A 288,358-nucleotide genomic window follows, 5' to 3' on the forward strand; every position below is an offset into this window, starting at 1 on the left:
GCTCCGCCTAAAGACACTCGGTTGGCCTCTCCAGCCCACACAATCCTACCCCACAGCAGCAATATAGCAAAGCACTTTAGTAAATGTTTATATCCAAGCCTGCTAGACTGAACCCGAGTCTGACCAAACTCGATCGCATTTTTGAGCCTAAATGTTTTAGAATGGGGCATGTGGACGAATGCCTTCACCAGGATCATTTTATAGTGACTTGCATAGCAGGAGGTAAGACTTTTCTCTCCCTCACTTCAAGAAAGGGTTGGTCAGCATTTCTCATCCACATTTCACAGATCCATCAAGAAGAATGAAATGAGGTGGGCTGCACATGGAAGGAAAGGTCATACCACCTTGCATTTTTTTCTGTATAACAGGCATCCGTTTTCAGAGACGTTAGTTTACCCTTTCACTCACAAGCTTTCCACCCTGTATAATGATTTATGACACCATCCACGCTCTTTCAGACATCGTATTATCTCCTACAAGGTTCCCTACCAGGTGTGGGTTACCTACATGGCATGCAGAGAGACAAAGGCACAGAAGCAAGTGCGGGTATCCAGAATAAAAACTAATACCATTCTCTTCCCTCTGGTCTCTCCCCAGAGCCAGATCTTTCATGGACACCTACACAATAAAGTGCAAAATGCTGTGCTTAGGGTATGGTCCCGCATGTAGACCTAAGTGAAAGTTGGTTCTTTAGTTGCCAGAGGTCCTAATCAAAACATTAATCCTTAATTTTCAATGACATGTTCTAATTATTTTTATTGTACCTTTAAAATCACGAAGGGACGTTGGTTGTTCCGCAAGTGACTTGGGGTACATGAAACAGAGATGAGTCTATCTTTTATAAACACTGAAGATGTATCTAGTACTCCGTAATTAACACCAAAATGGTAATCACTAATTTTCAGATAAAATTAACTATGGTTCATTGGGAAAAATTATGCATTCTGTTGAATATATAATTATGTCTATTCTAAAGCAATCACTGCTCATATTTACATATTGAGAAACGGTTGCTGGAAATATGACCTGCTTGATAATAAGAAACAGTTTTGATTTTGAAGAATATTTATTCCTTACACTGTTGCACCTGAATGTTAAATTCCAGGAGGACTATCTACACGCTGGATAAACTATATCAAATTACTTCTCATTTTTTTACCTTTTCCTTTCTCTCTTTTCCCCCAGCCTACCCCATACCAATGATCTGAACAATTTTGTTCAGCATTTTGCTGGATGAACTTTGCAAACAGCTCTCTGCAGTCAGCATTAAGAAGGGGTTTTGGTAGCAGCAGCTGAAGTCTAAAGCGGATCAGCTTCACATAAAAGGTACAAACGACACAGGAGAGCATGAGTCATTCCCCTTAATCTACACCAAGATGCTGAGTTCAAAACACAAAAAGGTCACCTCTTCTTTGCCCGCAGATGACAGCATAAAGTGATCCAATTGTCATCTTATTTCTCTTTAACATCCGTGGCCTCTGTAATGCCACTTTGAACAAAAGATCACATGGGAGAGAAAAAACCCAGCATGCCTTGACTGTAGGTGGAATCACAGAAGCTCAAGACAGAGAGGATTGATGAGCCCCCTTAAGAAAAGCCACAGAAAACACTCACTACAACTAAGATCAGATTTTATCACTTCTGATTCCCTTAAATATAAAATACACTCATGTTATCATTCAAAAGGAGGCTGGTTTATGAGTCCCTGATTTTATAAGGTTTTGGAGTTTTGCAGGATTTTTGCAAAATCAAGCATAGGAGCAGCACCCTGAACACTCACTGTAATCCTCTGGACATGACTCTGGCAATGACTGCTGCCCACTGGCACTGCCTGTGTAGTTGGAAGAAGTAATATTTATGATTAACAATCAGCTTCACTATTAGCAGAGGAAGCCATGGGAGGGGGACTCACATACAGCCGACGGTAGGACATGGTGTGAGCTGAGAAGCCACCAAAGCAGGCATCCCACTAGAACATTTTTTAATTAAACCACTGTCTTTAATGCAACTACATGTTTAGTCAAAGCTAAAACATTAAGTGGAAACATACTGCCTTTGATTCTGTTTTTAACTGGGAAGGTTTCCATATCTAGGGCAATCTGTCTCATTAGACAGCGTGAGGAAAGACATGGAGTAGTAGGAGTGGAAAACAGAGACAAGCAAACCGGTAGCAGCAGCTACCATACTGTTCCGTCCACAAAGAAAAAATGGATTTGTTTGAGAGCTAGGATGTTCTCCACTGAAGTGGGGGAACAGATGGAGCCTGGTAAATTAAAACAAAAAAAAAAAAAAAAAGAAGAATTATATGCAACCAGCCCTCACTTGCTCTTGAAATCTGTTTCACCACTGATTGCTGGAAAGACCCCTCAGCACAAGAAGGACATGGACCTGTTGGAGCAGGTCCAGAGGAGGGCCACAAAAATGATCCGAGGGCTGGAGCACCTCCCCTGTGAGGACATGCTGAGAGAGTTGGGGTTGTTCAGCCTGGAGAAGAGAAGGCTGCGGGGGGACCTTATTGTGGCCTTTCAGTACTTAAAGGGGGACTACAGGAAAGATGGGGGCAATCTCTTTAGCAAGGCCTGTTGTGACAGGACAAGGGGTGATGGTTTTAAACTAAAGGAGAGTAGATTTATACAGGATATACGGGAAAAGTTTTTTGCTATGAGGTTGGTGAAACACTGGAACAGGTTGCCCAGAGAGGTGGTAGATGCCCCATCCCTGGAAACATTCAAGGTAGGTTGGATGGGGCTCTGAGCAACCTGATCTAGTTGATCTGCAGGGGGGTTGGACTAGATGACCTCTAAAGGTCCCTTCCAACCCAAACCATTTTATGATTCTATGATTCTATGAAATACGGTAAAATACAGTATTTCAGGCTGATACCATGCCCTCAGTCACAACTGACTAGACTGTCCCTTTCCGTCTTACCTCTCCTTGACTGATCTTGAGATTGAAGTTAAATTTTCTTCTGCAAATCAGATGACCTCTTTAAAACATCTCCAGAGAAGAACACACTGCTCCAGACTAGGCTAGGAGATACACTAAGCATATGGCTACAGGCAGTGAAGGTGTTTCTTGAAATACCCGGTGTCATCACACTAGTATTAGGGTAACACTACATATAGAGAAATGTTTGCAGGTTGTTACCCAAGCTATAGAAAAGGTTTCAAGCACCCAGTGTAGACATTGAATTGATTTTGTTTTTGAATTACATTAACTGACATTAATCAATGCAGAATTCTAACCTTCACCTTCTCTTTTAGAGATCAAATCTGCAATTGCACCAGGGCATTTCATAATCCCTTAATGCCAAGACTGTCTGGATCAATTTGGCTTCCAGTGTAATTTACAGCAGGCCTTTAGCCCTACCTTACGGCTACCAGCTGTAGCACCCAAGGAGCCAATCAGCTACTGAGGCTGATGCTGCATGCTCTAGCCTTTCTCCTTTCTGTTATGTGGTAGATAAAACACTAAGAGCATGGAGCAGAATCCAGTCGTAAGCCTTTCCCAATGAGGGAAGTACCTGTTTCTGCAGGCATCTTAGCTCTGAAATGAAATCCATTAGTTTTCTAGTAGTCCTAGAGGAAATTCTAGCTAAGTATTCCTGCCTTGTTGACCTCATTTGAGTAATGCAATGTAGTTTTGCTTAAGGAACCAAAACATCTGACATCAGCCCCGTCAACTTCTCTCTTCACTTGTCAGAGGCTTGGTATCTCTGTGAGTGGAAATCCCCATTGACTGCTGAGCCATAACCAATGTTTGGACAGCTGTTCTTTGCTTTATTCCTTAGAGAAAAAAATGACCAACATTTCTGAGGATGACAGAAAGCTAATAAAGGACAGCGAGTCTCTCCTCTCACTGCATATGTGTTAATATGGACAACTCCTTCTGCACGACCGTAGGAATGTCTACCCCATTCTTTGGTGCAAGTCTGTAAACCCAACCCGGACAGCGCTGATAGTGTTGACCAACTTCACGACCTGACTTCCCTTGAGCAACTAGTCCCACAGATTTCAACGATGCAAAGTTACCTGTAAGTGCAACCGCAGTCAGAATCAGGGACATATTTTTCAGCTGATCCTAATATTAATCAAGCAGTATGCTGCAAGAGCTTCACAGAATATAAATTTAATTAAAGAATTTATTGGAAAAAATAAAATTAATTTATACCCTCACCAGCACATAGTGCTGCACACAGCAGGGTGCTCTTACCATTCGCCTTCAGCTGCCGCCATATTTCAGACCTATTCAGTGCCACTCTAGTTAAGGGTCATGTACTATTTCCATAATTAATCTCATTTTTCAAAGGTGCATAGCTCATCTACTTTTAATTCCCAGTGGGAACTGGAAGCAGCTAGCTAGTGATCAGCTTTGATATGAATTTTTTTTCCTATCTTTACAAAACAGCTTATGCAATCAATCCACCTATTACCTCTTAAGAGGCATTTACTCCCTGATCCCGCAGTGCTTGCATGGTGTTGGGCCCGTAGTCCTTACTGGAAGAATGTGTATGTTCCTTAATCAGTGCGAAAGCCTCCAATGATCTTGGCCTCAGAGACCGGGATTTTTCTTTTAATGGAAAACAAACCACAGCTTTAACATTGCAACTTTATATGTGAGCGCAGACATGCACTACTTTGGGAGCAGGGGCTCGAAATTGCGAAGTATGGACTAATTTCCCTGAAAATTAGTGTTCACACTTTTGTCACTCCTTTGCCTTCGTGTTTTATTAATGTGTTCTTAAGTGGTCAATCTAATTTAGAGGGGAATAATATAGCTACAGAATTTAATAGATCAATTTGTTAATAATCATGGGAGGAGAAGAACTATATCCTCATACTAAATGTAAATAACAGAAAATTAGGATACTATTATTATGACGAAGGCAAGGGAAATGCCAAGTGCCCAATTAATGTAAATCAGAACGATCTGATTGGTATTAGTCACTGTAAATACATCTATTCTGACTAAAGAGCTGGCCTTTCCATCCGAAGCAATCAAATAACTCTGATGGTACAAGTCCAACTTAGAAAAGCAACTAAACTGGAAAAGCTGACTTTGCCACTCTCTTCTGTACCCATTGTCTGCGTCTGTGAAGGCTTACTCCTGGGTGACACAGTTATTTTTGCCTCCAACATGTTTGGGTCTGGTGGAGATCCTGGAGCTCCTGGTGGAGAAGCCACCCATACACCCCCAGACTACTTGCTCTGTTACTTAGGGGTCCCCTTCACTGGTTTTCCCAAAAGCTGAGAGGCACTTCTCACAGTGTTTAAAGAAATGAGAAAGTCGCTGCAGGCACGGTCACGCAAGGTTGTGTGGCCGGAGCGTCATTCAAGTGGCAGCTCCCGCAGCGCTACGTAAGGCTGCAAGGAGGCACTCGTTGGCTCGGAAGAGGCTGTGAAGGTAAGAATCACGCTGCTGGACATGAAGATAGGTGTTAATGGAATAAGGTTATGCTCGGGCACGCAGTGCCCTTGCCATCGCCGCACGTTAAGAAGCAAACGCCTCCGAAGGCCGAGGGTGCCCTGACCCCTGTTTCCCCTGACGGGGAGAGGGGCGGGGGTCCCGCCCGGCCCCGGCGGCTCGCTCGTGGAAGCCTTCTGAGGGCGAATGATGAAACACCGGAGGAAAACAGGGGCCCACACAAGAAAGCAAGCCCCGGTTTTAGGGACACCCCTCCCTCCGCCCCTCGGCACCAGGGCGCGGGCGGGCGCGGGCGGCGCGGCTGCCCGCCGCGGGGGGGCGCTCCGCCACCCCTGCCCCGCGGCGGGCCGGGCCGGGGCCGGGGCGGGCCAGGCCGGGGGCCCCTCGGGCGGCGCAGGCAGGCGGGGCCGTCCCCGCCCCTCTCGCCGCGCCGCAGCCGCCGGAGGCGAGCGGAGCCCGTCAGTGTGTGAGCTGCTGCCGCTGCCCGCCGCCGCGCCTCCCGCCCAGCCCGGCCCGGCCCGGCCCAGCCCAGCCTAACCCAGCCCAGTCCGGCCCGGCGAGGCACGGCAGAGCGAGCCCCCTGCTCTGCTCCCCACCCCCCCACCGGCCGGGCGACGAGAGCCAGCCATGGGTAAGCGAGCCGCGGCTGCGGGGAGGGCGGGAGCGGGGGGCAGGTGCGGGGCAGCCCCCGGGGGTCGCGGCGGCCCCGGCCCGGCCTCATCGCGGTCAAGCTTCCCGGCGGGGGGAGGCTTGAGCGCCTCGTCGGAGCGGCCCCGGGGGCGGCCGCCCCTCAGCCCACCCTCGCCCCGCCGGGCCCGGGCCGGGGCCGCGGAAACTCGGCGGGAGCGGGCGTGGGGGGCTCCGGGCGGGCGGGGAGAGCCGGCGGGGCAGCGGGACCCCGGCAGCTGCAAAGTGTTCCTTTCTTTTAAAAATGAGTAATTATTCATTATAACGCTACAGAGTCCCGGAGCCGTAGTTTCTCGGGGGCGGCCGTACCGCCGCCGGCCCGGAGCGTGCCCTCTCCCCCCGGCCCCGCAACGGCTGAGGGAGCGGTGCGGTCGGGGGGCTCGGTGCCGGGGGCGGCCGCGGGTCCCCCCGCGGGGCTCGGTGCCGCCGCCCGGCGTCGGGCAGCGACCGGGTGTCACCCCAGCTCCTCCCCACCCCCGGCGTAAGCCCGGGCGGGGGGTCCCGCTCAGCCCCTCGGCGCCCAGCGCGGGGCCGCCGGGTGCGGGTCGGGTTTTGGCTGAGGGAGGGTGCGGGAGAGGAGGGATGGAGGCGGGGGACGGGGAGGAGAGCGGGCGCGGCGCTTCGAGGCGGGAAGCGTGGAGTGCGCCCGTGTGCCCGGCGTAAGGCGCTTCGGCGGGAGCCCGAGGGAGTGCCCTGGGCCGCCGGGGTGAGGTGGCGGGTGCCCTTGTCCCTCTTGTAGCCGGGGGTCCGCCGGGTGGAGGGCGCGGGGCGTCGATGGAGAGCGGCGGCCTCTGCTCCCGGACGCGGGGAGGGAAGCGAGTGGGCGAAGGTGAGCAGGAGCGAGGCCCTGCCTGGGGAAGGGCTCATCCCGCACGCGAGTCGCTCCGCAGCCAACGCGGGCGTCCCGCGTTCGCATCCTTTCGGCGTGGGCCTTGTAGCATGGGCTGCTCCTGCGAGCTTTCCTTTCAGCCAGCAGCAGGTCCACATTAATTAACCAGTAATGAAAGTTTTGAGGTTTGGAAAAAAGAGAGGAGGGGAAAAAAAAAAAAAGAAAAAGAAAAATACAGCTGTATCTTTGGTCCAGTTTGCCAGTGGCGTGTTATTGCTTAGAGGTTGCAGCTGCTAAAGCAGAGCTATCAGTGCGTGCCCGTGTGTTATTATGCACATACTGATGCTGGCACTGTCTCTGGTTTTAATTAAGGAGAAGAAGAAGAAGAAAAAAAGGAACTAATTACACAGTCAAAGCCAAAGGAAGCTGACAGAATTCCTGTGGTTGCTACTTTGTTAAATTAATTCGCATCACCTAATTCCTTAATTTCTAAACGCTTATTAACTGATTTGTTCCTGAGCTTAGTGAAGATCAGATTGCTGTAGTATTACAGTCTTTTTACTACGCTTTTCTGAAGTTTCCAACACCCCTTTCAATGCATGTTAAAGTACAGATTCCAACTGCTTCTGCAGCTCTGAAGGGTGAAACAACCCGCTGTATTGTTGGCACCATTTTTTGTGTGCACATTCTGATACTCGCTTTTGAGGCTACGCTTTCCCTATGTCAACTTTTGATATTAAATGAAACTGCAAAGTTGATGGTCTCTGCCATGTGTATATCTTAGTATCCTCCTCTTAACATACACTTTTCTGCCATGGATTGATGTCAAATACATCTTGGAATGGGGATGAAAGAGGGAAAGTAATGTTTTCATGTCTCTTATTAAGAGAAGCGTATTCTTTGGATTACAACATCTTATTTTGGGGGGAATACAATTTATTAGATAATGCATGTAAAATTGTTCTTAAGTGTCTTTGCTGCTAAGTCTATGAAATGGATTTTTCTTCAGTAAATTAAGTTGCTAGGGGTTTGAAATCAAAAAGTTGTTTGAAATCTTTGTGGATGATTCATCCTGAGGAGAAGCAAATCTTTCAGTTCTAAAATCTTAGAAAAACCACTAAAGTTAGTCTTGCAAGTTGTGGGTCTGCAACAGTGTGTGAAATGTATGTTTTACGTCCGTAAAGAATGTCTTGTCCTGCACATAACAGTTGGGAAAAGAGGAGTGGAGAGAAGACAATATTTTTTGAATGTTTTGCTAAAAATGATGATAATGGCACAAATCTCCAAGGTCTGCCAACTTCTTTGCTTAGAAACAGTGTTGGATGATCAAGCTGTGCCTGACTGGGTAATGGTGGCATGGTCAGTCAGGAGAGGGAACTTGTAGCACAAATTTCGGATGAAATACTTCAAAAAGAAGTCACAAAAAGAAGCCTTTGTCAGCTGGGGATCCAGTCCCTCATGAATACGATGTTTTGTTTATGCCATTGCATAACTGCTGCCTTGGCGTTAGGTAGGCTGAGGCTGATGTGACTGTCTAACCAGGACTTGTGTGGATCACCAGCCCTGTATCGAGTTTCCTGACCCAGTGGCAAGGATGTATTTGGTTCTCATTTGGACCGTCTGAATTTTTCTTGCTCGCACAAAAGTTTTGTGTAGGACTGGCCTGCTGAGGCTTATTATTAATACTTTTTCTTTTTCTTTTTGGAAGTGCTGAGAGCCCACCGTGGCCATTGGTGTTCATTGGGCTTTTGGCTCCCTCAGCACTTCTGAAAGTCGGGCATGTTGTGTTCAACACCAGCAAGGGTTTGCATTGGCTGGAGGGTCGTCACTAACAACCAGCACAGCGCTTTGTGCATCTAGTGTGAGAAGACCCACCTGTTGGCGTCTTGTATCACAGCACACGTGCTCCCAAAAGTAGTGTCTCATCTAGTAGGTGGGGAGGGGGGCTGTTTTACGAAATGAACAAAAATGCAAAAGGTTTTTGTTCCTAGAAGTTTGAAAAGCACGGTACAGTGCCATTTCTTGGGAACTGTGTGTTTTCCTGAGTTTACACCTTCTCTTCTTCATACTCCACAAACTGTTGCTTTCAAATAAGAAAAATGGTTGGAGCAGAGTGGGTATGAGTGTTATGTTTTGGTTGGCTGTTTTTTTTAAAAAAGAGATTCTGAGAACACTATGCACAAACAGGACAAAATTGAGCCTGTGTTTGTGTGGGGTTTGCATCCGACCTCACTGCAGTCCTTGTGCAGGAGCTGCTGCCTCGCAGAGCCTGCAAACCCAGGAGTTCCCAGGGGCATCACGCCGTGCCACACCAGGGCCATTGCTCTCTCCTGCCACTCATCCAGTTCCCCCAGCAGTAATTGCTCCTGCATCCTCACAGCTCTTCCCTGCATCCCAGAGCAAACCATCCCTTCCTAGTAGGCAGTAACCTCAGGAGTTCCACCGTAGGGGCTTCTACCACCCATAGAAACGGTCCTCGCTTTTATGTGTAACGTGTCCAAAGTAGGTTCAAATATTCCCTAAACCAGGCTTTTGTCTTATAAACAGCTGGGGGCAAACCCTGAAAGAGAATCAGTCCTCTTTCTTTCTATTCAGCTGTACACTTTGTTCAGGCAGGAGCTGAAATCTTTTGTGTGTCACAGTAATAGTAAAATCTGATTAGTACCGGTCATTAAGGGTGGCTGGATTTCAGTTGCCAAGTGGTGTAGTCCATATTCTGTTAAATCTTGCACCTCTTAAATATATTTCACCTTGTTCCTACAAAAAAAGAGAAACTAATATTAAGTTTATCTTCTATTAAAACCTGTGAAATATAAAATTTTATACTGCTGCCCTTCCTCTATCTCTACAACACCTGCTTAGGCTATTAAAAAGTACTTAATTTTGCCTTCTCACTGTAATCCTTGTCTTAGAAGGAGGCGGAGGAGAAAATGTTGTGCATTTCAGATATTTCCGTGTCCTAAACAATTTGTGTTTTCAGCATATTTACAGATTCTCCCTCTTGCTCTCTTTCTAAACGTGTAGTTCAGTAATACAGGAAATCTGCTGTCCTGTGTGTGCATTATGATATGTCTGATAGATCTTGAAATGTTACATTTCAGAAAAACATACCGGATTATAGATTACATCCTTGGGAGGGCTGAACTGTGGCAATGTCTGATTACATGTCTTTTTCAGAGTGTTTCTAGAATTTCTTAAACCAATTGAGATATGCAGGTCACATTCAGTGTTTAAAGGACTTTAATTTTTTTTTTCTCAAGCCAGGTACCTTTTCTTTAATTGTGCTTCCATGTGTTGGTATTCCAGCAGTCGTCACGTTCCAAGCATCAGGTTTTTTTATACAGTATTTTTTTTTCTATAGCCTTTGTTTTTCCAAGATTAATGCTATCTAATCACAAAATGGTTTGGCTTGGAAGGAACCTTTAAAGATCATCTAGTCCAACCCCCCCTGCTGTGGGCTGGGACATCTTTTCACTTGATCAAAGTCCCTTCCAGCCTGACCTGGAAGACTATAAGGGATGGGGCATCCGCAATTCTCTGGGCAATATTTAGTAATGTCTGAAGTCATTACTCTAAAAAATAAGTCCAAAGTCCATTGCAGGTTAAGGTTAAAATAAACTGAAAATAAACCCAGTGAAGCCCACTTAGAATCTTTTTTATATTCCTCGTGCAGCAGTGTCGTGTCGTCCCTGGGCGAATGCGTGTTCTCGTAGCGAGGATTTTGCTTTCCCTGAGATACATAGCTAGTACAGGCAGTCGCAGAATCACTGCGCATGTTGTACTTCCACTGATGGCATTTGGACGTAAATGTGTTGCTATCTTTCTATCAGCGTGAGTGCATTGTACACAGTGAAATTTCACTGGGGTGAAGTGTTTGCAGAGGGAGATGCTGTGGGTTGTTACATTACTGGACTCCCCACGATGACCGTTCTTCCCACTGAACCTCCCGGATTTCTCTTCTTTTTGACCTCCTGCATGTGCATCCCAGCTGCGTGTGCCCTTCATCTCTCCTCAGACGTGCATGCACCTGGTCCCCGTGAATGTGTCCCCAGCACCTGCCTGGGCTGCATATCACCTTCCTCCTCCATGCAGCTCCTCCTGCTGTTCCCACTGCGGGACTGAGAGCTAGCATGGAGCCATGAGAGCCACCTTCCTGCGAGTTGCTCAGGTCCACCTGCAAAAAATTTGAACCCTTTGTGGCACTACAGTGCTGTGGGGGATGTATGTGTTTGCTTATAGTGTACTTTTAACATAGGTGCTTTTTACCCTGGAGCATGGGGGTCAAGGCTCACTCCCGATGGAGCACATGGCATCATCTCGCCAGGGTACCAGTCTGGTGGTGGGTATGGTGGCTTGTTCTCCAGGGTTTGCCTCAGCATGCTTGCAGCTGGATTGGTTTGAGCCGTCCAGGGAAATAAAAATCCTTTCTGTTCTCCTGGCTGATTCCTTAAAATGCGTTTGGGTAGAAGTGCCTCTGGGTTTGAGTTGTGGTGAGGAAATGTAAGGAATTATAGTTTAGTCTCCATGTGGGACATCAAACATGGTTGTATGAAAGTAGTGGGTCTCAGCTGAGCCTGCGAGGCTCTGTACAGATGAAGAAGCCTGCATTGGCAGGATTACCGGGTCAGTACCCACAGTGGGCAAAGGACGAAACAGAGCCATGGTGGCTCTTGTCCATCATGCACATCTTGTAGGGTGCCTTCTTCCAGGTTGTAGGTGATGTAGCCTGCAGTATGGAGGAAGCGAACTCAGCATGACAGTGCCGGGGGAGGAATCCATGTCTCCTGATCCTTTCCAAACTTTTCTTCTGCCGGAAGGCGTGAACCTCTGACAGCTGGGGTGCTGGGATGGCTGTGCCTGTCAAAATTCCCTGTCACTCTCCCCTGTAAACACAATGAACAGCAGAGGAGATTTCACCATTCAGTGTAACAAATAGATAGTATCGTATGTACCACTTAGGCTGCAGCTGTTTGTTTCTTTCTATTGCTGCTCTGTCTTGGCGCTTTGGCAGTCTCCCTCTCCATAATTATTTGTCTCTTGGGTTTTAAGCTCAAAAGCTTGCATGTGGAGTTGCGGCTTGGGAAACATTTAGAAGCAATGCAAAGAACTATGAGAATTTGACATCTTTTGTTCTCCCTGGTTTTGGACCTGTTTGACTAGCAGCAGTTTCAAAATGTGAATGGAACTTATGTTTCATTAATAGAAAGATGTGCCTGACGCAGAGCTGTTGAGTGGTACAAAACTCAGTGTGTTGCTGTGCATCAGTTTTGTGTGTGTGTTATGCTTTGATAGTTTAGTGCATGTGACACTTGGAAACTTTAGCCTTAAGTTATATGTACAGAAAACAACTTTCAGGAATGTGTTTGCACTTAGTGTTTGGGGTTGTGTTTTTTCTGGGGGGAAGAATGATGAAAAGGACTGTGGTTCAAAGATAGCTGGGACCTGGGTCGTGAAGAAGACTGGGCTTCTTGAAGTTTTGAACTGCTGTGGACTATCCAACATAAGATACAGCCTTCATAATTTTGTGGGGGATTTTAAATGTTTTATTAAGAGCACAGAGCATTCATTGCATTTTTTTAGCCTAAAACTCTGTCTCTGTATACATTCCTTCAATGCCAATGAAAATGCAAGAATTGTCCTGATCTAAACCATACATGAATCAGAAAGTGGGATTGCACTGAAGGCAAACAGGGCAAGTCTTGCTCCGTTAGTGGCTCAGGAGTAAGGAAGAAGCTGGCTTGCCTTCCAGGGGCTGGTTTGTAGACTGGCAGGCAGAAAGGACACCTTGTGTTAACAATGCAGCTGACTGGGAGATCCAGAAACTGGAGTAAACAATGGGAGTCCAGCCAGAGGAGGATTACGTTTTGAGTAGTGTGCTGGTTTTCTTAATATTGGAAACATACATTTGGGCTTATTGGTGGTTTTGCTGAGCTGGAGCTGTGGAGCCTGCCGCTGATGGCTAACCAAGGAGGAGTCTGACTTCCTCGTGCTGCCAGCAAGGCACAGCTAACTGGGACTCTCCCAAGTCTGGTTTTTGCTTTACCTTTTTGTCTACGTTTTTATCAGCTTGCATGCTAGAAAATTCATTGAGGCTTTTCAGTCCTAATGCTAAGTGCGCATCAGTGATGCTGCTGGGCGAAGGTGAGCATAGGCTGCCTGCAGTCTCCCGCCTGCACCCTTTCTGAGCCTGCCCGGGGAGAGCAGCTGCTGTTCAACCTTATTCAAGAGAGATTTCCCACAGATTTTTGTTTTTAAACTCCACGGGTTTATGTATGTTTTGCTTTCTGATGGGACACAAGTGTTTTACAACATAAGAGAGTGTTTTTGTCAGCTTAAGACATCTTTTTAAAGCTGCTTAGATGTTGGGAACCTCTGTCAGGATTTGCTGGAATGAAGTCCTGGGCGCGCATTGTGGCGACAAACGCTGTGCGACTCTGAATTAGTGTAGAGCTCTGGCTGGATCTTCAGTACTTTTTCCTAACTTCTCTGTTAAAGAGATTTTCATTTGCTTGTTGTTTTTTTGGTTTCTTTTTGTTTTTTGGTTTTTTTTTCAGATCTTGTTTTTGGGTTGGTTTTTTTTTTTTGAGGAATAACTTTTGGGAGGTTTTAAATGATTGCTCTTTGTGTGTAAACTTACACTTTTGTTACCAGAACTGTGTTGACATAAATGTCATCCGCTTTCCCAAACAAAACTGTAAAATGAGTTGTTGTGTTTTTTTAGACACACAGCTGAAAATAAGTTTGCCACATGGAACTTCCCTTGTGGGAAATTAAATGCTTTTCTTGAGCTGCTTAGGCATGTATTTAAAAAAAAAAGTCAGGAGGAAAGAAGGCTAGTGGGAGTGTCTGGAGCTGAGAACTCCTGGTGCAAGGACAGGGATCTGCTCCAGCACATCTGTCAAGAGCCCACAGCTTTCAAGGTGTGATGAACAGTAACACTTTGTGCAACATCTGCTTAGGCTCTGTGATGGGCGCTGGTACAAAAGCCCTGAAATCTCTGAGATATTTGTCATACCGTGTCAGGGGAATGTAACAGACTCTAGTGCATCATCTATTATTGCCTGCTTCCCAGCCAGTGAAGTTATTAGGTACTAAAGCTGATAACTGCTTCACTGAGCCAGAGCTTTACGTAAGCAAATACAAGGAATGCAGTGCAGAGGGGGCTTTGGTATGCGTGACTGGTGTAGCCCAAGTTAGTAATTATTTCCCTCGTGCAGAGTATACCTTCACCGCATAGGCATTTCTCCCATTCTGTGCTGAAACTAAAGTGGCAATTTCTCATGCTTGGTAATTGTCTAATGAAAATCCCTCATTTCAGATAATGCATGGAAACTTAAAGAAAAATGAAGTGTAATGAAAAATAGCCTGTTAAGTAATTTTGCTTTTCATAGCCTGTAATTTTTAGTCTTCTACTATAAATTGTTTTTAAACAGTTTGAAAATACCTGTGTTTCTATGCAAACTTGAGCTATGAGAAGCATATAACAAATACTTAATCTTTAACCTTGTCCTGAAATTCTTTGGGGTTTTTAGTCTTATCTTCCACTAATATGATTGCAATGCCATGTTTGAGAAATTGTTGTGATCTACCACATATTGAATTCCTCTTATTCCTCAGTGGAAACCTCAGGGAGGCAGAAAAGAACCAGGAATAAGTTAAAAAAAAAACAACCTCTTGAAAATGCAGATTTAAAGTAGCTGTGGCAGACTGAAGGTAAGAGTGTGGGGAGTGGGTGGAACTGAAACAAAATACAAATGAGGTAGCAGTGTGAGTCAAGACTTAAATTATTTTAGCCTTAAACAGTCTGCAGATTTCATTAAACTGATTTTATTTTCCTGTAAAACCTTATTTCTGGATTTTCTTATGTTTCCTGTGGCTGTCATCGTAAAAGCTGCTGAATGTTTTCCCCATTATGGTCAGCTCCCCAGCATGGTTTACGCTCTTTCCATCATCCTCGCAGAGAGGAAGTGCTGGACCTCATGGTTGAACCTCGTCCTTCCCTCCCTCTAAGCTGTTTTCTACCAGGTTTTGTGGGCAGAGGTGTGTGTGTGTATAGATGATTTCCTGTCTCCCTTATTCCTGTTGGCATTTGATCCCCTATTGAAGGCTTTTTCCCTAAAATGGTGGCCCAAGAGCGCTTGCCAGTTTTGCACGCCTGATGAGCTGGGCTGTGACACCATCCAGTGGTGCACAGGGCACGTGCAGGTGTGTTTTCTGTAGATGATGTCTTTCTGTGAGAGCTGCTAGCTTTTATCTGTTTCAACGTAAGCGATGTGCTTCTACTGGAGATAGAGAACAGCAGGGACACTGGGAGAAACAGCTTTAAAAAAACCCAGAAAGTCAGGAGACACTCTCTTAAAGCAAAATTAAGTGCTTTACGAGAGGGGAAATTGAAGGCTTGGCATTCTGTTTCCACAGCGACAGAAGGGCACAGCACACGTGGAATATTAAATGTTGTTGCCAAGGCTAATGGGAACGCCCCAGCTGCTGCTAAAACCTGATGTATAAATGTGTTAATTACTGCACACTGAATATTTTTTCTGTTCTTATAAGAACATACAAAGAAAAAATTCAGGAAAATACCAGTGTAGTTACAATCAGTGCTAGCTACTACTTCCACGTACAAAATAAATGCATTTAGTTGACGAAACTATTTTGTTTCACGCTTGATTAGTTGATCTTCGATAGCATTGCTGGTTTTTATATGTAGAGGTACTTGCCAAATTGGTCATTATGCTGACTGTAGATTGGCAGTCTACTTTCTGAAGTTCACCCACCCTCTTAGAAATAATTCTGTTCAAATGGGTTGGAGAATTAGGAATATTCCTTATTTGCAACAGAGTTGTGAGAGTATAACTGAGGGATGAGTATGGAAACAATACCTGGGATTTCTGTTAAAAAAGCCCAGTGAAACAACAGAAACCCTACTAGTTACTTATGAACAGACATACCACCTTTCTTAGTTCTTCTCTGGCATGCTAAATGGGTCCCTGTGCAGGACTCTTGAGGAGGATCTTAGATGCAGAGAGGGAGAAGCTGTTATCCAGTCAAAACATGAGTTCCCGAAGCATTCCTTCCTCTTCCCTGTGCTATAAGGCAGGTTTATGGATTCAAAAAATGCCATCATGCCTGCCTAAGTGCTCATCGGCTGTAATTCTTCCTAAAATACTTGATCCTTTACCCTTTGTTTTTAGGGAAGAGGATGGTAACATCAGTAGGAGGGAAGCACGCCTTTTTCCTTCTAAATGTGTGTTTGAGCGTGACTGCTGTGCCCACTTCCCACATGGTCAGTAGTCTGTCATCTTCTGCATGTGTGAAACTTCCATTATGTTAGGACTTTGTATATAAAGTGTTTTCTATTGCCTTACTCAGAAAATATGTCAAGCTTCTCATTGCATATGCTTTGTTGCTCCAACACTTGTGCTTTGCATTTGCATCCGGTTATTCGATCTCTGCAGAGAGAGGCTTCTTCTCCTTATCCAAGTTTAAATACAGGAGAGAAATCATAGAATCATAGGATGGTTTGGGTTGGAAGGGACCTTAAAGATCATCTAGTTCCAATCCTCCTGCCACGAGCAGGGACACCTTCCACTAGATCAAGTTGCTCAAAGCCCCGTCCAGCCTGGCCTTGAACTCTTCCAGGGACAGGGCATCCACAACTTCTCTGGGCAACCTGTTCCAGTGCCTCACCACCCACAGAATGAAGAATTTCTTCCTTATATCAAATCTAAACCTGCCTTCTTTCTGTTTAAAACGTTACCCCTTGTCCTATCACACTTTGGAATAAGGAGCCCCTCCCCAGCTTTCTTGTAGGTCCCCTCTAAGTACTGGAAGGCTCCTTGGAGCCTTCTCTTCTCCCAGCTGAACAACCCCAACTCTCTCAGCCTGTCCTTATAGGGGAGGTGCTCCAGCCCTCAGATCATTTTTGTGGCCTTCCTCTGGACCTGCTCCAACAGGCCCGTGCCTCTCCTGTGCTGAGGGCTCCAGAGCTGGGCGCAGCACTCCAGGTGGGGTCTCACCAGAGCGGAGCAGAGGGGCAGAATCACCTCCCTCGACCTGCTGGCTACGCTTCTTTTGATGCAGCCCAGAATACAGTTGGCTTTCTGGGCTATGAGTGCACACTGACTGCTCATACTCAGTTTTTCATCCACCACTACCCCCAATACCTCCTCAGGGCTCCTCTCAGTCCACTACATCACCCAGCCCACTTCTGTGTTTGGAATTGCCCCAACCCAGGTGCAGGACCTTACGCTTGGCATTGTTGTACTTGCATTTATTTGCCATTTTAATAGTATTTCCTTGTGGCAGTCTTAATCACTGACATCACAGCAGTATCCCAAAACTGAATTGATCCTGAGCTGCTACGTGTGGTCCCAGCAACATTCAGGCTTTTGCCATTGGTTTACTCAAATGACTTCCATAGTCATGAGTGGACTTACAGCAGGAGCCTTCACTCTTTGGTGGGAGAAATGGCTGGAGCTGTGATGCTTAAAGCCAGGCTTGGCAGCTGCTGCATGACCTGCTTTGTCCTGAAGGGGACAGCTGGGAAGAGCAGCCTGGTGACAGCCTTCATCCCAGGCTTCCCACAGCACTCAGGATGTACCATGCTGGTGCTTCCTGCTAGGAGACAGTGGCAATTAATTTGAAATCCTTCCCTTAGGTCATCATGGCTTTTAAGGAGCTTTTGCACTTATTATCTCAGAGATCGCCTTTCCTCCCTGAGCATGACCTGCCAAGACAGCTGTGTTTCTCTTAAGCACTGAAGTTAATGATACAAAACATGAAGACTGAGAGCAGGATTATAGCTCTCCTTACCTCTGTGCCCACTGCCAGCGTCCCTTGTGTGGGAGGCCAGCGTGATCAGGGACTTTTGTGGCTGCAGGACAGTGTGAGGCGTGGCTTGGGCACCTGCGATCCTTTCCACAGTGGGTTTTGAGGATGGTGCTTGTGTGGCCTTTCTGGGCTTAGTGTGAAACAAGGCAAGCTTTCTTTTTCCCCTGGTGTCTGCTTTTCGTTTGTTTTTTTTTTTTTGTTTATGGAATGCAATGGAAAAGAGCTTTTTTTCAGACCTAACAGTAACATTGGATAAAGGGGTCCTCCTTGTGTTTGTGTGTACTGCTGACATACACTTCATTTATAATAAACCCAGTGGACTAAGTGTCTTTGCATCAGAGGGTAATCACAATGCCCCTGTATGCACTACAGCAAAAGTTGCTCGGTGTGGATGTCTGGTAGTGTTCTGGCTGGGCTATATAATATAGCTTCTTTCCCTTCAGAGTTCATATAGTAATCTAAACTTGCTTCTGTTCACATGACCTTAAATAGGCTTTTAACTCCATCTCTCACACACTAGCGTGCAGTCTTTTTCATTTCCAGCTTTGCTTGGGAGCTCTGTCTTCTGCTGTCTCTTTTTATGAAGCTGTGTGTGGGCTTACCTGTAGCATGTGTGGTAGGAGTTTGCATGAGGAAATACCTTCCCAAATCTTAGCCCCAGCAGCTGTGCCCCTGTGGAGGCATGTGGAAGAGGCAGGGCGGCAGCACCAGCAGGCTTCACCACCGTCTTTTGTTTCCCTCATAGCTATGGTGACCCTGGATGTGAGACCAGGAATGTACACGCTGGAGATGATTTAAGGAAATGTGCAGTACTACATACTAATTAATTCAGGTCATGATACTCATAGGATAAGCACAGCAGCTTCCTGCCTCCCAAGTGGTTGCTGCGGTTCTGATGTGAACCCCTTTGGCTTACGCCAAGAAAAAAACTGCAGGGTAATTAAAATGAACCTGAACCGCTTTAGAGGAGCCTGGTTTGAATTAGGGCGTGATTATTAACTCTAGCAGTATTTGGCTTTGCTAAACCTTTCCCTTCCCTTCCGTGATGTTCATTCCCCTGCCACTCCATCAGCTCAGTAATGTCGGCTGCGGTAGTATCTGTTTAGATGAGACCACTGATCTCTGTAGAGAAAACAAGGGCTTGGCTAGTACGTACCTCAAGCCTTGGTGGGACTCTGTCAGGGGTGTGGTGCCCACTGCAGAGCTTGCTGATGGCTGCCAGGGTCTTGCATTAGCCAGTCTCCAGAAAGCCAGGACTACGGGAGCAGAAAATGGGGAGTGAGAAGGTAACTTTGCTGCATGTATAACTGTACTGAATGCTGTTGTTCTCACAGGCATCTAAACAGTTAACAAAGTCAGACTGCTTGGAGTTACTGCGTTAAATCCCGGTCCTTTGGGCTTTAAGGGCATTGCCTTTTTTATTCATGTGTGGAAAATTCAGGAGAAAGCAACACTACAAGAGAATTTTAATCTCAAGCCATGGAAGGTGTTTCAGTTGGAGGGCTTAGAGTCTCTTGATTATGGTTTTCTTTCACATGAGCTAGAAGTTGTGCCTATTTTTCCTTTATACGTAGGTGACACCATTTAAAAGAGTATCTTCAAGCCCTCTTTGTGGGGACGGTAAACTGTGAACATGGGTTTTCATCAAAAACTGCAGTAAAGCTTTTTTTGAAAAGAAGCATTTTGAATCAGATTGTCTTGTCATCAGGTCACAACTACAGAGCCCTAGTTTCAAAGTCTACCATGTTACAGCTGTGCTCCTTGTTTTCCAAGGCATTTTTCAGATGGGAATCCCCTGGCGCTGCTGAAATGGTTTCCCAAATTCTTCTCCATTACAGTGCCTGGGTACCCTGATGCCACTGCCTTGTCTGCTGTGCCATACAGTGATGTAGTAAGGCCCTCCGTGCTTGTGACCTCTGGTGATCAACGAATATTATTCTTTTTTCACCATTGTTTGTTTTTACAGAGTTTAAGAAGTTGATGTTGGCAGAAGAACAAAAAACAGTAGGAATTTTTTTTACAAGCAGGATACTTATACTAGAAAGGCCTTTCTCTCTTAAGTAATTGAAATGTCTTTTGTGGAAAAAATGTTTGAAATGTACATTGTGATATGCTGCCTTTTTTTTTCCTCTGAAAGAGTTGTCTCTGCTGTGAAATGAAACTAGTCAGTAGTCTGAAGACTTGTATTGGACATGCCCTCAGCTTGCAAGTGATTGCAAAGGAAAGCAAAAGTATGGGTTGTAGAGAGAGGCTGTGCTGGTTTTCCCTGTTTCTTCCTCAGAATTTCTAATTTATCTTTGAAAGCCCAAGAAATTAGAGGTCACTGAACATAATTTTCTTTGGTCCTGTAAAATGATTAAGCATTGATAATCTCTAAATATGACAGTCCCTTCTCCCTTTTTAACAGTCACATTTTTGCCAGACATCATTAACCTCCACTACCTGTAAGATGTCCCGTGCTCTGTAGAGAGGGTCTCTCTGCCACCTTCTTACTCTCTGTGCAGGAACTGGATTGATATCCTTCAGAGAGCTGCAGGTGTCTAGTTCTTAGAGTACCACAAGATCTTTGCTCTTGGGTCCCGCTCCTATCCAGCCATTGTCTGTTGTAGTCCTTGAATGCTGAAAAAAATCACAAGACCTGCTATTATTTTGGAGGCTTTTGTTTACTGTTTGGTTTCTGAGCATTTAGTGGCTGGTACTTATTTCAAATTTTCCCTCTTCTGTGTTGATGAATGGAAATCTACTCTTTTTTTTTTTATTATTTCCATAAGAAGATGCAGTGTTTTATGCATGCTTTAGAACTGGGGCTTAAGTTCAGCACCAGACCTGGATAAACTTGGTGATGGTGTTGCAAGAGGCAGTTCAAGTGTAGCTAGCATACCTCTCTTCTTGCATGACACTCGTACCTTTGCTCTTGCTTTGGAGGGAAAAAAAAAGCTAACTATGTTCTATGCTGCCTACTGCTGCTTTTTACGTTGTCCTCTTTTGTATAGGGTTTACTGCTGCAGGTCTATCGAAAAGCACAAACCCTAGGCAAACCCTGAGCCTACAACACATATGAAAGACCTGTGTTTTAAAGAAGCATATCTGAAAGAAAATGGTGGAAGCAAAACAGGGATCATTCGTGTTTTTTGGTAGATGATACCCGTTTGGATAGAGTGCCTGGAGGAAAAGTGTTGTCCTGTAACATAGGGATGGTACGTTTTAAATTCTCAAAATACTCTGTGCTGCTTCCCCTATCTTTTCCCTGTAGTGAAACAAGATCTTGCTATAAATTTATTGTCTGTGTTTAAGCAATGTAATATGTCTGTCTGATACTTCTGTGCATTCCCTGTTCAGTCACTAAAGAGGCTCCATCAGTTGTTATGTCTTTGTTACAAATGTTTAATTTAAAAACAATAAAATTGAGGGTGGGAGAATGGGGATTTTCCCAGTAATGTCATTAAGGATATGTTGCAAAACTGACATAAGTGTCATATATTTTTGCTCTGCGAGCTGTGCATTTTTCAGGCAAACTTTGTCATCACAGAGCAGTTAGGAAGCAGTGGTTAGTGGGTCAGACAGGCCCAGGGGGCTAGATTAGGTTTTGTTCAGCCAAATGTTAGTGCTTTTTAATCAACGCTGAATTCTGCGTGCAACACTCTTTCTTCCCCAAAGCCATAACAAAATAAAAATGGGTATTCAATTGGGTCATGCACAACATCTGCCCTCTCCTAAAACAGTTGGGGAGTTACCACAACGAGGGAAGAGAAGCTGCCTGTAGCTACTGTTAGAGCATCATTTTGCCACCGTGGCTTTGGTGGTCTGGTACAAGCAGCTGTCAATGTAGATCTGCACACAGTACTCAAACTCCCCTTAGAAGGAAGAGGAGAATTTCCTTTCATGTTTAGTGCAGCATTTTTACAACAAGGTGTAAAGTTCCAATAAAACTGTGCCCCAGAAATTGGAAGTGCAATTAATTTGCAATGCTGTGAAATAATTGCATAGATTTCTTTTCGCCCTGTGCAGCTTCCATAGGTGTTAGGCTACTTCACATTAAGGAACTGTGTTTTTGAATCTCACTGCTGCCACCTGTTCAGTCTCTGATAAACGCAATTAATGTGACTGTAGAAGTGCTGTAGGCTTTGGACTTCCTTGTCTAAATGGCTTATATATTCTCCACCATAGACTGTGAGTTAGCTGGGCTATCCTGAAGAAGTTTCAGTTTGCCTTGATATAGGTCTTTTTTTGACAAAAGGCTTCATGCATGCCAGTTTCATTTTAAAAAGGTCCATTGTGGTAAAAGAGCCTCTATGGACATCTAATGCAGGCGTCTTTGATTTGAAGAGTTCATATTCAGCTGAACTTCTTCCAATTAATAGGAGTTTATTAAACGTTTACTAAACTCTTCACGCAAAGCAAGCTGTGTCAGTGCTGTATCTAAAGTTAAAGATTAACCATGATTTACTGGATACTTACTGGTTGTTGCTGTAAAGGAATCTAAGAAAAAAAGTTGGTAATTTTCTTTTTTAAAGTTCTGAAGCAATTCATTCCAGTAACTTCCATGAGAAAAAACTGGAGGATCTAGAGCCAGGTGATGTTGCCTTAATGTTGCAAAGAACAGGAGAGTTAACTTGGTTTTGCCTTGTTTTGGGGAGAAGGGCTTAAAAAATAAATGCATTAATCATTTTTAGAGGGTTTAGTGGATTATTTTCTCCTGAAACTTCCAAATACAAATAGTTTTAAAAGTAATGAAGATTGCTCTGAAGTGGGTAAGTCACGTCTGGAAACCTAGGACTAGTTGTCTGCATAATGCTCAGCATTGGCCCTTCCTTCCCCCATTATATGGCAAGCTGCAGAGAGGCCGTGGGTGCAAATGGAAGTATGAAGTGCCCATTTGAAACAAAGAACAGGCTAAAATATGAAACCAAATGCATGCTTATTGAACTAACTAAGTTTCAGAGAGGAACTGTGTCTCAGGGTGCAATCTGTTAGTGGCATGTACTCGTTAATACAAAATTTTGTCCCAGTTCAGAAATGCACAAATACACGTGCTTGTCAATAGACACACTGGCAAGCAGCTTTGTGAGCTCGAGAGGCAATGCTTAGTGTACTTGGCTGTAGAATATGTGAGTAATCTGCTAGATCAGGGTCTGTATGTGCATGCTTGTGTTGAAAAGACATATAGGAAAATATGCATGGCAGGAGGAATTTAGCCAATTTGACACTTTTCAGCAGTGTTTCATTGTCGTAAATGCCTGCTTGCTTTAACAGACAGGAAAGTCATATTTTGTATTAGACTTAGAAGTAGGAAAAAAAGGGTTTGGAGTGGTTTACAAAGCATGACTTGGAATAATTTTGGTTTGGCTGGCACACTACATTAAAGACCAAATTAAATATTTCCTTAGCTTCATCTTTCAGGTAAGCAATTACAGAAATATGCATTACTGTTTGATAATCCAGAAAAAAACTTTTAATTATACTGAGGTCTACAAAACATGTTTCATGCTATGAGCACTATCTTGGAAATTGTGCTTGATCACTACTGTGGTAGGAGATAGGTCGCATGGAAATGAGGTACACTGCAACCTGGATACAGATGCTTAAGCACAGGTAGAGAAATATCATGTGAAAGCATGATTACTGACTTCTAACAGACGATTCAGGCTAGCAACAGGGTAATGTGTAGAAGCTTTGACTTGGAACTTTTTTCCCCAGAGCCACACAATGCTTTCTTTTTGAAACTGTTGTTACCACTGTTTTCCGTCTAGCAATCAAATGCATTGTAATAAGTAAAAATTTGGTCTGTGATGGAGATTTTAAGAATAATTGCACCTTGTACAACTGTATACGTCAATTAAACTACTCATGCGAAAGAAAGTTTGGTATGTGAGCGTGCCTGTGAGAAAAGAAGCTTAGGGTGTAATTATTGGGGAGCAGGGACTGTTTTGTGGGTTTGTGTGTCACTCATTAGAGCTGAAGCTCACCCTAATTATATGGTCAAGGGCAATTATGGGAAACAGTATGGGACAAAGAAGTTTTCTCTTATTTTAAGATGTGCTACTGTTTCAAAAAGAATGCCTTTTCACTTAAAAGTAAATCAACCTGAAATGGATCTAGTAACAAACACTGCGTCCTGCTAGGAAATCCTCTAAACTCGGTTGATTACTGCAGTTCCGCGCATGGCTCGTTCAGTCCTTCACTGGACACTGCTTACCGGCAGAGGTGGTAAGTCGTTTTGGTGTGCTGCTTTAAATTCTTTAACCTTCCAACGCTTTCTTTTTAGTATCTGGCTCATGTCCACTGTGGTTTGGATAGGAAGCCAGAGAAGACTTAAGCTCAACTCTGGATATATCTCTGAACTTGTAGACAGAGACATCATTAGAGCTGGCAGCTCTTAGACTAATGTATTAAAGTGGTTAGGGTGAAACCCTTGCTTTCCTGCCTGCATAAGAAATTTCCTTAGGGTTCTTCGTTTATATGGTCATAATGGTGGTACAAAGAGCAACCGGGTGCTTTGGTCAGAGAAACTGTTAGAAAACAAAGCAAAAAAAACCCCATAGTTTATGAGCAATGGTGGCTCTGCCTTCCTGGGTTTTTCCTCCGTCTAAAACATTGGGTCAGCAATATGTGAAAGGGCTGTCTGTCTTCAGACTCCATTCATTACAGCAGATTTCCTAGTCTGCAAGCTACCCTTGCTGTGTCAACAGCATAAAAAGTACTTCTGAGTGCACCATCTTATCAAAGTTACACAAGTTTGTTTTAAGAAGAATGCAGTAGGGTTACTGAAGTAGAACCATGTTATTTTGTGTGACAGGTTGGGAAATAAATGCCTTGTTACAAAATAGGGTGTTTTAGAAAATGCTTGAGGATACAGAACTTATGTCCTCTCTAATGAGCACTCTGTGTACGACAGCTCTCTTAATTCTTGAATTAACAAAAAACTTGATTGCTTAACAGCCAGGTCTGTGGGAATTTGGAACATAAGAGCTGCGAGATAGTTCATTTGTTGTGATGTTTAAACTTCATTAAATGTGACACTAACTCAGAAGACAACATGCAAGCTTCCCTAACAGCTAGAATTGTCAAGAGCACGGTGTCCTAAACAGTAATGAGAGGGGTCAGTGGACCTTACATGTATTAAACGTTGAGGAACACAAGTCTTTCATAGCAGTTGAATAATTTGTAGGGTTACTGTAAAGCCCTTTGAGTTACTTTTGCTTTTTCATGTCAGTTTTGCATGTTAACATTATTGAGAGAGCATTATGTTTTTGATTACAGAAAATGCTGTCTGATGAAAATGTTCTTGAGAATCTTCCCAACTGGTTGTTCTGTTTCTTTTTTTTACAGGAACAAGCATATTGACTTAGCAAAATGCTAAGCTGTTCATTAAGGCAATATGCTGAAGTGGCAAATGTAACGTCATGTGATTTACGTGAATTTTACGTCATATCTGTATCTCTCTTGGTTTTATGGCTTTAAGTAAATGAGTTGAATTCTTCTAGCTCACCCCTCTTTCATTTGTTTATGGATTCAGGATGCTTAATGGGTAATTATTATCTTCAAAATGCTGTGGTTCCTAAATGGAGGGCAATGCTGAAGAAGGTTCCTCTGTGGGAAAAAAACATGACTTAGGTTTGATTCATGTTTGTTCTTAGCATTTTCAACTAGTGTGTGTGTCTGCACCCTCCACCCTCTGAAAAGGCTCATAAATCCTGTCCCTTTAGCATTACCTATTGTCTACCCCTAAAGCAGAAGAGTGGTAGAAGAAACAGGCTGTGGCTGAGGAAAAACATATTGCCTTGCCTTTCAGAAACTAATGTCAAATTTTTCTGCAGTTTTAGATTCCTTCCAACACTCTCCCAGCATGTTATTCCTGACCCTGCGTTTCCATGTATGTTTGTCTAAGTATGAAAGACTTAGTTTTTTATCATTTCAGAGCCCCCCCCCCCCCAAAAAAAAAAACCAACCCAAACAAACCCCCAAAATTAAGCAAGAAAAAAACCCTGAAAAAACCTGTTGCTGGTTCTGATTTTTTATTTGGAGCTCTCTGTGGCTCTGCCACCTCTGGAGCTTCAGAAATAAGCAGCATTCCCTGGATGCAAACCAGCCTTTCTGTGTTTACATGGGAAAGCTGAGTTGCGTGGTCATCCAGGTGATGGAGGGACCTCTGCCCCTGCTACATGACTGAGAAAGAGCTGGCTGACAGGGTGTAGGGTTTTGAGAAGACTAAGCACATTTCCTAGAGTTTGCATGCCTGCCATCTCTTGAATGGAGAAGCTCTTATGCTCTTTCCTGGCCCTGAGATGTGCAGTCCCTTCCTGCTTTGTCTACCCATCTTAAAAGAGGAATTTTCCCTTGCGCTCTGCAAGTGAAGTTAGCTGTACCCTGTTAGTGGTCATTCAGATGAAGGCAGACACCCTACAGCTGGAGAAGGGAAGAGGCACATCTGCTGTGAGCAGATGATGTGAACCTTATGATGTCAGGTGTGAACCTTACAAGGTTGCTAATCCTTGCTCAACTGGCAACTGAGTGATCTGGGTTGAAGAAGAGAGAGGATGGGCGATGTGCAGGGGGATTGGGCAAAGGGAAAGGATGTACGTGGGGGAAGAGTGGAAAGTCATGGGAAAAGAAGCACTTCTGGCATATGATGTTAAAAAAGGAAAGATGGTCTAAATATGAAGCAAGTTCAAATTTGTGCTTGGGACCCCATCAAATACTGATTTATCTCTGCATGCAACTTGTGTATATAGGTTAATGTATTATTACTTTTAGGGATGTCAGTATATGCATTTTATTTTGGGTATGTAATGCTAGTAATAGAATGTGGCATAAATCAAATGGAATTTAAACTCACGTTGTTCCCATTTCACAATGTAGTACTCCTTTCCACTGTTAAATTATTAGGAGTTATGGTTTAATATCTGTTGGGACAAATTGGGCTATTTGGCAAATTGAGGGAGGGAATGTATGTGACTGTTACTCATTACGATTTTAAGCATAAGTAATCTCTTATTCTTCCACTCCCTTTTCATACACTAATCTCAGTCTTAGCTTCCGAGCCACTGATTTACATGTATGAGCAGCTTCTCACCTGAGCAGCCTGTCCTCTAGCCCTCAGGTAATGCTTACTTATGAAATAAATACAGGATTTCCAGTTCAGTGCAGAAAAATTTGGGAAGCTTTGTCAATACTTCACATTTTCCATGGACACAGGGCACAATGATTTCAAGCCAGATTCTGATATCCCTTCTTAATGAACAGCTTTCACTGCAACAAGGTCTAAATACAAACGTTTAATGTAGCAGATCTGATAAAAGCAGCAGAATTTGATCACTTTTTGGCTATTACCATGTCCACTGTGAGCTTCAATGATGTTTTTTTCATGATGTTTGTGAGATAATCCCATTTTTTTGCTGCTTGATTTATTTCTAACAACTCTGAAGGCCAATGAATATGGTATTTTCTGGAATGAAGTGTGTGTTAGGAGGCTGGGGGGAGTGTCAAGCTGTTTTTTGTCCTTTTGTTTTTAAACGCTCTTCCATAGAAGACACAGTGTCCTACAGACAGATAGAACAATGCTATATTCCATTTTAGCATCGAATCACAAGCGGGGTCTTTGGAATTAAATTTGGCGAATTGCCTGGATTTGTTCAGTTTTTAACAAGCACTGCTTTGTGCATTAGCACCCTATGCTTCCTCCCTCCCCCCCTCGATGCTGCCACTGAAGAGAGGAGGAGAAACAAAAAAACCCAAAACAGAATAAAAGCATCTGTTAGAGTGAAAATGGGGAAGAAATAAGGGATGAAAAGAGGAGAAAAGATGTATTCCAGAACAGCTGTCAAGTTTGTCAAAAGAACTGGACATAATTTTTAAGTTATCAGACACTCAAGGGTGCAAGAGTGTGACTTACGTATAAATATATATATATTTTTTTAACCTTTAGGGGCAACGTAGATGCAGCAGATCTTTTTGTACAGAATGCAGCTCCGTTTTCAGCTGAATGTTTGAATGCTCATTTACCAGGACTTTGAACCCAGGCTTGATCATGTGAATATTTGACACTAACACGTTCTCCTTTTACTGTGTGTGTAATTGGAGATACACTGCAGTGAGGAAGGTAGATTGTTGAGTGTAGTAGCTATGTAACGCTTTGACAGACTTCAAGGTACGTGTTAAGACTGTATTTTATTAAATGTTAATGTTTGTGCTGCTTTCCTTCCTTTTAATTTGCCAAAGGGTAAATGGAAGTGTCAGCTCCAAGGATTATTTCCCTTGAAAGTGATCTGTGAAAATGGTATTCGACCTGAAAAAGTAGCCTGTGAAGAAAAGTGCTGTCCTACTGTTGGTAAGATTGTGGTTAACTTATTGACAAAACGGTAGGCAGAATTCTTCCCACCCCCCTGGCACCCCCTTGTTAGTTAGGTCAAGCAGTGTGATTGATGACAAATCACCATTAAGGTACCATTTTTGCTGAGCTGAAAAACGTTTGTCTACTACTTTTAATGTAGACTGAAACAACACACTACCTACAGAGCAAAATTTCTGATTTAAATGAGGATATATTCCTAAAATTAACTGTCCTGCAGTGGCTGCACCCAGTACTGTGTTCCTAAGAGGACAGGATTGTGAATAAGCGTGCAAATAAGCTAACCGTTTAATGATACAGGGAAGGAGAGAGGGGAGTACAGAGGAGGTGTCCCTCTCTGCTCCCCAGCCTTGCTATACTCTATACTGGGTCACAAGGCAAACCTGAAAATTGAGACCTGTGAAGCTGAAGGGAATTCTTGTAATTCTTTAGAACTGCAGGCAAAATTATTTAATGTGAAAATTGTACCAGAGCTCAAATAAGCTCAAATATTTTAAATTTAGAAAGTGAAGGGAAATCTGTAGTCAAGTAAATGGCCGTAACAGATGGTGGGTGTTTCTGCTTTTGTGTTTTATTTTTGACCCAGAGATGAGGCTCTGAAGCAAATCTCATTTATCTTCATGCACCATGCTTTAGTTCAAATTTTAGAGTGGTTCTGGAGCATGCAAACTGGGTTCCTTTTGGATGAAACCAGACCGAAACATGCCCTCCAGGATGGCACCTGGAAAGTTACCACCACTGGGGGTTGCTCAGTTCATGGGATCAGGCTAAAGCTGGCTTGAAGTCACCTCCCCATCTCTCCTCTGGAAGTGTGTGTTCTGTGGGTACTGAGGCCTCAGCAGCAAAGGTTTGCCCTGCAAGTCAGCTGCTACAGCTTTGCAAATTTATTTCTCAATTGGTTCTCCAGTGACCACTTAAAACATGGTGACTGAGCTATAGATAGCCTTTGTGCTAAATTTGCACATGGCTTTGTTATGCATACAAAATGGAGGTCTGTTCTAAGAAAATACATGATCTGAGTTTCTTAATTTATTAGAAGATGGAGGATGATTATTTTTAAAAAATAAATCAGTTTGAAGTCAGGCTTTGTTTGAATGAAGAGCACATCCTTTTAATGCACTCCAGTACCTTCAGTATTTATTAGTTGGCTAAAACATGGTTAAATAAAACTGTGCCAAACCTGCCTTAAAAAGGGAATCATGTATAGCCAGTGAGTAGAAATAGTTGCACCTGATCACTCTTGATGACATGAATGCTGTATTTTAAACCCATATGTGATCTCCCACATGCTGCCAGTGATCTACGCTTGTTTTGACATAAGTCTTCATGAGAAGATACGGGTCTGAGGGAAGCCAGAGGGGTGGGGAGCAGGGGAACTTATGCTTGTCCACCCTCGGTGCAGTCTCTGCCTCTGTCCTTTCTGCAGCCCAGGTGGGCTGTAGGCACTGGGACAGGGGCAGGCATGGTCTCACCTTATCTCCTGGCGGCCTGCGGCAGCATCCTGAGGACTCCTGCCTGCTTGTACTTGGGCCCGATGACTTGTACTTGGGCTGGCTAGTGCAGTCTGGAGGTACACCGCTTTTGGCAGGATGGTTCACAAAAATCTTGTGATCACGGGTGGGGTGTGCAGGGCTGGCTCCAGGGAGCACTTCCTGGCCCTGTGGATGAAGGTGACGGCTAAGGTTGGTTTTTTTTCCAAATCTGAACTCTTAAGCAACTGGGCTAGCAAATAAATTGAATGAGCAGGAAAATAAGAGTTTAAAGAAGAAAAAGCCATTTCAGTAGCCTCTAATTCTGGGTGCTTAGCTAGTGACTGCTGCTAATCTGATTTGTCTTTCTTGGAAACCTGACAGAAAGCATAAGCTGCTTGGGTATATGCTATACACAATACTTATGTAGGTGATAAATCGATGTAAACCTCAGCATAGGTTTTCAAAGCTGGGAAGTGGTTTTACATTTGAGGAAAACTGAAGGAAGTCTTTTATTTAATTTTTAATTTGCTTTTGTGGTACATCCCTCCCCACCTACGACACAGGGCCCGAGCTGTGTTTGGATAGCTGACCAGGGTTCAGAGTAGTGCCTGTGCATGTGAAGTCAGATGGTAAAAGGTATGCCACAAAGGAGTGAAGTTACTGTGACTTGTTTCACTTCGACTTTTAACTATTTCATGCTTTTAAAAATTTGTAGTAGTTTTGGTAGTTCTCTCTTTAAATTCTCTTTAGGCTTGACAGGGCAGACTTCAGGAAGAAGTAAAACAATGAAGTGATGCTAAAAGGGTGGTGTTAAATAGGCTGTAGCACAACTTCTGAGCTTCTGGAGAGCTTATTCAGGTAAAGTATTGAAGGAAATACTGCAATATTTTTAGTCAAACTGGACGTGAAGCACAGCTTGCTGCAGCCCAGTCCGTGAAACCCATGTGTCTTGCTGGGCCTGATGAGAGCTGTGGCCTTCCTGCACCAGGTCTGCACGGAGGGGATGCTGTGCACAACCGGTAGACGCAGCCTGAGGTGGCTGTGTCCTGCATGAGCAAGTAGTGTGGCTCATTAGGGTTGGATCTGTAGGCTGGAACTGTTGATAAGGTCCCAGTGTCCTTGCTGAACATGTTACTGGAGGGTCATGTCAAATTAGCTCTGGTCTGAGCTTGAAGACTGACTGCTTTTACACAGTTGGGGTGCATTAAACATGCTCCTGGAGCACCTGTTTTGGTTTAGTTTAATTAAAAGGAAAGCAAGTTTGTATGCTCTGAGACTCCGCTGCAATGTGGAACAAAGTACGGTAACGGCGGGGTGACTGGGAGATTTGTGTCAGAAGTCCACTTGTCACTTCATGTAAATAGTAATTTTTAAGGTTCTGTTGTATAGATGCTCCCTAGCTGTTAAATCCCTGGGCGCTTTTGTAAGAAGATAGTGCTGATTTTGCATGCTCAGTTTAGCATTGGTGTTCCCTGGCTATTGAATGTGTTCCTGCAATGTCCCTAGCTTTTTTTTTTTTATTTGATTTTGGCTGGAGCATATCACTTCATTATAGTTCAGATGATATTGTCCATCAGTACTGAACTGCAGTGTTGCATTTGTCAAAACTTGGCTCCAGCTGTTTACCAGAGTGGTGTGAATGGTGTTTGAGTGTGCACATCTGGTCATTTTGGAACAGGTTTAGTACATTCCTTTCGGTGCTAGAGTTTAATTTACAACTGGAAAGCAGACGGGCGCAATACTAAATTACTCGGTTTCAGATAAATGCTTTCTTTGTGACTGCTTTGTGAAAATGATTTATGGGAATACTCTGTATCCTGATATGTTTCTTCCCCTCTTTCCACCACCTGCCCGGAGTCTGACATCCTGCAACTTGTGTGTTAGTCTTTGCATCGGCTTGCTAAGTATATAATCATTACGTAAGCTGAAGGCACGGACCACATAATTAAAGCAATAAACTGAAATAGAAATTTAAATTGCATACCCTTTGGCAGTTGTAGGAATTGAGAATAATGACAAATTGAACTTCTGCAGATGAGTACCAGCAACTTGTCTCTCCTGCGCTTGAGGAACGTTTTTGTAATCTGTTTCACTACTCTTGAGATAAAACTAGGGAAAGGGACTTTCACTGTCTGGGAGAACCAGAAATTGATTCTGGGCAGCAAAATTATTTTTTCCTATAAAATTGCAACTGAATGTGTTTTTGATTAGTGAGGCCATTTTCTGGGTTGGGGAGGGGGGACAAGGCAAAGATAACTACTGATCTGGTGTAGGTGTCAGCGATGCTCAGATCCAGCAAAGCTCAATTTTCAAGACTTATAGTAATAAACTGAAATTACTTATTTTCCATTGCAGGCTCAGATCTTGATATTTTTTTCTAAGCAGTAACCGAAGAAGGAGAAATGGAGGGTGCCTTTTCACCACGGTCGCATCTTTGACTCTGTTCAGCTATTGACCTTGTAATTGGTAGTGTCTTTGCCTCTTGCATCTCCTCAGAGTGAAAATGAGGCTGTGCCTGTTTTACTACTTGCAGTTTCTAAGAGAATCAGGCTACTTTCTTTTTCTTTAATAATGATCAACCCGTATTCATTTGGTTTTAAATTGTTGTAAGAGGGAAGTATCATTTATTCATTAAATCTGAGCAAAGAACTTGAACACTGATAGTTACTTGTATTATGGAGGTGTAAAAGATCTGGTTTTTTTTTAAGATACAAAATGTCTTTTACAGTGAGTTGTTGGACTTTTTTTCCTTCTTCAGTTCTCAGTTGACCTATTGAGAAAGGTTTTTGTTCCACCTACCCCCAGTCATTTCCTACCTGCTTTGTTGCTAGAACCAGTTGGTGCAAGCTGTTTCCTTCTAATTATCAGTTTGCTGCTCTACCTGTTCTCGGAATAGTATGCACAAAAAAGTAGTGTTTCCAGGACCAATCAAAACCTGTGCTAAGTATTAGAGAAGCCATGGGAAGTGTGGGTGATGATAACTTGCTATTTGTCACCTGAATTTGTTGCACAGTATTGCTGCTTTTTGCTTGGGGTGCAGGTGGAGAACTTGCTGCCATTTATCGATACACTTACCTAAAAACTCTCTCCATTTTATTCTGCTTTTTAAATAACTCTGAAAAAATCATATCCAGTTCCAGCAAAGAGGAAGCCACCTGACTGTTTATTGGATGTGCCATTGGGAAGATGAATATTTGAAGTGGAAACACAGACATGCTTGCTTTGTACCCTCATGTGCAAAACTGATTAGGCAGTATATGGAAGAAGCTACGTATTTGCATTCCTCTTTGGACATGCATCACTGTGCACAGTAATCTCTTGACAAACTTTCTACTAGTGTAAAAATTATTTCTATTGTGCAGGCATTTTCCCTCTGCCTCAAAACAACATGAGTACATTCACTATATCTTTAGCATTATACATCTTGCTTATTTTCTGTCTTTGTTAACTTAAGTTAGCTAACTGCTAACTTAAAGTGATTAAATGCCTTTTCTAAATAAATCACTCAAAAGTATTTTAATCTTAAAAAAACCCCATAAATTATTACTACATGCTTTCTATTTGACATAGGTCAGTTTGAAGCCTCATGCTTTTTGTAGGCTTCTGATGGGGAGGTAGTTCATGTGAAGCAAAGCACTTATTGAGAAATTTCTTTTTTGTTTTGAGCTGGAAGACTGCTATACCAATGAGGAAGGTCATGTTTCCTGGGAGGGAGGCAGAATGCTGTTTCTCAGATTGCTGTATGCAGCTGAGTCGGGGCTTGGACTGTTAAATCGTATTTTTTAGCAGGAGACGACTACTTCTATAAAATCAGTCAGAACAGACTTCTTCAGGTTTTCCTTCCTGTAAGGCAGTGAAAGTACTTAATGCACATATGTGCACACACACATATATATAAACACACATTATAGAAATATAGAAAACCTTTTCTGCATGGTCAGAGTATTTATCTAGTATTGTAATCTCTTGTCTTAACATGAAATGCATATGTTATATTTGTTGGAATATTTCATAAAAGTTCCTGCTGAATTTGCTAGGTGTCTGTTACAGCTCATAATTAAAAGAAGTAAACTCTTACTTTCCAGCAAGGTTGTTTTTTTATCCAAATGCTGTATTGATGTATTGTGATTGTTTTTGAAGTGCAATTAGATAATTTTTTTTGTGTCTGTTATGTTAGAAGACTTTTGACAAGGGTGGTGGCTCTTAGCAAGAGGTCAAAAAGACTGAAGTTGTTGACCAACCAACCTAACTCTTGCAAGAAATGAAGAGCATGACTTTTGGATACTTTATGGTCACTGCTTGTTCAGAAAAGGATTTGTTGGTCCTTTTCTCCGTGTTCTGTCAGTGTAAGAACCACTAAAATGGTCAAAGCAGATTAATAATGAAGTGTGGCTCCTTGAGCTGTCACTTCTTTCTAACTGCTTTATCTTGGATTGAGAGGTCAGGGAGGGAAGTCCAGCAGAAATCCGGAGAAACATTTAGGGAACTGGAGCATATGACAAAACAGGCTGGGGGAAGAAAGAAGGCTGAGATTGGGGGCCAATTCTAATCTCCAAATCATAATGGAAGGTGGAGATAAATACTTCTCAGATGTGCACACCAAAAGGACAGGAAGCAATTGTCACTTGTTGCAATAAGAAATTTTTTTATTGGACATAAAAAGGAAAAACTGCAGTGAGAGTGGTTAAGTGCTGGAAGTTGCTCAGAGAGGTTGTGGAAACTCTGACCTTGGAGATTTTCAAAACTCAGCTGGGGAAGGCCCTGAGCAACCTGGTCTAACTTTGAAACTAGCCCTTTTATAAGCAGGATATTGGACTCATTCACCTCCAGAGGTCCCTTCCAAATGACTCTGGCTTAATTTGCACAGTTCATAACACACTTTTGTGGGGTGTGTGTAGTCTTGTTTCTTCCCCTGTTCCTCCTGTACCCCCTCCAGGGAGATACAGATACGTAGCTGTGGGAGAGAAATCCTGGCATGAAAAAGACTTTGTATGCTTGTTGTCGGAGTTACTTGGGAAGGTCCCATCAGACAACTGATCTTTCGAACTACTGCCAAACTTTACAGGGAAACTTGATTTGTCACAACTTTCTTGGTTTAAAAGACCCAAGTCAAATTTTAAATAGATATTGCATACCAGTGGGAGTGTGTTCTTATAACTCTTCGCAGCTCTTTGTGACCAGGTAGTGTCATACATAGCTTTTTGCAATTAACTGCTGTGGGGTGAAGACTCTGCAATGAGATCAAGTTTCAGCTTTCATTTAATACACATTTGTCCTCTCCTTCACCCTTATCGTGTAGTCTTATAGCCTGTTACTAATTTTGTTGATGGCAAACACCTTCTGAATACTTCATTAATGGAATATTTAGGATGAGTGCCTGTTGTTTACGTGTTATTTAATGAGTCAGGCTATTTTATGAGAATTTATGGTTCATTATGTGATCACTGCATAATGGCAACCTTAGGTGAAAGATGGAAGTGGCATGAGTCAACACAAGGCAATTTTCCATTTTCACCTTGAAATAGCAAACATTTATTTTAAAGGGTTGATGAAATTTTAGTCATTTCCCTATGTATTAGCTAGTTAAATTAATTGGTTCACCTGTTAGTATCTTTGCTCAAGGATCAGATCACCATTTTAAGAAGCCAGAATAAATAATACAGCCTGTTTTATGCAGTTTCCCCAGCTTAAAAAAATATAGTGTTTAAACTAAGGGATTTTTTTTTTCTGCCACTTTGAGTAATCAGTGACTTTTGTTTGTTTGTTTTTGCTTTTAACTGAAACACAAAAGAAACAAGAAAACCTTATTACAGTGCTGTTCCAGAGTCAAGAAGTATGGCTGGGAGTTGAGAACACATTAGCCCTGCTCAATCACATACTTATTTGAGTATTCTCAGTGTATCAAGGTGTTGTGGTTTAACCCCAGCTGGCAACCAAGCCCCACGCAACTGCTTGCTCATTCCCTCTTGGTGGGATGGGGGACAGAATTGGCAGAGTAAAAGTCAGAAAGCTTGTGGGTTGAGATAAAGACAGTTCAATAGGTAAAGCAAAAGCCACACATGCAAGCAAAGCAAAACAAGGAATTAATTCCCTGCTTCCCATCAGCAGGCAGGTGCTCAGCCGTCTCCAGGAAAGCAGGGCTCCATCATGTGTAACAGTTACTTGGGAAGGCAAACGCGATCACCCCAGATGTCCCCCTCCTTCCTCCTTCTTCCCCCAGGTTTATATGCTGAGCATGACGCCATACGGTGTGGGATATCCCTTTGGTCAGTTGGGGTCATCTGTCCCAGCCGTGTCCCCTCCCAGCTCCTCATGCACCCCCAGCCCACTCGTGGGTGGGGTGGGGTGAGGAGCAGGAAAGGCCTTGGCTCTGTGTAAGCACTGCTCGGCAGTCACTGAAACATCCCTGTGTTATCAGCACTGTTTTCAGCACAGATCCAGAACAAAGCCCCATGCTAGTTGCTGTGAAGAAAATGAACTCTACCCCAGCCAAAACCAGCACAGAAGGGTCTATGGTAACAGGACTGTGTTCCCTTATATCACAATTGCCAGTGCCTTAGTTCTCAGTGCTACCATTCTCTCGTTAAACATATTAGCTAGCTAGTAAGGGGCGAAACCAGGGAGCTGTGGGTACACCTCTGTCCTCTGCCCTCCGTGGATGATCTGTGTGTCACCGGAGAATTGCCCAACTCTACAACTACTTCCCATGTATGACAAGTGCAAGTGTGCAACATAACCTATTTTATAGGCTCACGTAAGATGTTTGAAATCGTTATTCCATGTTATTGGATTAAAAGCAGTATGGATTTTTGAAGTGTTTCCCTAGACGCTGTTTCCTGACATTGTAGAGAGCTATTGAATGTTTTGAACCATTGATACTGGCTTTAACTCCTTGTAAAAGTGAGTCTACAATATATCCAGTGGGTTTTAGGCAACCTGTCATTGAAACTTACTGTTGTTATGTGGATAAGGTCACTGTATCGTAGGTTCATAACTGGACTTTTCCTGAATGGAAGAGTTGCTTCAAAAAAACTGATGGCCAAACAGAGCAAATACATATGTTGTATAGTTATATTTGTGGAGTGCAGCCAATACCAATGTATGGAAAGAACTGCATAAGTCTTAGGAGATACTGGAAAGGTCTGGTCACTAATGAACTATAAAAGATTTTTCAGAAATTCCTGGTATTATTTTTAAATTTTCTGTTGCTTTCTTTGACAGCTTTAAGACCAACATGCCAAAAATCTGTGGATAAAAGCTGTTATGCATTATCCAGAGCATTATGGTATAATTTATTTAACTACATAGTTAAACAAAGAAAAGCAACTTCTACAAAATTTCATTTTAAAGGATTAATATATATGAGCATGAAGAAGGAAGAAAAGAGCTTAGTTGTACTGTCCTTGGGTCAATAAAAAACTCAGCGTGATCAACCTTCTTTTACTGACCTGGAGAAATAATTGTTATGCTTTCAAAATATTGATCATTATGACTGAACAAGAAAATACCAAAGGAATTATTCTTTTCTACCATGCACCAACCAAGAAAAGATAACTGGGTAGCTGAAATCAGTGAAAAAAACCCTTATTCCCTCTCACTCCTTGGATCAAAAAGGAAATTGCAACACCCCTGTTCCTAAAAACATATCATATTCCCTCGGATGGGTCTTTGCATTGATTTGAAATGCAGGAGGTGTTGTCAGTGGGGTAGCTCAAAGTCATGAGAGGGGGGCAGTGGGTGAATTCTCAAAGGTAAGAGCGTCTCCTCTCTTCAGACCTTTTTAAAAGTCTCAGATTGCCATTCACCTCTGGTGAATGCATTTCCTCCAGGTGGTAATCTGCTGTCAGCTATCTAATAGATACATGGCTGTTGGTGAAAGCACTGGTAAAACAAAAAGAAAGTGAATTAAATCTGGTAATCATGACACTGTAAGAAGGCACACTGATATCTATCATTCCGTTAGTTCTTCCCCAGCTCCTCACCGTCTCTGTGCAATTCCCAGCGCACATTTGTCTGCCTGTTCTGAAAAGCCTCAAGGGACGGGCACTGTGGGCACCTCTAGGTGACCTGTTCTGTTCCTTACACCTGGGGCAGGGGTTTGTCTTTGTTTTTCCCATTGTTCCTCTTCCCTCAACCACCGCCTCCCCACAGTTTCCTAATACCCAGTCTAAATTTCTTTTTATGGTCATTTTAAGCCAACTGTACAGTCTGTCCCTGGTGAATAGGGAGGATGATACGCTCTCATCCTCTTTGCGGAAGCCTTTCAGATGTTCAAATCTTCTGTCATGCTTCCTTCTTTTCTTTATGGATTGTTGATCTAATGACAGATGGAGGTCTGAGTCTAAAAAATAGATACCTGCGAACCCCCATGGGTGTGTTCAGTAGCAAATATGTATAAGCAGTTGGGAGAAAGCACATGTACGCTTTCTTCCTGTTTATCACTCTAACCTTGATTTATGTGGCTTTAACACATAATGCTCAATAACACATAACTAGGCAGTAAAGAATGATTTAGAAATAGGTGGCAGCAGTAGTTAGCTACATTTACAGGTTTATTCTTGCCTGTCGGGTCCAAGCGCTGCCTGTGGGTGAATTGGAAAGGTGGGCTTGCTTTGCGGCAGCTGGGTTTTGTGACTCTGACGTTCACTCAGCCCAGACCCAAGCAGCCCTTGATGCCTGGGTCAATCTCCACAGAATCTGTGATGAATCAGCCCTCTGCCTGAGCCAGAGTCAGGGATTTTAATCTGGCCTTGCCATCCTGGCTGCTGTTCTCATTTTGATGGAGTACAAAGGGCAGAGAGGCCTTTCCACTGTTTTGGTTTAAAAGGTCCTGCTGGTTCCGGTAAATGCCACCATCCAAGATCCAGAAGCAGTGCTGTAGAGGGCTTGTGGTTTTATGGTTTCTTTTAAAAGTATATTTATGAGGTAAACTGTGTACTCTGCTTACAGAAGTTCTAGATGGCATTGCCTGGAAGCCTTCTTGTTCAGGAAATTAAAAATGGCTTTTTAATGAAAGCTTTTGGATTAAGCAAGAGCATAAGATATTCTTAAGGTTCCTTCAAGACTGATGAGCTCATACACTGGAGAATGTCTTTCCAGAATTTGCCACTGATTGTGTAAAGCTGCATGCTTAGTATTTAAACAGTTTTATACTGTTGTATATTTTCTTTTCTTTTTTACACACACCTTTAAAAAAATACATTTTAGAAGACATTGTTCAAAGTACACAGTTTTAGGAGTTTCTATTTACTGGTCCACAGTAGCAAGCAACTTAGAGGTGTTGTGTATGACCAGTATGGGGACTGTGCTAGTACGGGAATTGCCAGGTGCTAAAATTTCTGATTGTGGGAGGAAATGATCTCCTGTGCTCAGAGTTGTTTGGTTACTGTGTGTTGATGGATGCTGAGGAAAGCTCTGTCCTACCATGACAAATGAGACCCCTAGGACACTGCCTCTGAAGTATCACTGGGACTTCTCTTCACCTTGACACCTACAGCTGAGACAAGTCTTGTAAATAATGTCCATATGTGTGATAATCAGCACCTAGCTTTTATCTTATTTGGGATCTGTAGCCAAGAGTATAGTAGAAATAAAAAATATTACTAGGAAAGGAGGTTTTTTTTTTTCCGTGTGTGTGTGAGGAATATTATGGAAAAGCTGTAAGAGGAGGACTAGTATTCAAGTATCACGGTAAAACCAATCGTGTCTGTAAACTTACAGGCATACTGCTCATCTGCTGATCCTCCCTCAAGCCACAGCATGGAAGTGCACATAGGTAGAAAAGGGAGAGCTGGAAGATTACTGCAGTATTTTAAATTATTCCTTCAATATTTTAGTAATAACAAGGACCAGATCACCTTGTATGTAGATAGCTAAAAATCTAGGTCTTGTTAAAAAACCTGTTTTTAGAAGTCACCCTGCCTTTAACTCAAGTTGTCTGTCTTCAGGAATATCAGCCAAAAATACATACGTTCAGTATACCTCTTTCCCACAGCTCCTCATCTACAGCAGTAGTATGCTGGGTGACCGTGCAAAATTAGCTTGCATTTCAGACTGGAGTTTATGGTGGCGTCTACAAGCTCTGAAACAAGTCTTGGCTTGAGCTGGCCTGGTCACACTGCTTTTGTTCATCCAGTGGCAATTTATAACTGTTAAATTGAAGCAGCCTTGTTTGGTGGTACAGATTTGGCCCCTTGCAGGTTTCTGTGTATTTATTCAGCCATTAGCTGTTCCTAAGGACAAAGTGAGTATATGGATGGGACCTTCGTGCATGCAGGAGTTTGAGGTGATGACTTAACTGGGGAGAAAGCAGAGAGGAAAAATAGCTGGCCTTTATTAGTTTCTACTAGCAGAAACAGAATTTTAAATCAGTAGATGAGGCTTTATTGTGAACTGCAAAAGGATATAAGGATGACAGCTTAACCCCAGCCTCTCTTGGTAAAGATTCACTGGGATTTCTCCTTGCTGAATGCCTAGCAATTTGCATGACACGTAGGAAATACTGTCATGTTATTTACAATTTTTTCCCTTGTGCACTCTGAGTGTAATAATGAGCTTCAAACTGAAGAAGAAGGGAATAAAAACAAAACTGTGAGTAATATAAGAAGAGCTTCTGTTGGCTGCCAGTGATGAGGCTCACTTTGATGCCTTGTTCAAACATGGTTGAGACGTAGCTGAAGCCTTGATCCCATCTCCAGTCCCCTTTCCCCCTCAGCGTGGGTGAACCCACGCACCTGCCTGTGCAACTGAAAACCTGTTCAGTTGGGTTTATGGTGGCCTCTGCTGGTGCTCCTCTGCAAAGGAAAGAAATCATGAGCTCTGCTGTTCAAATTTACTCCTTCAGAAACCTGATAGTCCAGAAAATCTCTCATTTTTAAGTGAAGTTTGCAGGGGCAAAAATGAGAAAAGCCCTTCTAGGGCATCTGCTGTTGCGGGGAGCCCTTTGAATCAAGACCTACCACCAAGAGTACACCTGTCAAAGCTGCATGCCTTCCTCTCCTGAGTGTTACAGTTTTGTTGCCTCCATGAGCAGACATGGCCTGGGAGAAGCTCATCCTGAGCCTCAAAGCACAGCGCAGCTCCTGCTGGCTTTGGCTCAGGCTTGTAACTTCAGGCTAGTCGGGGTCGGGCAGCTAGGGGACTTGAGGTGCTGTGCCTCGTGCTTTTTGGCAAGGCTTGTTTGCTTCAGTTCGGGAGTATCTGTGGTCTGGCTTAGCCTCCTGCCCTTCCAAAATCATTCAAGCCTACAGGTAGTTAAAGCTGCTTGGAAGCCTTCCAGCTTTTGTGAGTGAAATAAAATGGGATAAAATCAGGAGAGGCCCTGAGCTGTTAGTATGAAACCTTGTGTTTATTGCTGAGAGGATGCTTCAAACTGATGTGGTTACAGGGCTTTTCCGTGTTGCTGCTGGGAGAGAGAAAGCATGTCAGCGGGTTTCCATGCCACGGAGAGCATGGAGAGCGTTTGCGTGGTAGGGAGAAGCTGGAGCTGGGGTGAGAAACATCAGAGACGAGTAGGTGTCTAGATTGTGCCTTCGTCCTTTTCAGCCGAAGAGCAAGGCATTGCTCTGAACAGCAGAACAACTTCTTGCTTCATGTTTAAATGGCTCTTCACATGCTTGAGAACATCAAACCATGGCCTGTTTGTAAAGCCCGTTTGCCAGTAAATTGTTAGTGGGGGAGAGGGGATCTGTGGGTGGTTTATCCATTAGGCGTGTTTAGTTTTTGCTAGGAACTAGAAATGTGACTGAGTTCTAGGATGTGCTGGTCCCTTCCAGCAGCTGCAGTGCAAGGAAGGTGTGGGCTGTTATCTCTGAGGTTTTTTCCCCCCTCAGATGCCTGAAAGCTGAGCTCTGGAGCAGGTAGGACAGAGGGTCAGACCCTCTCAAATCAGTCCGTGAATTCATCTGCTGTGTTTCCAGCTATGATTACCTAGCTCGTGAGGATGGTGGTCTGATGTAGAAGGTTGGGCTGTTGGAAAGTCATGACCCAGAAGCACATGGTTTGTTTTTAAATAGTGTGCTTTGGGTTCCTCAACTTTGCCTGTTTGTGAATTGTTAAAGGTTACGTTCTCAGGCTTTTTCTCAGAAAACATGGAAGCTAGAAATTTTGGTTTATTTTTGTTTGATTTTGTTTTTCTTTTTTAAAACAACTTACAGCTGAAGTTTAACAGTTGAGAAGCTGAAGCCCTGATAAAAGCACTGAATATCATGAGACTTGAAATAAAATCATGAGATGGCAGTGTTGCTTCTATGAGCTGATCTTTTTGGCAGTGCTTCATTTCCTAGGTCTCTCTGCAAATGCTTTTTGCTTGCTAAAAGCTCCGTATTGACAAATTACAGCCAAGACTAAATGCATGATTATTTCCACTATCTAACCTGTTTATCACTTACGTGTCGCTTCTGGATTTGCAAGTTGAAATTCACACAGGCACAAATTAGTGCACTTGTTTTCCTGGCAATGGATAGATTTTGAATATGGTTAAATATGTTTAAATTAATCTGACATCTGGAGATGTGGGTAGTGAGAATGCGTTTCTATGTTACCAGCTAACTTTAGCCTGGTAGCTGAGAAGGCTTTCTCTAGGTAACCATGCAGGGTAGCAGGAGGGAGCTTGTAGAAGAGCCCTTTGGAGACAGCAGCCAGTGTCAGGTATGCTCTGGCAGTGCTGGCTGTCAAGAGAGCTTGAAGGGACTGGCCTCTTGACTGGTATGCTTCAATTTCATCCAACCTGTTTCAGCCACAAGGGCATCCTTGGCCTAACAGCAACCAGGGAGCTTTCCCTGACAAGTTCAAGTGATCCTTCAGCTCCTTCTGGCTGCTCCTGTGCTTAGCTTTTAGCCCGAGTTTATTCAGGTGTGCAATGGAGGGCATTGGCGGTGGGTGTGGGGGTACCCTTGATCTGGAGCAAGTATGCTACGTCAGGCTAATGCAGGAAGTGCTTTATAAGCTTGTGTTTTAAGTGTTTGAGATTTAAATGTTTGAGACACTGCCCCCTTGGGCTTGCCAGGTACATCAAAACTCAGCTAACACCTGCCACCAGAAGAGGCTTCTGTTGAGCTAATGTCACATGTCGCTTGCTTATCATACTTTGGTAGCACTGTAATAATGCCACAATGCTTCCGTATCGAGCTTAAAAAAGGTAAGAACGTACTTATGCAGCCCTTGATCCTAGTCTTGGGACTAGTTACAGTCCCAAGAAAAATCTTTGTCTGTGGATTGAAGGGTAACTACACCCTTTATGTACTTGTTTTTTCCCCCAGGCTTTTCTTCCATCACAAAGCTTTCCTGCAGTTAGTGTACTCAAAGGCTGTAGTTTTGTTGCTTTCAGCCAGAGTAATGGCTGCTCTCACTAAACTTGAATAATGCTGATGTCCTTTGAGCAGGGGGATGCAGAAGCGTTTCCTGGCTAGGCAGTAAACCAAGCTGGTGCAGGGATAAGCTTTTGAACTTCTTGCTTGCTGTGTGGGCAACCTTCTTCATGGACTGAAACTGGGAGAATTTCACTTGAATATGCAGCGCTTTTGTGAGACAGTCAACGGTCTTACTTTACACTAGTGCGTTCAAGAGAAAAAGGCCTGGGCTTTGTTATTGGCTCATGACTGTGGCTAAGCACGATGGTAGCAGCTGCTTCAGAGCTCTGCTAAGCTCAGGTGACTGAGCTTGACTTTGCGTAATATAGTGTGGCAGCCTCTTGGTGTGTAGTGCTGTAATACTGTGGAAGCCGTGAAACCGGTCTAAGAGTGTGAACTCAGGAGGAACAGTTACAAAAATGGTGGGTTAAAATGGGACAATGAAATGTAAAAATATTCTTTCCTGGAAAGGGCCTTCATGCCATTTAGAAAGGAAATAAAGACGGCACCTACATTCTTCTGCCAGGATCCCCAGAGCACATTGGCTTGGTTTCAGTTACTTTTAATAGAATTCAACTTTAAGTGCTCCCAAATGAACAAATAGGAATTGAACTAACTTAAATGAGGACTTTTCTCCCTTTGAAATACACAGATAATAAAAGGAAAAATCTTATTAATGAGTTGCAGATACCTGCCTGTGTCTTGTTTTGAGGCTTTTCTGTGTCACTGAAATCTGGGCACTGCTGTTGATCAAACTCTGCAGCATCTACCACAGCAAGGGTTCATTTTGGAAGGCTGTAATTTACAGGTAGGAAAGGATTCAGGACTTGAGGGAAAATTTCAGTGGTAACTTTGAAGTACACCCCCCCCCCCCAGTTTCTTTAATATAGCAGTTCCAAATGCTCAGGGAGTATAAAGGGAAAGAGCTGCAAGAAATGGCCAGACTTGCATGATTTTTCTAAATAGCATCTGCTTTTTGTCATTCTCTGAGTCAGAATACTTGGCTAGATGGCTATTGCTCTGACACAGCTGGGCATCTTTACTTATATTTTTAAGCAACACGAAATTCCTGTTCCCATGTTCCCACAATCATCATGCTATAGATATTTTTTTCTCTGTATATACATATGGACATGTTTATTACCCAGGGGATGGATGTACCCTCATAGTGCTTATCTTCCCATGCTATTATTTCAATACTACTTGATGGCTGCAAAAGATAAATCCCCAAACAGGAAGATGTCAGGTCTAGTTTCTTTCAAAGCTTGTCTCTGGTGCAGTTCTCATTAGCTGAGGGAAGGTTTCTTGTTGTGTAGTGTGGTGCTGAGGAACCTCAAGGGGACAGCAGAATGTTTTGTTGCTCCACACAGAAGAAAATTTGTTCCGCCTAATTTTTCTGGTTAGGTATTTACATCAAGCTATATGGATATAATCTGTACTGGAGACTGGATATAATCTCAGTGAAAACTGAGTTGTCTCGTACAGAGTACCTTCAATGATGTGTTTGTTAAAACTTTGTCATCTTGTTCTCAGAAATGTCAAGCAAGGAATTTAATCTTGATTTTCTTAAGTGGATTAGCCCTGGCATAGCTGCACTGCTACTCAGTCTTCAAGGTGTCTTCAAGGTTGTGTCATAATGGCGTTAGCAATATTGCTATCAAAATGCACCTTCTAGCAATCTTCAGTATTAATAATAAACGAAATGAAGTGAATCCATGTAGAAAAACTTTACAGGGAGTTTAATATTCTATCACAGTGTAGAAACGTTTAGCTGATGTGCAATTTCTTGTACTTTAGAAATTATGGAATTTGGGTTCATTTTCATTTGGTTTCTTTTAGCAAATGTCCTATTTCAGAAACTGTTGCAGCTGGTTGACAATCACTGTGTCTTGTTCTAGTTCAAGGTTGTAAAGAGCCAAAACACAACAATATTATGGTGGAATCCTCTAAGAACTTAGGGCATTTATGGACAGACAGGTGGAGGGAGGGAGCAGAGTGCTGTGCTCGAGATAGACGATTGGGAGCCTGACTTGGGTTGTCCTCATGGGTTCATGATGCCTCGAACTTCTGTGTCAGTCTCCTCAAAACTGAGGATGAATAACACTCATTTCACTGATGAAAAGGAGTTTTGAGTGGATGTTGGTTTAGATGTGCAATTTCCACAAACAGACTAGCACAGCGTATGTCAGGCTGTTTCAGGTAACAGTTGACATTATGTTGCAGAGCGTAGATTAAACAAAGTTTACACCTCACTTGGAAAATTGTTAAAATCACTGCCGTTCTCGCGCAGATGTCGGCTGTTGCAAGCCCACTTTGGGATTACAGCGTTATGACTCAGAGGTGCCATCATTTCTCCTCCAGTGCTGTTTATCCATCTGCGCTGACAGTTTTCTCCTGACTCTGCAAAGGGATGAAGGGGAAAGACAGAAGTGTAGATCTGATGATTGGCGCTCTCATTCTCATACTTCAAAGGCTATTGCTTGCTCTCTTCACTTCCTGCACTGTTTATGTTGTATGTAAATCATCTGATCCACTTTGTGCTCCTAATAATTCTTGAGCTATTTGCCAGAGCTGCTCATCACTGTCCTTGCAGCCATGGAAACAAATTGTTCCCAGTTTCATAGGAAGAATATTTTCTTTTCCCGTGACAGCTTTGGTTACGATGCATGAGAAATTGAGAGGCCAGGCATCATTCTCTATAACCAGGTGCTCTAGGAATAGTTCTTGGAGAAATGAAGGATTGGTGATGCTACTTAACATTTGTTGCTTCTTCTGTTTGGAAAATCAAGTGAAAGAAGGGGGGGATAGGTGGGTGGTCGCATTTACTGCTGTTAAGGAAAGCACTTCCCAAAAGTCTTGCCGCAACACGTCATTTTAAAAAATGAATGACTGCCATTGTCTTTCCCTCGTCCTTTGTGTCTTCAGGACAGTATGACTGGTGTGTTCCCACTGACTTCCTCTCTGAAAACATTGAGCAGTCACTACTTATTTAAACCACATTTGACCTTTCTGTCCTTGTGAACAAGAAGTCATGAGGGGGGAAAAAATGCCTTTCCTAATTTAAATATCCTATGCATACACTAGTGGGATTTGGTAACAATATATGGTGGTACAATGCTGACTTTTGCCTCCTTTAAGCTAACCTGCTGCTGCTGGGTTGTTCCTAAGTATGTTCCCAAAAGTGCAAAACCTGATTAAAGCATTTGTCCTTTTTCATGTGTATGAACAAACAAGGTATTCTGACACTGGCATGGTCTGGATGTGAATCCTTGTTCAAACAACTCTGACTTTCGTCATGCATTTTTTTGCACACACTTTCTGGTTTATTGTAGTGCTGCCGTGTGCATGTGGAAGGAGTTCCCTGTCTGGAAAAGGGATGCTAAACACTCCTTTCCAGAGTGTGCCTACCTTGGTAGTATCAGGCTGGCCATGATCTCGAGCATCTGATTGAAGTCTCAGATCTGATAAAATGTGCCCTGATTTCACTATTGCCTTATCCTTTTAGTAGATGAATATTCCCTCCCATCTGTTTCTTTTGTTCTGCTCCTGCAACTTGTCTGTATAGCAGAGAATTCAGTCTAGGATTACAGCAGTCTGCTTTTTTTCTGACATGCCTTGCACAGCAGGAGCCTTCTCCCTAATTGAGGCTCATAGGTGCTAATGCAGTAATACTTTTGCTGATCAGGACAGCTTGCAGCATATGGTTGCTTCTCAGCAGAACAAGAATACATATGCTCACGCAGCAGAGCTGCAGGGTGGGCATGGTACCCGCAGCAGGTCTGTTGCATTTCTGCATTTCACCAGATGGAGCAAACTTGCATCAAAATGGCTGTGGATTCCCTTCCATGCTACCTTAGGTTGATTTTTATTCTGCCCTTACTGAGTATCTGTGCTTGTAGGTTTTACCTGTCAGGAAAGTTGTAGTGGTGATTGATTTCAGATTCGGTGGGACCAACTGAAGAAAAGGGAGAGAGAACAGAGGAGATGGAGGATCATTTTGACTTACTGGGCTTGCAGACCAGGTCATTGAATGACAACTGAAACAGGCAGAGGAGAGTGAACTCCTTCACTTCCACTGTCTCCCCCTTTCAATAGTTTGGACCTTGAAGGTACACTGTTTTAAGCATATCTAAATTAATTGTTCAGCTTTTCATCCTGCCTTAAATTTGTCAGGAAATGCCCCAGAAAAAAAGTTGGGGGTTTTGGGAGGGGTTTCTTGGTGTGTTGTGGTTTTGTTTTTTTGTTTGTTTCTGTTCATTTGGCTGGGGTTTTTCTTGTTTGTTTGTTTTTGGTTAGTTGTTTTTTTTTGAGGGGGGGAGGGCAATCACTCATGAGGACAGAAAATTCGCAAGCAAATCATTAACTTACATACTAGATGATGATCTGTGCCTGTCTCATGCTCCAGCAGTTGTGAAAGTAAACCTTGATACTGGATGTGGAAATGAAAATGAACTCTTTTTTGTGCTCTTCCTTTGATTTACAGCCAATGAAACTTGACAGTGGAACAAAAGAAGAGAAAGCTATCAAAAATACCCTTTTGTCTAACAGCATAAGCAAGTGAGAGGTGTCCGGTGCCCTGCCAGGAAGACTTTGGTTGTGTGGCATGTGCCATGGTTCTCAGCCATCCCATTTTGAGGCGGATCAGGTGCAGCACTCAACAGATGCTTTGGAGCAATAAGTAGTTGGGGGCGAGTGGGTGAAACACTGACTGACTTGTGTTGGCAGATGGGAATTCAGAGATTCATTAGTCATGCCGTAGTCTCTTGTTTTGCAGTGTGTCGTGATGAAAAGGGAGAAAAGAGTTGCCTTTCGATCGCTGAAGAGGGCTTTTAAATACTGAAGACCACTGAACGATGTTGTCTTCCACAGCAATTGATCACTGAGATAGTTGTGCAGCAGATCAGGGAGATGTATGTCATGAGATTAGGCTTACCAGGCTCTGTTAATTATCGAGAATGGACTGCTGGACCTTGTTTTGGAATAAACAGAAAATGGGCCAAAGACACGTTATCTTAAATGCATTTTCTGTAGGTAGGAAGACCTTTTTCAACTACAGCATAATAATACAGTAATATAGTTCTCGTCTCACCTAATTAGGGTCTGTTCCAGTAAAAATCAGTCAACTGGATGATAAACACCATTTTTCCCATTTTTTCCCAATGCATTTTACATAATGGTACCTTTATGACACCCAAATTTGGGTTCTACATATATATTATGTTGCTGTCTTCCCAGAAGGTTGTAGTGCGCATTTTAAGAGCAGATTTGCCTTGCCTTTCTTCAGTGATTCACTTTTTGGGTGGAAATTGGGTCTAGACCTGTGGTATCTGTCAAAGTAGTATAGGATGTGTGAGGCACGCTGTCCTGGTCACATAATTTTAATTTTAGATTGCAGGAGGGAGAAGGAAGACAAACAAATCTTTCCAGCCACCTACATCTTCAGTATTGAAGTCACAAGTGTCTAAAAGGGTGTTAGTAGAAATGATTAGCGATGAAATCATCCATGTAATTTAATAGACTGGTAAATATACAATGAAGTGAAAGATGCCATAAAATTAATAGTTGGAGACATATGAATATTTGTAACCTTGCTAAAGTCTGTGGCAAAATCAAGTACTCTTGAATAAATTAGAATAACAATGAGAAGAATAAGCGTATGAAAAGTTTGCAGTATGTTCTGTCAAAATTGGGCAACGTTTCTTAACCAGGCATATCTCAGAGATACGCTTCTGCCTGTGGAAATGCGGACAAGCCTTGTGAAACAGTCAGTCCTAGAGGAAACAGAGTTAATGGGCACCAGGCCATTTTGCTCCAGTTGCTTGGTAGAGGAGTGTGAAAGTCCTTCAGGCAGTGAGACCAGTTTAAAGGGAGTAACTGCTGGCAGCCCCCTGGGCTAGAGCCCTCCAAGCTCGGTTTCATGCCTTCTGCTATTCAAGTGTAGATAAACAGAAGGGTTTAAAATAAGTGTTTCTCAGCATAGTAAGTGCAGTTTCACCAAAGTCCTCCCATATCTTGGCTGCATCCTAAGGCCTTAAATGCTGTGCTTTCCCCATGCTATCTTCTGTCCCTGCTGCTCTGCAAGCATTCGAAATCTTTCATGTTAGCAGCCATCCATTACTCTTTGGGTCATAGTGCTGGTCACAAATACCCTTCTGGCTCCTAAAGAAGGGACATAAACTGCCCTTTTTTGGACCGTTCCAGGTAAGCATGATAATTGGAGGTGATCCCAGCCCATGCTGGTTTTGAATTAAGGGGACTAAACATTTTGTTTGTTTGTTTCTTCATTAGCTGTGAGTATTCGACATAAGCAGCTGAATGTCAAGCCTTTACGGGAATCAAGGAGCCAGGTTTGTGCATCTCTTAAGGGGTGCCTTCTGTGCAAATATGACCAGTGTCCTTGCAACACTATGGAAAACCAGCCTGATAAAAACTGAAGCCCCATCTTTGAATAGCTTCTGGATGGATATACAGTGCGGGAGCAGCTTTTGTGCATGTGTGTGGAAGAACTGAAGCATTCGGTATTTCCAAAATGTTCTAACCATACTGTCAGTGTTGCTTAGCAGCAGAGGGTTTAAAATAGCGGTATTACTCAACAGTGTGAGCCACATTTGCACATGGTGATGTTCTGTGTCCTGTATTGACTTGCTGCATTATAAAAGTGCTAAGTTAATGTAAGGAAAGCAAAGATAGCTCACCTCCTCCTCTCTTAACTTGATGAAGAAATGGCTGAACATGTCTTCCTTATGGTTTCAACAAGCAGATGTCCAGTGCGGGCATGCCACAGTGTTTTGGTCCCCGTAGATGTGTGCATGCAGACCTCCCTTGAATGTAAAGGCCTTTCACAGCCCCGATTGCCTATGAGCAAGTTTAACTCTTGACCCAGCAACCTGTGCTGGTGCCAGCTAGGGCTGTGCTGTTAATACAGCATCAGTTGGTTTGGGGGGCACAGCTAGCAAAGAGTGGGAACAAGAGCAAGTACGGATTACACTGTGATCTCTTGGCAGCCCAACTTCTCAGTCCTTATCAGTGCGTGTTCCCACTACTCATCTGCTTCCTGGGTGGTTTGGTCTTCTGAAGTGATGCTGTGAATATCTGAGCTGGAGGTTTCTCGTAACCACCGTCTGTGGGAGTCCCAGCCTTCCCCGGAGTAAGCTGGAGGACTTGCAGGACTGCAGCTCTACTTGCTGTCTGCTCCAGAAGACTGTGATGAGGGCAATAGATCATGGTGGCCAAAGTGAAAAGTTTGATACAGGTGTCAAGGAGTTCAAGAGTTTTGTCATCTACAGGATTAAACTAAGGGTGGATGGTGGTTAAGTTCTATGGTAGCCTACTGAAAATATTATTTGCTGATGTAAAGATGAACAGCCCAGTATATTACATGTTTTACCTGCTTTGAAGAGCTTCAACGCTTGCTTTAGAGCTACAGAAATACTTCTTTAGCATTGCTAACGATCTTCCTAACAAACATGACTATGTATTATTGTATCAAAATAGGGCCATATTTTAAACTCCTGAAGTGAATTAGAATAGCAACTGGATCTGTCATTAGCGTTCTGTATGCTGTACCATGGAAATAAAATGTTCATCAGATGCAGATGTTTAAAAGCTGACCTTAAAATAGGGAAAATATGTTTCTTAAGCAGATCCTTGTTTTTTTCAGTATTTAAAACCATGGCCTATTTCTTCAGTTGAAGGCTCATAAACAACCCATCTTAAATTGCACAGTTAGAACACCATTTACATTTGTGGCTATTTTATTTGCCCTTTGTCTTAGGTGTGGGCCATTTTATGATAGGCATTGGCTCAGCACACAGTGTATGAACAGTGGAGGAGTATGGCCATTAAGTTTTGATCTAAGACTAGGCTGTGTGCAAGTAAAATACTTCATTCAGCCACTTGCAGTTTGCAAAATGCAGTGTTTCAAAAGAAATCTGGTAGTGCTTGTGACAAATAGCACAGTATAAATTGTGGGCTTTAATATTAACTTGAAATACCGATTTAACGTTTTTGAGGAAGAGAGCCAAGCTGAGTGCAACTATAAATGAAGTCAACTGGTTTGGGTTGGGGATAGCAATGGGTTTAATACTTCCGCAGACTTAACTGCCATTGCTTTACCTCTGTAGAGACTGAAAATACAAGCGACAAGGGCATTGAAAAAAATGATTATGCCACCAGTTGCTTGGAGAGATGATGATTTTCAGTTGTTAAAAGAAAACAGACATCACATTTTAGTCAGAAAAGGGATACCTGATGTGCCAAGGGCTGACACATTTTTTTTCCCAAAAATTATTATGAAAGACATAAAGGTCATATGACAGACCTCATATTTCCCCGCAGACATTCTATGTACTTCAAAAGCAGTGAGTCTCGTGAGATGTCAGTTGCTAAGAAAAATAGGCTTCTGTTTCCAGTTAGGCAAGTGGGGTCTGGTGAAGCTGTCTCTGCAACTTCTTGTAGCTTTGTCTCAAAGTTCCTGTCAGTGGAGGTGCATTCACAGGAGCCCAACTTGCAAATTCTTCACGTGCACAGGAAATGGTGCAAGTAATTTCTGCACTACTGGCTTTTCATGTTTGGGCTGTATGTTACCCAGCTGATGTACCGAGTGCCACATGCAGCCCGAGGATGTTCCTGTGCTGGCTGGTATGCTTCTGAGCTGGCAAAGCATTTTAGCGAGTGTGATTCAAGGGTAGCACTTACGGATGCACTACAAATAGGAGAGAGCTTTTTCAACTGGGATCCCTCTCGGTGAATTGTTCTGAACAGATCCTTGACTGGAGGGGAGGGAAAGAGGGGGATCGGAAAGCGCTCCATCCAGTTGAGTGCTGCGTAGATATTACTTACCACTTCTGGTTAGTCCCTAAACAAATCATTTCTCTATATACGTGTATAGGTGCATGCACGTGTGCTGCAACAAGCCCTTGAAATGTTTATCCTGTATTTCAGAAGTATCTTGTTCTTGTGGTTTCTAGTAACAGTGCTTATCTGTGACCTGTTTCCTGGATAGTTTCCAATAAACACAAAATGTATTTAGTTAGAAGAAAGCAGCTGAATGAAAAGTAGCTGGACATATATGTAATATGTCCTTTATATGACTGCCTCCCCTTACTGGTAAACACACAGAGGTGAGCAGGATTTCTTCTATTTGTTTTAGATGGAAATCTTCCTAGAGCTTGAGGTTGTTCACAGGTGTGCAAAATTAGCTGTTAGTAGCCTTACAGGACTCATCTGGGCTTCAGCAGGGCTTGGATTTGGTCCTTTGAAAGTGTTGTTTCTGTACGTGTGCTTGAAATTAATGTTGTCTCAAGGCTTGAAGGTTGCCTTAGATTATCAGTTCATTTTCGTGGAGACCTGGTGACTCCATGCTGGAGGACAGATGAGATGCCAGTTCTTTTTGCCACCTTCCGTAGCTGTCCCAAAGGTTAGTTTCCTTGTTCCGTTTTTGTATCCATGCATGCTTAGGACCATAAATGTAAACCTCTCAAGCCGGTTGCTGTGGAAAGGAGGAAAAAGCTCTGCATTCAAACTGCTGCTGGCACGAGCCCAGGTTTGCCATGAGTGTCTTGCATTAGTCTGTGAGGCCAGGCCAAGTAAAGAGATACATTTCCGGGTTCCCTTTGGCTTTTGAGACTAGTTTTACATCTGGAGAAAATGCTTCCATGAAATGCTTATTCCCTTTGGGCAGAGGCAGATGTGGACCCTGCACACAAGCCACGTACCAGCACTCGGATGTTTGTTACTCTCAGCGCAGCTGCTCATCTGACAGCTCCCATGGGGTTTGCAGTGGCAGACCTGGGAGAGCAGCACCCCTCCTGCTTAGATATGGGGTGATGAGCACTTCAGGGCAGGCGCCTCGTCCTGGTGGGACCCAAGAAGGGATATTTATCTGCATCTTCTTTTATCTCTAGGTGTGCCTAAGATTAATTTTCCGGTCCACCAGATAAGTGATGCATAGTGAGCGTGGTGGTGCTTCTATTTGTGATGAAGTATTGCATAAACTACTGCATAAATTACACTGCTGATGAGGCGTATGCACATGCCTGACCTAAGTTTCCAAACTGTCTAAGGTCTGTCCTTGCGCTTTTGCACCATGCCAATTCAGGATCTAAATAATGAAAAACAGATCTCAGCTGCATAATTTTGACTTCACTTCCCTGAAGCCTGGTGTGTTCCCATGCTGGGCCGGTTTCGCTCTCTTTGCCCGTTCTGCAGGTAGTCATCAGCTGTGGGGAGCTCTTACGCATGTCGTCATCTGTTCTGGGAGGAGTTAACCTTTTGCTGTTCCCGGCTTTCTTGTTTTGAAGGGATTTTTTCTTCTTAAGATTTTCCCTACAGCCAAATGAACTAGGTGTTTCCTTTGTTTTTGTTTAATCCTAGGGCTCTGCTTCCAAACTTGGATCAGCTTTGCTCTGTTTTGCTACCCTGGAGCATCAGTTGCTGCTACCTGAAAAGGCATTGAACCCAAAGTACATCATTAGCGTGCACTGTCTACATATAATTAAGGGGCAGGCTAGAACATGGTGAGCAGTGATGTGTTTGTATTCTGTTGCTTTGCTGGCTGCCCGGTAGACGTTTATGTTCAAAGCATTCGTCTTGGTCTTCCTTGCTAAGGGAGAGCTTGGGATGTCGCTCTGGTGCAACTACTCCCCTCCAGGGTGCTCTGTGCAAGTGCGCTCCTGACAGTACCTGGATGCAAACTGGTATGGTAGGAAAAGCTCAACCTGACGCAGAGTTGGGATCCACGCTTAACTGCTGGTTGAGGTGTGCTTTTTAGTGCCCTGTTTCCTTGGCCTATGTTTTGCTCTAGGTGGGTAGAAGTGTCTAGAAATCGATACAGGAGCTGGTATTTGCAGAAGTCAAGCCAGTGCAAAGTCCACTTAATGTTTGGTGCATATTTTTTTGGTCTGTCTGCATGTTTCCAGGTGGTCTTTCATCTCCAGTTTGGATGTCTCCGAGCTGCCAACACCTAGTGGTGTGTACGAGCTGCGGGGTGGGAGAATGTAAGCAATGCGGTCCTGGATATCTCCTTGCTGCTTCCTGCCTCCTCCAGCCTCTCTTGTGTTGCTGTGGCAACTCTGAGCACCTACAGGCATGGAGCGGTTGTTGCCTATCCTTGCCTTCTTGCTTTGAAATCGTTTTTCTGTGCCTCGCAGTTTATTGCATGTTGTGGGGCTGGGAGGTTCTTTTGTTCAAGGCTATATAAACTTCTAACTTTTTAGGATGGCATTTGTCTAAGACAAGATGTCTTAGATTACTTTTGGCTACGCTGTGTGTTGTGTTGTGTTTGTGTTTGATTAAAATTCCTCAGGCTTCATTTCTGAGTAAAATGAAGCACGTGGTCATGCAGTGTCCCAGTCACAAGGTAACAAAGGACTCCATTACAACATTTCATTAGAAGTCTGTGTATATCACAGTTACTTCCATTTCCAGCAAGAAACCCACAAACAACCCAAGGGAAAGTTGAGTATGTGTACGCTGTTGTCCAGCTATCTGCAGCTGGCTGGAAAGTATTTTCCAGTCCTCATTCTGTGTTTTGTTAAATATTTTCTTGTGCTAAATTTAAGACTTTTTTCATTTTATCAAGTATTACAAAAATTGAGAATTATACAGAATGTATTTTGCTGTCATTTCCTTCATTTAAATACTTTATCTTTCTCTAATTAAGCTCTTTATCATGAGCAATTACTGTCGCCTAATAAAAAACAATTGCCAAAAGGTTATCTTCCTTTAATAAGAGAACAGGAAATTGTGCTAGGGATTACAGGCCCTGTGGAGGTTTTCCAATAAATCTTCCACATAAAATATTTGTGGTTGTTGTAATTGCATACTGTACTTTGTGCTAGTGCAGAATCCCATTCTTCCTTTGAGTTCATTGTGCCCAAGTCTTAGGGCTTTTATGGAGCTTGTGTGTTGAACACGCACTTGCTGCTGCAGCTGGAAAGTAGATTTCAATTACACAGGACAGAAAATGGCCTATATTTTGCTTATCTCTATTACTGTGCTCTATTACTAGAAACACAGGTGCAGATACAGGCCAGCAGAAGGAAGGACCGCACACCTGAAGGGCTTTGGCGGTCCCTATTGCTGGGTATGGCTGTAGAGAAAATGCAGGCAAGGCTGAGGGGCGTCAAGGTAGATTTGGTTTCATGGGGGATGCAGTGAAGTGGTGGTGTTTTGCCCTTCATTTCAGATGAAATGCCCATGTACTTGAATTAATACAGCTTGTTCTTAAGTCTCTTTCCTTGTGACTTGGCTTGTGGTTAATAACTATGCTAACCAGAGAGAATCTAATTTGGGCATGTCTTCCTGTGCTACCATCGTGCCTCTGACAATAGTGTGTGCTGGAGAAAGATGTATGAAAGCGGTAGGGGTCAGCATGAATTCTTCTGCTTGTCCCCTATCCCAGTTTACTCCTGTTACATTCTTAGCTTGGCTATATTGCTCTAGCCAGGAGTCCCACAAAAATAGTAATTGAGTATTGGAATACAAACAAAACTTTTTTGGTTTTGATCCTTTTTGAATGAATGGAATGCCCTCTTGATAATTAAGATTAAACGGGCATATCCTTTTAAAAGGGTCTTGAACCCAAAGGAGTAGAGTTTTGGTTCTGAGAGATCTTTCACTAGCAAACTGCTTTCCCAACTTTGTCAGTTGTGCATCCATCTATAGGATGGTTCTTGGACTCTTAACATTTAATTGCATTTGCAGGCACACATGTCTGAGCTCTGTATGGCCGGTTTTGATTTAATGCAGCAATAATGTGTCCGATATATTGAATCTGAAAAAAAGACTGGTGCTGTAGCAGCAGGGACAGTATTATTGTAAGGTACAGTAATTTCAGGCCAAATCCCACACCAGAAAAGGAATTTACAAATGTGAAACTCCCTTCCCAGTCAAATTCAGAAAACTTGTGGGACCCCATCTTTGTGCAGGGAACCAAGGAGGTTTTCTGTTTAAACCTGCAGCTCTGGGCAAGCGCAGTCCCTCTGAGCTGTGTTGTACTAAAGGCCGGGGAGGGATGCAGAAGAGAGTTCACATGTCTCCTATGAGCGTGCGTTTCTGAGACTGGGTACCTGACATTGTGTACTGATGGCCACTGTGTTCTTCTAAAACACCCATGAGGAGGTGGGCACAGAGGTGGAGCTCCAGACACGGACCGTGCTCTCACACAGATGCATGTGTTCTTGCTGCGTATGTAAGTGACTCCCACTGCTGTCACCCTGGCTGTTGCCTTCTTTTCATGTGGCCAGCAGGTTTTGGAAGACAGGCTCTCAAGAAGTTTTCCTTGGCCAGAGTTTTCTGCACTTGGGTCTGGGGCATGCAGACATCCTCACCTGAGATCTGAAGAAGCTTAGGGCTGAGGTTCTCTTCTTGTCACACAGTGTGATCGTGCTTCTGGGACCCAGCCTGGCTGCCACTCTGTATGCGGCAGCAGTGTTCTGCAGCACCTCGCTGCCTAGCTTAAAGTACTAAAACCCAGCCAGGTACAGAAAAGTTGTCCCACTGCTTGGTCTATGCCAGGATGGACCAACCACAGCTGTTAGCCACGAACAGCAGCTATGCACCTTTCATTGTTCAATTTGTTGTGTTACCAGCAGCGAGGCAGTGCTTGGGAGTAGGGGTGCGTGGTGGTGGGGTGCAGAGGGACCCCGCTGTACACCTTGCACAGTGGTTCCATTCTGCCCAACCCTTTGGTCCTGTTGTCTGTTGCCTTAGCTTTTCCTCAGCTCTCCTTCACAGGTAACCTTTTGTTCGGGTGCAGGTAGGATGTCTTTTGGCTTTCATATGGATTAGGATTTTAGTAGGCAAACTGCATTCAGGAGTGTTGTCCACCCCTTGATCCGACTCATGTTCTTTAGTATGTAAGGAATTTTCTTCTCATGTCATACTTATTTAAAACTAAAATGTAGCATTTAGGATTACCTGCAATAATCCAGTTCTGCTGCTTATCTGAATATACAAAATGAAAATTAAAACTAAATTTGAGGTTTACACAATATTACTTGAACACAAATATAACATTTTCCAGCCCCATTTGCAGACTTCTGAATCCAGTTCTTCAATGTCTCAGCAGGCCCCTAGATCTGCTACGCTACACGCAAAATGAAGCTACCAGCTACTCGGAAGCCAAAACTGGTCATTATAAAACCTCTGTAAGCTGGCTGCCAGCCTCAGAGTTCATTATGAGGGAGGTCATTCTTCCTTACAGGAATGAATGTAGCTTTTGAGTACATTTTAAAAGTTTCATTTAATCACAATGCAGATGAATTGTTTTAGCCGTGATCGCCTGATGGGAAACTAACTTTCTTCTTCCTGGAAGAAAAAATACCGTGTTGATTCTTGCAGCAGCTTTTAGAACTACAGGATGTGATTTCCCTTTTTTTGAAAGAATTAAAGATTTTGGCACTAACAAAGGAAAATTTTCTCCCTCTTCTCTGCTTTTTCTTTAATACCAAGTAGTCAGTTCTCTTTTGAAATCTGCGAATGTGCGAAAGGTCTTTAACGGGGATCTTTCTTGAAGCGTCCTGTCAGTGTATTTTTTTACAAATGTTTTGAGCTCTTCTATAAAAATTGTGTGATTGCAAAATGCTTTGAAGACTGTATCGGTTTTGTATTTGTCTCAAATGTTTTAAATGGGGGAAAAGAAAGCGAGTATATATATTTTTTTTTTTTTGTGATGGATAGTCTTTCATGCCCTAATTGGAAGGGTTTGGAGAAGAAGCCAGGCTAACCTTGAAGGTGTGTGGTGTTTGGATGAGAAACCATGTCCTCCAGCTGGAACACAAGGATTTCCGATGAAATCCAAGGAAATATTTTTTTCCCTGTGAGGGTGGTTAAGCACTGGAAGAGGTTGCCCAGGGAGGCTGTGGGCACTCCATCCTTGGAGATACTCATTAAGGAACTAGACAAAGCGATGAACAATCTGCTGTAACTGACCCTGTTTGTCCAGGGCATTAGACTAGAAACCACCAGGAATCCCTCCCAGCCTAAATTATGCTATGATTTTGTGAAATTAATTTTCATTGTATGTGCAATATCTATGGTATTGCACAAGTTTGCCGTTCTATTATATGATTGTATTTTCTGCATGGTTGCTGACAACCGCAAAGAAATCAGGGGGGATGGTTTTGGTAGAGATCAGAATTCTGCAGCCATAACTAGAGGTGAGGAGTCCAGTGCAGCAAGCTGCTGCACATTCAGGGTATTATCCTGCAGCCGGGAAATGGAGGGGAGCGTGTGTACATTGCTCCTTGGCAACTCTCTGAGGGCTGTCATGTTGTAAGTAGCTGTGAAGAGGTATGTCCGGGATTGATTTTCCTTATGTGTCTAAAAATGTGTTGGAGAACGAAAGTAGTAAGTTTAAAGTACTGTATAGCTTTACTTTCCCTAGTATAGACCCCTTTGCCAGGACCAGTTTAGAAGAATCCAGTCTCATAGCACTAGTCCTTGAATGCTGAGGAAAAGCAAACAGCAGCTATTTCAAACACCTGTCTCCTCCCAGCCAAACTCCAGGACTTTCTCCAAGTACTTGTTCCAAAACATGTTTAAGTGTTGAATTTTCACATGGCCTAAACTAAACACATAAACTAGCAGGGATATCCAGTTCTAATCCTCTGTAAGCCTTCTGATTTACTTTATGGTTGTTGGAGAGTATATTGATTGCCTGTTGCCAGAGAGATACACGATGAGCAAAAAGACACATTGTAGATGCTTCCCAACACAACGAGTCAGAAAGGGAAAATTCCTTGGCTTTAACAAACTTTAAATGTTTCAGCAGAAAATAAATATGGCTTCCAGAAAGCATTGTGCTCTCTATTCCAGATGTTTCTTTTCTTGCTTTCTGAATTCATTAATTCAGATTTTTTAGTTTTTAACACGGATGTGTTGGTGCTATCCTGCTGTGGGTCCATAGAAATTCTGGGCCGTCAATGTCAAAGAAATTCTATATCAAGTAGGTGAGTGGTCCAGGCTGGAAGGAGATAGATAAGACAATGTGGTTTCCTGTCACATTCTGCATATCGGTGTCCTTATGCTTATTTTTTAAAGTGGCAGGTGACTTGAAGAGTACTCGGCGATGTTCACTGAAAGACAGAGTATCTCTTATTTTGAGATACTTCTGAAGAATATTTTTTTTTCTGGGAAGAACTCAGCCAAGTAATGTTGAGATGTATCTTCTATACTGTGCAAAGTTGCAGAAGTCATTTAAAGCTGTCACACTGCTGAGCTGAGATTAAAATCTTTGTAGCTGTGACTCAAAAAGCAATACCTAGATTTTCTTCCTCCCTCCCATCACCCCTAGAAGTGGAAAAGTAATTCATTTAATGTTAGCTGCCCCTGCAGTTGCCTGGTCTGTGTAGTCCCAACATGTCTAATTAAGGGTGACTGTTAAGTTCTTACTAACCCATAAAAAAAATGCATAAGAAAATCTTGGTAGCACCATTTAAACTGTAAATAAATGCTATTATGAGTAAATTATACACAACATAAAATGGCTTCATAAAAATCCAATGGGCTTCAAGTAGATGTTTTTCTACTTGGGGCGAATGAGGGAGAAGGATAATCTCTTGCTTAATTCAACCAGCCAAAGATAGAATATTGATGAATTAGAGTATTGAAACAATTTAGAAAGAGTTTGTGTGTAGAAACCAAATGTAGGTCACAATCCAAGAGGGGGAAGAACTGCAGTTTGAGAGGCACATACGGTTTGTGATGGATAACGAAACATGAGCTCTCACTATAGCAGATAAAGGGCGCAGCTGATCGCTGGTTACAGGAGTGATGAAGATTCAGTACTGTGTGAGAGTTTGATTCGCGAGAGTTGCAAGGAGAATGGTAAGTCTAGAAAAGCTTTGAGGGAGTGAACTTTTGCTTTGATCCCAGAGAAGGTTAAGATGTTGCCAGGTCCATCTTTGTGGGGGAATACTTCTACCAGCAGGCAGAGATTTGATTCTTAAGGCAGTAACATAACAAGATTTGATGTCTGGAAGCTGGAGCATAAAATGCATGCTACTAATAAGTAATACTCTTTTAGTATGCTGATGATTCATTTATGAAATAACTAAGACATGGATTTGGTAGGTTCCCCATCTGGCCAAGTCTTCAAAGACATTAGATTAGCTGCCTTTCTCCGGAAGAAATGGTATATAGCTTTGTAGCAAAGGTAGAAGACAGTGAGATGATGCAGGACTTGCTGGGTGAAGTCTGTAATAATCTAGAAGCTTGTGATCTGGAATAAGTCTGTCAGGAACTGGACTGAGGCCATCAGGTTTTTTTCAGATAGGCTGCTGAACAGCTGTCAGACAGTAGCTGCCAGTTAAGATAAAGAATGTGTCCTACATTGCCAAAATGTCTAAGTGGTTTTGGCAATGGAAGGAAATGTGGGCTTGCTTCGTAGTCTTTTCACCGCAGGAATGGATGATGTACATTTTAATCTGTTCTAGCAGAGCATTTGTTTGGGCATCGGGGAAATGAAAGAAAATACAGAACAAAAATCCAGATCAGGGCCTTGTGGAGAAGAAAGGGCAAGACTAGATGTTGGAGGCTTTTACGTGCAGTTAAGTTCCACTACTCTGAAAACTTCTAGAAGCAGCTTACTAAATCATGTAATACTTTCTGTTGACAGTTCTGACTTGTTTGAAGGTGTGTGCATCACTGCTTGAGATAGCTTCTGCTGAACTCACCAAGGTTAGAGATGGAAAATGAGTCTGCTTTTATATTCCTGTTCTCCAGCAAGCCTTTCTTCTCTTTTCTTAGACTATGACAGTTTGGGGCTAGTGCCCTTTCACAGGTGTCAGAGCTCAATGTCATTGTCCTTCACATCCAAATGGGTGCTGGCCTTGTGCTGACTTAGGTGACCCCTTTTCCCAAACCCAACCTCCTAGGGGCTCTGCTCCTCTCATGGCAGGTGCACGTGGTTTGAGATGCAAAATGTAGACCATAGAAATGTTGAGAAGGAAACTGAAATCTCTCATGCTCTGGATCTTCTCTCTTCATTTTCATTACTAGTCTGCAGTACTGTTTAAGCATATGTCCTGTAGGTTTGGGGAGTATCAGACTGTCTAACTTGGCAAGTCTCTATGTGGTATGTATTACCTCCAATTAAGTGCCAATAAGAAAGTTATGTTCTGATGTTGCAGTCCTGTCCTCCTACCTGTCTTGTGACACCCTGACCTACTATAGCAGTTTATCACCAGGTGTTGGGCTGGTTCAGTGATTTCCCTCCAGCCTGTTAGGGCAGACTGAGATCTCCAGGTGACAAATCTTTCACTAGAGCCTTCTGTGTGAATATCAACAATGTTCAGTGATTCTTCGTTACCAGCTTGTTGTCATCAAACTTTGCAACTTTCTTTTGAGAAAGGGATAGAGATGGCAAAGACGGCAAACAAACCTTGAACTCCTGAGTTTGTAGAGATCCTGATACAGTCTATGGATATAAAAATAAATAATAATAAGGAATCTTTGCTTGCATGTAGACCACTGAGTCCTGCCTTGTTCGTGCTTGAGGGTGTCTCACCTGGAGAGAGGCATGAGGAAAACATCTATGCCTGGCAACAAAATCAGCTGGCACTAATTCCCAAGTTCAGAAGTTGATAGTGAAGAATTATATTAAAATAGTGACTGCTAAGTAAATACTAATCAATTGGAAATCAGGAATTGAGAAAGGATGAATATACTACCTAAGCACCGCATTATTCATATACCGTAGATGTTAAAATACAACTTTTCTACTAACACTGAAAATCTGCCAGGATTCAGTCTTAAAAAATAGTACATTACAGTGTATTACAACAAAGTTTGAATTAGTTTACTCTCAATCAGTAGCTATATGTAATTCGTGACTACTCAGCTCTGTAAGAGACTTGCATCTCTAGCAAAACAATTCAGTAAAGTTGACAAGGTTTACATGAAAAGGGGGTTCAATACACTTTTGATACCACTTTCAAGTGAGTTTATTTGCTCAGCTAAAAATAAGCATATGCAAACGTTACAGGGTTCAAGGGGAAACCAGTGAACCAGCTAGCTTCTGAAGGAAAGATCTTATTGCCCATCTGTTTCCACAGAGAAGCGCCTCTGCCCATCACTGTGTTTTGAAGGACCACTATTGTTGGGGATCTTTTTGTTCTGTAACTGGTGTCCAATCAAGAGCTACTAAGAGAAGTTAAAAAGTTCTTTTATAGGAATTCAGGAATAATTCAGTACCATCAAAGAGTAATTGAGCTGGATACTTTCATTCAAATGCCTTTTCTTTGTTGTTACTGTTAAGTCGTCACTCCTTTCTGTAAAATACCTGCTTTTTTCTTTTTTTTTTTTCCTAAAAGCTCTTCACATTTCACATGGAAGGTCTTCTCACCACCCCCGTATCCCCCCTCCACAAACTGGCAGTTTGCACCTCATCTGATCTTAGGAATTTCTCACAAGCTCCATGAATTTGCTATGCTTTTATGCAAAGGGTGCTATATTGCAAACTTTTGCGTGGTACTATGAGGGATGAAGGAAGAGAGTGCGACTTGAAGTCCTCCTTCACACGTGAGTTGATGAGGAAACCCCAGTGAGGTTCTCATGTGCTCTGGCTACTTCTGAGCAGCAGCCCAGTCTGGGGCCACGCGTGTGCCTTATGCTGTTTGGTTCTGCTGTATGAGAAAATGAAGCAATGAGACAAAATCTGCCCAAATTTCTTTTACCAAAAATGTATTTGGCATACTGACTTTTGTCAGTTTTCTGCCTTAATTAATTGTCTTTCTGATTATTCATTTAAAAATAAGCAAACTCCAACAATTCACTTTGGTATATAGAGGAATCAGGTATGTTTACATGTGAGATGATTACTTCCATGAGCTTTCCTTGAGTTTGGTAAGTAGCTCTCTGAGCCTGGCAGAATAACTGAATTGCTGGCATCTTAATCCTTGTTGGGCTGTGATGGTGCTTTTGGAGAATATCTTAGGTATTGCATGCTGGAGGGAGAGAGGGGAGCGCCCTTCTTCCGTTTGTAGTGAGACAACTTGCTCACCAGAGAAAGTGAAAAGAGACCCACTGGGAAGTTCAGGTGTGTTTACGCTGCTATACCTGCCTTTGCAATAAGCAAAAATATATCTGGTCACAGGCAAAGAAATTAACTCTTCCTCATCAGATGAGACAAATCACAAAGTTTCTACAGCACAAGAGCATTCCTGCCAGAGGACAGATTTTTGTATCGGATGTGTTGAACAGGCTGAAATGATATCTAATTAATGACTGTATAAACTGGCCTTGTGCTAGAAGGCCATATGTTCACTCATGCAGACATGGTGAAGACAGGCAAACAGCATCTGCAGTGATTATGGATCTGTCTTGGAGCTCCTTACTCACTGCGAAGCACTTGAGGAAGGCAGCCCCGGTGCCAACCACCTGAAGTAGCACTAATGCTCGCTGATGATACGTGAACAGATATAGCAATATATGAATAATCATGCACCGTTGCTGCCTGCAGTGTTTTTGTCACTACAGATTGGCATCCTCAGCCTGTTGACTGGTTGGAGTCACCTCATCTGTAGAAGGGTAGGATCATCACATAAATGCTTGGATACTCAGAGCAGCCTCTGTATGCAGCACGGGCATGGCAGATAGAGTATACGCAAGTGCTACTCTTGAAAGAGAGAAGGGAAGCAGCCATGAGTGGGAAGGGCTCACCTATGAGGAGTTACAGCTGGGAGCTTTTCTCCAACCCATGGTAGCAAAGTCTTTCAAGGTCCACAAATCCTAAAGATGCGTGCCAAAGCTAGCAGTAATGTGTACGTCCATGTACCTCTTTTTAAGTATAATTCTCTCCAAGGAGGGAAGGGAAGGTGTGTTTTAAAGGTAGGCAAATAGTAGCTCAGTATAAAATCCCTTCCGGAAATCTATCTCAGCCTTTGAGAAAGTACTGTGAGTTCTTTTCAGTTATTTTTCTTTTCTGCTTGAGGACTGTTCAACATATTCGTCAATGACCTGGACATAGGGACAGAGTGTAACCTCAGCAAATTTGCTGTTGACACCAAGCTGGGAGGGGTGGCTGATACACCAGAAGGCTGTGCTGCCATCCAGCGAGACCTGGACAGGCTGGAGAGCTGGGCCGAGGGGAACCTCATGAAGTTCAACAAGAGCAAGTGCAAGGTCCTGCCCCTGGGGAGGAACAACCCCAGGCACCAGTACAGGCTGGGGGCTGACCTACTGGAAAGCAGCTCCACTGAGAATGACCTGGGAGTGCTGGTGGGCAGCTGGCTGACCCTGAGCCAGCGATGTGCCCTTGTGGCCAAGAAGGCCAACGGTATCCTGGGCTGCATTAAAAGGAGTGTGGCCAGCAGATCGAGAGACGTTATCCTCCCCCTCTACTCTGCCCTGGAGAGGCCACATCTGGAGTACTGCGTCCAGTTTTGGGCCCCCCGGTTCAAGCACGACAGAGAACTGCTCAAGTAAGGCCAGTGGAGAGCTACCAAGATGATCAGGGGACTGGAGCATCTGCCTTATGAGGAAAGGCTGAGAGACTTGGGTTTGTTCAGCCTGGAGAAGAGAAGACTGAGGGGGAATCTTATCAGTATAAATATCTAAAGGGTGGGTGTCAAGAGGAAGGGGCCAGACTCTTTTCAGTGGTGCCCAATGACAGGACAAGGGTCAATGGGCGCAAGTTGGAACACAGGAAGTTCCACCTCAATATGAGAAAAAAACCCTTTCCTGTGAGGGTGCCATAGCGGTGGCACAGGCTGCCCAGGGAGGTTGTGGATTCTCCTTCCCTGGAGACATTCAAAGCCTGCCAGGATGCGTTCCTGTGCCCCCTGCCCTAGGTGTGCCTGCTCAAGCAGGGGGGTTGGACAAGATGATCTCCAGAGGTCTCTTCCAACCCCTACCACTCTGTGATTCTGTGACTTTGATGTCAACAATAGTTCAAGGAGTGAATAGGAGACTTTGGGAAGCACCAGAGCAAAGGAAATAGTTTTGCTGTGATCCATTTCAGTAAGATGAACGGTAACCATTTACCCTTCACCAGAGTTGCGTTTTTTCAGTGGGGACATGATGCCTTGGATTGTGTAGGCAGAGTCTGGAAAATTTCTATTGACCTACAGGAAAAAATGCGTTTCTTTGTCTTGAGGTGTTTTGTATTTGTCCTCTGGGATGAAGAATAGATCAAACAGGCTAATTTTTGGAAAACCAAGAAGTCCCAGCAATTTTTTTCCCCTGGCATTTTTGTCATTTCAGACAGCTCTGTCTAATACCATTTATACTCTGACTCTTACTCTGCCAGAGACCAGCTCCTGGGTGGATGGCTATCAGTGCTCTTCTGCATGTGAGGGAGAAACATTAGCGAAGGGAGGAGGCAGGGAAAGGGGCATTGTTCAGCTTCATGGCCACACATATCCTTGCTGTCTCCAAACAGGAGTGCTTCAGTTCTCCAAAAGTCAGGATTTGCGTTGGAAGATCGGAAGGTTTGTAGTTACTTGCAGTGATCTAGAACCACTTTTATATCCACCTGTACGCCGTCAATAAGCAAGTGGGCTTTTCTGATCAGTTGCAGAATAAATTAGAGAGATTTTAGTTGTCTTAGTATCTCTGTGGGTTTAGTCCTTAATTATCCTTTTGTGCCATTCTGCTGAAGCGCGCTTGTTAATCACTCCAGAGTACTTTAGCTTCTTTCAATATATTGAATTCCACTTGGATGCTTTTAAAAGTGTTTGCACAGCATATGCCTTTCTTAGGAGTATGGGAAATATCCACAGTCTGAAACAAAAGTACAGTGTTCTGAACTCGGCACCCATGTTGTTATCCTGTAAATTAGTACGTTCTGTGCTGTTACGTAAGTTTATCTTGTGTCAGAATAATAAAAGCTGAGTGTGCTAAAAGGCTGATAAGCCTGCCACAAAGGATTATGTTGTTCAAATTCTTCTGCCTTAAAATAACACCTCTTGCTGTACCGACTGGTGCTGGTAGGGTAGTCTGTCTTGATGACTGGTATGAAGTGTAATTAGAAAAAAAAAAAAGCAGTTCAGATCTGAGCCTTAGCAGCCTTGAATATAGTATTGTCCCTGAGCCACTTTTATACAAAAGGAGTATGAGAAAGCACAGCTGTTCTATATTTCTGGATATTAAAAATGGACAAAGTGACTTTTCAGTAATACTGCCACAGGCTCAAGAACCAAATGCAAAAAACAAGTGCTCCTTCTGTTGGCAGGTGGGAAGTTCAATCCCTTAGAATGCAAAATAAAAAATACTAAAGTAGATGGTTGTGCAGATTCTGAGGATAGCCTGCAACGAGGGCGAAGGGACAAGCACACCACAGCTGCTGGTGAAAATCACTGCTGGCAGTGTGTGCGCGCATAAACTAACAGCGTGTTTCCAGCAGCCCTTAAATAAATGGCGGGGGGAGAGGGGAAGTTCATCCCTGATACCACAGTTCGGCACAATGATCCCCTTTCTGGGTGCCGGGGTCACAGCTGCTGTCTGGAGATTACGTACAGAAGCACTCTTCTTCTCGGGAGAATGAGGTTTCCTGGAGGATTAAGCACAGGCTGAAAGCAGGAGGAGTTATTCAGGAGGGAGACAAAGAAAGCCAGCCCGCGGCCGTGACAGGGGAGGAAGACCATGAGCAAGAAGACATCTGCTGGTAGTTGCTGCTTGGATGAGAGAGGCTCCAGTTTGGGTTCCTGACATGGTCCAGTTGCGGGGTGAAACCCACTGTGGGTTTCATACGGCCCTGCCTGCTTGCAGGACTTGAAGTGCTGCTTTCTCACTCACGTGGGAGGTGGATGGAGTCTGACAGAGCTTTTCCACTTCCTGCATCTGAAGTCGTTTCTTTGCTCACTATCTCAAGTCCCCTACAGCCATTCAGAAATAGCAATCAGTGTGGTAATCTGAATCCCCATGTAAAAGTTCATTTGCACTCCCCATCTGCTCAGAAAGCTATGCTTTTTGCATTTTCCTCTGTCATGAACATGGCGTCATCGTGCCTTCCAAGCCTGCTGCTTTGGTGTTTCCTTCTTCCCTCTTCCTTCTCACCTTTGGTTTTCTTTTTTTTTTTTTCCCCCTCTTTTCTCTCTTATCCTGCTATTTCACCTCTTGGGTGCACACATGCCTGGGAAAGTACCCAGAAAAATCCTTCTACCCACGTATCATGTGCCAGCACCTCAGTTTTATGTAGGAGGGTCTTCTATATTTGAAGCCAGGGCCATCTGCCTCATTCCTAAAGGGGAAAAAAAACCCAACCCATACCACAGTTTTTTTGCAGTTTTCTGCAAGGGCAGTGGCCACAGTTCTCTATAAATCTAAAATGAAAATGCAACCCATCTTGTAGTAATAATATTTGAAAATTTTATTCTATTCATCAGTTACTTCTGAAGTTGAGATTCAGTTCACTTACCAGATCAAATTTCCCACAGATCCCATATGCTGGTTACTTCTTTTTGGTGGCTTCAGAATCCACTAGTGCTTTTTATAATCTGAAACAAATGGGCACTGCACATAATGTAGGAGAGGTGGAGGCAGAGGAGGCTGACAATGCATGCATTCAAACCATGTGGGAAAGCAAGTGGGAAAAATATGACTATGTCAGTAGAGCTTGTCAGAGGGGGTTTAAGGCATATCATGTATTAGCAAATCATAGTTATTTTAAAGGCAAAAGAATGACACTTCTTAAAAGGAGCAGAATTTCAGAAAGACACTAATGAGTAAGTTTTGAGTACCAGTGCTTAAATGTAATGCCATAGTAGCCAGTTACTGTCCCTGCTGCATGGATATTTCCTATGTACAGTATAAGTTTTAACCATCTCACTTTTAAAACTGTATTTGGAGCCTCTGGCTCCATAAAATTATCTCTAAAAAGGAATTTTGTCAAATAAACTGGTTAAGATATAAAATACTGCTGTTGCAGCTGAAAACGGTGCATGCTTTTGATGTTGCATTTAGGCATAAACATAAATAAATGGTAAGTGATACAAAAGCTATTGAGAAGAGAAACTTGGTATGAGATGGAAATGTAACCAGTGCTGCTCACTTCAGTCCCTGGCTGATAATTTTGTTAGAGCAAAATGCTGCAGAGCGCTCACTTGCCAAGGAGGAACTGCAGCAACTTTGGTATTTTTTTTGAATCACAAGTCCTTAATGTGAAGAGTACTGATGACTGCTCACATCTGGTGAATTGGATTAGAATCTAATTAGCATGAAGAGTTTAGGAAACTTTTATAAAGTTTGAAAAATATGTGAAAGAAATAGCTTAGCTAAAAATTCAGAGGAATATTACTGAAATGTTCCTTGGGGATAACTTAAAAGTAGCTTTCCTGCTCCTGAAAGATGTAGCACACATGAATGGTAACCTATTTTATTTGTTAACATTTCCTCTTCAGATAATTTGGTATGTTTAAAGACATCCATTTTATCTAATTGACCCCAGTAGTTTAGAGTCCATCTAGAAACCTAGGCACAAACCATGAAAGATCAATAAAATTATTTTGGTGTTTGTGAAAGCAATTTTTCTGGCCTAGTTTATGCATTAAGAAGGATAATACACCTGCCCTACATTTGTGAGGTATCTCAGCGAAACACAAAAGGACAGTCTATTCAGTTTATGTACTTTGTTTTCCCACACTGTGTTGTAATGGGCATGTTTACAAGCAGAAAGATACTTTCCCCTCTAATGTCATTCACTTATATGCACATCAGCTATTCTGTATAGTGAAGAAAAGTTAAATTTAAGCTGAAATGTAGTCCAAAGGAGGAGATGGAGACAGAAACTCTTTCTATAACACTTACTGTAGAGAAACAGAAATTCTTTCCCCTTGTCTCAAATTTTAGGGTTTGCACTGAGAAGCAAAGGCTTTTCAAAAAGAAAATGGTGAGTTGTGTAGTAGAAATTACAAATATTTTACGAAGGAAATATCTGCTTTTACATCTTCTCTCTCTGTTGCAGTTCTGACTATCTGCTCAGCTTTAGGTGTGCTGTTTCTTTTTCCCATGGGATTGCCGAGGGGTTATTTACAAAGCATATTCATAACAGTGCTTCAACTCATAGGGGTGGAAAGTGGGACCCTCTATGTATTGTTAGTAGGTTTTTTGTGTCCTGAGGAAAGATCTCGAACAATAGTTGCCAGCATGCCTAACACTACATCAGGTGATTCAAAACTATGGGAAAATTACATTTGACCTTTGCAGGGCATCTCACATATCTGATTGCTACATCCTGGATTAATTGGGGCTTTTTTGTATGAAGCTCTAAACCCTTTCTCTTTGAAATATTTAGAAGAGAGATGAAATTTTGTCAACATCTGTGGTGATGCTATATTGCAGGTATAGCTTAGGTAGAAAGGAAAGAGGAGTATGGCTTTTGGGGAGGGAAGGGTTTGTATGTTTTTAAGCATGCAGGCACTTGAGTGTTTCTGGAGCTGTCAACTCTTCAGAGGTACATCTCTATGAGGAAGCCCCTCTGTAGCAGGACACAGGATGTTCCTCCCCTGTTTGGGATCAGCTCGTGCAGCACACCTGGGGCCACGAAGGATCCCTGTGAGAAACTTCAGTACTGTGAATGAAGGCCTCCATCCAGGTACCGTAATCCAACTAGGATGGAGTAGGATGTGTAGGATGAAATGGGGGAAAGGACCTCCTCTCCTCCTCTCCTCCTCTCCTCCTCTCCTCCTCTCCTCCTCTCCTCCTCTCCTCCTCTCCTCCTCTCCTCCTCTCCTCCTCTCCTCCTCTCCTCCTCTCCTCCTCTCCTCCTCTCCTCCTCTCCTCCTCTCCTCCTCTCCTCCTCTCCTCCTCTCCTCCTCTCCTCCTCTCCTCCTCTCCTCCTCTCCTCCTCCTTGCTCTGTGCATACTTGGGTTGCTCTCCCGATCTTGATTGTGGTGTGGCTGACGGCCCATCTCCGCTGTTTGGTGTTTCCAGCTCTCTAGCCTTGACTTGAAGGAGTCTTCTATTTTATGGGTCCATGTTCCTCTGTCCCAGGGCAGCCTTGAGAGCCCAGGATGCTTTTTTTTTTAACATCCGTGTCTCTGTGTATGTGTGTGAATGAGTGGGGTTCTCGCATTCAAAGCAGAAATTTTAGACTAGCAAATTTCTACCATACCCTGAGAAGACCGAAAATCACCTCTGCCTTGATACTTTCAGCCAGATTCCCCAAGTCAGGGCAATGTTTAGAAAGTAGTAAAAATAGTAATGATCCAGGAAGTCAATTTTGTTAGACTGAGTTAAAAGGACAGGAAAGGAGACGCGAGGGACTTGTCCCACTTCATAGCAAATCAACCTCTGAGTGCCAGTAGTTTTGGGGTTTGTTTTTTCATGAGATTAATATAGAAGGCCAGAAATTGCAGGAGCAGGCATAGTATGTCCTGAACATTTTCTGTGGCTTTCTCTTCTCACTGAAAGCTGAAGCATGAAGCACATTCTGAGATACTTCTGTGCTGTCCACTTGCACAGAAGAAAATAGCAGTAGGTGGGATACTGGAAAATTTAATAGCGCTTACTCAATGTGGATGTGCAAAGATAGTTTTGTTTCAGCAAGATAGTGACTCATGATGCCAAAATGAATGTAATGAGGATGGTTTATTTTAGCTTAGGTGTCATATGTTCCTGTTGAGGTCTAAGAAAAAGCAAGTGAACCTTTGGCAGGAACACTGTCAGGGTTCAATACTCTGTAGTGATCCGAGTTGTAAAAGCCCGTCTCATCACATGAGAATACAGAGCGCTCTTTCTGAGGCTTTTGGAAAGGAAGAGTGGTGCCGTTGTTGGTGGGGTGCTGTCCTGTGCCAGAACGCCACAGCGGATGGTGGCGTGTGCTGTGTGTTCATTGTTGGTCTGAATCCAGTGAATCTGAAAAATAACTCGGATTTGAGAGTATTTCCTTGATGGATAAAGTACTGTGGTCAGGTCCTTTTGGGATATCAGCAACATGAAAGGCACTACTTTATCCTGCTCTGACTTCTTTCACTTCCTTTCTTCTCCACAACCCAGCCATCCTGAAGGGAAATTCCACAGGTGAGACTTAATATCTCCTAATCAGTGTAGGGCTCTTTTTCTCTGCCTTCTCTTTTTTTGATCTAAATCCCAAGTTAGAAACTTCAGGCAAAGTAGTTTCGTGTTGATAGATCCCATCCCCAAGAAGCCTGAAATCCCATTGCTGAGTTTACTGGATCTTTTTAGTGGGTGTTTCTCTTACCACGTTTTTATGACCTATAAGAACTGTGGTGGTGCAAGTACATCCGTTTGTAAACAGAGCTGAAATCTGTTTTATTTCATTTTCTGTGCCAAGCTCTTGTGGCAGTTGGTTGAACAACACTTCCAAAGGACTCGTCTTAGAAGGAGAGAAAGTGAAGTTCTGTTTATCCTAGTATGAGTGAGAAAACCGATCTCTGTTTTGGCCTTGAATTCCTCTGTCTCCTGTCTAGACTGCTTTATCACTCTCACTCATCTGTTAATTGCTGAATGAAGGCCTCTGAAAGGCATCGTAAGTCCCTCCTCCTTTTGCTTTGACGTAAGACCTTTCTGTGGTGATACGTGAAGGTCTTGTCCACTGTTTTGGTAGCAAGTTGTGAAGTGCCTCGGAGCATGGAAAAAGCATGTCCAGCCCTTAAAGGCAATATACAGGTGGTGGTAGAGAAATACTGCCAAATAGTGGGTAGTACTCTCCAGCCAGAATTCTTTAGCCCCATGTGGTCAGAAAGTTGCCATCCAGTCATGTATGTCCCCAAGTGCAACAAGCACATTGTTAAAGTGAACATGTGGCCATTGGAGGTGATGAAAAAGCTTTCCTAGGGGGAAAGTTGGCTCGTTACTGGCTAAGCTAGTGCATTAGAGGAGAGCGCGAGTCATTAGCAGATGGACCCTTGGGCTGTAGTTACTTGGCACTGCAGAGGAGTTTTTGGTGAGAAAGGTGTGAGAACATCTGCCGGAGGAAGGGCTGTGTCGCTGTTAGACCTCAGTCACTGCTGCGCAGTTGCCGTATGGATGCCGTACCACATCAGCGCCAGGAACTCTTTGGCTCTGGTGGACATAAGTAGGTGTAACACCTCTCCTGCCAGGTAATGCAGATTTACAATAGCCCCTGGGTTGGCACTCTGTGGGAGGGAGCACGGCGCTGCGTGGGCCACTCGGCACGTGGCAGGGTAAAAGTGGATGGTTTAGAGCAAAGTGCTCGTGCAGAGCAGACACTGAGTATTTTGAGCATTGCTGCTAAAGAAATTGAGGAGTGGAGATGGATCCTGATCCTGTGGAAAAATTTCTGAAACAGGAGAAGAGTCTGAACAAAGCAGCCATTTCTCCTACAAGACACTTTCTGCAGGCTTTTTTTCTGAACAGTTTTTATATCCACCTCACTTGCAAGCTGCCTGACTTGGATCTCATAGGCATTCTGCTTTTCTGCTGTAATCTCATGTTGTTAAGGATTTTTGTTCTTAGCTGTGCCACATATAGAAGATTACATAAATAACTTGGGAATCTTGGGAGGGGGAAGAAGAACCCCCCAAAACACCGAACTCTTCCTCTGAGAAACATTTTGACCATGTAATCTTACGTCTTCCTCTCAGAGAAAATTCTGTTTAATATAGGAGGAAGGCAAACATGCCTCTTTGCCAAGAGAGCCGCAAACTGGCTTCCTAATGGTCCAGCTGTGATAATGAGCAATTAGAGACCAACACACTAAGCTGAGGTAGGTTTGTTCTCCCCACATTTGTTGCCCAAAGATGTTTTGATACGAGAGTACTTTGCCCTCCTCTGCTCCCTGTGTTGAACTCCTGTCATTTCCATGTCCTGCCTTGTGTCCTCCTTTCCCTGGTAAATAGCTATTCACTTTCTAATTTGAAGACATTTCATAAAGGTTGTACTTCTGAGGTTCAGCTCTCCTGTTCATAACCCTCAAGTTAAACCAAAGGATTAACAGGAGTCTAGTTTGTTCCTCCTTAAAGCACAATGGTTTAGTTTCCCATTGAAAACGTATTTGCAGCAGTGTGCCCCTGGTACAGGGGGAAAATTGAGCTGTGGGTAGAGGACCCTTTATACTGGGTTACTGTGAATGTATTTGAGTTCCAAAATCCTTGATGACAGGGTCGGTGCAAGTGCTGGGGGTAGCCAGACAAGCTCACCAGGGGCGGACCCTGAGCCTGCAGTTCAGTCGAAACACTGCACAGACACCATGTTGCTCTTTGCAACATTGAAAGAGTGGCTTTTTATTTTCTTTTAAAGTCTGAAATGTATCAAATAATATAATTTGCTTAAAAAGATTTTATTGGTTGTGCTTCTTTCTTTTCAGAAAGAGTGAAAATTTGTTAAATATGCTTGCAAGTCGGGAGAGAGAGGGGGAAGAAAACTTCAAACAGCGCTGCTAAAAACAGCCTGGGCTGCTTTTGTTTGGACTTTCAAAACGCAGCAGCTTAATGCCTCCATTGTACGCAGGGGGAAATATGCTAATTCGAAGCACATTTCCCATCAGAAGCCCTTTCAGTCCTGTCATCGTTGAGATATGAAGGATGATAAAAGCGGGGAGAAGGGGGAGGCCCGTATTATGGGAGCGCGGCTGCTGGTTATTGTGCCCAGGGAACGGGGCTGAATAGGGCTGACGAGCCCGGTCACCCGTAAAGCCCTGTGGCCACGGGGCCACGCGGGTTCCCATGGGCGCCAGCTGCCCCCGGCCCTGCTGCGACCCCCCACCGCTGCTGCTGGGAGCAGGCATCGTCGGGGATGCTCCCTGGTCGGCCGCCCTGCTGCTGGCCTGGACAGGAGTGGAGGGGCTCAAGATCTGCAAGCACCAGCCACCCATCACGCGTCCCGCAGCCCTGTAACCTGGTGTTTCTTTCTGGGTAACGTGGGCGACTACTTTCTGTTCACTTTAAGGGCAGTTTAAGCCAAAACAAGTGATATTTTCTGACAAGTCCTCCGTCACTCCAAGTTGCTGGTGCTTGCAGGGCAGCGGTGCTTGCTGGCTCCGTGGTGCTGAGCTCCTTCAGTAAAGAGGTGCCTTCAGCTCAGGAAATGGGTGCTGCTGCACTTGGGGTGGTTTTTTTCTTCACAGTTACAAAATAGAAGGGAATCTGTGAAACGCTACTTAGTCTGTTACCAGTCATTTATATGATTATATTTTAGGTTGAAATAAATACATTCATCAGTGTTTGTTATGTGTTAAAAATCTGTAAGCGCTACTCTTTAAATACTGCATGATATGTATGAAAACCTAGGGTTTGATTTTTTTCTTATTTTTCTTAAAGTCATGAAAAGCGCTTTAAATGGTGGGTTTTGTATCAGGAGTCTGACCCTGTTGGTCTGGAGGTGGGGAGATGCTTGGTTTACCCAGGAGAACTACGTTTTCTGTTTTCTTTTTAACAGGTGCTAGTGTTTTATTGTAGAGAATTTGGGATTAAATGAACTCGAGGTTCTGATAATGTTGCTATGATATTTGCTTGGAAACAGTTTGAAATGGCAATGAGAATTTAGTTGTAGTTTGGCTCTAAAAACCTGCAGTGCACTAATGGCAATTTAAACTAAGAAAATGGGCTTTTGATTGCATTTGCAATCTGGTGATATTCTATCCGCAATAGAAGTATGCGCTACACTTGAACACACAATTGGTTTAAATATTTCTGACGACCATAGCTGGAATTAAGTGCTTAGAAATACTTTTAAAGTAGTGGTTCATCTTCAGTTTCTTTCCTGTACTAATAAACTTGTGAACAGGCAAACCAGGCTGGTTAATTTTGGCTGGGCATGGCAAGCTGCAATCTTCTTCTGCAACCCGTGGGCAAGTCTCTGATCTGCAATGAGAGGAGCTGTGTCCCATGTTGAGCAACATGCCTTTGGTCATCTCCAGGATGGTGAGTGTGCACTCGCCGTAGTACAGTTTTTTGGTACAGAGACACAGTTTCTCCTACAGACCAAAGAAAGAACCTTAGCCAGAGGCTTTGATGTTGTTTCTGCCTTGTGCTTTTCTCCAATGTTTTAATTATATTTTTTCAATATATCCATCCCTTCTCCCTTTCCCTGGTTCCTTCGCTCCTTTCTTTGCCTCTCCAGAAGGTGCAGAAAGGTGAAGCAGCTGATGGTACTTCAGGAATTGGTAGTGGTAATAGATACACAAGATGTGTCTGTAGTACTACTGAGAGCAACAATGCCCAGTGCCATTTTGAATAACAAACGTGAGAGTCTCCAGAGCAAACACATAACGATAATGCTTAGTGTTTACACTTGGGAACCTCTGAGTACAAGAGAGATGGTGACAAATGTGCTGAAACCCAGAGAGTGGAAGTCAAATGGGGTGGGAAAGATACAAGGAACAGATGAAGAAAAGTAGGTGCTAAATGAATTTCACTCTGACTCATGACGAAGTACAGAAATGATGCCTTTCAGCTGTTTAAAACAGTGAATGTCATGTTTGGAAAGAACCAGAGAAATGGGGATGTAACTAGGCAGTGTCGGGGTGGGATTGCTCAAAAGAGAATCTGGGTGGTTTTCAGGCAGCAGGGTGGGAGGCCCGTTCAGAGGCCGGGATCCCTCTCTGGCTCCTTTTGGAGAAGCTTCTCCTTCTGTGTTGACTGCGGCAGGGGCCTGGCTGTTGTGCAAGCTCTCCTTTGTGCCGAGCCTCAAAACCTGCCGTGCTGCAGAATGGCTCTTCCTGCGAAATGACTGAAAGGCTCCAAGCCCGAGACACTTAAAAAATTAGGGGAGACAAAGCGTTGGAAATATATACTCTAGGGAATAATACTGCCCTGCCAAGGGATTTTACTTGACAGCCTATCTGGGAATCCAGGCTGAAAGCTGCTACTTTGTCCTTAACTCACCCTATAGTGCTTTTGTCTCAGAACTCGCTTTGCATGCAGGATCACCCACTGCTGAGGTTCAGCAAAAATTGAGGCGTGACATGATCCAGACGGGGCTCCAACCATGCTCATTGTTGGCAGGTTAAGTCATTCCCTCTTTATAAGGTACAGGGTGGTTGTTTTTTTTTTTAAACTGTGCTGAACTCCCCAAGTGCACACTTAACTTCTTATGGGTGCAAGTGAAAGACCTGTTAAACACTTCAGCTGCGGTTGTTTGTTGTCCACAGCGGCATTCTCAAAGGCATTGTAAAGCACAGAAAGAACCGCTAGGTTGTACATGACTGGGATCCCAATGGATGCAGCTAGAAAGAGGGGACTAGAAAAGCTAGTCCAGTTGAAGTTGCCTGGCACATATTTAGTCGATGAGTTAATTGGTCACCCTCAAAGTGGACCTTGTTAATATCCTGCCGCTTTCCTAATGAGGATATCTGCTCTTGCAAAGAATACAATGATTAATGGGGGACCCTTTCGTTAGTCTCTTAACTGTGAGGATTTCATGACTGGTGTCTTATGTGTGAACAGAAACTATATTTGTAATTCAACTGGCTGTCCAGGGCTCCATCGCAGAACTGGTCTAGGATCTTTCTCAAAGTAGAGTTTAATTACACTGCAATGGGAATTTTCAGTATCAGGGAAACAGCTGCAGTAACAGTGACTTACAAAGTGCTAAAACTTTAAACAATGAATTTCAGTACCATGTGCCAATCATTATTTTGATGCTTTCTTTTATGTCAACATTTTGACTGCCGGATTAAGTGGGCTTTTCAAAACATTGGTACACAATTGCCCAATAATCCATGAGTGGGTCTTGGAGCGACATATGGCTGAGTCTGGTGATGGTGGGGCCAGCCTTTCAACCCAGGATATTGAGGTGAGCAGATAATGGTGCCTAAGAAATTATGCTCTCCCCAAATGGTTTAGCTGTGCTGCAAACTCCAGTCTGATGCTGGGTAACTTGGTTGTTGGCCCTGAAATCTTGAGCTGGAGGAGGCTCTATCACTGGTATGGTGCTTAGCGTTGTGCATTCGCTCTCAAACCTAATACCTATTGCATTACTCTGTAAATACATACATAATCATATGCATGTGTTTTCTTCAGGTACATACGTATGCACACACATACATGTTTTCTGCATATGTATACACACACATCTATATCTATGATTTATGCATGGAATCCCACATGAAATTCAGGAGGTGTCTTCATCTCTGTCTCTCCCCATGTCCCTCCAGTGTGGGGTGCTTTTTTGTAGTGAGTGCCCCTGGTTTCTTTTTGGGGCTCTGTAGGGTTTTGTACTTCTTGATATTTCCCTGCTTTTTTCCCTGCTTTGTGAAAAGGCTGGACTGAGGCCAAGACTGAAGAACAAAACGAGCACTGAATAGATGAGAGATTTTAGGTGGGATGCTGAAGTCTATGCAAAGAGTGGGAGGGCAATTTTGAAAATCAGAACTGGATGTAAAGTTAACACAGGATTGTCTGATTAAATCTGACTTTGGGGAGCAGAAGAAAAAGTTTGTGTCAAGGCTGAACTCATTGAAGTTTAGATTTATTTATAGATAAAAAAAAATCAACAGGTAGCCTCCCAATACCAATCCTGTCTCAACTCTCGTGTTTTGAGATGAAGCAGCTGTATTAGCAGAAGTGTATTAGAACGATACCTTTGCTGCCTTCTAAAACTCGGGCAGAAATAGCTCTTCTACAAGTATAAGAGGCACTTATCTAGAAGTGCTAGTAAGAGCGACATAAATATCTAGGATGCTACTTCAGTATACCCAAGTATTTAGGAACCCTTGTTAGTCTTCTGAGATGGCATTAGGCTTTGGCAACAGTACTGGAGGAGAGGATTCATAGCAAAGCTAAGTAGGTTGAATTGTCTTTCAGGTGTAGAATTAAGGGAGTGAAGACAAAGAACCTGAGCGTATTGGTTTCCTGCTGCACTCCAGCGTTCCTACTGCTGCTGAGTGCGTGATTCGAGGCAGAGGGATGGGGAGACAAGCATGACAGCTGTTGTGAAGGTTCGCTGTTGTGAAGCTGACAGCGCAAAAAAAGGTGGCTGTGTGCCAAAATCAAGAACCTAGCACTTAAAATGATGGAGGAGTGTTTGAAGCATTTTTGAAGGACTTCGTATGTTAGTCATGTATGTGAGGATGCTGAATGGAAAATGTATATAAGATTGGGTAACTCAAAGCATTGTTTTGCTGCCTTATTTTAAATTCAGAGCGTTTGAAACTTGCCATGCATTACACTTGTAGGAAACTATACATATTACGATAAAATTGTTGAGCTGGAGTAGAATCTGAAGATGACCATTGGGGCTGGTGCTCTGAATGTTGCTTGCTGAATGAAAGCTACTTCTGGGAAAGGTACTGGGATGTTTTGCCTTTTTTTTTCACATAGCTTTTGTCATCCCATGGTGGTCTCTGCTAAACCCTGCAAACGTGTAAGTGCAAGGCTATGACTGTACTTGTTTTGAGCAGTTGAGGGATGTGAGTTGGCTATGAGGTGACACCTGCCAACATGTAATACGGTTTGAACTTCCAGGACAGCAAGCATCATGTTCTGCCAGAGAGTCTCTTGCCTGGTCAGAACATTCCATTGTTCCCTTTAGAGGCTGGTTTGATGTCAGGAAGTTTGCCTGCAGTTTAGTCAGAATTATCCCTTTCAACTGCATCCTCTTTTTACTATATTCTATCAGTTCTTCCTTCAGGATCACAGAATCACAGAGTGGTAGGGGTTGGAAGAGACCTCTGGAGATCATCTTGTCCAACCCCCTTGCTTGAGCAGGCACACCTAGGGCAGGGGGCACAGGAACGCATCCTGGCAGGCTTTGAATGTCTCCAGGGAAGGAGAATCCACAACCTCCCTGGGCAGCCTGTGCCACTGCTCTGGCACCCTCACAGGAAAGGGTTTTTTTCTCATATTGAGGTGGAACTTCCTGTGTTCCAACTTGCGCCCATTGACCCTTGTCCTGTCATTGGGCACCACTGAAAAGAGTCTGGCCCCTTCCTCTTGACACCCACCCTTTAGATATTTATACTGATAAGATTCCCCCTCAGTCTTCTCTTCTCCAGGCTGAACAAACCCAAGTCTCTCAGCCTTTCCTCATACGGCAGATGCTCCAGTCCCCTGATCATCTTGGTAGCTCTCCACTGGCCTTACTTGAGCAGTTCTCTGTCGTGCTTGAACCGGGGGGCCCAAAACTGGACGCAGTACTCCAGATGTGGCCTCTCCAGGGCAGAGTAAAGGGGGAGGATAACTTCTCTCGATCTGCTGGCCACACTCCTTTTAATGCAGCCCAGGATACCGTTGGCCTTCTGGCCCCAAGGGCACCGTGCTGGCTCAGAGTCAGCCAGCTGCCCACCAGCACTCCCAGGTCCTTCTCAGTGGAGCTGCTTTCCAGCAGGTCAGCCCCCAGCCTGTACTGGTGCCTGGGGTTGTTCCTCCCCAGGGGCAGGACCTTGCACTTGCTCTTGTTGAATTTCATGAGGTTCCCCTCGGCCCAGCTCTCCAGCCTGTCCAGGTCTCGCTGGATGGCAGCACAGCCTTCTGGTGTACCAGCCACTCCTCCCAGCTTGGTGTCAACAGCAAACTTGCTGAGGTTACACTCTGTCCATATGTCCAGGTCATTGATGACTGTGTTGAACAGGACTGGACCCAGCACAGACCCCTGGGGAACACCACTAATGACAGCCTCCATCCAGACTCTGCTCCATTGATCACAACCCTCTGAGTTCTGTTGTTGAGCCAGTTCTCAATCCACCTCACTGTCCTCTCGTCTAACCCACACGTCCTAAGCTTACCTCTGAGGATATTATGGGAGACAGTGTCAAATGCCTTACTGAAGTCAAGATAGACAACATCCACTGCTCTCCCTTCGTCGACCTGGGATATTTATTTGTACCACATGAATGTTTAGAGGCTTCTACTTTCTCTTAAATTTTTACTTAGCTTTTCCTGTATTTCCATGCTCTTTCAGCTCCAGTTTGTCAGCATGTTTCTGTGTCTTGCCAAGAGCATGATGGCACTCCAGGCAGCCTCGCAGGAGAGGGGTGCAGGTCTCTCGCAGGAGAGGTATTTCCCCCACTAGCGCCCCTTTATGTTTCAGATAAAGGTTAGCCATCTGCATATGTGCTTGATTTAGCCTGTTTATTGCCTTTGATTTTCGCCAGTGGCAGTGCCTGCAGCGGACTAAAGCAGCGGTGCAGCTGGAAGCTAGCAGGCCGGCCGGGGAATCATATAAAACCCAACAACTGAACGGCATCTACTTTGTGTGCCTGCTTGCCGCCAGGCATTGAGCTTGGCAGCAGTTATTGCCATCTTCATGTGGCTTTATTAAGGGGGGGGTGTCACAGGACTGGTACCTTCACACTGTTATGGTCTGCTCACCCTCCTGGACTCACCTGCATCAGTTAACTTGGTGATTTTCTTTGGTTGCAAAGATAACCACTATCCACACTTAAGCCTCTAGTTTTGCCCTTTCTACAGGAATCTGAGATTGAGATCCCTAAGTGCAGTGCGGACTCATGTTTTTTAGTAGTCTGTATTTTATGCTGTGGTAAAAGTGCAGGTTTTTTTCACTGTTATTTGTTCATTAATTTGGATTTAATTTTCCTAGTCATTTAGTATGTCTGAAAGAATGGGCCGCAGTTTTTTTTTTTTCCCAAGTATTTGCCAGGTATATGACTGCTGCACAGCTAAAAGCTTGTTGTCATGCTTTGATTTTATCCACATGGAAAGTTTGCCTGCTTTTGCATAAGCATTCAGATTGGGTTTTATACTCAAGTTTTAGGTAACTGGTCTAAAGCTGAACATAAGCAATTACGTTGAGAGACAAACAAGTGGCTGCATGTGTATTTGTTCTCTCTTGAATATTTTTGCATATTTCCTACAAAACAAAAAGTATTCTACAAGTTGTCTTTAAAATTAGCTGTTTGGAATACACGTCAGTCTTGTTTGACGGACAGTCTCTGAATTTTAACTTCTGAGTCTCGGATCTCATAGGCTAATCTCAAATTGCTCTTGAAGTATGTGAGAACACTTTATTACAGCTCTGTGAAGCCTTTGTAGAAATGGCAAGTATGTATTCATCTCCTGAAAGCTTGTGAAGAATTTGCTGTAGCCTGTGATAGAGCTCCTCAGCCTTCAGGAATGTAAACTAGATTCAGTGACATTAAAGATAGATGTTGAAAAGGAATTGGCACATGAACAGAATTGGGTTTTTAGTACCTTTCTTAACTTGTGCAGTTGTACTATTTTACTTGACTGAGCAAAATGATTAAACTTTTTTTTAAAAGCTAGATGAAGTAGATTAAAACCTCTTTTTCAAAAACTATTTTGCAGTCAATGCCACTTGGTCTGCAGTGCCTTCACAAACTTAGGTCCACTGCTATTCCTCCTGAGGTCTGGCAGTAGGCTCAGATCTGTGCTTTGGCAGCAGAAACCCTTACTGCTCAGCCCCTCGCCTCATTTTCATTTTTATTTTGGTCTGCTGGGCCAAACTCCTGAAATGTAGCTAGCCACCTTGCCTGATTGCTGGTTATCTAAATCAGCCTGGTGTGTACAGCAAGTTTTTGCTGAATATCAGTCCTTAGAGAATTTTTTGTATCTTCTGCCTTTGTGGCTTTGTCTTTTGCCATGTTGTCGTAGGCATAGACTCGATGTCTCCTAGTCTCATCACGTATTATGAAAAGGATGTATTGATTCAGGGAGGGAGCGTTGGATGAGACAACTTGCTGGCTGAGATTCGTGCTCGAAGTGTGAGATCAGCAGCCATGTTAGCCCTGGAGGAAATAGCATATAGTTTGTTTTGTCTGCTCTGTTTATCAATGGTGGGACAGAGGTTTGAAGATTAAGAAATTATTTAAGATCATAAGTACTTAAAACCCATCATATATTACAGCAATCTGGAAAGGAGTAAGAAGAGAGGGGGGAGAACTTTACTCTCATGCATCACTTCCGGCTTTTAGAGGATGATTTAGTAGGTAAAATTAATATTTTGGAATAGTTGGGATTGATGGCTTCTGAAGTCTTGAGTTCAAGTGCTTGTGAAATTAATTCTGGTATTGTGCACTCTACTTCTTTATTGCTCATTTGGGGAAGGGGTTATCCTGGGAGAAAACAGGGGAAATAGTCTCCCAGCCTGTAAGTTTTCTGCTTGTAAAACATCTGCTCTGAAGCTCTGGGTCTGCCTAACAAAATCTGCTTGCCAGGAGGAAAGTATGCAGCTGTTTGAAGGAGCAGGTCTCAGTGATACAGAGTGGAGGGCTTCCTTAGTGCATTTCCTCTGGGGACAGCCTGTAACCAAAGGTTCTGTCTAATGTATTTTCTCTTGAAAGAAAGGAAATTCCAGATTACATTTGTATTTTCTGTATATTTATAGAGATACGTGCATTAATATTATACCATTTGAATTATGTTTTAAACAGGGCTTTTGTAACCTGGGGTAGTCAGAAGAGACATTTCAACCTTTTAAACTTCTAGGCCTTCCAAAGCATGCAAAGATCATTAAGAAACAGAGAGCTAGACTATAAAAACAGCAACCAGAAGTGCCAACTGAACAGTGAGGAGTTCTAAGAAGAGAACTTTAGTGTCAGAGGCAAACAGCTGTTTTGACCAGTGACTAAAATTTGTGTGAATTTCAGCAAGTCGGGTGCGTTTGCTATGGATTTTCAATCTTATTGATATTAAATCAATAAGTGGGAAAAAAACCCACTCTGCAGAATGTTTTCTTTGTATAATCGTTATCCCAAATGTAAAGAAGTTCTTTCCTTTCTTGACTGTGGGATTTGACCAACTTTTAGAAATGGTAAAAAGAATGCAGCAAACATTGCCTGTGGTTCCACCTTTCAGCTCCTTCCTTGAGGGAGCGCATTTGCAGTACACGGTCTTGCTGGGCAGGGATTTCAGTATGTGTATGGACTGCTGTGTGGGCATTAGAGGAGGAGATTGGAGAAATACACCTTGCACCTGGGTTGAGGTCTCTGCTGGGGCTGCTGGTTTGATTACCTTCAGGAACCCAACCCATTACCTCATGTTGCTTCCTGCGGATACCTCATCTCCTCTACAAATTAACTTCATCCTGCTTATAAAAAGGTCTGCTGAGGAGGGAGTTTCAACTGCAGGCTTTTTCTGGACTCCAAGAAAGCCTTTTAGACAAATGCTTGACATCAAGTTTTGATGCTGATATCTGAAACCTTAGGACGAGTCCAAGACCTCTTGGCAGCCAAGCTTGAAGCATACGTCTGAGCAGTAATACCCAAAGAAAAGTAACAGCTGTGGTGTCCGTGGTGAGAGAAGAGGATTTGTGCACTGATTTCTTGCAAGAGAAGGGAACTTTCTCTAAAGCTTGGGTCTCAGGGTTTTTGTGCCTTTTCACTAGGCATCCATAGAAATAGAAATGCACAACAAAATTGTGGGTGTAGTAACTGTAATCAGAAGAGGCTGAATTGCAGCTACAAATCTTTGGACTGCTTTCCTCTTCCCACTCTCCTGGTTGAATCTGTTATATGGAACATGCAGCGTGTAGGTTTTAACATCCCCAGCATTTGCTGAATCTGCTAGGCATCTTTGCAGCCTGCAGAATCGGCTGCAGTGGCTGAACCAGCAAAGCCTGCCAGACTGCAAAGGCCATTACTCTATCGTTGCTCCATCATCCGACGCACAAAAAGGGGTGCCTTTGGGCCCGTCTGCCCTGTGCAGCGTGGCATGCTGTGAGGCCATTGAGGCGAGCAAGGTTAATTAGCCTCAGTACAGTACAGCCTTAAATATGTCAGTTATCTTGAGGTTTGGAAGGTGAATAATACCCCTGTGTGGTGTTGCCTGGTCTGTGGCTCCCTGTCACTGGGCTGCGAGGGTGGGCTGGGGAAACCTAAAGTGACCTCACGCAGTGCAATGTAGACACATCCTGGTTTTGTTGCTCCCAGAGCCAGGTTAGTGCAGCTTGTTAGATCATGCTGCAGTCAGTCTTGATTTAGGGGAGCGACCAAACATGTGCTTAACAGCAACTCTGCGCTCAGTTTTAAGCATGGCTTTGGGTCTCTAAAGGCAGGCATCCTTTTAAAAACCCAAGCTGTGTTTTCTTAAACATACATCCTTTAAAGTATTGCACGTGCGTTTTATGTCACTTGAGCTTGCTTCCTTTCTGCTTTCTTGGATTTTTTTGTGCATTTTTTCCCATCGTCCTTGCTAGTCAGAGAAATAATTTAAATTTTCCATGTATGTACATGTGCCCACTTTGGCTTTTATGCTTTTCTCACAGTCTTTTGCTGTGGGTGAGCAGAACTTACTCGGCAAAGAAAGCAAACAGAGAGAACAGAGCCGTCATCCCCCGCCCCTTGAAAGAGCAGAGGGCACGCGGAATAAATCAAAACGCAAAGTATAATAACGAGGTCCCATGGGAAAGGGAGCCTTGCGATTGTGTGCCGGCGTGCACTCCCCTTAGAGACGGCGGCCGGGGGGCTCCTTTCTTTCTTGCTCACATCTCCCCTCCCAATGTTGGCAATCCATTCACCGCCGAGAGAATTGATTAACATTTGACGGGAGCCTTGGGAGACGGGGACAGAGGGAGAGAGCAGAGGGCGAGGGGAAGGGGGTGCAAGCTGGTGATGCTGGTCCCCATGACGCGGCGAGCTGGGGCACGGTCGGGCGCAGGATGGCTATTTTATAGCTGGGGACCACAGTGACGTATGGCTGAGCGCTCGCTGGCACAGCTCCTCGTGGACCAGTCAGCAGAGCGAAATCGAAGCTGACAAGACTTTTCTGGCATTTTGGAAAGGACTGTAATCTACTGTAGGGGAGAACAGAGCCGCTCAATCACCACCGCCGTAAATAGGAGACGGAAGGGAGTGAGAAAGGAGGCAAAGAGAAAAAGTGCTTGCTGGGGGGGGAGGGGGGGGCGGCATTTTTGGTGGATGGTATGAAGCCAGCCATGGAAACTGCAGCGGAGGAAAATGCAGAACAAAGCCAAGAGAAAAAAGGTACCCAGGGGTCTAACAATAGCCTGTTTAAATCTTTTCATTCAGGGGGCTTAAAGAGGTTTAGGCCAGTTTTGTCACTTTTTTGAATAGCTCTTAAACAATCGTTACTGCGTCTTCGGGCTTTCAGCCGTCCTTTCCTGCATGGCTTGACAACAAATTAATAGAGCAGCAATCTTTCTGTCTGTGTCTGTATTTGCTCTGAATCTGTCCTAACCCTACCAGAAATAATGTTTGCAAAAGAAGTCTTGTTATTGCTGCATATTTGACAGATTTTGGTAAATTTTGTTTACAGAGGTGGCGTGTGCCTGTGTGTTTGCATGTCATTTTCAGAGCCCTAATCTGGTGTTTTCATCGAGATTAGCCGTGTAGCAAGGCTTTGCAATGCAGTGTGGGAGACCAAGGTTATAATAACATAAAATAGATTGTGATATCACACTAGCTTTGTGTAGTTAGCTTGGTGCCAAATGGTACTCTTAATTTTAAATTCCTGTTCCTTTCCTGTGGTGTTGTCTGGTAAATTTTGCTTATGTAGAGATCTGCCTGTGCTGTGATGATGGGGAATAGTGCAATGAGTTTCACAACATTAGGTTTCAGGATGTGTTAATCACCACGAATTGCTGCTTAATGGAGAGAACAATTCCACGGTAGTGGTTCTGCGGTAGGGAGGTGGCAGCGCAGGAGGAGAGGTGCTTCATCCACCCCAGCCTTACAGGTGATTTATTTGGTCTGGAGTGCTGAACTTCAGAGGGTAAATTCAACTAGCAAATGACTGTTTTGTTTCTGCATCATATAATTTATGCCAAATAAATGTCCCTCTTCAGTGTTGCAGACTGCTGTACAAATCATAGCCATATTTTTTTTTGCTAAATGATACAGCAGTAACAAAATTCTTAAAATTTCCACTGCCTTTTACCTGAATCATAGTATACTTTTGAACCTGTTGTGTCAGTTAAAGCAATCTGCGTCTCATATGCAGCTGATACACAGCTATACATTTGCCCAAGTAGAATTGTTTTTTTATTGTTAAACAGTTCAGATGTGAATGTAATGATACATCCCAGCGCTGTCCAGTACCAGATTTTGTTTTCCTACTTTGAATCTGATTCCTCCTACGCGCTTTGTATAATTCAAACCTAGCTTCAGTTTCAAGTAAATGAAATTTGTCCAGTGATTAGACATAGTACTACATAATCCCTTAGGGATTTCACAAAAGGAGATCCACTGATGAGAGATTAACCTCTGAAAGCCATTAGTGTATGTGGACAATAACCCACCTCACTGCAGATTTCGAGTAATTAATGTACAAAATGTCCTAAATACCTTGGCTATAAAACCGTCTTGAACTCATAAATCATTCTTCAAAAATTACAGCTATTTTTTTTCTTCTGATTGATGAGTTTCTTTTAAACTGATAGAACTCGTACAACAAACACCAAAGAAAGTTATCCGTATGCATTAGCAGCTGTGCAAAACGAAATGTGTTGCTGAGTGTGTTTACGATGAGTTTATGGTTTCCCTTTTGTTTTGGCAAGGATGAAAGCACAACATGTAGAACGGTAAATCTGTTAGCAAGTCAAGGTGGTTGATCTGTCGCTTTCATAGAATGCAAGCAGGGGAACTTCCTCTCTTAATTTTACCACCATTTCCTAGCTTTTCTGTGATAATTTTATACTTTGGATCTGTTACATAGGTATGTGTATGTAACACTTCAAGGCTTTGTTCTCGCCAGCTCCCTAATTTCTGAAAGTAACACATGGTCTCTCACATTATGCTCTTTATTTCTATTCATTTAAATTCCAAATCTGTTTCACAGCGAATTAAAATGCAGAAAGCTGAAAGGGTCCTACTTGTAGTTTCATAAGCAAAATAAATACCCCAGATCCCCCTGCAAAGTTACTGCCATGAAGCAGTGATGTAGGAGGAGTATTTGGTTTCCGGGGGCAGATTTTCCAATGTGCGAAGACTGTCGAGCCCAGCTGGGTTTTCAGATGGGCTCAGCAGGCATCGGGTACCTCTGAAATGGCAGGATTTTTCAAAAGGGCTCTTTAGCCAGCAGCTCTCATGGAGAAAAATGAGCTTTTTCTCTGTGTGAAGAAACTTCCTGGAAAATGCTGCTGCTTTGCTTAGGGGTGTAAAACAGAAGCTAACCCCTTCAAAAATATGTCCGTTTACTGTCCAGATTGGATCTCCTGCCTGCTATGCCTTCCATGCTTGCTAGGCTTGCAGTACTTGCTTCTTCCTCTAAGATCCCACCTGGACTAAGCGTAATGGCCATCCTTTATGAGGTGTCCTAGATGCAGTGATTGCGAGGCAGCCACCACAGCTTGAAGCGATTGAAGCACTGTCAGAGAGACTTTTAACTCTTCCTTTGAGAAATGGATTGCAAAGTCCAAGGAGATAAACCAGTGTCACAGGGGGCTTGGGGGATGTCGCTGTTGCTAAGACTGAGCAAGAGATGATCCTGAGCCATTTCACTTTGGGTTTTCAGGTTCACACATGGCAAGCTTTGCACTGCCAAGTTCTGGGGAAAGTATCTGCATTTAACTATTAGTAAATTGTACTTTTAAGCCTAAAAGTTTTTTTCCCTTTGCCAGAATTCTAAACTATAGGTTTCCATGTTGTATTTTTTAATGTAGGGACCCCCTCACTGCTGTAATGTAATTGTACAGTATAAATGGTTGGAGGAAGTTGGGCTAGGACTACATGCCGTCTCTGTACAGGGCTCCTTGTTCGCCTGAGGGGAATGCTGGAGAGCAATCCTGCCTGAGCACTTGGGATGAGCAGTGAGATCTATTTTCAGTTTGAGCACCTAACGCAGTCAGATCTGAACGACGGTGTCGCAAGGGTACCGGTTTGTATTTCCTAACCCTGTGGCAAATGTGGATGGCCAGCTATTTTGGGCTGCAGCGTAGCTGAGACAATTTACACAAGCTAATGTGCTTTATGAAGATTTACTGATTGATAAATGGAAATGACCTTGTTTAGATTTTTAAAGTTCACTAAATTGTATATGAATTCCAGTTTTATATTTTAAAAGTTATTTTCATGAATCCCCTGCCTGAGATAGGCAGTGATATTACCCAGCTGATGGATTCAGTGTTTATCAGACGTTTGCTTCTCTGCGCCCAGATGAGTGGCTGCTGTCCCAGTTTTTTTTAATTGCAAATGGAACAACACCCATGTTGGAGATAAGAAATAAGTCAGCTTTATACTGTGTATCGGCAGCCCTTATCAGAGGAGAACACCATGAGCAAGCTGAAGCAAAATGTTTAGCAGATACTTTACAGGGCTGCAGGACAGATTGGATGCATTTTAAAGATGAAGGTTTACAAATTATTACAAATGACAGGGTTTATCTTGTAGGCATTAAATTAAATCAAAACGTGAGGACTGGCCAGGCAGATTTACTGAGGTGGAATAAATAAGAAAAACGAAATGCCGTTTTGCATCAGCAGTGAAGGATGTAGATCTTGATACACAGTAACAGAGACAAGAAGTTTCCCTTTTCATTTAACTGTGAGAAATACTACCAAGTTGCAAAATGCAAAAAACAAACCAAAATAAAACCCGACTGGGGATGACCGTGGTGAATTCACCAATTACGCATGGGAGGATGGAAGAAAGCCATTATTCTGGGATATAGTTCCCTTCTATGAATGCATTTGGTGTTCAAATGGCATGTGCTGTGCTGAGGAATAATGAAAACCAGCCTGAGCAGCTGTACCCAAGGTTCCTTTTAATTGGCTCTTCCCTACTAATGTGCTCTTGATGAAAGAAGACCTCGTGCTCAAGAATGGCTATGAGCTTTGATTATTATTTTCATTATATATGAAGTGATGTTTCCAATTTTACCTCTAAATAGACAAGTATGTGCTAGTAAAAAAAAAGAAAGAAAATTCTTCTCTTAAACACAACTGTACAACTGTGTGCCATAGTGTAAATGGAGCTGCTGAAGTGCGACATGAGAAAGGAGTGAATTAATGTGCAGTTCATTTCACTTTTAGTGAAGTTCTTTTTAGGCAGTGAGCTTACGACATTTTCATGCATCAGATAGACGTACCTTTCATTACAGCAAATTTGAAAAAAATAATCATTTTTGTATACGTGTTATGGTTATTAGCCAAAATTTTCAAACGTACTCCCTTAATGTTAGGCTCATACGGTGATTTCAGAGCTGTCAAGCCATTTAAAGATTTTCAGTGTGCAGCATATTTTTTTTCCCATTTCAAGCAGTTTACTGGTGTTTCAGATCCCCTGAAAACAATAACTGCTTTAAGTCCCTGAAGAGTATGACTGTAGGAAGAGAGGTCCAGCCCAGGGAGAATCTGGGACACGCGATATTCTGGGGATAATAATTTGGCAGGCTTAGTGATTTAGGATTTAATGAATAGGATTTGGTTTCTAAACGGGAGGGGGTTGAAAAACACTTGGAGAACGTACTCGTACTGGTCTGAATGACCTCGTGAAAGCAGAAAACCTAGACATATGTGTCACAATATACTGTAACGGGGCAAAAAAAAACCCCAGATGGCACTGTGTGTGCCCAATGGACTGCAGTGGGAGCAAAGGGGCCGAAGAGGGGAGAGAAGAGGGGTGGGAGGAGCCTCCTTCGGTTACTCTGACCTTTCCCCATCTTCTGGCCAGCCTTGCTTCTAGTGTGGTAGTCATCATCAGATCGCCGGATCGTAAACAACCAAATGACAACACTCTCTCTGCTCCCGCGGACTGCTTCGTCAGCTGCGACAGATGAACGTCGTAACTGTTTGTTTCCTCTAAAACCATATGCTAAAAGCAGCGAGCGTGAGGATGTTGGGCACTGGGAATTTTATTACAGGCGTGCAAGGTGATTCATCCCAAATGAATATTGAACACCACAGTCGCCATCAGTGTGCCTGCGGGGTGTGACACGAAAACGTTGTTGGTCCTGTAGCTGCTGTGTCTGTGCAGCATCGAGGACAACCTGGTTCAGACTGGAGGCCTCGAGCTGTATGAGCTTGGCTGTCCATGGAGGGTGTTGTAACCTGGACCTGGGAAGGCAATTAGTGTAGTTAGTTCCTCAAAAAGCAAGAGATAAATAAGTTGTTTAAACCTGTTTCCTAACTATTTGGGGTACAGAGTTAAACTCTAATTCATACGTAATGTGTGCAGTGGTTGTTACGCCACTGAAGCCTGTAGGGCTTTTGACCTGGTCGTGATTTTGCATGAGTGGGCCTGGGTGAGTCCCAGTGAAGTCACCAGAAGACACTCTTCAACTTCAGAGGTCGTGCCAAGCCTGGTGTGGGGGCTACCAAACAGCCATTGCTAAGTGGCTCTTTGCAGAACAGTGGAAGAAATGAGATTCTTTATGGAGTTTGAACCGTCTCTCAATGAAGGGAGCCCATTTATTGCAAAACCAGAAATTGCTAATTAAAAAACCCCAACTTCATAGAATATTTTCTCTAACAGAACCGATGCTACAAAGTTTACACGCTATCTCCATGTTTCAGGGTTTGAAGCTTGTCCCACAGCAGACAGTGGTGACTTCACCAGCGTCCCCTCAGGCTAAGGGCGAAAGGCAGCTGCCCGCTCTGCTGCCCTGAGCAAAGGAGATTTGTAGCCGCTGCAGGAGAAATCTCCAATTGCAGGTTCAGGCCTGGTAGGATAAAATCCTTTTAGTGCCAAGGGTTTGATCTCGATGCTTCTGCAATGCAAATGAAGAATCTTTTTTCTTCCCAGAAGTCTTGGCAGCTGATTATTTTAAATAATAATAATAAAAATATATATATTAGAATCTGTTACCGATGTCCAGTAAGCAGCTTCAAAAAAACAGGGAACAAACAGTTGGGATGGAGAGGGGAGACAGTATGCAGTGATAGTGAGAAATTCAGTTATCTTCCATTTTATATCAAATTACATTATTATGGCATCTCTTGTGATCTCATAAACAGGATTGTTCCTGTGTAAGCAGAAGGAGATGATATCATCCTGAGTGTGCACAGCCACTTTGGAATTCGGTTTTGTTCGTAAGATGTGGAATTTGCCTTTCCTAAAAGGAAGGAGAAGCTGTAGAAAGTAGAATAATGTCTTTTAGGAAGAATATACTGCCTGATACCTGCTCACTGATTTGTGTGTGAGTGGCAGAAAGGGGAGAAGTACCGAGCCACAAAGTATCCTTTAGAGAGCCATTGATACTAAGTCTGCATCCCAAACTGAAAAGACTGTTACAGTATTGTAGTTCATTTGCTGCTGTAGGAGACAAACACATTCTTGTTTCAAACCTCTAGATCCAACATGTGGATTCAAGGCCAAGGTTTTTTTTCTTCTTGATGTATGTAAATGTAGCTGTGCCAAACTTTGCACCAGCTGCAAAACCACATGAGAGAAGGACCAATTCCAGGACCTTCCTAGCACCTCACAGGCCAGAAATTTATGGCATTCCTACTCCCCCTGCACCCCAAAATTTGTCTCTGATCTGATCTATGGTAGATGGGTTTTCAGCATCATAACCTTCACTTCTTCCACCTGCCCAAATGCTGCAGAATCGGGTTTATTTTGGCCAGAGATGACGGATACTTTCCTATTTAGCCACTGCAGAGTGGGACTCTGATGCATTTTAAATGTCTCGCCCTGGCAGCCTTGACAAAGCCGCAGCGGTGCCGAGGGGGGCACATGTTGGTTCAAAAGTGGTTTGATGTTGTTCTGCCAGTGGCCTCTTTAAGGGGGCTTGGCAGCCCTGTGCTGATGGGCATGTGATGAGTGTGTGAGCAGGTCAGGTGTGTTACCATGCGTGGGGTGTTGTTGCTGAGCTTCATCTATGCTCTGAAAAGACAAGGAGGAGCAGAACTGCTCTCCTTCACTGTAAACCCGGAACAAGTCTGTTTTATCATACTTGGTTCAGATTTTCGGACATGAGCAGAGCCTATGTGAAATAAAGCCCATGACTTCTATGTTTGTAAGAAAGTAACGCAGCAAACTCGTTTGTTTGCCCTACCTCTACTCATGACAATAACATTTTTTTCTGGCAGATTTAGAGTCTTCTAAATAAAACAGGTAATGTGGTTTTCCATGACTTTGTCTTCCTTTACTTCTGGAGCAGAGCTCTTTTCCATGGACAAAGAGAGGGAGATGGGGGGCGGGGGGGCGGTGGGGAGAGGGAAGGAACAGGGTCCTTCCTTACATGTTTAATTCAAATCCTAGGTGGAGTTTTAGCTACTCAGCCTTCCTTAACACCTTTGTGTTTCCCTGTCCATGTCCCTCCAAGACCCTCCCTTGGTTTGGTAAAGTTATGTTGTTTCAGTTCTGAAACTACACCGTGTTTTTCTTGGCTCTTATTTTTAAAGTTAAATGACTGAAAGTGCTGAACTAAAACTTGCTGGTGACACTGACTTTTTACCACCTGAAATTGGCAGTGATCACCAGACCAGAAATGGAAATTGGCAGGTACCACTGGATGTACAGGAGTTCAAGGCCACACCGGTACCATCATGTGCCAGCATTGAGAGGCAATGTTAGTCCTTTGGGGATTCAAGGTAAATAAAGGGCTGGGTGAAAGGGAATTGGAGAGTTCAGAAATGGTAGTAGCATAAACCTAATGCTTTGCACTAGTCCTAACAATTTAAGATAAATGTTCTTCTCTTTTTCTTGTTTTATTTGTTAAGGCTGTAAGGAGTCTAGTTCTTTCATGTGAATACCTGACATAAATTTAAATTTGGTTGTTAATGCTTGAAGGACAATGTGTGGTGAGGGACACCTCCCTTTTAGCTGTGCTGTCCGATTGCTTCAAAACTGTTTACAGATGGGACGGCGTAGCATGGGCTTTGTATGCAGATCAATCTATCAAACTGATCAGCCACAAATGCAGTAATTGATACTAAAGCAGTGACAGCACATCTGATTTACTGGTCTCCTACAATATGCTTCTTGGACAATATCCCATGGTTTTGCTTGCTTTTTTCCCTTGCTAGAGGCAGTGAGTGCCTGTGTCAGAGTCCAAAGGAGGATTTCAGCTGAGGCTTTAAAAATGGTTTGGTAATTCCACTTGCCCTGTCCTTTTGATATCTGGCTTGAGACCTTACAAAGATCCTATTTTGTTTTCCTGAAGCTTCATTTTAAGAGTTTGGAGAGAGTCTAGTTTTGAAGCATCTCAGAAAGGCACCTGAAATCAAGCACATGATTGACTGCATTGGAAAATTCCAGTCTGACTGAGGGCTAACACAGCAAAGGATATAAACGCTCAGAGGTAGCATTTGCAGCTAGCTCTACCCAGCAATCCTCCTCTTCTCTTTGAGCTGATTGACTGAAGCCTGCTTGACAGCTTGTTTGCTGGAGATGCCTGCCTCCGCATCAGAGACTTTAACAGCAACTGCAGGGAAATATTCACCAAAGCTTGTTGCCTAATCTTTCCCTTTTCCATTATATTTTCCCACACATTTTCTTTAGGATTCAAATGTTTATGTATTTCAAAATGGCTTTTGAGGGGGAGTGCAAATACTTAGGTTGCAAATCATGATCTCCATCTTCAATATCAATATTCATTTTGGCCATATTTATGATAAATTACCTGGGTGACAGACTCAGGGCTGCCAGAAGACATTCCCAAACTTCAGATCAGTGCATGTGGGATATTTTATACAGAGGAGAAATGCTTCAGGAAGGAGCAATGAATTATGAATGCTGCCTTCCTGGGAAGGAGGGCATGGAGGGAGCAGGCCAGGTGCCTGGTTATCAGGGTCTTGTGCCCCATCAGCTGTCCACAGTGATGAGGCATGTCCATATGTGCTGGCACGGATGAGCCAGGACGCAGAGGAGACGCACAGCCTTCTGTCACAGCAGCTGGGAGTCTGGCACCTAAAATGGTGCTAGAAACCCTGTTTAGGCAACTGAACCCTATGCAGGCGGGAAGTTTCCTGAAATAACATGCAGGTAAATGTGGTGCCCGTCATGGAGGAGTTGAAGATGAAAGGGTTCTTGCTGATGGGAGTAAAAAAACCCAACCAACCAACCAACAAACCCCAAAAATCAAAACCCCACCAACAAAGCCCAGAAAGACCAATTCAAGGGAAGGTGCTTTAAATGGCTGCACTTAAAGAAATGAAAAGGTTTACTAGGCAGCAATGGAACTGCTCTGAACAGGTCTTGAGTAAGACCAATCTGCCAGTGATGCCGCATTTTTTGGGGTGCCATTGCCATGCAGATATTTCTACTTTGTCTCCTCTGTCAGAGTCTGAATGGACTTCACTAGGAGAGCACCTCTGTGATAGTCCTGGTGGCATCCACGTCTTCTCTCAGGGTTTCCACACACGACATGATTTCCCCTCCCTGTTTTAAGCTTTAATCCGGCACTTGAGCAACACGGGAAGAGTCAGCGTGGGATATTTGCTGTGGTGCTGGAGCCAAGACATCCCCAGAACACCTGCAAGCTTAATGAGCCTTTCAAAATGCCTAAAACAATTTTTTTCCCAGGAAGCAAAGTACCATCTTTTTCTTTAGTAAGAGAAACTTAGCAATGGTTGTTTAACATGAGCTTAGCTGTAGGCACTCTTCCAGGCTGGGTGGGCATTGTTTGCTTTATGGGAATCTTTTTTTTCTTTTTTTTTTTCTTAACTTGCTTCCCCGAGATGCTGGGAGGCATTTCAGCTGCTTTGTGAGCACATAAGGGCATGCAAATGTGGAGTATCTCACTGAAACAGCCTGTTCCCTTACTGAAGCAAGCTTAAATTTTGAAAATGGTGTGGTGGGGACTCAATTGGGGAAATACCTACGTGAAAGCTGTTGCAGGGCAAAGGATGTCTGCAGTTGTTGTTCAGGTTTCTTACCGCTCCTCTAGTTCCATAGTTGTGTAAGCACCTCTGAATATCTTGGCATCTTTATTTATCTCTGAAATGGAGAATTTACCGTCTGAATCTTAGATCTGCCGGGCTGAAATCCCCACACACATTGGTTTTGGCCCTAAGCTCTAGGGAGAGAGAGGTTGTGTTTCTGTTTGCTTCTTTGTAGCTAGGGAGGAGTCAACTGGGGAAGCAGTTGGTAGCGGTGGCTGAAATCCAGTGTGGCAAAGGTCTTGTTCTCCTGCTGAGTGCTGAAGGCTGATCGAGAGTGAGGTGAGTTACAGCTGCCAGAAAGACGGAGCTAGGAGTCTCAACTCCAGTCTTCCAGGTAAGATACTCACCTTTGATTAAAGTCAGCTTTAAAAATCATGTCAGCCAAGTACAGGTGGGTCTGGAGGATGGTTGAACCAAGGAAACCCAAAAGTCCTCACCAAAGGTTTCACAGAACTGCTGAAGTAGCCCATGGTACTGAAATGCTTAGGTACTTTTGTACTTCCCCCAGTGAGCTTGTCTAGACCTTCAGGCATTTGAGTATCTTTGGCAGTCTGCCTGTCGCTTCATCTGTTTTACCTCTTTAGCTTGAGTTTGTCCAAAATTATCGCCTGGGCTGGCACTTACTGAAGCAGCAGTTCTTGCATGTTGACCCTACTGAGTATTTCTCCAAGAAGGCAAAAATAGGGGAAATGAGGGGAGGGAGGTCAGGGTGAGGGCTGAAAGGAGGAACGCCTTCAGGCACGTTGAGCAGTGAGCTGTGATATGTCAGCTGAGAGCTACAGCCAGTTTGGACCAGAGGCTGCCCTTGCTGGTGCAATGCATTTGAACTTTGAGCTCTGCATGTCAATGAGCCCTTCCAAATGCTCAGGCTGTGCAAAAGTCCCAAGGGTTATTTTGGATAGTAAAACACTAGAATGAGTCTCTAGGAGGAATATTGCCAAAGCTTATATTACTTGAGCTATCCCTTACGTGAAAAGTCTCTTTTTAAACCACTAACTTAATTTTTTTTCTGCACAAGTGGCTTACAGCTAAAAAATATCCATCCTCAAGGATTCCCATATAAACCTGTTTGAAGAAAGGCCTTTTCCAAAATATAAATCAGGCATTTTTCTTCTGCTGTGTCTTCCACTGTTTTGTAGGCCAAAAGTAAAGCAGAGAAGACATGAATTAAAATAAGCAAAGTTCTACCTGACCTTTGCCCAAGAGCAATAAAGCTGGACAAGAGCAATTCTCTTGTCCCACTGTCTCATGGGGCAGCAGCGTTCTTCCCCTGCAGGTCTGACCCCTTGCTCTCACACAGCAGGCGCCTGGGATGGGCGCTTGCAATAAGCATGGGTGTAGAGATTCACATTTCATAGGTTGCAGGGTCTGAAAAAGATGCCTTCAGAGCACCTGTGAGCTTAATGAGCCTTGCAGAGGCTGGGAATGATGTAGATGGGGGAGTGTGTGTATTTCAATAAATCTGAAGAAGAGAAATTAGATCAGGCCTGTGAAAGACCATTCAGATCATCTGTGCTTGCGTGAAATAGGTTTGATTCCTGCAGTGGGAATGCAATTTTTTTTTCTATAAGAAGTGCTGGTTTGGGCCTGAGATTTGAAGAAAAAAGGGGGTTATGTTTAGTGCTGTCTGTTCTTAGAGTCCTCTGTGTCATTTAACAGCATCCAGAAGAGACAAATCTTGCCTTAGTGAAACAGCCCTTTCTCCAATTTGAATGTCATGTTATCTTTAGTGAAAGGAAGAATATTTAGCTTTTGCTCTTGATGAACATTGATAACCTCTGCAAGGGTGTTTGGGTTTATTGGGGTTTTTTTGGGTGTGGGGTTTTTGGTTTTTGGGGTTTTTTTGTTAATCATGTTAGCAAAAAATGTGCTTGATTTTAAACTTATGCTTACTATATTTTTGCTGAAGTATTCAGGGGCAGCTTATCATCATCACTCTTACAGTACCACAGAGATACTCAGTACTTCATAGATTTAAAAAGGAGTCTGCTAATGGTGCTTCTAGGCTGTGAGATGCTTGCTCTTAGTGTGCTGGAAGCAGTTCTCCTGGTTTGTCTGCGCTGGTTCCAGCACGGGAGGCATGAGCAAGGTTTTTTAGTTCTCTGCTACAAAAGAATATGGAAGCATCTAATGAAGTCTAAATATGGCAGGTTTAAAACTAATAACAGAATAAATACCTTCTTAGAAGAAGGGAACTATCTGCATGATAGTGCTGAAACCACGTATCTCATACATATATCAAGAATGTCTGGAGAAGTTGCAATTAATATTGATAACCTTCAGGAAGGAGCTACTTGTCCTTTGAGTAGCTCTTGAACAGTAGAGGTTGGGATGAGACTGACCAGATGGATCAGACTACCCTAGCTCTCCCTGCGTTTCACTTGAGTGAAGCACCTTGTGCTAGCCACTGTGAAAGGTGAGAGTGGTGATCTTGCTGGATTTTAGGTCTGATCCTTGGTGGCAGTCCTGATGGTGGTCTCCAAAGGTCACATCTCCAGCACAGATACTGTGCTGGCTGAAGTTTTCTGGCTCTCATGAAGAGTTCGCTTTCAATAGAAGTTAATTTCACAACTTTTGATTTGGGGAGGACAAAAAGGCAAAATTAGGAAAGGTTGAACTTGAAAGGAAGTTTTCTGTGGAAGAGCTTTAAGAGGTTTGAGGGAGGAAAATAATGTATTTTCTCTATTTGAGCTCATCACTTATTTAGTCTGTTTAACGTACTTAATCCAAAAACGTGGTGAGCGAGCACTTACTGTAACTAATAATTGAGGTTTTAGCTTTGTGTCATGTTTTGTAAATCAGCAAAATTGAAGATGAACATGAATAGGTAAGGATAGAGCTTCAACAAAGACCTCCAAGTGATTTAATGCACAGCCTTTTTATTTTAGTGCCCCTATTAATGTGCGGAGAGAAATTTGTCACATGCTTTAAACTTACCTTTGTAAGATTAAATGTTTTATCTTACTGTACTGGTGCCACTGACCCTTGGCTGCTGGTGTGGGTGATAGATATGAGAAGTAAAGTTATCTTATTCCCAGGTACTGGCTTATTCTCACAGGGGGAAGAAGGAGGTAAATTCCATTTTTGCTTCTGAGGTATTAGTGTATTCCCGTATCCTTCACTGCTTTCCCTGTAGCTGTCAGTTATGCTGTAAGGTATGAAAATGTACATCTTGGCATGCATAAACCATTCAGAATGGAGATTTTAAAAAATACGGTAGGTGGCAGAAAGTAAAATTGGCATTTGCTTTCATTGACATGAAGTTCATTTTCTGATAAAGATCCATGGTGCTTTAGGACACCAGCGGTATTATGCATGCTTGGTATTGGGTAATCTTCAGCACTGGGGAAACAGGCAGTGAGCGTTAAGTATCGAGTTCTCCTCTAACGTTTATTTGTGAACTGGGCGTAATGTTCCCAACACCAGGCTCCCATGGATGTGTTCTGCGGTGGAGCACGCCATGTAATTTCTACCATGTATTGACTGGAGAGGTGTCCGGCATGCCAGGATTTCTAAAAATGCATTACGCAATTGCCGGAAGTAAGTGATGAGGAAGGATGGTGCCCATTGCTTCATCTTTCAGAACAGCAAGACAGATTTATGGGAGGGGAAGAAAGGAAACTTTTAAGGAAAAGAGAGTGGGAACTAACTCAGAAAATGGCCATGGGAGCCTGGAGGTTTAGCTTCCTGAAACTGAGAGCTTTTCAGACCTCCTTTCAGGTTTTCTTTGTTCCTTGGGTTTTTGTTCCATAGTGACTTTGACTATGGGATCAATGGTTCGTACCTGAGATACACTGAAGCACTAGTTCAACCTATGAGGAGTTTGGGACATTAGAGGACAGGCTGGTTTTCTGTCCAGGAGGTGTGGACACTCTTCCCTTACATCATGTTTTCTGTGCTTTGCTTTGTGGGACACCTTTGTGAACGTGTGTCCGTCTCAGCTTTTAAAGTCTGGACTTCAAGAGCTGATGTGTGAACTTCCTAGAGCAAGCCCTGGGAATGCTCAAGACATCCCATTGCATTGTCTTTGTCATTTCCAAAGCACAGATTTTTGTCGTTCTACTCCATCTTGACCTTAGTAGGATGAGTTAGAGTCTGAGAATTGCTTTTGCTTTTTTTTTTTTTTGAAAGACTGCTTTCCACTAATTCTGCATTACCTTGCTTTTCCGAGTTTAAATCTTAAAGCCATACTTAAAGTACCAAAGAAGGTTTAGCCACACAATTGCCATCTGACATCGGAAATTGAATGGCTAAGCCCCTGCATATATGCAATAGCTTGTGCACTGCTGGGTAGATTGTATAATTGTTCATCATACATTAAGCAACCAATTGCCAATTTGTGTACATATGTACGTCCATCCTTTACCAATTTCCTGTTACTGATAGTTTCCAGGAGATTAAAAGAATAGCCAGTTCCTGCTTTTTCTCTTCTTTTTATTTTTGTCCTTTAGCAAGAATATTTGTGTGTGTGTGTTTAATAGCATTCATTCCCTAGAGAATAATCTCGGTCCTTGTTTTAGCTGGCCTCCTGAGAGTGTGTTAAATCTGTAGCCAAGATCACAGGCAGCTCTGGGCAAATCATTGGGCTGTTATTAACCTGCCTCCATGGCAACTGCTGCTCGCCAGCCTGAGGACAAAAAATGTTTTTATTCTGCTGAGTTGCACAAAAGGTTCTAGTGATGCTTTGCACAAAATGGCCATTGAAAGGGGAGCTGCAGTGATGTGTGTTTGTGCTGTACAGTTTCATATTTAAATCGGTTTATGCTGTTGTGTTTGGAAGCAGATATACAGCTGAAAAGTTCAGTGTGTTGGCTGTATGGAAAGTAAAAACTAGCAGAAAATTGGAACTAAACTTACTTTAATACTACTCTTTTTTTGTTGTCAGCTTGAGTTCACAGGCCTTCAGCCTGCAGTTGTCATCGGTGTGTTAGCAAGTTATTCTGTGAACGTGGGTTTTCAGTTGTACTCTGTGAAGATACCTGCTGACTAGAGGTTACAGAGAAAGCAGGTTTCCTGGAAAGCTTTTTTTTTTCTTTTCAGAAATCCTCTGATTTGCTTCAGCACTTGTTTGGGAAGCTTGGTGGCATACCTTAGTGCTTGATGAGCTTCAAATTTCAGCTGTTTTTGAAAGTAGCTCTTGGCAGTACTGCTTTAGGCTTGCTTTAAAACAAAATCATGAAACGGGCTGTATTGCTCAGGCCGAGGCATGGATTTAAGCTGCTCATAAAGAGTGTTCACAGTGGGATCTGAAGGGTGTCTGGCAGCCCCAGCACCATGATGAGGTTGTGTCCTGCAGTTTTTTACCCTTTGACAGGAGGCTGTGCAGCTCTGCTGTCAATTTGGGTGCAAAATGACTCTGTATGGACGGGTGCCGTGTCTTGGAAACATGCCGGTTTGGGATGCTTCCTGTGCTTGCAAGCTGACAGTGTGCTATTTCCCTGTGAACTGAAGTCCCTCTGCTTCCTGCTTTAGTCTTGGTACAAAGGTGAGTGGTTGCTACAGTTCCACATTTAGGCAGTTTCCTTTGCCTTGCTTAAAATAGCGTGGTTGCTCTAGACACCCCTTAGGGCATCCCTTGGCTGTGGTCTTCCCTGATAAAATGAAGGCCACCCAAATATTGTGATGCCTTTTTACTTGAGCTGTAGAAGAAGACATTGAGAGTATGGCCACAGAGATGCTGTGTGCAGCTGCCAGTTGCTGGGAGGTGGGAGGGGGTTTGCCACTGTTGGCTTGTGTTCGAGGGTCTGTGGATTAGTGGCAGATATTGTCATGTGTTTGGGTAAGGGATCCAACAAACTCTCCAGCGCGAATGTTCTGCCAGTGGCCTGGAAAGCCAGCTCTGCAGCGTCGGGTATGGGGAGGACGAGTACCTAGTTGAGGAGTGTTAATCATCAATCCTGGGCCTACACCAATTTTTAGTTTGTCAAGCAGGCTGCTCCCATTTTCTGAAGGTCTTTTGGACCTTGTCAGCCCCTTGGCTTTGCTTCCAGCTGTTTTTATTTCCTATCTTTGATGAGATCCTTCTGCGAAGCAGTCGGTCGATCAGCATGATGAGGTGATCAACCTCCTCCACACCAAGGAATGATCGAGCATTCAGTCACCTTCTCCTCTAGGAGTGTGGCCCAAAAGGCCATTTGGTTTTTGCTGGGCTATGGCTGCATGTGCATTGAGCGTTGCCTGCTGGATCGGAGCATGGTTACTCTTGGATGATCCTTCACTGCAAATCCTGTGCCAGGTACAAGCATTTCTTGGATTAACTCTCAGAGGTTTGTGCCTGATCCGGGAGCAGATGCTGCGGAGGCGAGTCAGCCTCACGTATATGACTGCTGTGGCTTGTGAGCTGCGCTCGGGCAGATTCGCCAGAGCAGAGGAGTGCTCTGCAGGGTCTGATGTCTGAACTTGACTCTGGACCTCTGTGATAAACTGAAACCCAGAGGTGATTTTCTCTGATAGTGTGCATTTGGATTTTGTTTGCCCTGTCAGTACTAAGCTGCAGTGTTTGTTCATTTGGCAGTATCTTTGTCGTGAAGATAGTTCCCACTGAGTGGACTCCAGCTGTGGGCTTGACTATAAAAACTTCCCAGGCTTGTGTCTGCACAATTAAATCTTGTCCGCGGTTAGCGAAGTGGCATTTCATAAGTCATTTTGGTGGTGATAGCTGCTTAAACCTGACTAGGACACTTGCTAGTGACTCTCTAAAAGAAGAGTTTCCCACTTATGAAATGGGAAAGCTTTCAATTATCGGATGCATATTATTCCCCAGTGCTTCACGGAAGTGCTTGCTCTGCAATGCATTCATTAGTGGGACAGGGAGGGGGATAAAAATAAACTTGCCTTGTGTGGTGGATAGAGACTTGCTGATTTTTGTGAGGAATTTTTGGGGTGGGGAGACATGATGTGATGTACTCATTTGCCAGCTGTCTCCCTGCCTTCAAATGCTTTGTCCATTTAGCGCCTTCCCGTAGAAGCAGCGGGCTGTTCCTGCGACATGCAATCCTGGTCGCTCCATTAAGCGTTGTCTTAATGGTTTGTGTTTTGCGCAGTTGTATGAAATGCACATTGATGGAGACAGCTTAATGCCATCACCCTGAAGTAATGAATTGGTATGGATTGCCATTACCATTACAGCACAGTTAAAAGCTGTGTTTGTTTCCGATTTACATTTCCCAGCTCTGCAAGCAGATGGATTTTCAGGCCACGCAGTTGGGAGGGACCTGGTAATTCAGCTGCAACCTCCTTATTACAGTGTTTGTAGAGCAGCAGTTACGTGTTTTATTAACTCAGACCGCTTAAGCAATACATTTCATTAAAACTGTGATTATGCTACTCTAGACTGTATTTGGGGAATCACTGTAAATCCAGTGTATCTTATAAAGCTGGAAATATATTGTCTGTGTAATACAGCTTCATCTCACCGCTCTTGATAAAAATTGTTACTCTTTGGCCCTCATTCAATTTTTCTGTTGTTAGAATATCTATATCCCTATAACCTTATATGGTTTTATACAAAAAGATACTCAGGAGTCATGGGAGAGTGTAGGGCAGTTAAGTTTTGTGTTCCTCTTCCAATGAAAGTGCAAAGTATCTTACTTTTCCAGAAGACTTCATGGTCTTGAGCATTTGCTTTTCTGGCTTCCTGAATGGTGCCAGCGTGTAGCTAGTGCTCCTGCCCTTAGTATCGGTAGTGCTGAAACATGGTGAGCTCTGTATGAGCAGCCGAATCGCAATGCATCACTTCAGGCAAGTGATCCCCCCCATTTCATAGGCTGTTTCATCGATCTCCTCCTGATCCTGTAAAGATAGGAGCACTCAGCCTACTTTCTGGGCTTTGAGTCCATACCAACAGATCTGTAGGTCACTGCTTTAGAGGGTGATGCTGTCTTGCACCACCTATAGATTTTTGCTTAGCGTGTCAATGCCTTTTAGTCCCTATGGCTTTTACCAAGTGGAGGATGGATATTCTTTTCCTCACAATTTGCTTTTTGCTCATAACATTTCTTTTGCTTTCTCTCTTCTGCTTAGGTTGCTTTGAATGTTGCATTAAGTGCCTAGGAGGAGTGCCATATGCTTCGCTCGTGGCAACCATTCTCTGCTTCTCGGGGGTAGCATTGTTTTGTGGCTGCGGCCACGTGGCGCTCACAGGAACCGTGTCTATCCTCGAGCAGCACTTCTCCACGACTGCCAGCGACCATGCTTTGCTGAGTGAAGTGTAAGTATGCCTCCCATTTCTATTATCCTTCGTAACACCCTCATGCCAAATGAGTAGAGATGCATTCAAACTCCAGTCTCCATCCCTGAGTATTAGCTGCTTGTTTGTCCACCAGCACTCAATGGATTTTTGGTGTTTACACACAAAAGAACCAGAGTGTGTATCCTGTTTAATCTGTTTGTATTGGGACCAGTACTATTTAATACCTTCATCAGTGATGAAGACAGTGGGATGGATTGCACCCTCAGCAAGCTTGCCAATGACACCAAGCTGGGTGGTGCAGTTGACACGCTGCAGGGAAGGGATGCCATCCAGAGGGACCTTGACAGACTTGAGGAGTGTGCCAATATGAACCTAATGAAGTTCAGCAAGGCCAAGTGCAAGGTCCTGCACCTGGGTTGGGACAATGCCAAGCACAAATACAGGCCAGCGGTTGAAGGGATTGAGAGCAGCGCTGCGGAGAAGGACTTGAGGGTACTGGTGGATAAAAAGCTGGGCACAAGCTGGCAATGTGTGCTTGCAGCCCAGAAAGCCACCCATATCCTGGGCTGCATCAAAAGAAGTATGGCCGGCATGTTTTCTATGAGGATAGGGTGAGAGAGTTGGGCTTGTTCAGCCAGGAAAAGAGAAGGCTCCGGGGAGAACTCATTGCAGCCTTCAAATGTATAAAGGGGGGACAGTAAAAATGGAGTTAGACTTTTTACCAAGTCCTGTAGTTGCAGGACAAGGGGCAACAGTTTCTATCTGAAAGAGGGTAGATTTAGTGTTACAAAGTTATTTTAGTGACACAAATAACTGGGAAGCATTGCTCGGTCCATCACCCCCTCAGAAGGTGGCAAGTATTGTACAAACAAGAAAAGAAAGAGAGGAAAGACTGGAAAGAGCTTAAATGTTTGTCTCTGTGACCGTAGCCTTTGGAAGTAACCACTGGTGAAATATTTGGGGCTTTTGTGTTCCCGAGGCTCCTCTGTGATACAAGAGGAAGGCCAGCCCCGCTGGCACGAGCCTCTCATTACCCTCGGTGCCAAGGGATGCACGGGGCTCAGGCTCTGGGCCGGCGCTCCCAACGCGCTGGGCCTTATGCAGCCTCTCCAGCTGGACCACCAGGCTTTGAAAGGCTTTTGTCTAGCGGCATTGAGGAATTTTGCCTGAGTTGTGATTCGTGACAGCTGCTCACTGGTGGTGGGATACTGACTGGGCCTGGGCTTGGCCTGTTTGGCCAACGACCCACAAAACTTCGCAAGAAACTAAGCGGCTACGCTTCAGTGACCGACTAACAAAGCGCCCTCGTGCTTGTATCAGTCTTTGTTTGAGCAAAATAGAAGAAATTGCAAAGGTAGCCATAGCAGGTGAAAAGTTTTAAATTTTGGAAAATTATTGATGTTTCTTGTCAAGTCAGAGTCAGCATATGAATCAAGTTCTTCCTAGACTATTAATGACAGTGAAATGAATTCTATTCTCTCTCAAACACTGACTTAATTTTTTTCATGCTTTAGAGCACAGGTGCAACAGATGTATCCTGTTATTTTTAATCAGTTTTGAAAATAAACATAACACTTCCCACATGTACTTTTAAATGAGCAATATTCTATTTTGATACAAGAGATGTGCTATCTGTCTGGATAACATATTAACTATATAAATGGTAGCAATCAGTTTTCTTTACATTAAGCTAAAACATACCGATGCTCCTTGGAGATGTACATGTATGCTAGTAGCTACTTAGTAGAGAGTGGTAAGTATTTTAAAAACCATTCGAGGAAAAATATATTTATCCTTAGAAAACTGGCAGTATGGATGTATAAAATTAACCTCTCTGTTCTGTGAATAGCTTCATCCAGAACCATCCCAACAATCAAATTACTTTTAAGAAGGCGTAAGTTCTGAGAAGTTGTGCTAATAACTAAGTATTACTTTTGGAGACCAGAGGAAATGTCGTATGAAAGATATGGCATTCTGGTCTTCCAAAACAATCAAGTTCAGATACTGAATCTGATTGATAATACACAGAAATTATTCTTTCCGTTTACCTATTCTAGTCAGAATCAAAAAACCCCACGAGTGTGTCATTGCAGAGGGTAGATTTTTAAGGAATTGAGAACCTTCTCAAATCGTATCTGAGCGAATATGCCATGTGCCATGCAATCTACTTCCTCTGGATGGTTCCAGAGTATCTGAAATGGAAGTATTTCCTAAATAATTTTTTCAGGTTTGGTTTTTTTTTTTTGGTCATTGTTGTTGGTGGTTTGTTTTTTGTTTCTTTTTTTTTTTTTTTAATTTAATTACATTTTGGGGAGCTCCACACTGCTGTGACTTAAGGCACTGAAACTACCTGCTCACTTGGAAGTACCCTTCTGGGCTGTAGAGCAAAGCATTCCTCAGGAGAAGTCACTGCATGCTTGCTGAGTTTTGTATCAGAAGCATCACTGAACTTGCAAATTTTTGCGAACACACATTAACTGGATTTTACAGAGGGAAATGGTGCATTTCAGGCACTGCTTCCTTTCCCTAAGCCAAAGGAATCACCACGGAGCCTGGTAGTTCAGCTCCAGCCTTTGCCATTTCAAAGCCCTACATTGTCCCTGTCAGACATTCCCCGAGTTAGGTGTCAGGATCGGTCACGGGGAAAAAAAAAAAAAAATCTGCATAGTGAAGGCATGAAATTGTGGCTTCAAGATGGTGACTAATACCAGTCAGTGTAAGAACTGCAGCACAAACAGGGGATGCTGGAGCAGATACAAGACTAATGCACATCAGTGTTGCTTACCTGTAGAAGCAGGAGAGTTGTATCGGCACTCTCCTGCAGCCTGCTTGCTTAAAATGCATTAAGGAACCTTGAACTGTATTTCTAGAAAAGGACTTATCTCATACCTTTCATGATTTAGGGGGACTGACTTTGTTTTAATAGGACTGAAATGTAATTATATCTTTTTTCTTTTCCATTTTAGAATACAGCTAATGCAGTATGTAATTTATGGCATTGCATCATTTTTCTTCTTATATGGAATAATCCTTTTGGCAGAAGGTTTTTATACAACAAGTGCTGTGAAGGAGCTGCATGGAGAGTTCAAAACGACAGCCTGTGGCCGCTGCATCAGTGGAATGGTGAGTAGCAGCAGAAATGGGAAGAGTCGTCTTCGCTTGCTAAAACCTGTTGGGCTCGGTTTGACGCCTGTATTTTTGGACAGCATTATATTTTGAACAACAGTGTATTGCTGTTTGTTTAACTCTTTATGGGTGGTTATAGACAATCCCTGTCGCTGGTCCTTCTTTGGGCTTCGAGGATGCTTCATCAAATCCAGGTTCAGCAGGTGGACTGACGGGGTGCTACTGTGGCCTCCCCCATCATAAAGCTGAACCCACTGGTCTAAACTAAGTTGATGGAGACTGCGAACTTCAAAACACTCAGTGCGAGACAAAAGGAGATTTGTGCTTTTAAACATGGAGCACGCTAGTGCTGCTTAATGGCAGACTGTAAAATGGCTGTGGTTCGCAGAGCTATTTAAGTAACAAACTGTAATTCCTCTGACTTCCATAGTAGTTCTGCTTGAGGATGTCTGGATCCTTCAGACAAACAGTAATGAATGAAGCTTCAGAACATCTTTGCACATGAATGAAATATTGCTGTCTTGCTTTTGCAGACGGCAGAAGGCACGCAGATATAACAGTGAGTCTTTTTTGCAAAGCCGAAACACTTAAAGCCGTAAAGTTACAAGGCATCTTCCCTTCAGTATACATCTGTATTTGAAAAAAATTTTAAACAAAGTTTAACTAAAAATAAAACTTCAGATTCTCACCCACGTTGCCCCCTAAGGTGCACTCTGCAAGAACAGAAGCATAACTGTATTTCTGAGACAGGATTTCAAAGCTATTTCTGAAAATCTGAATTCAAAGCTCGTAGTTATGGAGGAAGCTAAGCAGTATGACAGATCGCCCACGGGAAAGTGTGGGTGAAGAGAGAAGAGGCTTTTGATGTGATTGTTGCATTTTAATATACAATCTATATCCTGTACTTTAAAAATATGTACTTTCAGCTGGTTAAATACACAGAAGACGCATGTTTATTTTCAAGAGGGTTAACAATTTTCCACTGTGCCGTTGGATACTTACTGAATTTTTCAAGAGCTAATAAAATAAGACATCCGATCATTTTCCAGTTAAGCTGCTATTCGCTCCCTCTTTTTCTAACAAGTATGATCTTCGCTGAGGAGCAAAACCAGATCTAAAGCAATGTTTTCCAAAGATCCAGAATACAGTAGAAATATACACATACCTGTATCTCATTAGTGCTGACAATTGCTTGTGCTGTTGAGTAGTTGCAGGCACATGATTGCCAGCTGCTTATACAAATACCAGCGTGACACATGGAAATATGACAGAAAAACTTGTTTTCATGTTTGCCTATATTTGTCCACACAATGAAGGAGAGAATTTAGCAGCTGAGTGATGGCTTGGGGCTCTGGTAAGACACATCAGTGGTTAGTGGTGACAAGTCATGGCGTAAAAATGCCTGTACACTGGTGTGTAGTGGTAGAGCTGCTTAAAACACCAAGGTTGGAACAAGGTTTGCAAGGAGATCTGATGTCTTAACAGACTAGTGGCTGCAGCTGGGTACGGCCTTTTTGGTCAAGAGCTCCTCTACTACTTCTTCCGTTACATTACCATCTTGCATAAGGTTATTACAGAAGACACACTTCCAACTTTCCTAAATTATTTGTGTTGGCTATGGTAATGCCGAATAGCCATTTCCCACAGTTTATCGCATTAAATGTGAGAGTGAGTGTGTTTTCCTGGCTATTTTAGGAGCGCAAAGCTTTGTGTGCTTCCTCTCGCGCAGACTTCCACATATGCGTATGCAAAACCACATTTTTAAGTCTAGTGTATCTGCAGAAATCCTTTGAACTGTTCCACTTGCTCCTTACCAAAATCCAAAAGAGAAGCTTCTCAATTCTCGCACGAAACACGCGGGTCTGGCGTACAGCACTGCCTACTCCGCGGCAGGGCAGTTCAGTTCTGTTGTGTATAAACTAAAGGCGAGCTGGGTTTTTTTATGGGCCTTAGTTTTGCAAGCACTTCCACGTCCCCGCGCGCTTCAGTCACCATAAAATCTAAACAATTGCTCAACGTTTGCAGTGTTGTTCAGTGAGTCTGGGCAAACCCCTGTGAGGATGCAAACCTCCGCCGCTGCCGCGTTAGTTCAGTCTGTCAGTTCCGGGTCAGGCTGAGACAACCCCCCCCTCAGAGCCGTTCCCATCCTTGCTGTTCTTCGCTGGCACACAAGTTTCAAGTGAGATAGCGCAGCATCAGTGCTTTACTGGAAGTAGAGCCTTTCCAGTCCACCTGCAGGTAAATAACAGCGAAAAGGGAACACACAAGGTGTCGCAGCACTCCCCTGCCTTCCAAGTAGGTTCCAAATCTTAGCCTTGCCAGGAGGAGGGAGTTAGGAGCTGATGCCAGAGCTACTGTTTCACCATAAAACCTAGAAGAGGAGGAGGGAAGAGGGGAGAGGTCCAATGGGAGAGGGAAGCTGGAGATTTCCAAAGCAACGAGTGCCTTAACCTTATAATCTTACCAAAGAAAATGCATATAATAATTTTTTTTTTTAAAAAAGAGCAAACACAAACCAGCAAATGTCAATGGAAAATCCGTGATTTCCTAAGGTTAAGGTGAGGTAACTAATTTTCTTCCTGGCAATGTCTGTTAGATCAACTGAATCTTTCTGATCTGCCGTAACGGCTGTGGTATGTTTTCAAGAAGAGATATTCTCAAATGTTACATTCAAAATTGATTTCAATACATCAGGGAGTATGGGGGAGCTCTGTGAACATCGATTCACTCTACTGTTTTGATTTGCAAGTTGTATAGAAGTGCTAGTATGGTACAGTTAATTATAAAAAAACTCCGTAAATTGATTTTTATTCGAGTTTTATTGGTTTTAGCCTACAGCCAGCACCCCTGCTTAGCTGAGAGTCTTGAGAAATTAATGGATAGCTCTTTCAGGAGGGCAAGCTGTTCACTCAAGCAGGCTGATGGAAAAGGAAAAGTCTGAATTACTTTCTCGGTAGCACTTAAACTACCAAAGTGTTTGTAAGCGACGAGAATACGGACTTTATTTGTGCTTGAAAAACAAATGTTTTATTACTTGATTTCTGAAAGCATGCTTAAAGATTATTTTGAAGCACTTTTAAGGAAAAATTCAAGTAGTCTTTTCAATGGATAAACTTGAAGTGCTTGTGTTTTCTCTGCCCAGTTTGTTTTCCTCACCTATGTGCTTGGAGTGGCCTGGCTTGGGGTCTTTGGCTTCTCTGCTGTGCCTGTCTTTATGTTCTATAACATATGGTCAACTTGTGAAGTCATCAGATCCCTTCAGACAAACGTGACAGTTCCAGGGGACCAGATCTGCGTGGATATCAGGCAATACGGTACTCATTTTATTCCTGATTAAATGCTTTATCCTTGCTCCTTGGCCTGTCTTCAGTAGGTTCGTCTCAGCCTTATCAAATGAACCAAATGCAAAAGCATCTTGTATCTCTAAATGTGCTATTACTTTTCTAATTAATTCAGATTACACTGATCTCTTTCCAGATGCAATCAATTTAACTGAACTGGCAAGTCATTTACCTCAAATGATTTTGTAGCAGTTTCCAATACTATAATATTAGGTTTAAAAATAGATCGGCCTCAAAATAAACTGCTTAGAAACAGCGCCGAGAAACAGATAACCAGATTCTGCATTTTGAACCTCCATATGCATATATTCTTTCCTTTCGAAAAGCTGGTTTTACACGTAAATGTGAAGTTAACACCTGAACTTTGCTCTAACAATTACTTCCAGTTAGAAGGCCAAAAACCTGCGATCAAGAGTCTGCCTTGACTATTAATGAATTAATTCTGCTTTCTGATGACACACAGAAATCCGAGGGGGGCGCAGGTAGCGGAGGAGTGGGGCAGTAGCTTAAAATAGGGTGAGGCTTTTCAAGTAATTAATTCCTTAAGGTGAGTTTTTCCTGAAGTTAATCTTTTCGGCTTCCTTTGTGCAGAAGAGCTTTTGTCACCATTATTTTGGGCTTCATTTCAGTGAGCAATTTCTAGGAATGTTTCTTTCTTTGGACTAAGTCATTCAAAGCTGAGGAAACGGATTCAGAGTTGAAAAAGTAAGAAAGCTTGGGTTTGCTCTCCCAGCTGGGCTGCAAGAAGTCCTAAATCAGTTAAATGTTTGCATCCTATTTTAGCAACTGCCAGCAAGAGGCTGGGAAGACGTTTTTGTCAGCAGCAAAGCCTAGGAGTGCAGGGGAAAGATGTGCTCCTCCGCTTCTCTGCTCCTCCCCGTTGTTTCGCAGCTGTACGAGCGCCGCGTAGGGCGGCGCCGTTGCTCTGATGGGTACGGTCACTTGGGTTTCCATGAGTGATGGGGCAGAGCAGCTCCTTGACAGATGGCACGTGTCACCGAACTGTCCTCACATTTTTGGGTGGAAGCGGTAGCTAAAAGGCTTCAAGGGTATATTGCAATTGCAGAGAAGAAGCTGGCTTTGAAGTAAGTCCTATAAAATCTTTTTGGAAGCCATACCATCCTGAGGTAATTTCGGTGACCTGCCCCTTAGAGTTACTAATTCCAACCAGCTGAGTTTGAAATGTGAGTTATATGGAGGAGGCAAACTGGTTTTCTTCTGTTTCAAAAGGCTTTTGATTAAGCTTTACATCTGTTACCGGCCGAAAAGTTTAGGTTATTTTAAACCTTCTAGATCCTGTCGACTTTTCAGATTTTCAGTCGTGTAAGAAAAGTAATTGCGAGTACGTGACCTGCGGCAGACTGGATTTTCTTTTAGCGGTGTTCGCGTAGCGCTTTTTTACCTACTGGAACCAAAACAGCGAAAAATCCTTCTGTAGTTCTTCCCCCTAGCTCCATATTCGCACTCCCATGCAGCAGTTACTTGTTCAAGTAGAACTTAAGCTTAAGTGCTATCCTGAAAGGTGCCAAGTACCTCTGAGATGCAGATGATCCCTTTCAGAGCTGAGTGGGGGAGTAGGCAGTATGCGGCTGGACCCGAAGTGCAAAAACCCAACCAACCATTTGGCTGCCATATGGGAAAACCACATCTGAGAACGTATCTTGGCGGCAAGCCTCGGTATAGGGAGCAAGCGCAACTTGAGTGAGTTGTTTTAATTCCTCCCGCCAACTCAAAGCTGTACTGGTCAACGCGCGGATGCCCAGAATGGGAACACAACTGGCGAGTGGGCGGGAAAGACGAGAGGGGAACAGAAAGCGTGTGTTGACTGCTAAAATCAGTGGTTTCTTTTGCTGTGGTATTTCAGGTATTATCCCTTGGAATGCTGTGCCTGGCAAAGCCTGTGGCCCGATTTTAGAGAACATCTGCAACACGAACGAGGTACAGAAACGTAACCTGTGCGCAGCTTTTGCCTGCAGGTCGCTCGGGCACCGTGTAATAAATAACTTGGTGGAAGCTTTTGGAGAAAACTAATACTAGCAGTATGAAGAGATTGATTTGAACACAACACTGAAATTATTCTGTTAGGTCATCTAAAAAATGCAATTTTTTTCAGAAAATTTTTATTTTCTAAAGCTTTAAATACCTTGCTATGAAGATGGTTTTATTATCCTTGTTCTAGAGAACAGTTGAAATGCATTTTTATGCTGTCCTCAATTACCTCAATGTTTTTAACGTATTTTTTCCTCTAGTTCTACATGTCTTACCACCTGTTCATTGTGGCTTGTGCTGGAGCTGGTGCCACTGTCATAGCATTGGTGGGTAGTATTTTTTGTTGTTTTATTGTGTAACATGTTCCTTTCAGGCTTAAGATGCTTTAAGATTAAATTTTGCGTACCTTAAAAGTAGCGATACTAGACATTGAGGAGGGCGAGCTGTAATCACCGTTGTTTGCTGCTGTGGTTTGGTCCTTCCAGGTCAGCAGGTCCTGAACGTTTGCTTTAAGAAGTCATCTTAACGCACTTAGCCCATCCTTAGGATAAAATTCTTTGCACGTCCTTTGAAAGGCCTACTTCTGCCCACTGTTTCTGGTGTGACGTCCACTATTGATTTTCAATTTTGTAGTGTATTTGATCAACCGCTGTAACCTCTTGGTTTTCCTGTCTGGACCCAGGCAGTTTGACTAGTGCAACTCCGCAATGCCAATTACAGGGAGCAGCTGGAAAAAGGGACGTTAACAAGATGACTTGCTTCATATGTGTAGCGCTTCCCCTAGCTGCCAGCTCCGACCCTCCTGTCAGCCAAATCCGGGTGTAATACTCGCTGTCGGTTGCCGAAATAGCCTTAGGGGGGCGGTACGTAGGTCTGTAGCCTCTCCGGATAAACGGCGAGCTATTTACCTTGCATCTTCACCCTGGAAGAAGCTCAGAATAACGTCTGTTGTAAAAGTATCGACAGTTGCCCAAACGGGCTTGAGCTGGCACCTTGTTGTATCTTACTCTCCTGTATTTTGTTCTCTTCCACCAGCTGATCTACATGATGGCTACTACATATAACTATGCTGTTTTGAAGTTTAAGAGTCGGGAAGATTGCTGCACTAAATTCTAGATTGTATAAGCCCAGTACAGAGCTGCATTGCGTAGCTTGAAATACCACTGACACCCTAGGCTGAAAGTCTAGCTTTCCGAATTTTGTTACAGTAATTGTAAATAGCTTCAGTAAGCATCATTTAGCTCATCAGATTAATAAAATGACTTCTTGTATATGAACTCTGATGTGGATGAGATCTGGCTATGCTGTCATGTCGAGAGGATTCAGTTACTGTAGGGGTGTTTATAAATCATCCTGCTGAAGATGGGGATGTTTCCATTGCTAGCAGGCATCTCTTAGAAGAAATACTGGAACAGTTCAGGGTCAGAATTGCTAACTTATTCCTCATCCTGAACACCAAATGCGACCCCCCCCGAGCGTGCAAAATACGTACGGTACAAGAGAAAAGGAAGAGTAAAGTAGTGCCAGCCTCTTCTGGCAGAACTCGGAAGCCCAGGTGTTATGAATTGGTTGGCTTGTATTTCCAGCGCACAGATGATGGAGTCGATTTCTTTCATTTACTTCATTTTCAAGTGATTGCCAAATCATGCTCTCTCTGGAAGGAAATACATCCTTGCGTTAGCTCTGCGTAAAACAATCACATTCTTTCTTTCGGGCCCTGAACTAGTAAGAAACAGCGTATAAACAGCCTCTGTTCTGGTATGGCGTGCGCTTGAGTAACTGATTTCTCAGTAGCCAGATCTCAAAACTGTAAGTATGACCGCGCGTGAAGCAAAACCATGCATAAATCACAGAGACCTCTTTACACTGTTGGGGTTAAAAAGAAAAGTGAATCGGTATTTTCAGATGTAGATTTTTTGCGTGAAGTATGGTGAAAAGAAGTTGGGAAGAGACGAATGCACAAACTAGAAAAAATCCACACAATAATAATAATGATTAAAAAAAAAAGAACCAGTTGCTCCGTATGACACACAACTCTTCACCTGAGGTTGGGCAATGGAAGTTTAAAATGTAGTTATAAAAATATACGATTAAGGCTTCTTAACCCAGAGGTTGCATGCTTTTGCTTAGCTTTGGACTCATGTTTTGTTGTTTAATTTTTCAATATGTTAATGTAGCCTTGTTCACGTAAATAAAACTGTTTACAGTTCCAGGCTTTTTCCAGGGGGAGGGTGGAATTCTCATCTGCTTGTTGGGGGAAAAGAATTACCAGGATCTGGGCTTGGATACGTGTGAACACCACAACCGTAGCGAGCAGTTCTTCTGAGCACCTCGTAGTTTACAGACGACATAAATTGCCACGTACAAAACTTTTCTCCTGCTTCCCCCCATTCTGCATTTTAATTGATCCGTACGACTCTGTAGCTCATTTTATTACTGTTATACTAACTTCCTCCGAATTGTGAATAACCAACTGAAGTACTGGCATGCCAGATTCTAGAGATCTCTGAAAACGGCCTCTGTGCTTGTTTTAATAACAGAATGCTTATTAACGTAGAATAACTTCCCCCCCCCGCCCCCCCCAGTCGTTATTTTAAAGAGTGTCTATTAATCTAACTAGCAGCTTGCTTTGCCTCTTGACATGCTCACTAGCCATCATGCTCACCCTTCTCTTCCAGATCCACTTCCTCATGATACTGTCTTCTAACTGGGCCTACTTAAAGGATGCCAGCAAAATGCAGGCCTACCAAGATATCAAAGCAAAAGAAGAGCAGGAGCTTCAGGATATCCAGTCTCGGTCAAAAGAGCAACTCAATTCTTACACATAAATGTTGGCCACAGTAATTCAGCAGAAGAATTCTGTCGCTCTGACAAATCAACAAATAGCTGCTCTGCAGTACAGATGTGTGTCTACCAAACAAAATTAGCGAGAAGTGCAAAAGCTTCACATTCCAGCTCCTGGAACACATTCATAGGGAAATCTTCCCACGGGTAATCTTCCATCCTTTCATACAGAGAATGGAGGTTTTATTCCAGGCATTTTAAAAGGCAACACTTCCCAATAAGCGACCAAATTATCCTTCTCCGAGACTTTTGGTACTTAGTATTTGCCGTGTTCTACAGCACGCCGCCCTGCACGCAACCGTGGCAGGTGCTCCAAACCAGCCGCAGTAGCTCTCTGCGCAGACCTTAGGCAAAGGCACGCGTGCGGTGTGTGACCTACGCTCTCGGGTCACGTACCAAGCGGCACTGCGGCCGGAGAGGGTTTCTGACGGCTCGCGCTTAGGCGACAGCACGGTTGCAGCGGTTAACGCGGCTGCAACGGGGCCGTCTCTGCCCGCTCTTGCCGTGGGCCACGGGAACAGCGCCCGACTCCTGTGCCACGCTTTTTTACGACGGAGCGCTCACGCTCCTGTGCTCCCGTGAGCGTTGAGCAGATGCCCCACGTTTTAATCTTTTTATTAACTAACTATTTAATGGAATGTAGATCCCCGGATCTGGATAATGATCCCCTTCTTTGAAAATAAATGTCAGCTTTGCCTTAATATTTATTTTCTATAAATGTCTTAGCATTTATATAGTGGCAGGAGACCATTATCCGACTTTTTAAGTAAGTGAAAAGTGTTACCTTATTAAAATGACACTGATCTGACTAATTCAAATGAGCGGATGAGAAAGTTTGCAGAGTTTTACACGAACAATAAAAATTACAGCCATAAAAACAGAATACAGGATGTCCACCTTTCTCTATCTTGGTGCTTAGCAAATTTATAGTCAGTGCTTACGTGTTTTCCTTTTTACAAATTAATTAGCACATTAAGAAAAACGTGGTGTTCAGAAAACAAACAAACTGGTGCCATTTTAAAGTCATTTCCTATAGAAGTCTGCCTTCTAATTAATGTTTTTTTCAGAAGCATTCAGTGATATCTTGAGTATTAGTGATGGTATATTTGGTGTTTGTTCTATATGATATATATATATATAAATAAATGTTGGGGGGAGAAGTGAAATACATCAGTCATTTGGGGAAAAAAAAAAAGCAAATATTCAAGTCATACCCATGTGAAGCCGACATGTGGTGTGATAGTTTTGACTGCTGAATATAAATCAAAGGAAGCACAAATTTCTTCAAGTCAGTATTGAGAGACAAGGCATGGGGGGGGAGGTATTAACTTCCAATATGATTTTTTTTTGTTAAGTATTGAAGTCTAATTTGACAGTTTCAAAAAAGGGGCAAAGTTGACCAATGTAGAGCAAATATGACAAAATAGCCTAGTGTATGTTCTTACCTGTTGCATGAAGGAGACATTTCTACAGCAATGCAGGTGATGTTCTAGCCCAGTGTTTGCATAAGGGTAATAACGGAGGCAGTGTCTTAAAGCCTAATTCTTTTCTAATTCAGTGTAGCTATTACTGGGAGTTTCTCAAGTTTTGTTTAAGTAGTCTAATATTTTTATGTAAAGAGCATTAAATTTTGCTATGTATAAATTTTTGTAACCTAACAGTGATCAATATTTTCTATCAGTGCCAAGGGCTTCCTGTAGTTACATCCAAGTGTTAAAATAAATATTTGTAGATAATAGACAACACTTGTGTACGCTTATTTGAAAACAGACCTACAGCTACGCTCTGCTAGCGCATCTCTGTGCTCTAGGGCTCCGTCGCTGGAGCGAGACCCGTTTTGCTCAGTAGCACCCGTTTGCTGCTGCGCGGGGACAGGAGGCCCCGTAGGCGTACGCTTCCGCGTGGTCAGTCAGCGACCGCTTCGAGTGTGACGTGATTGAGTTGTTCCAGGCCAGCATGATGCAACAAGCGCTACCCACCCCACTCTGCACATCCAGCAGGCAGAGTCGCTTAGAAATTCTGTAAATGCCGGCATTGCTGCAACGCCAAGTTAAGCAGCACGTAAAAGTAGACTGGCCCCCAAATCACTCTTTGTCTTAATTGCTGAAAGCAAAGGTTATTTCTGTCGCATTTTTGGTACATCGTGTTTTAACGTGCAAAGAATTCACATGCCGGAACTTTGGCTTTTTGCCCCTAAATTCTGTCAAACTTGGCTTCACGTTCCTACAGTCGGGTCAAGATGAGCAGCCTCAAATGCAGTGCAAGTTGTAACATATGCTGCCACCCAAAATTACTTCACTGATTTAAAAAATACTGTATTTTATACTGTAAATAAAGTTTAATGATCTTGCCTATAATCTACCTACAAAATACAAAGCTTAAATAAAGATGAGTTAAATAGCATTTTTATTTGAATCTCTCCATTCCGGGCTGGTTCGTACCAACAAGGTGATACACGAGTTAAGGCTGCTTATAAAACGCTTGTTTCCGCTGCCGTGTCAGCTTGGTCCTGCCGCACCCTGCTCTCTGGACTGGCACAAGCCGGGGCCTCCACAGGGCGCTTTTAAAAAACTGATGACGACTGAATTCTTTTCGGTACCTGCGACACGGTTACTTTGACTTACAGTCTGTCACAGCTGGGGGGAAGGGGCTGGCGGGGGGAGCACCGCTTGGAAAGCCATCAAGATCTTCAGGAATTCAGCGCCAAAGCCGGCCTGCCTGAACACACCGATTCCTTTCTTTGCGCTGCTGTGTCCTGCCTCTCACCCCACGCAAGGGCCTCCTCCGGGATCAGTAACACATCAGGGCTCACCACCCATGACTGAAGTGATGAGACAGCTCAAAATCAGCTTTATTAATTTATAATTATACAGCCTTTGATCTTTGTGCAGAACATTTATTACAACTTCTTACAGTTAGTTAGAAAGCTGCGTTAAAAACGTTTTTATTGTAGTAATAACTGTAAAAAAAAAAAATCAGTAGCCATTGTTCACCAGAAGTTTTCATCCACGTCTCCGTGAGAAATGCCTGTGGCACTGTATGAGGGATAGGAGGGAGGGAAAGAAAGCATCATGAGTCCAGGGCAGTTTCTTCTCTCAAATACAAACAACAGTTGGTTTAGGGCGAAAGTTGAAGTTCCGCACAGTTAAGAGACTGCGTATAATCACTGGCTTTGGTTTACGTCCACCTATGCTGCAGTCCTCCTGCTGGGTCAGTGAAACAAAGGACATAGGCGAGGCCTTAGGGGCGAGATCTGGGCCTTTGTGAAGAGCAAGGCAGCTCATCGACCAAAAAGCACTGCTCCCTATCCACTACTTTTGCAGTGCTTACCCTGTGAAAAGAGCACGATACAGACACCAGTTCAGGAGCACCAGGGTAAGGTCTGGTACGTAAAACAGCACTTTAAAGGCACAGACAATACCAAATCATTACTACAGTTAGTGACAGCATTTAATTTTTTTTTCACAATTCTGTTTTCTGCTTATATGTAGTTTCAATTCTAGATCTTCACATAAACTGAAAGATTTGATAGATGTAGGGTTGGTTTTTTTCCCTTTCACCTGTCAAGCAACTAAAAACTACACATCCTTATTTATCAGTGCCTAGAGAGACCCAGGGGAAAGGCCCCAGCTGTGGTAACTCAGCACAGGTGGCCAAAACCTCTGAAAAAAAGTGTGTGAACTAATTTGTTGGGAGCCTGCGATGCTGCTGATAAATCAAAGCCAGATTCAATGCCAGTAACAGCCAACCTGCAAGGTGCAGTGCAGACAAACTCCCGCAGGGTCGTTACCCAAGCAGTGGAGGAACCGAGATGCTGCTCAGTGGCAGATGAAAAGGTTTTAATTGCCACAGCTTTTGAAACATCATCGAATGAGGTTCCCAAATCCAAATGCCATAATGTGCATAACTTCCCCTCTCTAGGAATTGGAAGGAGCCTCAATTTTTCCAACACATTTGCTTTTGATTACTAGTTTGTTTATATTTATTTTGCTTTTTAAAATGGCAGATGTCTCTCAACTGTAATTCGTACCGTAACTATTTATTACTATGGGTTAACAGAAGTGATGAATAGCAATATAAGCCTTACCTGTCATCCCTTTCGCTAGACAAAAGTCCCTCTGTAAGCGATAAATCTCCTGTTTCTTCTTTCTTCAAATCCTGGCAGCCAACAGGAAAAATACACTTTCTGTAACTGGTTCTTAAGTCAAGGTTTAAGTGACTCTTAATAACAGCACCTGTATTTCAAGGCATCTAACTGAATATAAACCCCCTGTTTCTACAGATGCTGCATTGCATCTAAGCTAATGCCTCTCTGGAAAATCAGGTTCGGATAATATCGGAACAAAAGTATGCTGCAGTCTGTCATGAAAGGAATGTTCCCCCATGTACAAACCTGTTCTTTAAGGTCAAGTTTTCCACTTTGCCAGCATAAATTCTATCAGTCAGTTGTGTTAGTGGAACACAAACTGGCCTGTGTAGATTCAAACTGTATTTAAACATAGTTTAAACTAAAAATTGAGGCCATTAAAATTTAAATACTGTCCTAGTTCCTAAAAAGCAACCAGACTAATCCCCCCTGCCCCCAGCATACCAGAAACCAAAACAAAACCAAAAACCCCCAGTGTAAAAGAAAGAGTTTATCATCTTTCTTTTGAATCAACACACTTCTGCAATACAAATCCAAATATTCCTCTCTGCAGGTCATGACATAAAGCTTCTGAATGAAGAAAAAAAAAAGAATGAACGAGAATATTGTTTTCATTCTAAGCACATTTTAGTAAGACAAATTCAGGGAATAATATTTTGGGGACAAGGTTTTGAGAATTATCACCTTATTTGCCAGTTCCTGCTCTCTGCTCTGCTGAATTATTCTCATGTATTTTTCTAATGGATTTGGAGCAGGATCCTTTAAGTCATCTTCAGCACCAGAATTACAGTTTTCAAATTTTTCTCCCTCATCTTCTTTTTCTTCATCTATTTTTCTTGAGTCTTGGATCCACTTTAAGACACAAAATCAAAATTAAATACCGATCAGCTCAAGCAAAATACCCTCCTACCTAAATACCTGCGCTACAGGATTCATGTTAAACTCAGTAAAACACACCAGTCTAAACAGCATTAGATTTATTACAGGCAGTTTAAGATGAAATCTTAAGCTATTGCTTCAATTCAAAAAGTAACATTCAGGAAATCCCACTCTGACCCCGTCCGGACACCCGAGACGTGCTGTGAGGCCTGAGGCTTCTGTGCCCGACATCGACATGTGAACTGAAGGAGAGGAGCTGACGGGAGCACGCAAGTTTCTTGAAGGGCCTAGTTTGCTGGTGTGAAGGGTAGCATGAGCGTGTCTGATCAGTACCACTAAACTCAATCAAATTAACCAAGGTTTAATGGTGGGAAGAGGAAGATGAAATGGGAGGGAGCCAAAAACAAGTTTTATGCAGGTCCTAGAAGTCCAGAAGACTACTTCAACACATACTACATCAGGCCAAAGGGACTTAAGCAAACTCCTTAAGGTGTCCTTATAACTTCTGCTTCCAAGAAAGTACCCTGCCTACCCCTATACAGGCTAATGAACAGATGGGCATTAACATGTTCTGGTGGTGTCCCACCAGCAGCGGTCCAGACCAGAAAGTCAGTGAATGTATAGCTTGTTCCTATAGTGTGGTGACGGCTGCCTTCTAAGTTCTGGCTGTAAAACTGCAGCCTACAGCTACATGAAGCATGGAAGAAAAAAGCCTCTGTTTGCAGTGAAAAAGCTACTCGGCATAAGGAGAAATTCTAGCGAGACTCTTCAGTTAATAGCACAAGTACATAAAAGAACTGAGCCTCTACTATTTTCACTTAAGGAATCATATCTTTTTAACCAAGTAACACACAGAGCAATCCTAAAATACATGACACTACAAAGCTGCATTACTGTCAGAAATTAAAATACTAAATCACCACCTCTTTGTTCAGCTTTTCCACTTCTGTTTGCTCTCTTTCCAAAGATTCCTGTTGTTCTCCCCCTCCCCTTTCTTCTCTTGCTTCCCTCTCTTCTAAGTTTTTCTCAACTTCTTTGTTCTGTTCTTCAATCTGTCTTTGATCCAGCACCGCTGTGAAAAATTATTTCAACATCTGTGATTTGATGTATGTAGTTCAGTAATCTGCTACAGTAGCATACAAATAAGTAACAGGTTCCTGTATAACATTAATAGTAAATGAAAAACAGCTGGATATATTTTTTTATACATATATCAAAGTTATTCTTGGGTATCTGGTAATGTTTCTTCCCACCTCTACACATTTTTAGTCTGATACATGACTCCCTACTAGTTAAACAGGAGAGCCAAAGTAGAGGCCAGAGAGCTGACAAATCTCTCTATGCACTTCTCATTCCTACCATGGACTTCCTCATTAAATCTGTTATCCTAAAGTTCATGTTGCTGTATTCTTCCCCCCACCCCCGCAATACGGTTGGATACAACTCTTTATAAAGCAAAGTACTTGCAAAAAACCTTTGAAAATTATTGCAGGACAAACTGCTGACATAAAATACTTAAACGAAACAAAACCTTTCAAGTCTTACTTCTATCAAGAGCAGGAATAATATTTAATAATTATCCTAAAGAGAAAAGAAAATAGCAAAATTGTCTCTGTAGGAGTTGGATGGGGGCGGACGGGTGGCAAAACTGTTTAATTTAATAAGAAACTCAACCAAAACCAGGGTGAAAAAGACATCCTTCTACCATAAAGCAGAAGAAAACATTCCGTCCTCTTTATTACATATTTAGCGCCTTTGGAAAGATTTTTCAATCACGCCAGCATACATACGTACAGAATGTTAAATATTTGGCTTTTTGTTTTATACGTTTCACATTTAAAAAGGGTATTTCGCTTTTGTTTCCGAGCTGAGAACTCACTTAAGTCCTGCAGCGAAGTGGCTGTTGCTGGCAGAGCGGCTGTGACATGGTTTCCATTGACGATGTCCCCAGATGGATGCAAGGCATCACTTTCACACTGCTCTGGAATGTCCCCCTGATCTGGAGAAGAAATTTGAACAATGGCTTCATTATTTTGTAATTACAATAGCGGAGCACAGCAATGGACACAAAGTGTGGGAATGGCTGAATTAGAACACAAATATCAGCACTAATTGAGCATTTTCCCTTCAACTTGACCATTTCCCCAAGGATTAAGAATTATCAAAGGCTGTACTTGCTTCTTTAATTACAGAACTGTTAGTTTTGAAATCAGCTATTGGAACACATCTGTTTACAAAGCCAAAACAGATTAATGAATAAATATACAACAGAAAATCAAAATGTTTTCATTTCTTTACACAATCAAGATACAGGTCACAGAAAAATAACGTGTCCAAGCTTAGCTCATCCTTACCACGCACATAAAACAACCTTTAATTATTTGATCAGATACTACTTCTTTATTAGGATCCTTGCCTCCTTCAGTGCACAGGATGCATACTGCTAACTCTGATATTCTACATCATGTTGTCTTCTCCCTATGCAAAGTGGCTCTGAATTTACAGAAGCGCAATTCCTATGCTTCCCTCTGCGATCGTCCCTATGGTACTCAACGTCGTCTTAATTATTTATTTGCAAAGTACGCAGACTGCTATTATCTCAATTTTATGGGAGAAAGCAAAAAGAGATAGAGACAACAGCTACATCTGACTCTCTAGGTACCAAACTGAAATACACCGTACCATTTTTCCAAGCATTTAGTGTAATAGAGTACAGACACCTTATTTCTCTCCTTCAGATTTGGGTAAAGGCTTGGAAAATACCAGTTTCCCATCCTTCAAATATATTCAAGGTTTCAAGCATTTTTTTTTTCCATGTTATAATAAAACTGAAATACTTTGCATGAAGAAAAACACCACACCCAAACCGGTCAGCGTCTCTCTCAGAAGGATCTGAGTCTCTTGAATTAAAGTTCTTTAAAGGAATTACAGAAGAAAGCATCACTGAAAATTTCTGCCAAAACTCAGTTCAGCAAAGTTACGAGAATGTTTTCAGTTTCTTACAAAAGCAACAGGAACTCCTGCCAGCTTTGCCTCGGAAAGTAAAACCTATGTACGTTTTACATAAGACCACAATAATGGGCTTCAGAGTCAAAAGAAAATCTGGTTTGCTCTCTCGGTAAAGTTAGGTTTAAATTATAAGGTTATCAGCAACATCATTATTTCCATATGAGGCATTGATACGTTTCAGGGTATGAAATACTTAAATAGTCAAAAAATTGCCTTCATAAATAGGTTCCTGTTAAATATTACCTCTAACTTCCTACGGTCTGCACAAACAAACAAAAAAACCCAAACCAATACAGTACAAAGCACCTTTACATTAACCCTTCTGCAAAGGAAAAAAGGTAATGCTCTTTGTACACCTTCACTCCTTCATGCGAGGGTGGGCAGCAAGAGATGCGTTATTTCCTTAAGACGAGCACGTCAACTAAAAGCAACTACTGCCAACAGAAATTCCAGTCTTTCCTCGCTAGAGTTCTCTCACAGTAGGATTAAAAGGGTTTCCATATTTGCTGGCACCTCCTTCACTCTATTGCTTTCTTCTACTCTTATCAACTTCTTCCTTCATTATAGCTTATTCTACATTTATTTTTTAGATTTTACATTCTTATTCCCCCCCAGTTCCACCTGGGTTACCTTCTGCTCTTTTTACCCGTTCTAATTTTCTCCTGTATACTGAGGTTATCTTTTGATGCAGTCTGACCCAACTACAGTACTGTGATTTAGAAATCTTTGGCATATGCAAACTCCTAAAATTACTGACTACAACACGTCACTAAATGATACAGTGGTAACTTATTTGGGCACAGCAGCTACTCGTGCCTAACTGCCAAGAAAATGCCAGTCTGTTCTCATATGTGATAAAATAAAAGTGAAATATGTAACGTATTCCTAGAAGTCTCTGATATGAAATTAAACAAATAAATCTAATTAAAATATGAGATGAGTAGAAACCATTAGTGGCTACAGGCTTGGTTTACATCCAAATAATGCATTTAAAACTTATAAAAAGAAAACTAAATTAAGTAAATTAAAAAACAACAAATGTACTGAGTAAAACTTCAGAGAAATGCATAGTTGAGTCACGGGCTCCTGCTGGTTATCCATACGCACTATCAGCACATTTGCTGTTTAGACAAACAATATCTTCTTTGTTTCACTGGTTGGTTTTTAAAATACTGAAAGTCATATTCTCACAGGCTCAGGAGAGAGAGCAAGGGCATCACTCCATCTTCCATGCCACCTAACCACCGACAAAAGAATAAGCGAATCTCAGACCAAGGAAAACACTCACACCCTTTAGAAGTATTTTCTTTGAAATCAATGATTCTAACTCTCCCATACAATAATTATAATCTCTTCACCAACTATAAATTTAATTATACCATGCAAGGACTTCTCTCTACCAAGGCTTAACAGACCTAAGAAAATTTGGAAATGGGAAAGGTGTTTAGCTTACTGCTCACGTCTTGTTGACAATTTCACTTTAAACCCACAGTTTCATGGGAGATAAGGCTGCTCAGGCCGAACATTAAGATGTCACTCGAATGCTGAAAATCTAGGAAATAAAGCCAGTAACTGTGCATCTCTTTCTGTCTCCATATACAAATGGCTGCATTAACTTTTCTTATCCTCCTCTTTCTGCAGTACCTCAGTTGCATCAAGATTTTTGAAAACTGACCCTGCAGACTCAACTGCAGCGTATAGAAAGAAGGAAACATTTTCTAGCACACAGTGCAAAACACCACATAATGACAAGTTTCTTTCCACAATCAACATGGAGGAGAAATGTAAATAAATAAAACACTGACCTCAGAGTAAAAAAAAAATAATTAGGATAAAATTCATGTTTCAGTAACTGAACCGTATGTTCCAAAACTACTCAGAGATGCTGATTAATGACAGCATAATTGCAAGTGTTTTCACACATTTACACACACTTCTAAAATAACTTCAAATTCATAATACTATTTAAGCTTCAGCTACTGAAAGAAAAAAAAAAAAAAAAAATCAACAAGAGTATATGTAATGGCTGCAGAAACTTACCTTCAGAATTACAACTCCGTAATACTGCTCTGATACTATCCATGGTGAACAGTCCTTGGTGTTTTACTTTATGCAGCAAATATAACACAGCCTCAAGTTCGTTTGTATACTAGTACACTTTGCTGTTTTTAAAAAAAAAAAAATCCTACACAATTTTAAAACGTCCTGAAACAAGTGTCGAACCTACACACATTTATCAGAACAAGGTTACACCAGATTTCTGAAGAAAAAGTATGTTCCAAATTTCAGAATGAACTCTATTTCAGAGTCTACTTATTACTACGTACCCTTCTCCTCTAAAGATACAAATACAAAGAAAATTAATCCCTCACCATCTGAGACAGTTTGGTTTTCTTATTTCCAACATCAGTTGGAATTTTTTTTCTCCAACTACAGTCTTATACTCTCAAGACAATTGTCTTACAACTTTTAAGCCCTAAGGTGTTAAACAAACTGTCTAAGATGCACTACAACTTACATTCAGGAGAAGAAATGCATTCTTCAAGGTCCTCATACATTAGTTTTTCCGGTTTGGGGACATCACTGGAATCTTGTTTATCTGTTCGTTGATTATGAAGTCTGAAAGACGACGGAAGAACATAAACAACTTAATAAATATAAATGCTAATCTTTTAACCAAATAGCAACCTGAAATTTAAATACAAGGACTGCTCACATGCTTCGCAACAGACTAAATGTAAAAACCATGCAATCAAAATGCTGTAACTTTCTGACTCAAAGTCAGCTCCGTCTCTCTGACAGCCATCTCCCTGCAGCCCTTCCCTAAGGCCTACATATGACAAAGGCCTCACATTAAAACAAAATACTATCAGAAGGAGTAAGAAAAAAAAAATACAGTGAAGTGTGACAATCAATTGAAATTAAGAAATTTGCCTTTTTAGGCTCCGTGTTACAGTCTAATTTCTACTTTGCTGTCATCTTAACAGACGAGTTTGAAATGTATTAGGATTGGATGCCTGGTGAAACATATATGCAGGGGTGAAAATCTGGGTGCAACAAAAAATGGGGTTAGTGCCCTCATTCTAAATTCCTGTTTTTCTCATCAGAAAGATAATGCAAAAGAACAATATCTCTCACATGATCCAGCCACTGAACTCTGACCAGAACTGGAATAGCAAAAGGAGTGCAGGTCACTAATGAAATTCAGCAGCAGCACTTCATAAAGGAGCTGACTTTACACAGCTAGTACTCTTCACCACGACATAAATAAGTTTGTGCTTACAATTTAAAAGGAATTCAGGTCTTCCGTGGGGAAAAAGTGGAGAACAAACGAAACATACCCCCACAATGAGACATGTTCAATAAAAAAATGTAAATCTGGGGACAAACAAATCAATCTGCAATGTCAGAAGGCTAGTTAAGTAACGTCAGTTGGGAAAAATACCCTGTAAATTAAATACAACAGAATAAATGGAACTTCAAGATTTTGGAAGTCTGCTTCATGTTTTCAGTCTTTCTTTCACAGAGTGGTTAAGTATTAAGTAATTCTTAAGGATACAGGGTTCAAGGGCATGCATGTCACCTTCTTCAGTACTGTGTCCTGCAACGCTGCTAGAAACATAGTCAAGACACTGCCTCGGATTCCACAAACAGAAGAGGTCTGCCTCAAGACCACTAAACACACGTACTTCCAAACAGGTTTCAAAATTCATTCCATCCAACAAAGCTGGCAACCAAACCCTGGCCTGTACCTGATGTCAATATTCCATAAAACAGTACTGGTGTGCCAATCAACACCAAATGATTAAACTGCATGTGTTATGCTTATAATTACCCTTAAAGCTTAGACAAAAAAACCCAAGAAACCAACCACCACCATCTAAACTATTTTGTTAGTGTCTCAAATTACTTTTTTAGCCTAAAACTGGTAACAACCCTCACAACTGGTTTCTTCAGCCCTAAACAAAAAAGGGAACGGTTTAGATAATAATCTGCCTTATAACTCTAGTCTTCCTGTCTGTGTTTATTGGCTTCTTTCATACCACTCATAACTTGAAACATAAACAAGGAGCTCCTGTAATCACAGAAGCAATTGCTCATCCCCTCTGACAGAGGTCTAACTTGTAATGGCTTACTGGTGCTACAGCATCGTATTTTCTTTTCTTTTCTTTTTAAAGACTTTCCCATTGCCACTTAAAATCCACAGGTCATAAACTAATCCCACAATACACATCAATGATGTGGCATTTGCCTAATAATGAGAGTAAATAACTGGAAAAGCCCACACATACATTTCTTAAATATTTTATGGAACAGAAAACAGCCCAAGGCACAAGAAATTAAAAAACACTCAACAAAAGAATGTTTTTCCTTTAAGAAAGTCTTGGGAAAGCAGCAAGTTCAAGAAAATTATTGGGACCTCATACCCTTGCTTTGTCACAAGGAACCCAAAAAAGCAACAGCAACCCATAGCTGCCTGCCCAGACCATGGCCTGTTCTTTGCAACACAACTTGCTCATACTGTTCACTCTTCAGGCAGCGTGGACTCTACAGCACCCTTCAAAGAAGTACAGTCCCCCACAGTGTTAGAGCATTTTCCTGTATCCCCTTAACATGAAGGTTAACACCCAACCTGCGCTTCACAAGGTCTCTCACAGGAGTACAGGAAACCTGAGACACACTGTAAAAAACATGAATGAGCCAGCCACTTAAAGGAACTATCCTCGTGGTCCCTAGAAATCCCAACAGCTTCTTTTCAAGGCTGTTCAAGGCTGTTTCTTTTCAAAAGCTGTCCCCAAATTCTAACCACAAAAGATACCCTCTCTACATGAAATGTATATCGAGGACTTGATAACAACAGAATAAGAAAGCCCTACGAATGCCTGCTAGAGCTGGCCCAGGACAAGCCATCTTTCTTCAGCCTTCAAATCTGGAATGATGGCTAGCAGGTTAAGGCCAATTGAAGTGTCTCTTCTTAGGAAAGAAACATTAAAAATTAAATACTCGAGCATTTTCTGAAGACACCTATTCAGGATTCTCAGTTTTGGAGAGTGGAGGCACCAGTGATCATTAAGAACAGAAGATTTTCATACATGGAAATAGGAGGTACAGAGAGGAAAGAGAAGTCATTTTTATGCAGCTTAATTTTGCCAAGTTACTCATTTACTTAAGAACAGATCTTTAAAAAAAATCACCAAAGGAAAGGAGAAAAAGTTCTACTACTCATCCCCTTCCCACATACAAAGGAGACTGGAGATTCCTATTCTGAGAACAGTTACACAGGCACATGAACAAGCTCTTCAGAGAAAAAAATGAGTTTGCATTAGAGCTTGTTAATAAATGAAGTGAGAACATACAATTGCCTTGATTTAAATTCTCAAACAGACAGCAGAAACTACCCAGCTTCAATCAGCAGAAGCTCATCAGTCAGGTCACAGATGTGAAAAATAAAGACACAAGAGACATACCTCTGCTCAAGAAATTAGCAGCCTTTTTTTATTAAGGGTTTTTGTGTGCATCAAATATAACCTCAATAGCTTCTGAACATCAAGCATATGCAAAAGGCCTGTTCTGATATTGGAAAGATGAGAGACTATTTTGGACAGGAATTTGTGATGAGCTTGTAGTTTTACCTTTTTCATGAAAAATTGTTTCAAGTCATTGAAACATGAAGTTTACCCCTCTAAAGACCCAACATCATCGTCTGAAATCAAGTTTGTTCTCAAATTAGTCTACAATGTCAGCAGAGTTCTTGTTAGCCTTATCAGGATCACATTTATATGGATGGCACAGAAGCCTACTAGAGGCATCAGACCTTTCAAATCCCAGAAGAGCCCATGACAGCAAACTGCTAAAAACACATTTGCATTCAGGTAATTCATATGAGGGTGAAGGTGTCTGATGGGACTGTTGTAAATAAGACATGCCACGTGATAGTCAGTTAATTTGCCACTGTAGTACCTTCACATTCCCATCTGCAACACTGTGCAGGCATTCTTCTTACTCAAAAAAGTATACAGTCTTAATTTTTTAAATTATGAATGTGTCCAAAGTTGTGGGACACCAGGAGAAGTCAGATATATCTTGGACATAGGCAACCTTTGGACACTGCTACAACTACCATTTCTCCCCAACAGAGGCAATCTTTGGAAGAACCTTTCATCCTTGCTCAACTATACCAGTGAAATGACTTTACGGAACACTCTGTAAATAAATCAAGTTTTACTTTGTCATAGGACAAGACTCTTTTTGTTTGTTTGAAAAAAACATTGCTTCATCTAAAGTTTCCAATGCACTTCAGGTTTAAGTATTTCACTGCACACAACTCTGCACTATAAGGAAGCACAAATTCAACAGCAGTGAAAATGTCAAATCATATTTGCCAAACATGTTTGGGTTTGGAAGGAGGGTGTATTTGGTTTTTATAAAACTAAGTTCCTCTTGAGGCATGATGTTGAAGAATGGAAATCCTTATCCATCTTTAGAAAAGTTCTCACTTATAAAATTAACGGCTTACTTGAATTGTAAGAGCAGCTGTTGCCATGATCAGTTAGATTCAGAAATATTTTTCTTTAAAAAGGCAGGTTAAAAATGTTGCTTTGTAAACAATGTTACCTGATTTTCTGGCCACGACTGGATGGTGAGGAAGAAACAGACTCGGAAGATGAAATAGGCTTTGAAATAGGAGAAAGCACCTGGTCAACACTCTGCTGTGAAGAAGCAAGGTACAAGCCACTGATGTCTGCAGATAAAAATCATACAGTTTGTATTAGTCAGTTATTTGTCCTACCACTTCTCAGCTGAGGCTGGTTTTCACAACACATGTAATTGGGCTGTGCAGGCACCACCACTATAGGGCAACTAACATCCAAAGCTACCAGGATTAACATGAACTTTCTTGCACTGGTTATTTCTCCCCCCCCCCACCCCTTTTTGTACAGCAATTCTCCTCTACAAGCCTTCACCATCATAAACTTACTCCTCACAAAGCCTGTCATTATCATGACCCCATAATACATCCATGTTCCCCACAAACTGCAGCCCCTCTGCCAAACACCAAATAATTTCTCCCACGCTCGGCATTAGAGAAAGCAGTTTGGGACCCAGATTTCAAGCTAGGGATGTGCTTACTAGCCAGCAAAAGATAATGCTTGAGGTCTCCCAAAGGCCATTCTTCATTAGGAAAGTTAAGCTGGAGGTTTTCTTTTCTACAGATTTGTTAAAATGGGTGATGAAGCAAATAGGAAATCTTTGAAGATCTTATCAACAGCTGTAAAGTTATCAGGGAAGGAGAACAGACAGACAGGATGACTAAAGAAATCTTGAGTTTCCTAGGAAACCAAGGTAAAACCCAAATCCCCTACATTAAAAAGGCTTTTTAATCAAACTTGCAAAGTCCAGCACTTTGCTTAAATTTTGCTTTGCAGTCTTAATTTTCCTCTCCTCTGCAGCTGCACAGGCCTTACGTAACTAGACTATGAATTATATTTTCCACAAGATTTGCTATTCACTCTGTAAGGAGGTACTGTTGTTTTTCTTCTCTTTACTGACCAAATTACTTTTACTATAACTGGTGCTAATTTTGCTCACGAGATAGAGGAAAAGCCATTATTAACACTCCCACACCTGAAGTTCTTTCAGGTGGTTGTATAGAAGTGTACCCCACCATGGTGCTGCAGTATTCAGGATGCTTCAGACAAAGGCTGCCTGTGGATTTTTATCTCCAGACAGCCCCTGTGCCCATGCAACACAGACAAACACCCTCTAATGAAGCTGAGCACCAACAGGATGGAACCCAGCAGTTATGCTGTACTTGTAGTACTGTATCGGCAGTACCTGTTCATGGCAGGAACCCTCAGCCCACCCACATCCAATCTTTTATAAAACAACCTGTCAAATTTTCACATGCAGAACAAATGGCCCAGAACAGCACATAGTACTTACCGCTGGCACCTCCCCAGCATAACAGATACTGCAGGTTAGGACACCAGTAGCACACCAGACATCTCAAACAGTAATCTACTACAACCTACTACTATTTAGAAATTTTCCAGGATTGAACTTACTGATTTTCTAGTAAAAGACAAGTGGCTGATGTCTTTGGCTCGCAGTACCCTGTCTGCAAGACTCACCAACCTTGTTCTTTCTCATCAGAAAGTATGAAGTTTGGTCAAGTAATGATCAAGGTGAAAAGTAATAGGGAGCATGGGCCAGATGGCAATCCAAATTTTTTTTCCTCAGTAACTAGTTCTTGATCTGTGTTTCTGTCCACAGATCGGAGACAGCAAGCAGGGGAAAACAGAAAAGGACCCTGTCCTACTTTTAGTTGCTCTTAAACAAACCGGCTGACTCCCTCTCAGTAGAAGGACAAAGCCTGAAAGATGTCCAACATGCATGGGCTTGGGAAGAAGAGTCAAATACATGACATAATTTAAAGGAAGAGGGAAAACCACATACCCTTCCACTGGCAGACTATGCAGTAAAACAGCTGCTAGATCTGCCAACTGCAAGTATTTTACAGGAGGACATACTTCTTCCTTTCATCCTTCGTAGACAGGTGCTGACAACTGAATGGCAGCTTGTCCTTACATGAGCAGACTGTGGTACACCTCACTTAAAGGAAAATCAAATCTCAGAGTCACCTGCATGATATCTTTTACTACCTAAAATTTATTCTGACCTGTTCAGACTGGCATCTTCAACAGCACTGAAAAGCTCCATGGAAGCTTCCACAATGACTTACAGTTTTCTAGGAAAGACACATCTGGTGCTTCAGCCGTTTCTAGCATGAAGCGTAACATATATACCAGTATAAAAGCACTCCTTCTCAGACTCTTGAAACAGAGCCGACCCATCAGTGGGGAAGCAATCTAACTGGAAGCAGATAATCCCACAAGAGCACATTAGCACTGAAGATGCAGCGCTTATTGGGGCAAGTACCGCATCAGTTCACCTTGAGAGCACATCATCTAGCTGCAGCCTGGTTCCTACACTACATACCATTCAATTTCTGTAACACCTATGTCAAGTAATACCCTCCTAAGTTATTCAACTCTTATCCCTCTCCAGAACAAGTCAGTCTTGTGCATGAAGCACAGAACAGATCCAATGGAAAAAATAGATCAGCCGTCATGTAATGCACCCCTGACAGGTACAAAAGACAGGAAGGATGGTTAAGGTTATGCACACAACTTTGATTCTGCCATTTCCTAATTTACAACAAAACCCTACTTAAAGATTTTTTTGTGTGTGCAGTATTAAATGAATAGTCTAGAAGTAGTTTATACACAAGGCAACAGAGAAAAGTTAAAAGATTGCTTTAGAAGTTAAAGTTTTTAAATACATTTGCAGTAACAGAGTGTGTTTGTAGTATGTTTCTAACAGTGCCCATTGCTAAACAAAACTAAACTAAGATTCTAAAAGGAGACTACATATATCTAACTTCTGGCAACATCTGCGCAACCTCTCCTCAATCAATACTTGGGCCCTCCTGACAGGGAAGTTTTATTCCTGCATCCGTACTTGTTGCCACAGAAGCAATAAATACCACAACTTACTCATGGTATGATAAAGTACTTCCTTCTCTTTCAATTGCACAGAATTCTGAGGTCTGTGAAGGAGTTATTAATCGATCCCTTTTCACCTTTTCCACATCACTCGTTGCTTTCCAGATTTCCCACAGCCCACTCTTTTCCCAACCAAGCTGCCCTTCTTATATTTAGCATACCTTCATGCAGAAGTTAGTAACAAAAAAAACCAAACAAACCATCTCTTTCTGTCATCCTATTAAATCCACTTGGAGCTAGGGTGACAAGAATTGCACGATGCAAGAAGCACGTGTACTGCAGGTTTGAAACAGCATTTTTTTTTTAGTTTTTCAATTCTTTCCTATTTTGCTTATTTTTCTGAATACTGACCCTTTAAAAAAAACCAAAAAACTAAGAAGTAATTGTTAGACACTGTGAAATTAATAGCAAATTACAATTTTCCGATCATGACCAAACATTAATCCCCTCCCCCTCAAACTGATAGGAATATTTGATAAAGATGTCACAGCACAAAGAACAAACAAAAGCAAATCTGGACCTTTAAGACTGGTGAACTCAATTTAAGAAAAGCCAGGCAAAGCAGTCTGCTGCTGCACACGTTAACTACAATAGCTAAATGAAAAGATGGGAATACAGAGTGAGGGTTATTAACACTAGGAAATTACAATTAATATTGCAAAGCAGTTAGACATAATAGCAACTTTGGAATTAAACTCTGTATACTTTTGCTCAGCCTGGAGAAGAGAAGGCTACAGGGAGACCTTATTGCAGCCTTTCAGTACTTAAAGGGGGACTACAGGAAGGATGGGGGCAATCTCTTTAGCAAGGCCTATTGTGACAGGACAAGGATGGTTTTAAACTAAAGGAGAGTAGATTTGACTGGATATAAGGAAAAAAATTTTCACAATGAGGGTGGTGAAACACTGGCACAGGTTGCCCAGAGAGGTGGTAGGTGCCCCACTCCTAGAAACATTCAAGGTCAGGTTGGACGGGGGCTCTAAGCAACCTGATCTAGTTGAAGATGTCCCTGCTCACTGCAGGGGGGTTAGACTAGACGACCTCTAAAGGTCCCTTCCAACCCAAACCATTTTATGGTTCTATATCCTAAAGGTACACCTGTAGTGAATAATATGGCATAGTCTTCTCTTTAAAGCTACCTGAACTAAGTGCAGTGTGTTCAGCCTCCCTCAGTGCACTTCTCCAGTACTTGTTTCCATGAAGAAGCAGTCCTCCAAGCAGCTAGCATATTTTGTATCTGACTTCTCCTGCCTCTTAGCAAACATGAGTGAAAGACTACCACTGCTAAACCTTTCCCTTCCTATAGCGCAAGAGGAACATTAAGTAAAACCCCAATACCACACCACATCAACAACCATGACTTACCATCTGAAATTTTCTTGTTACTGAGATCCCTTTCCAATTTGGAAACAGGAGTAGAAGAAAGGCGTCTTGAAGAAGATGCTCCTCTGTGTGGTGGTGTTAAGGGATTTTTAAAGACATCAACCTGCCCAGTTCTTTTGATATATTTTTCACCTCTTGGACTGCCCAGGGGGGAATGCCGGGAGCTGGGATTATCTTCTAGGAGCTCCTGCTGCGTAGTCAAGGGGGCTCTACTAATAGCACACTGTAGAAGTAAAGGGGACTGCATCTTTCTTGGTGCTTTGCTTGCAGCCGCACCCTGCATGACTCTGTGTTGGTAGTTCCTGTAGGCTTCTTCCAGATACTCTGCCTCTTTTTCTAGTTCTTTTATTCTAGCCCGGGTTTGTGCCATACACTCCAGGTCAGAATCCGGAGAAGCACTGCGTGGCTGTAACTGCTGATGATAGCCAGCTCTTGGCACAGCATTTGCCTTCATCACACTGGTCATAACCTCATTCTTCAGGAAGGCGCTATCCACATAAATGTCATGAGGTACAATTCTGTCACCAGTGAAGTCAAGGACAGAGCGATCGACGAGTGAAGGCTTTGGATTCCGGTACACTTCATTTTCCAGAGCTAAATGATTGCAAGAGAAAGTGAGTGACAGTGAAGAGAGAGGCAGACCCATAACGGAACAGAAACAGTAAAATATAACATCTAAATTCCAATTTGATCAAAATTATTTTAACATGAAATTGGCTTGAATTTTTGGAATTTAAAGGGGTTGATTTATATGTATTTTTAATGTCACTGCATAGCTGCAAATTATCACTGTATTGTTTTTTTAAGAATATAATCCTTCCATGTAAAACTACCTGAAGTATGCATTCTACAATATAATTTCTTAAATTATGTTTAAATAAATAAAAAAAACCATCACCACTTTGGACACATTATAGCCAAACATGCTGTTCAAGGGTGAGGGACACAGGGCAGGCCTCAATTCTTAACAGTTTCCTTCTATTGAGGTCAAAAAGAAATTTGGAGAAAACCAACATAGTGTATAGATAATGTTGGCTGGGTTTCTTTTTTAAAAAAAAAAAAAAAATCTCAAAAATTGTCAGTTAAATGCAACATTTTGGGGCTGTCTGCTCCCTGGCTTGCACTTGGATGCTTCAACAAGCCCAAAAGACCAACATACAGGGCTGTATCTTTCTCAGCAAAATAACCACCCTGTTTTTATTCTACATAAATGATTCTTCAATGACATCCTTAACTCTGATGAAAAATAAAAGTCCATGCAGCACTTTCAGTAATTTAATTAAAATACATATTTACTATTTTGACACTATTAAATTTCCTGTTCCAAATGGTACCGATACTTGTACCATATATGACGATGTACATATTGGTCCAGTGAATAATATAAAGCATTGCATTGACCAAACTATGGTGCAACACACGCTATATGTAATGAATAACCATTGCAGTATTCAATCCCAGAACTTTATTTATCATACCTGATCGTCGCAATTTAACAGATAGGCATCTTTAGAACTACATTCCTTCAGCAGACTGAATTTCTTTATACAAGTGCCCATCTCTAATGCCCATACAAGGTGCATATGTTATTAGCCTTGATAACAACTGTTTAAAAGTTAGATTTAATTTGTGAGCTACGCAATACAATTTCAAATTGATTATTCTTATGGTGAACATTCAAGAATCAAAATATATTAAAACACAACTTGCCTCGTGGAGAACGATGATTATGTTACCAAACATTAACGTCTTCATACTGAGAAAAAACAGACAATAAAAACATGCAAGTATTCTGGGAGGAATGTTTTCCCTTTCTCCTGTATATTTGTTTTCTGAAAGGAAGGGTAGTTGTAGCAAGTCTGCTTTTTAAATTGGGCTTTTAAGTAGATTTTTATTTTAAACCTGAAACCTACTTACTGGTAGCATATTATTTCTATGCAGCTGCCGCTTTTTCAAGCTTCTGGAAATCGTTACACTGGTTAGGTAAATGAACATCACAAAAGACTGCTCTGGTGTAAGATACAAACCTGCCTGCGTTTGTCTCACTTGCAGTTTCAGTTCTTCAACCTGCACATTTAACTTCCTGACAGTAGCTTCGGAGTCCAACAGTTGGGTCTTTAACTGGGCACAACGCTCAACCTGTAAGAGGGTGAGAGAAGAACAAAACCCAGCATAATTCAAACAAAAAGAAGAATCTCAGATGGTTGAATACTTGTTTCTAGATGTTTTTCAGGTCCAATCAAACCATACACGCATACACTTTCCTACTGAAAGTCAGTGTTGACAACTTACTGACTTGGAAAGATTTACTCTGGTTACATTGGGGGTTTTTTGATGTTGTTTTTCAGTGGTGTTTTGTTTTGTCTTCTTTAGAGCTGTTACATAAAAACAGGCATAAAACAAACAATCCCCATAGCTACACCTAAACAGCCTGCACAGGTACATAGACAAAAGTGAACAAGATGATAGGAAGAAGAAAGGATTCAAATTATTTAGAAAGAATAGTTTACCTCACTTTGTAGCTGCTTTTCCAAAATCTGCCTATGACTTTCAAATTCATCCAGTGCCAGCTTCCTAGAATGTTCCACTCTCCTCAGCTCCACTTGGCAGGCCAGGTGCTCCGCTGAGGGCTGGGACAGCTCTACCCAGAAAAAGAAATACTAGCTACTCAGCCATGGAGTAATGAGGGTGCACGTTTCTACATGATACCCCTTCAAAATGTAAAGCTGATTCGTTTTTAGGAACATAACAAGGCTTTGTTTGAATAAAGTACTTAGGAATTTTTTTCTTCCTTTTACAAAAGGACCGAAATTTTTGTTGCGGTAGTTGTTTAAGAACTAGACCCAGACTGTCCTATTCTGGAAGAAAAATACATATCCCTACCTTATGTAACTGGGTGTACATCTCCACTCTCCCATAACATCAAATGCACATTAAAAATAATTGGCATTTTATACCTATAGTCAGACAAGCACTTAAAAATAATAATTGAATGTTCTTTTACCATTATTAACCATACTAATGCTATGGTTAGAGCTATGCACTGTTTTTTTCAAAGGGTGAAAGGGGTATTCTTCGTATTATTATAGCTACCACTTACTTCAAGATTTTTACTATATAGACATAGTAAAGAAAATATGCTGTCAAGGACTTTCATTTTACACAAACATTAGCTGAGGTTTAATGCAAACTACTAGCAAACATAATACAAGGAATGTATTTTAATGACTATTTCTAAATGAATACTTGTAGGGAAACATAAACAAGAAAATTACTAAATCATTCACACTGACTGTCTCGAAGATGCTGGTTCTCACTGCGAGTCTCATCCAACTGTTGCCTAAGTAGTTTATTCTGCACTTGGAGCTCCAATTTCTCCTCCTTTAGCAAAGGATAGTCTGATACCTCTTTCAGTTTTTCTGTCAACAACTGATTCTGTTTATTTACCAACAGAACCTGGGCTTTCACTGACTCCAAATCCAGCTGCAGATAAAGAACAGTTTAGAAGCTTATGAACTGCTGTACTACTTCACAATTGTTTTTATTTCACATTTCTTTTAAATGTACCTCAAAAGCACTAATTAGAACACAGCTTCTTTAAATTCATGTGTACAATTACCTCAAGCTCTTTTGCGCGTGATATAGCTTGCTTGAGTTCCTCCTTTTTTGAATTAACAGCAATGGATTCTTCACGCAAAAGCATGGCTTTCTCTGCAAGGAGGATTACAAATGCTGAATTAAAATTAGCAGAGTATTACAGTAAAAAACTGTATCTGCAAAAAACAATTTAACCTGCTAAGCCCAACATTCAATTTAATCAAAGCATAAAAATGACTGAATGTCATACATGCTCCCTTCAAAATTAAGTAAATCACATTGTGTGTGTATATATACACATGCACACATGTACTCCTTCAGAATTAAGTAAATCAAATTCATATGCATGTGATATATCACTTCTTTCACATGTCCCTAACTTAAAGTCTAAATATGTTATCTGGCCCAGCTCTGCTCCTCAAGCTCCAGTTAAACATCTTGTGCACAATAAGTGTAGAAGCTGGCAACCATTCAAGGGTATGGCATCAGACTGTAGCAGAGTTCAGTTAGGGAACAAAAAAGCTAGTGGGGCTTCAGAAGGAGACAGGAAAATGGAAAAGCAAAATGCTTTGCAGCCTCTGTACGAAGCAGCAGCTCACAGTTCCCACTGCATTCTGAACAGTGAGGAGTTGCTGACCTGTCACAGGATCCTGTGACATGTTTCCAAAATCGATTTCAATGGCTTTTCTGTCACTTATAACACTGTTACTGAACACCATGACTGTTTAGTAACAAGTGTTTTGATACCTGTTAGTAAAAGTTCTAGAGATAAACAGCTGTTTTATTAATCTCAGAGAGACTGTTACCTTTATTTTTTTTCTCATCTTCAGTAACTTTATTGGTTCTGGCTATGTATTCTTCTTTTAATTCAAGCTGATATCTAGAAGTAAAAAGAATTATGTATTCCCAAATATGTGTATGTGCACATGCATGTGCATTTGTGTAAATTCCATTATTTCCCAGACTAAACTATAATCACACAATTATTTATTAACAAAACTGGGTATTTCAGAGCAACTGAAACAGTTGGAAAGGTCCCTGCCAATCACCTCGTTCAACCACCTGCTCAAAAAGCAAGACTACAGCCAACTCTAGATCAGGTCAGATGTGGCTGCCCTTAGCCAGCTCTTGAAAGCCTCAAGGGTATATATAAAGGGTATATATAAAAAAAAAAAAATATATATATATATAAGGGTATATATATAAAGGGTATATAAATTCCATCACCTCCCCGGACGACCTGTGCCAATGCTGCACTACCCTCCCAGTAACAATTTTTTTTTTCCCCCATGTCCAAGCTGAACCTCCTGAGCCACAGTTTACAGCCCCTACCATATGACCTCAGAGGTCATGTCTGACAGTCCCTTAACTATCTTGACAGTCCTTTACTAGGCCATGCTGCTACTAATGTCACTCATCACGCTCTTTGCCTTATTTGCCAGAGCATGCTGCTGGCTCGTGGTCAACTTGGCATTCGCTGTAACTCCCACATCCTCTTCAGAAATGCAGCTACGTGGTCAATCATTAAAATGATTTGCTTCTCCTCATGAATCAAAAGCACTTTACAAGCATTACTTGTAACTAGCTGTTATGGACTAGGTAAAGGAAGATACCAAACTGGGCCAATTAGCTGCATTTCACTGTTCTCTGAAAAAAACTTCAAATCTACTCAGTTTCAGCTGAGGCATCGTTCTTATCAAAACCTACTCTTCACATCTTTCCTCTGTAATTTAAATAAAGACACACTAACACAGATAATACTTATTGTTCACTGGCTTGCAATAAAAAGCAATGATACTTCAGCCATTTGGTTTAAGTGCCTAACTGGAAGATCGGTTCATGGCATCAGGTAATCCTTCAAGTGATCAAAGCACTCCAAGAAATTACAACAGCAAAGTTAGGATATATCCACTGCAACACCTCAAAAGCAGTCACAGATGACATCTTTCTCTTTCAAAGAGCATTTCTAAGCAAACACTTTGAAACCACATTCAAGCAGATAGTAAAGAGAGGGTGATGTATAATAGAGAATCCCTCTCCTAAAATAGGGAGGTAAGAGCCAATCTATCTGTACAATGGGCTAGTGTGCCTCTCACCCTTTTCCCAAGAAACCTATAACACCTCTTTAACGTTAATTTCCTTTTCATGCCTTTTCTGTGTTTGTGAAATGGTCAGTTCTTTTAATTGTGGTCAAAGGAAGTCACTAACACTGCTTCACATCCTATTCTCTAAACACAAAACTAACATCACCTCTCTTTCCCAGGTAACAACACAGAATTAAAACTACAACAATAATATAACCTATAATCAAAAGAGAATTATCTTGTATAGCAGACTTTTTCTGAACCTGACAGAATATTTCATCTCACTAGCAAAGAGCTAAGCAATAATGTAGTGAATTCAAGCCAATTAAGATAAAAACATGACTGCACATTTTCAAAGTCCTTGCTTTGTCACTTTTCAAAGGAAATCCTATAGAATTTATTATTCTCTTTTCATAGGAGGTAGTATGTGTCCTGTTAGAGACAAAAGAAAAATTTACTTTAACAGTTCCGTCTTAAGCTTTTGGTCATACGTCTCCTCTATGTTCTTCACAGCAACCTCCCGACGTCGAAGCGCATCATCAATAGCTTTATTTTTCTCTTCCTGAAGTTTCTGAGTGCTGAAATATCCATAAATATACAGACAATGACCAGTTATAAAGCCAAAACTTTATGATTTGGGGTTTTTTAAAAATAACAGTTAGAGACATTAAAGGGTAATGTGCTTGCTTGGAACACTGTGGCAATTTAAAATTATGATCAGAATCTGTCACTGTAATTCATTAAGAACAAGGATATGTGACACAAACTGAACTGTCCTATTTAAAACCCAGCACCAATCAATTGTGCAGCTATCCCGGGTTAACCCTAGCTCAGCTTCCCACACCAGAAAGCCTTCAGAGGAGATAGTGCTAAGCATGCTACTCTATCAGCACCCTCTGCTGGCTTGTCGAATAAAGAAGCCGACGTGGTTTTGTTAGCGGGATACCTTATTCTGCTATAAAAAGCAGATGTCAAAGTAATGATTAGTAGTATTGAGAACCGCCAAAAATGCTCAGTGGTTTTTTTTAATTTAACGAAAGAAAACTGATATTACTAAGGGAAAGTTAAAAACAAAACAAACCAAAGAGGACTAAAGAAGCAAAGTATCATATACATGCCTTGTGAGTGTCAGGATTACATACTGTGTTCTTTGGTTTGTTTGTTTGGTTTTTTTTTTTCTTTTTAATTTAAGCACTTCAAAGCACACATCTGGTTCCTTGCTTCCAAAGTAATGCTGCAGTGCTTTAGTTGGATGAGCAGCAATGTAAAAAACCCAAAACTTCTTTTTGTATGGAGCATCCCTGCTAATAGAGACAGTACACAATACTGCTCAAAATGCAAAACACAACTTCTGGGATACATAACCTATTTCAACATCATAGAAGCAGTGACAGCCTGAAACATGCTTTCCAGAAAAAATACAACATCATCATATAGCATTGGATAAGCCCTTCAACAACTTACGCTTCAAATGCCTCAATTCTTTGCTTCAGGTCCACCTCTCTGGTCCTTATGACTTCAATATCTTTCAGTAGACTTTGTCTCTGAGCATATACTTCCTTTGCTTCTATCTGAATCACAAAATATTTATCTCTAGTTTTACTTCACACTTTATATAATATCTACTATTTAATTTAAAGGATCTTCTTCAGTAATTGGCCTTACTCCATATAAATATTATTTATATAGCCATAATTTGAAATAATATCCAGAAATTTTTTCTTTATTCCTCTTCTCCTTTTACTCTGAGTAAAAATGTTTTAGATGGTTACCTGCAAACACTTTCCTTTTAAGAAATGCCGCTGACTAAGAATTAGGTAAAAAGAAAAATTGCTTAAAAAAAATTACAGAACACATTCAAACATCTGATTTTTTTTTTTAGGAAACAATAGTTTTGTATGTTCTTCATAAAGACAAAATTGAAAAAACATATGCCAAAAGCCCCTGATAAAACATGATTTAAAACTGAAACTGAGTCAACCAGCAGTCTTTCAGTTTTTCAGTTTATCTTACAGAAATCAAATTGTAAAAGGAGTACTCCAAGTGAGGAACATACTGATACCCACAGTCACACATGTTCTTGTGAATAAAAAATAGTTTTTCTTGTTCTCAAGCACACAAGGCATTATTTCTCTCCAAAGAAATAAGTGCCTAAGAAGAAATAAGTTATTATTTTGCCCTGTGGGTGCTCATATCAAGTTTGCAAATCATGTGCACTTGATGATGCTGGAAGACTTTGTTGCTGTTCCCGGTGCAAAAAAATAGAGCAGTTTGTCAAGCTGTATTTCCTGGGCATAAAGATATCTTAGTAAAGCATTATATGACCTTATACCTTTAATGCAAATATACTTCAACTCAGTAGAGCTGCTAGTTTCTGTTAAGAGTCCCCAGGTAAATGAAGCCTATACTTTTCAGTGAGTGCAGAAGCTGACAAGAGCAACCAAATATCCATTCATAATGCGGACACATATGCTGATCTGATCATCCTTTTAATTACTGAATTAATTTCTTGCCCACAGAAGAAAACTGATAGCATAAAATAGATGGTTTTCTTGTAAGCTTCTAAGAACATAACCATGAAAGATTTCATAGAGTAGTGATAAAATGTTTCATTTTAAGACGGGAAGGAGGTTGATCGTAGAGATCTGGATGGTTGCTTTGTTAACCAACATCATGTGGTCTCAGGGAGGGGAAAAAAAAACAATCAAAACAAAAAAGCCCCCCAAAAAATCCACCACCACAACAAAAAAACCCACCACACCAGAGCAGAAAGGTGGTTAGCATCTGTGGGTGGCTGAATTATTTGGATAAGAAGGTCTACCACAGACAGCAGGGTGGTGGCTAGGTGAACAGGCATAGAACAGCAAGCAAACTAGTCTTCCAAAAACTGAAAAGTAATAGAGATCACGAAAAGCAATATAGAACTATTTACAAACTACTGTGTGCTACAGTAACTATTACTAGTCTGGCAGAACACCAAGAGTAAACAGCGCAAAGGAGTAATCCATCAGCAAAAAAAGTGATCAAAGAAACAAAGCAAGATGTTGGCTTATAGTAAAGACAGCGGCTATTAATAGTATTCAACATAAAGACATACAGAAATGGCATATCTGTACCACACAGACTATATATTCCACTTAGTTTAGAGTCCTTCTTAGTTATACTATAAATTCTTTCAGTTGCTAAAAGCTATGTTCTGGAAACAGAAAAGTGAAAAGTCATATAAACTTTCTGTTAAAAAAATCTCAGTGATCTGAATTCAGCAAAGTTATTAAAACAGATTAAAAAGTATTTATTACATTTAAATCCTGCAGTCCTAGCTTACAGAGCAGTTCCTTTTCCAGCCAGCTGTACTTAGATATTTACCCATACTTATTCTTGTGGTTGCTAAATGTGTTCCCCTATTCACAAAAACAAAAGTAAATTCAAAGTCTTCAATAATAAGCCAAGTGAGACCTGAACATAAACCTCCTGAAGATAAAAGAACAGTTTAATCAGCTCACTGAATCATTCTGTACTAGATTAAGGAAAAAATACTTGGAACTTTACCTCTTGTTGTTTTTGAAGCCTCTCAATAGCATTCTTTTCACGAGAAATCAAGGCTTCGGACTTTGCCTGATGCATCCTCTCTAACTCATGACGTAGCTCAGAGATTTCTTTCTGGGTCTGCACTTTCTCCTCCATTTTAATCTTCGCTATTTCAACTTCTTTAAAATGTTCCAGCTTTTACATAAAGGAGGAAGAGACGGTTAAATAGGGCCATCTTCAAATCAACAAAGACAATCCCTCCTCAGACAATTCTAAATTTCACTTAGAAATTCCTGTTAGGAAATATATGATAGCTCAATTAAATTAAATTAGTATGTTAAATATATTTTAGCAGCACATAGTATTTGCAAGTCTCACATAGTTTTCATGCATTTAGCTGGCATCCCAAAGCAGATCTTATACAAAACTAATAGCTTTAGACAAGTGCAAAACAGAGTCCTACGAAATAAAACACTGCAGGAGTGATAGTCTGCTTGCAATTAAGGAATGGCCAGACTCCTGAATTCCACCTCTGACACTGTCTCTATTCTTGCCTCTTTCCCAAAGAATCACTTTTGACCGGTGATGCAAGAAATGGCAGAAGCAGACCTGTCCTCACTCACTTAAGGACAAGAGAAATTCATCTGGACAAAAAAGTGCCAAGTGTAAAAAAAAAAATGCAGAACACGTAACTCCACATAAAGAGGGTTACAGAAGCACAAGTCCTGACTCACAGACTTCTTAGTGCAGCCAAAAAAAAGGCAAATGCATTCAAACAGGAAAGTATGCATTTTGCAACTGCACAGAAGAATTGTAGGGAACATGCCTCCATACAATGTGTGAAGTGCAATATATGCAAGAACAAAGAGGGTTATAAAGAATTATAATAAAAATTTGGAAAAAAACGGAAAGCAAGCATACAAGAACAAAATGAGATAAAAAAAGGAGCAAAAGAATCAAAAGAGAATGATAGAAAAATTGTTAGACTGGAGAAAACAGAGGTTAAAGGGGGGGAAGAAGCACAGTAGGAATATGTGATCAAGGAATTCAGGTCTGGGGGCATAAGTTTTGTGAAAAATTGAAGAAATGGTGAGACAGTGCAGCATCACTTGTACATACATGATTTGGATTAGAAATGTCTTACAGTAATTCACGCCACATTGCTAAGGATTCCATGTAAAGTTAATTGAATTTAGAAGTGATTTATATATGGTTAAGATTCCAATCTCCTTTGTCGCAACTGCTTTGCTTGAAATGAGACAAACTTAACAACACACAAATTAACACATTTTACATACTACAAAGACAGTGCCTGTTGGGGAATGAAGACTAAATGAAAAGTGAAGGTAAAACACATGGGCAGTTTTAACTCTCTGTCCTGCTACTTGTCCAGCTGAATAAATATGAATAAATATGACTAAACTGATTTCATCAAACAGTTTATACGCAGATGTCTGCCTTTAAAAGTGTGTCTAAGAATTCTAACTGATTATCAGAACAACATTTTTCTATCCAAATAAACTGTTGATCTTGACAGAAATTTATGGAAAAAACCGCATATTTAAATGAACTGCTGTATATTCTCTCTACTCCATTTTTTCAGACATAAGGATTATCAAAGCATTATGTGGCCAAACAAATCCTAATTTTATTCCCAAAATGAAGGAAAAGTCTCTCAAAGAGCTGTCTTCAGTTATAGGAAATAAAAATAAAGCCAGAAATCATTCATAATATTGTCTGTTATGATTTTAGTGTCTGTGTAATGTTTTGAAATAGTATGCAAATTCTCTTCAGTATTAAAAATTAAGTCAACTATCTGCCAAGCTACACAGCAGCAATTCACACCTCTCAGTTGCTATGCATTATAACGAAATTCAAGCTTCAAAATCTTAACTGAGAAGGAAAATTAATAGTATGACTAAGCACAGTAAAAGTTTTTCCATAAAAAATAATCAGATCAAATAAAATTTACCGAATTAAGACAATCAAAATATGAAAAAATTCCATTGCAAATTAAGATCAGAATAAGGAGCTTAACATTCTGTGCACATTTAACAAAAAAGACGAATGCTACATCATCAAGTTAACAATTGATATTGGATTAACTTAGCCTTTTGTGTTTGTTGTAACTCACTATTAGATCTTTTCTTTCCATTTACCTTAAGTATTAAAAGTTTGTAACATGCAAAGTCGAAATTAACAAATGTCTCCCTCAAATTCAATGATCAGAGTTATACCTTTTGACACATTTCTGCTTGAAGCTGCTTCTCTATTTCTTTCCTATATTCATGAAGTTTTACTTCTAAAGATTCGTATTTCTGATGCTGGGGATAAGAGTCTGCAAACTGTTCATCAATCAGCTGAAGCTTCTCAGCTATAAAAAGAGCAAGAGATCCATCATAATTTAAATACAGTCACCACAGTTATCCTACCAAAGTTCCTGTAGGAACCTGTCTCTCTGTAGGATGTTCCTTAGTTTACCTAAGCTTTTGATGTGACAGTGCTTGTCAAAGAAAGACCTGTGTGGTACAAAAGCAGAGGCAGCACAGAAGTGCCATTTATTGGCTCTATGCCACACAACATATACCTAGGAGGAGGCACTTAGCTGTTTAGGCACTATTTCTGGTATTACATAGTAATTCATCCTCTTTATCATGGATGGGCAAGAATTTTCTTCTGCATGCAACCTTTGGGTTTTTCGTATTACTAATAGCATGCATGTTATAATTCAAGAACTCCCAATCTATGCCTAACTTTCACCAAAACACTGTCATAGAAAGAGAAGCAAGACATGCATTTACTATTATGTTTTCCTAAACATATTTCAGCACATAACATTTACAGTCCACCTAAGATGTTATAGCTCTTAACTACATGGCTAAGAAAACATCCGAGTGATAAAAAAAAAATCATAACAGGACTTTTGCCTTTCTTTTAAGAAAGGTTAGAAAAACACGGTACTAGTGATAGGTATGACCTTTACTTATTATTACTTCAGGCTGCATTTGAGTAAGTGATGAATGAATAACATTCATACCCTTTATTAATCCATAGCTTTTACCAATATGAAAATATCTGGGGAGACTTGCTTGCAGAGGTTGCACTTACCAAGAGATTCTCTGTAAGGAGGCACTGAGGTTGTCTGAGTTTCTGTGTCACGAGTTTCCTTACTTAGATGATGGTCTGTAAGCCCGATTAAAATCTGTGTAAGAAAACCTACCAAGATCCAATATATTAGTTAGCTCTGATTTCATACCAAAACTGAATTCTTGAGCCTGTAATTAATGAAGTCATTCTCACTGCACTAGAAAACCCATTCAATTTATGGAAAGAATGAAGTATTTAAATAAAAATCAATACTAGTGAACTATTAAAATTTTTACTATAAGCATATTCTAGTCCATCACAGCCTGCAAAAGCTGTTCTTTTGCAACTTCTTTCATCCATTTCTTTGTCTCTTTGACTTCCAAGGTCATTTGAGAGAGCAGAGTATTACTACTTTCATTATGACGTCATTAGGCAATAGGGGTTTCTGAAGATCAAGCTACTTTAGCGTAAACAATACAGCTAGGTTTCATCATGCAGACTAAGATTTATTTCTTACATAAATAAATGGAAAGCTAAATAAATCTTTAACTAGTTTTTGAAGTACATTATGCACGCTAATACAGTCCATTATAAACACAAACCAAAATCTGAGCTTGCCAAGGTTAGTGTGAAAAGCTTCCAAATAGCATTATATTTAATACCTGATTACAATTTTTTTCATACTTCTAATGTTCAAGTAATTTATTTTGTAGGTGAATGTTAACACTTGATCCACACCACAAACAGGAGTTGGAAAATCCTGAAATATAATATTCATCATCTTGATGTACTGCAAGTTTCAAAATCTTACTAAATCCATATTATTCCATACCAACATATGCTCAAGACATCTGAATTTCTATTGCTCATATCTTAATAAAAATGAAGCTGACACAATTACCCTGGTCTGTATCACATATAAATGTCTTGTACCTTTATTTTCCTTCTGAGCTCCCGAAGTCTGTAAGAAATAAAAGATGGTTCAGCCAGTCTGCTTCATCACAACTGTAATTTAAGCTTATTTTCAAAATCAAAATAACTTTACCAATGATTTGTAAAGACTGGATTTTGGATTGATCCTCATTAATTGAAGAAGATCTTGCATAGTCCACAGCTTTGTAGAAAAAAATACAAGTTAGAAAAGGTTAACTACTTTAAAAACATTTCAAATACATAATAGGCACTATTTTACAGTTGTAGAACATTTTCCATTTCAGAAAGATCTGTTTATTGCCTTGTAAAACCATTTTCAGAGGCCTGCTGTTCTATTACATTTACTTACCTCCATTACCTAAGACATAAGGCAGCCAGTATGTAGTTCTATGACCAACTGAAGCTGCAAAATGAGAGTTTTCTTTCCTTCCCAACCCGGATACATGCTCTTGCTACTTTCTGTGACTCTTTTCTTGATTTGTCATACAAATCAGATAAGCTCATTAAACCAAATGATGACTAACTACTCACCACATCAAAAAATTAATTTTCAGTTAGAAACAACTTCACCATATCACATACTCATAGAGGAGAAACAAAGAAAGGGCAAGCACTGCCCTTTTCAGCTACAGCTTGTAGTTAGAACAGCTTAAACTCACGATGAGCCACACTTTCAGAGAATTGAATGTCCAAACAAGAGGCTAGCTTTAATCAGAATCAGTTCCCCAAGTCGTCTCCCACACAGCCTCAACAAATGATCATGCCAGACTGCGGCAATGGGTGAAGCAAGTACGAGGTTGAGAGGCTTGTGCTATGCTTTCGCAGAACAGCATCGTTGGCTTATCACCAGTTTAAAGTATTCATGAAAATAAAATTCTTTTATGGAGACGATCAGAAGCTCTGCTTGTATTTGTATTTCACTATCACAAAACATTTTTTTTTTTTTCAATTTTGTTGGAATACAACACACCCCCCAGGAAGCAAAGCTCCTAGATGATGTGAATTACTGAACTTACCTTCTTCTTCTCTAATCCACTTTCTGGAAAGAAAACAGAAAGTGAATACTCATAGCCACATCTCTGTAGATGATCTGCCACCAAACTGTTGGAAGCTGTGATCAAAAGTGAACTGTCATCATTTGGAACAGCCTGTGGCTGAAGCTCTCCACTTAAAATTGGGTGCATTAGTTCATGGATTAGCTGGTTTCGGAGCTGCGTCTGATACAGAAAAGACATTATATTCTCAGTTTACATGTTAGTCAATGGCAGTTCTTATTTTTCAAAATTATCGGGGACTCTCATTGCACTTGTACGTGTTACATTACAACCTACATAATGAAAATGGGCAGACTAAATTTGGCAAAATTTAGAAGAGTGCTTAGGACACCATGCCTTTCTTCAAAACACTCTAGTGATCTTTGACTTTCCCCTCAAGATGTATCAAGCGTAGGACTGAAAAGAAGTCCTGTTCTCAGTCAAGAACTTACAAAAACTCCACTCTGGTACCCTCAGCTTCATTTTTAGGTCACTGCTTTCCTGTTCTCCTTCTCTCTGGCTTAAATAAAGTCTGCTTGATGTGGCCTCAATCTCAGGCATACTTGGAAAAGTCACTAGTCCTCTCTCAGTCTTGCATTAAGCGGCTGCTGATGCAATCGCAAAAGCAGGTGGGAAAATAAACGGCAAATTCAATGTCTTTAATATAAATTATTTTTGTAGGGAAGCAAAAGGGTACTAATCAAAAAAGCCTACAGGCACTAATAATAATTAAATTGCATTTTTTATTTTTTGCATTCTGTGAGTTACAGTTGAGGAAAAAAGTAACCTAAAATCAGAAAGTCTTCCTCCTGTAAAAAGAAGAAATAATAATTTTCATTATATAATTATACAAGTTGTTTATAGCATACTAAAAGATCACAATAGAAATAGTGGCTTAAGCTTTCATCAACAGGCATGCAACATTGACAAAGTTGATTAAAGAAACAGTGTGTCACCAAAAATAGGAGGAAACACTGAATGATTACCAAAGCTTAACAAAGCTAGATCATCAGACTAGCCTGATACCTTAGCATGGCTTTCTACAGAAATTACACATGGAGAGAAATGAAGACAACTGAAAAAAATGTTTTTCTTATAAATTTATGAACTTGTCCAGTTTTGACAGAGATGAGGTTGTCTCAGAAACAACCGAGACCAGCAACCTCTTAAATGTCTCATGACAAAAAGCCCAGGTGAAAATGCAAGGCTAAATCCCTGCCCCTACTATGGGGAAGGGAGGCAAAATTCAGTTGTGGTATGTTCACCATTCAGCATACCTGTAGCTCCAGATCCACCTCGCCTCTTACCAGCGGAGGCAGTCACATACGACCACGAGAAAGTTGAGAGTATTCTCATTAGAAGATATTAAGAGCATTTGCAGGGATCCATTAAAAACCCAACTGTACAACTGTATTAATTCTTCAGCTCAGAAAAGCTACAAAATCTTTAATATGATGTATAATCTTCGAGACAAGGAAAAGAGAAGCAGGAAATGGACTTACACGGCATGCTACCTGACAGACTATTTATTAGTTGAGTCAAACAAGACAAAAAAAAAGATTCAAGCGCTGCAAGCTTGGTACAGAATCACTAAGGGAAAAACAAGTTGTCCTGAACAGGGAATTCTTAGCCATAAGCTTATCAATGATATTTTAAAAATATAGATCGTATTTTTTTAACTGTAATCAATTTGACGTAAAAAGCAGGAGCTAAAAAAATTTGCTGGTGACATAAAGACGTGTATAGAAGTATACAAAGATCAAGATGTCATTAAAAAATGCAATCAGATGATGTTTAAAGACTATCAAAACTGAAACTGCCTGAAATACAACATTTTAGCACTTAAGGTCTGATACAAATTTCCAGTATAACACCAGTTTCCAAATTAGCATATGGAAAAAACAAGATGTGGATGTGTCAATCAAACAACTAGCACTACAAATGTAATATACCTCAAAAAGGGATATATGCGTCCTTCAACAGACTTCCCCCACAAAAACAGGGAAGAATTAATACCACTCTAAACTTTGTTTGGAAAGCTCACAACAATCACTGTCTACTTCCTTTAAAAAAAAGGGGGAAAGACTTCAAAGTGATGCAGAGGACTACTGGGATAACCGGCAACGAGACTACTGCACCTTGACTTGCTTCGCACTGTAGAACAGAATGCTGACGAAAAGGTGACGGCTGCCTATAAATTCAACAAGAGAAGCAAGAGCTACTTAAACAGAAGGCTACTCTCAGCACAAGGAAAAAGGCCAGAGGAACCATAAATAAATCCAGGCTACAAATCAGAACAAAGTTTCACTTTTGAACACAACTGAATTCTAAGACATTCACCTCAATGAGCAGACAAGGAGACAACCCAAAGTTTTAAAGCAGAACTGGAATATTTCAAGAAGAGAATTCACAGTGTGTTTACTTGTAACAGGTAAGAAACTGAGTCTGAGACCTAAGAGGTCCTTTCCAAACCTGTGTTCTCATTTATTCCTCTCTTCCCTGCTTGACTTTTTTCTCAGGCGTGTAAATTTTCAGAGACCCGATACAGGCCTTTAACCTTCCTAAGGAAGGCTCTGAGACTAAACCACAATGAAGAAAGCACTTCTGTTTGGGAAGAACCTCGTTTCTGGCAAATAAAACCTGAATACGAATTAGGCTGTTGCAGAAACAGTACAGCTGTGGGGAGCAGGAAACACATTTATTTGGCATGGCTTCCACCGCTTTTGATGTTAAGTAGTGCGGCGAGTCTCAGGTAGCCCCTGCTGCAACTAACACACACCTTAAGTGTGTCCAGTACACCTCGGTTCTTAAAAGTCTGATAGAGCCTTTTCCGAAGTTCATCTTGGGACAGCGTCTCCCTTTCAACCGAAGCCATCCTGTCCTGCAACACCAGAAAAAAAAAAAAAAAAAAAAAAAAACACGAGAAAAGGACGTTACTGACTCCCGGCTCGATCCCCGCCCCGCGCCGCGCCGCAGCCTCCCCCTCAGGCAGGCCCGGGCCTTGCCGGCTCAGCCTCCCCCTACCCGCAGGGAGGCCGGCAGGACCCGGCAGCCCCGTCCCGCGCCTCGGCCCTCCGGTCGCCGCCCGGGTCAGCGGCGGGGCTGCCGCGGCGAGTAGAGCGGGGCCGGCCGGGCCGGAGGCTGAGGCATAACGGGCGGGCCGGATGTCGGGGCGGGCGGGGAGGAGCGTTTCCGGGCGGCCGGCGGCACCCTTTAGAGAGCCGGCGTCGCAGGGTAGGCCCCGGCCCCGCGGGCAGAGAGACCCCCTTTCCCCCCTTTCCCCCCTTTCCCCCCTTTCCCCCCTTTCCCCCCTTTCCCCCCTTTCCCCCCTTTCCCCCCTTTCCCCCCTTTCCCCCCTTTCCCCCCTTTCCCCCCTTTCCCCCCTTTCCCCCCTTTCCCCCCTTCCCGCCTGCTCCCGCCTGCTCCCCGGCCAGCCCCCGCCGCCTCCCACCCTTCCCCGCAGGCGGCGGCGGCGGCCCCGGCCCCGGCCCCGGCCGTGCGCAGGTGAGGCGCCGGGAGCCCCGGCGGGCCTCAGGGCGCGGAGGAGGGAGGAGGGTGTGTGAGTGGGGGGTGTGTGTCCGCGGAGGTGTCTGTGTGTCTGTGTGTGTTCGCCCCCGCCCCACCCCACCCCGTGGGACTCCGTGGGGCTGTTCCACTGCCCGTTCGCGGGGTCCCCGGGGAGGGCGTCCCTCGGGGGCGGGGTACACCGCGTTACTCCGTGGGGTCGCCGCCGCCCAGGGCAGTGGGAGCGCGTCAGGGGTTCGGTCCTCGGTCTGTGGTAGAGAGAGAGTTTCTAGGTAGCTGTAACTAGATTCACTTACAGGACATGTTCCACTTCCTAAGGATATTTTTCCCGCTATTTAAGTATAAATATGGACACCTAAGAAAACGTTTCCCTCTCTGTCTAGCCTAGGGTAAATATGAGTAGGAAGCACGCTGGCTTATTTTAAGAGCGTTTTTACGTGGATTAAGGGTTTGGATGTAGACTCATCAGTAAAGCGGCTTTTTTTTTTTTTTTGTAAGGAACGCTATATTGAAGAATGTCGGGAAGTTTCTACTTTGTGATAGTCGGTCATCATGATAATCCCATATTTGAAATGGAATTTCTGCCTCCTGGGAAAGTGGAGTCCAAGGTGTGTTTTTCCCCCTCTGATACTCCTATGATGTAATTATGGTGCATTTTATTTGGTAATTTTATAGTGCATTAGAAGCATGACCAGCATGTTGTTAAAAATGTTACTAGTATCCCATTTTCTGTGGTTTTTTTACAGAAACTTTGTCATAGGGAGTAGAACTCTGGAGTTCTTGAGCCTCTTACAAATTCTTTACCAGATCATACTAGTTCATCATAAAACATGGTTTCCTTAAATGTTTGCTGCTGTATGGTGAAGAATATATTGCACTTAGTGTGTAGAGCTTTTACAATACCTGTTCATTATCTAATGCTTTTACTGTTATCCTCTATTTTAAGGCATCTGTATACAGTAATAAGGTAAAGCACAGAACATAAATTTGAAAGCTTCAGTCAGTCCTTTAGTTTTTATGCTGTAGAGAAATCTTGGTTTTTAATCATACCAATAATCATGCTTGCTTTTAAGTAAGAAAGGTTTAAAACTTGTATTAATAAATATGCATTTGAGAATGTGAGAAATGTAAGACTACTCAATAAGTAGTGTTTCCGGTAGGACAAGAATAAATCTATCCATTGTGACATTACATCAAAGAAAAAATAGTCTTCAGAATAAGCGTGTGGATCTGAGAGTGTGTCCTAAAATGGATGTACATGCTATCACTGATTTGAACAGCATGATGTCATCTGTGTTTTGAACTAGTGTCACACAAAAAATCATAAATAAGACTAGTCGGACTGGACTTGATGAGTGTGAGGGAGTGTCAGATAGTGGAAAATCTTATTTTCTACATTCTGCTAATGGAACTAACTTGGCTTGGGTAAGCTTCTTTGTCTGAGGCTGAAATACTAAATTTTCTCCTAAGAGGGAATCTCAACTTGATGTGCACTGAAGGAGAACTTAGTAGATATTGGTATGTTTTGGCAACTCTTGCTTCTGTTTCTGAGACATGCCACTTAAGAGTGAATTCAGTGCAGATGCACAGCTGCCTGAAGTAAGTGGATTGCATAATGTACATGGTAAATCAGCACAAGCTTTTGTCCCTTAAACTTCACTACTTAGTCTCTTTCTCAGTATGGTTTAACAGAACTTGCAAAGCTGTTAATGCCCTGAGCCAAGCTTGATTTGGGGGAAGAACATAGTGCACTGAGAGGTGTGAGAGTGGCATTGATAGCATCCCTATGTTTTGAGAAACAGTGCAAGACTACTTACGTTTCCAGACTAATAGAAGCTTACAGGATGGTTTAGTCCCAAGTTTCTTCTTGGCAGATGTCCTCCGGTGTTCTAGTTAGGGTATGAAGTAAATGGCTCTTTCTCCGTGCAACTCTTGTAGTGTAAGGGCCAAACGCTGTGGTCACTCTGTGAAGGCCATTCATGTTTATTATAGGAAGAGCTGCAATTTATATCTCCAAGCATATATTTAATGACAGTTGCAGGATGCTTTTCTGCACTAGGCTCTTGGGAAAAAGAAAACCCCCCAAAACAATAAAACATTCCTATGTTTCTAGGCAAATAACCTGAAGAAGCAATCTCTTTAGGTGATAATGTTATCAGTATATCTGTCATCTGTATTTCTCTGCTTTCCCCATCTATCCCTCAACTTCTACACATTGTAACCTGTTGTTCAGTTTCTGCCAAATTTGACAGAGACATTGTGGTCAAAAAATTTCTACATTGCTGTAAATGTCACAAAAACAGGAGACTGGAAAGCAGCAAAGACGATTTTTATCAGAGCCTCTCCTGTGGAGTACGTTTGCAGTGGGAGGTTACCCATTCATAAACAAAAGGATTCACACTTGAATTCATTCCTGAGCTATAAATATAGGCTTTATTGGTTTTGCTGCTGTCAAGACTGTCTTTGTGATGAACTTTTTATTATGACCTTTTTTCCTCCCTTGAAACCAAGTATTATGACAACATATACTAGTTTCATTTAATTACAGGATGGCACCTATGTGGCAGAAAAGAAGGTATATATAACCTTACATAACTTGAGCACTAGTTGCTCAGCGGCTTGAGCAAATTATTGTTTGTATTTCTCTCCTTTCACTGAATTACTAATCTTCTGTCTTCTGCAAATACGTTAGGATGATCATCGCCATCTCAACCAGTTCATTGCCCATGCTGCTCTTGACCTGGTGGATGAGAACATGTGGCTTTCTAACAACATGTATCTGAAGACTGTGGACAAGTTCAACGAGTGGTTTGTTTCTGCTTTTGTCACAGCTGGACATATCCTTCCCTCTTCTTTTTCCTTATATTTATATAGGAAAAAGCCTTTTGACAGAAAGGGTTAAGTCAGACAAAATGAGTTTGGAACAGATTTCTCTGTTCACCACTACTATTGTTAGAGTCACCAGCCTCAGAATGAACTAATTTGGGAGGCCCAGCAGTTGTTGGAAATTGGGACCGATGGGAAAGATGGATTTTTTCCTTTCAGGGGAGCTAAAATGGCCTAATGAAATGTGGAGCTTGCGTGGAGTTAGAGGAAAGAGGAATGAGAGGGGAATAATATGAGAGGGTCTGAGCAAGCTTAGGTGATTCTCTGTTCCCATCCCTTTGATAGTGCTGGAGAGGAGAAGCAGGGATAAACATGCTTGGTGTCAATCACACCCATCTCAAAAACGTGGTGTCAAGGCTTGATCTTATGTACAGATAGTCTTAGCAGTGTTTGTTGTGAAACGGTTGTTACACATAGGATGTAACATTGAATGTCATTTTAACTGTAGGGATATATGGCAAAGGTGCTGAGAGCATTGTCCACATTCAGAATTATCTAGCTTTAAAAAGTAACCTTGAATAGAGAGGTGATTCTTTGTTCTCAAATAAGGGAATTTCAAAATATAAAGTTAATGTTTCTAAATTTCACTGCTCCAGTTACTAGTTTTAATGCTTCCTCCTGGCGTCACTGCTATTTCATGTGCAGCTAAACATTTTAAGCATATGTGGAATCAGGTGTAAATGCTTCTCTCAAGGTATGTTCAATGTCTCTCTTCTTTGTAAAAGATAAATTTTCCTTAATTGCTTTACATATGAGATTTATAATGCTTCATGATGTAAGGCAAGAAGACGGAATTAAGAACTTCTTTAATGATGTATATGACTTGTATATAAAGGTAAGAACCCGCTTCTTATGGTCTCATTGCAGTACTTCTAAGTGCATTCTGCTGTACATGCTCGGGCATGCCTGTATTAGCATGTTTTTGTGGAGGGGCCTGTGTAAGCAGAGAAGCACCCATGCGGTCCACGTTAGCCAGAGTTGATTATGTGTGGCATAAAGGCTGTCTCTTCCATGAAACGGAATAGATCTAATTTGTTATAAACTGTGTTCTTTCAGAATTTATCCTTCATTTTAGTCCAGTGGTTTTGGGGCAGTATTGTGTCATTAGTGGTGATAATGAAAGCGAAGGGCTGTTCGACACCCAGAACAGTAGCCCATGTTCTCCGGGCCTGGTGGCACTTCCACTAGAGGGGGCAGATGCCAGCAGTGGCTGGCAGACGCCTCCTGCCGGCACTCAGATGATGCCGATTTCCAAAACAGCAATTCCAACAGTGTCATGACGTATTTGCTCTGAGGAGCTGGTACTAAGGGACGGCTGCGCGCATGTATGGGGAGAATGCGAGGGCCTGGAAAGCAAGGGACTGTTGAGGAGCTCCGTGCTGCTAAGTGGCACTGGACAGGCTTAAAGCTAATAGCAGTTGCCATTTGAAGTAATGCTTTCCAGTGCTGGACATTGTGCTCATTGATGAGTTTTTCTTCTTTCCCCAGTTTGCAATGAATCCATTTTATGAACTCAATTCTCCTATTCGATCCAGTGCCTTTGAAAGGAAAGTACAATTCCTTGGGAAGAAACACCTTTTAAGCTGAATAACTGAATTTCCTGAGTGAGTGCTTTTTCCATACTTCACTGATCATTTGAATTGTAGTTCTTCCGGTTAGTTCTCAGCATGTTTGATATTCATCTTTCTGAAGATTGACAAATTGGATGCTGAAGAAGGTTTTGTGGTTGTTTTTTGGTTTGGTTGTTTTTTTTTTTTTCCTGGTAGGGATAAGAACAGCCAAGCTTCTCTGGTTAAAACGCATACCTTAAGAAGTTTCCTTTTATGTATTCTGAAAACTGAGTTTAAAAATGTCAGGTCTGAACAGGCACAAACTGAGACATGAGGGTGTCAATGCATATGCAAAATGTAACCCTCTTATACAGGGTGTGATGAAATCAGGTTGAAACACAAAAGATGTGCAGTCATGGGATTTAATATGAGCAAAAGGGAATTCTTGACTATTTGGCCTAAAAGTGGTTCATTTTGTTATAAACCTTTCTACTTACAGTCCTTGGCTAGAGAACTTACTCTGCAGACTAACAAGACTAACTTTGCTCTTCATGGTATTAAATCAGGTCTATATTAATATTGTAATTCATAATGTATGTATTATAAAGTGCTAAATAAAAAGAAAAGAGGATGTATCAGTGAAGTTTTGTCTTCAGTATTTCAGGAAGTTTTGAGAAAAAAACTTAACATTTTAAAGCTTAAAATTGCAAATTTACCAGATGTTTAATGCAATACATGTTTAGTTGCAGTGTTGCATCAATGAAATTAATTAATAAAGTAGACCAGAACAGCTATGTCTGTCCCGACTTTAATTAACACATGGAAAAAACTAAACTAAATTTACATATTTAAACCCACTTCTTTCCATTACCTCTGCAAGTGCTGAAATTGTCTTTTTGAAAATATATTTAGATTAGGACCTTTAAACCATGACACTCTATTTATTGAGGTTTCAGAAAGGCAGCATTTGGCCTGTCCGGCTACTATTCTGTTGTAAAATGCAGTTAGGGACCCTTTTGCAAAACTTACCATCATTCCAGAACAGTAATTTTTAAATGGGTCATTCAGTGTATATGTACCTAATATTTCGGTTGGTTTCACAGTCTTTTAAGTAGTCCGTTTCCTTTTGCAGCAAATCTGGATAAGCTATCTTCTGGGACATTATTTTTAAATGTCTGAAAAGTAATTTCCAGAGGAAGTGGCATTCTGTTCTAGGAAGTGCATTTTGCATAGTCTGTGTAATTAAAGGGACCACACGTGTATGTGCTTTAAATGTATAATCAGTCGTTATTTCTTTGTAATTTACACTTACTGCTAAACTGTCACAGTAAAATATTCCATGACAAAGAAGAATGCAATATGAAGGTTGCAATATTTACCTTAAATAAAATGTGGACTGATGCAGCATGGGTGCCTGTTGAGTATACTTGAAATTATTTCGAAGAAAACTAGATGATCACGGTAAGGCTACTTTTATTGGCAGGGTGGCACGTTAAGATGCCTGGAAGTACTTGTCTTTGCAGCATTATTTCATAAAAACTGCATTGTACAGCGTTTTGATAATGCCATGTAACCTTATGTAAATCAGCTGAGGTTCTTGGTTTGGGTGGTTTGGTTGTTTGGGTTTTTTTTGCCTTACACATGAAAGCAACAGAAACACACTTGAGGTAAAACGTTCTCATTCACATGGTAAGGAGCCATTAAGTTGGAGCTGTTACGCTGTTTCCTGCCTCCTCCCCAGTAGCACGATTAGCACGAGGGTTGCAAAAACACTAAGTTAAGACTCACTGAGGAAATACCGATGTTAAATAACCATATACGTGGCAGTAAGAAAAGTTTTGGCAAAGATAAAGGACTGGTGTGAAGAGTTTCCACCACTCCTGGGAACTGGGAGGTGTTTGATAACTCTTCTTTTCTGCCAGCACACAGTAGGAAACTATGCAAAATGAAAGCATTTTACCTCTTGCCTGATCTCTGAAGGCAGTTAGCTAAATGGTGCCTGTTCTTATGTCTCCCCATGCGTATTTCCCTTTTTCTTCTGAATACAGGAATTGTAAATAGGAAATGCAGTCTCATAGGTCCAGTTAGGCATTATGAAAACAGACTGTTACTTGCCACAGGAAAGGGAGAATTATGAGCTAGCTCATTTCATTAATCATTGTAGAGTTTGTGGTGAGGAATGTTTTCTCATGACAGAATTCTGAAGGACCTTGGCTAGGTAGCTGTGATCTCCCTGTGCACAGAGGAACACATGTTTATGCTTTGTTTTGTGACCCTTTACAATAAGCTGAAGGACTGCTATCTGGAAGTGACAGGTGAAAGTTATCTTGTGATAAACTATAGTCACAAATCTGTCTAGGTCTGAAAGATGCAGTTCTAGCATGCATCAGACAATGAACATTTCCAGCAATATGAAGGTCAATGGACAAGGCAGAGGAGAAACCTTCTTTGCAAGTATTATGTTCACACCTAATCTCAGAGGCTTAGGAGTAAGAATTCAAATGAACTCTGTTACAGTATGAGAAAGCAGGAGTTGTAACAGGAGCCAGTAGCTGTGTCCTAGCTATGGTTTCTTCTGCCCCTTCCCATTCAAATATGCATAGCTTTCCTCAATCCCATCAGTTGGCCAGGACTGTATTTTTGCTCCTCATTTTAAAGGACAGCTGGAACTTTGCATACATATCACACAGTATGGTCTGTCACTACACAGAACTCTCTTGCTAACAGGACCTCCTCATAATTGAGGTACATCAACACTTGAAATGAATCAGGGAATTGAAACACAAGCCACAAGTGCCTACCTTACCCCCATATCAAATGACAGATACTAAGCTTTCAAAAAGTACAGAAATGCATATTTGCTATTAAGCATTATGAAGATTTTTTTTTTTGTACCCATCATCTACATCTGCTTTTCACAGGCCTTCTGTTTCTTCAAGTACGTGACAGTCTCCTTGTGAGACCAAATCCTGACCCCAGCATAACTCCTATACTGTATTATTTACTATAGCATGTAAACCCACCCTTTCTCTTCACTAGCCAACTTTGTGATTAGTGTACAGCTGCAGTACAGTATCTCCCAGGGCACAAGTACTAGACTTCTGTTAAGTTTTGTTTAACTTCATTTAACATACTTCTCAGGTGGAGGCCTGGTAACCATGATGTTACATGGAAAGGGGACAGATGGGAAAACACAGATGGACTCTTGGGCACAAGAAAGACCACCATGGTTCTCATCCTTAATTGTTTCTTTTTAGCAAGCTTATTTGAGTCATATCTATAGTACTCTAGTCAGGGTAGCGTCATCCTGTTTTGTTTCAACCTCACCCTTGCTAAAATGAACGCTAAAGGAAGCTTTTAATAGTAAGGTTTTACAACAATTTCATAGCACTAGCTTAGTAGCCCCCAACACAAGCAATCTTAGTTTTCAAAGCTTTTGCTCTCTCAGCTTAAGATGAAGAGGAATTTAGCTAAGATTTTCTTCACAGATCTTTTCATTCATTGACAAATTACACATAACAGAAGTAGCAGCTCAATCTGTATTTAGCTGGTGGGTGACTGAAGCTTAAAATACAATTTTGTTGCTGTATATGCAGGACTGTAAGAATGAATTAGACTTTGAACGCACAAAAGGTAGAGAGATGTCCCTTTTAAGCAGGAGCAGCAGATTGATAGAGTAAAGTTGTCCTGGACAGGTTCAAGCAAGAATACAATACATTCAGAAAAGTGTATTAAGAGTGACAAGAAGGGTTCGTTTTACAAGCTTTACTTCCAAATAATTACACCTGGTACAGACTGAACACATACATTAAGAGAAAACTCCTGCTGTTACTGTACTCTCAAGAAAGGCTTTTCTGTTGGAATAAAAAAAAGTTGCTTTACAGAAAGTAGAGTCTGTGTAGTTTAGCGAGTAACATGGCCTGTCCTATAGGCCTCACGCTTCCTTTTGAAGTCCACAACGTGTGTACGCGCGTGCCTGTTAGCAGTCAGATTACACATCGAAGCAATAGTTCGCTATCACGTTTGCTATTACAAGGACAGTGGGTACTCTCAGAGCTAACATTCAACAACTTCTCATACAAATATTCTACCTTTTAGCTGCAATGGAGAGCAGCAAATACACATTCTGTGATTTCGTCTGCACTGCTACAGCAGGACTATCCGTTAAATGCAGAATCTCCTTCTGTTCATCACTGTGTAACGAGTACAGTAATATAAAAGACATCATCTTAAATGTGTAAGTCCATATCCTAAAATAGCAAATTAAATAAGGATCAAATTCAGCTCAAACACTAGCTGTAGGTATTTACTTGTATTAGGGCAGAAAGCTGTCACAATCTGCTGTAAGTCAAGAGCTTCCTGAGTTCTCTACGTATTGCCAATCCTTAGTTTCACAGTGCAGAGATTACTGGTAAACACATTCATAGCTCAGGTTAACAGGAATAAGAAGCTTGGAACTTTTAAGGCTGTATACTAAATTTTCTCTTCCAAATTTGTCATAATGTGAATCCCTTTGAGTGCTATTAAAGCTGACTGAATAAAGCCTATCTTTTTCATATCTAAAATGGTTATATTTCAGTTACTCAGATTTTCTACCATTACTGATCAGAAACATGCTAGAATGGGACTTAAGGCAAAAACATGTATTAACTTAAAAATCATCAGTATCTTGCATCAAACTGCTGGAAGAATTAGTACAGTATTAGAATAGTAAGTGACAGGAAAATGGATGTTAAATGCGTAGGAAATTAATTTCCTACTTAAAAACCTACACAAATTATAGCAACATAGGGCAATTAGAGAAGACCTGAAGGTAATTTATATTAACTTACAATAAACACATTAGAGATGAAGTACCACTCACAGCAAAAGGAATGTAGTGAGACTGAAGTTTAATATCTAGCATTGTTAAGAAACTGACTTCTAGTGAAACAAAAATGGAATGCTGATTTCATAAAAATATACATATAAAAGTATCTTTGTGTCTGAATTCCAGAACAGTTTCTCCAAAGTAGTGCTTCTCGAACTTTCAAGTTTTAATTCTATTCAAAGTATTTATCATCTGAATAAAGTTGGCAAATTACATTCTTATATTAATGTTTTTACTTGACACCTTCCTAAACAGAAAGTGTCATTACTTCAATAATAGGACACCCACGACTGGAAATTTTTCTTTTGCTCCCCCAAGAAAGCAGCAGAATATTACAATTTTAATATTAGTGTGAAACCCGTTTGTTATTTTATCTACTACACCCTCCCCATCCTTTCGTAGAGCAAGCTAGTTGAAAGTGATTTGGCCAAAAAATTTAAGTCAACAGCAAGATGAACTGGGTTTCGGTTTCCGATGGAGGTTTACTGTATCTGTTTGAATAAAGTGATCTGATCTATCTTCAGAGGCTAGAACTCTTCTAACGGCTTCTTCAAAGGCTGCTGCAACATTAGTGGCATCTTTCGCACTGGTTTCAAAATAGGGATGGTTGCCATTATTCCTGCACCAGTCCTGGGCTTCTTCTGTAGACACTTGCCTTTCATCAATATCAACTTTGTTACCCAGTATCACAAATGGAAAACTTTCTGGCTCCTTGACATCTGCATAATAAATGAATTCTTTCTTCCAGTTGCTTAAGTTTTGGAAGCTTTGAGAGTCATCCACGCTGAAGGTTAGCAGGCAACAGTCAGAACCTCTATAGAAAGGAGTCCGCAAGCTCCTAAAACGTTCCTGACCTGCTGTGTCCCATATCTGCATAGTAACAAAATGTCCATCAACTTCCAGCTCTTTATTTAAGAATTCCACACCTATTGTATGAAACAGCTGTGCATCGAACTTGTTGGTGACGTATCTGTTCATGAGGGAACTCTTCCCAACTCCACCATCTCCTAGCAGTATTACTTTAAGGAGCGATGATTTTGCTGCCATTGTTGTGGGAATAGATCCTCTTGGTTTCCTAGACCTGTAAAGATTAAGAAAATCATTAAAAGGGAAAGAGTTGCAAGCAGAAAATGTTACATACACGACCACCTAGAAAGTGTTAAAGTCCACCAGCATCAAGTTTCAGGTACAAAAGCAGGACGACTATGCTAAACAGGTGAAGCATAGGTACCCACAGTAAGAATACCCACTCAAGAATACCCTGCGTTTAAGAAGTGCCTCTGCCACAGACTGCAGCCCGTACAGCAGTCTAAGCAGTACACTGCATGAATTACTGGCCTGTCACTTAAAACACTTAAAAACCCCAAACGCTCCACATTTGCGCAGAAAGACTATTGCATCACATTCAGCGCGGATATTTACTTTCACTGAAAAAGATCCATGGAAGAATGTGGAGTGAGAGAATTTTATAGAACACATGCCTTGATCTAGTCACTTCAGTGTATATTTTGTTAGTAAAGTTATTTTTTAACATGCAAAAGTGAAGAGGAAGCTTTAGGAATGAAGCAGGATGCTATCTGTTAGACTGGAGTAACTGCTGCACTTCACCTAAAATTGCAACCAGACAAGGAGTTTTAAACCAACTCACAGGGAACAGTTACCTACAGAACAAATGCAAAAGTTGTAATTTTATTTTACAAGTCAGGTGAGGAGGTATCTGTACACAAACATTCAGTATTTTACAGTTTACTCCTTGCAGAACAGCCGCGAGGAACAGAATACTATTACAACTACCACAGAAGCAAATCCACTGTTGCTACTTCAAATGTCACTCAAGACAGCAAATACTGAGGCCAGGCCTACACTGACAGTTCAGTTAGCAGGTGTCAAATTCCTGTGGTAAAACTGTCAAAAGCCTGGAAGCACTAGCAAAGAGCCTGGCTGCCAGCACAGGGATGGTGAATTAGTGGCACCAATGAAGCTTTCCTACTACCAGACTTTAAAGGTTTTTGTTTTTTTTTTTAAGAAAGTAGTTAGCTCATTAGTGTTTTGTGCCAGCCCAGGGTTTGCCCTCATTACAGTAATGTCATCTAATATGGTAAAAAAAGTGTTTTAATTGCTTGGGGGTAAAGTTTCATTTTAAAGAGCCCAAACTGAAGTTTCTGTAGGAGGAAAACTGTTGTTCCTATACCTACCTGTTACTAAAAGATCTCAAAGTAATTCAGCCAAAACACGCTTCTCTGAAAATAGCATCTGTTTAAAATGGAAATGGGTCATAAGTTGCCTAGTCCGTCTCCTCTGCAGGAAGGAATGCGGTCTCGCTAGTTGTCATTAGTGTTACTGGCATATACATCACCCGCAGCGTATGGTTATGGAATTAATACCTGATACAAGCTGGTGTGAGAGTCATATGACTGTGCTGCCTTACAATCAAGGCCTACGTTAGAAGCGAGAAATTTCAGGATTTTTGTGTCTTTAACTTTCCATCTTTGACTGTTTTTTTGTTAGACACAATCTACAGCTGAAGGCTCAACACAAAGAAATTTCAAAATATAAGGAACAGTGGCTGCTTCCATTAAATTACTTGCTCTGAACAAATTTTTAAGTCACTCATACTGTGTAATTAAAAACGGTTATAAATCCTTAATATTTCTACAGGTTTGTATCACATAATGTTAAAACTGCTTAAGAGCTGCAAGTGGATTGTTCAGCTCCTTTCACAGAGCTATGGGATAATTGCTCTGGCTCAGGATATGAACACGTAACTTTTTACGTATGTAAAAAGCCTCATTCGAGTCACCAGCCTACCTGCACGTGATTTCCACGTTCGTGCTGAAATATTTAAAGTGGCCCAGTGTCTTCACTTATCTCTATAATTCCTACTATTGGTTAACGAGTAGGTCATTTGAGCTACACCATTAGATAGTAGCATCTTCTTAATAAATAGTGCATTCATGAGAACAGAGCATACTGCATGTTTCTGTGTTCTTCCACTTCAGCGTAGAAAGAAGTTACAATTATTTTTGTCCTGTCCTACTGAAATCACAAGTTCCCTAGAAGACAATGTGAATAAAGAACTGACTTACATAGTTGGGACTGGTACTATGCACTTGTGTCTTTAGCTTCTACAGTTTGAAGAGCTGTGGTAGTTATCATAAAATTCACCACGGAGCCACATTTTAAACAAAATACAAGTAAGGAAGCTCTGTCAACAGTATCTAGTACTTTTTTGCATCCAGAACCTGAGAAGTTAATTTGCACAGTTTGAACTACATGGACCATTACAATAAGGCCTAGGAGACTGATGACAATAATATTTTCACTGGGCAGACAATTCTAGATCAGCCACAAACCATTAAAAGTGTCTTTTCAACTAGAACCAACTGGTCCTTCTACGCAAAGGCTACAGAAACAGTCTTCCCAGGACTGATAAGCCATTATCTCAACATAACACTGCAGGCAACATCACTCTTCAGCACATTCAGCTTCCACAGCAGAAGCTGTCATGCTTCGCTAGCAGTTAATGTTTTGTAAAGTTTTTCATCCATATAAATGGGATATATGTTCAGTCATTTAAGTACATACTCACAAGCTGGATCTGAAACAGCAAAGTAGCATGTCTGAAGGCATCAAGAAGCAAAGACTTCATACAATTACAGGGTTGTTTTTTTTTCACTACATGAAGGACTCATCTGCAGCCCCACTGAATATGTGATTTAGAGTATGTGCAGAACCAGGATAGTAGTTTTTAGCACAGTAGGCTGCTGCATTTTTCCACTTAGACATCTTTAAATAAAGTAAGATTTTTAAAAGAGCTTAAGTTTTGTAATTTTTTTCCTAAGTTATGAAGCCTTAACACTCCAACAAATAAAATGACAAATCCTTCAGGTGCCTGGAGAATTAATGTTATTTCTCCTGTTACGTACTTTGAACTTAAATGTGCTTTCTTACAATATTTTTGTAAGGAACAGTCAACATATGGTATCATATTTCCGAAGATTTATTACCTTAATAGTTCAGTTTAAATCATCATTCAGCATCTGAAAACAAAACAAAAACTTAATTTCCAACATGCACGTGATTGTTTTAACCAACAGCAGGAACTGCAAGACACCACAGAATTAGAGTGAACACTTTGTTCCAGTTATTTCTTCCATTAAACTAATTGTGCAGCACAGTAAGAGGAGTCTCAACCTAGTACACAGAGGAAGGAATCTGTAAACAGAAGATTTTTCCCTCGTGTTTCTCTTCAAAGAGACTCAGAGCAAATAAAAAGCAGCCCCACTCTGGCCAATTTTCATAACCACCTCTGAATTGCCCCTACCAACTTAAAAGGACTCAAGCTCTTAGACCACTGACTTCAATATTCCTGTTAAAAGAAGGGAACTGTTTCTACTAAGTACCATTTCTGACATGATCACATACAGTAATACAAATAGTAATTTAATTGTTGCCTCCCAGAATCTCCCTTTTAAACAGTGAGCTGAATTACAAGTCAAACATTTCCACTAGCAGTCTGAACATTTGCTGGCAGGACTAAAAACAACATGCTAAGCAACTTCAAAAGGAAAAAGTGTGCATTAGAAAATCTTGGGTTCCCAGCTCCTCAAAGCTTAGAGAAACACCACTGCCTTGTCCAGGCTACCCATCTAGATTTTCTTAATTCCATGACTGTCAGTTTCATAGCTGCCTTTTTAATTTGAGTGCAGTTACCTCTTTTAACACTTAGGTACTGAGGCAGCACGCAATGAAAAGCAAGATTCTTGGTCCTGAAAACCATACCAGCAACACACAAACTTAGTTTAGGAATTTGTCTGGTTTTACTACAAATATAATTTAATAGATTAAGGAGGACCTGCTTATACCAGAGTACTGAAGGCTGAAGACAGGTGCTGACCTCTAGTTACATCTATGGAAAAATACTGTTAGCCCACATGGTAATTGCATTGTAGCTATGGTATCAGCAAGCACACTTAAACTATTAGGCAAACCGAGGCAATCGGACCAATTTATGTTTCCTTTTACCATACGGATACCAGGCACAGCAGCACACCATAAAAAAAAGTTAAAAACCCAAAACCACATAGCAACTGAAATCTCACCTCTGCCCCCCCTTTTTAAATAAAAGGCACCAAAAGCTGATTCTGCTGCAACAGCACCACTGAATTCCCTCGGTATTCTTGAGAAAACAAATGTAAGGGACACTTCACCCAAAGGTTTCCTTGAAGATACGTGGTACGCTGTCCTTTAACCAAAATCATTAAAGAGCAGACATCTGACTTGGAGAAGGAAGAAAATCCAAGGTAAGGCAGACTCAAGCTTGTTCCAACTAATCACGCTTATTTACAGCCTGACAAGCTTTCAGCCTTCTCAAAAAAAAAAAAAGGCCATCTTTGTTAGATATTTAAGAAAAAAAACACTCTTGGAAGTTACTGGCAAGCAGAATTAACAGTTCCATAACTAGCAGAGCAATAAAACTGACCATGTTTCGTAACTTCCTAGCCTCAAATTTACACATATACAACACATGCATTGCAGCTTTGAAGCTTATTCACAATTTTCTTTGCCATCTTATTTTGCTAAGCCACAGTATGAGACAGTCACTGTTCAAAAAGTCACACAAACACTTCAAGTATTTTGTCTGACAAAAACACCAGCCTTTCAATAACATAAACTTACTCCCTCATTACTAATTTTTTTCCCCTTAACACTAACAAAGCACTTGACAATATTTACTAGGCAAGCATAGAAAAAAAAGTTGTTTCCTGGGATTTGTTAATTGCAGTAGTTCATAAAAAAAATTACATGAATTCCTTCTCTGTAAAATGTCTGAAAAAAGTCCCAAGAAGTACTGGAGCTGCTGCAGCAGCAGGGGCAGAATCCAGAACTGTGTAAAGCAGCTTTCAACGCTTACTCTTTGTGGAGTTTTTACATCTCAGCCCCCAGTCACTACAGAGTAGTTACACTTGTCACCTACACCAGAACTGCAAGTGTCCAGAAATCTGAAAAGACAGGAAGAAATTTTCTCTTTGCTCTGCTTAGCCAATCCTTGATCTTGTATTTAGAAGGTACTGGTTTACACCTTGGCCAATTAAGGGGCACAAGAATGGGTTTTTTTAGAGCTTAAGAGGCCACAAGCCTGTTTAACCTTGAAACATTTTTGCTCTCAATTCAAAGGGAAACATACAGATACGAAGTCAAGGGCCATGCACCTTGTACTTTTGAATGCATTTCAAGCTCAGACATTAATCAGCCTCCAAACTGTCCTTCCTTTCCCTCCATGGGGTGCCAGCTTAAGAGCTGTGGATCAGCAACAACCCTTTACTGATGGCCTCTTGTGAGCTGCCTAGTTCTCTGGGAACCCTTCAATCGTATGGCTTGACCTACTGAGATCGTAATCGTCTTGCAAGTCCTCCCTTCACCTACAATTTCAGCATTGCATTGTGAAGGCAGTTTGTGTTTTCTGTTATATAGATCTCTAATAATTGGATGACAGCCTATCTGAAAATTGCCTCTAGTTGTAAGCAGCCTAGGCACGCTTTATCTAACACCAGAATATCACCAGAGTTTGTTCATACTACAAATTATTATGAACACCCCCCAAACTGACCTGACATACAGCTGTGGTCACTCACTTGTATACCAGAAAGTTATATTTTGGTGTTTCTTTATAAAGTTATTTTTAATTCCTATGTAGTTCAGTACTTTAGTTCAAACAGTTGCTTGGCATGACTCAGGACTATGAAAGAAGCAGCAATCACGGGAAGAAATCCGTAAGTCAGCATAACCCCTGGACCATTAAATCAACCCAATACCTACTGCCAGAATCACTTCATTCATTCTAACTTACCTCTAGCCACAGCTCCAATTGGCAAAACCTGTCAGGAGAAATACCTGCATTTATACCTCTGCTAGTTTCATCTTGCAGAGACCTGGCCTTCATTTTCCATCTCATGCCCCTCATTCAAGTAGAATGAGCAAAGTATTATTTATTCTTATTTAATAAGAGTTGACATTTCTCAGCAGCTCACAGTTGTGCATCTCCCAACTTAAAATATTATTTTATTTTCAGCCAACTTCAAAACACCCTTAGGTGCTGCTGCTCTTGGTCCAACGTTTCTAACAATGCATGAGTTAACTGATGCTCACCTTGCAAACTACTTCTCTGTTACTGCTTCCAGTCTTTCAATAACTTCTCAAGCAATTATTTCTGCTCATATGTGCTCATCCTTCTCCCTTGCATTAGTTGCCCTTTTCCTCCAGCGACTCTTAGCAATAGCAGCCTCTATTGGTCAGGCTACATTGTGCATTCATAGTCTTCCCAATATAACTATGTGACCAAAGCCCATCCCGAAGGGATTAAATGGGTTACACTGTACTAGACCAACATACTGTGTGCTCTATATAGAATGAAAACAAAAAACACAACACGAAGGAGAATGAACATTATGAAAAAAGAAAAAAAAAACCCAAATCCAAACCTGAAGGAATTCTTAAAAGCCTTTTTGCTGGGAAGTTTTTATTCATTGTGAAACATCTATGTAAAATTCCAATCCTAAGGAGCTGAAAGATCTGTTTCTCATGATTTATTACTAAATTGACACAAAAGAAAATACAGCTTGAAATCTAAATAAGGCATTTGACCCTCTGCAATTTTTTTTTCACATATTCTCAATTCAAAGAAACCGAAGGTTTGTTAGAGCACTCAAAAGCAAAACAAAGACTGCTAGAGCCTTTTTTTTTTAACTACACACCCCCTACTTTTAACTTAATGGAAAAGGCTTTACTAAAATTAAGGCAACAAACAGAGCCCCATACAACCTAGAGGAGACAGAAAAATAACAGATCATTATAAATTCCACATTGATACTGAAACACAGGTGTGCTTCATCTATACCATCCTTTGGTTAGGTTTCTCTAGAAATAAAAGTGCCAGGAAAAAAAGGTTTGGATTTATTTTGGGTGTATCTGAGAAATAGCTCTCCCTTCAGTCTGACATTAGAGTTTGTTACCTTATAAACTACTAAAAGGTCACAAAAAATCCAACACTCCCAGCCACGCACAATCACCCTTGCTCTAAAAAACCAAGCACTGATGATTTCAGTGTTGTACTCCACCTTAAAAGTAAAGACAAATAAAAACCACATGCTTATTTAATAGAGCTGTAAATTATTGTGGCCAAGAAGGAAAACAATATGTAGGGTGGCAGACTGCATGACAGCTATCTGCAGACAAGCGTTTTAATTCCAAAACAAAATTTAGCCAAGGAGTTCCTTACTTGCCTACCCCACCCAAATTAGTAGAATTAAGTGCTCTCCATGTATCTAGTTATATGCGACCTTGCTTGAGAGGCCATTGATACAGGCTTTTAAAAATTAGTTTTCTTGCACTGTTCTGTTATTTGTTCCATTATTTTGCTCAAGTTACTCGGCATACTTACACTGAAACTGTTCATTAATCACTCAGACGTAAGAGATTCAACAATCTTAACCTAATTCTTTTGGTTCTCCAGCCATCACCGCATCTAAGTTTGTGCAGCTATCTGACACGACTAGAAAAGCAGCCGGCCGTTGCAGAGGAGAGCTACATCAAGTCACTGGCTCGAAAACGAAGAACTAAAAACGTCGAGCACATCGCTCAGCGTCCCCGTGGGAACACAGGAGCCCTTCTTCAGCAGACAGCAACAAGAAAAGGCGGTAAGAGGACCCTTTCCTTTCTGCCTTTTCGGTGTGAGAAGGCGGCCAGGGGACGGGTACGAAACCGGGTTTGCCCCGAGCGGGTGGGAGACCCCCCTGCGCCCGCCCTGCGAAGCGCCGCGGGGCCGGCCCTGCCCTGCCCCGGCCGGGAATCGCCCGGGCAGGAGCCGCTCCCCGGCAGAGCCGCCGCCTGCCCCGGAGTCACGGGATCCCCCATCACGCCCCGCTCCCCCGCCGCCCCCACCGGCTCCGAGGAGCGGCGCGGAGCCCTCTCCCACCGCGGCCCCCGCCCCCAGGGCTCCCCCCCCGGGGCTCCCCGAGGCGCCCGGGAGCCCGCAGAGCTCGGGCAGCTGCGGGGGAAGGAGGATTGGGGGGGGAGAGGGGGGAGGCGGAGGGTCATGAGGGAGGAAGGAAGATACCGAAGCACCAGCCAGCTCCAGCACGCTGCCCCCACCCGCCCCGGGCCGCCGTGTCGGGAGCGGCCCCCTCACCCCCGGACCGCGGGCGAGGAGGGGGTTCCCGGCCCGCCGGCCCCGCAGCCAACCGCCGCCACCGCTCGCACCGCACCGCGCCCGCCGGGGATAAAGGGAAGGAGACGGGGCGAGGAGCGGGCGATCCCGCCACGCCGGCCGATACCTGCCCACGAGAAGGGGTGGGGGGGGAAGGACTGCCGCCGGACCCGAGGCCGGGCTGCGCCGCCGCCGGGCGCTGGGGAAGGAAGAAACAACATGGCGGAGCGGGCAGGGGGCGGGGGCATCACGTGAGCCGAGCCCCAGGCAGCCGGCCCCGCCCCCGAGGCCCCGCCCCCCCGGGCCGCGCCGCTGACCCCGGGCTGCCTCCCCCGGCGGGAGGACGGGGCGGGGGCGGGGGCGGGAAGGCGGGGTGGGGCTGCGAAGGCGTTTTGGGGTCGGCGAGGTGGGTAGCGGGGGGGGGCTTCCCTCACGGTGAGCGCGCGCAGAGGGCCGCCCGTAGTGATCGCTGCCTATGGCACTTAAAAGAAAGAGCACTGTTCTGCTGCAAGAGGACAAGGCCTTTCTTTGCCCCAGAACGCGCTGAATTATTTAAGTCTAAAACGCCTTTATATAGTATTTGCAGGTCAGAGTTATTTATTAATAACTGGAGTACAAGTCCTATGAGGAGCAGGTGAGGGAGCTGGGGTTGTTTAGCCCGGAGAGGAGGAGGCTGAGGGGAGACCTTATCGCTCTCTACAGCACACCTGACAGGAGGTTGTAGCGAGGTGGGGGTTGGTCTCTTCTCCCAAGTAACAAGGACAAGAGGAAACGGCCTCAGGTTGCATCAGAGGAGGTTTAGATTGGATGTTAGGAAAAATTTCTTTGAGAGTGGTCAGGCATTGGAACAGGCTGCCCAGAGAGGTGGTGGAGTCGCCATCCCTGGAGGTGTTTAAAAGACATGTAGATGTGGCACTTCAGGGCATGGTTCAGGAGACATGATGGTGTTGGTCTGACGGTTGGATCTGATGATCCTAGAGGTCTTTTCCAACCTTAATGATTCTATGATTAAAGGCAGTAGTCTCACTGTGCTCCCCGTCAAGGGCCCAATGTAAACAAACTCATCGTTGTAAAGCAGTTTTGCTTTACAAGTAGAGATGCTTAAAAATATACACGTGTCAATGAAGGAACTAACAAAAATCCGAAGTACGCTATTCAGAAAGAGTAGTCACACGCTTCTTTTCTGTAGTAATTCAGAATAACATCAACTTGACTGTTTAAACAAGATCACAGGAAAAAAAGCCTAAAGAAGCTTGTGGTAGTGTCCTTTGTGCTCTTGCAACTCGTCACAATTATAAGGCAAAACATAATTCAAATGAAAAGAGCAGAAATTATTTACGTGTGTTTAAAGAGGTTCCCACATCATCAAGAGAAATAGGCGATGACAGGAGCAAGGGAAGAGCATTTGAAATACAGCCATTTGCTTGAGCGGTCATCACATGCCTCCGATCATAAGGGAGATGCAATCGGACTGGAATTGCCACTTGCAGAGTCATCTTGTTTTGGATCAGATTTACAACACAGCCCAAGGTATGGAAAACAAGATCTCAGTATCATCGAAAGGAAATGTCTCCTACTGGATTATTAAAAGGCAGTCCATGCTAGAAGCAAAGCTGATGATACTAGACACGTTCGTATTTAACAAAACCACAGTTCTGAATTTTTGCAAGTACTCTTTTCCTGGGATCTGCTTTCATACAATGCTAAACTAAAATACAAGTAAGAGCTGGAGGGGTAGAAAAATGGCCTTTTTAAACGATGATAATTCTAAGACATAAATTCTGATCAGTTATGGCATTACTTTGTGATTTAGAAATAAAAAAACCCTACAAGTGGAAGAAATAAGTACTTTGCATTTGATACCTTGTGGGATGAAACTACCATCTTTTTTTTCTTGAGACAACACTGGTTCTCAGACAGTTGAATACATTTAAGAAATTTAGAATCATAGAATAGTTTGGGTTGGAAGGGACCCCTAGAGGTTATTGAGTCCAACCCCCCTGCAGTGAGCAGGGACACCTTCAACTAGATCAGGTTGCTCAGAGCCCCGTCCAGCCTGACCTTGAATGTTTCCAGGGATGGGGCATCTGCCACCTCTGTGGGCAACCTGTGCCAGTGTTTCACTACCCTTATAGTAAAAAACTTTTTTCTTATATCCAGTCTAAATCTACTCTCCTTTAGTTTAAAACCATTACCCCTTGTCCTGTCACAACAGGTCCTGCTAAAAAGTTTGTCCCCATCTTTCCTGTGGGCCCCCTTTAAGTACTGGAAGGCTGCAAGAACATCTCCCTGTAGCCTTCTCCCAGCTGAACAACCCCAACTCTCTCAGCCTGTCCTCATAGGAGAGGTGCTCCAGCCCTCAGATCATTTTTGTGGCCTCCTCTGGACCCGCTCCAACAGGTCCATGTCCTTCTTATGTTGGGGTCCCAGAGCTGGACGCAGCACTCCAGGTGGGGTCTCACCAGAGTGGAGCAGAGGGGCAGCATCACCTCCCTCAACCTGCTGGCCACGCTGCTTTTGATGCAGCCCAGGATACGGTTGGCCCTCTGGGCTGCAAGCACACATTGTTGGCTCATGCCCAGCTTGGCATTCACCAGTACCCCCAAGTCCTTCTCTGCAGGGCTGCTCTCAATCCTTTCATCCCCCAGCCTGTAGTGATACCGGGGGTTGCCCCGACCCAGGTGCAGGACCTTGCACTTCACCTTGTTGAACCTCATGAGGTTCTCACAGGCCCACTTCTCCAGCTTGTCCAGGTCCTTCAAATTTTTAAAATTCTAGTTAGAAACAAAATTCCTAAACTTCTGAGATAAGATGTATTTTTATTTCTTTTACATGGGAACATAAAAGAAAAGGACCATGCTGTAACCCTGGCCTATTATGCTTATGATTTTATAGGCATAATGGAGTATCAATAGAGTTACTCTTACGGTAAAAACACACGGGTGCGAGCTTGAGGATCAGGAACTGAAGGCCCTTTGCTGTTGTGTCCACCCTGTTACTATTACTCATGTATGTAACAAAATCAAGAGTTGCTGTAGGATGATCACAATCTGTAGAACAAATAATGCTACTGATAGGGCTGGTCACATGAAGTATACCTGCCAGTTCTTAGGAACAGACAGAAGAAAATGCCCAGCTAAGATGTGGTTTGAAATACGTACACCAAAATCGCTCCCCTTTTAAATTGTGCAGAGTGTGCAGGGTGCCGTCGGTGGGTGCTGTGGGCTCTGCCCCTGCCCGAGGCTGCTGCCTGACCGTCCCGGTGGTGGTGCTGAGCAGGGCTGGGGCAGTGCTGGTGGGGGCAGCTGCCTCAGGGTCCCCCCGCCAGTGGGAGCCACATTTTGGCTCAGGCTCTGTCCGAGCTGGGTGGCCCCGGTCCTGCACCCCACCTCGTGCCCCAACCCCCATTCGACACCCAGCCCCACCTTGTCGCAGCCTCCTCCCTTTGGGCTTGTCTGATGCTCACTGGAGTTTTGGCTGATTACTGTCACCGGATCTGCCTTGCTCTTCTGGTTTGGGGACTGTGGAATGGTGACCCTTTTTATGGAAGTCCCTGTCCCTGTGCACCTTGTCACCCACCCTCCGTTCCTGGCTCGCCTGCTCTTGCGCAGCAACCCACCCTTGCTGCTCCCTGACGTGCATGCTCGTCTGAAAGCTGACCTCGCACCTCAATGATTTTATTCACAGAGTTGTATTCATGAAGAAATAATTGTTATGTCATGTGCTAGCAAACGGCGCAAATAACATCCCAATGGCAAATAAAGGGCAATTTTTTGTGTGTGTGTCTATGAGAAAGTTCCGTATCAGCAAAGGTCTCACATAATAGAGCTTGTGAATAATGCTTTTTACCATCTGTAGCTGCAAGGAGACTTTGTCCTATCCTGGCAAGTGATGACAAGGTCTCAATAAAACATGACTTTGTCACCTCCTGGCTGAATTACAGCAGTACAAAATAAGGGGATATGATGTCATCTGCCTTTATGGCTCTGCTAATACCAGAATGCAGCAAGCCAGCCCCCAAGCAATCCAAGAAATTATCAAAGTGCTCTTGTTTCTTTCCTTATCTTCCAGGCACTCAGTGAACTGGGCCATTACACCCTGACAATTCCCTGAAGGACTGTAATTCAGCATATTTGCTCCTTTACCAAAGCCTGTTACCAGGTAACTTTTCTTTTTGCTAGAAAAAGAGCTGTTCTTTTTTTGTTTAAAGGAGTTGCAGTTCTTGGCTTTAGTAACAAATGTACATAGCACAGCAGAACGAAAGGAATACATTTTAAATAAACAATAAACAGCACAAAATTCCTTATGGCTTGGAAAGGAAGAAAGAGTTATGAACAACATATGGCAGCCGAGTACCTCCCTGAAAAGTACTACGGCAAGAGGGTTGTGAGGGAGATACAAAAGGCCCTCAACAGAACAAAATGGAATCGATCCGGCAGTGGATCTCCAGGCACCAGGAGTTTTGTCACTGGTGTTAAGGGAGCAACACGGACTCCAATTAATAGAGCACTTCTCAGAATAATATCTTTGCCTTTCATCTTCTTAAGACACGTAATACGAGTTCTGCAGCTACAGGCTGCTTGAGCTTTGAGTGCAATCTACATTTAAGACCTCATTGCGACTATTAAATCACAGGAGTCAAGCAGCAGCTGAATTTACAGCACCTCTGGAAAACCCAGTGAAAACAAATACAGACTTTAGGCTTACTCAGCGTACATTTGTCCTACATCTGTGTGGATCAGCTCTAATGTCACGCTCCTTTGAGTAGCATCATGGTTATGCTAAACATCATACCGGAATTAATTGTCTCTGCTTAAAAAAGTTGAGATCTTTCTCCCATCTGGAACAAGCTGAAAAAAGACAACTTCAACAACGTAAAAGAATCTCACTTTTCAAAGCTTTCCTTTTATTCTTGTTTCTGGACTCTGATACTTGCTGTAGTCCAGGAACCTAGACCCTCCTGCTGGTGCATATGCTGTGGGGTTGCAGGTTGACTTTTTAGAGCCATTTTGAGCCAAGGCATACAATCTTATCCAGTCAAACATTTTAAGCCTGCGCAGTTACACAATCTGGGTAGGGGCAACATAACCTACTGACAAACTGCGGTCTGGAGCAGTACTTTGCTTAGTGAAACTATGACCGCACCTTTTTAAATAAGAGCAACAACTTACTTGAATGACCGTCTCTCATATTTGGCACTTTGTGTCTGTACTGTATCCTGATATATAGCGGCACATGACACCACACACGATCTGCTTTCTACTAAACCTTTCAAGTAATGAGGACTGGATACAGACACAGATGGAAAAATGGCCAAAGTGGTAATGAACTGTGTTAGGTAAAAATAACCAACGGCATGAGATAATCAAGAAGGTAATACGATAATTCATGGTTGTTAAATGTGAAATTGCAGGCAGCGTGTTTATCGGCGTGAACTAAGCATAAAGTGAAACCCAGCCCAGATGAGCCTTTTCACCAGTCCTGGAACAGCAAAACCTCATTTCCTATAGATTTGCATCCTCAGCATACTTAAAACAGGCCCAGTTCACTCTCCCTGCCTCCCAATACTTTCTGCTCCTTCCTGCCAGTATTCCCAGATCTCTTCCCTGTCCCAGACTACTATATGGGCAAGCAGGAGCATATTTTGCGCCTGGCTTTTAGGTAATGCTGACAACCTAGCAACCGTGTGCGTGTGGAACCAGCAGCTAGCAGCTTAGACTAGGTAACTCCTGAATAAAGGTAAGGGCTCCATCTCTTTCAATAGGAACAGAAATTATTTTCATTATCACTGGATTTCACAGAATTTACAAATATATTCTCATCTTTTAATGTCTAGCTTTAACTGGATTTTTTACAAAGCCAGCGCTCAGGTTCAGTTGTTATTGGGAAGGCAGGCAATGGAGGAACGCCTGCTCACAATGTATTATCACAAAAAACTACTTTAAAACACTGAGTTTACAACTGTAAGGGCACCAAGGACTTGCCCTAAGAGTTCTGACAGCTCCCTGTTTGAAACAGGCTGAAGAAAGTTAAGGGACAGTTGTAAAAGGGGCACAGTTATGATCCATTTGTTGACTATCTGTAGTTACTGACAGATGTTTCTGTACCATATCCTGCAACTGCAGTTGTTAGTAACTGGATTTTATTATTTCCACATCTTAGAAGAAAGGGCAAGATGTGAAAGGCTAGAACCAAATGACCGTCTTGTTGCTGCAGGTACGGCTCGCTCAGATCCGCAGTGAGGCAGGCTTGCTCAATGATTTGAAAAATTTTAAGATATCCACTGTTTACATTTTCTTAGCTGCTCAGTAAATACCAGATCTGTAGAAAATCCCAGTCATGTTGGGGCATATGGCTTGGCACTGTACGTTTAATGATGGGCAGTTCAAAAGAAAATGTTACACATTATGTCACAAATGTAGGCAGTATTATGGCTACAGATTTTACCCCTGAAATATATTCTGTCAAAAACACCATCCATGCCTTGTAACATTTCTCTTCGCCAAGACAAAATTTGGATAAGTTGTACATTACTGGAATGGCTTCAAAACCATCTGCAGGCAGAAATTATTGTTCACAGCTAAAATAAAGTCTCCCGCTCCACAGTGTTCTGACACAGCACAGTACTGGCACAGAGCTCTCCTCAGCAGGACCATGGCCTCCAAAATGCCAGCACACAACTCAGTGCTTACTGTGAACCAGTAACACAGAAGTGTTTGCTTTACTATGGTTTTATTGAAAGATAAAAACAATACTTTGCACAGAAGTACTTCCACTTAAACAAGCAGGACTACTTGAAAGCATCAGTTCCAGCACACGGGTAAGGGCTGGGAAGGAAGGTCAGACATTAAGTGCTCGGTTACGCAGTCGAACACTGTGGGTCGGGCTTAGTGCTTTAATATTTGTTTTACATCAGTGCAATTCCACTAGAACACACATTTTCACATGATAAACATCTAGGTAATGCCACTGTAAATCACACCGTTGAAAGTTAACCGTTAACACTTCACAGAATGGAAAAGATTTATTTTTTTTTTCCACAGTAGAATAATAATAAGTGCCTCTTTGTAACATCAGGTTACACACTGTGTTCACCATACACAGACAAAGGCCTTTCTTCTCTTTTCTTTTTAGTCCTGGCTGTCTTTTAGTTCACCAGCACCATTTTCTCATCTCATGCCCCTAACTCCTTTCTCTGACAGGCCACATAGCTGGAGAGCTCCAGGGCAGTGCCTTCACCCCAAGAAGCTGACCAGCCGCAGCTGCGTTACAGCTACATGGGTGCAGGACTGCCCTTAGCTCCTCCAGCAGATACTAACCAGTGTTCTCTGCTCAGCTGATGCATTTTAGCCTTGAACTGCAAAATGCATCCTGCGCAGTTGTAAAAAGAGCTCTCCATTAATGCCAAATACGCAGGTTTATTGTTTGTACAATAGGGTGAAACAAAACACTTTCCTCTGTGCCTAAAGCATGATTTTGGCAATTTGTTGACCCATTTCACCATCTCATCTGTACTCCAACATGGAAACTCATTATGAAGGCCGTGGTTTTTGCTTTGGTGCAAGAACCTAACCTCTCAGGCAGGGCAGGCTTATTTTTCACAGCATTTCCTTAAGTCTGTGAGTTGACACATTCATGTGCTCAGAAAATAGGACCCAATGCATGGCCCATTTCCATTCATTTAAACATTTACAGTAACTAAAAACCAGGGAAGAAATCAAACCAGGGACACACAGTATGAACACAGGCTTCTACAGACCAACAGACAGATACCTGACTGGGGTATCTGAAAGATACCTGGACTGAGGTGGTTCTCCCAGTTCAGAAAAGAAATATCTCCCTGACTTCTGATATATACTCCATGCAAAGTATTCAGATAGCTGATTTCAAAGTAATTTTAAGTTCTCCAGAAAAAAACCCACACAACCAGGGCTATCACTTGAGAAAGACGACGACTGAAGTGGTACTTTTCGATAAATAAATGCTTCTAGTATACAGCCAGTGAGAATTCTGTTGACTTGAACGAAAACATGCATAAAAACTTTAGCTGTTAGATTTCCTTCTATTCATTTTTTTCCTGGCTAACCTGCACAACATAAAACCATTCATTTGCTCAGTTCAGGACAGATGCCTCACTTCAAGAGAGGATATCCATTCAGAAAGTGATTAACTCCTATTAACTTCATGCCTTTATTTATTAAATAGATTTAATAATGTATTTACATAATTCTCTGAAATGAACCACTGCCTGATCCTGCATGAATTTCTTAACAGTTGCAGGACACATCATCTTACACTGCAAATCTGAACTGCAGACTGAGACACTGGTAGAAGTCCTGTTTTCCTCCCAATAGCTATAAAAAGCTAAAGCAGAATTTCATTTTTGCTTTCATTTGCTAGCTGCCTTGTCCCCCTTTTACACTGTTTTTCATTCCTTTTTTCCTTTTAGACATTACCTCTCTAACCGACTTAATAATCTAACACTTACTTGTAAAAAGTTAATTTAATTAAGGAGTGAATCCATGCTGAACATTCTGCAATGCACGCAAGTATGTGAACTGCAGTTTTGGAAAGAGTTTGTTTACTGTAAACAAAACTTAAGTTCTGTGAAAGAACTCCTGCTGGAGATAATGGAAATTCCAAGTACTCAGTACCTTGGGGAAAAAATTGCAGTACTTGGAATATTTTAAATGGATTTACTAGTGAATATTCCTCTCGAATACAGTGTTACCATTTCCCCCCTTTTTTCTTAGTTTCTTTACATATTGACATTACTCAAAACACATAGATTTATTCAAGCCATCTCCAAGAATAACTTAGCAATTTTTTAAAGCTAATTTTCCACTTTTTATTGGCAGCATCTACATAATATCAAGACAAAATTTTAAATTATTCAGTTTCAACAGAGATACCTTCTCATATCTACGTTTCTAAATCACTTATTGAAGAGGGACGCTGTTACAAACAAATCCATCTGCTGTGATACCACTGTTCTCCGCATTCATTACAAATAACATAAGTCAACATTTGTTCATCTGGACTTGTGTTTCGTACCCAACCTGGAAGAAAGAGAGTTCCTCTGGCGATCATAGTGACCGTGCAGTCAAATTTTTCACAGCGCCTACACCTTATTTTGTTTGTCCGTGTGCCATTAATAACTTGTGGAAGCTGATGCTCCTGAACAGATGATTCTGTGTACAGAGCCCTGAGCTGTTTCAGTTCATTGCTGGCCATTTCCATCACTGTCATCTCAGCAAAAGCCTTTGGACTCAACGTCCCTGAAAAAAGGTTATGTTTTAAGTGGCAACTTTTAGGGTTCTTCAGGTTAGAGATTTTGCTTCTGATGCAATTTCTATACTTTTTATCATTTTTAGCATGAAGAGCAAAAATATGTTCTTCGATTTCTTTAGATAGCTCTAGCCATTTATCAGTCTCCTCTTTGTCTTTGGCAGAACCAGACAAAGCTTTATAAAGAAGATCCGTACATTTACACCTCAGAGCTGTCATCGGATCCTGCTGAACACTTGTTTCGTTAACAAGAGGTTTAGAACCTTCATTATCAATGTGTTGTTCCTCAAAAGGAGGAGGCTGATTCACGCTGCCTTCTGCATTGTTACATACCACATTTTTAACAGTTTGCGATGGGACCAAAATTTTAGAACTCTCAGGTTCTAATGCCTCCTCCTGACATGGTCCTTCAGACAGTGCCTGCCCTCTAGGAACCACGCAGAGATGTTCAATTTCCTCTTTCACATACACAGAAACTGACTTTTTAACTTGCACTGACTGAGCACAGTTATTCTTGTAAAGCGCTTTCCATCTTGATAATAACTGCTTTGCTTTCTTTTTCAACTCGGCTGAAGGGCAGCTCTTGAGTACTCTGTATACAGCCTTGGCAACGTCTGTTCCCTGAAGATATTCTGTGGTCATATCAACATCTTCCAGTTCTTTAAGATGATCCTCAATATCTTGGAAGTTGTTCTCAGACAGTAGCTTTTCAATGCAGTGGGCTCTGTGTAAAATATTTTTCTGGTCAGACATTTTTAAACCTGAAAGCAAAAAAATGTTTATCATATTTATTGCAGTTATGACATTAATTCATTTTCTGTATAATCTCACAAGATTTTATTTTTATTTTCTGTTATTTTACGCTGTTTAATTTGTATACATTGCTGGTTTTGCCAGCTTTTTCTTGAAATGGTGTACAGTAAAGTTAGTGGAGCAAATGCAAAATGCAGAGGAACCTGGGTCCTGGAAAAGTGCAAGTGGGCATGCTAGTCTAACTCGTGCAAGGAAAATACTGGCAGAGGGGAGAGCCCACAGAGACTTCTGCTGGGGTAGGGTTAACAATTTTAAAAGTAGGATATGACACTAATTTTTAAGGAAAAGCACAGGGTCTTGCCAAAAAAACAAACTAACAGAGACGCTGACTAGCATAATAAAAACGTTTGTCATACTTGTTTTCCTATGCATGCACACCACAACAGAAGTTCACAGGGAGATTCCCAGCTACTACAAGACGGTAGGTAACTACACAGCCGCTCTGCTGTATGAGGTTACACACGTGGACTTTGCAGTGACTGCGCATCAGTACACCCTAGTACCACTGGACCTCCAAGAAGCAACAAGTTCTGAAATTCAGCACTTTTTACCAAAAGCACCAGATCCTCACCCGTTGATGTTTAAAATCTAGACACTGTTATCAAATTATACGCTTTCCAAAAAATGAAACGGAGGCTTTACAGGCAACGTATCTGCCCCTCCTCACACATACAGACAAACAATAAAAGTATTAGTAGGGTTTTTACAGTATCGGTGTCAACAAATTGCATTTAATAAGAATGCTGGTTTTGGAAAATCAGTTTGTTTTTCTATCACAGAAATTTAAAATCTATTAAAAACCATGTCTGGGACCTTCTGCTGTAACAGGTACTTGAATAACATAATGATCTCATATTGCTGAATACATTCTGTAATACCTTCCCAATAATCTCCCACGGCAGATTTGTAAGTAAACACTGCACTAATTTAATCTGAAAGCTGCAATGACATGGAAATTTACCACAAGACTCCAAACCCAGGGAGATCACTGCTGTCATCTTCCAGAACACATATGCAAAATAACCCTCCTCTGAGAAACTGACTTATGTCTCAACTTTTAGGAACCTGTATTTAAACCTCTTTTTCCATTTTTCAGTTTGCAAGCATCTGACTACAAATTAACTCAGTATGGGTTGCAACAATACAGAATAATACAAACAGCAAAGTGAGACCAAAAACTCCACATTACAGGTGCTTTTTTGGTTGCTGGTTTTTGGAGGTTGCATGCTTGGTTCATTTTGGGTTTTGTTTTGTTTATTTTTTTTTTAATCAGTCATTCCTGCAACCAGACCCAAACTTACCATGATTTTTTCCACAAATCCTTACAATAAACGCTGAGATGTTTGGCTATCATTGGTTTTGTTTTTAATAAAATGTGCAAGATTCCACTTGGTTTCTCATAACAAACCCTTCAGTTAAAATCAAATATATAGGTTTTGGCATTAGAAGACTAATTTGGGGTAGGGAGCAATGTGTTGCACAGCTATGTTTTTCACAAATTTGTTTGGTTTTGCCACTGTCCTGTATATGTTGTAGCCCGTATAAAGGAGAATCATTGATACACGCAGAAATGAGATATGTGCATTAAGAATGACCCATAAAACATAAGAAGTTATAAAGGTTAAGAAAATATTAACTAAAACAATATGAGCGTGCAAGTTAAGTCCTACAGCAGACAGATGAGATACCTGTGAATTGTATTTTTCGTTTCAGAATTTTTCCTCAAGCCTTGGTTAATTCAAAAGAATAAAATTAACCATCCAATGCGGGCGTGGTATCTGGCCAAAACCCACTGATCTAAATGACTTTTTCAGGCACCTGGTGGAGATGTCAGAGTTTAAGGCCTTTTGAGGAACTTTTTTATGTCAGCATAACTTGGTATTAGGGATTTCTTTAATTACTAAACAGGAAGTAGCTGAACACATTTTATTGGGAGCTGAAAAGCAAAGGTCTGGGGCTACTCTGCAGCAAGTTTAAGTGAGCGAGCCTGACATAAGTGAATCTCAAGCCTAAAATACCATTCTGGTTTCTACATGACCTTTCACTTGGTATGCAAGAGATCACATGTTATATCTCTTCCGAAAGTTTCTCTCTATAGCTGCTAACAGAAAAGGAAGTTGGACTAGTAAACTTCTAACTAAGGTCCTCACAACTGCCCTTCCCTTTGCTAGCTCTGGGATCATATTACAGATTGATGATCAAGGCAGGGCAGCTCAAGAACAGTGACACCTGCAAAACAGTTTCAAAACAGTGACATCTACAAACTCATAATTACTATTTTTGGAAATTCTTAAATGCTAAAGATACAACCCTCTATATCCTAAAAAGTACCTATTTACTTACAGCTGTAGCATTACTAAAGCATGCTTTCATATATTCTGATGTATTAAATGAAAAGAAAAAGGGGATTTCAGCATGGAGTCTCATGGCTTGATTTCTTTTTATCAAGCCCTTTGATGAAAAAATGCTTGCTGCATTGCTATGTGCAAATTTACACACACAAAGAGTTAATACCACTAACATTTTCCTCCTGTTTGCTGAAAAGGAGAATTAAATGTAGAATGCAGAATTGAATGGTGTGTTGTGTTATCTGTTCCCTTTTCCTTAGGAGTTAGTCTTCTAAATCTGTGCACAAAACCAGTGTTTTGTCTGAAGTTGCATACCTCCTGATTCTACTCTAGACAGACACCTGCCTGACAGAGACTGACACAAGTCTAGCTACACATGTCCATGCTTAAAGGAACTCAGAAGCAGATTTCTTGCACAATCACTGTTTCAATGACGAAATCTCCTGAGAATGGGGGGAGAAGAGGGACAAGTGATACACCTGGATAATCTGCATGCTCTGTTTCTTTCTATGACCACCAGCCCAGCTAACTTGTCTTCTGCATGACAGAAAAAATTTCCAACTTTAGGTAGGGCCTCAGAGCTCCACACATGAAAAGGACAGAGAGAGTGAGCATAAATCTGCACCTGTTTCTATAATCCTGAACCACAGACCAACCTGACCTCCACAGTGAATGATCTCTGCATTCACTTAACCAGTATTTAAACAGCTCATTCTTGTCTGACATTTTGAAATCCTGCAAAACCTCAGTAATGGCTATTATAGAAACTGATTTACTACTCAAGAAGTCTCAGAATCAGAGAAACAGGATGCATTTTTCAAATACTTAAGTTGAACTCTATGCATTGTCATACCGAAAAGCACGTATAATTGCATCCTTGCTCATCTGTTCTGCTGCAGGAACACGCAGAAGCTGTGAGAGTGGAAAGAGCTGTTTTCTTACGTAGGGCAACCATCACTACAGCAGGTGGTTCCCTGTCTCCCAAACACTAAGTAGCTGACATTAGAAAATTACGATCTGCTGGCATTTACTGTTTTTCATGCCATCTAGAGCAGAGTTGGTGACACAGTCATATGTTCAACCAGTATGACTGCCCTATGCCTTAGAATCAGTTCTGCTCCTTCCAGCTTACTCCACTTCAAATGTAATTTTCTTCAGTCCTAGTACATATCTAAGTATGTATTGTATTATGTTACACATACCATAAAATATACTTATCCAAATCCAAGACGACTTCATGAATTCTCACTATTTAGCGTACAGGACTACGGACATGCAAAGACATTACTACAAACATTAACCCTCTACCAGATATATACACTGCATTTAATCCAATCTAACCCAGCCTTTTATATGTTCTACCTTAAGACTTTTTCCACACATATGCAAAGGCAATAAATTAAACTATTAGAAATTTTAATATCTTCTTAGTCACACATTGACTTTTTCAAGTTTACACAACATTAAATTCAAGTTAATAAATGTTATGACAGCAGCTAAATACACAAACTGAAAACTGAATATGGACATCAAAATATGAACGATTTTAAAATATTTTTGGAAATTCAACCACCTAACACACTACTCACGTTTAAGTCAAAACAGTCACTTCTAAGAGAACGCTTTCCTCAGCATGTACAACATACAGCAAAGAGGTAAGACTGAGTGACTCCCTTCAAACTTATTACGCAAAGCTAGGTAGAAAGTAACAGAAAAAAAATCATAAAAAATATGAAAAGAACAAAACTAAATCCATAATTAATTACTTCAGTGGAGTGGGTTATTCAGTGGTAACTGGCAGAAGCACAAGAAACAGCCAGCAGAGTAACCACTAAGGAAAGGTAATAAACATGTCCTCATTGGTGATAACAGAAAGGTTTCTGTGGAGACAGCATTCTTGGAACGGTACTGGCTTTGTTGCCTGTACCTGGTTTGCAAAGGATTTTAAGATCCTTCCAGATGAAAAGTAATACATACATCTGAAATACTATGCTAACGACTCAATCATGAATTTCATCTCAGCTTCCAAATTAAAAGGCAGTGTGGTAAAAAAAAAAAAAGTTGTTTGTGCATTTGTTGCCCAGTAAGTCAAGCAAGGACTGGATTTATCACCAAGGTTGACAGAGACCATCGTTTTCCAGGATCAGAAATGAAACAGATTTCTGAACTTATAACGAACATATAAGGTTATGAAATGGTTCATTTTAATACTGCTGGCTTCCTTCAAAGGATGAGGCAGAGCTTTTCTTTAATACTGCAAATCCTTCATAGCATTTCATATTAAGTCTGGATGGCAAGGACCTCTTCTGCTTACCTAATCAAGGCGCAACATGATTTCCTCAGACAACTGTAGAAAACATGTTTTCCATGTTCTTATAGAGAGAAACAAGAAATTACTGATGCAGTGGTAATACTGGAGTGTATTTCCTAGCCAAAGTTCACTGGGAACCTAAGTATAGCAAGCCTGAGCTCATTCATGCTCAGACTCCTGCTCCTTGAACGCTGATGTTTCTGCTGTAAATCAGGCTTTTGCTGTTTGTGGAATGACGGCAAAACCTCCACAAACGGGTATGCTTTATTTTGTTACTTTGTAGAAAGAATAGTGGAAGTCTGTGATACTCCAGGCAGCTGCCAGATATCCGACTGCCCACTGACAAGGGATTTTTTGAGTTTTCTGCTACGTCAGATAAGCAAAATCATTGATTGAAATAAGAGTTATTTTTAAAAAAAATTAGAGAAATAACAGTTTAAAACAACTGTAGGTAGTCTACAAATATTTAGCATTCTCTCTAGTTCTCAGATGACAAAGGTGAGGCTTACAGGGTGAAATAACCGGTCCAAGCTGGTTCAGTAGGTCAGCTGCAGATTGAAGACCACAATCATAACCCTTTAACCCACAGCTCTACTTCTCTGATAACCCCACAGTCCTAAGCAGCTGTTCATGATGTCCAACATTTGGGGGAGGGGGGGAAGAAAAAAAAAAAAGAAAAAAAAAAAAAGAACAAAGAGGAAGTTGGGGGAAGCCTCAAAACTTTCCAAAGAGAAAGCAAGTATTTCACAGAAACCAAGCTGCAATTCCAAATGGGAAATTATTTTACCACTTGAGGGAGCTGTAGCATAGCAAACCCATGGATTCTTGTGAAATGTGCATAACGAGAACCTCCAGCCTCTTACGAAAAAAGATAAAACAATTTTCTATGACCTTTAGGAGACTTCACACTTTTAGGGTAGCTATTTACCTAAATTTGGCAAAAAACCCTGTAAGTCCCAAGGTGCTGAGGTACAGACAGGAGGAAAATGGTGCACCCCTTATCCAGTCATTGTCGTGTACATTGCTCTTTCATTTGACATTTTTTAAATTTGGAATTTGACCACTTTTCTACCTGATTTAATGCTCTTTTGCAAATGCTGCTGAACAAATATTTGTAGAATTAATTCAGTCATACTCAGTCAGCACTGTTCTGCTGTCTTCCTACTTCCACAAGGTAAGAAATCCAAGAAAAAGGATTTTTCTTCTTAAGTTATGAAATGCGTAATGCATTTTTGCTCTTGCAGAGATGCGAGAAGTAGAAATGATAGTATCAAAGTTTTGTGCAGTACAAAAAAACATCCTCATCCCTCCTACAACTACACAAGGCTGCTTAACTTTCCATCCTGCTTAACTTTAGCAACAATGCATGAGAATATCAGTTTGAATTCCAAGTGTCTATTGAAGGTTACAAGGTAGAGATTGACTGGTATTTACAGTAAGACTCTAAGGCTGTGCTGATGAGGTAGCTTCTTGCCAAATCATTAGAAGCTCTCACACTGACTGCATGGTCTAATGAGTCACTTCTGTATACAAGGCTAAATGATGGTGATGGACAAAAATCTTGTAAGTCAGTTTGCTCCTAAGGAAAAAAAGATCAGGCTACCTCAGGTCTAAAATATGGCCATCCTGTAATAATACCAAGTTGAGTCAGAACTTTTTTAAACAATAAAACGATTGAGCAGGAAAAAACAAATAAATAAAACAACAACAACAAAAAATGCAGCCTGAGACGCTGCTAACTGCAAAGCCAGCCCCCTCCAAAACCATTTGGGGTAAATGCCTTGTCTCTGCTATACACCTTACCTTGTTCAAAGCCATAGCCTATTTTGCCTTAGAACAGCTAACTTGCACTGATAAACCAAGACAAACTCAGAATGCATCCAAGTAAGTGTGGATGAATATCTTGGAAGGGTATAGAGAAGGCTGAACACCAGTCCTCTTCTCAACCTCAGATGTAGATGGTTTTTTGTCCTACGTGGAATTCTGTGTGAGCAGAAGAAAATCCAGACCACAGGCAAGATAAAGATCAGAAGCAGCCAAATACTCCTAACGGTGTAATATTTTCTCCCAAAAATGTGGTTAATGCTATAGCAGAGACGGTGCATAGAGCAATCCTGGAAACACCAGATTTCTTGATTTGGGCAACTTAAATTCCATAGAAAGATTATCAAATGTTATTTTAAACTCAGAGCCTAAGGGGAAATCAGAGAATTCTCACAGCCAGCCTCCAGACCCAAAAAAACACTTCATCCTATCTACAGTGGGAGAGCAGTTACCAAATATGTCACCAAGAAACCACTTTCCAGGGCTTTTATTTAATCTTGGCAAAAACCAAAGCTCTTCCTGCCTCTCAGCAGGACTGTCTCCCACCCCTAAAAATTCTGAACTATACAGAAATTTATCTTTGAAGAATATCCACATGAACGAAAGGAAGACTTACCACCAGTTGAGAAGGACTGGGCTGCGATCATCTATGTAAACTGGATCCTTGCAAATACCTGGGCCCCAATGGGATGCACCTGCGAGTGCTGAGGGACCTGGCAGGTGTTCTTGCAGAGCCAGTCTTCATCATCTTTCAAAGGTCGTGGAGGACAGGAGAGGTGCCTGAGGACTGGAGGAAAGCAAATGTCACTCCAATCTTCAAAAAGGGCAAGAAGGAGGACCTGGGAAACTATAGGCCAGTCAGCCTCACCTCCATCCCTGGAAAGGTGATGGAGCAGTTCATCCTGGAGGTCATCTCCAGGTATGTAGAGGACAAGAAGGTTATCAGAAATAGTCAACATGGATTCACCAAGGGGAGATCATGCTTGACCAACCTGATAGCCTTCTACGATGGCGTGACTGGCTGGGTCGACGAAGGGAGAGCAGTGGATGTTGTCTATCTTGACTTCAGTAAGGCATTCAACACTGTCTCCCATAGCATCTACATAGACAAGCTAAGGAAGTGTGGGCTGGATGAGTGGACAAGAGGACAGTGAGGTAGACTGAGAACTGGCTCAACAACAGAACTCAGAGAGTTGTGATCAATGGAGCAGAGTCTGGATGGAGGCCTCTCACTAGTGGTGTTCCCCAGGGGTCTGTGCTGGGTCCAGTCCTGTTCAACACAGTCATACAATGATAGAGTGTACCCTCAGCAAGTTTGCTGATGACACCAAGCTGGGAGGAGTGGCTGATACACCAGAAGGCTGTGCTGCCATCCAGTGAGACCTGGACAGGCTGGAGAGCTGGGCCGAGGGGAACCTCATGAAGTTCAACAAGAGCAAGTGCAAGGTCCTGCCCCGGGGGAGGAACAACCCCATGCACCAGTACAGGCTGGGGGCTGAACTACTGGAAAGCAGCGACGCTGAGAAGGACCTGGGAGTGCTGGTGGGCAGCTGGCTGACTCTGAGCCAGCACTGTGCCCTTGTGGCCAAGAAGGCCAACGGTATCCTGGGCTGCATTAAAAGGAGTGTGGCCAGCAGGTTGAGAAGGGTTATCCTCCCCCACTACTCTGCCCGGGTGAGGCTGCATCTGGAGTACTGTGTCCAGTTTTGGGCCCCCCAATTTAGGAAGGACAGGGAACATCTCAAGCAAGTCCAGCAGAGACCTACCAAGATGATCAGGGGACTGGAGCATCTGCCTTATGAGGAAAGGCTGAGAGACTTGGGTTTGTTTAGCCTGGAGAAGAGAAGACTGAGGGGGGATTTCATCAATACCTATAAATATCTAAAGGGAGGGTGTCAGGACGATGGGACTAGGCTGTTTTCCATAGTGCCCAATGACAGGACATGGGGCAATGGGCACAAGTTGGAACACAGGAAGTTCCTCTTTCCTGTGAGAGTACCAGAGCAGTGGCACAGGCTGCCCAGGGAGGTTGTGGAGTCTCCTTCCCTGGAGACATTCAAAACCCACCTGGACGTGTTCCTGTGCCCCCTGCTCTGGGTGTGCCTGCTCAAGCAGGGGGGTTGGACAAGATAATCTCCAGAGGTCCCTTCTAACCCCTACCATTCTGTGATTCTGTGAATAAATCTAAATTAATACAATAATAACTGAGACAATACAACAGTACTATTGCCATGTCTCCATGACCACTGACACCTCCCTGACCAAGAGAGTCACCTCTCTGTCAAAGATTCAGAAGCAGCAGAGTATGTGAGCTCAGGTCTATTGCAAAACCCTTCTCCACAAATCTATGCTTCACTTGCAGCATGCTATCACTGTAGTGCCAGAGGAAAAATGTGTCTTTTATTTTTCTGCATGGAACAGAGCTGCAGTGAGCAAGAAAAGAAAAATGAAGTAAGAATACTTTGTAAAACATTGTTTCAAGAAATATTCCAGGACAACAGCTGGCGAAAGAGTATGTGTGTAATGGAAAGCAGTCTGATAGAGTAATAGCATTGTTCTGCATCTTTTACAGCCATGACTGCTTGAACTACTGTGCTCTTAACTAATCTGGAGCTATACTGTCTCTACCCTGTGTTTCACTCACTGGAACCATTCTCCCACAGCTTTCTTCCCAAGAGGAGGAGTTTGCAGGGGAGAATGAGCAGAGTACATCACATTCATGTGAGGATCCAGAGTAGCCTCTTTTACACGGCAGATTTTTAATCCTGATTTGGAGTTGCTTCTCCTAGAACTCCCATTTTTAACTAAAATATAATTCTTATTTTCTTTTAAAAAAAAAATCAATAGACTGCATAATTGTGCTTGTTCTGGCTGGGATAGAGTTCATTTTCTTCACAGTAGCTAGTATGGGACTGTTTTGGATCTCTGCTGAAAACAGTGCTCATAACCCAGGGATGTTTTCGTTACTGCCGAGCAGTGCTTACACAGAGCCAAGGCCTTTCCTGCCCCTCACCCCACCCCACCAGCGAGTGGGCTGGGGGTGCACAAGGAGCTGGGAGGGGACACGGCTGGGACAGATGACCCCAACTGACCAAAGGGATATCCCACACCATATGGTGTCATGCTCAGCATATAAAGCTGGGGGAAGAAGGAGGAAGGGGGGACATATTTGGAGTGATGGCGGTTTTCTTCCCAAGTAACCATTACGCACGATGGAGCCCTGCTTTCCTGGAGATGGCTGGGCACCTGCCTGCTGATGGAAGCGGTGAATTAATTTCTTGTTTTGCTTTGCTTGCGTGCATGGTTTTTGCTTTACCTATAAAACAGTCTTTACCTCCACCCACAAGTTCTCTCACTTTTACTCTTCAAATTCTGTCCCCAATCCCACCAAGGGGGGAATGAGCAAGCGGCTGTGTGGGGCTTAGTTGCCAGCTGGGGTTAAACCACAACAATAATGAAGTTATCAAGCCTCAGGGATCAACCCAAAAGTAGAGTTGTCAGCACATTTTTCTAATAAGATCAAACAAACATGCATGGATTTAACAAGATAGGAAAAGCTGTTGCCCTTACCAGACTGCTTAGCCACTGGCTTCATTTGACCTCAGTATATAAGCTGGAGCTCAGGAAAAGACTCCAAATATTACAGCTACACTAGACAAGTAACACTTCTGACTTGTCTTACAGCAAAAAGCAGCTGAGATAATTCTTTATTACTTGAACAGCTACAGCTGTTTTGAGTTCTAGGAGCTCCAGCTGATGTGACAGTAGACACATACATCCCAGCAGAGATGTTACCTTGCTAATGGTTTCTTTTAATAACTTAGTTTAGAATTAAACTGATTCTCCCTGGAAGATATTTTAGTTTTTCCTGTGTTGTGTCTCCCTTTCCAATGTAAATTTTTCTGCTGAACTGACTGGTTATCCGAGTTAGACAAACACCTTAAACCCTGAAAATATTACAAGCAATGCATTATTCCACTGATTTGAAATCTTTATTTCTATTGATATGGTTGACCTTTTTTATAAAATACTTCTAAGGAGTTTTTTAAAAAAAAGACAAAATTTAGTTTTGACAAGTTACAGATTGCAAGTATCAAGTGGAGGTATTAGCTAACCTCTTCCACAATAGGATAGCTATACAGATTCACAATACATTATGGGGCAATAATAAAATGTATATATAGTTCAGAGAGACTTGCCATTAACAGTTTCATTTGAAATTATGTATAAATATCGTGTGCTTCTATTTGCTTTAAAATTTGAACCATTTGACATAAAGAAACACATCGTTTCCCTAATCTACAACCAGATGATTTTTCAATATTAACTAACTTTATTCAAAATTATGCTTTCAAGTTTGGGCACAAGGTCACACAAATTTTCCATGGGGCTCTCTGGTTTTTCAAATTTTTATAACAAAGTCTTATCCAGGCTGGCAGAGGAATACCTTTTCTCTCAGCCACTTTCCACTACTTACAAGTATGAGGTACTAGCTGGAGCTTCCAGCAGGTCAGAAGTAATAAGACTTTTGATACATGAGGTACATTTTCAAAACATGAACTACTGTTTTGGCCAAAAGTAACAAATACACATAGGAAAAGATGAGTGTTGAATGAAAATTAAGCATATGACTCAGATATGAATGGATGCTACCTAGCTATGGTAGGGACATAGTTTGCAACATATTTTGCACTAATTAAGGTGACCTTCTAGAGTGAAGTTTATCAAAGGATTCAGGCCTTCTGGGGGACTGCACACAATTTTTCACAAATCATACAATAATTTTTGTGATTATAAATTAACAGACACTCTTGCAAACTAAAGAGTACAGCTGCACAAAAACCCCAAGCTTGCTAGAAGTATATTTGGCATCTTCCTAATGTGCCTCTGTCACGAAGAGCAAAGCTTGCCCTGGGACAAGTAGAACACACTAATACCATTCCTGTAACATCATCTACCTTAGTACCTAATCAAAACCTCACCGTGTGAAATTATTTTACTTGCATTTTGTGAAATGATTGCTTAATTTCCTAACGTTCATGTTTTTCCAGGAGTAACATATTTTAAAACAGAAAGAATTTATTATTGTTAAATTTTAAAGACAATATGAAGAATATTTTACTATTTTGCCACAGCAAGAAGATGCTATAAATATTCTTCCTTGCTCAGGAAACATACCAGGCAATAGCATTATGATTTAAGCAGCTTAGTGTCATAGTTTATTAACTAACTACTTTAATTCAATACAGTTTAGTCTCCTGAACTGTTCATCTGGATGGAGGCAAATTATCATAGTCATTATTCCAATCACTTAGGACAGCAAAGCAGCCAAATAATTTCAGCAAGGCTGCAACATCTTCCAAGGGGAAGCTGGATTCTTCAACGTACATTAACTATATTGCCTTATATAAGTAACGCTAACAGTTCCAGTTCATGAAGCATGCACTCTCTCCCCCCTGCCCACCCCACCACTGGAATTGTATCAGACATCTGGACTGCTCTCAGCTCAATGTCTGTGCACAAGAAGCATTCATAACGCTGGCTTCAAAACACTGGGAAATCATAATTCACAGCCCCCATTACACTGAGATTGGCTTATGCTCTATAACGCTTTTAGAAGTACAAAAATGGGAGCCATTCTGCATTTCTTTTAAGGCAGTAAGCCTGTAGCGTTCCCATCTTTCCTCCATGGACAAGACGATTAGGAGCTTAATTTTTTGAAAAAGAAAGGTTATACTATCATGCACAACATGGCTCCAAGGACCGGCACTTGAAGAAACCAGAGTTTTGACCATTCTATTTTAACAGTAAAAGACTGACAATACTTTTCCTGTTCACCTATAATGATGATAATGATGTTACCTCTCATGCTCCTGCTTGGTATTAGAACTGTCCTCCACTATTTTCTAACTTCCTTTTGAATTTCTTCATTTACCTAGGCAGAATTAATTGGGTGAGTTTTTTTTAAAACCTACTGAAGAACTTGTTGAGCTGCAAGTTTAAAATTGGCTTTTAAGTGACAGATCTCATCTAACATTCTTGCACGTCCACTTATTTTTCAGTCTCCATAAATACTGTTTCTATCCTCTTGCAGATGTACTAATTTGAAACCTGGACAGCCTCAATCTAAACAAAGCTTTCCTAAGGTGAATTTCATATCCTCCTCTCAGTAAGCTTCTGCACTGGCACAGAAATCCAACACAACAGTCCAGCTTTCAGATAGAAGCTTAAATCAACAAGCAAAAATGTACTTAAGACATATCTATTTCAAGTACACTTGTTCACTTAATACCTTGGAAACAAAATATGAGTAATTTTGGAGAGTAACAAGTTTTTTTTTCTTTTGAATAAATTTCCTTGACAAAATCGCTTTAAAGATGATTCTTATTTATATAAAGCTAGCAAAGACTTCAATTCTAGCACATTACAAGCAAAAGTAAACGTTCAGCCTGCAATGTCCTTTTATGGCAAATTGTGCTGACAAATTAATTTAAAAATGGGACACGTAAGTAGTAAAAACACATTTTATGAACTTTTGTGAGTTTCTGATCATTTGTGAGATGAACACAGACTGTTTATTGCTCTAATGTTCAATTTCTAGTTAGGCCTCAGCTCAATACCATTCCTATTTGTCATTCCATTGTCAGCGACATCCTTAGAGGAGATATTGCTTTATCACTCTTTTACAAGTTTTCCACTGAAAAATTATATAACTTTTTCCCTTTAAAAATAAAACCTTTGTATGCAGAAGAGCACATGTGTTCCTGCCCCCTCCCCCCAGAAAAAGTGTATGATATAATCAAAGGGTATTCGTAAGATATTAGTGTCTGCTGAAAGTCCTTCTGCTAAAACATGAATACTTAAATATGAAAGTACACAACACCTAAACATTTGAGAATCTTGATCAAGACACCTGATGTACTGGTTGAAATAAAATGTGAAATACACTTGAAATGAAATGGGGTTTTATAGATTTAATTATTAAAAACAGCATTACATTGGAAAGTGTGAACCCTCTAATTCCCTTCTATATTTATGCCAGCGTTTGACTTATCTCAAGACATCAATGTTGAATAAAGGCCAATATAATAAACACCTAAAAAATTCCCATAATACTACCATCAGAGATATTCACCCTGCAATTTTCAAGGTCAGCCTCTTCTGTGAGTGGGAATTACAGCCGCTTATGATACAAATCAGCAGGGCAAATCCAACAGCAAGGAGAAGCAGCCCAGCCGTGTGTATCTGCCTGAAAGATGCTGACGTTTGCCTGATGCAGAAGACAGCTGCAGACGACAGCTTGTCTGGAAGAGGTCTGGAGTCGGTGCCAGCGGCTGACCGACACCCCTGCAACCTGCATCTCAGGAGCCGGCCCAAGAAACTAGGGGCAGATCAGCCCGCAGGCCAGCCTGCAATCCCGCCCACAGAACGGGCGGGCCAGTTCACACAGTAACCGTGCTCCAAAACGCCACTCAGTAACGCCAGGGCTACGCTAACTCTGTGTTGTTTCTCCAAATCGTTCATGAAAACCTACTCAGACCCATCTAGCTTAAGTTTGTTCCACTGCCGTACCGCTCAGGGGCGAACTCTCGCCCCTCAGGCGGCTGGCAGACCCAAGGCAGAAGAAGCACGCGCGGAGCTACCTACCGAGGCCCCCCACTCCTCAGGGAGCTGTCACCGCCGCACCCCTTCCCCTTTGGCCCCCGAGGGCAGAGCCGGGGCTACCACCGCGCCGACCGGCAAACTGGATCTAGGGAGAAGCGGGGCGGTTCGTGTCTCCCGGGGACTGACGCCGGCCGGGGGCCCGCCCGCCGCAGGGCGCCATTTCGTGGCGCTGCGGGGAACCCCCGCCCAGCTCGCACCCGCCGCCCCTCCGGACCTCACCCCCGGCATCACCGATGAACGGGGAGCTGCGCGCCTCCCCCCCCGCTGCCCCTGGCGAAACACACTACGCTACTACCGCCACCTCCTATCCCCAGTACCTCGGCAGATGGGCCGGCGCCGTTACCTCCGCAGCGGGCCTCAACATGGCGCCTCCCTCCCTCTTCCTGCTCCGCCCCGGGCCGCGCCGCCGCCATCGCCAGAGCGGGCGGACCGGGCTGCGGGGGTGGGCGGCTGCGTGGTGGACGTGTGAAGGCACCGCTTCCACTGAGGCTGCCGCCGCGTTTGGGGCATTGCTGCGCTCTGGCATCTGGCACTGCCGCGGGGTGAAAGGGGCACCGGGACGCTGCGCTGGGGCCCCTGCGCCGGGCACGGCCTTCCCCCGGTGCGGGTGGTAGGAGCGCCGCCGTGCTGGTAGAGCGGAGGTGGACGCAGGCCTTGCGAGGGGGGCTTTGGGAGTACTCTTCTTCGGAGCTCTTCGGCTCCTCTCATCCCTGAGGTGGATGAAAAAGTAGATGACGTGTATGTGATTTTAAACTTCAGCCTTAGTCGTGACACAGTCCTCGGGCAAACACAGCTCGGGAATAGATGGTGTGACACACCAAGTCGGGTGAGCGAGTATCATACCTAAGGCTAAGGGAGAACAGAAAAAACATTGTGAAACGTCTAATTTTCAACATTGCACTGCATCACTTTTGGTGTAACTGACCAATCTTTTGGATGACAAATGGAGCTATTGGTATACACAGGATTAAAGAAAGTATTATAAAACATACTTCATGTGATAACAGCTTTTGAATATAATTAAGTGTGTGGGGCATACCAGATTATGCAGTAAATACCTGCAAGTTGATGTATCTTACTCAAAAAAAAGATATTTGTCATTGCCTTTATTGCAGTCCTTTCCTCTTTCATATATGTTTTACATAGGCATTCAAAATGATTTTGTAAAGGAGTAATACTTGGAGAACTTTGGCTCTACAGCAAATGGGCAGGTGTATGCTGGGGTTTATGCTCAATTACAGTAAAAAGTCAGTGTGAATTTTTTAATACGTTTTTGGTTTTATTCACTAATGAGGCCTATGTTGCCCTCTGCTGACAATAAACTGAACTTAACGTATCTGAACTTGCTAAATATGTTTCTGCGTATCATGTACTGCAGACACACCTCTTTTCCCTATTTTCACGTAATCAACATCAGCAGTACTAATCACAAAGGAAAAAAAAAAACCACCTTGCATTGTTGTATAGGATGTAAAAGATCACATAAGCAATATATTAATTATTTTAATGAACCAGTGATCAGTGTTCATTATCGAGTGGTATCAAACCTTTCCTTGCTAGTGCTGCAGTGGTTGCACTATACACCGATAACCAAAGAACCTGAGTTCTGTTTAATACTTAACTTGCAATGTATTTGTGCCAAGTTCATGAATTTGTCAGTGATAGAACACATGGTGCAACAGTGAGCCCTGGCTAGCTGGAGGCCACAGCTGAGATGAGGCTTCCTTCTTGCCTTGTCTTTGTGGCTCACACAGCCACAAAGTGTGGGACAAAAGCTATCCCAAAGAGTCCGTAGTTCTATGAAATGAGATGAAGAACAGTCATGACTGTCCCGAACTGGGAGAATAGGAACGCAGTCCAAGCCTTCTGGGTCCAAATGTGGCATGTCATCCAGCGGCCTATCTTATATATTTTTAAGTATTTTTACAGCATACATATGTCATGAACTCAGCGGCAGCTATCATTGCAATATTCAAGAGTTTACGGTTTTGTTTCATTTTAGGGCTCCCAGGATAAGGCTCTTGAATGCTAGTTTTCTTTAACCTTTCTCTGTCTGTATGATTGTGAGTATGGTACATATAGAATTCCTTATATCCTCAGCTGAAAGTGCCTTGCCTACTGCAGAGGCACAGAGCTCCCTGAGCAGGAAGGCACAAGGAGTATGACTTGCTCCTTGTGATTAGTCCTCCTTTGAGCAGGGATCAGAATTGAGGATGACCCTCCTGGAGACAAGTTCCTCACTCAAAGGACTGCTCAGGCATCTCCATTAAATAATCTTTGGGCTAATAAATAAAGGATCATTAAGCCAGTTTCCCCTTTATACAACAGAAACAGTAATGCTTTCTCAATTACCCCTGAAGTAAAACAAAAGAAAAATATGATAAAAATTATATACCCATTATATTCATTTATACATGTATGTGTATGTAATGAGATATATGTACATCGCTGTGTTTGCATGGTTTTTCAGGATGAAATCAGTTCTACTGTAACAGCGACAACTTCCTTGAGACTTCAGTATTGGCTGCGATAACTATCTGCTTCTCTAAAAACATAGGCTTCTATTCAACTAAGTGAGATACTCTTCCAGCTGGTAAAGTGTTAAATATCCACAGAACTAGCTGGAAAAATGTTGGTCAACCAATGTGCTTGCACAGAATAGTATCAGTTTCAAATAAGCTTCCCTAAAAAAGTTGTTTTTTCCTAAAACAACAGTTTGATTTAAAGAAAAACAAAATAAAAATAAAATGGTTTGGTATTGTATAGTCTATAATATTTTTTACATTTTTATTCTGTTTTTAAAATTATGCCATATCATAATGTCATTACAGCCTGCTATTTTATCATGTAATTTACTGCTTTGTCATACAGTCCCACACTGGTACAAAACATCATTTTGGACATACTATAAAAATTTAACATTTCTGAGTTTAAATGAGCTGTAAGTTTGCATTTTCTGCATGTGGTCTCCATAAAAGACAAGATTACCATAAGGACGCATGTGAACAGTTCTGGCTTGCCATCAAGCAGGAAACATCCTGCAAAACTGCCACAATTATGACTTTATTTATTAACTTATAGCCATATCTATGACAGATATCACAGTCACTGAACGTAGAACAGTGCTATGCAGTTTCTTTTAATAAAATAAAAAGCTTTTTTTTTATCAGTTTTGGAGATGTGTGTTGAAAATACATTAGCAATGAAACATTGCAGAGACGTACTCCCATTCACAAATGTGGTTATTTGCAACAAATATGCATGAGTTCCCTTAAAGTCTTCTTTCTTCAATTTGTTTTTCAAAGGATAAGCTTTAGCCTCTCCCTTTTATTGTCCATTCTTGGAATTGTAACAACTACCTCTTCAGAATAACTCAGGCAAAATGTGTTGTTGCAGGAAGGACTGACGGACAGGCACTACTTCTAAAATCCCAGCGTACAGGCACTGGAGCTGTGGTTTGAACGTTCTGAAACCTTGCACACAGGTAATGCCAGCAGCTGTTCCTTACAGAGAGGGGTCAAGGAAATTGTATCCTCCCAGAAAACCAGAAAGGGAACTGGTAACTGGCCACTTGCTAGAAATGCTCCTAGACAGGGAGGCAAAGTCAGTGTCAGCTCTCCATAACACCAGCATAAATCAAAGTGTCAGTGGTGGAATCAGGTGAGTAAAAGATATACATACACATGGCTGAGAACAGAAAGTGTCTCTGTATCTTCAGAAAAAGACTTGAATGCCCAAGTTGTGATAAATGATTAAAAAATGTTCTTGCCTCCTGACTGAAAATCAAAGAAAGGCAGTAATCCTATAGAAAACCATAATCTTTTTTGTTTTATACTGCATACAGCATTTTGTTAGAGGTTCGTAAAGCACTAAATTGGCCACAGTATAGTTTTGTATTAAATCTCCATGACAATGTGACTGTAAAGACAAAAGAAAAGGTGGCAACAGTTCAGAAGCTGGCTGTATAAAATGGATTTGCTTAGAATTATGGACGTTTTCTGGCACTGATTTTAAAACATAATTTTTAGTATTGTGTTTCCTGCCTAGGAAGAATTCGATCACATTATCCTTGAAAATCTATAAAGCCAAGAATAATGATTAACCATGGCACTGACCAACTAAGGAGAAGGAGCCCAGATGGCGTAGCGTTCAAGAAAGAGTGTTCCCGGAGTAGCAGAGCAGCAGCAACAAGCAGAGAGACAGGTACTGCAAATAGCAAACTGGTGAAGTTGGAGGTGTGGGAGTCTACTAGGAAAATATTATTCAATATTTTTTTAGAAATAAATTATATAACATATATATGTTATATTATAAATAATATAATTATATATTATACAAATATAAAATTTATATTAAAATAAAAATTATGCTGTTTAGAATAGCTAAACTCTAAATAATTAGTATTATTTAATACTAATTTAGAGTATTAATGACACACACTACAGTGTGACACTTATCACATCTGATATGTGTGATCAGATACAACCTTCAAAACCAGGCTGGATGAGCTTGACAATAACACTGCTCACCTCTGCCCTTATGGCTGCTCATGCTGTTTATTTCCATGTGCCCCATCCACTGTGGGTTAAACCCGCTCCAGCTTGTTCCTGGGCGCTGGGTGGGGCGCTCATACGACTGCCACCCACCAGCTAGTCCATTACAATGAGGGTAATGCCTTCACATCTTGTTGCACCAAGAAGCCAATGTCTCTCTCCTGTCCTGTGTTTTGCACGCTGGATGCAGATGGCTGTAGTCACAGTAGTCATCTCTGCTGTGCATTTCTGCTAGCAGTGAAAATCAAGGATACCTTAGGTGAGCTGCCTCCATGAGCTGCCTTAGATGAGGGCCAGTGGGTAGGAGGCAGTCCTAAGATCCCTGTGCATTTTCTGTAACACTGGAAGGTACTGAACTTAGAGAATGAGGGTGATGCACATAAAGTTAACTGGATAGTGTTAATGAGAGGTATTTCTCATGTATTTCCTGGCTCTTCCATGGCAGGAGTACACATACATTCTGGGGGTATCATACCACCAGAATGACCTGAAATTAAATTACCAGGAGGATATGTGAAGAAATCCTGCCAGAGTCAGTAAAGTGTTATGAAGTCAAGTAACTTGCCCAGTTAAGTACTGCGCAGAGTACTTAACTTGAGAGAAACTGCGATAGTCATCTGGCTCTGCCTCTTCTTTTTTGCTGTATGTCCGCGGCGAACCAGTTTGATGTTGGTTAGTCAAATATGAATTTGTTGTGACCACCAATAAGTCCACTGACTCTCCTCCTGAAAGAACCAGCAAGTAAGTCAACTACAAAACGATCCTGTGTTCCACCACTACAGGACATGGTGGACAGCAATGTCAGTATGGGAAATATGGGAAAGCTATATGGGAACTCGGTACGGACATGGGGCATTTACAAACATTATGTGCTTTTTTTCTTTTTCAGTGTAGGTGAGCATTTCAAAGGAAAATGCAGTTACTCTCAGATCATATTCCTTAGAGGTAGAAGCTAATTCAGAATCCCCGACTATGTAGATATAATGAAGATTATTCCTAGTCCTTTACTTTGCGGTCACCCACAATTAATTTTCCCATCCCATTTTCTTGCACAGTCACTCAGTAGTACAAGATTCTTCTCAGTCAGCTTTTGGCTTCACTATCTTGAACAATGAAGGCAAACTTTGTTACCTTGCTATTTTCACTTTCACTGACCATTTTCAGTAGTGCACATAGCTGGGCCATTCTGCATGTGCCCCCTTGCCTCTAGAAAAAGCAACTATTTGTTTTAACATTCTGACAGTTTCAAAGAAGACAAAGAAAATTAGGACTGCCGTATGTTTACGTCCTGGGCAGGAAGGTGGTGTTAATGAGTAATTCACTGTAAGTGAACATGTGACTTTCTGGAGTACAGGATCTGCTCTAGCACTTCAAATCTGCTGTGAATGTTACTTAATTTAAAACAAAATGAGTGCTTGAGGGAAGAATAGTTTTTCAGAGTGTTTCTGATTACTTTATGGCATGTATTTCTCAAAGGTTTTTAGCATGATTTTGTATCATTTTATCATGTTTGTAACTTCTGTTTTCTTATGGTCTTATATAATTGTAAATTGAGTCATGTTTTCAGGTGAGAAGGCAACTCCTAATGCAGTACACAAAAATGTCATGTATAAAGCTATCAACTGTAGCAGGAAAACTATAATACTGCAGTGAGTCATAACACAGAGATTAAAATACTGTAATAAACTGCAGTGAATCAAAACACCAGAGATACAATGTTAAACTGCTGTCAGCCTGCAATCAAGGGGCAGATTCCGATTGCCTGATTTACCCACCTAAATCAGATTTACTGACTGCACCCCAGAGATGTCCAGTTCAGCAAACAGATTTTGGGCATCAAAGTTAAGCATTGATGTTCCCTGTACAGCCAGCAGAAAGCAATGGAGCAGGGCAGTCAGCTCTGGAAGAAGATTTAAAGTGCCTGAGTTAGCTGCTTGCTTTGCTATTGTCTGCGTACAGAACAAACAGCAGGAAGTGAAACATGCCACCTCCTCCTCTGTGCTCTAAAAAACGGGGCTGCTGCATGCAAACTGCCTCCTGGGAGTGGCTCCCGGAGCATTTTGACTCCCAAGCTCTGCCTGGGAATCGTTTGAGGGATTTGCTTGGAGCTGGGCTCTGACAAGGTGTCTGTGGAGATATTCAGTGCTCCTGTGCACCATCCAACTTGTTGGAGAAGCACCATCTTTGCGTGGAAGTAAAAAGTATATAAAGAAAAAAAGAATTAAATGCTCTTTTAAGGCAAGTCTAGGGAAATACTAGTTCCTTTAACTCAGACCTTATTTCTGTTGGCATCAAATATACTAATGTTTATCATAAATTGTATTATTCTAGATAATATTTAGCTTTGAAATATTTTTCATTTTAAAATGAATTAATAAAACACTTTAAATGTGGGATTAAAATTAGCTTTAATCTGAGGACCTAAAAGGATCGCTATTAAAATGATTTCTGAATTCTGTATATTCTTCTCAGGGGTGTATTTGAAATAGAAATTGGTTACATGCGTTACAGAATGCGTTAATAATGCGTTACAGAAATTTTAAGAAATTGAGAGATTTTCAGACAGAGTATTAGACTATTTCCTAAAAAAAAGTAAAGGCGGGGTGGAAGGAAAGGAAAGAACATTCTAAAACATTCAGTCATGCTTTAATTCTATACTGAATTACTGAAGACTGAGTATTCCCCAAATGAAAAATGAACAATCAGTGTTCTCTCAACTGTTCTATAATATGCGCTTTCTGAAGAGCTGAGGTTTGGAAGGAGCAGGGACCATGAGACTGAATGTCTAAGTTTGTTGAAATCAAACTTTAAAGTCAGGTATTTGAGAGGTTAATAACTATCAAAATTAGAAATTCTTTTCCATCAAAAACCTTTTGCTGTGATGAGCTTTTATGTAACAGTACACATATGACCAAACAAATTATTATCCACAAGAAATATAATAAGAAGAAATATAATAAGAAATAATAAATTATTATCCACAAGAAATTTATATCCACAAGAAATAAATTATTTCTTGTTATTTACTTTTAATATATTGTCGTGAATTTCAATACCTCCGGTACATGCAGGTGTATGCCTTTGTCCTAAAAAATATAGCAATTAGGAAGTAAATATGAGTGGCAATCAGTCATTGAAAGCATCTCTCCATTATCTTCATCTTTATGATCCTTAAAAATTGCAGTGGGGAATCCTTATTTCATGTATAAAAATATCATCTAATAGCTGGAAGATGTTTTAAGTTCCTTTCAGTTGCAGGTTATAAGATAACAATCTTGTGGGAACATGCTTCAGCATTTCCATGTGTTCAAGGTTAACGAAATGTCTCTTAATTCTTTTGGCAGTTGAAGAAAAGTGATTGAAACCTTTTGTAATACAACCTTCAAGATTAAGTGATCCCATCTGTTGAGCAGTTTTTGAAGGATGTAGTATAGATTTGGGTAATTAGCTAGGAGCTCTTTTTTTCCATTAACTTGTAGGCAGAGTACTGCCTCCAAAGTTTATTATCAGACTTAAGAGTTGCAAATTATGTTATCAAAGTCCAAGCCACATGATTATAGCATACTTGTAACATTTTCAAATACTCCCAGTGCAGTTCCCCTGCTGTCTAAAATAATGAAGCAGATAATGGATTTCATGTTTCATAATAACAGAAAACTGTCGGGAACATTTTGAGGCATTAATGACTGTGGGCATAATATGCTCTTTAACTGTTTTCATCTGAAGGAGAAACATGTAGCTTTTGCCCTGAGCAGTTGCATCTTTTGAATGAATGTTGCAAACCATACCAGTTAATTTGCCGATGCGCTGATGTGGTTTATATGAACGTCTATACATAATGGCTTTATTTTGTTGCTTCTGCAGGAGGTATCTTTGAATTCGATCACAACACACAGTCACAAAAAAGGTTTCAGTTTTGCTCTTCAGATCTTACGATAGAATTATTTTTATGAGCTGCTGTGATGCAAGCTATCTTGTATCTGGCAATCCATTGCAAACAGATGAGAAACAACTTCTGCATCTGCTACAGAAAGCCTTACGGCAGCTGTTGCAGTTTGCACTGGTCTGTACAAATAATTTTCTTACTTGTTCCATGAAATGCAAAATCTTGTCTTTTGGGTGGAATGCTACTCCTAAAGTAATTGTCGCAGTCACGATTCATGGAGGACTACGATTCAACCAACAACAAGTAAGTATTGCCATATCTGGCTGCATGTCAGACCATATTCATTTAGTTTACTCTCTATTGTTTGTGTATTGAGCAAATAGTCTTTGGACATTATGCCTTCCACGGTCAGTATTTATCTTTCCATGCCAAATAATTGCACATGCAAGGAATGCCTAGCTGCACTTTTTTAGGTAGACTCAGTTTGCTCCACATATATATTTCAAATGTATCATTTGCCCTGTACTGCTCAAGACTGTAACAATTCTTAGTCTTCTTAGGCTTTAGGGGCACTGTTTATGTGTAAATTATTGCTATTTGAAGCTAGTCACAGAATTTGATTTCAATTAAAATGATCTGTCATTTTCTTGGTCTTCAGTAATGGTAGTTCAACTTCAGAGAGTCAGACCAGGAGGAGTGAGTCCAGAAAAAATACTTGTTTCACTTTTCTGCTTCATTCTGACCAGGTTCTTCAGGCATCCTGAGGTCACAGTGAGCATCCAATCCACTACCAAGGGATCTTTACCCTCACTTCGAAACTCCCGGTGTCTTTGACCAAGATTAAAGAGAAAATTGAGTTTTCTCAAGTCCTTATTGTTTAATTTCCTCAGCACCTCCAAAGACACCCGGAAAGAAATTCGTATGTCAAGCTGAAGTCCATGTACTGTTCTCAGCGCACCTGTTCCATAACACAAACCAGTCCTAACAAAGAACAAGCATTTCCTGATTACATAGCTATTGTAAACTTTCCAGGCATTTCCAGTCTTGCTTACCCTTTCCTCAGGTGTATGCAAAGTGCAAGAATATTGTGCTTCAACAAGAAATGCCTCAAGCATCCTTGACTTGCTTCATAGGTGCAATTCAAGGTGTTTGAACTTTTGGAGCTGTATTTTGTTAAAAAGCTTAGGTTCGTATAGGCTGAATTCTTCAAGGTTCTGTAGTGTTTCTCTATAAAATTCGATTAAATTGTTCTGGAGTGTCACTAATAATAAACAGTGAGCAGTCAACCTAGAAGGGGACGCATAGAGCTAACCAAGAGGAAAATGTATGCACGCATGTTTCACTGAGCATCACCTGAACCAGGGCTTTTCCGTGGGCCTCTCTGTCCTTTTGGGTTTCAGACTGCTAGGTACTTTCAGAAGAGATCACAAGACGGAAGATGGTCTTGTCCTCCACAGCGCTGTCATTCGACTTCTCTTCAGAAAAGGTGGAAGCTGGATTCTAGGCCCTCCTCAAACATGTACACGTGTGTGTACTTGTGTGTGTGTGTGTCCATGTACGTGTGCGTGCGTATGGGCGAGCGTGGCAGGGGGTGTCAGGGTGGCAGCTCCTAATTTGTGGGAGAAGGTTCTGCTCACCTCCGTGCTCCTGGGGATGGCAGATAGCCTCCATCCCTTTTGCTGAAGTTTGAAGGGACATGAAGGGACTCACAACAAATACATCTTTTTTCAGCTGTGTTAGAAGGAGCCTTGTTGTGTGACCACTGTCCCCTGGAAAATGAAAACTGTTCTTTCACACCTCTGGGGTAAAGTAGGCTGCAGTCCAGCAGGCACCAACTTGTTCCTGAAGATCAGTACACAATAGGAAGTTTCTTAACTGTTTATAATGGGTCATTCTTTGTGTTCCTTTTTTCAGTATCGGTAACACAATCTGTTAATGATGATCAGTAAATGCTTATAAAACTATAAAGGAATAATTTCTACACAGCTATTTGTGTGACTCAGACACCGATGACAAACGGGATGTTTTACATATTTTATTAGTAATTAAAATATTCCTCAAAGACATGACTCCACTTACAACTTGCGTAGCTTCATCAAGAAGGAAATAAAGCTTCTCTCTTTCCTCTTACTTGTTGAATAGATGGAATATCTACACACTAAGTAGGAAGTTAAAATTACGTCACCAGAAGTAACATCCTCTTAAATACGGCTTTATGTTCTTGTGGAGTAGAAGAAATGAAATAGAAGTCTTAAGAATACGCTTGAAAAGAACTTTAAGGAATAAAAGCACATAGAATTTGTAAAAAAGCTAGAAAAATGATACTTTAGAAACCCTGACCTTGAATTATAAAATACAGTAGTGCTACACTTAAAGCATGTATTAGAACAACCCATTAAAATGTGTACTCTGTATCTTGCACGTCAGTTTTTCTGTTTTCATTGCTTCATTAAGTTCAAGGCACAGTTTTTATGGTTTTGTTGTGGGTTTTTTGTTTGTTTGGTTGGTTTTTTTTTAAGAAAATGATACAAAAATACACTACTAGCAAGGCAAATATTAAAAATAGGATTAAATCCAGTATACTCGAATATCCATTATCAGGTATCTTCTGGGCACAGACCAGAAACTAGTATAACATTGTCCACTCCAATTTCTCCAGTTTTGCCTTTCCCACGTTCTGACTCAAAAGTGACCTGTCATAAGAAAAGAGATGTATTAACAGTGAAAATGTAGTTTATCCAACCATTTAGCAGCTCTTAATTAGTTATAATGCTATATCTGAGGAATATTTTATCACAATACAGGACTTAATGACTTAAATCCTTGCAGTTTTTAGAGTTTCTGTGTATTATTTGAACTAGACTGATAATCCTCTGCACAGATTTACAATATCAAATGGATTCCTTTAATAAGATTACTTATTTTCATTGTACAAAGAAAATGCAAATTGAGTGAAATCCTATTATAATAATGTAGTTCTGTCACAGTATGTGATGTTAGTGCACTCCTTTTCTCGAAGACATGACAACTGTTCATTTTCAATCTATTTGGATCCTTAGGTTTTGGGTGTATATACTATATATATATTTACTCTCTCTAGTATGTATTTATATAGTATAGTACCTATACTATAGATATAGAGTAGGTTCATTTTTATTAATAGGATGCCTGGGTTTTTCATTTATAGTCCAATTATCATTTTTGTAAGGGCTTTTCTACATCATTCCAGCAGTGCAAAGAACTTTGAAAAGAGCTTGCATTTCATGTATACCTGCAGTATTCAATTATACAGGAGAAGCCTTTTCACAGCACTGAAAATGTTCAGTCACCTAAATGAAAACCAGGCCCTAGCATTTCATGGAGAAACTTGCTGAAGCCCTGACTGAGGCAGTTTTCTGTGCACACTGTTTCCCGTTGGCTAGTATGTGCTGCTCCTAGGGTGACTGCCCGCCCCTGATTATACACGATGCCTCCTTTTGCACTAATTATCTTGTTTAGTGTGGTTTGAGAGCATCCTCTTCTATGAAACAGGGATAATTTTCATTTTTCCACTAATATATGTATGCTTCTCTTGCACGAGATATTAAACAGAGATTTTCATTGTTCCTGTAAATTTATTATCTGATGCATTTTTAGAAAAATACAGGATTACTGTCACCAGTGTTCTAACCAACAGGGGCAATGCAGCTCTGAAATGACAACCAGATAATAACTTTACTGCCTCCTAAAATCTGTTCTCCTGTTTCCCATTTCAGATAAGCCCTTCAATTGCCATTAACACCTATAAAACAGTTGGTGGAACACTTGAGGATTAGGAAATTAAGCCGTTCATTATGGCATTTGGCTTATAAATTGTGTTATACTTACACTGTTGGTTGTTTCAGCCCCCTGAAATATCTCTATTTTTCCAGTTCTCCACCTTTCATCTTTTGCTTTGTTCTGCTCCCAAACAGGAGCTTTTTTTTTGTTTGCCAGGAACACTCGAAGTTTCCCCACTCTTTCGCCAGCAAGCCGATAACTGAAAATCAAGCAGTAGCTGCTCTTTGGTTTGAGGTCGGTGAGGAGAAGTTTCAGACGCCCCATATCCTTCTTGTGCCCCACAAAACCTGGAACTGCCATGTAGTATCCATCGCCTTGTAATAATAATAATAAAAAAAAGGAAATCACATCTTTAATAGACTTGTGTTATTTATTAGCAAATTGAATGCATATTTGCTAAGAAAATACATGGAAGCTGTGTTACTTGAAAAATTGAAAATCAGGCTGGAGAAAAGCAGCAGGGAGTGTACTTTGCAAGGAATAAGCTTGCACTGTTGGAATTCAGATCAGTTTACAGAGGAGATGAGTTGATATTTCACTGGCAATTACAGTCATTCTTCTTTGCACTCTCTTTGAAAGGCAAACTCATAAAGGAACTGATAGCTTATTCCCCAAATCCTGGAGGACCAATGAAATGACAGAGACACACAAAGTGATAAAGGGATAAAACATCCAGGCCCATAAATAAAGTCATAATCAGCAGATGTAAGTTCAGGGAGACCAGGTAAGGTCAGGGTATGGTCTTCCTGGAAGTGACATCGTAGAAAAAGGACTTGGGGAAAAGGAAATATATGGAGCAGGAGAGGAAGGATTAGTGAAGAAAGTCTGGGATGGAAAGACTGTGAAGGAAGAGGGAGAGAATGTGTGTGTAGGAACTGGAGCAAGTGGCCTGCAGGATCTGCAAGATCCACCGTTCCCTACTGCAGCAACTTCTGCAACATTTCCTGTGTCACAGGAGAGGAGACATCCTTTAAAACCAGTTTCTTCAGCCACACCTGTTTATATACACACAGCAGAGCGGTCACACTTTGCATTCGTGGAGCTCTTTCTCAGGTTTTAGTAGGCCTGCAGTTGGTACCAGGTCAGGTATCGGTTTTTCTTGAATAGCCCCCTGCCCTTGGCTCATTCTGAGGAACGCCATCACTAGTTTGCCTCGCAGAGCTTGAGATTTCTGAGCAGTTATCATAGTGTTGTGTAAGCCGTGTGAGTGACTACATTGCTACATCCATCTAAATGGCAGATGTGCTGTTAAATGCCCTACCAGTCTTACAGAGACGCAACGTGTAACTAATAAGGTCTCCGTTGCCTTGTACCTTGCAATTCTGAAGTTATACTGTAATCATTTTTCTCATCTTTTGATTCCTTTGTGTTGAAATACATTGCTGATTACCAGTTGCCACTGGATATTTCAAACAAACAACTTCCACTCCCAGCATTCTCTGCCTCCTTTTATCTTTTATAGATAATCCTCTGATAGGAAAGCTAATTTCGATTCTGTTTTCCCCTCCATCCCCCTTTTTTGGAGGGGGAGAGCCATCGAATCAAAGCATAGCTAGAGGACAGATATTTAAGTACCTCTATCTCGATCAGCAGGATTCCAGTCAAAGTCATCATCAGCATCTTGTTTCCAGTCACAGACCCCTCGGCTGAAGCTGCAATCAACTGAAAAAAAAATTGCCAATGGAGACTCAGAGATAAGAGGAGTGCTATATCAGAAGTACTGATAAAAATAATTTGCTCTTTATTCACCCAGTTATGAATGTATAGGTCATTCTAAATTTATCTACAATCTGAGTTCAGATAGGGTTGACCTAGATTAAATTGCAAGAAAAGCATAGCATTAGAATTTATGTAGTAATTATTTCTTTAATTTATAGGAAAATCGGTTGTGTCTTTCTGCTGCTGATCTCCCATCTGCACATGAGTTTATAGGCTGTGACTTCTGTATACTGAGTGCCTGCTGATCACCAGGTATAGTTGGAGGTGTTAGTTTTGAATTCCAGCATCATAAATGCTCTGGCATCTGCCAACTCTAGAGCTTTCCTCTCTCCATTTGTTACACTGCTGTAGTTGCAATCAGATGAGATGCTCAAGTTCCAGTTCTAGCCATTGAAAGAGGGAAGCTGGCCTCCCATGAGAGGAATCTTTTGTATCAGGACTTGATACTCATACTGCATGGAGCTGGGAATAGCCCAAATCAGTTGACCTTTAGAGCACACTGAAAAAGGGTGTCACCCAGAGCATACCACAGCCTTCGTGACTGTGCAGATGAAAAACATTACATACACAAAGAAAGAAACACTGTGCAATGCAAGCATGACAGATCAGATTAAGAACAATATGTCAGCCATCTGAATTTCCTCATAAGAAGCATCCTTCCTGTTCTTTTCATGTATTTTACCATGAGACAGAGAAGTGCAGTACATGGCATTTAGAGAGCTTTACTCTATAAATCCATTGTTTCTGAGACTACGGCTTTCTGAATTGGAAAACACCCATTATCTTACCCTTAATGTCAGCCAGCACACCTGTCTATTTTGTTTTGGTTTGTTTTTCTTTAAGATTTGGAAGCTTCTGTGGATTGTTTTTGGGTGAAACCCACTTTATCCTAAAAATAATCTCAGCTACAGCCAATCCCAGCATTTCAGCCCCTGCCCACTTGGCTGGTAACTCCCCCAGGATGCTGCTGCCCTGTGAATGCATTAGCTCAATACAATCTCTCAGTCCCCCTTTTTAGATTCTGCTTTTTTCCATGGCTCTTGTAAGCACGTCGTTATAGTCACCTTCATGATTCTGTCCATCACAGGGAAACTGTTTCCCACCAGGAGAGAGGGGGAGAGTGCCCTTAGATATGCCTTTATTCCCTGCTTTGACCAGAGCTACACTGCAGTCTGTTATAGTTCCCAACAGGCAGTGAGGTTTTCTGTTTGAAAGTCCGTGAAGCAGTTTCCTAAGGCATGGCAGAAGCTTAAGTTGTGTACATAAATTGACAGGTCTTGGACTTTGTATGTTCCCCTGATGGATTGTACAAAAATTTTTAATGTGAGAAAGAACGGGTAGTATCATCTTACTCCACGGGACTTACTGATAGATTGGGAACTATCATAAATTCATAGCCAGGCCATTTAAGATTCAGGGTAAATATCTATTCAGTCTTGTTTAGGAGAAACTCCTATTGACTTCTGACAGAGGACCAGGAGAAAAAACCAGGAGAATACAGCTGAAGGACATTGGCGTATTGTTGTGTGCTACGCATCACTCTTCTAAAATGGTTTCATTTTATAGATGACAGAAATTACTTTATTTTTTCATGACTATGAAATAAATTAAGTGAAATTCAATTGCAAGTCACGTTTTGATGTGGGGGAACTTTCTATACATGCCTTACAAAGAGTTAAAGTATGTTTTGAAAAGGACACAAACCCAGCTTCTCATATTGGAACTGGCAGAATGTTTTGGCCAGATGCTGTCTCTAATGTGCTCACCAAACCTTTGTTTTATGTTAAAAGCTTTTAAACTGTTTCTGGCTTGACTAATACAGGTTGTCATGAAAACACACAATACAGAGAAAAATAAATACTGTAGAATAAAAATAACCTACCTTCTTGCTCTGGTCTTGACACTGGAACTTTCCTCTGTGCCAGGAGAGGGCCAAAGGCAGCTGCTTCTTTCACCTTGGGAACTAAAGAAAACACCTTGTCAACTGCTGAGTTACCATGGGAACAGAAAATGGAACTTTAGTGCTTTATACCAGTTGGCATCATTTATTTAAATAACTCAATGTATGTGTTTTCCACTCCATCACCAAACTCACATTCCTAACCCCAGCTAGATATTAACTCTGAATTTTAAAACTTTGTTTAAATTGCTGCATTCCACAGCACTGTGCCTTCTAAGCTGTGGGCAACGGAGCTACAAGATTCACAAGGTCATAAAACATTGAACACGATCTTTCTTTGGCATGGTGATCTGCTTTCTTGCTACAAAACTTCAACTAATGATTGAAGTACCTGCATGCTACCAGACGGCAAAGACAACGACTCAACAACTTGGCAGCGCTTTGCCAACAGCAGCCTAAAAGCTTTGTAACAGCCATAAACCCTGGGGGATCAAAGGACCACAGCTCTGTATTCAGGTAAGTGGTAGCTGGTGCTGCTTTAACAGATGCCCCAGGAAATTATTTTTCTGAAGCTGTACTCTCTGCTGGCGTACGTGTTCTCCTGCAGACCTGATCAGCCCTGCTGTCTGTTGGGAAGGAAGGGTGCAGCGACTGCCCTACCTCTTCCTCACCCCCGCTGCAACAGCTGGCAAGCACAGCCTGATGTTTTGATAGCCAGTCCTGGTGGAACCCCCTGAACGAGTTCTTTTGTAAAAATTGATTGACATGTCTTGTGCCAAACTGGAAGAGTAGGTACAGCAGGACAGTCAATGAATGTTAGGTGCATTCTCTAAGGTACTGGCCTAATAGAGGTAGTTACTCAAGAAGCACTATTTTGCAGCAGCAGCCTTGGATACCAGGGCAAAACCTCTCCTGTCTGATGAGCTACAAACATATAGAAGCTTGCAGACTCCTACTTACTGTAAGTAACACTCTAAAATACTCCAAGTATTTTTAAAATTCTGTGATTAAGCTTCTTTTGTATTATTTTAAGTGATTAATAGAGAAGTGCACTTGCAAACAAACAAACAAAAAGATAGTCTCAACTTCTTCGTGCAGAGCCTGTGTAAGTAACTAATCACACATGAGATAAGGGGAAGATTGGCTTTCACTGGCAGACGATTCTATCCTCTGCAAACACATATGCAGATGATACCAATGATATGCACATACACACCTATGAAAACAGGAGGAGCTTAAATGTGCCATTTTAGAGGAGGAGTGAGGGAGGATCCTTTGGATTATTGCTTACAGAGCGTAGACTTCCTCAATAGTGCCAGATGATAGGAGCTATGGAAATGGAAATTACTTTTCCCTCCTCAGCATTGTATCATACATGCTCCTAGCTGCAAGTGCCAAATGTTTTAAAAGTCATGACTTTCACATGCACGCACATTTGTCGAGAGGGGAGTTTGTTCCCGTGAGTTCCACTGAGCTAGGGCTTTCCATTGAAATACTCCAACATACAGTCATAAACACATACTAGATTTTAAGAATATACTTAAAACCCACTGCAATCCAAAGCCTCCTAGCACCATCAAGACTATGCCATCTACTTAACCTTTCTTCTTCAAAACTGTCAAAAATTGCTCTGTGTACACAGAGAAAACACACACTAACGAAGAGGCCCCGGAGGCACTTCTGGAGGTGCTGAATTGAGCTGAGAAAGGAGGCTCATGCAATCTTACGAGCTTTCTGATGAATTGCCAGGAGCGTGTCCTCTCTTGTTGCCCTTGCAGCCTTCCCCTCACCCAGACCATTGCTTAAATCACCTGGATAATATTCTCGCTTAAGGCAAGGATTAATATATCTTTCTCCAAATTAATATATGTCTACATATACACATTTAGGAACATGCACATAGAGATTAGGTGTTAAGTTTACTGTCATGCCATAAACTTGGCCTCGTACTTAGTGAAAGAGGCTCAGGCTGTGAAAACTCTTGCCAAAATGAAGAGAGTTATTAAAATATGATCAGTTCTGGAAAGAGTGGAGTGATTTAACAGAAGGCAACAGCTGCCAGGATGATTTATTTATTGAGTTATTGAATTACACTTGAATTCACTTGAGGGATATACATGCAGGTGTAGCTGTGTGCTGCAGATGCTTCAAGTGAAAAACTGTCATGCACATAAAAACAGCCAAAGGTTGTATCCAGATCTATTTTTGTTTTCAGTGTCAGGCATTACATTCAGGTTCTCCACTTACTGAAAGATATCACCTGCTTATTATGAGAAACTGTAAGCTTCAGCTTACAGAAACGTTTCCAAGAAAGCTTACTTCTTGGAATTTGGCTACATTTTGCATCAGACCATCACCAGACATAGCCAGGATTCAAAGTTTACCGCCTCCTGTATAATAGGCAGGAGTCAGGATTGCTCTTTTTAGCTCTTCTGCGGTCAAGTGGTGCTTGCAGAAAGGCAGGCCTTGGTCTCGTGTTCCCTAAGAACACACTCTCACCAACAAAAGCTCACATATGACCCACTTAGGCACAGCGGAGTCTACCCTTTCTGTACTGCTGGTGCCTACCCATCTACTTATCTGCAGCACTAGCTACTATATAATGTCTGCATAGAAAACCCTTCATATGATGGTGCCATACATTCGTAATTGTTGGTGTCATCATGATACTCTTATGAGGTAAGATGGGTTGATCTTATAGACGGGAATTAGTGACAGAGAGAACTAGTGTCCAGGTCTTCAGAGGCACCTAAGTAACTAACTAACTAACACCAATTTGAGTTGCATCTATGATTGTCTGTGATGAGCTCAGCATAAGTAAATTGGTGACATTCTGGTCCTGAGAACAGCCACCTGGTTGCTGACACAGGTTCTTGCATCTGTTGCATCTGCAAGAAATGCAGTGCTGCTATCTGTGACATATATCTGGGTTTTGCCCCTGTTCTGAGGAGGAGTAATCTCTTTGAGCCATATTAGTTGCAGTTTGTCAATTGTATTGTGCATCTGGAAGTGCAGCAAGGAAAGAGACACTGCAACATCGAATAGCCCCAGTGAGCTCTAGCTGGCTGAAAGTACTTCCCTAAAAAATAACGGGACTCACATAACCAACTCTGAAACTACTGAGGATGCCTGCAGATCATGGAAACACTTCATAGCATTAACCTCAGAAATGAGAAAGTAGTGCTGAAAAGAAGCATTGAGACATTGTTTTACTGCAAACGTGCCTAAATAGTGTGCCACGAAGGGGATTTAGAAACAAATTTATGCATGAAAGTAGAATTCCACTTTAAAAACACCAGGCTTACAGGGATCGCTGCACATAATGAAGTAGATGAGGTTTGAGAGCCACCTCCTAGCCATCCACCTGGCCGAGGACCTTCAGATATCTAAGTAAAGAAAGATAACAGCCTGCCACTATAAGATATAGCAAAAGAGCTAGTTAGGTCCAAGCATATCCTTTCATACAGTGCACAGCAGTGTTGTCCTAGAAGTGCAGGCACAAGTTCACTCTGCCTGTCAAACAGGTTTGTTAGCACTGGTCTGCCAGTTGTGCCAACTCTGACTACATGACTTCTTGGTTGGAGCTAGCTTGCGCCGGGCTTGCTTGGAGCACAGCTAAAGGCAGCTGAGGTCTGCCTGAAAAGTACCATGTAGATAGACAATGAAGTCAGTCTGTAAGTCAAATAAGAGGCAATGAGAACACAAAAGCAATAAGAAGCTTCAGGAGCACATCTGGAAAAGCACTGCTTGGGCCAAGCTGCAATATTAAAAGGTTCAAAGTAAAAAAAAGAAAAAAAAGGCAAAAAAAAAAAGCTGCTGAAACCTCAAGCCCAACAAGCAGAAGCTCAGTCAAATGGGTCTGTGGAGCACTGTTTTATGGGCACCCTTCAGAAACTGTACAAAAGCACTGCTAAGTGACCGAGGTGCTAAAGCAGCTTACTGAAAACACTAATAGATTTTCCTTTACGTGCAATTGGTTTCACCTCTCTGCTTTGCCAACTGCCGTATATAAAAATACATACAGTGCATGTCGAAATGACATTTTTGTATTTAAAAATATGGCTTGGTTTATAGCTTGGAAGTAATTTTCTATTTGTCTGCAGTAATGCATGTGCTATCCTTAAAGCTTTAATTCTTTTTTTTTCCTGTTAGTGGGACTGTATTTCTTGTAAATCATCTGTGGCATCGCATTGAGCTGTTGCTGAGGCAGCTATACTGGAGAAACAGACATGTAGCAGAATATAAGCACCCATGTATTTAATCGTGCTAGGTGTGGGCAATGGGGTATATTTTTATTTCTTGTTATGGTGGTTTGATTTTTTTTGTCCCCTGGAAAATGCCTATGCCTGGTTTTGCCTAGTTAGTCTAAATGTAAAAATAACACACAAAATTTGGGGAAGGTAACTCACATGTTGGTAATTCTAACACACAGAATTCTGAGGTGCTGTCTTTCCAACACTGTTCTCCAATGTTCAAAGCCCATAAAAAAACCCCAGAAAACCAGAGTGGGCACCGTAAAAAAATCAAGCAGAATATAAGAAGTAGTAAAATGAAGACTAGCTTCCTATATGTACGGTATATCACTGTGTCGGACTGAAAGGAATATGCCACATCTCTGCTACCACATTCTCCTCTGAAAGAATTACATTCGCCAGATGTCTGACATCTTTTGAGCCTTTTATCTGCAGCTGTGGACTGAGCTGTGGTCTGAGCATTATTCGCTCAAACAAGTGGTCTAAATATCAGAAGAGAATAAGATTACGAGCAAACATCCTCATTAACTGATAGAGTACTCTTGTTCAGAATTCAGAGCCTAGAACCCATTAGGGAAACAGTCCATTTTTAGTATTGCCAAATAAACCAGAAAACCAAAACCTCTTTATCATTCTTGGTGCTATCAAAGGAACATAGATGGCTACATGATTAATGAGTTTCATAAATTGATAAAGTACAGAATATGGAATTTAGTTGCAGTTGGCAATCCATCATAATCAAGAACCGTAATCCATTCTGGAATATGAATGGTATACAAAAAGCACTGAAACGTTAGAAAATGACGGAATTAAGGCTGTGCACTGTAAGTTCACCTCTAGCTTGAGTGTAGCACCTGTACAGTCATTGCTTATATAACCAAGGACTTTGGCCCACCTCTCTCTGCCTTCTTTCATATCCGGAAAGGGGATTTCCCACACAGTAAGGAGCTTTCCAATACTTAGATTTACTCATTTTCTATATGTCTCCAATTTTTGCAATCGATAGGACAGAGTCCTATTTATTAAACTGCACCTTTCACAGCAGGATAGGTCCTTCCTTCACACTGGGCAAGGTAAGGATTCCATGGAAAATAGTAATTTAAAGTAATTACAGACTGTATCATAAGGTATAAAAATATAAGAAGAAAAATCTACGTTTTCACAGATGACCTTAATTTTGACATTTCTTAAACGTTGGTGGCTTCACTTTGCTATCTTTAACTATTGTGTTTTTTAAAAAAACCTGTGAGTAGTAGTTTTCATGAAGGTCCTGTATCTTGATAGTTGGCCTATTTTAATAACTTCAATCTCTATACAATAGTTCATTTTTTCCCTGCAGTATTTTTCTGTGGCTCCTTATATATTTATTGTGTAGTAAAACTACTATGATTAAAAAATAAGTTTAAAAACAATAATTAGGATCTCTGAAAAGTGTGACCTATCAATTTTTCCTAATTAACTGCTCTTCCTGGAAGACAAACAATACCAATATTAATAATACAAAGGCAGATGCTATGTGAATACTTGAGGAGATTATATGGAGGAACTTATCGTGGTAGTAAAGGAATCATTGCTGAATAGACAAGGACCTGTAAATTTATGAGCTGTAAATTTGAGCTAATCATGTACTCCAAAGGATCACTATCATTAAAAATGGAAGTGCTTTAAAAGCCAAAAGTTCAAATAATTAGGTGCCTGGATCATGACTGAATTCTTATAATAACAAGGATCAAGTATAGCATATGAAAATTTAAAAGGAAAGGACACACTTAACCTATACAACCCATCCTGAAAGAAAAATGCAAATAGCACAATGCTTTAAGTCCTATACATAGTTGGTATCAAAAAGAAAGCCATAAATAATATAAATTCACATACTTAATGAAACTACATCTTGGGCATACTAGCATCCCTGTATGAAGAAGCACACCAACCTCTGCCAGTATCCCCCAGTGAAATAAAATCTCTCTGGCATGTTCAGCATATAAATCTTTTATATTAATAATGGCAAATTCCAGCCAAATGTGACTGGAACAAAAACAGTATAGGCAAAAATACAGATAAAACACAGTGCTTTAATATTTTCAAGCAATAATATTAGTTGTTACTGCTGTCAGTTGTAGTGGCAATTTTGTAGAGACAAGTAGTCTCTGCCTCGACTGGGTGTATGGTGTTCAAATGTTCTGATTTGGTTGAGAAAGTCCTTGAAAAAGAATCTCACCAAACATCACAACAAAAATCTCTTGTATGTTATTTTGACTTGGCTTTTCCTACGGACAAAGGATCTTACCTGTGTGCCCTCACTCAAACTGAAATGAATCTATGCCAAATAGTGTAGCACTGAGTACTCAAACGGAAGGCTACATGATCCACCTTTTGCGACTGCATCAACTCATGTAGCCCAGTGCACGAGAGCATGTTGCCCTCGTGACACCAGGCACAGAGACCAGAGCCCTATGTGCTTTTAACCAAAGAAGATGGTGACCCTACACTGGGCGCACTATTTCTGGCAATCCTTCCTGACCTGTCCAAGCCAGTTACAGAAGAAACATGTTGCGATGTCTGAGCTATCTCCCTCAATCCCTGAATCCATCCATCCATCACAGAAAGGCAGAAAGGCTTAGGAGGACTGTCTTGGTTGATCTTTTTTTTCTAACAGGCTGCCTTGCCTCACAACTGAGGAAGCAGAAAAACCCACAGTCCTTTAGGGCACAGAATCTTGAATAAACGTATCTATAACTAATAACAGTATTACTTATAAATATTTAATTTATTATTTATAATAACTCTTTACAGAACCTATTAGTACTATGCCCCTAAAAGTGCTAGACCAGCAATATTCTTGCAATTCTGTTTGGAAAGAAAAGCTTTTGTCTCTACAGAAATCACAACTACAGGGAAGCACACTCTTGCTGAGGGTAAATGTCCCTTCAGGTTCCACTAGCATTTTGCAGTTAATTAGTCAATCTTTTTGAGCTCTTTCCAGTCAAACACATTTAGCTGAATGTATCTGGTACCACCAGTACTGGTCAGTTCACACCATTCTCTTGGCACATGCAAGCTCCCCATTCACTTACCTTCAGGAAGAAGCTTGAGTACCTGAGAACCTAGTCTTAACAGATGTTGACATATATATTGCAACTGTCTTCTGCTCACTTCTTCCATACCTCCTGAAAGATTATGGCCAGCTTTGGATTAATTAGCATGACTGGGAAGAGTTATGTCCTTCTTTAGGATAGTGTTCTAGCGGAAATGTATGCGAAACAGAATTCTCTAGTCATAAAAGTATGAGACTGGCCATCAAAAGACCTGTTTGTTTTTAACTATTTGTTTATTCTCATGAGACAACAGAGGGAAGTAATTTAATCCTTTGGTCTGAGACTCTCAAATGCATTTGGCAGTACCAGCATGGTAAGTCTGAACCCCAAGGGTTGCTTGCCCTCTAGTGAAAACTTCAACCCCAATTTGGCTTCAGCTCCTGCACCTGCTACCTCTTATAGGTAAGTGACTTATGAAGGGATCCTTAGAAGAAGGATAGGAAGTGGCATAAGCTTGTCAGGAGTGAAAGGCTGAGTAAAGAGATAGGCTGAGGCTTAGGTAATGAATCTGGTGCCTTCCCTATAGCCTTCCATTAGATAGTTGAAGACAGCTATAAGATCTCCCTTTAGCCTTCTCCTCTTAAGGTTGAAAAAAAGAGTTATTCACAGCCCCTCCTCATATACCAAGTTCTCCAGGCCCCTGACCTTGGTGGAGCACTGCTAGACTCATGCCAGTATCTACACATCTGTCTTGTAATGTAGAGCCAAAAATTGGACGTAGCACCTCAGATGTGGCCTCACAAGTACCAAATAGAGGGGAAGAATCACTTCCCTTTTTCTACAAAGCTTCTTCCTAAGCAGTCATCCCAAATCTGTAACGTTTCATAAAGCTTTTCTCTCCCTTTGCATTTGCTTTTGTTGAACTTGATAATGTTCCTGTCAGCCCATTTCCGCAGCCTGGCCAAGGCCCTCTTAATAGCAGTGCTGGCCTTTAGCGTATGGGTCGCTCTCCCCAGTTTGATATTGTCAGCAAACTTGAAATATGCTGTAAGTACTCACTGTTAATATTTGTGGGAAGGGAGGAGGTTGGTGAACAAAGGCCTGACTCCACTGTTTATCAGCTCGCTAGCATAATTCGGGGAAGCAATATTACTCTACCCTTAGCCTGAACTGAAATAGGCCAATTACCACTGAAAAACGAAAAAAGGCAATGTTAGGAGAAGAGTGCCTTTGGCAAAGAAGCTTCTATTCTGAAATGTATTTAGGTGAATAATAATATTCTTTCTTGGCTTTCTTACAGAAGCAATATTACAGACCATTTTTTCTATAGGACCTTAAAATGATCTTTCCTTTAAAAAAATATATTTATGTGTCTTTTAAAATCAAATAGCAACAATTGGAATGCTAACTTAAACTTAATTTGTGTTCGTTTTTATAATTATGAAATATGCTGCATAATTTTAGTTACTGGGGGATAGTATTTATTATTTTTCAATACTTCAGAAAAGAGAAAGTATCATGAATAAACTACTAGCAGGGTGTATTTTTCATATATGTTTGCCACTTCCTTGAAGAATGTTTGACTGAGACAGATGTACTGAAGGCCAATTAAAATACATTTGAAAACTTTAAAGAACACAGGAAGAAATTGCATAGCATACATAATAATAGCTGGAAAGAAATACCTGAAAACAGACTGAGGAAACCTTTGGCAATCTTCCTGATAAATAACTGATGTCAGAACTTAAGCAAGACTCCTGCTCAAATAACATCAGATGCTTTAAATTTGAGTGTGTCCATTCAGATGAACTCTCACATTAAACAAAAGGAATTAAAACAACCCCCTGTGATTCACATCACTATTTTTCTTTTGGGAATGACAGAAACAACAGTGGTGCTTATTATATGGTCTGTATTATTTGAAACACAAGGACACCAAAGTCTATGTTTTTCCTCTGAACAATGCACCCTTCTTAGGATGATGAGTATGCCTATCATGAATCAAAGCTAATCATTGTCTTACTCATAATGAAGCAGCACACCATCTTGTTTTGCTGGGGCTTCTGTGAAGAAAATGGGGGGAAGGTATGTGCTATGCCTAAGCTGCTCTGAAAGCACAGCCTGCAGAGGGGCTGTCAGGACAAAGCACTCTGTCTCTGCTCACATTGACTGCAGACAGATTCCCCTAAAAGGGAGATTTGGTACCTTCAGTCTCACCAGTAGGTATGTTAGGTTGCTTTTCATTCTCTACAAGTAAATTGTCACAAAATGGCTCTAATGTTTCATGTTGATTTTCTTAGTGTTTATATATATTATTTTACATTGAAACCAGATTTTTTAAAAATGAAGAAACTTACAAAAGACATCTCCTCTAAGGCTTTGCTCATGGTCAATTTGATTCTCAAAATCTTCCTTCTCCTCTTCATCTGACTCTTCTGCATTAGCTTCAGTTTCTTTCTCTTCCTCAGTGTAGCCCCCACCAAGATCAATACCACCTTCATAGTCCAATAACTGCAAGTGGGTCTTAGAAACTGGTGTTACAGCTGCTTCTGGGATCGTATTCTTGATTGTTTCATGCTTTTTCACACTGTTTTTATGTGCAAGAAGTTTCTTAATTGTATCCTTAGCTGTTCCAGGGATTCTTGCGATTTCCTTCACTGACTTTTCAAGGATAACTAGAACCAAGAAAAAAATATTATTCATCTAAGGAGTCATTCAGCAATGACAACATTTATGAATGGCACCACAGTGTCATTTACAGTGTCCAGAAACCCATACCACCAAATTCTCCACTATGAGATATAAGTTCAGCTATGCACAGAACTGAATATGCATACACGTATTTAGCTCTGTTGTGCAGACAACCCTCTGAGTTACAGTGAAAAGAGGAAAGTGACCCTCTGTCATAACCCCATTTGGACTCCCATGTAACAGAGGCCACAGAGCCCCTTACATTAATTTTTTTTACACTGGAGCTTGGGTAAAAAACATTATCCTTCTTCAATTTGTGGATTACTAAAAATCGTCCATGGAGGTGTGATTCCCAGCATAATAAATGCCAGTCTACTAGCAATGAGCATTCTTCTTAGCTATCTTTTGTGAACTTCTCTGGCCTAACTTTACTGGCACCACAGGCTGAAAGCCACTGAAATGGAACATATTTTGAGAGAGGATACATCAAGCTGCTCTGTTACATTTCATTTAGCTCTAATGACATTTAGTTCTAAGGGGTAAACCCTGAAACTTGAAAAAGGCATCCAAGAATGCTAAATTATTATCTTCTTGCAATTCCAAGGTGGACTAGAACACAAATGTAAAATTTCCTGAGATTTTTACTATTTTGTGATTCCTCTTGGCTACAAAATACTAAAAGGATAACCAGCCTTGTAGTATCTTGCAACTTGGGATTCTGTTCAGAAATGCAACAGCTGCCAGGAGTGAAAAGCTTAAAAGTGGGGTAAAAGTCAGTTGATATTGTTCAAATCTGTAAAACGAAATAAATTAATCTGAATTTTGGGTTTTCCCTATTCTGAAGTATAATGATGTCAAATATCCTCTATATCCAGGCAAAGACTTCAAAACATTAATTGGTAAGAGGACATTTTTACATTTACATGGCAGCTCTGATTCTCAAATCATGCTTTTCTTGTCAGTGTATATTGAGTTTCAAGGTACACGCCCTTTATTTCTTTTAAAATTCAATTTTTCTGTCTCTACAATCATCAAACTATGTTTGCATGCTTGTATGAGGGACATTTTTTCATAGGAACCCCTTTGAAGATGCATTTCTAGCGATGTGGGGAGGCAGGATTGACGTTCTACCAGTGGTGGGACCCAGCAGCAGCGCAAAAGGCTCCTTTGAGGCAGTATGTTGGCCAGCTGTTCTCCGTGTTCTCTGGGTACAGGAAAATTATCAGTTTACATGAAATAAGGAGAGACCTTAGTTACATATTATTAAAAACTTGCTTACTATCCTTGCTATAGGGTAGTAAAACACATGAGCAAGCAACTTAGATTATTTGAACTGTATCACTAGAAGTTTTAAAAAATTGTTAGACTATGATCTGTCATTAATATGCCGGACATGATCTTCCTCAGAGCAAAAGAACAGACTAACTAGTCTTTTTTAGTCCCTTCCAGACATACTCTTCTGTCATCCCACAAAGACTGATGGTTCTTTGCACTGATCGGCAAATCATAACTGAGGGTTAAAGCCAGGACTACTTTGGATCAGTTCGTTCAAGCTATGTGTACAGTACAAAGCGAATTCAATGGAGAAATTATGGCAATATCGCAGTTGTTGGTTTTTATCAGCAACATCAGTTGCTGCACAACATCAGCTGAGGAACATCACTGTGCCAAAACTAGGTCTGGAAGGGTTTATGTGACAAATATGCAAGTTTTAGAGAAGACCTAAATTTGAGGAGTTCTAGTTTATGACATGATCCCACCCCACCACAAGTATTCCACTAGAGTTAACCAATAGGTAGGGATACCTGTCACGGTACCAGAGCTGCTGAGGAGGAGAGTGTCCTTGGGGTTTAAAGTCCATGTAATGGCCTTTGAAGCTTTTGAATCAGTTCAGGATTTCATGACTGCTATGACATGACTGATCGGTGTGCAATTATATACTCAGCCCTCTAGTGTTGGCCACAGCCTGAATCTGTGTGGGTTAGGAAGAAGGACGGGTAAGTAGGATAGTACAACCGTGTCATAAGCTACCGACAGCCTTCTGCAGTTTGAGTCCTTTATATGAAGTACCTAGGAAATAATGAGAGCTGAGCAGTTCCAGTGTGCTGAACACAGGCTCTGCCATAGATGGAGACCATTTCCACCAATGGGTCAGAACAGCCTTATATACTGCTTCCTATCTTTGATTCTTGATCACTATTGATGCTGTAGTGCCTACATTCTTTTGGGATTGCAAATAGTGGGGGAAGTCAGCTATTTTTATTTCCCTCTGTTTTTGCTGTCTGGTGATTGAATTATCTGAGCAAGAATATGTTCCTGTTTTGCTCCTCACTTTGTAATAATAACGTTATAGTACTATTTTGGGACAGATGGACTGGACTTGTAACCTTGGGTAGTGCTTTTTTCTGTGTGCTTTTTTCATAGAAACAGTTAATAAAATAGATCTGTAGTCTAGTAGGAAAAAGGAAAAGTTCCCTCAATTTGCATTCACTCCTGGAAAATACAATCCTATCACTGCGAATTCATCGCATTTTATTTACAGCAAATACAATTACATGCTATTTAGTATCTCAGGAACAAAGGCAGACTCTCTTGGTGGTCTCACTGGAGCATTCAGATTTTCTGAGGCTGCAGCTGAAGGTAATGGATGCCAATAAAACAATAAAAATCGAGCATTTTGTTTTTATTTTCCTTTGGATAAAACTTGTAGTCTTGCTGGTGTCTAACCAGCAAGTAAACTCATTACTAATACTCCGGTAAGTAAGCCTTCCCTCTGGAGGATGGTGTTATGAAGGATGTAAGGTTCTCTGGGTCTAAACTCAGAAGGCAGCAATAAAAATTAACAGGAAGGCTTCATTCCAAACGAATTTCCCCTTGACAATCAGTAACCAGAAACTTCAGGCTGTTAATAAAGAGGCTATGGAGATTTTCAAGGCAGGACAGGACTGACTGCTCAGCAAACCTGAACATCTGCTTTTAGTTTCTGCTTTGAAGTCTTCCTAGTGAAATGAAAAATTCTTACAGCTCAACATAATGACCTCTGTGGTGTCAGAAAACCAATCTCCTTGTATGTGCAAAATTAAGCTGTGCAGAAAATCAACTGACAGGAGTGACAAAAATAGGGGGATGAAAGTGTAAAATCCCACGTGCTTGCAGATTCCTGTCTGGTGCTGCAATATGAAAATCTGCATGCTCATGGGGACAAAGAGGGACAAAGCACCAAGCATATTTTATCTTATATCACGAGTATCTTTCTAAACTGCACTCAGCTTTAGAGTAGCTGGAGGTGTGGGTTTAAGGCTTTTTATGTCTATCCATAAATTGCAGGAAGAATGATCCAGTGTAAGGATAGACCACCTTAAACTCAGTCTGTTCTGTTGAATCCACTGCCTGTGGACTTGCCTGAATAAACAGCTCACCTCCCCTGACAACCTGGGGTGCTACAGCTGAGGCAGTGATTTTTCAGGACCCTTCGTCCCAAGACACGTATATAAATGCATAGGTGTTGTTCACAAACATTTGTGCATTTGTCCATCTACATGACTGCATAGAGAATTTAGAAAGTGAAAAGAAATGGAGTGCATTTCATCCCAGCTCTTCTTTATGCACTTCCCATCAGGAAGTACATAGATTAACACCTCCTGCTCTTATACAATTTGTGTTTATTGCCCAAGGATGAAAATATCTCAGCTTTGAAAGGTATTTTATTTCTTTGAATTAGAGAGAGGTGGAAAAACAAAGGCAAATGGTGGCTGAGGGCTAAAAGTAAATCTTTTCTGTCATCAGTTGTTGTGCAAGCTTATAAAACCACAGAAATGGCTTGGTGTAGGATGTCTAATGACCGAGTTGTGAAAGTTGAGTTGGAAAAAATACAGAGAGCAGATGCCAACCCCCTGTCTCTGTGCTGTATTGTGTAAAGGGAAGTACTCTGGGGATGATACCAGTGAAGGACAGACAGTGATCCGTTTTCCTCCCACACCCTGTGACTGCAGCCAGTGCTCGCTAGGGTTCTGAACATAAAGGGGCTGCAACAAAAGACAGCTTGCTCTGCACGCCAGCAGGCACCGCACTGCTTCCACCTTCACACCCAGCAATATATTTAAAAACCTGGTGAGAGACAAGCCTATGAGATTGGCTTAGAAATCCTTTTGTAGCTTCTGTATATAAAAGTTGGAGAGGGGGTGAGGGATACAGACAATCATTTACCATGTTTAGGGGGAGCCTGTAGATGTGAGTAAAGATTAGATCAGTAGGACACAGTTTCAGAAATCATTCCAAAAGTTCTCGACCTCTTTTAGATAGACTTAAGAGAGTCTGTAAGCTTTCATAGATAGGTTAAAACACATATTGTAGACTACTATTCTCTTTTATGCACCATGGAATATCATCTAGTAATATGTATTTCTAGCCTGTTTCTTTTCTAAAATTCTTACCTTTTTATTTAGGGATGGATGCTTTGAGAAATCAGGGCAAGCTCATCATGCTGGACTGTGCTTAATACGTGACTAAAGCAGCCAGAAAGGCTTCCAGTAGGAAATGCGGTATGACAAAAGGTTAAGTGGTATTCATTAAAGCATGATAGCAGTATTTGCCTCCATACTGAGTTAAATTGTAAGACTCTTACCAGCGACATGACCAGAATTGCTGTTTAAGCTTTGAAATCTTATGATGTCAAACCCAACTTTTCTCAGGACTGGCAAGTTAATAAGAAAGCAAAATTACATATGGGTTTTAGGGGTTACCTGTGAGCAAAAAAGGAATCTGAGTAATACAAAAGGGACAAAGGGAGTTGTCATGACTCTATATTGCCAATTAGATATCCAGCAAAGCATAATGAAGAATAGTAGCCTCTGCCTCCAGCCAGGCAATAACAAGAGCGCCATTGTTGATCTCCTTAGAGTGATGCCTGAAGGTTGTAGGCTTAAAGTTAGTACTGCTTTTTCCTGTTATTCTGTAGTTTCCTATCAAAAAAAGTGAATGAAAAGTAGGTTCATTTTCCTCCCAGGAATCTTAATTGCTTATGGAACCTTGTGAGACCCTATTCTTCAATAGAAGCTGGAATACACAGAGAAGCATGTGGCAAGGGAAATGTGGTTTGTCAATGCACAATAGGAAATCAGGAAACACATGGACCTGAGAACAGCAACAGATTGCAGCAAGCTAGAGGCCAGATGTGGAAATGGCTAGGACATTTCTAGGGAGCATTTAGGAGGTTACATGTCTATGGATTCTCAAATGAAATGTATGCTAGAGACAGTTCAGAAACAGCCTCCAACATTTGATGTGTATAGGAGTGTTGAGTAGCAACAGGGTGCCTGAACAATCACAGATCGTATCCATACAAGCAGCACTGTTTGCAGCCTGATGTTTCAGCAGGTTTCTCCTAAGTTAGTATATTGACATAAAAATTAAATGAAATAATTTCTCCCACCATAGGTGGATTTTACATTACCTCACTTGTCAGGTTACTGGGTAGCATGAGGAGATGTAGCCATAGAAGTTTCATTATAAACAATGTGCTTAGTTACTCTCATTTCATACTCTGAAAATTAAGCTATATAGTAAAATGTTTTTCATTTGTTACAAAAACTAATACTGCTGCCATGGTAGCTAGTTTGTTATATGCTATGGAAAATTGTTATAAAGAATTAATGGTTCCCTGTGAAAACGGGGTTTGCACCCTATGGGAATAATTATGAGGAGTACTGAGGATATGCTTAAGAAGCCTTTCGTTTAGCTGCAGCACAACCCCAGGCCAATCTGTTGGGAGCTGGGATGGGCTGCAAGAGCTGCAGATGCTCCACCAAAAGAAGTGCCACCACAGCCTCCAGCCCCCAAATTCATATGATGGTGTTCTCATCCTATCAAACCCAACAGCAAAACTTCCTTTGAATTCAGTAAATACACAGTTTTTCCACAATTGCCATATGACATGGAAAACGCTTAGCATTTCAGTGTAGGACAGTACATCTAATTGCTGTTTGTGTCACTGTTTGAAAAACATTTCACCGATAGCAAAATGCATGTCCTACCCCCACCTGTTACATTGATCAGACTTTTTGAGGATTTCAGTAAAAATCAACTATTGAAACTCCCAAGGTTAAAAGAACCCCCTCCTCTTCCCTTTTAAAAAAGTGCATGTGTGGGAATTACCACCAGATAAACCACTCTCTTTTTAGCACCGCTACTTTCATGTTTTACCTACCACTGACTCTGTATTTTTTTCCTCTCTATTGTTGTATACAACTTTCTAGATAGACCCCTGCCTATTGATCTTCTGCCTATGGCTCTGATTTCTCTCATTGCTGTGCATTATTCCTCTATTCTCTTTTGCATTAAATCTCTGTTCCATTTCGTGTGTTCTACTAAGTTTATGAATGCACAGCTCCTGCCTCTGCTAAACAACTAATGGGCTTCAGTAATTGGAAATGTGACATGAGGAAGTATGCAGAGAGGGAGAGAGTAAAAAATTTAATAGAAAAACTAGAGAGAAGATAGAAATCATCTATCTTTAGCACTGATTTTTTTACAGGGCTAGACATTAAAAAATGTGTCATAGCCTCTCCACAAGCTGAAATATTTCCTTTGTTCGTATTTAAGCAAGCATTCCTGTTGAAGTTTTCTGCTTAAGGAATGAATACTTTATACATAGACACTTTCCTTTGAAATGTTCAGCTTCATGTTAAAAAGGAAAAAAAAAATCCCAGACCCTTTTGATCAGAGATGTATTTGTTTAACATTTCATCCATGGTACATTTTGTTTTAACAGAACCATATCAAGATGTGTCATGTCAGTTTGCTTTGATATCCAGTCAGGTCTCAAGCCCCATTGCATCCTGCCATTGCAGTAAGCTGCAGTGACATATCACTAGGGATGTGATCTAGCAAGGAAACTGGCTCATAATATTGAATCTGAGCATGAAAAGCCTTCTGAACAGCTCTGCTGAAGAAATCTGTGCCCAGATCAACCCTTTCAGTACCAGTCAGGTTTTTCTCGTTAAAAGCCAACATTTTTCACTGGAAGTAGAAATGTAAAAAAATTTTAAGTTTGGAGAAACCTCTGTGCATTTTTATTTTCCAAAATAGAGTTTTAGCCTTTCTAATGTATCAAGTTGCTTTGGTTTTATGTTTAACATATTTTAACATGCCCAGACTATACAGTTACAGGTACTAACAATAACTTCAGATTATAAAAATAGGTTGAAAACTCTTCATTGGGTTTATCACTCACTGTACCTTTCACTGGAATATCCAATGTTTTAGGCCAATTTTGGGCTTGAAAAGCTACATTCACATAACTGAAAAAAAGGTATGTAACATTCAAAGTTATGTTTCAATGTGGCACCAAAGGCATGACAACGCAGAATAGATATAAGAAAATACTTTGAATGAATCACATAATCACAGAATGGTAGGGGTTGGAAGGGACCTCTGGAGATCATCTTGTCCAACCCCACTGCTTGAGCAGGGACACCTAGAGCAGGGGGCACAGGACCATGTCCACTGTCTCCAGGAGAGGAGACTCCACAACCTCCCTGGGCAGCCTGTGCCACTGCTCTGGCACCCGCACAGGAAAGAAGCTTTTTCTCATATTGAGGTGGAACTTCCTGTGTTCCAACTTGTGCCCATCGCCCCTTGTCCTGTCGTTGGGCACTATGGAAAACAGCCTAGTCCCATCATCCTGACACCCACCCTTTAGATATTTATAGGTATTGATGAAATCCCCCCTCAGTCTTCTCTCCTCCAGGCTGAACAAGCCCAAGCCTCTCAGCCTTTCCTCAGATGGGAGATGCTCCAGTCCCCTGATCATCTTGGTAGCTCTTCGCTGCACTTGCTCAAGCAGTTCCACATCGTTCCTAAATTGGGGGGCCCAAAACTGGACACAGTACTCCAGTGGTGGCCACACTAGGGTGGAGTAGAGGGGGAGGATAACCTCCCTTGACCTGCTGGCCACACTCCTTTTTATAGAAATTTTATTCAATTTTATGAAGAATAAATTCATAAACTTCTAGGCCTGGAGGAGTGCTATGTAGATATTTTTGAGTTCCAGCAGTATAGGGTAGCATACATACACATACATATATATGCACCCATACAGTTTTAGCATAGCACTAATCTATAAAACAACCTGATTGAAATCAGATGCTTTGGGTTGACCCTATCATGGATCTTCATGTTTGTAGCCAAGTACATTCTTGGAGTATAAAAAGGTAAAACATTGTAAAAATAACTCATACCTGAGATCCAGAGTACAAATGGCTTTGGAGTTGGAACCATTGACTTCAAACCAGTGCTCATACTGAGTGAATATATTTAATATTAAATGCAAAGAAAATAATCGTTGATAAACTATCATACAGATAAAGCTCTATTCCAAATGCAGCATCAATATTGATGTGATATTGGAGTTTTCAATTACTGTTATAATGAAAGTAGGAGTATGAATAATAGAGTCCTAGAACATCTGTGACCATGAAGCATAATCATAATACATATCTGATCAAGGGTTACTTGAAAAAGACCCAGGAAAAAAGGTTTATATATTATGTAGACTTCATCTGCTATAGACAAGGGTTTTTAAAATGTTTTCACAATGTCTTCTTTTCAGAAAATTTGAGCAGGACTTCAATGTCCTCCTGAGGAAAACATCTCTAATGACATTGTTGGAGAAACCTCTGTCAGATTTAATACAGGAATTAAATAAATATAAAGACAAGAGCAGCTTTGTCCTTCTTTCCCTTGGACAGTCATATTCAGTTAGAACTGGGGAATGTCATCTTTATAGGAACTCTTTAATATTCGATCAACAAACAAAGGCAAAATTATAAGTGAAAACAGCTTCTCACAGAAATCGTGGCTCTCCTCTCTTCTCTCACTTTTTGTTAAGTTATCCTGAAGCTCTTCTGGAGGAGGCTGTGCAGCCCTCCAACAGGCTAGCCATGGGAGTTTGAGGAAAATACACAGTAGACATTTTAAAGCTATTTTCTCTGTTCCTTCAGGCCAAATTCTCTTCTCTGTTCTACTTGTGATTCCTAGTGATACTATGAGACTTGGGGACTCAAAGGCAAAATGAATTTGAGCTAATAATACTTGTATCAACTGTGCAACAACTCATACAATAAATACATTATTTTATGGAGAGGTTCGCCTTGGTTGGTATTGCAGCATTGTTCAGCATGATCTCTCCTATAAAATGCCTTATAATCATCTATCATTGGAGAAAAACAATATAGTGCTATTCCTGACATCCAGTGGTACTCACCAGCACAATCAAATCCATTTCCTCGGTAGCCCTGTTTACATTTGCATTTGAAGGATCCTTCGGTGTTGAGGCACTCTGCATGGAGGTTACACCTGTGTGTATTTGTCACACATTCATTTACATCTAGGGAAAAATATAAATGCTTTAGTGAAAACTGCACTGGAACCCAAGTTTCCTGACAGCCTGTTTGGGCTGGCTGTCTGTTTCCAGGTATTGTAATCACTAACGTTACACTAAGATGGTCCAGAGACCGTTGCAGGCAGAAGAATTCACACTAACGTAAGCTCCAACTGCACAACTACTGGCATATGCATGCATGGAAAATGTAGAGCATCCCACTGAATATAAAGTGAACATAGTGATTTTCTGCCTAAGAAAAGGATTCAAACTGCAGGTTGTACAGACTCTTCTATTAACAAAAACAGAAGGCACCAAGAGATCGTGTGACATCAATTAAAAAACAGTTCACCAAATCTTTCTCACTCCTTCATTCACTCTAGAAGAAATGCAATGGAAAGTAACGCTGTGCATGCCAAGATGTTGAGATCATCTATCTACCTCTAATGTTCCAGCATACATATGATGCTGTATGACAAAAGTATAATCAAGAAAAATTCAGTAGAAAATACTACGTTCAATTCACAGCAAAATGTACAGGCATCAAGAGTAACTGATTTTGTTCTTTTCACTTATTTTGCTACATCATAAAGATGTTTCTGATTTCTCCCACATGAGGGAGCCAAGTTGTTGCATGAATTTTTGCACCACTTGCATTTTATCCAGATTGCTTCATTTTTAGCAGTTTACAGGTCCTCTCATAATACAAGTCAGCTAGAAGACAAGTAACAGGAAGACTGACTCAAAAATATGGTATGTCTCAGAGTGAGATTCAGGTTTGCAGATAAAATCCTGACTACTGAGACCTCTTTAGTTTTTCCCCCATGCACACTTATTATATGAAAAAGTATTTTTTCCACTTTAAGACTCTCAGGGTTTGCATACAACAGGAAATGTGAACTTGAGTCTCCCAAACCTGCCTTATGATCTGCCTCTCACCCCTAACTCCCAATACCAAGCAAATATAAACAAACCCCATTAATTCTCTTTTTTTATGCCCTTCTTGTAGTAGTTCCAACCCTTCCAGGCCCTCCTGTAGTCAACTGCTTGAACAATACTGCTGCAGTAACTTACACTTTGTTGTTCTTCCACTATTCAGCTAATGGACTGAAACAGGAGTAAAGGTGTTTTGACATCTGTTTTAACACCTGGGCATGTCAAGATAACTGTTTGCCTGTATTTATTTTTGTTTGGGAGAAACTTAGGCATGCAAGAGACACCCGAAAAGTAATTAAACCTGCTATTTCCATTTCTTAAAAAAAGTTCTGTACTGTCCATCCAAGCAATGTGTTTACAGTCCTGAAGGCACTTGATTCATATTCCTCATTAACGACAAAAAAAAACACACAAAAAAAGATTGTGGGACTGCTTGTTCGTCACAGGTTGAAAGCCAAGAGGACATAAAATGGGTCTTTAACTAAACCTGTACCAGAAGTAGCACTTATTTGTAGTCAACTGTTGCTAATATAACAGAAGCTCTTGCACATCTTGACTTAGTACAATGAGGCAATTTAATTTGCAAGTGCTAGTCATTAGGTTTTTCGTAAGGCCACAGAGAAAACCCAGAGAAAAGTTCAAAGTGGCACCAAGAATATTCTTTGTGACATCTTTTATCCATTTCTGAGGCAGTATCCCCAGACTAGGCCAACAGGTTTCAGGCAATGACAGGAAAGATGCACGGTGTGGGAATGAAAAGAATGACGAAGGAAAATCCGTGGGCTAAATCTTACCTACGCAATCATAATGGTTGCTGACATATTTCAGTTCATAACCAAGCTGGCACTTGCAGTAATAGCTTCCAAATGTGTTGACACATCTGCGATTGTAAGAGCAAACAGCTTTGCCAGTGGAGCATTCATCAATGTCTAGAGCAGGAGAAGGGATGCTGGTCAGAAGGCAAACCAGGAAAGCAAGAACTAGTTGGGATTTGCACAGGAATGGTTTAGTCTTGGCTATCACAAGTTGTTGAATAAAAAAGTCCTATAATTTCACACTTGGGGATGGCTTTTGCATGCAGTAATACGAATAAAGCAGCAAAGAGTGAACTAACTTATGGAAGATTTTGAGACCTGGCACAGTAAATAAAGGGTAACCGGCAGTGGGGATTCTCCCCACTGAGGACAACAATTTGCCCTAAGTTCATGGAGCAGGGTCAGGAGGAGCTCCACCAATTCCATTATTTCCCTGAGAAAGGAAATGTCAAAGACTAGTTTAAGAGAAAGCCCCAGAAACAGGAAACTGAGAGCAGCATCAGCTTTTTCTACTGAATCTCTGTGTCTCGCCTTGGTGGGCTGAGTCCAGACATAGCAGGAGAGAGTTTCCAGACTGCAAGTGGTCTGCCAAGCAAGGTAAATGACAAGAACAGATGTTTTGGGGAGAGAAGGAGGAGGCTTGGTATGGGAGGAGCTTAAGAACATTATTCAACAACCATTGTTATTAAATGTTACTGATTTGATTTGTTTTGTTGTAATGTCAATTTACAATAGCACCAATTATGATATTTGGCATTTGTCCTTCCCTATCACGTTTTAGCACATAGCAGTGACTTTGCACATGGTTCATCGTGCTGCGCTGCTGCACTTTACAGCTCAGAACTGCTGTGAAGTGCTGCTGGACACCACATTCACCATAATTTCTACCATTCTTCTTCAGTGCTTAGGTGATCGAAGGAAAGTGGACAACGACGGAAAAATATTTAAACAAACCTGCAGTCAAAAAAATCCCTTTCTGCCCACGCTGCACATTTCTGATGATGGTCTCTTTTCCCTAGCCTCCAGGGCTTTCCCAGGCCTCTCCAGGTTCTCAGTTCTCTGCCAGGACCAGGGTCTGTCACAAGCTAAAGGACAAGCCTGCTGCACTCAATCCTAGCATGAAGTTTATGTCTGCAATGAACACCAAAGACTCACCATACTCTTAGAACAACAGGTTTAAGTTGATCAAATTTTTTTTTTAATCTAGAATTGTTATTTTTTTCTTTCACTTATGCACGTGTAGAAGAGGAAAAGTGAAACACATTAATATGCTGTTCTGCTCTGCAGGTCCAGGAATAATGCAGCTTCTTAGAAGGATTAAGCTAAGACTAATAGCCACAGATCTTCAAACATTTATCTTTTTATAGTGTTTCTGTGACTAATACTGGAGCACTAGTGTATCGTATAATCTGTTAAGCATTATGGTATATGGCAGGATGTTACTATCTCTTCCATTTTACAGATGGAGAAGTAGTGACAGTAATACAGTGACATACCACATAATGCAGAAAGAAGGGGTCTGATATTTCCAACTACTGGATACACCCTTTTGTCTATTTTACCTTCTATCGTATGTATCAGCATTCTTCCAAATCCATTTCAGCAGGCAAAGTGAATACAAATGGACTCAATACAAAAGAATAAAAAGAGCTGCCTGAATAATTCAATAAGAGATTTAAGAGAACCACTCATCTATTGTATTTAAGTACATATGTCTACAATGTTCACCTTCAAATAGCTCTTAAATAATTCAGATGTTAACTGTGACTGGTAGTAGTCTGAAAGCATTGCTCATTATTCAAAGCAGGTCATTTCGTTTGTAGGAAAGAAATAGCATTCTCATGTTGGAGTGTTTATAGTTTGGAAGCTGAGCCAAGTATCTGTATGGGTTTATCTGATTGCTTCTAAAACTGATAAAGTAGTCCCAGGCCATACAACCATCATATGGGACTTGATGTTACAGCTGTGTGTTAAGGAGAACAATTCATATAGTAACTGTCCTTCTACACAGCAGCGTCTTTTGATCGATGCATTTATTTAATCTTTTGTTTCAAATGTTAAGTAAAATATTGTTTTGGCCATTGCAGCTAAAATTCATTTTTTATGTATGAATGTTAAACCTCTCAACACCTAAAACATTCTTTAAGCTGTAGGAATCATTCAACCAGTACGTGTTGGTAAGCAGCATCAGAAATGGATTAGCTACAGTTAAGTTAAAGTTCTTCTTTGCCTGTAAGGTATCATGTCCAAGCTGCCCTTTATGATCTGGAGGACTTGCATGATTGTGACAGAAAGAATGTAAAAATATGTGAAATCACCAATGTCATTAGGTATGTTGCTAAAGGCATTTTAGTAAATAGCACTTGTCGCAAGAAGTTTTTTCACCAAATCACAGAATGGTTGAGGTTGAAAGGGACCTCTGGAGGTCATCTGGTCCAACCATCCTGCTCAAGCAGAGACACCTAGAGACAGTTGCCCAGGACCATGTCAAAATAGCTTTTGAATATCTTCAAGGAGAAATTTCCATTCTCTATTTTCCATTCTACTTTGGGCAGGTCTAGGAAATAAAATATTTCCCAGATGCAACTCTCAATTTTCTATGCAACGCTTCAGGCTTGGGGAGGAGTGGCTGGAGAGCTGCCTCGTGGAAAAGGACCTGGGGGTGCTGGTCGACAGCCAGCTGAACATGAGCCGGCAGTGTGCCCAGGTGGCCAAGAAGGCCAACAGCATCCTGGCTTGTATCAGGAATAGTGTGGCCAGCAGGAGTAGGGGGGTGATCATCCCCCTGTACTCGGCACTGGTGAGGCCGCACCTCGAGTACTGCGTGCAGTTTTGGGCCTCTCAGTACAAAAAGGATATCGAGGTGCTGGAGTGTGTCCAGAGAAGGGCAACGAAGCTGATGAAGGGTCTGGAGAACGGGCCTTATGAGGAAGACTGAGTCATCTTACGAGGAGCAGCTGAGGGAACTGGGGTTGTCTAGCCTGGAGAAGAGAAGGCTGAGGGGAGACCTTATTGTTCTCTACAACTACCTGAAAGGAGGCTGTAGTGAGGTGGGTGTTGGTCTCTTTTCCCAAGTAGCAAGCAATAGGATGAGAGGAAATGGCCTCAAGCCACGTCAGGGGAGGTTTAGACTGGATGTTAGGAGAAATTTCTTTACTGAAAGAGTGGTCAGGCACTGGAAGAGGCTGCCCAGAGAGGTGGTGGAGTCACCATCCCTGGAGGTACTTAAAAAACTTGTAGATGTGACACTTCAGGGCATGGTTTAGGAGACATGATGGTGTTGGGTTGATGGTTGGGTCGATGATCTTAAGAGTTCTTTTCCGACCTTAATGATTCTATGATTCTATGCTTGCCTGAATGGAATAAAGATTGAAAACCACAAAATGTCATTCTCTGGGGTTGACTAGGGGTGTTACCCATTTAGAGGCAGGTGAAACTAGGAAAGGAACGCTAGACTGGGAAAGAGGAAAAGTAAGAAAGAAGGAAACAAAAACCATTTTCTGGATTATTTTTTTTTTTAAATTGATATTGTTCAAATGCTACAAGTTAGCATTTTACAGGAAAATGTACTTATTGAGTCAAAAGGACAACTTGTATTTCAAGAATTAGATAAAACTATTGTAAAGAAGAAATCTGGAACTGAAAATTCTTTTGGTTTTTTTCCCCATATGAAGTTCTGCTACTGGTCCTATTTTAAAATGAAATGGCATAAAGTACATACAAAACAGTGTTTCCCTTAAATTTAAAACAAAGAGCATCTTGTCTGAAAAATGAACACTTTCAGACCCTTTCAGGTTTCTCTGTGATGAACAGCAACAAGAATATTCCAGGTTTTGGACAGGTGCCTGGGCAGACCCTAGACCTGATTTATGAGGGCACAGCCCTGCAGATGCTGGGGTCAGACATGGCTCCTGGCTCACAGCCCTGCTCCTGCTGCTCCTTGACACACGTCACTGCCCCTTCTCCTCTAGTTGTTGGAGTGGTCCCTGCTTTGGAGGGTTTGTTTCACATCTCTTGCGTTTTTTCAAAAGCTCATTTAGCTTCAGTATTGAACTGGGTACCAAGTTAGCGTTGGATTGCAATGCTGTAGCACTGCTTTGTCGTATGACAGTGTAAAAAAGTATCACAGAACAGTACCAAGCATTGTAAGTAAATTTTTTTTCATCACACAGGAAACCCCCAGGTAAAGTGATGCTGAGGCTTCTGGAGAAAAATCTGGAAGCTTGTATTCTGGGTTATCACAACAACAGAAAAACCCATCCAAACACAACCCCCAAATCCTATAATGCATTATGTCAGTAGGATAGCTTCCTGCAGGCAAAATATTGTAGACCTCAGAGCAATAGAGGGAAACTCAATCTGTTGATGGCTCCAAATTGTGTCAAAACATTTAATTATTTATTGAGGATGGGAGTTGCCTGAAGAATTACATGGCCAATATTATGCAAACAGTTTTAAAAAATCATGCAAGCTTTACATCACACTGCAAGTAACAAGAAGCATTATTCAAGCCAGTGAGGAGAGCTAACTACTTATTAACCTTTCCCCAGACTGGAATTTTTTGGGATCCTATAGGAAAAGAAGCTGAGAGTGAGTTCTCTAACCATACCAATGCACGTCTTTCCGTTTGGTCCCAGCTGAAGGCCACCAGATGGACAAAGACACTGTACCTCCCCTTTGACTTCTTCACATCCGTATTGGCAATTCACCATGGCACATGTCATAGAACCTAAAAACAATATTTAAAGTCACAAAAAGAGCAAAAATGTAGGCGGGGATCACACACTTTAAGTCAGATCTGGATGAAGGCAGAAAATTAATCAGAACAGCAAAATTCCATTCATCATTAATTAAGCTGTTTATACATTAACACATTAGTAATACAATTCAGGAGTCCATGAGATAAATCTTAAATTCCCCTTCTCCTTCACTTTGTTCTTTCCTTATTTGCCTTTGTTCCTTTTTTTCTCTCTGCTCCCATTTCTGTGACTTCGTACTACTACCTTTTAGATTCAGAGACAGAACTGCCCAAAGCAGAAAAAAGGTTTTTTATATTTTCCATTGTGATAGTTTTACCATACAGAAAACTGTTATTCAGTAGTGAATTGTAATTATTGCTTACAATTAAACATGCTTCTAGTATAGAATTTTATTTAAAAAACTATTTAGCCTGATGGACTTAAAACCTGCCCTTTAGTTTGACCCTTTATTGAACAGATACCTGAATCTAACGTGGCACTAGCCAGAACACAAGTCTTGCTTCCCATAGGTTGGTTAGGAGTGTGAAATATTGGAGATTAGTTTGATGAGCCTCTAAAGAGTAATACAGGGGTCTAGATCTTGTCTGAGAGACCTATGAGAGGCTAAAAAAATATAAGAAATGTATTAAATATGTAGGTCGATATTTCTAAAATCCTGATGATATCCAGGAAGCATTAGTGTTATGATGCCAGGGAGATAAGTAGTATTTGGAAGTGTTTACTGGAAGAGATGGAGGTGTGTGCAAAGGAAGTATCTCTGACTACTTCACTCTGGATGTGCTCAGGGAAACAGAACTGTGTATGGATTCTTTGTGAGTGGAAAGCCTAGAACAGTTAGTGTTTTTGAAACAGAAACCAACTGCAAGAACTTGAAACTACGTCACCTTTTAGGTAGAAAATTATATGACTTTTATTTTAAAATGCAACATGTTTATTGTCAGAGGTACTAGCACATTCAGAACAGTGTATAATAGCAGAGTGTATAGGAAAGACAATGATATGTGCAGGTCCGTATATAGCTACAGTCATATTTCAATGTAAAATACAATATGTATTAGTTCTGTGTGCTATTAATCTCTTTAATCTGTGATAAAATTACTTTTCTTAGGCTGGTTTGTTTAGACATTGTAGCTAAGTGATAAATGTTCAAGACCAAGAATTCACTGTATTTGTAAATGCATTTTACTTGTGTAAGAATGAGAACATACAGGAGATAAGAGTTAAAAAAAGATGGACTGTAAATCATAATGCTTTGTCACATCATCTACTTCCTAAGTGATAATAAAGAAACTTACTAAGCATTATTCTTCTCTAATCAATAATCATCCATTTTCTCTTTTGTTTGAAACTCCTATTCCTGGCTTTGACGAGGCATAATACTGGCTTAGATGAACTGCTAATCACATCTAGTATAGGAACTCCTGCAGAGTTTAGGTGATTTTGTGTTAGGTACTAATTTATAACCTATTTTAAGCCACATTCTTCCGATACCCTTCTTCCAGCTCCACAGTCCCTTGTCATGGTCACAGATAAGCCTAACTATTCAGACTAGGTGGACTTCATCTTGCTAAGGAGACTTACATCATGGAGAATTTTATTCAAAAGGAGCAACGTTAGCTCAGAATGTTTGCCTGAACAAAACAATGAGAGTTGGTTAAATAACCTGGCATTTCATTTGAGCACAACCTCAAGTTAGCATCAAGTGAAATGGGAGGCTAGGAGACCTAACCAAGAATAATGTCTACTTGAGTAAATCATTTACTACTTCATTTCATAACCATAGTTTCTGCTTAAGAAAATAAAGGCTCTTTGTAACTGGGAGGTGGCAGATGGCCTGGGTTAATGAAGCACAGGCTGGATGAGCATTTTTTTGCCTTCTTCACTAGAACTGTGAAGAATGAAGACTTTGCTTCTACAGGAAACCTGGTTTTCCCCCTGAAATTTGGTTTCATTCTGTGTCAGTGTTAGTCAAGGTTCCACTGAGAAATAACGTTTCCATGTGCCAAAGTGGAATGCAAGCTCCAGGGCTCACAGCTGCTCAGGCAATTTTTGCATATATACTTGACACTGGCCACTACTTCTGCTGAGAAATTCAGCGTTTTGTGCTGGCTTAAGCAAGAGATGGTGCAACTGCGCGTTTGGTACAAATTTCATACAAATGCAGAGTTTCTTAAATCAGAAAACCAGTCCTGAACTAAGACTGACTTAAAGCTAATCCAGCAGAAATCGTTGGCAACAACCTGGATCTAGTTTTCCAACTTGGTTCCAAAGTGTGGCTGTAGAAAGTGGTTTTGCTCAGAGGAGCAGGGGTGAGGGATGGATGGAACAATACTGCTGCTGGGCTCAAACTTTTGACTGTAGTTCTGGCTTCTTTCAACTTCAGCTGTCCATAAGACAGTGAAACTCACTGGTTTTGAGCCTTAGTGGAAACTGCTCAGTGTATGATGTCAGCAGATACACAAATTATCTTGGAAGAAACGGAAGGAATACATATCCATTTCTCAGGGATCTCAGGGCCCCGCAGCTGTTGTCTGCTGGTGACATCCACCATGATTAGCAATGCAGAGGCACAACCCTGAGCTGTACTGCAGACTCCAAAAGCTCTGGCCATGGGCAGCTTTCGCAGCAATTTCAGAGAGAGAGAGTAGGATCTCTGGCTTGGCTGCCTGCCCTAGAGCTGCAGACCCTGCACTTCTGCGAGGTTTTGCTAAGGCTGGGTGTTCTTTCAGTTATCCCCAAACTGACAGCAAACTTGCCAGATTCACCCTGCCTGGTGAATGGCTGTCTCCAGGGTTTAGAGGACAAAGCCTTTATGGTTCTCTGTCATATGCATGGGAAAGGATGTGCTGCATCCCACACCGGTCTGTCCATTGCTTTACGACAGACCTCTCAAGCAGATTGCTCCACTGCTGAGACCAGCTAGCTTCCTTGTCCAACTGATGCATCTGCTTCAGTCCTGAGGACTCGAGAAGGGTTGTCACCATGTTACCTAGGGTTTTTGAAATTCGAAGCCAAAATACCAGTATGGAACAGCTCAGATGAAGAAAAACCCAAGTAATTTCTACAAACAAAACAGTGTCATTGAAAAAGAAGATGCTTCCTCAGGTCTGAAAAATCATGTTGGCTAAGAAAGAATAATACTTTCTGTGACATTGCTGGCTTAAAGAGAAAGAAAACAGGTAGAAATACAGTTTAGATAAGCCTTAGCTCAGTGAACAAATGTTTGCAAGAAGCTGGTGGCAAGTGTTGGAAGCATATCAACACTCAGAGAAAATAAGTCAGAAAACACACAAAGGTAATGCAAGGAGTAATGGCATGAAATTCAGCACAGTAAAAAGTAGTCTATATTGGTGCTTTTCTTGGATAGATTCATTCATCGTTATTCAATAGATGAACTGGCAGGACTATACACCAGGGTTATACTAGCTGTCCTCCATCTGAAGTAACGCTATTAAAGATTTTTTCTTCTACCGGGACAAAAATTCCTCTATATACCAAAATACAAGTATGACCTAGTTTACTTTATCCAGATACTGCCAAATAGAAAGCCTCTTTCAGCTGCTGACAGTACCAGAGAGCTGAGGCAAAGATCCTATCCTGAATAAGCTAAATCCATTCATCACAAGAAGAAAATCTGCTGGGATCAAGTGTGATTAGATGATTTTGATGTGCCTGTCCTATCAGCTCTATTACTTACTTGCACATGTGCCATCTGGCATAAGCATGTACCCGTTGAGACAATAGCACTTGTAGCTGCCATGTGTATTCATACATCTGTGTTCACAGGGACGTGGTTTCAGTCCACATTCGTTCAGATCTGCAGAAGTCATAGAAATTAAGTGAGTGCTGGGTTTATATACATGTATTAATACATATAGGTGGATAATATTGCCTAATGCCTTGAATTCCCCACAGTAGAATCGCCTGGATTGAAAATGAGCCAGCCCCTTGCAAGATGAGATGAGAGTTTAGCAGACCATCTGGCTGAAAGGCTGCTAGCAAAACTAACGTACACAGATGTCTGCACCTGAAAAACTAATGCAAACTCTGGCCACATCTGGCAGCTTATTAGGAAGAGGTAGAGGGATGGAGAGAGAATTGCAGTTAGTCTCTTTTCTGGGAGTTATTTTTCTGGATTCCTCTGATTCTAGCTGGAGATTTTAGCCCTCCGGTTGACCTCTGTACTAGAAAGGCAAAAACATGAGACTAAGAACAGCAAATCAACTTGAGATAAAGTGAAACAAATATTTTTTTTTTTTTCCTGAGCTACACGTTGGCACATAGGTTATCAGTAGCAGAAATGAAATACAATATATGATTAAAATGATGTGACTTTAAGAATAAAAGGACAAGTCTCAAAAATCCCCAAATCCTGCGAATAAAAACACCCTAAAAACTTCTCAAAATCCAGGATTTAAAAGGCTTTGCAGAAACTAAATTAATTTTAAATTCCTAATAGCTATCCTTCACAGGGCGAAAGCTAGAATCCTAAGAAGTTTACTTTGTGTAGTATAGGCAGAGCAGTGCTGACACAGGCAGTGCTGACAATGTTATTGGTCCTATGACAAGGGGACATCTGTGCTTGTGACTTCTGTGAACAGACAGGTCTCCCGCTTGTAGTCTGAAATGTCATTAGGAAACAGACAGAACTCATTAACAGAATGTACCAGCATATGCAGCCCATTCAACATGTGTTTAACGGCACATATCACCAATAATATAATTTCAATAAAGATGCAACTCTCCAAGCACTGGGCTTGTGCAGCTCCACTTCTAATGGGAGAAGCATCTGTTCCCATGTCTATGCGCCCTGCAGACCACAGAAAAATCTCCAGACCATTCAAAGCATAAACTTTGTGCTGGTTGTACATGTGCAGAAGTGTTTGTTACAGCTCAGTCCAGGGAAGAAAAAGAGGGTTGCATTCTGTTATTTAAACATAGGGTCTGCTTGAAAGCGGAAAACCTATCAGCTTGCAAATCACACTGGATTTTTGTGCTACTGTGGCTCCACTAAATAATGAAGATTCTCATAACAAAGAAACTAGAGAGGAACAAAAGTTATTTCACCTAGACCATACATTTTCAAAAGTGCTTAGCTGCATCTATCTGGCACAATGCACAGTAAGGCACAGATAGCATATGCAGCTCTAAGAGAGACCCTATGGAGATAAGGCTAGTTTAGCTCAGACTCAGTGGCAGACTAATACAGTTCCCTTATCTCTGTTATTTCAGTTAGCTCATGTTGAGCTTGCTCAGCAGGACATTCTGCTGTAAAGACAGACCAAGTCTACATCTGCCTGTAAATTAAAAGTGGCTCTGAGCATTCCTGGCTGCTGGAACATGACCACCTATACGGCTACACTATTGAAATAACTCCAGGACATTCTTGGCCTGTGCCAGCCACCACTTCACTAAAAAATTCCTGGCCACGCTTCAGAAGGTAGAAGAGCGCAGGGAGCTAACAGGCAATTTTCACATGTAGGTCTGTACAGCGCCTCCACCAAGCCTCAGGCTCTGGATCTACTACAAGTGTGCAGAACTGACCTGCTCGCGTACGGAGGGCATATCAAATCCAGCTGGAGTTACTGCACAGAAAACACCTAAAAGCTGGGGGCGTCTCTGTTGCTTTTTGGTAACGTTTAAGCTGCCAAATCACTTTTGGGGTTGAACTTCTGGGTTTAGAGGCTGAAGTTGTGATACCTACGTATCTATTGCACGCAACCACGGCTGCTGTGCCACTTTCCACTCTAGTGGTACCGAGGGATTGACTTATTTCCCTGCAAGCAACATCAAAAGTGCAAAAGATGGAGGTTTTTAAAACGCTTAACAGTATAGCTTTATAGCATATTGTTTGACAGATACTGTGTAATAAATGGATTGTTTTGACTCTGAAAAATGTGTGTTTAGTTCATCAATGCAACATTTTCAAGCAAAGGCTGCAGGTGCTTAGGAAGGTAGCAAGGAGAGGACCATTCATTGGTGTGGCCGTTATGTCCTGCTTCCTTCACACACCTGCAGTTCACTCATCTGCACTGCAATAGGATGCCCCTCTCCATGCACAGTGACCTGCTCCTTTCATCTGATCCAACACGGGGGTCTCATAGATCAGAACAGGAAAAAAAAGACTGAGTTGTCACCAATGTGTTAGATGAAATATTCCAATGTTTAACTGCAAGTTTATGGAGAGAAAGTGTTGCATTCAAAGTTTCCGAATATGCAATCCCAAAGACTCCAGATTCTGTGTTCTCAAAAAATACCAATCAGCATATGCAAACAGATGGCATTGGCCCAGGAGGCTTGAGAAATTACATATCTAGCATATAATTGCGTGTCTTTCTCATGAGAGGGTTAGTTAAGAAAGTAACATGGGTTACTAGTTAAGAAAATAACATGGGTTCTGGATTTGACTTCTGGCTTTTCTTAATTTCCTATATAATCTCTCCATGCCTTAATCCTCTGACTATAAACATGCCAGTTTGCCCTTGTCATCAGCCCACAGGAGATACGTGATAGAGGTTCAAACTTCTGTGTGCTGAAGGAGACTTAGAGCTTGTCTGGGATGCTGGAGATCCAAGAGCCTTAAACTCTAAGCTTTTCTATGTAAACAAGAAAATATCTTGCTCTACTATTTTGGTAGGTGACACGACCCTTACTACAAGATAAGGAGACAGAACATCAACAGTCTGCTTTCTGGAGTAACATCCCCATGTGCACAAACCTTGATTACAGGTTTTCCCTGTATATCCAGGGAAACATTTGCATTTGTTTGGTCCCATGCACTCGCCATACTTGCAGCCATGTCCACAGATAGCTGGGGGAGTCAGGCAGAGAAAGGAGAGAGAAAAAGAAAAAGTTAGAAATATTATATTTGAGAACTTTTGGCCTGCTTAGTCACCTAAAAACTTGTTGCACAAGTTCAATATCCTCCATACCTCTCCCCCTAGTTCGGGCATGGTAGCTGCTGATGAGCACTTTATTTCTGCTGGAGAAAAGTGCCACTAGCAAGGATTACGAGTGTGTGGCTTTCCAGGTTTGTAAAGACCTGGAAAAGAAGGGGCTCCATTTAGCTCTCTCCGTCATGCCTTTTATGCCATGCCGTGATTCACATTTAGTTTTGCACTCCTTCCCTTTTCCTATTTCTAAGAAGCCCATGTGAGAAGCAGCTAGCCAGCACCCTCACTTGCTGCGCTTGGCATCTGGAATGGGAAAGAGGCAACAGCACTCCTGCAGCCACAAGAGACACATTACCCTACAGCAGCTTTCCACTCTTGGACCTCCTCACTTACAGCCGAGGAACATGTCCATCCCATGGTGGAACATCCAGAGCACATCCATCAAATGATCAGGCAACTATCCTTACCACAGATCCCAATATGTATAAATGCATCAGGTTTACAGTGACTTGAAGGGGCTGTGCTTAGCCTGGATGCATTAAAAAGTAAAAATTTTCCAACTCTCAGCCCTCTGGATCATTAGTCAGGAATTATATGTTGGCTTTTATATGGCTTAAGGATCCTAAAGTCAATGTGATTGTCAACATGAGGGTTATTCAGGAAAAGGAAACGAAACATGCATTTAAGACAGGACTAGCTCTGGAAAAACAGAGAAAAAGTATGCACCAGGATGCACATCTCGCTACCTTGTGTAATTAAGCTGCTGTCCAAACAATAGGAAATATGGAAGTCACAGTGGTAGTCACTATACAGTAAAATTCTTAACTAAAATTCATACTGCTGAATTCAGGTGTCTTCCTTAAAGATTCATTCAGATGTACCAGCTCTTGAGGTTAAGGCATATTTCAACACAGCCCCTATCCCTGAATGCAGCGTGACATAGCGTGAAACTAGCTGAGTATTAACACTGAAGCAGAGAGCACCACTGCATCTGGATTTACAGTGCAGAACTACATTATAGTTGGCTTAAAGAAATCTTCCAAAGAAGACTCATAAGTTTATGAAAACTGAATTTTACTATAAAGCACCCTATTGCTTTACAACAAAATATCTTACTCCACTGGCTGATTGAAGTTATATTTGCCAGTTGTCCCTCAAGGCATTCATATGCATCAAAACTAAAGTGCTATTAAGAAAAGCGCAAATATTAATAAAGGTATTAATCAGTTTTTTCCGTTTTTAAACTGTCATGCTATATATACAGAGCAGAGACTTTTCGTGTCTTTCCCATTTAGACGTCAGTCTGTTGATTTTCAGCAATGAATAACCCTAAGCTTCTATTCAAATTCACCAGATTATACAATGCCAAACTCTCTGGGACAAGTGGAATATCTGAGAAAGATTCCTGAACATGTATTTTATGACTGTGTTGTGTTTTGCCCAAGTACATCTAGAGAGAAATTCTACATCACCTTCTCCTTGGGATCTGAAGACCTTTAACAAATTTGAAGTCTCTTAAGAATAACTGACTCTTCATTAAGCCGATGATCCACAGACCAGACACTGGCCAGCTACCCAAGCTCAAGTCAGGTGCACTTATTGCTTGGGTTTTATTTATATATTTAGAAAGTTAAACTATCCTGCTTCTCAGAGGCTGTGTACTCTGAAGAGAAAGGATACCAACTGATAAAAACCCGAACATTTCAGGGTTCCATATGTAGCATTAGAAGTCACTGCATTTTTGGCACTTACTTGAGGCTGTAACAGTATAGGCACTGACCGGGGCTGTGCAGGAGTTTAAAACATATGGTTCCTTCTGGACCTAAGAATTTTTGAATACGTATCTTATTGTTTAGTGTTATTTACCCAAAGCTCTGCTTTTTTGAGCAGATGGTCTTTCAAACGTTTTATTCACTCTCTCACAGAGTTATGAGATTTCACTCCTCAGAAGGTTTCTTTCTGTAACTTCTGGCAGACGTATACGAAATCCCTTTATTAGTACCAAGTACACAGCCGTGGAGAGGAAACAAGCATAAAGAGTTATTGTTACCTTCGCAGTGGCCTTTGTTGTTCTTTTTCCAGCCATAACAGCAATCCAACCTAGAACCATAGCGGCACACCCCAGGCTGGCTCACAGTCACCAGCTGCCCACGAGCTCTCGAGCTGTATAAAGAAGGATAAACACTAGCTCCAGCAGGCACACACACTTTAATCCATTGCTCCATGTACTCCTTTGTATCTTTCCCTCATGTTTTATCCACTGTCAGGCATTTTCGTTTCACCAGAGCTTGGAGCATTCGACAGTGTTCCTAGACAGGAACGCAAAGTTGCATTTGTTTGGAGAAACAGGGGAGATGGGAATGTTTCACCTGCAATAAATTAAGTGTGCAACATAAATCCTTTCTAATGAGAAACGTGGCAAAGGCAAAAAATACAGCCAGGTGCCCTGCTAGAATGAGTCATTTTTAATATCAGTGAAGTCAATGGGGCTGCTCCAGTTTGTGCCACATGAGGAATCTGGATTATTGGATAGGGGATGCCATACCTGACAGTGCTATTGCTTTGGATGATGAAATACCGATTCCACAGAAAAGCAGCTTTCTGAACATCAGTCAGCCCCGTAAAAGCTGGTGACTTGCAGGCTTGTAGCCACTGCATACACGCAGATTGATTGCATAAGTGCAGACAGTCCTGTGCATTCTGCTTGCATGGGTCTCCCTGACCATACAAATTAACATTAGTTTAATCTGCCGATAAGCTCAGGGAGTTCAAAGTCACTGTGCAGTTCAACAGCTGCAAGAACTGGAAAACCTGCAACGTTAGTTGCCAAAACTGTAAATCTGATGGAAATCCACAATTGTGTAAGTCTTCTAGACCTACTCTTCACTGCAACAGATGCTGTGACTCAGGTTCTCTTCTCCCTCTGCTTGCTGTTACTTAAGTTCTCCATTAGCACATGCCTGTCCCCTGTATGAAATTCTCTTCCTTATCCAAAACCCGTTGTTCCCACTGCTTTTTCTAGGCCATAATTTAAAATGCACTTTCTTCGAAGACTCCAGAGTGGTGTTTCTGACACAGAAAACACCTTATCTGCGAGAATTTCACAGTAAGGGATTTGGGATACTGAGGGGGGCAATACACAGCAACAAACATCCCCACAGTGGGGAACAAAATGGAAAAAAGTCAACAGGCCAGGAACTTTTGCATTTGTTAGTCTGATGCACAATAAAGGCATTGCTTTATCACCCTACAGCAGTGCTTTGCACATATTCTCCGGTGCTTACCTGTAAGGGTTGCACCTCTATTGGAACAGTTACTGCAAACATCTCTAAGGCAAACTAGTAAAATAAATATATGCATACGCTTCAAAGATGCAAGATGTTACCACAGAGTTTTCTTTAGAAGTAGAATCATTGGAAAGAGAAGGGAGTTCAGTGGAAATGCAGAAGCTCATGTATCTGAAATACCCTGAATGAAGAGATGGTTCTCATGTCACCTGGCAAGTGGCAAGTAAAGACTTTGGTGTTGGAAGAAATTGTTCTGAAGTCACCCAGCCTTTGTCATGAACGCAGTGATGCCGTCTACAGGAGTACATCTTCAGACAGGAATAAAAACGTGTTGAACAGCTATGACTCCTGTATGTGTGCACACTTCCTCTGCATTTATAGACAATAAAATAGCCTTTTTCCATTTTGTTCATCCAAATGCTGCTGGCTTACATCACTTGCAAGCGTACAAGTTAAAGAACATATGTTCTGCTTACATGCTAGAAAGTGCCCTGGAATTCACCTAGATAGTAAATGTATATTCTGCTTACATCCCAGAAAATCCCCTTGAATGCAGCTGAATAACACTATGACTCACCTGGAAGGTTAAAAAGCCTGAAACTTGGAGGAATCAGGATCTCGTTACTTTCCAAAAGGTGCTCATTTTCACAGGAAGGCAAATTCATTCAGTAATGTTTTATTTAATAATTGACTTCAAAATCATATAATGAAAGTGTCTTTACGAGGTATACAATATCTTACAAGATTTCAGTACAAACGTGACAAAACTGGGAAATGTTTCATCAAATTGCAAATAAATTGAACGCAGCTGAGCTTCATAGATACTGCCCTGGACAAGGCCTTTCACTTGTTCTGACTTCCACAACAAACACCAAGTTAAAGCCAATACCTTTGACAGTGGGAAAGGTCAACTAGATCATTGAAAGCCCACTCAGATCCCAAAATATGTGAGGAAAACCAGTTTTGCCAGGTTAGTCCCTCTGACTGGTGAAGAACCATCAGCCATCAGCTCAGCTATTGCTGTCAGGAGTTCAGCATTTTGTGCAAAAGAAAGAAATTTATAAAGAGGAGATCATTTCAGACAGGCAGATGCTTTCGGGGGGAATGTCTCATGGACCCGCCTGGACAGGAGAAGTACTGCAGACTGGAGGCACAGGATGCTTCGGATCCCTCCCTATATGATATTCTTATAGGATTTCACAGGGAGTACTTAGAGGCCTGAGTGAGATTGCTGTGATTGTCACTGTCTGCTCAGTGTGCAAGAAATGCCTGGCCTTGAAGAACCTGCAGCCTAAATATGTGACTGAAGAAGAAAGACAAGAGAAGGTAGACGGTGCGGGTCAAACTGTTGTGCAGGTCAGTGGCAAGGGTGGTCTCTGCATTTCTAGTGAAGACCTCTGTCCTTCGAGAATCAGCAGCTTACAGCACTAGTGCTAGAGGTAACAAGTGGCAGATTGAGTCATCCAGCGTGCCCAAGCAGCAGAAAGGAACTGATTTTATGTGGCTGTGACATTGCTGACACCACTAGGATGGCATTTAGCAAAAATCATTGAAGATTAATACAAAGAACTTCTACAATAAGCCAGGGCCTCCTTAGTCGAGCTGACAGAAAGAAAGAGCTGGCCATAGTTGCTATCCCAAGATCACTGTCAGCCACTAGCACCAGTATGAAATAGGTGGAACTCTCAGGTGTTTCGGTCAAAGTTCCAGGAAAGTATTACTGCTGCCATATCAGGTTGTATTGTGTACAGTTCTTAACATTCGTGTTGAAGAAATATGAAGTGTGTATGTTATATATGATGATCAAAGCTATGAAGAATGAAAAACCTGGCTTCAGATGAACAAGCCAAAAGCTGAGAGTGGATCTGATTGCTTCCTGCTACATGTCAGGCAGCTCCAAACAACAGAGGGAAGAGCCTGTTAAAAGAAAGGCCAATTTACGTCCCTTTGCTCGTGTGCTACTGTCCATTAATACTCTGAGGGGGACACAAGAATACGAACACAGCGACAAGAGGGGTAAGAGTCTTGAGGAGCACTGAAGAACCAGGAGAGCAATTCCTACCTAATTTTAAGGTACATAGCCTCTTCACAAACTGAGAAAGATCTAATGTTGCCTGTAATGATACAAATACGGACGTGAATTAAGTTATGTCCCATTTACTCAGCTACTGCTGAAAAAAGATGTTCCTCTCTGGAGTAATATGAAGATGTTTAACTCTATCCGAAAAGAAGTTGGATCAATTCAGAGCAAAGCATTCAGATACTGGCCAGGACCAGGTAGCTATATACCTATTCCTACAGTGGCGTGAGCAGCAGACAAAAGAAATTGGGTGTGTGAGGGGAGGACAGACCTTAAACTACTACACAGTACCTTTGACTTCTTGCAGTGATTTCATTAATTTGGTATTAAAAAAGAAAACTTAATGTATTTACAATAAAACATGTTCAGAAAGTTCACCTGCTCCACTGATCAAGGAGCTAGGTAGATCTTCCAGCAGAGCCAGTTCGCTGATAGGGCAGGACTGATATTCCCAATAGTTTAAATACACAAACAACTGCAAAGGAAAATATTACGAGAACTGGTAAAAGAGGAGGAATTAAGCACACCTGAATGTTGGGACTTGCTTATCCAACAGACTCTTCCCACCCCCATTTTTGATGTTTCATTCTCTAAAATAAGAAAACAGTTTTACATTGCATCAGTTTCTCGAAATTAATTATGACCTAGGCCAAATCCAAGTTACTAAAAATGTCTGTATACCAATGGGCAGTCAAAAATTTCAAATATAATAACTGGGCTGATAGCTGGGCTGGACTGTAATCCTTGTTAGCAGCCATTTTACCAGTAACAGCTAAATAAAAAGAAGTAAAAATCCCAACAGTGAAAGAAGTTACTTGTCATGTTCTCCTGACCAGCGATCACGAGCCGCGTAAGCCCTGTCTGAACTGAGTTATGTGACGGTAACAGCTGCAGAGGGTGAGCAAGCAAGTCTTCAAAAGCCTGATTTAACCAGGTAGGTAGAAAAGTCAGGTATGGTTTGCGTTAATACAGTTGTTTGTTTTCAGATCCTATTAATAGTCTGTCTTTTACTAAAGTTTTCTCTGGAAAGGAACATTTATGAGCAGCTTTTACTTTTTTTTTTTTTTTTTTTTCCTTCAAGACACAGCTGCTGAATAGATTTAGTGCGCTGTTCCCATAAGATCTCTACAGGCCACTCTCGGTCAGCTCTTGCCCATACAATAGCTGCCTGCTGCTGGGGGGGTGAGGGGGGAAGGTCTCATTTATATTTTTAGCAGCTTTGAGTTAACTTCAAAGACAGGATATTGTCCCTTTCTTTAATTTTCCTCTTAAAAATTTCTGGACATTGTTGCTAGGAAAACCCACTAGGACCAAACCTAAAATTTTCTTCAGCTGGTATATTCCGAAGGACAAAAAAGATGGTATCTTGCAACTTAGCAATTTGAAAGGAATTCCTAAAAGTCTGTTATGGGCTTAGGTCATGCAGAGATACATTTGACCATTTTTCCAAATAAAGGCATAAGGGCGTTTTGTTGTGGTGGTTGGTTGTTTTTTGGGGTTTTTTGTTTGCTTGGTTTTACCCAAGTTTATTTGAAAGGTGACTTCCTCCTGGGAAAAAAAAGGTTAACCTATAATTGTATTAAGTAAAAACAAAAAAGTGCCACTCATTATCTTTCAATAACTGTGTTTTAGATATCCCTTCAGCGAGTTTCAGGCACTCAGAGCGGCGACAGTCCTGCTTCACTGCAAGTCCCTCCCACAACACCGAATGAAGTTTAGCCTGGGCTTGCAGAAGTTCCTTTAAGGCTTCATGTGCCCACCAAACTCCTTAAAGGATGTGCCTAGAGCAGAAAAAAGTCCAGGCATGAAAGCTACGCTTCTAAGAGACAAAAATCACCATAATTAATTCATTTTTTCCAAACATTCTGACTTTTAGTATTTCCTGTTCCGTCTTCCTAGGTATTCAGAGATTATTATCCTTTCTCATCCAAGACTTCCATCAAGATGTTTGGAAATCTCTTCTTTCCCCTTCCTCCCAATGGAGAAGGCACAATGACAATCTTGGTGGAAAAGAGATGCTGCCACCATCATCTGACATTAACTTGGACAAGGCAGGCTGTAGCGCAACCAGCCTTAGGGAGGTTGTAGGTTTCCCGTAGGTTTCATGACTCACTGTCAAATCACACCATTTTTACCAACCATGTCCCTCTTTGCTTGAGCAACTCCAGGTCATACTTTCTTCTGGAAGGAGATAATGCTCTTATTTTGCGGTTTTACACCTTTCAAAGTGTTTGAAATGCAAATATGCAACAACAAGGAATTACTAACGTGGGCATTTGAACACAGCTCTGCTTTGAGAGCAAATGTGGGGTTTTTTTTCTGTAAGAGCAGGTCTGGAGTTCATAAACTTCCAGTTCCTGAGGAGGTGACCACTTGATGGCCCTGCGTCTGCTGGAGCAGCACGCTCCCACTTGCCGGTCATAAACATTCCCATTCACAAATCTGATACTAAACAAATAAACCACGCAACGTCTTGAAGGCTTCATCCCCAGTTGCTGTGAATTTTCCTTTTGCCAGCTGCTCCCTTGCCGCAGCACTTGGGGCCTTCTGTTTGCTTCTGGGGAACTGGGAGGGGGAACACTGGAAGGGCTTAATCTGGAGTTAACAGCTTTATTTATCCTCTCTCAAAAATCTCATTCTCTTTCCGGAGTGTACCTGTCTCCGCAGAACATAACAACTGTGTCACGACAGTGGTATTTTAAAGTGTCTTTTTGCACCAGCAAACCGAAGGCTCGAGCGGCTCACACCTGTCTATCCGTGGTGCAGCTCTTCTCCTCGTTTGCATCTCGCTGCTGCACCGAAGCTACCTTCCCCCCCCCCCCCCCCCGCCCCCGAGTAAAAACGCCCCGCAGCTTTGGAGCGATTCCCCCACGCAAAGCGGCACACGGCCCGCCTGGAAAAGCCTTCAGACCGTTCCGCGGGCGGCGTTCAGCACCACGGAGCCGGGGCGCTGCCGCACCTCCGCTTACACGGCGGCTCCGGCGACCCGCCGAGCCCCACGGACACGGGTGGAGGAGGGACCCGCTGACAGCCGCACCAGCGGGGGAGCACGGCTTTCCCCCCCCTCCCCGCCCCGGCACGGCAGGGAGCGCACCCGGCCACCCGCCGGCCGAGCCCCCGGCCCCAGCCCCGGCCCCCACACGGGGCGTTCCCGCGCAGGAACGGGGCAGAGGTCCCCGGGCCCCCTCCCCAACACCTCGTACCCCCACCCCCGCCGCCCCCGCTCACCTGCCCGCGGCGGCCAGCCCGGCGGCGAGGAGGGCGGCGAGCAGGGCGGCCCCGGGCGCCGGCACCATCGCCCGGCCCCGGCCCCGGCGGTGGGGCGGCGGCTGGCCCGGCGGCGGCGGCTGGCCCGGCGGCGGTGGGGCGGGTGGGTGGGTGGGTGGGTGGGTGGGAGGGAGAGCGAGGGGCGGCGGGGCTGGGGCTGATAAAGCCGTCGGGGCGGGCCCGCCTCCGGCCGCGCTCGCCGTGCGCGTCCCACACGCCCCGGGACGGGGCGGGCAGCGACCCCCGGGCGGGGCGAGCGGCTCCGCCGGGCGAGCGGGACCGGGGCGGCGCGGGAGAAGGCGAGGGGGGACGCGGAGCCCCCCCCGTCCCGCCGGGTCGCCCCAGCGGGGAGGGGGACAGGCTGGAGCCCGGGAGCCGCTGCCCCGCCGGTGTGGGCACGGAGGCACGGCGGTGCCCCGTCCCCCCCCCCCCCGCCCCCGGAAAGCCCCGGCAGCCCGCGGCCCCCCGGGCCCCTCCCCGGACCAAGCGCGGGCGCCGCTCCGAGCTCGTTCCCGGCGATGTGAGCTCGTTCCCTGCAAGAGCCGGCGCCGTCCCGCGGGCTCTGCCCCCGCAGGCGCCCCCCCCCGCCGTGGCACCCCTGCCGTGGGCTTCGTCACCGGGGAGTAACGTTTGCACTGGGAGATCTGCAGGTTTCGCCTCTCAGTTGCAGGACTTCCAGCGGCCGAACTTTCTTTAGGCTGCTAAGGCAACGGCTAAGTTTTTGTTTAAGCTGCTAATGCTAATTGGTGACATTACTTCTTGCTAGCTAGTCCTTCGGCTGCGGTGTTCCCGCCGCGGCAATGAACTGCCTCACCCCCTCGTACATCCTCCTAGGATAATGCTTGCATTTCGGGGCTGCGGGGTTTTCTATTAGGTTTTGGGTTCGGGTTGGTTGCGGTTGGTTTTTGTTTTTGTTGTTGTTGTTGTTGTTGTGTGTGGTTTTTTTTTCCAAGATTAATTGAGACCTCTTTTTGCAGTGATGGAGAAACTTGGTTACGATGTGACTGACGTTTGCCAGCCAATTAAAAAATTTGCAGTGCAATATTGGTAAGCTATGTTCTGCCTGCGTTGTATCCCTTGATGCCTTCCTCTTACTCTAAAAGCACCCAGTAGGAGAAGCGTATGTCGTCTTTAAATTTTTTTATGCCAACATTCACACTAGCCTACCTGCTAAACACTTTTTGGCAATAAAGAATGCTGTGTCAAAAAGCATCGGCTCTGTCCTCAATTTCCAGATCCTGCTGTGAACAACTTTCCCAACCTCAAGCTCTAGATAGTTGTTCCTCTTGAAAGCAACTCCGCTCTATTGAGCATACGGAGAGGGCAGCCAGAATCAGCAGAGACAGCATAGAGCCTGTACAAAGCAGGGGATATTAGGCAGATTTAGTGTTCTTGTTAAAAGTATCTGGGCTCTGGATTCTGAGGCCATCTTTAGCTGGACGCATCCAGAACTAGACCAGGTAGTGTAAAGAGCAGCCGTTACAAAAGCCAGCTTGATAGAAGGCTACAACCTGAGTAATCACAAGGAAATGGTACTTCCTACTTGAAAATCCCAAGTGCTGACAATACATATGCAATGTAATATTCACAATCAATGGGTTGCTTCAGAAAGCAGAAATATTTATGAAAGTAGTGGTGAAACAAATTTGAAAGTTTAAGCCAAGAGAATTCTGACCTGCAATGAAAGTTCTGGAGTAAAAATACCACTATTACCACCCGCCAACATTTTTTTGCTGGTTATTTTCTTATGAAATATGTAGAGTAGCTCTGATTGCAGTGATAAGGTATCTAACACAAAATAAAATAGGGAAAGCTTTTATCACTCTTGCCTGTTTGCATTGGAATCACACCACCCACTCAGTCATCTCACAGACCCTTGTGAATGTGAGGTCAGTCCTGGAACATCGCTGGGAGTTTGAGGGGACTAGTTTTCCTTTTTTGGCAGAAGGGAAAGCCGAGGAATAAGTGACTTATCTAGGATCACCCAGAAAGTCTGTGGTAAAAGCAGGAAAAGAAAACAGATCTTCTCACCCCGTCGCTTGCCGTGGGTCACCCCATTCAGTTCTGTGGGTGTCAACAAGCATGCCTCGGCAGATTAGGCTGGGATTTTAAGCACAAGCCTTTGGCCAGCTTGGTTGTCTGTCATCCTTGCCATGGGAATGGGAATGTCCAGGGAAAGCTGGGACGGCAACTGTTTTAGTCACTCCAGCTTAATCCTCTGCTGAGCAGTATCAACACATACACTCAAGAGAGGTATTTGAAGCAGCAGTGCCTATTCAGGTCAGTCTAAAATGCTTACCTGAAACTCTGTCCTTGATTTAGAACAATAATTAAAGAAGCAAGAACAATGGAATTCATAGAGCATAATTATATTTGCTAGCATATGAATATGTGCATTTTTTAGCCCTTCTAGCCCACGAGATACCAAGCTTTCCCGAGATCCCCTGTCACACAGCATTTTGCCATATGATTCCCAAGGTGAGAAAGCCTCAAGTATCAGGACATGATCCATCCCTGAAAAGATGGTAAAGAGTGAAACAGGAAACGGACATTATTTGCACTTACCATTTTAATTTGGTTTTGCCTTAACCATCCAAAAAGTTACATGCGTTTTCACCACACAAGAGGTCAAGACTCCAACTACACTTTTCCTACCTATGACTCTGGGAAAATTCTTAAATTACACTTGCCATACCTGATTCTAATGGGAGTGCAAATGTTTTGATCAGCTGCTATAACCAACCTGAGCCACAGCGTGTAAACCATGGCTTCTATTAGAGTTTAAGCACGCCGATTTGCCAGTGGGAAATGCAGATTTATGGGGACACTAGAGAATTTTAGTCTCGCACCTGACATCCTCTCCTGTTTATTCAAACTGGCCAGCACGGCACATGCTCCTGCGTCCCACCATGCAGTCCTGTAGCTTCTTCCTACCTGCCAAGGGTCACGTCTGCAGCTGGCCCGAGAGCAGCACGGCTTCTGCCAGCTCAAGAGATGTAGCCCATCTGCTTGCTGGCTGTAGCAGCCATCTCCTTGTTGCCTCGCAGTGGAAGGCGAACTCACATTTGCCCACTGTAAATGTTCACTGAGCTGCCAGAGGATCACTTGTGCTTGTCCATAGCATGGACCGTTTCTCCAGAGGACGAAGAGAAAAAACTCAGGAGTTTCTTTCAATATGACTTCTGCCTTCTCTTTGTTCTTTTTTCCATTCAAACACACTAATATTAAAGTTCAGACTTAAGTGCATAGTAGGGGTTTTTTTTGTTGGTTCGTTGGTTGGTTGTTTTTTTTTTAATCTGGGTAGTCAGTGATTGTGTAAGAGGAATATGAATTTGGGAATGCCTTCTACAAGGCTTTTCAGTACCAGTGGAAATGGAGACACAGAATTGCAAGACAGAAGAGTTGAGAAGAGTCTTCAGTCTTTCTTACCGGATATAATTTCAGATAAGAGTGTAATTTCTAGTAAAAAAACAGACGAGAGAACAGCATGTGTGCTGTAGGCCACTTTTAGAAGTGCTTGTGGATATCAGGAGATTTTACTTTCCCCTGGGGTGCACCAAGAACCCACCAGAGCAGAGCACTTGCTAAACTCAAACCCAAGGTGGAGCGTATTTTAATGCGTTTATGGTTTCTCACTCCAACTTATCCCCAGCTACTATTGTCAGTGTTGACCTTCTACACTGCTAACCTCTACGTGCTTTTAATCTCTGGTGTGTAGAAATAGAGAAAAGAAGTTGTGAGGTGATAAAAAGGCTCCACCTGGACTTTGGGTTTTTTTTCAGTTACAAACAATATGCACAGGCTCAATGTAACTTCGAAATGCGTCAGATTTATATATAGAATACATGTGGATTCTATATTTATAAAATAAATCTGCGGTTTCCTTCCTCTGAGTATGAAAAGTAGTGCTCTGGCAGAAGGTGAAGAAGAAGAATCAGTAATGCTGAGAAATTATTGGAGCAAACTGAGCTGGGCTGCACTGAGTAAATTACTCACAAAATGTCCAACCTATGCTTCTCCATTACCACTTTTTTATGTGGTTCCTTATGGCCAGGAAGCATCTGGTGAGTTAATAAGAGTACTAGCTGAAGAATGGGGTATAGGAAGTCAGTTATTTCAATATACATTTGTATGACTATGCAAAATCTTAAATTTATTGCCAAAAATAAGTTATTTTGACATTTGTTTGGAAAATGTGTGATTTAAGTATGTGTATTTCTAAATGCATTTTAAAATACATACATATTTTTCCTAACAGGCAAGATATGAAGAAGAAACATTCCTTTGCAATAGATGTATAAATGGCAGCACATAATCACTAGCACAGCTGCAGAGCCCTGATATTACAACACCTTTTTTCCAGGGAGCAGCAACACACACACACACAAAAAAAAGCAGCAGAAAAAACCACTAGAAGATAATTTGGAAAGAAAAGAGAAGATGTGAAGGAACTTTATAACTTAAAAGAGAGGTATCTGAAAAGGAGAGTTTCTGAGAGATTTTTTTCTATTAGAGGACTCCTTGCCTGACAAAGATTGTGCTTCTTTTCACTCATTAGGAGACCCTGCCTACTGACGAATTTCAGTAAAGTCATAAACACAAGTAATGCTCTGTTATAATGTCTTTGTTTTGCTTTAAGAACCGCTTCCAAAATAAGAACAGGATGTTGTGAGCCATACATATACGTAAAAATAAGAACATCTTTGGTGCCACTCTTACCATTTCAGCCAGAAGAGGCAGTAGTCCACTGGAAAGTCTCTACCTAGTACAAACACACTTCTGTATGTTCCTTGGCTATGTGGAGAATATGGTTTTATTTTTGTCAATACTGCCGTTTTGTACCAGTGAATCTGTATGTATTTTATAGCAGCAAATTTCAGTGGAATAACCCCTCATTCACACCTGTACAAATGAGAGGAAAAGTCCTGCAGCAGGGCTCAGGGGAATACGTTGCCTTTCTGGGCTGCTCCCAAATGTCAGCGTGATTTTCTTCATCGTCTGTCAGCCCTGGTGGTCCCTGCTAAGTAGTATTTGACAGCAATGCCTGCTGGAATGGGACCAGCCCTGGGTAGCACCCATTCCCTGTGATTTATTAGGGAGCTATTTATTGGTGCTGCAGGCACGGCTGCCTCCTGAGTGAGAGCTTTTGGACCTTTCTCCCAGTCTTGCCCTGAGCTCTCACCGGGGCTGGTTCATACCAGGCTGACACGAGAGTGGCCCATGGCTTCCAGACTCTTTTTTAACATGTCTTACAGGAATCTCTCTCAGCTTTCAGCAAAACCCTTTTTTACTCCATGTAATCCTGGTCCCAAAGCAGAGCTCATGGCTCCTCTTGTCCATATATTTTCTTGAGATCTAGAATGCAAAATGGGGAATTAATGGCATGGCAATTATTAATCCTGTTGCTAGACTGAACACCATTCGTATTATTGTTTCATGAAGCACTGCCCCTTGTTCTGCATCTTAGCTATATTTTATACTCCAGTTTGTCATCTCTGGACTGAAGTGAGGCCCCATGACAGGACGGTTTTGCCCCTTTGGGGGTGCGGTTTGCCAAAACAGGGTGAACGGACATAACAGCTCTGAATTTGTGGGGGGGGGCCCTGCTCACCCCCTGCATTAAGTATTGTATCTCTACAGCTGTCAGATCATGTCCTCCATTGAGATATGTGTGAAAATGACCTTATGCTGAGGAAATGAAAAGACTGAAAATGTGACACGTTCTGCAAGCCCATTTCTGCTCTTGTTACAACACTGCAGCACTTTGCAGTTGATTTCATTAAAGGCTTGAGCTTTGCAAGAATAGGTAAGAAAACACAAAATTTTAAATTGCACCTCCTGCAACTCAGGGACCTCTATCTTGTTGAAAATAAATCTTGTTTTTATCACAGATAGGAAATTGCTTTTGTGTTTAAAGTGAGTATTGCATGTATAAATAATAATAAAAAACCCCTGCAAGGTGGAGTTGACCCACAAGGAGATATGGCTTTGAGGTTGACTAGGTTTCTTACTAACACAGAATAAGTCCCCCATGTCTCCCTTGTCAATCACATGAAATGAGTACCATCACTGTGTTTAATAGGCAGCTTTCAGTCACGCACACAATACTGCCAGTAAAATTGCCAGGTCAATAAAAACATAATGGAAAAACTTATTTTCATTTGGTTTACAGGTCATAAAGACTGAAATTATTTACAATAAATATGCTAAACTAAATGTCTATTTTGCCCCCAAAATTAAAAAGATATTTTAAGGCAATTTTAGTATACAGATCTGCCATTTTAGCTTAATCAGAAACAATCTTACAGTAAAATTGTCACAACCTTTATGGTTAAGAATTTAATAATCAGATGTCGCTCTCAGTAATCACAGGAGAGCTTCCATTTTAGGTCATTCACACAGTTTCTACAAGTCAGTCAAGTGGGTTTGAGCCCCAATGTATAGATCAGACTAGCTACTAGAGAAAGCCACTCTTATTTTATTACTCATCATCATCATTAGCTGACATTGTCACCATTATCGGTGACAACCCCTGCTGAACTGGGACTGAGCTGGTATAGAGAGGCATTTTCATAATCTCTGCAGAAAGATATCTCTGGTCTTCAAGAACCTAAGATTTTCTAGGGTTCCAGCTTCAACCATGTTCTTTTGAAAATGGCCATGAAGTGATTTCTAAAGGCACAAGTGAAACACACATGCTTTCCTATTATTAAAAGCTAGTGGGAAGTTACCGTTTCCTACTTACAGTGGCAACTCAGTTGCTTTGACAGAGGTTTGCAAAGGCCCTTACTGACCGCTCTTGCCAGAAACTGGTCAGGTTCCTGGTGGACAAAGAACCAAATTTTTTCCAGATGTTGCCCTCTTGGCTTTCGTGCTAAATGTTCTTCACGGCTCCAGGTGAATGGTAGTGACAGCAAACAGAAAGAAAACAAAAAAAGGGAAAACAAAATGCAAACCAAAGCTGATAATTTTTAACAAGCAAAATCATTTTTGAGGGCCTTTTATGCCTGTCAATATTCCTGCTACCTTTCCACCAGGATTTAAATGTTAGCTATGCTATAAGGTAGTTATAGTAATTAATTACGAGAACACTCGTGTGTCTCACCTGACTGCTTCCTTCTCTATAATCTCTGAATCCAGATTCTGGGTGTAAAAGTTATTTCTTCAGCTTGGTACATCCAGGCACTTAAGACCTTGAGTCTCCTCGTGCATTTCAGTCTCCTCATGGTGTATTTTGCAAAGCGCTGGGAAATCTGCATTTGCTTAGGTTTTTCCTACTTTTCGTATGTGCGACTTTCCCTATAAAAGTTACTGTGGAACCGCTCTTTAGACTCATGAACCCTGAAGCTCCCATGCAGTGGAAGAGATTAAGTCTCCACAGTGTGCTGAGAGACATGAAGAACAGGCACTGACACGACTCTGGCTGTGCTTTTTCCTCTGCGGCAGTAACGCTTGTACTCAACGGGACAGAAGGGTGAGATGGGAGGTGGCTTACTGAGGCTATAGGACAGCTGAGCTAGGTTTGCCCCTTTCTTCCCCATGCTTCAAGTACCCCCTCTGACAGAAAGGAAGGGGTTACATTTTCAACTTAAACCTTGACCTCTGAAAAGTACTTCAAGTCCCGTGTGAAGAACCCAACACCAAGTATCTAATACATAATGCCCCCCATGTTAGCCCTTGTTTCCTACCCAGCCTATTTTAATGGATAACCTATGCAACCCGTGTATCTACCAGGGATTGCTATTTCCAACAGCTTTATGAATGAGTGTAATAAGAGATCACTGTGTGGTTTTTACTGAGTAATTTTATAAGCATAAATTCCTGGCTTTTGATGTGATTTTCTTTAGTTTCAGGTCTCCTGCCAAAAAGATTTAGGCATTTTTTTTCTCATACTATTTCTCTACATACTAAAGCACAAGACTTTCACTGCTTCGCCACAGTAGCCTGTAACAAAAATAATACAATTACTGTTGATCCTCTTATATATAACACTTTCCATATGGTAGCCCAATAACGTGGTACCCCTGTCTTAGCAGTTCATTTTTTTTTCTGACAGAAAAAAAACAGTGAATTTAAATCTTGTTCAGTAATATTACATTTTAAAAAGTGAAAAGCTTATGTAATGTATACATTTGTCTTGTCATACTAATAAGTGTTAAATGTTGACTGTCCTGTAATTCTGTGCTTTGGAGCTTTGAACCTTAACAGTTTGTGCTTTTTATTTGAATTGTCAAGATGTAACAGTTCAGCAGGTGGCAAAAGAATGAAAAAAAGTCAGGATTAAACCAAATAGGGACAGACTGAATTTACCATGGGTCCAAAGCTGCTGGGCTTCAGCTTTTCCTAATTTGCTCCTGCCCTTTGAGATTACTGTACGGAGAATGGCAGTAAATTTCTGTTAACTTGGATCCTCAAGATATATCCTTATTTGTACTCTTTGAGCATCTCAGTATTGGCATTCTCAGTCACAACACAAAAATCTTAGCTTAGTGGGGAAACACAGACTGTCCTCCATGTAATAGTTGTGACTTTATAGAAGTGGTAGAGGAAGAAGACTGTAGAAATCTGAAATTCATAGGTCTGATATTATATCTGGTTTTAAAAAACTCCAAACACTTTCAATTAAATGAAACAATTCATGGGATTTTCTTGAAAATCTATAGTGATACAACCCTGTTAGGATTATTACTTCTACTATAATGATTGTTATCATTTAACATCTCAGTTGCAGTACTGCTTAAAAACCACAGCAATGCATAAGGTGTTTTACAAACTCTATCATAGGAAGTACTGTTTACCCTAATTCTACCAATTAAAAAAATATAAATTACAAGATGGATGTAAAATTGTTAATGGTTTTTTTTTCCTTCTAGGATTTTTAGAATGAAACCTTCTCTTCAGATAAGAGTTGCATAAAATTCTTTTAAAAATTACAGCCACAACTTTTCATAATCACCTGACATTTCAGGGAAATTGTCAGTGGTCATGAGGCACCCAGGATGACAAGAGTGGGAAGAATGGGGCAGCTAGGCTCTGCATTTATAGGAGCAAGCCAAGGGTCTAAAGACTTGTCTGTCTGGATTTTTCTAAATGAACATACCTAGCTTGAGAGCAGTTATATTTTCGTCAGCCAGGATGCAGAGCTGCTTTGCAGCATTCATCAAGCCTTCTCTGCATGTTAAAGTACTCAGTTCCTAGAGCAGATACTTTCTCATGTCGCGGCTAGAGTTACTTGTAGAATGAATTATGGTTTATATGTGTCAAAACAGTGAAATCCCCTTAGTCCACTGAAATAATTTTGTATAAAGACCATCTGCTATGTGTATGACCACCTAAATAGTTTTGGACAGAAAGCGCTCTCTACAGCAGGGTAAGTTGAGTTTGAGAGTGGCCAGAGACTGCTTCCCCATGCAAAGGTGTGCTGCTTTTTTGAGAATCTTCATGGTTTCTCATCACAAAGGCATTTAGTCCTGTATTCTCAGCTGACAGGTTGTTGTAGTTACAATGCTAACTGCAAAGACCGCACTTCTGATATCATGTGAGTTGCAGGTTCTCTCTGTGTCTTATTATTGGAAGTAGGCGTTGGGTTAAGATTCTAATTTTTCTTATTCTGGAAATATCGATTATCTAATCTCCAATTAGGAGTCACCAAGGACCAATGAAGTTGAAACAGAAATTCTTCAGCCAAGACATTTGCATTAAGCTTTGGACGGAATGAAAAATAGATCAGTTACTGCATTAAGGACTGAAGTATTGCTATTACAAAACTCATAACTATGTCCCTTTTTTTTAGGTTACTGAAGTTTCCATTTGTTTTGCCAAGTGCTTTCAGATCAAGTAATTTTATGGAGTTTTTGTGCAGTAGAATAAACAGAGGAATACGAGCAGACTTTTAATTTCTTGTTCCCATGAATCATTCCATCAGCTTTAACAGACCATTTTGAAACACTAAGAAGTCATGAATGGAATTTCTGAATTGGGTTAGAATCACAATTATAAAATGAATTGTTATTCATTTTTGGTTTAGCTGGTTGAGTCTCAGAGATCATTCATTTAGTATTGCTTCAGGCTATCTTGAGAAACAAAATTAAGTTGAAAGTTGAAATTCTTGCAGTCATTTAACTAGGATTTGAGGCTTTAGGAAAACCATCAAATATGGTTTATGAGACCTGGCAATATTGCTTCACTGAGACTATGCATGTGAGGAAAGGTTGGCAGACCAGATCGTTAAAGTACCAGTATTAACAAATCTCTGCCACTAAGAAAATTTAGTTGGAACCTTAACCTTCTTTTCTACTAGAAATTATAAAATAACCACCAAAGTGTAGCTGATTGCATCACTCTCATATTTGGTAACATTTTTCAGATTGGTACTATGGTTAAACTCCACCCTGTAGTTCATGGGGCAATGCTTGCTGACTTCTGTACAGCAAGGGGCATGAATCCATTGATACAATCAACACGGATCCCAGATACCCCTAAGAAGGGATCAGTACATCTAACCCAATTCTGGTTTCTATGAGGGAATCCTTATTTCTGGCCAAAACAATGGAAAGTGTAAAAGCTTAGTATGTAGGAAATGTTTTGTATTTTATTATATTTAGATAACTAAAAATCATGCTTTTAAGACGGTGGGTGGCCTAACACAACATTAACAAGAGCCTGTTAAAATTATACCATCAGGCAATAGTTCCCTTTTCTAAACATATAAGTAAGAGGTTTCACATGTTGGGTTTATATTCCACCGTCTGGATTTCCAAGTGACGCTATAAAGTTATTTGGCAGTAGTGACTGAACTGCAGGATATATATGCATATTTGATGTCTTGTTCAGGACAACAAGAAGATGAACTCAGTGAAAACTCATTAAATGAAAGGAGGACAATATAGAAGTAACGAAAAATCTGAGGGGATCGTGGATAAAAATATGCGCAAAAATGTCTAGTCAAGGTTTTCTTCGCTGCAGTCTGGTTCTCTGGCACAGATGTTCATTACTGGTTCAGTCGCATCAGGTGTGCTTTTGGAGTGCATCTTAACATTTCAGCTAAAACCCATGGAGTCCATTTCATGAAGTCTGTGTGAATCTCAGCGTGCTAAACAGAGTCAATCGTGCGATTTACTTAAAAGTGCAAATCTGATTTGAACTAAACTGCAGATGTAGACACACCATCTGTATCTGCATTATGGGCAGTACTGGTATGGTAATAAATAAATACTTGCTTTTTGGAAAAAATCTTTCCAAAGGGATTCTTTCAAGCCCTCGGGTTTTTATCTGGCCATCTATTCTTGTGCTCATGTGACTCCTATCATAAGCTCTTTCCTCTTCCCTAGACCTTAATTTTCAATGCTTAAACATGTGGCTATATCATTTTTCTGAAAATAATCCCCTTCCTGATCTCTCCTCCTAAAAGAACTCTCTTGTGACATATATGTGTAGAAAGTGTTTTTTACTTCTAGCTATCCTCTAGGTGAACATTTTGGTCTGTTTTCACTCTTTGTCACAAAATGGAGTATACAGTGCCTTCCTCTGGATGACAAATGACTTCTTGCTGTCATTGCTTCTCTTGTCAGTCTATGCAGTATCACTACGGCTTTTATTGTTAGTGATCAACCTGCCCTAAAACAGAAACTGGCATTTCCAGTAGTGATTCTTACTTGGAATGAGGTTATGTATCCTTTATGCTTCTGATCATTTTATATGTCTGTATCCTCCTCTGGAATGGGATGTTTCATTCTTTCTGTTTTGCTTTCTTCTGGGATATCTAGTTTCTAGCCCTTTGCTTTGAAGTCACACACTGACACAACTGTTTCACCCACTGACTCTCTGTTCTTCAAATTCACTGATATACCTCGAGAAACTACCCTTGTGATATTAATCTTCCACTTCTGCAGTCAGATTCTTGTAATTTGTTCCCGTTTCTTTGCTGATATTACTGGGGACATCCCAAATGTCTGGTCAGAACAAGAAGTGTCAGTGCCTGTGAGATAATTTTGATGCATTGTTCTGATAGGTGCTCAGTTCTTTAGTTGTATTTATTGTGGGCAGAACAGAAACTATTGATTAATATTTTGCATGCTTTCTCCTTCTGATTAGCCTCAGAATGGGAAAGGGGAGGGGAGGGAGGGGAAGAGAGGAGAGGGGAGGAGAGGAGAGGAGAGGAGAGGAGAGGAGAGGAGAGGAGAGGAGAGGAGAGGAGAGGAGAGGAGAGGAGAGGGGAAGGAAAGGGGAAGAGAAAGGAAAGGGAAGGAAAGGGGAAGAGAAAGGAAAGGAAAGGAAAGGAAAGGAAAGGAAAGGAAAGGAAAGGAAAGGAAAGGAAAGGAAAGGAAAGGAAAGGAAAGGAAAGGAAAGGAAAGGAAAGGAAAGGAAAGGAAAGGAAAGGAAAGGAAAGGAAAGGAAAGGAAAGGAAAGGAAAGGAAAGGAAAGGAAAGGAAAGGAAAGGAAAGGAAAGGAAAGGAAAGGAAAGGAAAGGAAAGGAAAGGAAAGGAAAGGAAAGGAAAGGAAAGGAAAGGAAAGGAAAGGAAAGGAAAGGAAAGGAAAGGAAGAGAAAAGAAAGAAAAGGAAAGGAAGAGAAAAGAAAGAAAAGGAAAGGAAGAGAAAAGAAAGAAAAGGAAAGGAAGAGAAAAGAAAGAAAAGGAAAGGGGAAGAGAAAAGAAAGAAAAGGAAAGGGGAAAGGGGAAAGGAAAGGAAAGGGGAAAGGGGAAAGGAAAGGGAAAAGGAATGGTATCTCCAAAGTCTCTGGGCTCCTAGGAACTCCTGCAAAAATGTCTCTCAGGCCATGAGTATGCAGTGATTTTCAAGTACAACATACCTTGTAATCCTTCTCATGGCATCTTCTGATGCTTATAAAGCTGGCTATAAACTAACCAAAAATTCCTTCACCATCTATAAATTATGAGATAGACAAAAAGCATGCAAACATTTTCTGATTAAAATCATACTTGGAAAGGAAAAGCCTCACAGAGATTTTATTGCTTAAATGCTCTAGGCACTGCCTAGCAGCCATGCATGAATCATTCAGGAGTTTGGAGTCCAGTCGAGTAAGATACTGAAATGTCAAATGAGAGTTTTGGAGGTCATGTTCTTATACTTCTGCCGAACTTTCTGAATTCCCTCAGCATTTGGTCAATGCTCTTGACCTCCTTTTTTTTCATGAATGTTATGGATTCTCCTGCCCTCATACAAATCTTAATAGAATCCAGAGGAGATTCAACAAAAACAGAAGCGATGCAGAATTAAGTCAAATGAAAAGATATCTAAACATGCAATATTTTATAAAACTTAGTTTGCTTTTCAGTAATGACTATTCACATAAACATTCAGTTGACACAGTTTCATATATAGAAGTGCACACATTTCATTCTTTGTTGTGTCAGTGCTTTTGAAACTGTTATCCTTGGCTTTGGTCCCAGTCTGAGATCCAGGTAAAAGATCTCTGAGTTGTGTTTCATGCAGAATCAGGACTGTCCTCTTGAAGTTGATCTGCTGTCTTGCTCCCAGGTCTAGAAATCTTTGAATGCTTTAGGAGTTCAAAACTATTCATTTCCTTAGGTAATACAGACATCTTTCATCACTCAGCACTTTTGTACCATGCCACTGTGTCTTCTAGAGTGGCACTTAATCTTATTGCTTCATTTGTATTGCTGAGTAGACGCCCACCTCTTTGGTCTTAACCACTCTGTCCTGGAACTTTTTCCTCTAATATGTATTCCTCTCCCTTAAATTTTGCACACGAGCCAGTTTCTTCTTAAGCCTATATGTGGAGATGTATTATTATGGGTATTTTTACAACAAACATCTGTTTAACATCTATCTGTTGCTAATATGCACAATGTAAACCTAAGTGTATGCCTTAGGTCCCTCCTGGAAAATATTTTTGCTGCTTTTTTTTTTTCCTTCTCAGCTGTGTACATACTGTAAATAAATTTGTACTATGAAGCCATAATGTTTATGTCCAACTGCCTTTCTCCCTCATCCATCCCTACTCTCCTTTCCTTAGAGGTGGCTATTCAGAAACATCTGCTTTCTATTACTCTCTGTGTCAAACAGAAAACAATCACAGAGCTCATTAAGAAGTTTCCACGTTTAACCTTTGCATGGCCATTTTCAGAGAAAGAGGACCTCCCAGCTTTTTTCTTGAAGAGCTTTGTTATTTTCTGAACATAAACTCTCAAGAAGGCTTTCAACAGCTCTTCCATGATGCCTGGTTCCTTGCCTGGAAGCTCAACCTCTTGAAATATCCCATTCTTATACCCATCAGTCTTCAAGTCACATTGGGTGGCGTGCTTACCACAATAACTGGAAAATGACTGCTGCTAAAATAATAGCTGGTGTTTTAAAACTTATGCAATATCACAGAACCTCCTTGTTCACACCACTAACAAGCAGTTTGTTCCCATGAATGCATAGCATGGTTCTAAATTAACCCAGCCAGCTGATGAAAGCTTGAAAGCAATCAGTGTTTCTGCCTGCTTGGTAGGTGTTCTCTCATTTGATCTACAGTTGCTTGTGGTCTGGGTTCAGGAAGCTGGAAAAGTTCTGTTCTTTGCTATTGTCCAAGAAGTGTTGAGGAATGTGTGTTATAGCGAAAAGTCCTTAATGGACAAGGAAGTTAATAACATTATAATTAATATTAATTTCTAGAAGACCTTATTATCTGGCATAAAGGCTTTTGAACTCTTTTGAATCCTTATAAGACAGGCCACCCTTGTGGACCTGGCTGCACAGAGTTACTATAGATGCTTATACAGAGAACCTTGTTGGTAATTGGTGTAGCAAAACCCAGTGTCAGATTTAAAAGGAAGGGGAAGGTACCAGTTATTTGCAAAAGCTCTGAGTAAATTAATTTTACTCACACTCATTCTCTCAGTGATTGTCTTCATTCACACTCTAACTTCCATTTACTCACAAGCACCAAGTGTGTCTGAGTGGTCTGGAATTGTGTGTGACACTAAGGACCAGGGGCACTGGCTGCTGAGCCCTCATCACAGCTCTGGGGTTCCTCATGATTCACAATGATGAACTAGTTTTTGGACAGATCTCTCATGTCCATTTAGGAATAGTGCTTTGTTATTAACCTTCTGTTGTGATAACAGAGGAGGGAATGGCATATATGATGTTCTGCAGCCTTCTTGTCGTCCATTCTCCTCAGAGTATCTTCCATTAATGAGTCACTGCTGCAGTTCTTATCACACTGCATGTTGTCTGGGTTTGACACATTCCTCAGTGTGATTAACTGGGAACAGTGTTCTTCATTAGGTTATTTTTTAACCCTTGTCCTGCTGTTTCTTCTGGTGCTTTCTCTTTCACATGTACATCTCCATTCATATTTAATTCTTGCCAACCTCAAGGCACGTTACCAGTCTCTACACCCTGGTTACAATTCTAGGAAATCTTGGAAGTACAGCTTTGCAGGACTTAGGCTTCATGAATAACTGGTGCTCTCCCCATACCATGAAAAGAGAGGAGTGGTATGTGGTTCATTATGAGAACACATTACAGCAAACACAGCAACTCAGAAAGCTGCATAACTCTAAAGCTTGTAGGAAAGCTGAATATAACCAAAACCCACACCTGCTCCTACTTCTAGCCACATAAGAAAAAAAAAATGCCAGTGTCAATGCAATATTTAATAAGGAGAGGCCATCTCTCTGTCCTATTCAAATTCTATGAGGTCATGTGTGATAATGCTGAGACTGAGAAAGCTTTTAACCTCCAGCTTGAGGATTACCTTTCTTTGGACAAGAAATGAATTATATCATTATCCCTCGAGTATCATGAATTTCTTTTTTTACATTTTCAGCACTGGCCTGTTTCAGAATTCTTATTTTGTGAAAAAAAAAAAAATATGATTTGTTCAACTGTGTAGGTGCTTCCCCTGTGGCTTCACTTATACCCCCTTGCAATAAACTGTGGGATTTTGATGCCATTGTGTTTGAGGCAACACATACCGAAGACTTGAAAAACCAGACATTGTAGACTAACAGGAGGAGGCAATACTGGCTGATGGTGGGATTGAGTAGATGGCTGGCTGTTTCTTTTGTAAATTGTATCCCACTGGTAACTGCTGTGCTTAAACATGTAAGAGGGTTCAGTTTTTCTGATCCTATTGTGGACTGGACTCCCTGCTTCTCTAGATGGAAGTTGTTCCATCTAAACATCTAAAGTACTTCTCCATTGCACAGCATTTAACATTAACTCTTCTGTAATTCAGGGCAGACGGATTTATATGGTGTCTGACTTTTTTTGCCCCCCATTGGTGATTTGTCTAAGCAGACAGGTGGAGGTGGATAAGTATACATGCAGGCTGAATGGATGCCAGGTATAGAAATAATCTGTATGATGTAATCTGTAGAGCTCAACAGTGCTAGTAAAAAAGACCAGACTCATAGCCCTCGTATCAGCAGTTACAACAACTGCCCCAGTGTGATGTTACTGGGCACCATGTGTTTTGTGTATCATCATTCTTGACCATGCATAGTAACTTCAGATGGTTTATATAAATGAGTAACAGCTAATCCTCCCCTGCTAAAGAAAAATCCAATTTAGGTTGGGTGGAATTTGCAGACTCTTTGCCACTGCTCAGTGATTGCATTTGGCTGTCATATTGCTCTGTACTGTGTAATCACAGTTCTCCTGGAAGGGGCTGCCATGTGGGATTGGACCTGGGATGTTCCTTAGCGAGCAAATGCATACAAGCATCCACATGGCTAAAATACCAGTGTGGGATCAGTGTCATTGTAACAAGTATTTTTCAGTCCCATTTCCTGCATACCAATAATGCACAGCTTCCTAGCAGATGAAGTGCACAGATTTCGGAAGCTTTCAGGATGAAACTGAGGACTGGAAATGTCTATTGACTTCAACTTTCTCTGTGCTTGTTGCAGAATAAATTCTCCTTTCCCACTAAGGGTCTGTGAGTATGTGAAGGGGAAATCAGAAGTATATCTATATGACATTTCTAGGTAATTCAGTCCTTTATGACAGTGCTTCCCAACTTTTCTGCATGTGAGCCTCACCTGAAAGAAGTCAGTGCTCTGCACCTCATGGTGCACTAAGGAACCTGCGCAGGACAGCTGAGCCTGTTAGCGTGTCCCGTTTGTCATGTGTCATCTATAGTGTGCTTCATTAGCACCTCACCAGTGCGGCCCCAGCGTCCGGTTGGGAACTGTTGCACAAAGGCCTGATCCAGGTTTCATAGACTACACCTGCAGTCCCATTAGTGCCTTGTTCAGCCGTTCATGTAAGCCTCTCCCTTCTGTTAGCAGCTTGGTGGTGTGCCTTAATCACCAAAACTGGATCACTACAGGAGGAGGACTTTAGTCTTCTGTATAAACAGCATATGTACTCTTCTGAAGGAGAAATGCAAGAGATTTTTTTCAAAGGCTTCATTCATTTTGAGGTCTTTAGAGCTAGCTCTTGATGCTTTTGGAGTGATGCTTGGTCACCTACAGTACGATGCAGCGCTATAGCAAAGCACAGATGGAAAACTGGTTACTGTCCAAGTGCTATCCTTTTGAAAGATATTTGTCTTTTTCAAGGCCAGCTCTGTCTTATCTTGCTGCATTTTACTTTTTAAGTAATATAATCACTATTTTCTGGAAAAATCCTACAAGTAGGAGTTGATTCTTTGTCCATTGATTATATCTTGATGAAAGTGTTCTGACAGGAGACTGAAAAGAAAAACAGCTCATTTCCAGAAATATCAGTCATCTAGCTTGCTCGATAATTTTGAATTTATTTTCTTTATCCTTAATTTCAATCAGCACATTGAAGAAATTGAATTTCGTCTTGCTAGAAGCAGCAGAAACTGATATGCCATGGTTGGGGATTGCACTAGCAGCTAGTAAATCCTTCTGCATCTGTGATTCTGAGGCTGCAGGAAGCTGTCTAACATTTCACAGCAGTCTTCCATTTCCAATACCATTATCAGTAAAATAGACATGTTTATTAAACTTAAATATCAATCATATGATACGCAGTTTGTTAAAAAGGAGAGTCTGAATGATGGGAGGGATCCAGTGCATTAGTCAGTGGAGTAATAATGAGCTCTGGTGGTGGGGGAAGCTGTGCAGACCCTGTGGGCCTCGTAAGCAACAGGGGGCGAGGAGAAGGAGGACTACAAAGGAAAAAGATGAGTTGTGATCCAGGACGTCTGTCTGCCCAGGGTAGACTTGGCTTCTTGCTCAAAAGAGGGAAGGAACAAATAAGAACTTTAGAGCATTAAAACTGTTTTGGTTCAGTGTTTGAAGTGGGCTGTTTTTGTCATTGACCTGTACAAGGTGGGATTTTCTGTTCTTGAAATCAGTGCTGTTTTCAGTGTAAGTCTGAGCAGTTAATAATGTACAGAGAGGCAACATGTGTTTGCATCTCTTGAGATCAGAAACCAATGTATAGTGCCCTGCTTCTCCCCAGCAATCTGTTTAAGAGAGTGAAGTTACATCTCCTGTCTCGAACAAGAGTGATCTCTGGAGAGAATACCTTCTCTAGAAAGAGAACTGTACAGCTTTGTGTCACAGAGTGTTCACTGGTTTCTGGAGAAGGATTATACTACTGAATAAACGCCAGTGTCTGTGTGTTTTGTGCATGTTTGTGCTGGTTCTGTTTATTTAACTGAGCATTTATTTCACAGGTGTGCTGCTAATTGATGAAAGAGCCCCATGGGAGAAAGAATGACAGGAAATATAAAGTGAAGAAATCCCAGCCATCTCACCACAAAACCTGTGCTCTTTCGTGCTGCACACAATGTGGTGCATTCTTTATTTATTTTTTTTTAATTTCTTAACTGTGTGCGTTTTACTCACCTAGGATGCAGCTCTTGATTTAGAAGTGACTAGGTCATTCCTGTATGTTGGGGGCATTCCTGAGAAACTTCAGCCTCTGAGCCCTGGCCTATGACAGGAACTAAATGGCTGAGCATCAATTTTGTGACTCAGGTCTGTGTAGGAATGTTATGCTAGGTTTCTTGAACAACTAATTTACTGAAGAGATCACTCATCAAAAAATATCTCTTCTCCTGGGTTCTCACAATTTTTTCTTTTTGTTTCTTTCTCCTTGAGAACTAGATTGACCTGTACTTCTGGCTGAGGAGGATTTCTGCAGGAAATGAGAATGTGAAATCCTCCTTCTTTCTACTAACAAGCCTCATGTTCAGCAAAACACAAAATTATACCACTGGTGAATTCACATGGCACAAACTCAGTTTGGAACTTTGATATTTAGCGAGTATGTACTGCCAGACTATCAACTGTTCTGAGTGTAAATATGATGCAGACAATCAAGGTGGGGACAAGTTGGCAGACAGGGATGAAGGCACTCTTAAGTTATCATTTGATGGTGCAATTACAGCATCTGAAGGCTTCTTCAGGCAGGCCAGCAGCAGAAGTCCCACTATGACTATTACTGTTGCTTGCACCAGTCTGGAATTTGGCATGTGACACCATCAAGCCAAGATTAATCTACTGATAGCAAAAACACCCAAACCAAAACCCAGAAACCAAAACCAAAACCAGCCATAACTGTAGAAACACGCAGCTCTTTTATCATGATACATAGATTATGCATAGGCTGGACTCCCCTCTTGGGGTGGTACTGCCTGATAATGGTGTTTAGACACTCAGGGTATGGATGGCAGCATAAACCAGCAGGTATATTCTGTACTAGATTCTAATTTGTTTCTGAGAAAAGGTATTGATTTTGACTTGCAGGTAGTGATCACAGACACATCAAAGATAATCAGGGTGCAGTCCTTTGCCTTCAGTAGGCAACTTAACCAAGGTTTATGGTTATGATGACACCAGACTCTGTCTCTCTCTGTATCACACTGGCTAATGGCATTCCTTACTGAAAGAGTAAGAGATTGGGTTGCAGGTTGTCTTTAATTTGATGTCTTAGTGTTACTGTTCCTTTTCTCCACCTTCTCTGATCTAACATAACATAACTTGGTGATTTTTCAGAATGATTCTGCAAAGACTTCCACTTTTTTCCTGCTGGGACAGTGGCATTGTTACTAGTGACCTGAGTAGAACAGAAAATTAGTTTTGGTAACTTGGGGAAATTCTCCTCCAGACACCAAAACATTTGATTTAATTTTTTAATTTATTTCTCTCAAAAGATATCATGGCACACAGAACAGCGAGTAAATGCCTTAAACAAAACTGGTATAAAAATCAGTGCATATAAATGGCTCTTAACAAAGAAATCACATGTCTCTTATGTGGCACTCCGCAGCTCAGAAGGGTATCTTTCTTCGCTGTGTATTTCAGAATCACCAGATAGGTCATCCTGAAGACTATCTGCTTTTCCATTGCTACAAGAGCTCTAAGTTATTGTTTCTCTTGATTTATTCTTTTACAAGAGACACAGCAATAAAACTCACTAATCTGTCCTCCCACAACACCCTACTGATAAGCTGTGTGAATCATAAATGATTCCTCTCAATGACGGTAAATTTTTTTGAGGGAAAGAAAGAAAGAAAAGGCAAATTAAAATGGGAACCTAGGGAACAACTGAATTTCACTCTTGCGTATCTTCAGAGATAATTCTTATTAGTAGTACTAATAATAATCCCCAGCTTGCATTCTGGAAGAAACCTACCTCCTCTCACTCCATCCATCCTCAGACTTTGGATATAGATTTTGTGTGTGTGTGTGTGTCTTAATAGTTAGATAGATAGACAGATAGACCAATCGATTGCTCAATCTATAGAATCATAAGTTAGGTTGGAAGGGACTTCCAGAGGTCATCTATTCTACTCCGCGGCTCAAAGCAGCTCTGATTAGATCAGATTACTGAGGGCTGTGCCCTGTCAGGTGTCAAATACCTCCAAGGATGGACATCCCATGGCTTCTCTGGACATCTGTTCCAGTATTTGACCAACCTCACTGAAAAGAAAAAAATGTATTCTTTATACATATTTGAAATTTCCCATGTTCTAAGTTATGTCTAAGTTGCCTGCCATATGAGGATAGGCTGAGAGAACTGCGTTTGTTCAGCCTTGAGAAAAGGAGGCTCAGAGGGGATCTCATCACCGTGTACCAGTACTTAAGGCGTAGCTACAAAGAAGATGGAGACTCCCTTTTTACACGGAGTCACGTGGAGAGGACAAGGGGGATGGACACAAGTTGCTCTTGGGGAGATTCCGATTGGACATGGGAGGGAAATTTTTCACAGTGAGGACAGTCACCATTGGAATAATCTCCCCAGGGAAGTGGCTGACTTGGCCATGTCAGACACTTTCAAGATTCGTCTGGACAGGGTGCTGGGCCATATTGTTTAGACTCTGCTCTTCCTAGAAAGGTTGGACTAGATGATCCCTGGGGTCCCTTCCAACCTGGGATCCTGTGATTCTGTGATTCTGTGATTCTGTGTCCATTGCCTCCTGTCTTATTCCAGTGTACCTCTGAGAGAAAGCCTGGCTCCATCTTCTCTATACCTTTCAGTCAAGTAGTTGTAAGTGATGAGTAAGGTCTCCTTTTAACCTTCTCCTGTTAAGGGTGAATAAACTCCTCCCTCTCAGCCTTTTCACATGTCATGTGCTCCAGCCCCCTGACCAGTTTGGTGGCCCTTCACTGAATTCGCTCCAGTCAGTGTCTTTCTTGTACTGGGGAATGTAGAAGTGGACACACCACTCCAGATGTGGTCTCACAAGTGCTGAGTAGATAGAAATGATCATGTCTTTTGACCTAGTGGCCACAATCTTGCCTAATGCAGTCAGGGATGCAGTTGGCTCTCTTTGGTGCCAGGGCACATTACTGTCTTTTCCCAGCTTGTTGCCCACCAGGACCCCCAGGTCCTTTTATGCAAAGCTGCTTCCCAGACAGTCTTCCCCTAGTCTCTACAGTTATGTGGTGGTATTCCATCCCAGATGCAAGAATTTGGGTTTGCTTTTATTGAACTTCATGTGGTTCTCCTCAGCCCATTTTTCGAGCCTATTCAGGACCCTTTGAATAGCAACCCTGCCCTCTAGCATAATGACCAGTCATCCCAGTTCAGTGTCATCTGTAAGCTTACTGAGAAGGCACTTTGTCCTGGCATTGGTGTTAAGCAGTATGGACCCCAGTATGTATACCTGGGGGATGCCACTGGTTACTGGCTGCCAGCTGGACTTTGCACCACCCATCACAGCTCCTTGAGACCCCAATCTGTCCAATTTTCTACCCAATTTACTGACCACTACTTTGGAGGTAAGGAGACTGTGTGCAAAGGCTGTGTTTTGACTAGCCGCCAGGGTTAGTCACCTTTTCAGAGAAGACAATCAGGTTGGTTCGTTGTGATTTCTCTCTACTTGTTTGTCACCTGCCGCAGGACAAACCTCCATGCATGCAAGCCACTCCTTTACATATATTTACATATATCTATGAATATATATAGATTAATAGATACACATAAGCACAGACCTGCTTGTTTGTGATCTGTCATATCAGTAGTCTCTAGAGAAAGAGGGCACCTAGGCACAGTTCATTCCTAGACCATAATGAAATCTAAGGTATTCAGACCTGGTAAAACATCTCCTTCCTCTTCAAGATCTGTCAGTCAGATGCTTTTCCTAAAGGACAGAGAAAGCTAAAGTTTTCCAAAAGGGGACAGGAATTTAGAATCAGATTTCAGTTCACTAAATCAGGGAAACACTGGAGACTGGCCATATTCTTTTTCCAATTTGCTTTCATTCGTGCTGTAGGACTTCAGAACACCCCAAACCCTGGCCATAACCATGTCAGGCTTATAGGAGGCTTCTGACTTTTGGAGCACTTTTGGGGAGTAATTTGATGTGCATTTTTCTGTCAGCAGTTTTGGGTTGAACATTTTCCACCTCCATCTGCTCATTCTTGTCCTCAGAGCCACACTATTGGGCCATTATAGTTGTTTTGCAAATATCTGACTGTTTTTTTCCTATGAGATATTGATAAGTAGAGAAAGAGAGAGTCAGGTCTCAGTTACAGAGAGGTTAATGAGTTGCCTACTCAGAGATATTTATATGCAAGGTTTTGCTTGCTTTATTTTGAATCGGGACTCCCTCTGTATCATTACTAAATGATGCAAGGAAAACAGAAGTGTAAGGAAAACTATGTACTCTTACACTTGGATTGCTTCCATTGTACCAACATGGGAGAAAAAAATCTCATGGTATAGAAAAATATAAAGCCTTAATTAACTACCACTACAGCTTCATTTTTTTCTCTGTGGCCCGCTTAGTGAGCAAAATGGTGGCTGCGTACATATTTTCTTAAATATACTAGTTTCATTTTTATGCTTTTGATAGACTTTAAATAGATACATCTTTCTCATTAACTTCATTTTGGAGAGACGCTGGGGGTAGCTGAGCTGTAACAGAGACTGAGAAGAGGTAGAAAACTGTTTTCCCTTTGTTACTAAACAGGGAATTGTTATTATTATTATAATCTAATTTCTTCCACATTACTCTCAAAAATGTATTTTTAGCATTTTCTTAAAGGTGCCAGTTGTAACAAAATACACTTGAAATTTGAGAGGTACTAAGCTAAATACGTAACTTTTTCCTTTTTTAATCCTCTGTTCAAATTAATGGTAAGAGGGGTAAACAGTGTTGTTTCCTCAGTTTTGAAAATTGCCATTAAATCTGTCAAGGGGATTATCACAACTACAAAGCAATCACTTGCAAAATGAGTTTGTGTAGCAAATGTTGCCTTTGTAGAATTGGAGGCATTTCATAACATGAAAGTTATAATATTAAAATTGAAAAACAGAGATAATCTTTCTATTAAATCAGGACATTACATGTTGAGTATATGCTCCACATTTTGACAGTATGAGTGTAAACCTGCTCCTACATTACTGGTTATCTCTGTGTGCATTATTTCTAGAAAGAGCTATAGGCCTGGAAGAAGGAAGCAAGGGGTGGAAACGAATTTTATAGCTCAGCAGGCTATCTCCCAGATTTGTGGGAGCCATTTCTTCATATTAGAATTGCCTGCCTCAGCAGAGCAGAGACTATGCTGCCATGTTGTGAACAGAAATAAAAATCTGAAACTCTGACTAGGCAGCTTATAAAAATGGACCTTGAATCTGTTCTGAATTCAGGGTGGAGGGATGTTCAGGCCTATATCTAGTTTAGTAAAAGGAGGTAGAGCATTTTGCTAAAGCTTATGGACTGAAATTTGGAAATTTTGTGTTTGTAGAACCTGGTCCTACCATTGGTTTCTGGCACGATGCTGGCTAGAGCACATGAGAAAATTACCCCATATGTGGTCACAAAAGTTCACTCTCTGGTCCAAGAATTGATAACAGTAAGGTTGCATAAATGCTATTTCATTATGTCTAAACTCTGTATAGACTGATGCTTACATTGTTTTATTCCCTTCACAGTGCTAAAACAATGTTATTTATCTCTGCCTTTTTTGAATTGAAACCAACCTGTATGTTCTAAGATCTGCTCTTGCAGGGTCTCCAGAAAAGCCTTCAAGGGATAGCTTCCAACAAAAAATAAGCTTGGGTACTCTAGTTATAATTAAAACAAAACAAAACAAAACAAGGATTTCATGTTCAGAATCATTGTCATTCTTAGCATACAAAGTATTTTACAGTAAGAATATACTAACATTAGTAAAAGGTGAATCATGCCTGAAAATATGAAAAACAGATTACAACAAAGATTTAGATTCCTTTTCGTCGCTGAACAAGGAGAGCGGAGTAGATCTAATTTTTTTAAAGATTTGTCAATAAAATGATGTGTTTGAGTATGATTGTTCTAAAGTCTACAAAGTTATTAGTCTTCTTGATCCCCATTCAAACCCAAGCAAATAGGCATTTCAGGTTCAAGTTTGTACCCTTCCTACCTTTCCTTCAGGATACATGGTGGTGGTCTGTCCACTGCACTGTGGAAATGTACTGCAGATGATGAGCTAAACGAGGAACCCGTATCCCGTTCTCTGCTTGGCTGGACGGTGGATATTTGGCCACAGTGACTGTGTGTTATCAGTTGAGTGACATGTTTCAGGCTGAATCTGACCCAAGTCCCGTTAGTTGTTGCTGTAGACAGAATTGCTTTACACTCGCTGAGCTTCCTGAGGAGAATGCTACTGTGAAATGGTGTGAGGTGGTATATATAAAACTGGATATATGGCTGTGTTAATTCTTGCTTCTCCCTGCTCTGTTGGACCACACCAAGTCTGTCACAGTCAGTGTTTGCCAGAGCTCTTAACTGGTCTTGTGAACATAATTTTTAAACAGAGGGGGATGCTGCTTTCCTCAGCTACAAGAAAACCATATTTCATGGTAATCATGAACACATGAGCACATGTTTAATATCACAAATGTCTATATTTCTGTGTCTCTGTGGTAAAATACAGGTCTCAAGGTACCATTTATCCTCTCTTAAGCACCAGAACAGGAAGGAGCACATTCATAGTATTATTGAGTTGGGGATATAGAAACTAATGGAGACTAGTTCAAACACATTCCTGCTTTTGTGCAATGCCCATTTCCTGTGATATTATGTTATTACGCTGGTTAAGGGTGTCTTACTTCACCAAATTAGGGGTTAATTTGCAGAAAGCTTTTCAAGTAAGAGAAATGAAACTTTATAATTCAAATGAATTAATTCCACACAGGTCTGGCATGTAAGTAGGAAACTTTGACAAGTAAAGTGTGTTCCGGTTCTAGTCAACCCATTAATAGCCACCAGGAGACCGAAGAATAGAAAAGGATCAGATCCTAGCCTGGGAGGTATTATGGTTTGTCTTCTTAATGGAAACTAAGTATGTGCCTCAAAGGGAGGAACTTGGCCTTGCAACAAGGTTTTTCAGACCTGACTCTATGATCAGCCTCCTGAGAGTAAAACATAAAATACATTGTGCCTGTTGTGAGACTACATTTCTTGGAAACTAAACCAAACCAAACCATGTTTCTCACCCCTGTTGTCCTCTCCAACTTAGTAAAAGGGGTTTGAGACATTTCTTTGCCTCTTTTGTCTCTATAGCTTTTCTATCTCCATAGTGGTTAGATTTCTTCTGTATTGCTCTGAAACATAAACCCATATTTCTTTTAGCTCTTGAAAGTTCATGAATATTTGCCTTCTGTATGTTGTCAGGCCTTGTTTTGGTATCCCAGAGATGTTAATGGCACTTGCACACTCAAAAGGCTGCTAAAAGGAACCTGTCATGCACACTGGTTACACTGATTGAAAGAACTTGTAGAGAGGTCACCCATTACTACTGCAAAGCCATCATACAAGAAGACCTTTCTTTAATATTTAGAAGTTTTTCTGGACAGAGTTGACTAAAAGTTGCTATCTGATACTCGGTTTTATCTGGTGCTGGCTCCACATGCTGTCGGATGCATGTTTGACTGTTAGATTTGTGTTAATTTACAGCATTTAGCTGTGGCTTAATACCTAGAAAAGAAGTTGGAGTAAGTCAATCACAGTCAATGTGACTGGTACTGGGTGTCCTCTGCTAAAATCATAGCTTTACATTCATAAAGTATTTTCCTGAAAATAATTAGAAGTGAATGTTTGCAGCATTGAAGTAGTTTCTCATTATTCACCATGGGTGGAGAAGGCCTTAGCCTTGGTTTTGGTAACAAACATTTGCCTATTGAATTTCTGTTGTTGAAAAATTCCACTTATGTAAAAAGGGGAGAGAAATATAGGAATTACTTTCTTCTGTTGGAATGTAAAATAAAGAATAAATAATGAGCTTTTAATTCTTATTGCTTTGGCTTTGAACTTAAATTACTAATAGCTTATGCATAGTCATGCATTTAACAAAGTTAAAGACAAGATTACTAAGTCAGCAATGGGATAGCTGAAGGAAATCATTGCATAGGTTGACTGTACAAGAAAGATTGTAAGTAAAGATTCACAGCCTGGAGATCTTTGAATTTGCTTGTGCTGAAACAAGAAGGAAACTGTCAGAAAAGACCTCCTGAGGACCTATCACTGAAGTACGGAGAAGCTTTCTGACTGAGGTAACAGCTGAATGATCAGATAATCACTTGGATAATCAGCAGGCATTAGCTGTTGAGCTCCCACATATATTCTGTTAAATAACCCCCTATCGCTGACTGACGGGTGGTGGTTTGGTTCTTACAGAGTTGTATGGAAGCATCTAATCAGGTGTAAGAGTGTGATTCATCTCACCTAACATTTTTCTGACTGTGCTGATTTTGGCTGGGATAGAGTTAATTTTCTTCACAGTAGCTAGTATGGGGCTGTGTTTTGGATTTATGCTGAAAACAGTGTTGATAACACAGGGATGTTTTCGTTACTGCCGAGCAGTGCTTACACAGAGCCAAGGCCTTTCCTGCCCCTCACCCCACCCCACCAGTGAGTGGGCTGGGGGTGCAAAAGGAGCTGGGAGGGGGCACAGCCGGGACAGCTGACCCCAACTGACCAAAGGGATATCCCACACCGTATGGCGTCATGCTCAGCATATAAACCTGGGGGAAGAAGGAAGGGAGGGACATTGGGAGTGATGGCATTTGTCTTCCCAAGTAACTGTTACGCATGATGGAGCCCTGCTTTCCTGGAGATGGCTGAGCACCTGCCTGCCCATGGGAAGTAGTGAATGAATTCCTTGTTTTGCTTTGCTTCCCCACACAGCTTTTGCTTTACCTATTAGACTGGTTTTTATATCAACCCACAAGTTTTCTCACTTTTAATCTCCTGATTCTCTCCCCCATCCCATTGGGGTGGGGGCGGGGGTGTGGTGGAGGGGAGCAGTGAGCAAGCAGCTGTGTGGGGCTGAGTTGCCGGCTGGGGTTAAACCATGACACTGACCAATCTTAGGTTGGGATGTGCAGCTCTCTGAAGGTGGCTATATCCTTGCTGTAAAGTGAACCAAGGAAGGCTAGCTTGTGCGTAGGCGTTTTAGACACCCCAACCAGGGCAGATGACTTTCAGCTACTGCTTTCCTTCATTGTACTCTAGGATCTGGTTCAAATCACCTCTTTACACATACCAGTTGCCTCTAAATTTCTGGTAGACCCAAATCATTATCATCTCAATAATCATGCACATTATTAAATGGAACAGACAGTCTCATCTGGCCGTTGTGGCATTATCTGTCCAATGTCCACAGAAGTAAAGGGAGGCTTCTAACATATGGCCAGATATACTTTCTCTGGGAAAATTCAACAGACTTAAACTGATGAATAACTACTATCTCCCCACAGAATGGCAGTATTACAGGCACCTGACACTTGTGCCTAGTTTGTACTAGAGTTATTTAGGATTTTCACTGGCTTAATATGCAGTTTGCATCCTTTCTTGTCCTAAAACAAGATGCAAATGAGGTTGGATACTACAAATACACAAAATATTCCTTGAGGATGATGGCAGTAGAGGTATTTTCTTCTCTAAAAGAAATATCATCACTGGTGGCACTATTTTCATTTGCATATAAATGGCTGTAGGTGCACTCTGTGTGTTTTGATCAGATTGTAGGAAAGCATCACAAATTCTAAATGTGTCATGCATCTGGTATTTCATTTAGTCTTCATGTCACCCATGCATACTGCTGTGGAGGCATTTTTTGTTCACTTTAGCGGATCTACAGGGGTTACCTTAGGAAAGGTGGTCTTGGAGGATACCCATGAGATAAATCTGACTGAACTTTGATTAGGGAGCGTCTAAACAGTTGCAGCAACCTCTGCAGTAGAAGGAGATGGTGAAGATCTGAGAGGGTCCTTCTGGCTTTAAGCTGGGCTGTGGAAGAGTAAAAACAGTTCTTTGAGTTGTAGTGTTATATGGCCTCATAACTAGAGAACTGCAGGTCTTGTCATTGCAATGCACTTTGGTGACTGCACGAACAAGTCTTAGTTTTAACATTTCCTCACTTCTCACCGATTAGCTAAGGAATGTTAATATTTATACCAAAGCTTTCACATGTAATTCATATGCTGCTGAAAAGTACTTTGACACTGTAACTTTATGATTATAGATTAAAAGGAGACTTCAGACCATTTTGCAACATGATATCTGAGGATATTTGTGAAGTGTTCTCTGGATAAGAAACTTTTCTGTCTGTACAGAGTGAATTATTCTCTACTGTTGGCTGTTAGGCATGCTAAGTGTCATGAAATTGTAACGCTAAATAGATTTTTTTAGGAAGCAAGAAGTACCAAGAGCCTCAGAATGACCTGCAGTTGCATGCCTTCAGCTTATTACTTCTGCAGTAATATTATTTTGTTAAAGATTGTATGTGATCACAGCCTTTCTTTTAACATAAGTGCAGGAAAATTTAAGCTCATTTATAAGACACCTGAAATAATATCATTCTCAAAAGCAAACACTGACATGAATTTGCAGCACACTAAGGGACAGTGAGCAAGCCCAGATTAGCTTGTAAGTAAAAGGCTATGAAAGGGGAGCAGAAAAATCAAAGATGTAAAAGAAGGAGAAAAAAACCCCAAAACAGTCTAAAAAAGCATTTTGTTTAGGGCCGTGATAAAGGATAGGAAGAACATTTGAGCTAAGTACTGTCTGGAGAAGGTGCTTGGAACCATTAGCAAGGCTTGATTTTTGCTGGGAAACCAGAACTTTTGAAATAATTTGCAAATACTTTTACAGCATTGCACAGGAGCAACATCTATCTCTTGGCATTCTCATTTTCTACCTACAAGACCTTGATTTTTTTCTTTTTTTGGCTAGCTGTTCTTGCCTAAAAGGTGCTCTGACTTGTGGGAAACTATCAGCTGAATTTACCAGCAATAAGTAATTCCAAATACAACATTTAAAATATAGATTTTTATTGAATGTGCAAAATTATATTAAAAAACCCCATGTTATCACATTTCAAATCAAATGCTCTGAGAGGATGTTAGTAGTGCTGAATATTTTAAACAAAGAAAACACAAAGTTTCACATTTCTAGCAAAAATAGTCTGGCTATCGTCATAAAAAGTACCTGTAAAGCATAGAGTGTATATTTCCAGCACTGTACTTGGCATCATCCTTTAGCTGCCAACCACATCAATCTGTGAAATATGTCTTTGCTCCAGTTTAGCGTTTTCAGCAAAGAAAATTTTGATGAAAACTTTTGCCCAGTTTATAAAGCAGCTGGTAATATTTTTGAATTATTGGTCTGAAGAATAAGTGTGAAATATTTGTAAACATCTGTACGTCTCTCTTGGATGGAAATACTTCTATCCTTCCCCTTCACATTTGCCTTTCCCAGTAGCTTTCTGAGCTAGTACATGCATGAGGATTCTTGAGCAGTCTGTATTTTGGGGCCTGTTCCCAGTCTAAGTGCAGCGGTCTGATTTCAGGTAGGACACTCAAGAGGTCTGATAAGACTGAACAATTTTTCTGTTTAACAGCTATAGGTACCTGACCGTCTGTTAGAGAGAACAGCACTTTACAACATGTACCCTCTTACTGTGAAATTATAAAGAAACAGAAACACCACAAAATAATTAGGATGAGTGAGATTTTATTATTAATCTTTCTTACTGTGGTGGTGCCTGCAGACCCACCAAGACTGGGACTCAGTTCTGTGCAAACACACACAAAGCTGAATAGTTTGTATTTCTTGTATCTTGGACCAGCTGATTGTCACCAGACCGGAGAGCTGAACTATATACCTTTTAAAGGACTGTTCCTCACCCGAAGCTCTAAAGTCAGCAGAATGACTCCTATGTAAATTTAGTCGATTTTGGCTTAAGTTTATGATGAAACTGTACCTTTGCTATTCATGCTCTGAGTTAAAAGCTGCACACGGCTTTATTGTAGTGAATGTTTCCTCCCAGCCTCTTTCTTCCACGCTGCTCTTTGGCTTTCAGCACTACAGAAAGCGGCTCACAGGTCATGGGACCTGACAACACAGAAGTGGTGATTTGGGAGCTACCAGATACTGACCTCTGTGACACACGTTATCACCTGCTTCCTAGTTATTTTTGTAAGGTACCTTGGCGGTCTGTCTGCTCAGAGCCACGCTCAGAGGTATGGATACCAATAGCCCCGTGAGATGCTAATGACACTATTGTTAGCATCCAGAGAAGAATTGCTGGCATGAAGTGGAGAAGCCAGATCTAAAAATGGACCTGTCAATTTTGGACATAACTGGAAAGGTCATTGCTAGTTAAACTAGAAAAATGCCAAGTAATTTAGTTTCCCCACAGCAATCTGTGAGTGTCCCCTTCTTTCCTTAACACTGTTGCTTAACCATGGCTAGATTCCTGAGAGGGATGAGAATGGACTGTTAAGTATTTTGCATGTGGGAATATATGGCATATGTTTCAACTCTGTATGCATATATGTATGTACATCTCTTGCAGACATGAGGTTAGTAGTTGTCGGTTACTCACAGACACATTCATCTCTTTTATCACTATTCACATCATCTTGAAATTTAAAGCCTGGAAAGAATGCATTTTGTAATAGCAAACATCCTTCCAGCTCCAGGTGCAGAGGAGTGTGTCCAGGAATGCTCAAGGCTAAGTGATTTTGAAACTACAGTTTTGTTGCCTTGGAAAAAAAAGAAATGGCCATTGTTAAAGGGAGTTGGCTAGAAGCTGTCTTTGGTTCCTACTTGGCTAAAAGATGTGGTGTACCTCTGGGCAAGTCACCAGGAACCTGTCTCCTGTGTAGGATATGAGGAGGGGGGAAATCATACAGTGATTCGTACGACTTCACTCCGTGCTAGACCTGAGTGATATTTTAAACTTTTCACAATTTAAAAAATGTTATGATTGGCACTGCTCAAGGCTGTTTCCTCAGCTGGTATGTAGTTCCAGAGTTAGCCAAAAGTGCTGTAAGTGTGTTGAAGAAGCAGCCTGGGAGAAATTACACATTCACAACAGTCAGGTGATGTCAGAGGAGCTACACTGATTTACTCGTGCTGAGTAGCCAGCCAGTTTCTTTGCAAGTAACTTGCCTATTGTCTTATCCCAGAAGTGTTGCTGTGGAATAAATGAAGTAGGAGTCAGTTGGGTTTTAATCTCCCCCCCCCCTTTAAAAAGCCCAGTAGCAATACTTCTTTTTATCATCTACCTTATTTTCCTGAAATAGAAACTAAATTCATAGTGATTTTATCTGAAAGTATTTTTTCCCTATCCTTCTTTTTCTCTTAAAGTCATTACACTGCCATATAGAGCTAGCAATTTACTGAAATGTTCTGTCATTTACAATAGCAGTTTACATTAAGTTCTGTGCTTGAATACCATTCTGTCTTTTTGCTTTGTAGTCATTGTGACTTTGTTGGTCTCAAGGGATCTTATTTTACATAATTCCTGTATTCTGTTGCTCTAAGGGCTAAAAATTTTAAACAGCATAAAAATTTAATGACAAGTAGAAAGGGAGAGAGCTGGGATCCTAGCAGGTATGGTCAAATTTATTTTAGAAGTTTAGAAATTATATGTTAAAACTGGAGCTATATCTATTGAAACCAGAAATATTTCTTGGTTCTTCTAAATATTGCCTATCATTTACTGGGTGGAGGAGGGAAGCTTGGGTAAGATTAACCGCAGTTACCACTATTGTCTCCTAGCGAGAGGTTTTTATCACATCAGTTACAGTATGGCTACAGAAACAGCAGCATTGGGATTTGGCATATTTGGGGATGTGAAGACATCTGCATGGGAAAGAGAAAAAAGCAGGCAGAGTCAAGGGTGCAGGCAACTACCTGAAATGGATCTTACTGTAAGAGATTACATCTGAATTCTTTCAGAAAATTATTTGCTGCTGGAGTTTTCTGTTTCTGCAGTTGTTCCATGTGTCCAGTCCAGTGTGTGACCTGAGGGAGCAGAAACATCTGGTAAGGGGGAAACAGGTAGTATGGGAATGGCTGAAAATGATCATCTAAAGGCAAACTGGTGACCATTCATGAAAATTACAATTAGAAGAACAGTTTATTGCTTACAGCTCTAATTGAAAATCTGCTTTATTACAGAAAAAATAGCTTCCATGTTTCCTTGTAGAGTATTGCTGAAAGCCAGAGTATCTCCATCACAGTTCTGAATATCTCAGTTTTGGAATTTTTGTCTCCAAACTTACTTTAGATGTATACATTTACATTATATATATGTTTGGAAAGGAGCTGTACCTGCCCAGATCTAAAAAGTATAGTACAGTAGATTATAAATAGCATTCCTTAGAAAGCTTATTGTCTCAGGAGAAATGCGTATAGCACCATTAACAACCTTCTTCCTTTCTGATTTTTCTTTAAACACATTTGGTAATAGCTTACATTTTCTAGCTTACAAATGGTAAATTTCTGAAGATGATGGACCTTTTTTTGCCTGTAGCAGGTGGCTCTGACAACACTGCTCATAAAAAGTAGAATATCATAGAGAGTAACACTGACCTAAACTCAACTTTGAAAAGACCTTCAGTCAGTAAGCAATATCAAATAAATGAAGGCTAGCATGTGGCCTGCTCTGTCAGTTGTAACATCATCTGGAATACTGCATCCTCATCAGGAACTCTTTCATGACCTTGCCAAAATAAATGGAAATGAGGAGGCAGCGTGCCTATATGTCATTAATGATTTCATGTACCCACATGCAATGCTGATATGCTGATGGCCTGAATCCTATAGCAGCCGCAGCAGGTCAAAGCAAACGCTGTAACCTATTTTCTGAGCTTTATTGCTTATTTTTCAGACTGGTAGTAGCTCTTACTACATGGAAAGGAAATTGCTGTTTTGCTGATAATCTATTTTTGGTACGATTCATCTTTGGTACTTCAGATTCTCTTTTGCAGTCCACCATTTGTCTGCTTTCAGTATGTCCTCAGGAATTCTTAAATTAAGGAGCCCAGAGTTTATATGAGCTTGTCTGCTTCATTACCTTTTTCCCCATTAATGTCTTTTGAAGCTCTTGATTTCTAGCCAAATATCTGACAGTAAAATCAGTAAGACGCTTCTATTCCATTTCTAGAAATCAGTTAATTAGACTCCCTTAGGGCCCCAAAGAAAAGCCTCTTATCTTTTGTCAATTTAATTTCTGCTGTATCTGTTTGTGTCAGTGTTTTGTGAAAGAATACTCCTATTCTATTGCTTGTTTAGTTTACTTTTTCCTTCATTTTTGGTTGCTCTTCAGAGTCTTCAGAATTTGGGTACTTCAGAACTTATCTTAAGAAAAAGTCTCAGAGGAATTAGAAAACAAGATTTTTAAGTATGACTTCTCTATATTTCCCTCTTTCTCAAAATCATTACACTTGCTATGTAGGGGGCATATTTGGGGCAACTATAAGCTATTACAGTATTAATTATATGAAATTGAAATTAATATGAAATAGAGAGCATAAAGCCTGCTCCCATGTACTCCTTCAACCTTCTTTCAATCTGTTTTAACGGGAGAACATGTTGCAAGGAAAATCTGGAAGACAAAAGGGAAATACATGAAAGGACTGGGTTGTGAAGAAAGGGAAAATTAAAGTGCATGCATAAGATAGTAAATAGCTTCTTTATAAATGCCTCTTTTGTGCGTAAACACTGTTATTATGTTAACTCTAAAACACTGAAATGCTAAAATGATGAAAAATTTCCGTAAGTTCAAAATCATACATAAAGGTTTAGTTTTGAACTCCACTATTCAAATATGAATTTTGGGTCTGCTCCCATTGATATCAGTGACAGCTTTATTTGTTAATTAACAGGAGGTAGGTTGGGATCCCCGTTAGGCAGTCTGACAGAGTAAAACATAAGATTCTCTGGGCTCTAGTTGTACATAACATCCTGGGATATTCTTGTTATTAATATGAACCTCTAACATTTGCAAGCACATCGTGAATGAGGAGGAATGTTATAGAATTGGTGAGAAGAAAAAGAAGTTTTAAGCTTGACATGAAGAAAGGTTCAGGGTTTGTTTCTTCTTTGTCACGGTTCACATGGACTCCCTTGGTGCTGCCATTCTGTGGCTCAGTACCACGTCTTGTCAAAGGATAAAGCAGAACAACTGTTACACTGAGTTAAGCTTATTTCAGAGTCAATTGTAAGAGCAAAATTATGCAAGGATCAGAAAGAATGGAAAGCAGGACAGAAGGAAGCTCATGAGTGTTAGCACATGCTGTCCTCTACAAGGATGTGTAATTCAGCTTTCAGAAAGGTCATTTTTCTTTCTTTTATTTATACAGCTGCTTCCAGTTTAGATGAAATGGTCGTTTGCTGAAAATTGATACTGATAAATTGACTATAATAATGGTTAAAAAAATTTATGAAAGGCCAGTTAATGAAGTTGAGCTGTTCAGGCTCTTCATTCTCAGTCACTCTGTACTTAACAGAAAAATGCTTTTCTCTAGCTCTGCCTGATCTAGGAAACGTAGGCATTATTGCATTGAAGGATATGGTGATTTTACAAACAGGCATACACCTCGTGATATTTGCATTCATTTATCAGGCATATTATGATTATGAATAAAAGAATACATAGCTTAACTCCAGTATTACCGGTTATTCCAGTAACTTCCTTTTTTTAAAAAAAGGCTATAACATACAGATATGCATAATGTACTATTTTGGTATGCTAGTGAATGCATTTCCCATGTCACAAGTAGTTACAGGACACATATATGTATGTATCTCTCTTTATGTGTTAGAATGCGTGCCATGTACGAAAGTGAAAGAAACAGCACAAGAGGAAACAGGTTTAGAGGATTCATCCTAAAGTAGTGGTTTGCTTGCCAGTCTTTAAATGGGTTCATACACAGTAATGCAAAGATCAGGAACCCCCCCCAAATCAATGTTGAAAATTAATGCATGTCTAAATGTCATAGAAAGGACAAGACTTGAAATAAAATTCAGCCAAGAGGACAATAAGTTAATGGACCTCGAAGTACCCAAAATATGTTGACTAAAGAAGAAAGCAGAGTAAGGACTCCTCCACTTCCCTTCCCCCCACTCCCAGCTCCAAAGTGTAGAATAAATTTGCAATGTTAGATTTCACTCTAACAAAAATTGCAGTCCTCACGCTGCAGTGGGCTGAAGCAATCCCCACCCTTCATTCTGCTTCTCTATTAAAAGAGTTTCTTTATATCTCAACTGTCTGTGGGCCCATTGTATTTGATGGAACAAAGCCATTAACCCCTTCATAGCTCTGTCAAAATGTGACTTTCCTCCAGTGAAGAGCTCTGTTTGTGGCTCTCAGGTGTTCTCAAGGTTCATTCAACTCAATTGCCCACAATTGCTTTGAATGGGCACAGTAAGTGGATAAATAAATCCCCAGATGGCAGTTAAAAAATTCAGTCAGAAAGCCAAAGTTCTCCTGCACCAAATCATAGAAAACAGGGCTGGAAAAAACCCCAGGAGATCTTTATCAAGTTCTGAATATTCCTGAAATACAACGCTAACAGCTGCGCTGCTGTGTAAGTACAGCAGAGCTGCGTTGTGTTGACCAACACCTTGAAATAAAGAATAACCAATCTCATATAGGAGGGGTCCTTTGCTCTGTTTTTTCCTGTGCTTCCATGGCAACGTAACTTCTGCTACAGCTTTCCTCTCTCTCCGACGTAAAGCAAAATGTGTTCATGCTTCGCGGCTCACTGGGAGCCTGCTCTGTGCCTACCTTCACTGTCCCACTACATGATCTCCCTGGCAGCAACATCCCATTTCTGCCTGTGGAAAGGATGGTGTAATATCTGTGAGACACTGTGTATATCCAGCGTCTCTGATCTTCCTCACTGCCCACTTCTTCCTGTTCTTTTTGCTAAGAGCAGACAGTCATGTGAGAGGCTCTGTCTTCTTCCTCTACTCCTGAATTCACCATGTTCCCGCTGCCAGGGGTCCTGTGCTCAGTCCCTTTGCCTCCCCCCCATTTCCTGCTCAGAGGCAGGAGTAACATACACAATTTGCCCTTTGCCTCTGCCCTAAGTATGTGTCATTCAGGCTGCCCTGCTGAGGGGTTGAGCAGGGGTCTTGTGTGGAAGCAGTTGTTTGAGCTGTAGGTAACTATAGGAAGAGCTTCATCCTGTGGCTGTGGAAAACACCTTTCATTTTTCTCCCAGATAATTACAATCCTGGATAGGAGACTGCTGTTGCCTGAGATTCTGGAATTCATCAATGCCTCATGGAAAAGTTATCCTAAGAATCACAGGTGGAGAGAAAAAACGCCAAAATCCTGTTGAGTTCAGCCTAAATTGTTACAAGTTAAGTCTGGTGCTGCACTTCTCCCAGAACTGTGGGATGAGAGGAATTCAGCTTCAGTGCAGGTTTTGGGGGGCCTCATGCAAGTACAAGATGGCCTCTTGTGTTACTTGACTGGTGCCCTCAGCCCCCAAGCCCCCATCTTGTGAGGTGTCCACAGGATAGAGTCCCTGCTTAGTGTGGGTCATCAGGACACTTGAGGCTTTGATGTCCTTTCAATAGCCTTTCCTGAAGAAGTAAATATCACTCAAATTAAAGAAAGGGCAAAAAGCAGGAAAAATTGGGAAGTTTGCAAGAGCGATCGAGTGGTCTCTGGCGGTTTTTGCTCTTCATTTCACCAAAACCTCCATGTGTCAGTTCAAGACCCATAAGACATTTTTAACTCATCACTAGCGTAGCAAATTTCTTTCCCCTCACTTCATGTGCTTTCACCCTACTCACCAACCAAGTATGTTTTGGAATATGGTTATGTGTTATATTCTTAAAGAGGATGTCCTTAAC

General features: G+C 41.5%; 6 protein-coding genes and 2 long non-coding RNA genes across 31 annotated transcripts; 4 read left to right on the plus strand and 4 right to left on the minus strand.

Moving 5' to 3' along the window:
• The first annotated feature begins 5,829 nt into the window (after positions 1-5,829).
• Positions 5,830-115,741, plus strand: GPM6B (glycoprotein M6B). Of its 7 annotated transcripts, none has more exons than XM_064475218.1 (8): positions 5,830-6,055; positions 92,096-92,215; positions 102,530-102,716; positions 105,665-105,821; positions 108,967-109,138; positions 111,030-111,103; positions 111,415-111,480; positions 112,190-113,973. In XM_064475218.1, exons 1-8 carry the CDS (start codon positions 6,052-6,054, stop codon positions 112,268-112,270), a joined length of 861 nt encoding a protein of 286 aa, XP_064331288.1. In that variant the 5' UTR covers positions 5,830-6,051; the 3' UTR covers positions 112,271-113,973. The 7 variants fall into 7 exon arrangements, with proteins under 7 accessions (XP_064331288.1, XP_064331271.1, XP_064331296.1 ...); XM_064475201.1 differs by having other exon boundaries at positions 5,831-6,055; positions 113,833-115,741; XM_009504303.2 differs by lacking the exon at positions 5,830-6,055 and adding an exon at positions 84,353-84,707.
• Positions 115,742-116,820: 1,079 nt separating this feature from the next.
• OFD1 (OFD1 centriole and centriolar satellite protein) lies at positions 116,821-150,402 on the minus strand. Of its 2 annotated transcripts, XM_064475139.1 has the most exons (23): positions 150,270-150,402; positions 150,025-150,126; positions 147,228-147,428; positions 146,324-146,392; positions 146,212-146,239; positions 145,300-145,407; positions 144,429-144,565; positions 142,213-142,386; positions 140,128-140,234; positions 139,122-139,241; positions 137,386-137,459; positions 136,602-136,693; positions 136,276-136,465; positions 135,493-135,623; positions 135,010-135,121; positions 132,965-133,576; positions 128,649-128,775; positions 124,552-124,652; positions 120,904-121,023; positions 119,948-120,096; positions 118,830-118,997; positions 118,086-118,156; positions 116,821-117,033 (listed from the first exon to the last, which is right to left on the minus strand). In XM_064475139.1, the coding sequence occupies exons 2-23, from the start codon at positions 150,118-150,120 to the stop codon at positions 116,988-116,990; spliced, it is 3,033 nt and encodes a 1,010-aa protein (XP_064331209.1). In that variant the 5' UTR covers positions 150,121-150,126; positions 150,270-150,402; the 3' UTR covers positions 116,821-116,987. The 2 variants fall into 2 exon arrangements, with proteins under 2 accessions (XP_064331209.1, XP_064331218.1); XM_064475148.1 differs by lacking the exon at positions 150,270-150,402 and having other exon boundaries at positions 147,228-147,250; positions 150,025-150,108.
• A 1-nt stretch (position 150,403) lies between these two features.
• TRAPPC2 (trafficking protein particle complex subunit 2) lies at positions 150,404-156,613 on the plus strand. 3 transcript variants are annotated; one of them, XM_064475322.1, is made up of 6 exons: positions 150,404-150,479; positions 151,269-151,378; positions 153,463-153,605; positions 154,404-154,491; positions 155,145-155,260; positions 156,339-156,613. In XM_064475322.1, exons 2-5 carry the CDS (start codon positions 151,286-151,288, stop codon positions 155,241-155,243), a joined length of 423 nt encoding a protein of 140 aa, XP_064331392.1. In that variant the 5' UTR covers positions 150,404-150,479; positions 151,269-151,285; the 3' UTR covers positions 155,244-155,260; positions 156,339-156,613. The 3 variants fall into 3 exon arrangements, with proteins under 3 accessions (XP_064331392.1, XP_064331383.1, XP_064331401.1); XM_064475313.1 differs by having other exon boundaries at positions 155,145-156,613; XM_064475331.1 differs by lacking the exon at positions 150,404-150,479 and adding an exon at positions 150,639-150,749 and having other exon boundaries at positions 155,145-156,613.
• Positions 156,614-158,956: 2,343 nt separating this feature from the next.
• RAB9A (RAB9A, member RAS oncogene family) lies at positions 158,957-186,565 on the minus strand. 5 transcript variants are annotated; one of them, XM_064475274.1, is made up of 3 exons: positions 186,482-186,565; positions 164,084-164,116; positions 158,957-161,157 (listed from the first exon to the last, which is right to left on the minus strand). In XM_064475274.1, the coding sequence occupies exon 3, from the start codon at positions 161,121-161,123 to the stop codon at positions 160,518-160,520; it is 606 nt and encodes a 201-aa protein (XP_064331344.1). In that variant the 5' UTR covers positions 161,124-161,157; positions 164,084-164,116; positions 186,482-186,565; the 3' UTR covers positions 158,957-160,517. The 5 variants fall into 5 exon arrangements, with proteins under 5 accessions (XP_064331344.1, XP_064331334.1, XP_064331353.1 ...); XM_064475264.1 differs by lacking the exon at positions 186,482-186,565 and adding an exon at positions 169,409-169,518; XM_064475283.1 differs by lacking the exon at positions 186,482-186,565 and adding an exon at positions 167,226-167,476.
• On the plus strand, positions 169,655-178,821 carry LOC135318243 (uncharacterized). Of its 2 annotated transcripts, none has more exons than XR_010376565.1 (3): positions 169,655-169,687; positions 173,353-173,442; positions 178,734-178,821. It is a non-coding gene; the product is annotated as an uncharacterized LOC135318243 (long non-coding RNA). The 2 variants fall into 2 exon arrangements; XR_010376564.1 differs by lacking the exon at positions 169,655-169,687 and adding an exon at positions 170,046-170,811.
• TCEANC (transcription elongation factor A N-terminal and central domain containing) lies at positions 175,995-186,615 on the minus strand. Its single transcript, XM_064475187.1, has 2 exons — positions 186,482-186,615; positions 175,995-179,330 (listed from the first exon to the last, which is right to left on the minus strand). Exons 1-2 carry the CDS (start codon positions 186,510-186,512, stop codon positions 178,240-178,242), a joined length of 1,122 nt encoding a protein of 373 aa, XP_064331257.1. The 5' UTR covers positions 186,513-186,615; the 3' UTR covers positions 175,995-178,239.
• A 7,568-nt stretch (positions 186,616-194,183) lies between these two features.
• Positions 194,184-204,479, plus strand: LOC135318235 (uncharacterized). Of its 8 annotated transcripts, none has more exons than XR_010376557.1 (5): positions 194,241-194,356; positions 196,001-197,014; positions 197,578-197,733; positions 201,948-202,272; positions 202,716-204,479. It is a non-coding gene; the product is annotated as an uncharacterized LOC135318235 (long non-coding RNA). The 8 variants fall into 8 exon arrangements; XR_010376560.1 differs by having other exon boundaries at positions 202,223-202,272; XR_010376556.1 differs by having other exon boundaries at positions 196,001-196,123; positions 196,927-197,014; positions 201,948-204,479.
• Positions 203,990-250,934, minus strand: EGFL6 (EGF like domain multiple 6). Of its 3 annotated transcripts, XR_010376544.1 has the most exons (13): positions 250,768-250,933; positions 244,223-244,335; positions 241,998-242,090; positions 238,977-239,096; positions 235,129-235,248; positions 230,499-230,633; positions 228,652-228,774; positions 219,056-219,373; positions 209,390-209,470; positions 207,364-207,450; positions 205,837-206,102; positions 204,499-204,662; positions 203,990-204,231 (listed from the first exon to the last, which is right to left on the minus strand). XR_010376544.1 is itself a non-coding variant. In XM_064475160.1 (12 exons), exons 1-12 carry the CDS (start codon positions 250,833-250,835, stop codon positions 204,567-204,569), a joined length of 1,620 nt encoding a protein of 539 aa, XP_064331230.1. In that variant the 5' UTR covers positions 250,836-250,933; the 3' UTR covers positions 203,990-204,566. The 3 variants fall into 3 exon arrangements, 2 of the variants coding, with proteins under 2 accessions (XP_064331230.1, XP_064331242.1); XM_064475160.1 differs by having other exon boundaries at positions 203,990-204,662; XM_064475172.1 differs by lacking the exon at positions 230,499-230,633 and having other exon boundaries at positions 203,990-204,662; positions 250,768-250,934.
• Between the last annotated feature and the right edge of the window lie 37,424 nt (positions 250,935-288,358).

The sequence above is a fragment of the Phalacrocorax carbo genome, chromosome 1, assembly GCF_963921805.1.
Source record: "Phalacrocorax carbo chromosome 1, bPhaCar2.1, whole genome shotgun sequence".
NCBI classification, from domain to species: Eukaryota; Metazoa; Chordata; class Aves; order Suliformes; family Phalacrocoracidae; genus Phalacrocorax; species Phalacrocorax carbo.

What these genes read in the sequence shown, in the direction of transcription:
- GPM6B (XM_009504302.2), top strand. Translation starts at nt 84,647, where the DNA reads ATGAAGCCAGCCATGGAAACTGCAGCGGAGGAAAATGCAGAACAAAGC. An exon ending in CGTGGATATCAGGCAATACG is followed by an intron (nt 109,139 to 111,029) that starts GTACTCATTTTA and finishes GTGGTATTTCAG; the next exon opens with GTATTATCCCTTGGAATGCT. An exon ending in ACATCTGCAACACGAACGAG is followed by an intron (nt 111,104 to 111,414) that starts GTACAGAAACGT and finishes TTTTTCCTCTAG; the next exon opens with TTCTACATGTCTTACCACCT.
- TCEANC (XM_064475187.1), bottom strand. Translation starts at nt 186,512, where the DNA reads ATGATCGCAGCCCAGTCCTTCTCAACTGGTG. An exon ending in CCAGTCCTTCTCAACTGGTG is followed by an intron (nt 179,331 to 186,481) that starts GTAAGTCTTCCT and finishes TTTTGCTTTCAG; the next exon opens with GTTTAAAAATGTCTGACCAG.
- EGFL6 (XM_064475160.1), bottom strand. Translation starts at nt 250,835, where the DNA reads ATGGTGCCGGCGCCCGGGGCCGCCCTGCTCGCCGCCCTCCTCGCCGCC. An exon ending in AGGGAAAACCTGTAATCAAG is followed by an intron (nt 239,097 to 241,997) that starts GTTTGTGCACAT and finishes TGACTTCTGCAG; the next exon opens with ATCTGAACGAATGTGGACTG. An exon ending in AAACGGAAAGACGTGCATTG is followed by an intron (nt 230,634 to 235,128) that starts GTATGGTTAGAG and finishes CTCCTGCTCTAG; the next exon opens with ACATTGATGAATGCTCCACT.
- OFD1 (XM_064475139.1), bottom strand. Translation starts at nt 150,120, where the DNA reads ATGGCTTCGGTTGAAAGGGAGACGCTGTCCCAAGATGAACTTCGGAAA. An exon ending in CTTAAGACGGAACTGTTAAA is followed by an intron (nt 137,460 to 139,121) that starts GTAAATTTTTCT and finishes TTTTACTTCTAG; the next exon opens with ATATCAGCTTGAATTAAAAG. An exon ending in ATGCATTTCTTCTCCTGAAT is followed by an intron (nt 121,024 to 124,551) that starts GTAAGTTGTAGT and finishes TTTCTTCTCCAG; the next exon opens with ATCAGGGGGACATTCCAGAG.
- RAB9A (XM_064475274.1), bottom strand. Translation starts at nt 161,123, where the DNA reads ATGGCAGCAAAATCATCGCTCCTTAAAGTAATACTGCTAGGAGATGGT.
- TRAPPC2 (XM_064475313.1), top strand. Translation starts at nt 151,286, where the DNA reads ATGTCGGGAAGTTTCTACTTTGTGATAGTCGGTCATCATGATAATCCC. An exon ending in CTGGGAAAGTGGAGTCCAAG is followed by an intron (nt 151,379 to 153,462) that starts GTGTGTTTTTCC and finishes CAAATACGTTAG; the next exon opens with GATGATCATCGCCATCTCAA. An exon ending in TCTGCTTTTGTCACAGCTGG is followed by an intron (nt 153,606 to 154,403) that starts ACATATCCTTCC and finishes CTTAATTGCTTT; the next exon opens with ACATATGAGATTTATAATGC.